The sequence below is a fragment of the Urocitellus parryii genome, chromosome Y (genome assembly GCF_045843805.1).
Source record: "Urocitellus parryii isolate mUroPar1 chromosome Y, mUroPar1.hap1, whole genome shotgun sequence".
NCBI lineage: Eukaryota > Metazoa > Chordata > Mammalia > Rodentia > Sciuridae > Urocitellus > Urocitellus parryii.
In genome coordinates, this window is record NC_135548.1 from 28,320,808 (window position 1) to 28,609,165 (window position 288,358).

Consider the following 288,358-nt stretch of genomic DNA (forward strand, 5'->3'; position numbering starts at 1 on the left):
GGGAAAAAAAAATAAACAGGAAAAAGAAAAAAAAACTTGAGGGCATCACAAGAAATTATAAGACTGTACCCATTACTGGCTCAAGGAAGTTGAGGGTGTAGCTCAGCATCCCTGAGCATCCCTGGGTTCAATCCCCAGTACAAATAAATAAATAAACAAATATTTATTTATTTATTTATTTATTTATTCACACACACATATATATATATACATATTCATATATTCGTACACATATTCACACACATATATGAAACCAAATAAATAATAAATAAATAAAATTTTTAAAAGGTAAAGAAAGTGAGACCTAGTACACTAAATACTAGCAAGTCAGCTGATTATGAGTGGAACAGGAAATAGACACAATATTTCCTTAAAAGCACTCCAAATTCTACCTAACTTAAAATTCAAATTAAAAGGAGATGAAATCTAAATAAATTTACTCTTTTCCTTAGTCATTGCCTGAGAAAAACAACAATAAAATTTGTTTCTCTGCCAAAATCACCTAAAGGAAAGATACTATAATAAGCACAAAGAGAAGAAATTATTTCTATATACTTAGTAATGAAGCCTAGACTTGAATCAGGTTTTAATTATAAACTAGTCAGGAAAATGTTATAATCTAATTCTAAATCTCTTCATCTGAAAAATGGATAAAATAATTACTCTCTCTGGTTCATAAGATAGTGTTAGGACAAAAATAAAAGTAAAAGCAGGTATACAAAGTGCTTTGTTAGTTAAAATGTGTTTAAAGTTAAGTGCAGCAGTGTGATTTCAGTGATTTTAGTAGCAATGCTCTGAACCTTTCCATGAGAAAGGAATGCAAATAGCCAGATAGGAAAATCTCACTCACTAAACTCCACTGGCCAAAAAAAAAAAAAAAAAAAAAAAAAAAAAGAAAGAAACTGGCACAGCTTTGATAAAATGATACTCCAAGGAAAAGACAGACATGAGCATCCACACTCCCAAAAATGTTGCTAAGGAATAGTTGATATTTGTATAAAGCATGAATACCTTAGTCAGCTTGGTATGCTGTAACAAGAAGTGAGTGGCTTAAACAACAAATTTGTATTTCTCACAAATCCAGAAGTTGGAAATTCAAGGTCAGAGTGACTACAGGGAACAATTCCTGTCCCAGGCTTCTTACTAGTTTAGACAGCCCTCTTCTTGCCCTGGAAAGAGAGTTAGCTGGCTCTCTGGCCTATTCTTTTATGTTGGAATACTAATCTAATCTCATTCATTTCATGGTCTAATTACTCTTAAAAGGTCCCACCTCCAAATACCATCACATTGGGATTAGGGTTTCAATATTTGAATTTGGGCAGGGGGACACAAACATTCAGTCCATTGAAATGGACATCTTTTAAATGCTACCAGAACAATTATTTCTGTAAATAAAAAAAGGACTACAAAACAGAATTATATATGAGTGTTGTAAATACAAAACACAATGAAAATACAAAATACTAACTAGCAGACTCAGTTGAAAGAAGTAAAAGATGGCTGAGTGAAGAGTAGTGAAGAGCGCTTGCCTGACAGGTGTCAGGTCTTGGGTTTGAACCCTAGTACTGTGGGGAGGAGGAGGAGGAAGAGAAGGAGGCAAAGAGGGGGAGAGGAGGGGAAGGAGAGGGAGAGGGGAGGAGGAGGACAACCAGGACTATGATGAAGAGGAGAAGAAGGATAAAGAAGAGGAGGAGAAAGGGGCGGGAGTCGGGCTGGGATTGTGGCTCAATGGTAGAGAGCTTGCCTAGCAAGGCACTGGGTTGGATCCAGGAACCACATACAAAATAAAATAAAGGTTAAAAAAAAGGTGAGGGGGAGGGAGAGGGGGAGGAAACTAGAATAAAAAGGTAAAGTCATTACTGAAAAAGATGAACTGATAAGAGAATAATATAAAAACAGACACTGTGGAAATTTATGGGAATATTGGAATAGAAGAAATAGAAATTGGGAAAAAGAAAAAAATAAGGAGTTGAAAATATATTTTGAGGGAAAGGCATTGAAGGACATTTTACAAACATTTCAGCACAACAAAACTGAAGAAACAGGATGTCCTTAGGACCTTATTGAGAAGGTTACTGAAGGATAAACTTCATTAGCAAGAATAACTAGGGAAACAATAGCAAAAGAATTTGCAATAAGAATTAAGTACATTATAGTAGAACAAAGATGCCCACCAAATAAAGAGATTAAGGGTGACATAAAGTCAACCTTTAGTGTGCTCCCAGTTTAGAAATTAATTATTTGATTCTTAGTCTTTGTCTATGGTCAAGAATAAAATTACCTAACGCATTGGGAGAGTTGGGAGAGAAAGAGGAGGATTATCTCATCTATAATATGTAAAAGTCACAAGGTATTATTTAAAGTTGATAATGCTGGAAATAAAATAAAATTTAAAAAACCCTAAGTAATATAATTTTATTGACTTATAACAAAAAGAGACAAAGTGACAAAAGGAAACAAGACTCGAGGAAATATTCTAATATTATCATTGGTCTTCTTATGGACTATAATACCTAAATAAGTAAAGGTAAATAGAAAAATAAAAGTACAGGTCTCCTTAAATATTAAAAAAAATCACATACACAAAACAGTAATGTGGAAAGACTTAAAAAGAGCTGTCATTAGGAACATGACCTAGATTGCTACGACAAACCTAAGGCCAGACATCTATTATATCAATAAATGCAAATAAGTTTGCCTCACCTATAAAAAGAAAAATCATCTTCAGATTCAAGACCAAATGAAAATGAAACTTGATTCTGCATGTGGGAGACACATTTTAAAACTTTCAGAAGATTTGAAATTATAGTAGTTCTTGAGATATCAATATCAGATAAAGTAGAATTTGGCGTAAAAAGCATTTTATAACCAATGTCCTCTATAATGCCAAAGGGGACAACTGACAACAAAGATATAAAACTCATGAGAATCCATGCACCAAACAATAATCCAGGATACTCTTTCATCTCCAAATTCTTAATTTAATCACATCTGCAAAATCCCTTTTGCCATGTATGGTAACGTATTTACTGGTTCTGGAATTAGCACATGACATTGGGGGGGGCACCAAAATTCAGCCTCCCACAGCATTTATTATTGTTATATCAGATAAGCAAGGAAATATAAATATTATTTAAATATAAATGCAAAATTGAGACCAGACTTTAAAATTAAGACCAGACTTTAAAATTTTAATACCAAAGGACTAAAGTTGCATCAAAAGAAAAGTTATTAAAATACTTGGTAATAAGATTATGTGCAGTCAAAAATTATTAATTTATGTCATTCAATTAAAGAGAAATTATAAATGTCACTTTGATTTAAAGCCAAGGTTTATCTAATCCATTTACCACCTAGGATGGTTTGCTTGAGATTTTAACTTCCTATAGTATTAGACTAGATACTCACACACTCTTCAAGTCTCAATCATTTAATCTTTAATTATTTCTTCTTATAAATACATACATGGTTTAAAATGTTAGAAAAGTTGAAAGAGTATATGGTGACAAGTAAGTCTCTCACTTCCTCTGTCTTCAAGTTATGCCAGTTCTTCCAGATGTCACAAGTCACTAGTTTTCAGTGTTTTTTTTTTTTTTGTGTGTAATCTTCTGGAATTACTTTGATCATTTTGAAGCTTCTCCCCCCACCAATCCCCAAGGCAATAGAAAGTTAACCCCTGTATTCTTTCTTATTTATAACTCTATCTATACCAATTAGATGGCCTTTAGAAATATTTTCTCTTAATACATGAGACCATTTATTCACACTCTTTTTGGTGTTTATTATCTAATAAAGTATTTGTGGCACAATAATTTATATATAGCTTTTAGTATTTAGGTCCTTTATCATACTTTAATTTTATCTTTATCACCCAAAGGAAGCAACTGTCATTTGGATGTCAAAGCATGGGATTTCGAGGCAGCACCTTGATTTAAAATTTGACTTTTTCAACTTTACATTGGTTGACTTTGGGTAAGTTAATTAGTTATTTTTTTTCCTTCTTCATGAGCAAAATGGGTAGAAAGTGCCTACCTGGAGTTAAGTGTTCCATGAAAACTGTGATACTTGCAAAGTAATTAATAAACAATTATATTTATGAAGAACTCCAGTACATGTGTGAGGATTATCCTCTTGTTTTATTTATCTTAGTTGCTAATGATTACTATTTTTCTACATTTAACAAGTTTTCTCAATATGGGAAAAGAAATACTGGCTTGTAATTCTCAAAATAACCACTGGGTTATGTTATAATATTTATTATGTGTTATGGCTGTGACAGCTAGTGTTCATTGAGCATTTATTGCCTACTGAGTGAGCTCTGTGCTAATGTGTTCTTGTCTCAATAAGACTTTTGAGCTTCACAAAAACCTTTGAAGCAGATGGTGTTATTGTCATCATCCTCATTTTAAGGATGGAAACCTAAGGAGGAGAGAGGTTGAATCACTTCCCCAGCCAGTTAGGGACAAAGCCAAGATTTGAATCTAGGCAATTTAAGACCATTGTCCATACACTGAGATACCAGGTAACATTACCTCCTGAGGACAGTCCTTGCTGTACCATTTCACTGATCTTAGGGTTTCCCTCTCTTATTCTTATATTTTTTTAAATAAAAAAAGTAAACTTGTGATGTACCAGGTAGTTTCATAGGCAGTAAGTGTACAAAGATACTGATTAAAGGCAGTGTGACTACCCAGAGGCTGACCCTGCCAGCCTCAGCAAGATACAAATTCTAAAGAATAGCACTATTAACTTAGGGACTACTAACTTGATGTTAGGGCATGAAGTTTGTAATATCTGAAATAATATCACTTTCTTTCTCTTTCAAAAGGCAATATGGAGGTGGGAAATTCCCTCACATCTTTCTCTGACTGAAGAAAACAACTGGGTTCTAACAATACCAATTATAAAAATCAGAGAATTGAGTAATTTATTCTAATATAAATGTGTCTTTAAAATTTATCCACATTAGGTATTGTCATCATAAGTGTTTTATAACACTATCCTCTTCTTGAGTTCACTATAGTTTGCCTATATCTATCCCATTGGATATAATTCCCAACATCTGACATAGAGATTGGAACTCCAGATCTTTTAAATCCTCAATCTTGCTTTGGTCAAAACTCCTATCTGGTTACTTGTGAAGTGCTATAGCTGGACATAAGATCTCAGAAGATTCCTTGGGGTTTTAGTCCTTGGTCTTCTTTAATATGCTAAAACCACTCAGCCTACCTGCTGGCACTTCACCTAAGAATCAGAGAAAAAGAAAGCCTTATTTTTAAGAACCGGAGAGGGGCTTGCTTATCTCCTTTCTTTTTCCCTAGCCTATCATCTGCTAAACTTTCCAAAGTTAAGGTATCCCCTAAAAGAATTCTGCTGGTAGATAGCCCTCTGTTAGCTCTTAGATATCCAGTACTCCAAAGGACTACACAGTTCAACTTGGGTTGATACCCTAGTCACAATGAAGGGAACAGAGTGAATAAAACCAGCCTCTACCTTAGGAAAGGAGGCAGATTTTATCATTAGAATTCTATTGATTGTGGCTTTGTAGTGTCCACTAAAATGTCTTCCCCTAATACCAAGAACGAGGTTTGGCATACTTAGGACTTCATTCTGTCCTTGACACTTTTCACTAGTTGGAGCAAATAGGGCTAGGACAGAGCTCTGGTTCTCATAGAAGTTAGTATGCCACTGACCCTTCAATGTATTAAAATTTTTGAATGTCAATTGCTATTCTTCACATCACTTTACTTGTGTATGCATGGTTTTAAAATCTTAGGCTCTTGGCCCATTAAATACTGTAAACTTTGATTTTTGAACTGTACTCAGGGTTTTGAGAAACGTTTGTTCGTTGCACTATTTTGATATCCACCAGAGAAAATATCTGGTCCTTGATGGAACAGTATCATTAACAGAAGTAGCCATTGTAACAGAAGTACAAACTGTTATAAATGAAGTCACTGCCGTTAAATAATACGATGTATTCTTTTTCAGTGAATTCTGTGCACACAGTCAAGCTGAGACTTCCTTGATTATATACAGGGAATGCTTTCAGAGAACCACCAACTGGGTTTTTTCCATGTTTTAAAAGCTGCTGTGCCATAGCATTCCAAAATAATACAGGTTAATACCACCTACCAACCAAATTTTTGACGCAACATTCCTTTCCTTCAAAGCTTGAAATGAAATTGATTTTCACTGCTGTTTCATTTTAACTTGTAAGCCTCATGAATAACTACTCTAAAATAATTTCAACTCAGAAATATTCAGGAACTGGTGAGAAATTGGTAGTGAATGTTTTTGGCTTAGCTAAAAGATATTGAATAAAAATGTAAAGGAACAACTTGTTGTGTTTAGATGAGAAGAAACATGACAAGGAAGCAAGGAGCCAGAAATGATTCTCCATCATAACCAGAGTAGTTTAAAACTTTCTTTAATTCAGTGGGCTGAAACTTCAAACAAATGTTTCACTACCTGGGTAATCTGCAGAAATTATAAATCTGATCCTTATGTGTTTATTCTTAGAATGCCAATCATTGATTAGGGCAATATGATGTTAAACATTTTAATGAAATATTTTTAAAAATTCAGCAAATCACATAGGTATTTGGAAACCTCTGAATCATAGATGTGATTTTATACTTTGCATTCTGGTAGAATTATATTGATATTTATTTTGAAGACATGTGTGAATCTTGATTTTGTGTGTCCTGCAGTTTATACAATTTGGGGGTTGTAGGGAGGAAGTATTTTATGTATTTTTTTTTCCTTTGAGTAAAGTGACAGAATTTCTTTCTTTTGTTAAACAGAGAAGAAGAGCAGCTCCCAGAAGAGAGGGGTCCCAAGTGGTTTGCCCAGGAGGAAGGTTCTCTAAGAAAAGAAATACAAAATTATGCATGTAATATTTGGTCAGAAAGATAATGGATGGTACAGAATAGAGGACACAGTAACCAACCCACAAAACTACAACTATCTTATATTTGATAAAGGGGCTAAAAGCATGCAATGGAGGAAGGATAGCATCTTCAACAAATGGTGCTGGGAAAACTGGAAATCCATTTGCATCAAAATGAATCTGAATCCCTATCTCTCGCCTTGCACAAAAGTTAACTCAAAATGGATCAAGGAGCTTGATATTAAATCAGAGACACGGCATCTGATAGAAGAAAAAGTTGGTTATGATCTACATACTGTGGGAGCAGGCTCCAAATTCCTCAATAGGACACCCATAGCGCAAGAGTTAACAACTAGAATCAACAAATGGGACTTACTCAAACTAAAAAGTTTTTTCTCAGCAAAAGAAACAATAAGAGAGATAAACAGGGAGCCTACATCCTGGGAACAAATCTTTACTCCACACACTTCAGATAGAGCCCTAATAACCAGAATATACAAAGAACTCAAAAAATTAGACAATAAGACAACAAGTAACCCAATCAATAAATGGGCAAAGGACCTGAACAGACACTTCTCAGAAGAGGACATACAATCAATCAATAAGTACATGAAAAAATGCTCACCATCGCTAGCAGTCAGAGAAATGCAAATCAAAACTACCCTAAGATACCATCTCACTCCAGTAAGATTGGCAGCCATTAGGAAGTCAAACAACAATAAGTGCTGGAGAGGATGTGGGGAAAAGGGCACTCTTGTTCATTGCTGGTGGGACTGCAAATTGGTGCAGCCAATTTGGAAAGCAGTATGGAGATTTCTTGGAAAGCTGGGAATGGAACCACCATTTGATCCAGCTATTCCCCTTCTCGGTCTATTCCCTAAAGACCTAATAAGAGCATGCTACAGGGACACTGCTACATCGATGTTCATAGCAGCACAATTCACGATAGCAAGATTGTGGAATCAGCCTAGATGCCCTTCAATAGATGAATGGATTAAAAAAATGTGGCATTTATACACAATGGAGTATTACTCTGCATTTAAAAATGATAAAATCATAGAATTTGGAGGGAAATGGATGGCATTAGAGCAGATTATGCTAAGTGAAGCTAGTCAATCTTTAAAAAACAAATACCAAATGACTCCTCTGATATAAGGGGAGGAAACAAGGACAGGGTAGGGACGAAGAGCTTGAGACGAAGATTTTCATTAACAGGGTTGAGAGGTGGGAGGGAAAGGAAACGAGAAGGGGAATCGCATGGAAATGGAAGGCGATCCTCAGGGTTATACAAAATGACATATAAGAGGAAAGGAGGGGTAAGACAAGATAATTCAAATGGAAGAAGTGATTTACAGTAGAAGGGGTAGAGAGAGAAAAGGGGAGGGGAGGGGAGGGGAGGGGGGCTAGTAGAGAATAATACAGACAGCAGAATACATCAGACACTAGAAAGGCAATATGTCAATCAATGGAAGGGTAACTGATGTGATACAGCAATCTGTATACGGGATAAAATTGGGAGTTCATAACTCATTTGAATCAAACTGTGAAATATGATGTATGAGGAACTATGTAATGTTTTGAATGACCAACAATAAAAAAAAAAAAAGAAAAAAAAAAAAAAAAAAAAAAGAAAGATAATGGAAGTCACAACAATTACAAATCTCAAGAGGCTGAAAAATATCACAAAGATCTTAAAATCTAGAAAATTAACAAAATGCTTTTAATCAATGAACTTCCTAATAAGTCTGTATCTAACACTTTTTCCCTTATACTTTTTAGCTGCATAATCATGGATTATCTTTTCCTGTGACAATAATTTCATAATATAATTTTTATTCTAGGGAATAGGAAGATAATTCAGCATTTCCTCTAGCATAGTTGATTTAAACTTGTTTATTCTTATTACAAGTTTAGGAATGTTTCAGCTTTACAATAAGGTTCATGTACAATTTTAATATTGTTGCTAAGTTTGGAAAACCATCATCAAGTTTCTTTCATAGATGAACTGTAGAATTTTAGGACATTTCAAGATGTCTTGGTCAATTTGTCAGTGGTGTATTTGGGTTAAGTTTTTGGGTGGGTCTGTACAATGGGGTGTAGGAAGATTCCTGAAAGTCATTCCTGCAGTGGGATGGCTAGCAAAAATTCTTTAGGGAAATATTTATGGATGACATAAATATATGCCACCAAAGCCAAAATGTTTTGCAACAGTTTCCCTTAGGCAAATCCCAAAAATGCCTGCACCAATTCCAGTACAGAGAAGAAGAGCCACAGTGGTTTTAACTGATAGTGATTAAAGTATTAATGATTTGCAAATTTTATAAAACAGGCCTAGTAAATTTACTTGTATCTGAAGGAAAAAAGAACTTGATGTGTTTTGCTTAATTTTATCTATTCTCTCAACTCTGAATGAGTACTGAACTAGTTCTAACACAGGAGAATAAGATTAAATGTCCACTGTATTTCCATATACCATTAAGTGCCTAAATACTTTCCCTTTTCCTTTTTTATTTTTAAGTATATATTTTTAGTTGCTGATGGACATTTATTTATTTATTTATATGTGGTGCTGAGACTCTAACCCAGTACCTCACACATGCTAGGCAAGTGTGCTACCACTGAGCCACAACCCCAGTCCCTCCCTTTACCTTTTGCATACTGGGAATTGAATTCAGGGCTTCATGCGTTTTAGGCAAATGCTCTTCCACTGGGCTATACCAGTCTAATATTTTTCTTAAGTTATAAGTTTAATTCCTCATTTCTTTCCTTTTTGTTTTTCAAGTTCTCTGCTTCCTTCTGTTTAACTCTCATCTTTCTGACATTACCAGCTGAATTCTGGGTACTTTAGGACTAACCCTTGGAATTTATCTGACTTTCATAAAGTAGGGGGAACAAAGCATTCCTTATAAATATAAGAATGGGAAGATGAAATGTTAAATAAACATTTGTTTTAGTCAGCTTTTTTGCCACTGTGACCAAAAGATCTAACAAGAACAATTTTAGAGAAAGAGAAGTTTATTTGACTCATGGTTTCAGAGATCTCAGTCCATAGATGACTGACTCCATTGCTTTGTGCAGAGGTGAGGCAGAACATCATGGCTGAAGGGTGTGACAGAGAAAATTAAACTCAGGACATGAACATCAGAAAGCAGAGAGAGCTTCACTTGCCCAGCCCAAAATATAAACCCCAAAGGCATGCTCCCAATGATTACTTTCTCCAGACATACCCTACCTGCCTACAGTCATTACCCAGTTAATCCTTATCAGTGGATTAATGAACTGATTAGATTAAACAAACTCTCATGATCTGATCAATTTACCTCTAAACTTTCTTGCATTGTCTTACACATAAACCTTTGGAGGACCTCTCATATTTAAACCATAAGAATATTGTTTAAGAGAAAGAAAGTGTAACATGCGGTTCAATGGAAGACCAAATATATAATTTTATGTTGCAGATCATTAAATGTTAGAAACATATGCTTTAATTTATGTATGAATTGAAATTTACCTGTATCAGATGTTGCTTAATCATTTTAATGTAAGTAAAACTTTGTTATAATCAGAATTCCATGTTCTTCCAAGAGATATTTTTTTAACTTATGACTTAAAGTCATTAGTATTGTTGGAATAATTTGACAAAATGGCTGGTTTCAGCACAACTTTTATCCAAAGGACACAAACAAGTCAGCTTACTCCAAAATATTTCTACGTGATGGCAAAAAGGGATATATTAGTAGAACATGTATTACTCCTGTTATGATAATATAAATTATTTAATTATATGAAGCATTTATCATCTTGATTTCTATAGTGACAAATAGGTCTGAGGGTCAATAAAATTTGAATGAAGCACAGCAAAGACAAGCTTTTGATAGCAGATTTTTTTTTCTTTTTCCTGTTGGTACTTGGAGTACAGAGACACTTAACCAGTGATCCACACCCACATCCAATTTTTCATTTTTTAAAAATTTGTTCTTCCATTTACATGACAGTAGAGCCTATTTTGATGTATTTGTACAAATAAGGAGTATTTCTTATTCTAATTAGGATCCCAGTCTTATGGATGTACATGATGTTGAGATTCACTGTGGTATATTCATCTATGTACATAGGAAGGTTATGTCAGATCCATTCCACTGTCTTACCTATTCCTATCCCCTCTCCCTTCTCTTCATTTCTTTTTGTAATACACCGAACTTCTATTTTTACCCTCCGTTTCCTCTCCCCTTTTTTGTCAGCATCCACATATCAGAGAGGCCATTCAACCTTTGTTTTTGTGGGGAATTGGCTTATTTCTCTTAGCATGATAGTCTCCAGATCCTTCCATTTGCTGGAAAATGTCATATAAAGTAATTCTTCTTTAAAGATGAGAAATATTCCATTGTGTATACATATCACATTTCCTTTATCCATTCATCTGTTGAAGGGTACCTAGGTTGGTTCCATAGGTTAGATATTGTGAATTGTGCTGCTATAAATATTGATGTGGCTATCCTAGTCCTAGTCCTAGATTTCATTCTTACTGGAGCAATGGGAGTCACATGTCCATCCTAGATCAAATTACTCTCTAGAGGAAATCAATAGTCTGATTGGCCAGGTCTGAGTAATATATTTTATCTCAGGAACAAGAGAGAAATTGTATTGGATCATATTGCTGAGAGCCACAGCCGAGTCAGGATGGCCCCTGGCATTTTGCCAGAAGTAATGGTTGAGAGGCATGCCATTAAGATGATGATAATTAAGTTGTCTATAATTGCTGTGACTGGATGATGCTGTATTGAAATAGGCTGTGTATTCAATTATATATAGACCCCTGATGTCTACCTCGATTGCCCGCTACTCTGGAGTTCTCTCGGGGATTCCGGGAGAGTTCGCATTGGTTGGTTGGTGAAGTTCCAGTGGAGGGAGTTCCGGTTGGTGTGTGGCCTTCCTGAAAAGGCTTGCGTGGTTCACATGTGGCGGAGTTCAGAAATAAAGTTTGTTCCTGCTTGAGTGACTCGTGATTTTGTGCCCAGCCAGACTGTGGCATCATATAGATGGGAGTGGGAGAAAAGTGAGACTGTAGAAGAAATACGAATATCATACTATAAGCATAAGAAGGTTAATGGCTGTTTGACAAAACTATTTCTATCTTTTGATTAGCTCAACATCAATGTACATCTTTCTTCACATGTATAAACTTCCAAATGTCTTAGTTTGGCATACAATGACACTCTTTCATTTGTACTATGCTCTCCCCCAACAGAGATAGCTCAGCATTTGGTGTAGTTACTGCACCTAATACTAAATCAACGTATCTGTATTGTGCATGCTTTTTAATAGATGTGTATGTAATTCTCATGTTTTGAGAATCTATGGATAAATGATAAATTGAATCACTCTCAACATACTCAAAATGCAATTGTAGACTGAAATAGATTAATAACAACTTAGAACTCCTGTAGAGGAGAGGATAAAATGGGAAACAAAGTGGTCATGAATTAAATATGTTCTGCAGATAAGGAACTTAAAAAAAAAAAAAACAACTTCCTAGTTGGGCTGGGGATGTGGCTCAAGCCGTAGCGTGCTGGCCTGGCATGCATTCGGCCTGGGGTTCGATCCTCAGCACCACATACAAATAAAGATGTTGTGTCTGCCGAAAAACTAAAAAATAAACATTAAAAAATTCTCTCTCTCTAAAAAAAAAATTTCCTAGTTATACACAGACACAATCTTTATTTGTTTTTATGTGGTGCTGAGGATCCAACCCAGTGCCTCACAGGTGCAAGGCAAGCTGGCAAGCGCTCTGCAACTGAGCCACAACCCCAGGCCAGATAAGGAATATTTTGCATGAGCAGTGAAGCAAATTGCTGGACAGCCAATCTGGCTGTCTGGGCCTCTTCTTAGGAAAACCTCCCAAGTTTAATACCCTTCATAGAAGACCCTGGCGATGCATGATGGTGTGTGAGAGCAGGAATATGAGAGCCAATTGTGAACTTCCTGGCAATAGTATTTAGCCACAGTAATCAACAAGTGCATAAATCAAATTATCTTCCTCTTTCTAAAGTCAATTTTATCATTCAACAGGACATCATTGAAAGGAGGCTCAGGGATTGCTTAGGACTTGGAGGTTGAATAATTACCAATTTTTGTTTACTTAGCTTAAGATTTCTTTGACTATGCAATTTTTCTAAGAATTTAGTTGCTCCGAGTCTGTAATTGCATGGGTTAATCACCAGATATGTTGATCTTGTTCAGTTTTAGTTTTTCTACTTAGAATCTGGGTAGGGAATTTGTGCTTCTTACTATCTTCAGTTTCTTCTTTACTTGCCCAGACTTCAATTTCACGGCCTTTATCTTGGCCTTTGTTTCACAGTCCAGTGAACATATGGTATGCAAGTGAAGAGGTAAAATATTCAGCTTTTGGACCCCAAGCTGCATGCCCAATTGATATTTGTGATTAAGATAATTATCCCCTTTTGCAGGAAGAGAATTTATAACAAGAGATATCAGTTGGGAGCCTGATCATCAGACTTCTTTTAGCTGCCATTTTCATCTCATGCTATATTTCCAACCTCCTGCTTTTTTTTTAAATATGTTTTAGTTGTAGATGGGCACACTACCTTTATTTATTTATCTTTATGTGGTGCTGAGGATTGAACCCAGTGCCTCATCCATGCTAGATGAGTGCTCTACCACTGAGCCACAACCCAGCCTCCCCACCTCCTGCTTTGTTTCCAGTTTGTAAGCTTGGTGCAGAGAATTTTATCTTTATAATTTTGCAATCTTCAGATTATTGGACCCTGGGAATCTTAGGTATTAGCAAAGAATACCTTCCTGAGAATGAATGAATTCATCATAGCAATCAAAATTGCTATGAAGTTGTTCTTTCTTGTACAAGAAAAATCATAAGAACAGACAGGTGTCCTGCAAGCCAAGTGAAGAATGTTTATCAGGAAGGAAAAGGGGCTTGACTATGCTCATTGCTAAGACTGACAGGTCAAAACCAGGAAATAGTAAGCACTAGATTTGGCAATGTGAAAGTCTTAGAGACTATGGTAAGAGAAGTTCCAGTGAAGAAATGGGGTGGGAGTGGGAGAGTGGATTACAGTGAGGATTGGAAGAGAACTGGAGAAAGTACATGTTTGATGGAGTTTTGCTGTGAAAGAGTTCCCAATATTTCTGCCCTCTGAGGCTTTGAACTTCATGTCATTGAGTATATTTCCTGCAGTGAGAAAAGTGTTTCTCTACTATGTCATGTTCCTGAAACTACTTTAATGAGCCCTAACTTAATACCACCTGATAGTGCCCATAGATATTACATTTAAACCTTTTGTAGTTAGTATTAACTTTTGCATTTCTATCTTTTGTAGTTAGCCAATAGTATATCAAATGTCACACCTAGGGCCACTGGGTGAGAATATATGATGGCTAGTATATTTAGTAGCTTGAATTGCTCAGGATCTCTAAGTTGTCCTTTTAACTCATTCAAAATTACCAAGAGATAAGTAATTAACTACACAATTTTTATTTTTTTAAGATTAAATGATCACCTATACAATCTTATAATAAGAACAAAAATACACTTATTAAGTAGTTAGAGGTCCATGGAACAAAAAATGACATAAAGTCAAAGCATTATTAATCTAATTACATTATTTTTATCTATTACATTTAATTCCACTTATTAATACTTATGGGAAATCTCATTTTACTTTGTTAAGTCAGAATAATCAACTTTTAAGCAATCATTTTTTGGAAAAATGAGTGAACTTACTTAGGATTTCCTAAGATCCTCAAATTTTAAAAGCCTTACAATTTATATTGAAACTCCCACCCCCAGTTCCTGATTTTAAGCACTTGACACCTCAGAAATGAAGGTATAAATCCATAAATTATATCATTGTAGCATAGTGAAAACTGTAGAAAATATTTGTACAAAATAGCATGTGAACTAGAGGCAGGAGGCAGAAGTTGTGTCTGGGTAAATCAGGTGAGGTTTGCATCAGTGGCATTTGACACAAAAAGGAAAAGAGGAGAGCATTTAAACGACAGTAAGTAAGAGGTCACCAAAGAGAAGATATCAGCTAGTTCTGGAAATAAGCAAAGTTTGGGGTTGGGGTAGAGGTGCTTGTGGCAGGAGCACTGGAATTAAATTTGGCAATGCTGTGGATTTAGTTTATTGAATAACAATATTAAAATATTCTGTAAGGATCAGGGAGCATAAATTAGAGATCGACTAAGACAGGCCTTATGACTTGCTAACTAGGTCTATTTCTCTAGTTATTTTAATTACTTTGTCAGTATTCTTCAGAAAATATTCTTTCTGTGAATTTTTTGTTTTAGGTCAACAACTCCATGTGCACTTAAGCTAATAATATATCATTATTATTCTAACTGTATTTTCTTTGTTGAAGCTCTCTACATTATAGTGTGTTACTAAATATGGCAGGATATGAGTTGGCCTTGCTGAACTTTGGGCCATTATAGTGGCTTCAGATTGAATTGGGTTATTTTAAGGTCATAAACTGATACAACAAAGGATTGGATTATTTATGACTTTAATATTCACCAGTGTTTCCAGCTCAAGATCCAATATACCACTGAATATTATCTGTCAAAAAAATACATCATCTGTTCCATTTATTGGTGACCAATTAAAAAAAAGGAGTTTCAATTGCTGCCTTGAACTCAAAAAATTTCCACCCCAAGTATTTCAATAATAATAATAACAATATTTGCAATATCTATATATTTATAATAGGAATATTTGTCAGATACTAATTGCATCAATTATAATTAATACATAAAATTAAATATTAATATATATGTTTATATATAATTTAAATATACTTCTATATTGACTCTTTTTATTTTTGCATAATAGAGACTGATTGGGAAAAATAGGTATATTATTCAAATGCTAACTACAAGCCTCAGCTGCATTTCTGTAACAAGTTAGAGTCTGGCATTATATATATATATATATATATATATATATATATATATATATATATTTTTTTTTTTTTTTTTTTTTTTTTTTTAAATGAAAAGAGTGGCTACCTTTATCTCATTTGGCCACATTTTCCTTATACTTGTTAACTTCAGCAAATGTTTAAGAAAAATGGATATTATTTATTATGAGAGAAGAAGTGAAAGAAATATTTCAGAATAATGACAAAGTTCCTTCCTTTAAAAGGAACCTGAAAAAGAATTATATTGATTTTATAGAATTAAACCTTGAAGATAAAAGGCAGTTTAGATTTTAATCATTTAAAAACAGATTGGAAAAATAAAGTAGTCATTATCAAAATCTTTCTCTCTGAGCATCAACCCTAAAATAGGTCCTCATTACCTCACTGTAGCTTTTTTTGTACTAATCAGACAGTAGGACATTTCTGGGAACAGCACTAGGAGATGGAACATCCTAAAGTAATAATTATTTTCCCAAGGGACAATGATATCTCTGGGAATTGCATTACCAACCAAAAATTTGGCATAAAATAAATCACACATACATCTAATGATACAGTGTAAAAGCAAATATTGAGACATAGTGCAGAATAAGGGAAACAATACAAATAAGAGCCTAGCAAGTTTCTGGCATAGAGTAGATAACCCATACATTTTAGTTTCAGATTACTTTGGATACCTAACAAATTGCCCCCAAATTTAGTAGCTTAAAACAATAATGACCACTTATTCTGTTACACGTTTCCTGTGGGCTAGTAAATCAGGCTCAGCTTTTCTCTGCTCCACAGTATCTAAAGCCTCAGTTGGAGGATTCAAAGGTTGAAGGCTGACTCAACTGAAGACTCATTCAATCACATATCTGGCAGTAGAGGGTGATTTTTGGTTAACTGAAGACTCATTCAATCACATATCTGGCAGTAGAGGGTGATTTTTGGTTGGGGACTAACCTAGGCTTGTTTACTGTAACACAGACAGCTGGCCTCTCTGCCTTCTGAGCTTCCTCACAATATAGCAACGAGGTGGGTGGATAAGTAGAGAGAAAGCTAGGCAGATGATAAATAGATCAATAATTGAGAAAGAGAGGGAGATTACACAGAAGCTGTTTTGCCTGTTGTGATCTAGGCTCAGAATAAGCAATCTTATTTCTGTTATATTCTAATGGTTAAAAAAATCACAAAGATCCAAAAGGAGGAAATATAAACATATAAACTTCACTTCTCATGGGGGGCATGTGGCACTTACACTGTAAGATCACAAGATGAAATATATATCTGTGCTGCCATTTTGGGAAAATACAATTTGCTAACCTACCCATAATTTGAAATAATAATATTACATTTGAAATTGTAAAAAATAAAAGAGTCTAGAGAATTTTATAACCCAAAGTATTTAAGAAATTACAGCCTCTGAATAAAAGTGCCATTGAAGTTAATTATCAGACTGGGGCCATCAATTGATTATTCCGGTGTCAAGAATTGAACACAGATTTTCTCAATCTCAGTTCTATAACAACTCACCTTATAAGTATCCTTTAAAATATACTCATTTGTTCATTGATTAGAAAAGAGACTTATTACAAATGAAAAATTTGAATTTTTAAAACTAATATTGGAATCTGGGATTCCTATAATCCCAGCAACTAGAGAGGCCGTTAAAGAGGATTACAAATTTTAGGCCAGCTGGGCAATTTATCAAGACCCTGCCTGTCTCAAAATGAAAATTAAAAAGTGCTAAGGATGTAGCTCAGTGGTAGACCAGCTCTGGGTTTAATGCCCAGAACTGGAAACAAACAAACAAACAAAAAACCAGAAAGCAATATTGGAGGAAAATAGTTCCTAGCTGAAATTTTAAAAATGTAGGTATGTCTGAAAAACAGACTGGCTTTGTGATCTCTTTAACATCTTCTTTTATATGAGCTGAGTGTATGACGCAGTTTTCAGCAAGACAATGTGCTTATTCCTTAACCCTATTTCTTATCTGAGCTGTAGGAAACCAGAGAACTGAAGCACATCTATTTCAAAAGGAATCTATGGATTACAGAGTGAGTAGAGCTCTTGGTTCCCAGGTGACCCAAGCACAACTGTAATTTGGAGAGGGGTTTCATATAATGCACAAAAACAGTGGAGGAAACACATTACTGTTTGACATCTTGAGGCCATGAAAGTTTGGGGGCAGTAATAGATAATCCCTTAAAAATAGAAACAGCAAAGAAATAGAAACAGTCAAAGAAATGACTGTAGCAATTATGATATTTGATACTTTCCTCCAGTAGGTTGTGAGTAACGAATAGAAACAAGAGGCCAGAATAGAGGAGAGTGAATTGTTGCTGCCTATAAGTTACACAACTCGCAAGGAATTTTTGCAAAACTGTAATGAATTATTGCCTGGGAGAGGATAGGTGTTAGAAACATGATAACTTAAATGTTGTGGTGACGCTATGAACAGTGACAATAAATTTTGAGTATACATGTTAATGAATAACTCAGAGAAGGCTTATGCAAATTATCTACAGTTAACATTTAATTAGCAATGATTTCATTTAATGGTTTAGGGTTTTTACTTAACAGTTTAGAATTAAAGGGTATCTAGATGAATTATTTGAATAACTTCTATTAAAAACTAAACTGTTACTTTTTTTCCCCTTCATTCTGAGTCAAGCAAAAGCATAAAACTGTTCCAATTTTCATCCTTTACAAAAACATTTACCAAAGCATCTATTTGAAAACATCTTTATAGAGTTTTGTTATTGTTAAAATTCAGAGATCCTTAGAGTTTTCAATGTGGATGCCCTGTATAATGTCATTTCTTTGCTATTCCCAGAATCTTAACCTCTCATAACTTCCAAGTCTTTTCATGCCACTAAAAATCCATGGCAGCTTTGAAAGTTTACAAAAGCCATAAAAGCACAGATGGAAAGGTGCATGCAAGTCAAGTGGAGCTGGGTAAACTGGTGGAGGATGGATAATGGATATCAGAAGTTTGAAGTACAAATTTCAGCTCTGTTGTTGACCAGATATACAAAAGTAAACCTTACTTTCCTCATCTGCAAAATGGAGATTTTGCATCCACATACACAGACACACACACAAATAGCTTTGTTAAGATTTACTGAGATAATTGAACATAGAAACTAGAAAAGGATGCCATTAAACTACAAGGGAGGCCATAGGGAAGAGGAAGGTTCAAGGGGAGGGAGGAGGGGGGATTAAGGAGAGAGATCAGGTTTCTCTCAAAAGATTTAATTCCTCTTTTTTGTTTTCTTGTACCTAAAAAATTCTTTTACTCTCCTTAGGAGTTCCAACTTCAGCTCATTGCAGACTTTATACTTTCTGTAAATGAATGATTTATCAAATTAAAGATGAGAATCCATATTCTCATCTAGTTTGTTATTACCATTTTCCATGGCATTAACTTATCTATATAGAATATTTAAACGTAAAAATTTTGATGTGAAAAAATTAGCATAACTCATTTTTCCTTTTTATTTTGAAATGTTTCAAACCACATTGAAAGTCAAAAAAATTTAACAAGTGTTGGGCACAGTGGTGCACACCTTTAATGCCAATGGCTTAGAAAGCTTAGTCAGGAGGATAGCAAGTTCAGAGAAAGCCTCAGCAACTTAGCAAGTTAACTAAGTAACTTGGTGAGATCCTGTCTCAAAATAAAATATAAAAAGTGCTGGGGGTGTGGCCCAGTAGTTAAGTGCTCCAGGTTCAATCCCCAATACAAAAGGAAAAAAAAAAGACAAAAATTTAATATATTAACAAGCACTAGGACCTCCAATTGATTAATTCACTTTTAGTATTTTGTCATGTATTTCTTTCCCTCATTCCTATCTATACATATCTGTATGCACATATTTATATAGATTTACTTTGGTATAAAATTCCCAAGATTAAGAATAATACTATTATTATATCGAATAGTTATACCATCATCACACCATAATTCCATTATACTATCCAGTTTTCAGACCATATTCAAATGTCTGTAATGGGTCATAAATAGTTGCTTTCATTCGTCTGTTTTTTCATATGTAGGATTGTTTTCATTTCTCCTGCATCTTTTTAATCTCAAAGAAATTTCTAAGACATTTTAGTAGTCTTGGTTATATTTCCTGTAGAATATCCCAGTCTGGATGTATCTGCCTGTGTCTTCAAGTCTAATTTGTTCTGATAATCCCCTATGACTTTTATTTTTTTATTTGAATCAAATGGGGTGTAATTTCTCATTTTTCTGATCCCCTATGACTTTTAAATGTGTTTCCATCTAGACCTGGGTTTTTCCACCTTGGCACTATTGACATTTTGTGCTAGATAATTATATATTGGGGATGCAGAAATGTCCTATTCATTGCAGCTTGATTAGCAGTATCCCGGGCCTCTACCCATCAGATGCAGTTAACAACATCCATGCCCTTCAGGTTGCCCTGGTGAACCACCTCATGAAGCTTGCTTGAAATTAGCTTAAATAATTTTGGCAAGAAAATTTCTTAAATGATGAGTATGCCTAATTGCACTATATCAAAAAGCACATGACATCATATTGCCTCATTATTTGTGATCTAACTTTGATCATTTGTTCAAGGCAATGATTTTTTTTAAAGGTAAAGAAATATTTTCCATTTTGTAACATGTCATGTCTTGGTACATTTGAGACCATATTGGATTTCTGTAGTGCAGAATCTTTACCCAATGGCTTTTAATATTCTTTGATGAAATTTGCCTGAACCAACTGTAATTCATTTAGAAAATTATTATTTTTCTATCATTTGTTCTACATTTATAATCTGATATTGCTTTCCAAGAAAATGTTTCATCCTCCCCCTCCTCTATTTTTAGTGCTCAGAACTTAGGCATTTAAAAAAAATTCTATGTATATTATCAATATTGTCTTACCCTTTTTGATGCACATTGTCCCAAATTTTTCCAATAGAATTCCATTCTTAAGGGAATTCAGTGTTTTGTGGCATATTTCACGTAGTTATAAGCATCATGCAATAGCAAATTCTCATTGTTTTACGCTGCCTGTGATAACAAATGTATAAAAGATACTCAATTTACCCCGTAAGGAATTCTGGTGATTGAGACAACATATAATTTCCACAGTTAAGAATTTGCACTAATCGCAAAATGTAAATAACTGTGAAAAGAATATCTATTTAAAAAACAATACAGATATGGGTGATTGTGCAGGCCTATAATCTGGAAGCTAAAGCAGGCGGGTTCCAAGTTGAAGGCCAGCCTCTAGATCTGTCTCAAAAAGAACTTGGAAGGTAACTCATGGTAAAGTGCCCCTAGGTTCAAACCTCAATACCAAACTTAACACAAAATAAATAAACGAACAAAAAAGTAAACAAAACAAAAAAATTGGGAAATTAATTTGGAGTCATACCATTTACTTTTAAAATGTTATCTTTACCCTGTCCTCCTGGATACAATGACTAGTGCCTACACACTAAAATATACTTGCAGCGTATGTATGACCTAAACACTGTACACTATTGCAAACTGTAGGAAATACAGTTACTTCTGATTCTAAAAGTGCTTTAAAACTTATTCCATTATCAAAACCAACTACTTGGAAGCAAATTTCATAGCATTTGATTTTAAAAAAGCATCGTAATTTTAGAACTATGACTTTTGGAAAAGTCAAACGGACAACTCAGTTAAAACGAGAAACATTTGTAGTGAGAAATTTTAACTCTACTTAAGAGTAGTTGTCTCCCTTCCTTCGGTAACTTAACAATTTTCTCTGCAAGAGCAGTTCTGCCTAGTGCCAAAGTCTCTGCTCCAAGTCTTGAGCCACAGCGAGCGGTGGTTTTGGAGTTTAAGTTCTCTGTTCTCCGGACTTGGAGGCTGGGAACAAGGCCACTCAACAACCGACATGTTCCCCCTGAAAGCTGAAGGGACGAAAAGACCTGGAAGCTGGGCAAACTTCTATCAAGCGTCTGCGCATCCTGCGTTCCTTTCTGCCTGCTCTTTCCTGATTGGCCCTGGAAAGAACCCACCGCCCAATTTCACTGGCACGTCTTACCTGCCGCTCCGCGTCGCCGCGCATGCCCACTCCGGGATCCCATCTGGGCTTCAGCTCTCCAGATCTCTGGTGAAGGACACAGATAAATCTGCTGTGGGATGGGCCTAGTGATATTAGTTGTCAAGGTTGCAGCCCCGCCCCCACACGCAAAGGAGCCCAGAGGGAGGAGGACAGGAAAACCAAGGATTGACATACAACTGCCTGATTTTCCTGTTTCCTAAGTGCAGGTTTTCTTAGGTAGACTATTTAGTTTCATTATGGTATTAGACCTGAGTAATCCTGTAGGGACTCAAAAACACCAAGGCTGCATTTTTGTTTGAGTTCCTGCAGAGAGGAAGGCAAGGTGGGATGATGCTGGGGTGTGTGTGTGTGTGTGTGCTGGGAACCCCTTGAGTTTTACTGCACAAAATGTGGCATTAGCATTGTTCTGAAAGCTCTGCCCTGCTACTGACCCTCTAAAGCTCTCTTGCCCGGAGTTGCCGGACTATCAGCGCTGGAAAAGGGAAACTTACATTCTGCTCTACAAAGAACCTTTTCACCCAAGAACCTAGCATTAAGGTGTTCAACTCAGAAAAGTGATAAAACAAAGCCTTCCGAAGAGAAGAAAAGCCTTCCGTCCTTTTGAGTCAAGTGTCTTCCGATTCCCAATACCCCAGACCGTGTTTGACTCATCACCACCCAGGCACCCGCAGCCTACCAGCCACAACAGGCCTGCCCCTACGGCCGCTTGGAAAACGCGGCGAGCGGAACCGCACGCGGAAGTGCGGGCCGCACTGAGCATGCTCAATTGTAGAGCCGACCAGAGGAGTGTTTTTTTTTTTTTCTTTTTTTTTTTTTTTCTTTCTTTCTTTCTTTTTTTTTTTTTTTTTTTGGTCTCAAGTAAGAGGCCTCCCCCACCCCCACCTCCGCCCCCCACCGCCACCGGCCTAAGCAGCTACCATGGCCGAGGTCCCCAGCGCGGCGTTGTCCCAGGCTGGTTGGTAAGTACTGAGTCCCGCCGGGCCACGGGCGCGGGCCGGGGCCCCAACGAGGGTTGGGGTTAGGGTCGGCGGGGTGCGTGTAGGGGTAGGCGGAGGCCGCTGCCCGCCCCCGGCCTCTCCCCGGGTCCTCCGGGCCGGCTTCTCCGGGCCGGCTCCGCCCCCGCCGCCACGCGGAGCCGAGCAAGTCCCTGCTCCCCTCTGGCGGCGGCCTCGGCCCCGGGCGGCGGGCCCGTGGAGAGGCGGGGGACTACGGGCTGAACGGGCCGGGCGAATGGCGGCCCAGGCCCGAGCCTCGTCGCCCAGAAGGACCTGCAGCGCCGTCCGCACCGCCACCCGTGGGTGTCGCGGCGGGACGCGGGGAGGCGAGTGCTGCGGAGCCGAGCGCGGCGGAGTGAGCGAGAGCGGCTGGAGCGGCTAGAGCCTGCGGGGTCGCGGGAAGTTGTGGGGTACCGGCGCACAGCACGCGCCGCTGCCCGCCACCTCTTCTTTGCCCTTATTTGAAAGCAGAGCCCGGGCCATTGTGAAGCTGCCTTCCATGGCATACACACAACTTCAGAAGCTAAGGATGACCGCATTATCAACTCGCGGGGGGGGGGGGGGGTGCTCCGCAGAACTTTTCTTGAAGGAATGGCGCTGTTCTGATTTTCAGACACGTTTCCTGTCAAGATTTTAGGATCCGAAGGCAATTAAAAAATATACGAAATTAAGTATTTTCTGAGTCTGCGTCCATTATCGTTGTAAACATCCACTTTACCTTCAGTCACGCTTTCCCCAGCTTTGCATAGGCGCAACCTGGACTGACGGTAGCGTAGGGGATGAAAGGGATTTGCCTAGGCTCTCAGAAATAACTACCTTAGTGGAAAGGGAGAGGGAGGCATTGAAAGATCAAACACAAATAGTGTGGTAAACTATAGAGAAGAGACAAAGTGTGCTGTGGAATTGAAGGGAGTTAATTTTCTAGAGAAGTGGACTTTGAAGCATGATAAGACTTTCTAGACATAGAAAATGCTTATTGTTTTGTAAAATGGATATGGATCATGGTTCTTGTTAGTAGGAGGGTTTTCAGTTAGGATCTAAGACCCCAAAGGAAGAAGGTAGCCCACAGAAACTGCCAGTTCTTAAAAGATATCTGGTTTTGAAAATTTTTGATTAGTAGAGTGATAATCACACCTGTGTTTTGGAGATACTGCCTGTGGCTTTACAGGCACTGTTGTTCAGCCCCTTTCACTGGTGCAGTGACTGAGGGAAAGAGTCCTTGAGGAACTCCCTAATGACACGTCTAGAAAATGGTGAGATTCAAAAGTGAACTATAGAGTCTGATTCCAAAACTGGTGCTTTAACCCTTTTGCATTATTATTATTATATTTTTTACTACGGCTTTCTTTCTTTCTTTTTTTCCCTTTTCTGCAGAACACCATTGGCACACCAAAGTGTAAAGTCAAACTCATTCATTTTTTTTTTTTGTTCTTTTATCTGGAATCTTTCCCAGTTTCTTTACCTCATAAAGTAGTATTGAATAATCTGGGATCACTATTTGAGTTTTTCCCCATTCCTGATTAGACCAAGTCTAACTAGCAATATAATTTTATTTACAAACTCAAGTCGTTTGCTGCTTTCGAAAATAACCCCACCTCCTCTAGAAAGGTTAGTTTCTTTATTAGATTCCAAAGATTTTTTTTCTTTGGACTGCTAAGCTCCTTTAGGGCAGAGAATCATGCCTTATTTTTCTGTGTAGCTGCAATGACAAGGAGTTCTCAATAAAGTCTGATAGAGTTGACCTTGGAATACCCCTGGCTTTCAGAATTCCCGGGTTGGACCTCTGTCCACTCTTCAGAGTCTTTTCTTGTTTTATTATATCTTATAAATCTCCAGCAGTGTTATACTGTAGCATTTGCCACACAGTATTGCAAGTTAACTTTATATATATATATTTTTCCACCAGTTTGGGCTACTTCTGAATGGCAGTGACTGATAAAGGTAGTAGTAATCTGGAGGACTAAGACTATCTAGGAGTTTGTGAGTTTTGTGTAATTCTTGGTGGATATTAAACATTAGTCAAGGCATGTGTGGAAAAAGACATGAAGGTCTCTTAGGCTTTAAGATGGCTTATACTAGGCCTTTATTTAGAGACTTACTGTGTTAAAATACAAAATCTCAAAGGTTTAGGCAGAGAATACTGGAAGGGAAATTTTGGACAGAGAACAGCTTTGACCAGCTCATTCCAGTTCTTACATGCTGAGTTTCTTCTTGAGGTTCTCTGTTATTGTTATAAAAAAGAAAGCCAACATGTTTTAATAGTATGTGTTTATTGTAGGACTTAAAAATGCTAAAATATCTTCACTATTAGTAAATCTATCTAATCAGTGTCACTTAAGATAATAGCCTAGGGAAATATTTAGTGTTTAAAAGCTTATGCTTCTCAAAATGTGAGATTTAGGGGGAGGTAGAAGTCTAACCTATCATTCAAGTTTACTGTTATTTTTAGTTTTAAGTAATTATTTTCCTTTTAGGTCTCTAATATTCAGTATAATCTCTACACAAATTGTTATTTAAAAATATAACTTAAAAATTAGCCACCCTGGCATACTTTGCAATAATTTTTTATTTGCTTTGTTTTTCCATTAATGGCTGGTAGCACACAAGTATTAGATTTTGCTGAATTGAACTTAAGTTTCCAGGACTTTTGCAGTGTGGTGCTTATGTTTAAATAATTCATTAAATGGTAGCTTGGTCCTTTATAATGCTTAATTACATGCATAGAATAACTTTACAGAAGGGAAATGTTTTACTTAGTATTTGTCTAGGTAATAGTACTACTTTTGCCTTTAGTTTTCTTCATTCCTCTTTAGGGGCTATTGTGTATTTCTACTAACAGCAATTAGGTATATAAACATTTTGAAAATATTTTTTCTTCTATTCTAGAAATGTGTCAAGGATCTAATCAGTGCTTTCTTGTTTTTGAAAAGCTGTTGTATAACTTAACTCTCTCAGTATAAAGATGAGGAAACTGAAGTGTAGAGAATATCAGTAATTTCCTCATTTGAAATTGGCAGTACTAAGGGCCCAAATATCTAGAATAAATATTCAGTTCTAATTTCCACTGAGCTGTGATGACCACTTCTAATTTAAATTGACCAAAAATAACACATTTTAAAAGGGAAAATTGGATTAAAGCATTTTGTGAAATGTAAATTAACTTTTCTGTTTGTTTCTTTGAATTAGAATCAAGAAAACCTTTGCCTGGCAATGGATCACCTAATTGCTGTTTAGGTTTACTTTTTTAAGTCTAAAAATATCTGAAAAAGTAAGGCCTAATATTGTATATTTTTTATTTAGCAGTCTTGAGTGAAGACTATAAGATAGCATTAGAAATAGTGCTTTCCTTTTATTCTGAACAATTTTTTTTAAAAGAAACCTCAGATTACTAATATTCGAAGTTTAATCACAAAGTGCTCCAGGATTTTGACTTTGGTTTTTTCTTTTTGTGAAGAAGGTAAAGTTGAAAGGGATCAAGAAGACAGAGGTCTTTGAGTGTTCTCCCTTTAGTTACTGGTGTACTGCTATGCTGATATCTTCTGTCCCAAATTCATATCTACCTCCCTTTTCATCTTTGAAAATCAACAAAGATTATAGCTTATAAAAGTCTTCATAAAAATGCAGCACTGGGCTGGGGGTATGGCTCTGTAGTAGAGCACTTGCTAGGATCTGTGAGGCACTAGAATGGATCCTCAGCACTGCATAAAAATAAATAAAATAAAATAAAGGTATTGTGTCTGTCTACAACTAAAAAAAATAAAATAAATATTGTTATGAAGGAGATCAATCATGGGATACAAGAAATAAGGAACACAGTGGCAGTATGGATTATGAAGGAATTACTGCTCTCTTGTCTTAAAGGGCTTTCCCTTTCCCAAATTACAAATGTAAGTTTTATTTTTAACAGGGATATATATTAAATGCAGTTTTTTTTATTAATCAGGAATTACGAAATAGCATTTCATTACCACATTCTCTTAGTATACTTACTTGGAAAGGATCAGAACCATTATAACAACTTTTAGATGCTGAAAGATACTAGAAGAAACCAGTTGCTTTTTATTTTGTTTTCAGGAAAGATTATTGGAAACATACTTCTATTTTGAAATATTTTCTTTCTTTAATGAACCTTTGCAATTATCTCTTTTGTTTGTAAGTTTACAAAATTAAAATGTGCAAAGATTATCTGCCTAGTTGACATTCTGTCTCAAGATGTCTCACATATTGCCTTGCTGCTTGTATTCATATTGTAAACTGCCAAAAATATTTTATTAAGTTGTTCAGGTTTTAAGGTCCTATTTTCAGTGATTTTTTGGTGATTAACTTATAAATCTGGTTTTAACTGCTTGTAGACTTGTATTTGTGCTTCAAGCATAAAGAAGGTTTTTAAAAAACCTTTCTACCTCAGTAGATGGAAAATAATTATCACACAGCAATATTTGCTTACTCAAATAAAAATGGCCACATTTCAAGAACCATAAAAATATGACTATGTAAATTTATTTTAGCTTATGTTTTTGATAAAAGAATGTTGGCATTTTGATTTACGTTACAGTTAAGTCATATCAGTCTAAAAATTCTGTTTTTTTTTTTTTTGAAAGGTATATGATCTGGAAGTAGTTGAAGAATACTTCACTTCCAGATAATTTTTTGTGTGGGGTTGCGGGGGAGTGTGTGTATGGGGATTGAGCTCAGGGGCACTCAACCCACTCAACCACTGAGCCACATCCCCAGTCCTATTTTGTAATTTATTTAGAGATAGAGTCTTAGCGCCTCACTTTTGCTGAGATTGGCTTTGAACTCGCCATCCTCCTGCTTCAGCCTCTGGAGTTGCTGGGATTACAGGCATGTGCCACTGCACCCAGCCAGAGAATTTTTTGAAGGAGTAGACTGTGCTCCTCACAATGCAAGCTTTTAATGTAAAAATTTGGGAAACTCTTGTGAAGCCATAGAACAACAAAGAAAAGCAAAGAAGCAGGGGCAAGAAATGTGTAGTAATGATATAAAGTATTAATAAGAGTGTCAAATCAATGATACTGATAGCCGAAAAGAAACACTTTGGTGGTGGAGAGAGAAAGAAATGTATAATGCTCCTGGGCTAGACATAGAGCCTTACATGTACCTCAGTACTGTAGCTCCTATCAGGTTCACATTTGTACTTAATGGGTGTGAGTCTTTGTGTGTGCATATGGTTTTCTCACATGTATTGCAGTTTTATAGCCTTTGAAGTAGAGACAAAATAGGTACCCTCATCTCAATATAGTTATACTGAAGATATAATATCTTCACAAAAGTAGGTCAATATGAAGTATGTAATCAAATGCAATAATGGTACATTGAAATACATTTAGTAATTTTTTATGCCTCCTTTATACAAGGCACACTGTGTTTGTTGCTAGAACGTAGTGATGCATGGCAGGCAGAATTTAAACATGTTAGACACTGGTATTTTACTTGTTGGGTGTTGTGGTAACACATCTGAGAGCAGTAAATCCAGATTTGGGAAGTCTTGAAAGCTTTCCAGTACTAATGATGTATGAGCAAGGTTTGTTGTATATGTCTTCTCAATATTGTGTCTTTGGGGAAAAAGCAGAGCAGATACCTCATTGCACCTATTCAGGAAATAATTATTGGACATTGTGTTGTGGCAGGCAATTATTTAGTATAATCAGGTGGGTTATGGGTTGATATAGGATATTAGAGTGTGAGGTGCCTTTGAGTTATCTAAAATAAGATGTCAGCTAGGCATTAGGAAATACTAATTTTGTATGAATAAAGACCATGTAGTCTATGGAGGGAGTCATTAATTATATATTCAAAAATATTGCATCTGTTACAAAATATAAAGAGAAGAAACATTGTTCCAGATATCCTTAGGAAAAGGGAATTTGGCCTCTTCATGGTGGTCTAAGAATGCTTCCCCAAGAAAAATTAAATAAGGGGAGAGCAGCATCTGCAAAGGTCACAATGTGATAGGGAGCATGGTGAGTACAAAAGTCTGAAGGACCAGGGGGCTATAGGGCAAGAAAGAGATGGACAACTACTTAGGTGCTAGATCATGTAGCTTGGACCTTGTAGGCCATGTTCAGTTTTTGTGTTTAATTCTGTAGTTAATAAAAGTCAGCAGGGATAACATCATAGTTAAGTTTTGATGTGTCCTTGCACCGAAGAAAATGGAACTGAGAGTAGATATTGATGGTTGCTAGAGAACAGTGATTGATTTGAGAGACATTTATGAGGTAAATGGACAGAATTTTTTTGATGGATTGTGTATGGGAGTGACAAAGGTGGTATCAGGAGTTGACTTGTAGGTATGTGTATGTATATTGGGAATCCATTACAATTCAGTTAGATGGGGACTTTTAGAAGATGACTACGTTTTTGGTGGGTGGGTTATGGGTTGATATAGGATATTAGAGTGCGAGGTGCCTTTGAGTCATCTAAAATAAGATGTCAGCTAGGCATAGGAAATACTAATTTTGTATGAATAAAGACCAAGCTAGAAATACATGTTTGAAGTAATTTGACTGTAACTAGTGATAGAAAGAACATGAGGATGAGATAAACTAAGGCTATACTGTCCAGTATGGTAGATGTTAGCTATATTTGACTGTTGAACACATAAAATGTATCTAGTCCTAGTTCAGATGTGCTGCAAGTATAAAATGTACCCTGAGTTTGGAAGACTTGGGGGAAAAAAAGTGAAGGTAAAGATCTCAAGTTTTATATTGAGTGTGTGTGTGTGAGTGTGTATGTGGTGCTGAGGATTGAACCCCCAGTGCCTTATACATGCTAAGCAGGCACTCTGCCTCTAAGGCACAACCCCAGCCCAGTATCTGAAAGTTTTTGAAAAATTTTCCCCATATTCCCAATAATTACTCTAAATATAAAAATTCAAATTTAAAAAATCAGATGCAGCCTTTCAAAATGCAGTCTGTCATAAATAGTGAAGATCTTAATTAAAAAGCATTTTTACTTTACTAAGTTCTTAAATGGGACCATGCAGAGTTTGAAAGTTAATAAAGATGGATTTTGTAAAGTATTTAATGTGAAACATTAAATATGAAACATTAAATATAAGTATTCATAGAAAAATTTGCCAAACAAATTAAGTCAACATTTTATAATGAGTTTGTAATTGATTTGTTTTAACAGAGATATAGGGACTAATATAAGTTAAAGTATGCAGAAAGTTGATAGATTTTGTGATAAAATTAATGAGGTGATTCTTCTTTTTGCTGTAAATATGTTCATTCCACTTTTAGATCCAGAGAAGTAAAAAATATATATATATATATATATATATATATATATATATATATATATATATAGTCTTTTCTAATTGGTTAAAAACTTTGATGCCTTATAATTCTGTAAGCCTCTGTAAGGAAAGAATTAAGTCTTTTCATATCAACTTTGTTGATAGAATCCAATTACTAAGAGAGATAGCTAATGATAATATGAATAATGATCACTATTTTTTTAAGAGAGAGAGAGAGAGAGAGAGAGAGAATTTTTAATATTTATTTTTTAGTTCTCAGCGGACACAACATCTTTGTTGGTATGTGGTGCTGAGGATCAAACCCGGGCCGCACGCATGCCAGGCGAGCTCGCTACCGCTTGAGCCACATCCCCAGCCCTAATGATCACTATTAAAAGTGTGTATTTGTATTTAATTAGAAGTAAATTTTGAAATATGTTGATAAAATTTCTTTCCTTGACACAACCAACTGTTGTTTTTGAAATATTCTCTTTCAAAGCAATGTTAATGGAAACTATTTTTAGAAGTTTAAGTTAGTGTAGTTTGTCCTACATCCTGATTGTTTCCTTAACACATATCATGTTTTATAAGATATACCACAAAGTCTTAATTTTTTTTCCTTTTTTTTAAAAAAAAATTATATTTCAGAATTGCTTATAGCTGTAGGTCCCTGATTAGAAAGGAGTTATGATGATGAGATCATAATTCATGCTAGGACCTTGGATGAGGCACAAAAGTAGGCAGCTAGGAACTTTGCTGTCTGGTAAGCTCATGTAGGGTTCCATTCCACAGGGTTTTACCTTAGAACACTGCTAAGCATAGGTCGTTCTTTCCTTAGCTGTAAGTTATGAAGACCAGAAAGAACCCTGTATTGTTTCTGTTTAGGACACAGAACACATGAAATAGGCTTGTTCTCAGTATTCCAGCTCAGTTCACCATATGTGGAATGGCAAACGCTGGTAACCCTTTAGCCTGTGCTAAGAGCCCAAGTTGATATGCAGAGCTTCTACTTCTAGGGATTTGCCATGAATTTTTCTCCATTTACCTGTTGATTTCTACAGAATGGTTCACTTTAAATTGATAACAGTGATGTATTAGTCCATTTTCAGTTGCTAATACCACAATATCACAGACTGTGTAAGTTTTAAATTAAAGATTTATTTTGACTCACGGTTCTGAATGTCTGCATCTGAAGTGATGGCCTTCTTACTGGCAGAATCCCATGGTGGTGGTGAGCATCATATGGCAAGAGACAAGGAGCACATGTGTGTATGTATATGCATGACTTCTGGTATATCTCTTCAAATAAAAAGCTATCAATATTCAAACATATATTAGAACCTTGCCTAATCAGTCTCTTCCCAAAGGCCCCATCCCTGAACACCACAGTAGGATTAAGGTTTCGCCCTCTTTAATAATGAGGATTAAACTCCAGTGTAAGTTTCAGAGGAGATTAACTCTATTCAAACCACAGCACATGAGATTTCTCCAGAACTATGTTGACTGACTTCTTTTCTCAGTTTTGCTTCTTGGAGATGGATGGGGTAGGGTTAGTTTCTAGGTTCCATATGAATCTTCTTTGGTTGCTACATTTTGGAATTGAGCAAGATTAGGATGTGCCTTTCCCTTAGTTTGGTTGCTGCTAATAATTTTTTTGACTATTTCATCTGGATGTGCTTATTTCCTTTGTTTACTATCGTTTTCCTTCTTCATTTAATTAAATTAGTCATACATTCATCAGGAGTTTTTTTAAGCATATATGTATGAGTTAAGTGTTTCTTTTATAATTAAAAATTGATAATGAACTTTTCATTTACTCATATTAAAAACATGATGGCTGTTCCAGTACTGTGAAATTTCAGTGCTCCTTTTCATGTCTGTGTTTATATTTTTGTTGGTGCAAAATAGCCACCCAAAATAACATTTAACTTCCTTGATAAGCATATCTTTGGCTGCTCTTTGCTGCACAAAACACCTGCTTTTGTGCTCATTAATTTTTCTGGCAGTTATTGACTTCTTTTACATTGATATTTCACAATTGAAAGATTTGTTTATAACAAAATGGGAGTTTGTATGGTTGATTTGACATCATGAAAAAGAGAACAATGTCACAAATATTTCATTTAACAAGTATAGGATAATGAGATTGAATTTAATACCTTGTTAAATTATGAAGCCTGTGGCCATGTCAGATTTCTCTAAAAGTTTCTACATGCTTTCTTCTGTGTTTGCACTTATCCCATCATAATGCAGTAACACAGCTGTGAGTTGGTATTGATCTATGCTTCACACCTGAAATAGTTCTGGTTTTACTGGACATATTTTGAATTTTTTACTCAGTGATACTATTAGAATTATGATGAATTTGAGTAAATTGATATTAACAAATGAGGCCCTTTTTATTGGCTATTTGTACTTTTTGATTTATTTAATATTCTTTAAAAATATTATTTTCAGTGATAATTTTATGTTTATAAAGGACTTTTCACCTTGTAAATCTCATTCTCCTACATTATATGGCATTCCATAATTAGTAATAGTATGTATTTGCTTATACAAGGGGATTGCAAGTCTTATGGGTTTAATCATATTGGTCATACCTACTGTGACACATTGAAGAAACAGTCATGTTGGTTATGAGATAATGTACAGTATTTTATATTAACTATACTAATTACAGTACAAGGGGATTGCAAGTCTTATTTATTTATTTATTTATTGCAGTTCTTATTGGTTTAATCATATTGCTGATATCTATTGTGACACATTGAAGAATAGTCATGTTATGAGATAATGTACAGTATTTTATGTACTGTATTTAATAACTTTCTTATATTTTGTTACAAATTAATATTAGTTTAAAATTGGTATTATTAAATTTATTAGTGCCATTATATTGGTTAACTTGTTCACATGATTTGGATTATTGTCTCACTGTGTTCTCATGGAAAATAAAATTCAGTTAGACTGTTGGTGGGTCTTTAAAGTATTTTACTTTATCATAGTAGTTTCATGTATGTATATTAACCTATTTCTAGTTCTTGGTATTGCTTTAATTCTTTAAACAAAAGTACTGGAAACATGTATGATTATAGATATCTATGTATCTAAGACAAGCACTTTCAAAGTGAAAAAATAGGCTAGTATTTGTGTTTTTGTCATATTCAACTTGCTTGTTGCTATTATGGCCTGCTTAGCAAGTACCTTCCTCCTCCAGTTTTTTTTTTTTCTCTTTGCCTGAGTTCCCAATATATATGGACCAGTGGGCAATAAGAAGTTGGTATTGTGGACTGGGGGTAAAGCTCAGTGGAAGAGCACTTTTCTAGCATGTGTAAAGCCTGTGTCCCATCCCCAGAACCAAAAAAAAAAAAAAAAAAAAATCAACATTGCGAGAGGAATGGGCTCAAGAGCTTTAATCAGTCTGTTTGTGATCAAAAATTAGATTATTTTGAATCGGTAAATATTGATATTGAATTAATTAATTAGAATTCTATTACAAAACTGTATCATGAAGTATTACTTAGAAACTAAGGGAATAGTTACAAAAGCACTTCTATATTGCTGATCTTCAGTTAGGTTTACATCTACATCTTGAGGAACAGAATGGCTGGTGGTTGAGAGCACTGGACTCTGAAGTCCAGTTCTCCTGAGCTGAGGTCAGTCCTGGGTCTGCCACTAATCAGCTGTAACCTTGGACATGTTTCTTAATGCTCCCTGCCTAAGTTGGCTTATTCATAAAATGGTGTCAATTGTAGTACACCTCATAGTACAGTTATGAGGCTCAATGGCAAAATACAGAGTTCTTAGAATGCTGCTTTTTATTTGTTGAACACTCAGTAGATACTTACTGTTCTTGCTATTTAAATTCAAGTCTGGTTATTATTGCCAGTTAACGAAATTATTATAATTTGGGCAGGTAATAGATTTCTGATCATGTGTCACTTTTGGAAAAAGTTGATACTGTTTATTTTAGAAAACCCTCTATAAGCCAGGTGCTGTGGTTCACACCTGTAATCTCAATAGCTTGGGAGGTTGAGGCAGAAGGATCTCAAGTTCCAAGGCTAGCCTCAGCAACTTAGCAAGTCCCTAAGCAATTTAGTAAGACACTGTCTCAATGCAAAAAAGAAAAAATACCCTCTGTTGAGAGGGTTATCTTATGGCTTTTGAATCTCCTATTAAATCATATTTTTACATTAGTCTTTTGTAATCTCTCTCTATCTTTTTTTTTTTTTTTTTTTTGGTGCTGGGGATTGAATTCAGGGGCACTTGACCATTGAGCTACCTCCCCAGCCCATTTTGTATTTTATTTAAAGGGGAGGGTCTCACGGAGTTGCTCAGTGTCTCACTTTTGCTGAGGCTGGCTTTGAACTCGAAATCCTCCTGCCTCAGCCTCCCAACCCACTGGTTTTACAGGCATGCACCCACCATGCTGGCTTTTTGTAATCCTTAAGTAAACATGAAATAATGGCACAGGAAGAAAGAATATTTTATATTCATTATTTCACTTGTATAGGAAGAATAGAAAGAAAATTGGTAGAGGAAAACTGTCAATATTCAGTCTCTTACTATGGACTTGATTTTAATAAGTCTCAGAAGCTGAAGGCTGGTAATATATTGTTTAAATGTGACATTGTTATTATGTATTTGTCTTTCATTTTTGTTAATAAGGGTTTCAACTTAAGGTGTAATGGGATGCCTTCCTCAAAAATTAAATGTGTGCAATATTTTATGAAGACTAAATTCATTGTTCAGGAGGAAGGACTTATCTTTTGAGTCTGGGTTTTGTGAACAAATAGCTTATATAGCATAGCTTAACTTAAGTAAAGTTGGGAGAATATGACCAGTGAGCCAAATATGGCATGCTGTCTGTTTTTGTAAATGAAGTTTTATTGGAACACAGCAAGAACTATTCATACACTTACTGTCTGTGGCTCCTTTTGTGCTTTAGGGGTAGAGTTGATTAGTTCTGACAAAAATGATATGTTCTGTAAAGCCTATAATTTTAACCCATGTCTCTTTAGAGAAAAAGGTTGCTGATTTCTACCTTAAGTAATTAGTAATATCTATATATTAGTCCATTATTACTCAGAAAAAATAAAGATTGAAACAAGTAAATGCTGGTTATTCTAGTATTTGCCAATAATATTGTCAAAAATATTTGACAAAAAATATTGTCAAAAATAACTTGCCAAAACAACCAGTCTTTGTTCTTATCATTATTTGAAGTAGCTGGTATGAAATGGGTTGCCTCACAGATCAGTAAATCCTTACTATTTAGTAGGAATGTGCCAGTACTTAGCAACAGGGGTTTTCTTTCAAATATAGAGTGGTCAGTTGTTTTTGAAATGGTCTACTGATTTTAATAGAACTTTTCCATTATGCCTGTGGACATATAGAAATCCTTTATTGGCTTCAAATAAGCATTTCTATCATATCCAGACAACTTTTGGATTCTATAGATAACAAGCAATTTTGTTTTGTTTTGTCTTTTTAAAAATCAAACCAGTACTTCTTAAGGAGAGGAAAAAAAATGAATTCATGGTTGAAAAGCCTGCTAAAACATATCAATCCTGAATAAAAATATAAGAGTTTGTTTTAAATAAGTAAATATATTTGATAGTCATATTTAAATTAATAGTGTAAGGCTGATTATTTTTATTAGAAATTGAACTTATGAGGGGCTGGGGTTGTGGCTCAGTGGTATAGCGCTCACCGCTGGGTCGCTGGACACTCAGCACCACATAAAAATAAATAAATAAAATAAAGATTTTGTGTCCAACTACAACTAAAAAAATTATGTATACACACACATGTATATATGTAAAAAGAAATTGAATTTATGAAAATAAATTTAGGTCTTGATTTAACAGTTTTATAACAGTGTTCAGGGGACTACCACAAAGGTCACTTTGGTGTATTGGGTCTAGAAATAACATAGTAATAACAAGCAAACATGCTTACATTTAACAAATGTAACCAATAATAGGCAATAATAAATAATAAATGCCATTATTGGGAAAACTAGGCCCTAAATTTTTGCTAACTTAATGTGACAAGTACAATGAATTTGAGAAGTTTGAAGAACATATTAGGTTTTCTCTAACAAAAATACCATAGGTTGTTTAAACAACAGAAATTTATTTCTCGTGGTGCTGCAAGCCAGGACATAAAAGGACAAGGTGATTGCAGATTTAGTTCCTGGTGATGTCTCTCTTCCCTGATTGTAAATGGACACCTTGCTGTATCCTCACAAAACAAAACAAAAAACCAAAAGAAGCAAGTTCTCTGTGTCTACTGGCTCTGTTCCTTTCATGAGGGCTCTACCATCATGACCTAATTACCTCCCACAGGCTCCATCTACAAATGCCATCACATTGGGGATTAGAGTTTCAACATATGAATTTTGGGAAAACACAAACATCCTGTTCATAACACTATTCTAAAGGGAAAGTTGGCCCTGCTGCTTCTCTCTAGTCTGCTTTGAAGGCCTGGAATTTTTCCAGTTATTTTCAGAGAACCTTAAGCCTTTGGTAACTGGCTCGAGTATCTCAGAGGACTTCTCTCAATTCTTTTTGCCCACTTTTTATTTTTTGTAGTTGAAAGCCTAGAATGTTTAATTCATTATCAAATATGATTATTGATATGACTGGTTTTAGTTTCTAATTTCATTATTTTTTTATTTATCCTATTACTCTTGCCTCCTTTTCTGTTGAAGCATGTGTGTTTTAGTATTCCATTTTATGTACTCTGTTGACTTTTAGGTGTACCTCTTCATTTTTTTTTAATGGTTCTTCTAGAGAGTTTATGCTTTAGATTTCTACTTCATACTTTTTAGTATTTTTTTCAGACTTTAATTTGAATTTTAAAATATTTAGAAAGATATTTCTCCGTGCTACTCATTTGTAGTTTTTCTTTTGTAAAGTAAGTTGCATTACAGGTGTCAACAGATTAATGTGTTACATTAACTAAAACTTTATAAGATTGCAAGTGTAGTGGCTTATTAAAATGTAGATTAATAATTATGAAAAATGTTTGTGTTTAAATTGTTTTATGTAGTAGAATATATTTTTTTCATAAATTTTGTGCTTTTTAAATTTTATTTATTTATTATTTTTGGTATTAGGGATTGAACCTAGGAACAGTTCACCACTGAGCCAGTTTTTATTTTTTATTTTGATACAGTATATTGTTAAGTTGCTTAGGCTTGCTTTGAACTTGCAGTCTGATCTGCTGGGACTATGGGTGTACACCACCATGCCTGGCAAATTTTGGGTTTTGATATTAATTTTTGAAGTATGGAATTCCAATGAAGATAATTTTAATTTCTTTTAATCATAAAATTTTCCAAGAAGCAAACCCTTCTTTCAGATATGTAACAAGAAGTTAGAAATTAATGGCCATTTGTTTTGTTGAAAGAAACATAAAAAATATAAAGTATAGTCTCCTAGGAATAGGTGCAAGCATGTTTTGTTTACTGTTTTAATAAGTGATTGGAAGGTATAGGAGGACAGAAAAAATTTTCAAGTTGTCAGGAGATTTCAGTCTTTTCTAACTGACAAAATGCTAAATTCAGAAGATTAAAGTCTAAGAGGATATTTCTTTTGGCACATTTTTACAATTAAATGCTACATTTTATTAAATGAAACACAAACCAAGCTTGCCTTATTTATTTATTTATTTATTTATTTATTTATTTATTTATTTATTCATTCATTCATTCATTCATTCTTTTATACTAATGAAAATACAGATCCAATAAGTTTTTTTTTTTTTTTTCCCTCTCTACTATTTTATAAGAAACGGTGATCTGGCTCCTAGTAACCTTAGGTAACTGGGGTTTCCTATGTCTTTTACAGGGAACTTTGCAGTACTACATGATTTTTTTTCTTGTATCTGGCATAAATATAATTATGCGATTTAAAATTTCCTTCTAGTTTTCTTTTACCTTCAGTGAACTCTGCTTTATTCTGCCTCAATTCCTTAATGATATGGGAAGGGATATGATTACTGGGTCAATATATGGGGCTCTATATTATTCTGAGCTAGGTTAATATACTAGCATTCAGTATTTTCTCTATCCACTCTTTTTTGCCATTTCTCTCAGGTATCATTTTACTTTTTACTAACTTTGGGCAGGTTAATAATCTAAATTTTCTCATGTATAAAATGAAGATAAAGTGCTACTTTCTTCATAGTGTTATTAATAAATGAAATACTACTATCAAATGCCTAGAATGATATTTTAAGGCACAGTAAACATTTGTTTATATCATTGTTCCAAACTAGTTATCATTATCTCCACCCTGATATCATCCTCTTCTGTTCATTCTGAAATCACCATCACAGTCTGCCTATACACTGCTTATTATTTTGCTCTTAAACTTGAGCAGTAGTCTCCTAACTGATGGTTGTACCTACATTTCTAGTTTATTTACACTTTCCAAACTAATTTGCCAAAAATAGAACAGGACACTGCCCAGTTCAAAAGAATATTTCTCCATTGCTGATTGGGTCAAACTTTGCTTTGGTGTTTGCAGATGTTTTGCCTATTCAATATTTGTGGTGTTTTTTTTTTTCCTAAATATTTTTTGAATAGGTTGAATCCATGTCTCTCTAATAGCACTTACAATATTAGATTATCGAAAATTTCAGTATGTTGATTGGCAATACTGTTCTGTTTTAACTTATGTAATTAATGATTTCTTATAAAAGATAGTTGCTGATTTTCTTAAAAAATTACTTAAAATTTCTATCAAAGGGGCTGGGGATGTGGCTCAAGTGGTAGCGTGCTCACCTGGCATGTGCTGGGCGCTGGGTTTGATCCTCAGCACCACATAAAAATAAAATGAAGATGTTGTGTCCACCAAAAACTAAAAAATAAATATTAAAAAATTCATTCTTTCTCTCTCTCTCTCTCTCTTTCTCTGTGTGTGTGTGTGTGTGTGTGTGTGTGTGTGTGTGTCTGTCTCTCCTTAAAAAAAAAAATTTCTATCAAAGTAATATTTGTTGGGCTGGAGATGTGGCTCAAGCGGTAGCGCTCTCGCCTAGCATGCGTGGGGCCTGGGTTTGATCCTCAGCACCACATACAAACAAAGATGTTGTGTCTGCTGAGAACTAAAAAATAAATGTTAAAAAATTCAATCTTTCTCTCTCTCTTTAAAAAAAGTAATATTTGCGTATAGTTAAAAATCAATTGATGTGGAAGGGTTTATAATGAAGGACCATAGTCCTTGCTGTACCCATCTCTCTCCCTCTACTTCCTATATTGAACGCTTAAGGATTTTTAAACTCTTATAATATTTATGGTTGTTTTTATCTTTTTTCAAAATAATATATGTTTTTATCAGGTTGCCTTGATTTTATAATTTTTAATATAGTCATATTCTATTACTTGCTCTTCCTAATAAGTTATATACTTTTTAGTATCCCATTATTTGCATTGCCTATTTATTTGTACTTTTACTGTGTCCAGGTGGATGATTTGTTCAGTCTGTCATGCAACTATAATTAAATAGTCCATATGTTTAAAATTGGTTGACATGTAGTCACAACTTACGGTGTTTCTGTTATTATAACTGGGAATTTTCTTTATAGGAAATAATGTAAATAAGCTCTGATTTCTTTTATTTATTTATTTTTTTCTGTACTGGAGATTGAGCCTAGAGTTGTTCTACCACTGAGCTACATTCACAATCCTTTCTATTTTTTTTTTTTTTTTTTTAATTTTGAGACAGGCTGTTGCTAGCCTTGAACTTGGCATCCTTGTGCTAATCTTCCTATCTCTGGGATTACAGGCAGGTGCCACCATGTCTGGCTTACTTTCATTTTCTTATACAGCTTTTTCGTTGTTTTTTTTCATGAGTTTCCAAATGCCTTTTTAATTTGTTCTTGCATGGCTTGTTTTATCGTATCCTTCAATTCTTGTAAGAGATACATTCTCAATTGGTGGCATATACCCCTTGGAGAAATTGGTTGTCTAAGTTTGGAAAGTGCTACTGCCATATAGTGTGTACAGCACCCAAATGATGCTAGATATCATAGGATGCTTAACACAGTGCCCTACAACAAAAAATTTTCTAACCCAAAGTGCTAGTGTAGCAAGGTTGAGAAAAAACAAAAACAAGTCAAATATATGGAATTCCACCTTCCCCTTTGCCTTTTCCCTCTTGGATACTTCTTTGAAGTGTTCCTTTCTTTTTTCATCCTAAAGTGATTGTTTTTGAATCCTGCTGTGTGCTTCTCTCTTGGAATTTCAATTTATTACTCTTTGCAGTTAGATCCCTTTTCTAGTTGCATTTTCTTTCCTATTTCATTTCCTTGTTATATCTCATGTAATTTAATTTACTGTGAATGAATGGATAAAAGTAAATGTCTTAGCTTTTCCACAGCTGAAACTGGTTATTTTGCCTTCACATCTGAGTGATATTTTGGATAACTATGGAAATAAATACAAGAGGAAATAATTTTCTTTCATAATCTTGTGGGCATTAATCATAAAAAAATCTGGTGCCAACCCCATTCATTTTCCTTCTTATTTAGGACTTGTTTTTCTGTATGTAAAATCTTCTCTCCATATAATTGGTATTCTGAACATCCACCTTCTGTCCATGTTGTTATAGGTAGATCCATTTGTAAAGCAAGTACCTAGAATAGTATTTGGTATATATTAGCCGCTCTATGTGTAATTCTTATGTGAATTAATGTAGTTTATTGTTAGCATGACTGTAATAGTCAAGTACAGTCATGTACCACATAACATTTTGGTTAATAAAGAGACCACATGTAGGGTGGTGGTTTCATATATATATAATCAAGCTAAAGATTTCTATCAATTAGTGATGTCATAGGCATTGTAAACATAGGAGAGTATGTTTCTCATCTGTTTGTGGTGATGTTAGTGTAAACAAACCTATTTTGTACTGTTGTACTGTTAGATACCATGTATTTTAGTTTATGAAAGTGTAAGGCATACAGTTATGTCTAATACCTGATATTTGATGACAATAAATGATTATGTTGCTAGTTTATGTATTTGCTATGTTTGTCATTAAGAATGCACTCCTTTTATTCATTAAAAAACTTAGCTGTAAAACAGCATGCTGTGTCACACAGGCAGCAGCCTCATGCATCCTGTGTCTACTATGTTTTTTGACTGCATCCTTTGCTCTTATGCTTGAATTAATCATGTATTGTTTTGTTTATCGTGGCCATAGGATTTTTTAATATTCGGATCTCACAAGGATCTGTGTCAGGGAAGGCCTTAGCATTTTATAATTCAGTGTGTAGCACTAGACTATATAATATATATTATATATTATACATATTATATATATATATATATATATATATATATATATATATATATATATATATATATTCAGACACATGCATGCACATACTCACATCCACATCACATATAGCCTAGCTCTGTAGTAGGCTATATCTAGACCTATGTAAATACACTTTATGATGTTTATAGAGTGACAAAATTGCCTAACAAATACATATCTTTCTCAAGAAATGTCCCTGTTATTCTGTGACACATGACTGTATGTGAATTTATACCTGTAACATTTTATTTATTTACTTTCTTACAGATTAAAAATTAAGGTTATTTATTATTTTTGTGTTTATTTGAAATAATATTGTGTAATATAGTATCTTTACACATGTCTTCTTGTAATGTTCCTGTGTTTGAAATTTTATTTAGTGCTTGCTTACCTGACATTTGAATTGCTATGTTAGAGGAAATTAACTTCAATAAAATTTAAAATTAACTTCAATAAAATTAACTTCAATAAATTTAAAATTTATCTAGATATGGCCAAATTACTCTTCAAAATTTTCTGGTTTTAAAACATGTTCAGGAATTTATCTCATATTTTTTTTTTCTTTCTTTGAGTGTTCTATATCTTTGAAGCAATTTTATTCTTCCAGATTCTCAAGTTTTTACAATTTTATAATGTGTATCTCCAGGATTCATTCAGGCCTAATCTATGAGAGAGAGAATCTTTGATTTTCAAGTTATATTAGCTGATTATAACCACTTAGATAATTTGTTGAGGTAATATTTATATAACATAAATAATTTTAAAGTGAAAAATTAATTGATTGTCTCATTTTATTCTCATATTATTTCTTTTAAGTTCCTAAAAGCTTTCCTTGACTTTTTCCAAATTTTTTGATTTCTGGGAACCCTCTTCATTGGTATTTTTGATGATACTGTTTTTCTTTTATCTTCTTGAATCTCTTGAGAAAAGTAATTGTAGATCTTCTCCCCTTCTAAATTATTTTTCTTCTTTAGTGAATTCCCCCTCCCTTTTGTTATTCTTGATCTCTGTCCTATCTTATAGACTTTCTTCAATTACCCATAGTATTTGGATATTATTTTACATTTTAGAATGTGGCAGGAAAAGAGCTCTGTATTTTTGGGAGGAACTTTTAGACTGGAAGGTTCTGCTTTGGAGAGATCAAGTGGGCTACTGAGTAACTCATGTTTGGAGTTTAAAATGCTAGAATGAAAGGTCTTTTTGTTTGGGGGTTCCTAGTACCTGTACTTGTTACCTTGGCCATTTCCCCCTCCCTTTTGTTCCTCTTACTGCTTCTGTTTTATATATCCCACCCTCTCTTATCCTCACTCCACTAAAATGACACATTTAAAAAATCTGAAAAAGTTTCACTCCAATGATTTGCCTAAGTCCAAACTGAAATGTGGTAAGACTGGGAGACTGCCAAGTGAATGGAATACAACAAAGTGTCAAGGACATGTGGGGTTGACTCTGAACAAAGAAATTATTTTTGGTATACATAACAGATATCTGACCAGGACAGACCTTAACATTTTGGGATTTATCTGGGTAAATTTTGGAAATTCAGCTGCAGGAAGGATCCTTATGTCTTTTATAATTTGGTCCCAAATTTTCTTGTAGGCTTGATTTTACTTAATTATATTTAAACTTTCTTTCTTTCTTTTTTCTTTTAAGAGAGAGGGAGAGAGAGAGAGGGAGAGAGAGAGAGAATTTCAATATTTATTTTTTAGTATTTGGCGGACACAACATCTTTGTCTGTATGTGGTGCTGAGGATCGAACCTGGGCCGCACGCATGCCAGGCGAGCGTGCTACCGCTTGAGCCACATCCCCAGCCCAATATATTTAAACTTTCTAACATAATTTATCAAGTTAATTTAAATACTGTTTATTACATTTAATTTATTAAGTACTTCTGTGTGCCAGACACAACACTTCCAGTATATTATGCCATTTACTCTTCAACATATTGAAGAAGGTACTAGTCATTTTAACATAAAAAACTAGAGGCTCAGAGAAAGCAGCTGTTAATTTCTTATGATTTTTTTCCACTTATTCACAAAATTTGTTCAGTTTATCAAGGATTTAATGGCTGCCTCGGCTGAGGCAGTCATAATGCTCAGGATGCCTTCCTCTGAAGAACCTTGATGTAGAAAAGACTAGTCTCAGGGCAATGCAATGCATTGTGATGGTGATTGAGAAAAAAGTTCCTCTGAAGCCAGATCTTAATTGAAGAAAGACTATAGCAAATATTTTGAGTTGGGTCTTTAGGGTTGAATAGGGATTTGTTGGAGACAATGTAGAAAGCATTTCAGCTAGAGGGAAGGGGGAAAAGTTAAAATAAAATATAAAGGTGGAATAACATGATTTTGCGTATTTGGTGACTTCGAGTTATGACAGTAACTTGTTTGTGAGGGCATGGTGGTCACATTTCTGGGAATGAGACTGGACTGTGTGTCTAAGGCCAAGTTATATGCAGTCTCTTTGCTGTGTGCCTTAAAGATACCTTTGCTTGCTCCTTTAGTCATTCTTCATTCTCATCAAGACTTGAGAGCATTCCAGAAGTTTCTGTTCTATAAGTGATACCAGTCTTTGGAGATTAAGAATGAGTTTTTGTTCCTCTGGGTTAGAAGAAAACACTGAGGCAATCAAGTTTTACTTACGAAGGGATAGAGACAGACTTCTGCAGAAGAGCTGGGGCCTCAGAGATGGGTGTTTGTGGGAGGGCATGGTCTTGCTTTTCTTGTAGTCCCCAGAACCTCCTCCACCCCCTTTAAGTCATTGTCTTTTCTTTCTTCCCAGTATAGGTGACTAAGAGCAGGATCTTGGAGGTTTACTTGTTAGCAGTTTAGAATGTCTGAGGAGCACAATTGTGGAGGTTAACTGTTGGCAACCTGTTGTTCTGTCTTTGATAACTATCCTCACCCTCTGGACCCCATCTCATTATATACACTAACCTTTGCTTCCTGCCTCAGAGACTCTTCTCTTTTCACTTCCTGTGCTTACTCTGGGTCACATAATCTCTCACTGCCTCAATTTCTGGCTGCATGTTGATGCTCTCTGTGGTTTATCTCACACAGCTCTCCTGAATGTTAGCTGCTTTTAGGACATTTCCATGTGGTTGTCTTGCAGGTATCAAATCAGACATGCCTCAAACTAAACTTACCATCTTTCCCCCTCAAATCCTTCCCCTTAATAGCTCTCACCATCTGTCCTCACTATCACCATTTGTCCTCACTATATCTCACCTCCTCTTGAAGCCTCAGGTACTTTGGATTTTTATCTCTGAATAAGTTTTTAGACTTAAATGCTTCTTGCCTCTTTCTGCTTATGTTTACTCTCAATGTTACTGCACTCATGTCGGCCATCTTTATATTTGATTTGGATTGTTGTAATAGCTTCCTAATTTATGCCTGAGCCTCCAGGATTGCTTTCTTTCTATCTGAATTTCTGTCATGATGTAGTCAGTCATTCTTAGATCATCCATGTGGATTGCTATTCAGTTTTCAGCTACTTTAGTAAAAGGTTTATATTTTTTTTATATAAATTTTGATACCATCCCATTTATTGATTCTTTGAATTATTTACTGAGCTATAGGAGTCTTACTAAAGAAGTCTCTGCCTATTTCTATATGTTGGAGTATTTTCCTTATGTTTAGCAATTGCAAAGTTTCTGTGTCTTTGATCCATTTTGAGTTGACTTTTGTGTGGGATGAAGGATGAGTATCTAGTTTCAGTCTTTTACATATGAATATCCAGTGTTTCCAGCACTGTTAAAAGAGTCTGTTTTTTCTACAATATAAGGTTTTGGCACCTTTGTAGAGAATCAGAAAACTGTAGCTGTATGAATTTGTCTTTGTGTCTTCTGTTTTATTCCACTGGTCTACATGTTTGTTTGTTTATTTTAATTTAATTTAATTTTGTTAGTACCAAACTATTTTTGTTCCTATGACTCTGTATTCTGGTTTGAAGTCAGGTATTGTAGTGCCTCCAACTTTACTCTTTTTGCTCAGGATTGCTTTGACTCTTTTGAGTCTTTTGTTCTTCCATATACACTTTAGGAATGTTTTTTTCTAATTCTGAGAGGAATATCATTGGTATTTTGATGTATTGCATTGAACCTGTAGATGACTTTTCTTAGTATAGCCATTTAAACAATGCTTTATTCTGCCTATTCATGAACATAGGAGGTCTTTTGGTCTTTAGTTTCTTTTTTTTTTTCTGGTTTCTTTTTTCAAAGTTGTGTAATTTTTGTTGTAGAGGTCTTTTGCCCCTTTGATTAGACTTATTCCTAAGTTTTTTTTTTGGGGGGGGGTGAGGAGTGGGGGAACTCTCATGAATGGCTGTTTTCCAGCAGGTTATTTTTCTCAGTATTCATTTTTGGTGTATAGAAAAACTATTGATTTTTATATGTTGATTTTGTGTCCTGTTCCTTTGCAGAATTTGTTTATCAGCTCTTGAAGTGTACTGGTGGAGTTTTTATGTTCTTCTAAATGTAGGATTATATCATTGGCAATCAAGGACAATTTGACTTCTTCCTTTATTATTTATGTTCCTTTTGTTTCCGTCTTTGGCCTATTTGCTATGGCTAATATTTCAAGTACTATTGATAGTCTTCTTTTCATCCCTATGATCAAAATATAAGAAAAACTTAGAGAAGGAAAGGTTAATTTTGGCTCATGCTTTCAGAGATTTAATTTGTGGTTGGCTGACTCCATTGCTCTGAGCCCCCATAGTAGGGCTTCTGGTGGAAGGGATCATGGTGGAAGTACACAGCAGTAGAGTGTTGCTCTGTTATTGTAGCAGTGAGAATGGGGGAAAGAAGCTGCAGGGAAGATGAACTCTTCCAGGGCATGCTCCCAGTGACCTACCTTCTTTATCTAGGCCTCACATGCTTACAGTTGTCACACAGTCCATCCAAACAAGAATATATTTCTTTAGGTTACAGCTCTCATAATCTAACTATTTCATCTCTGAATACTCCCATATTAACACAGGAGTTTTTGGGGGACACCTCATATCCAAACTATAATATTCAACCCCTGGTCCCCCATAGCCCAAAAGATTGTCTGTCTTACAATTCAAAATGTGTCTAGTCCACTTCCAAGAGTTCCCATAGTCTTAACAATTTCAGCATTGTCCCAAAGCCCAAGTCCAAAGTGTCTTTGAGACTTAAGGTAAACTCTGAGCTGTGAGTCCCAGTAAAAATCAAAAGCAAGTTACATATATCCAAATGTAATGGTACAAAACAAACATTTCCATTCCAAAAGGAAAGAATAGGGACAGAGAAAGAAGGAATGGGGTCAAAGCAAGATGGAAACCAGACAGGTAAACATTTCCTCCACACCTGCTGTCAGGGAATATGTTGGCAAGATTTGCACTCCAAAGAGTTTGGGCAGCCTTGCTAGGTGCAGCCTCCATGCCCTCTCCATTAGGTTAGATAAGTCCACAGCCAGAAGCATACCTTGGCAGACAATCCATATTACTGGCATCTCTAATGCTGGAGGTCACCATTCTCATTTTGACTTCACCTTTATAACTTTATGCATCACCCTCTCAGGAGCTTCTAACAGGGATTCTGACTTTGCTATACTTTGCCTGGACTCCCAGGCCTTCCTTTGAAATCTTGGTGAAAGTTTCTATGACCCTGTAATTCTAGAATCCTGCATTTCTATAGAACCAGTACCACATGGATGGCACAAGGTTTCTAGCTTGAGCTGTAGCTAGGCCTCCTCTGATGATAGCTGGGAGTTTCTGAGTATTTGAGCAGCTGAGCATGGTGAAACAAGTTCCTGGGCACTCCTGTGTGAGCAGGGCGATACTTCTCTTAAACAAGTTTTCACTTCTACACCCTTGAGCCTTCAATGGGTTTTCTTTTTGATTACTTAGATGCCCTCAGGGATCTTTCCTGTTGTCTCTGTGCTAAGTATCTAGCATCTCTTTAATGGTTTTAATCTCCTTAACAACCATAACTTTCTTGGCTCCAGTTTTAGACACCTTTAGGCAAATTACAAGTTTTTAAAATCTTCTTTCTTTGCTTTGTGCTCCCAGTTCTTACAATAAATCCATCTAAAAGCTGCCAGACATATACATGCCAATGCTTGAATACTGTGCTCTGCCAGATTAAATAGTGCATCACTTTAAAATTTGGCTTCATGCAAAATCTCAGAACATGTGCAAATATGGTCATATTCTTTGCTAGAATATAACATGAATGACCTCTAAGCCTAATTCTCAATAGAATCCTTGTTTTCCTCTGAAACCTCATGAGCAAACTTTACTGTATACATTCCTGTTGACATTCTTGCCTTCTGAATTCCATCAGAATCATCCATGAATCTCTGCTTACAACATTCTCAGGCCTCTCTGCCCTGCATCTCCAAACTTTTCCAAACTGCTCCCACAAATCACTTCCAGAGGCTTCTGAACCACATTGACATGTTAAGTCACAGTCACAGCCCTGCTTCTTAGTACCAAATTCTGTGTTAGCTTTTTGTCACTGTGGCCAAAATACCTCACGAGAACAACTTAGAGGAGGAAAAAATTATTTTGGCTGAAGGTTTTAAAGGTTCAGCTCATGGTCAGCCAATTCCATTTCTCTGGGCCCAACATGAGGCAGAACATCATGGTAGAAGTGGATGGCAGAGGAGCAGTAATATCCACATGGTGACCAAGAAGCAGAGAGAATAAAGGTAAGGGGCCACAGGGAAGATGAATCCTTCCAGAACATGTCCCCAGTGGCCTAACCTCCCCCTCCTACTGATAATCACCCAGTTAATCCATTCAAACTAGGATGGACTAGTATAGGTTATAGTTTATAATCTAACCATTTCATGTCTGACTATTCCTGCATCAACACAAAAACTTCTGAAGGCCACCTCATATCTGAACCATACCAACTGTTATTGAATAGGATTGGTCTTGTTCTTGATTTTAGGGGAAAGGCTTTCAGTTTTTCTTCATGTGGTTTGATGTTGACTTTGTCACTTTATGATGTTGAGGTAAGTTCCTTCTATCCCTATTTTGCTTATTTGTTTATTTTTTAATCATGAGTGGGTATTGAAGTTTGTTGTTAGAGGCTTTTTCTGCATCTGTTGATGATCATGTGATTTTTTTTCTCCTTGAATTTATGTATATGATGCCTTACAGTGATTGATTAGTGTAATTGACCCATTCTTGCATCTCTAGATTGAAATCAACTTAATCATGAAGTACAATCTTCTTAATGGGTCGGTGAATTTTATTTGGTAGTATTTTATTAAGGACTTTATGTCTATTTTCACTAAGGATATTGGTCTGAGTTTTCTTTCCTTGAAGTGTACTTATCTGGTTGAGGTTTCAGGGATTTATAAGCTTTGTAGAATGAGTTTGGAAACATCCCTTTCATTTTCATAGAATATGAAATGTGAGTGACATTGACAATAATTTTTCTTTAATGATCATTAGAATTCAGCTGTGAATCCATATGGGCATTTGGATTTTCTGGGCATTTCTTTGTTGGTATCCTTTTCATTATCTCTTAAATGTCATTGTTAGTTATTGGTCTGTTAAAGTTTTCTATATTCTCTTGGTTCAATTTTGGTAGCACATATGATTTTTAAAAATTTATCTATTTCTTCTAGTGTCAAATTCATTAGAATATAAAATTTCAAAATAGTTCCTAATGACTCACTCTCTGGATTTCAATAATGTCTGTTGAAATATTTCCATTTTTTTCTCTGATTTTTGAATCTTCTCTTTCAGTTCCTTTGGATAAGGATTTATCTTCTCAAAGAAGAAGTTTTTTGTTTCATTGATCTTTTTATTGTTATTTTGTTCTCTTTTTGTTTATTCTTTTTTATTTCTTTCCTTCTTCTGGTTTTGGAGGTGGTTTGTTCTTGTTTTTCTAAAACCTTAAGATGTGCCATTAGGTTATTTGTTTGGAATCTTTCTGATTTCTTTTTTATTTTTGTAATGTAGGCACCTGTAACTTTATAAATGTTCCTCTTAAAACTGTGTTCACTTTTTCCTAGAGATTTTAGTATGTTGCAATTCTGTTCTTGGTTAATTCTAAGAATTTTTAATTTTTCCGATGATGAACTTATTCAAAAGTATCTTATTCATTTACTGTATAGTTTATGTTGTTTTTCTTGTTGTTTATTTCTGATTTCATTCCATTATGATCTGATAGGAAGCACAGTATTATTTTAACTTTTTTTGTATTTGCCAAGACTTACTTTGTAGTATAAAATTTAGTCTGTTTGGAGAATGTGGTCTATTTTGTGGACATTTCCATGAGCAGCTGAAAAAAAAAAAGTGTATTCAGCTGTTGTTGAATGAAATATATTATAGATATCTGTTAAGTTCATTTGCTTTATAGTATGTTTAATTCTGTGATATCTTGTTGATTTTATGTCAGAAAGACCTATTAGTGGGGCTGGGGTTGTGGCTTAGTGGGAGAGTGCTCGCCTAGTACATTCGAGGCTCTGGGTTCAATCCTCAGTACCACATAACAATAAATAAAATAAAGGCATTGTGTCCAACTACAACTAAAAAAAAATATTTAAAAAACCTATTAGTGAAAGAGAAGTATTGAAATTATATAGTATTGTACTGGGGACTGTCTGAGCCTTTATGTCTAGTAATGTTTGCATTGTGCTTGTTTTAGTCATACTGATGTTTGGGGCATACATATTTATTGTCATTATATTTTCTTGTTAGATTGTTCCCTTTATCAATACTTAGTGACCTTTTCTATCTCTTCTAATTTTGACTTGAAGTTTGCTTTGTCAGATATGAGAGTAGCTACTCCTGGTTGCTTTTGGTTCCAGTTGCATGAAATGTAATTTTTCAGCCTTGGGTATCTTCACCTATGAGGTGTGTTTCTTGAAGGCAGCAAATAATTGTCTTGTTTTTTAAACCAATCTGCCATTCAGTGTCTTATTTGAGGATTGAGACCATATATATATTCAGTGTTATTATAAAGAGGTATGTGTTACTTCCTGTTATTTTGATTATTTCCAGGGTTTGCTTTGATCCTAATTCTCATTTGCTGATTTAGTCTTCTCATGAGACTAATTCTTACCTGAGCTCTTTTGTTCGTTTTTTCTTTTTCTTTTGTGTGTGAGGTTTTGTTAAGAATCTTCTGCAATACTGACTTAGTAGTCATGAATTCCTTTAATTTGTGCTTATCTTTAAAGGGTTTTATTTCCCATTTGGTTCTCAAGAATACAAGGAAGACGGAAGGAGACCCTCATGGGTTCGATGGTGTGAGGGGGAAGGGAAGGGAAAGACAGAGAGAGAGAGAGAGAGAGAGAGAGAGAGAGAGAGAGAGAGAGAGAGAAGTGTCACAGTAGAATGGATAGAGAATAGGGATAGGAGGGGAGGGGGGATAGGGAGGGCAGCAGAATACAACTGACACTAGGATTGCTATATGTATACACATGGATGTGTAACCAATGTGATCCTGCAATCTGTACACGTGGAAAAATGAGAATTCATACCCTATTTGAATCAAATGTATGATATGTCAAGATCATTGTATTGTCTTAAACAATTAAAAAAAAAGAATAGCTTTGTCAGGTAAAGCAATTGTGATTGGCAGCTATTTCAGGGCTTGAAAGATAACATTCCCAGCTCTCCTGGACTTAAGAATTTCTGCTGAGAAATCTGATATTATTCTGTTTAAGTTTCCTCTAAATGTGACCTGGTGTTTCTTTCTTGTAGCTTTTAACTTTCTTTGATCTGTATTCTTCATTTGTGTTCTAATTATAGTATGTTGTATGTGGTTCTATTCTCGTATTTTCTATGTGGGGTCCTCAATGTCTTCAGTATCTGGATGTCCATCATGTTCCCAAGGTTTGGAAATTTTTCTGTTATCATTTTACCGAATAGAGTATCAATCCATTAGCCTCCTTCCTCAATGCCTGTGAGTCAAGTTTGCTGTTTTAATGTTGTTTTGCTGCTGTGACTAAAAGATCTGACCAGAACAATTTTAAAGGAGGAAAAGTTTATTTGGGAGCTCATGTTTTCAGTGATCTTAATCCATAGAAGTTGGACTCCATTCCTCGGTGCTCAAGGTGAGGCTGCATATCATGGTGGGAGAGGGTGGTGAAGGGAAGTTGCGAGAGACTCCACTCTCCAGATACAAAAGACTCACCCTGGTTCCCCCTTGTCCAACTACACCATACCACTTTAGTTACCACTCAGTTAATCCCCATCAGGGGATTAAATCACTGTTTGGGTTAAGACTCTTACAAACCAAGCATTTTCCTCTGCATTGTCTCACATATGAGCTTTTGGGGACACCTCACATTCCAAACCATAATACAGAGTTTCTGTGTATTCTGATCATTGTTTTTTTTTTTTTTTTTTTTTTTGTTATTATTGTTTTGTTTTGTTTGGCTACTATTGAGCATTCAGGGTTGTACACTTTATCTTTAAACTCTGAGATTCTGTATTCTACATGATTTAATCTATTGGAGAAACTTTCAGCTGCATTTTAAAATATGAGTTATTGTGCCTTCATTTCTGAGATTTCTGTTTGGCTCCTTTTCTGTGTTTCTACCTCTCTATTGGACTTCTCATTCATATCCTATACTGACTTTCTTAATTGTTTCAGGTGTGGGTTTTTTTTTTTTTTGTGTGTGTGTGTGTGTGTGTTCTCTTGGAATTGATTGATCTTTTAAATAAGCATTCTTTTGTATTTTTCGTCTTTTTTTTTTTTTAAATCAGAGCATATTGGTTGTACATAGTAGTTGGGTTTATCCTGACAAAATCATACATTCACAGAATTCACCACTGGTTTGGTGCCTTTTCTTTGAAACAGCAGAATTTCTGGGTATCTCTGACTGAGTCTTTGACTGTTCATTATTAGATTTCAGTGAATTCCCTGTAACTTATCTTGCTGCCATACAGTTTTCCCGCTGCTTCAATTCTGAATCATGGAGAACTGGGAAAGTGCAGACTTCTTCTATATCACCATCTTTGTCCCCACCTTATTGTTTTAAATCTTGACAAAATAGCAGGTAAAATTGATGGCAATTTATTTTTCATTGGACATTTTGTTCAGGGCAAAAGCAGTTTCACAGTATAAGGGAATAATTTATTGTTATTTTTAATTAAAAAACTATTAATATCTGTCCACATATGTACCGATAAAAAATTTGAATAAATTAAATAATATAATTCTTTCCATCTAGCTGGTGGTTTTCTTGAGTTCACAGTGAACTTGGCATGAGTAGCCCATTAGAAATATATATTTCAGGGCTGGGGTTGTGGCTCAGCGGTAGAGCACTTGCCTAGCATGTGTGAGGCACTAGGTTCGATTCTCAGCACTGCATATAAATAAATGAAATAAAGGTCCATTGACAACTAAAAAATATTTTAAAAATATATTTTTCCGGCCTACTCATAAGGAAGCATATACACTTTGACTATTTTTTGTAGCATTTGAAGAAATTGTATAAACTTGTTAGGCAAACTTTATTTTTCTTTCTCCTCAGAATGCAGGATTTTAAATAGTTTCTAGAATAAAAAGAATATTTAGAAGAAAGAAAGCTAATGTTTATTTAGCATCTGCTCTACCAAATATCTGCTAGTTATTTCGTACTGTTTTATTTATTTTTAGAGCAACTCTGTAGATCAGTATTTTCAGTGCAGGCGAGCGCTACCGCTTGAGCCACATCCCTAGCCCTCATTTTCATTTTCTTATAGGGGGAAACTGAGGTGCAGAAAGATGTAATAAATTGACTAAGATACTGCTTGTGTTAAAGGTTATTGCAGAGATTTTCATCTTTCTCTCACTAAAAAATACAGATCAGATGAAAGATACTTGAAACTATTTATAAAAATGCCTTCCAATTTTATATTTCTAAGTAGCATTTCTTATGTAGTTTTAGTTCATTGTGCAGTCTCCTTGGAGCTAATCCTAGAAGGCCTTACCTTGGGGGGTTCTGGGCATGGACTCTGTAGTTACTAATGTAGTAGTCAGTATTACATGTGCTGTTTACCTTTTGCAATGTGCTCTATACATTCAAAATTATAATAATCTGTTTCTTCATTATCTGTACTTCCCAACTACCACCGCAATGTAACAAATGTCAGAAACCTTTCAACTAGTTTGGTATAACTTTGAAGTCTTAGCTTTCATTGTGCACTGTGCCATGTGGTGTGCATAAGGCTTCAAGTGAGCCTTTTGACCTGAACTGTAGTTTTATAGCTATTATTTATTTGCTGAGAAAAAGGGGCAGAAATATCAAGTTATCTTACATCTTAATATCTGATTTATTAAAAAATAACCAGCTCTGCTTCTGAATTAAAGTATGAAAATAATGAATTTGAAGAAGAGCATAAGTATTAACCCTAATAAAAGTAAAAACATCCATGCTTTCATTTATACTTTTAAATTCACACTGAAGTTTGGTTTACAAAAACGAATAACAGTTATGTTACTACTGCTATTATATTTTATGAAAGACAAATTATGGAATTTCAAAGAAATGATTTACAAGTTATTTGTTTATCTGTTAGAATTTTTAAAATACAAAATAAGCATTTCAGGTTTATATCTTTGTGAGTTAATTTACATTGGGGGAAAATACTTTCATATTCTGAATACATGTTAGAAAAAGTAAAAGTTTGTGATTTATTGTTATATCATCTTTTTATATTTTTTATCTTGAAACTGTCATGCTTATTAGGTGTCAAGAAAAGTAATGATTAAAATGATATTAAATAATCTTAATAACTTATTTCCCAGCAAAAAATAATTAGTCTCTAATTATTTGTGTCCCTTGTTTGTGTTATCCCTGTGTTTCCAAAGGATAAATGCAGGTAAGAATAGGAGATAAAATTGTATTTGATTTTCTTCCTTTTTCCCTTACCCTTTTGGGGAGGTATCTGTCCAATGTTACTAAAACTCTGAATTTTATTTTCTGTCAGACACAAATCCAATAATTTTAATGGTCTATTTTCTTCATTATTCCTGTGCCCAACCACCACTACAACAAAACAAATGTCTGAAACCTCTGAACTATAGTTTGTTATATCTTTTTAGGTCTTAGCTTTCAACAGTAGGGTATGGTAATATTTTACTTGTTATACAAGGTTGTCATCTAGTGGTATTTTCAAATAGACATAATTTGGAATTATCTACCTAATAAACTTTAGCCTTTTAAAGCAAGTACTTAACAAAGCAAATTTAGGTTTTAATATTTTCAGAGTCTAAACACCTTTGAATGTTACTGAATTAGATACAGTTTTATAAAGGTTTTTCCCTAGAACTCTTTTATAATTTCTGTCTCTTAATCTTTAAAAATATATTTTTTGGGTCTGGCCACTGAAATATTGAAGTTTGACTAGTATGAATGTTAATTGATGTGTATATCAATTGTTTTACATCTCCAGAAATTCTGTCTTATTAAGTAATTTCTTGAAGAACTCTTTGTGTATTCATCCTTTCCATTTGGTTCAGATTAGTTTCATGAAATGTTTTATGAAACATTTACATATGTAAAGAAATTCATGGTATTTTTTCTTGTCTTTGCTTTTGTTGTTTCTGGTTTTATAATATAACAATCTGAAGAGTTAGTAGAGAAAAAATTAAAACAAATTTTGTGATGAATGTTTATACATGTACATGAAAAATAGTATCATAAGTCAGTTAAATGGTGAAAATAATATACATTTGTGCATAAATAAATCATAAACTAAACACTGAGAATACATTTTTAAAGATTGTTTATTATTGAATAAAATAAATCTCATATTACATGGTTTACTAGATTAAGATCAACACCAAATACTAATAGAGGTACTTCAAATAATACATAATTTTATTTGTCTGATCCATTTATATGTAAGCCATAGAGAAAATAAAATTTTAAGCTAGCATTGATTCAGATCCTTTTTGTAAGAATGAGGATTGTAGGGATAGATTGTAGCATTCATTTTGCTCTAGTAGTCATCTACTGTATGTTAAGAGTCTGGACAAGAAAATGGTAGTGATGAAAGACATACTTGGTTATTAAGGAAAATGAAATAAAAGATTTTTTTTTCATTTTCCACTATTTCTTATAGTGACTCCACCTCTGAATTACCTTTAGTGGGATTCTGATCCTCCTAGTTGCTGGATTTAATAAAGATTGGGCATGGAATCTCATGGATTCATTAAATTTACTGCTGATGTTCCAATTAATATTCTTGTCTGTGATCTCTCCCCAATACATCTGTAAGCTATATTGAATATATTGATTTGATCTATATTAGGTTATGTGAAGCATATTTTGTACCCAAATTCTCATTAGTCTTATTTCCTTTCTAATCTTGTTACCTTTCTAATCTTGTTACTCAATATGGCTAAATATTGTATTTTCCCAAGTTATATTCAAAATAGTTATTTGTAAGCATTTTCTTTTGCCCTAGAGAAGGGAATCACATTATTTTGATGTCCCTAAGTTGGAACAGCAATAACTATGAGAAGGATAGGATAACCAAAATTTGGGCAGGTGTATTACAATCTACTTAAATAGTAGAGATAGAAACAATTTAGATAGAGTGAATATTATGTAGATAATTTTTAAAATTTTGCTTTATTTAATGTTTTGTCAGTTTGCAGATCAGAACTTCCATATTTGTTAAAATCAAAAATATTTCTTAACGTAAGTGGTTTTTGATTATGTTGTATTTTATTCTCTCCTGTCTCCATATTAACTTGGGTAATTGGGAGTTCATTATCTTTATTTTCTTTGTGGCTAAGCAGGAATTTATATATTAAATTCTCATTTTGGTATTTTGATATTACAAAGGGCTAGTATTTGCCAATGTGATAGCCCATTGGGACCCCCCCCCGAAAAAAAAATAAATGTAGCCATTTTATTTAAGGTTTTATTCATAGATGGTTAAAATGAGTGTTCAGGTATCTGTTTTATCTTAGTTGACAAAGTCCAATCCATTTAGGAAGAATGTTTTGATGATTTTTCTTCGTGGTATATTCAAGTTTTCTTGTGTAATTAGCCTACTATATATTAGTGTGTACTAATAGAATCTGTCTTTATTTTAGAAATCCAGGTCTGAGTTCAGATTTAAATGAGTATTCATTATTTAAATGGGTAGAGGTGGTCAGAGAAAAAAAAAACTGTATTGTTTGCTTTTATGGCTCAGTTTCTGTCTTTTTTCTACCTTAAAATTTTTCATAATCTGAAGCCAGGCATGGTGTTACATACCAGTAATCAAGCATTGTAATCTCGGCAACTCTGGAGGCTGAGGCAGGAAGGAGTATCTCGGATCAAGGCCAGCTTCAAAACCCTGCAATAATTTAGCAGAACCCTGTCATCCATACACACACACACACACACACACACATACACACACACACACACACACACACACACATCTGTGTAAGTGCTCTATTCAATTCCCAGTGACCCCTGTCCTTCACCCCTTTTTTGATAGTTTGGAAGTCTGAAGTAAAAGTGGGTTTTCTATATGTGTCCAGTTTGTAAAATAATTTGGTCAAAGATTGACCTAAATGATTTTTCCACCTTTTAGTCTGGTGTACACAACTGTGCTAAGAAATTTGTTAGACGTATAATTGTGTTCTTTGCTTTCGTAGTGCCATACAAAATGATATAAAAGATATCTTATTCCTGTTTGCCTCAAAAGGAAGTTGACTATGAATGACATTATTGAGATACTTGAGAACACTGTATGTCAGAAGCACTTTGGAAGTGAATAAGCAAATAAGCAGAGAAACAGATTTAGTAAGTGCAGTGTGTGTGTGCCACATGCAGGCTGAATCATGTTTTGTTTGGCTTGTATATTGCCTTTACAAAAACCTAAAAGCTAAAAATCAGATCTAACAATAGCTGCTTTACCTGTCCTTATGAAGACAGTCAACTAAAGCTAAACTATTGGCTGCCTATTTCAGCTGGGGCATGTATTTGTAATTTTCCTTGGCATCTTAGTTTTGTTCTGTTTTTAATATGAAAGTTTTCTTTTTGGTGAAGTGCCTTCATTTTTTTTTTTTTAATTGAGGTAGGATCTCACCAAGTTGCTAAAAGCCTCCTTAAGTTGCTCAAACTTGTGAACCTCAGTCACCCAAATCACTAGAATTACAGGTATGCACCTCTGCAACCAGCTTGGTCTTTTCATTTTGTATACAACAGCAAAGCCAGTGAATAAGGCTCAAGAATTTTTACTTACCTTCAGAAGAATGAATCAAAGGAAAATTGCCTTTTTTTTTTTTTTTTTTTTTAGTTGTGGTAAAGGGTTGTGATGGAGATCCACTATCTGGAATTAAGAAATTAGCACTGGGCTGGGGATGTGGCTCAAGTGGTAGCGCGCTCTCCTGGCATGAGCGGGGCGCTGGGTTCCATCCTCAGCACCACATAAAAATAAAATAAAGATGTTGTGTCCACCAAAAACTAAAAAATAAATATTAAAAAATTCTCCCTCTTTCTCTCTCTCTCTCTCTCAAAAAAAAAAAGAAATTAGCATAAAGTGGTAGTATTTGTTTTATGCTGATTGAGATTCTTAAACTGTGATTTGCACAAGTCTGTTTTGTAGGTCTGGTGACTTTTGAAGATGAAGTAAAGACAGTTGTAGTTAGTGGTACTTGGGCTCTCTAATTCTTCTTATTGAATTAATTATCTGCCATAGGAAAAAGATCCACTTATTCTTTTTTCTGAAGTTAAAGAATTTGTTCATGGTTGCCAATTATGTGACTTTAAGACAGAATTTTAACATCTGCTATTTATGAAAAAGGGAAGTATTTTCTAAAAGTACCTTTATAAAAGTTTTTTCAGGACAAACACATTGGCAATTTAAAATTGCATTATTTCAATTTAAAATTAGTATGAAAATTTGACTCTTTATTGCCATGCTTGTCAATATAATATATTCAAATGTACTTTTATAATTCAAAATTGTAATGAGGGGTTTTATAATGTTACTATTCCACAAAATATCTGCTGAAGGGGGGAAATGTGTGTTTTTGCAGGATGTTTTAGTAAGCAAGAGCTCCCTGGGTCCGTTTTTTCTTTAGGGTTCTTACCCTTGGGTTTTACTTACTCAAAGCTGGTTCATGGGAATTGATTATAATTCTCTTCCCTTGAGTTCCATTGGGTTTGTAGTAGGACCAACTCTATTGCTTTCTTTCCTGATGACCACAATTAAAGATCACAGTGGAACCTTGTGTTTTGTTCTTTCATTTACTACATTCTTGGTACATGTTGAAGCAAATTTTGACATTTATTTTTATTAATTTTTTAAATTCATTGTTCGTATTGAAGTTTTAAATGTTTATAAAATAAAAATATTAATATATAAATCCCAAGTTCTAGTCAATTTAGGTTCTCTCCTTTTGTGAAAATAGTTCAATATTTACTGATGGATCACTAACATGTTAGGATAATCTGTAGAGTGGATATCCTGTTTTTTGATAATTGTAGAATAAATCTATAAGGTTTCAAAACATATTTTAAAATATGAAGTGTGAACAAGGGGAATTTTGGAAGATTGAAATTGAGCTGTATTTTATAATTTGTTATATTCAGAAATCCTTACATAGTCATAACTTGAAAGAAATCACATGATATTTTGCTTAAAGTCAAATTTCTATCCCTGTACAACTTCTGCCTTTAGAATTATTGTTAGATAGACTTTCCTTTTTTATAATTTGTAGGGGTAGGTATTTTTAATAACATAATAACCTTTTAAGGGCACAAAGAAAAATATGTATATGAATTTTCCACTCTGTTCTGTCAGTAATAGTAAACTAGAAATCTGTAAGCAGAACTCTTTTAGTTTTTTCAGTAAAAGCACTTTATAGTAGAGAACAAGGTTACATGTAATCTTAAGAAAAGAATTTTGGTTAATTTTGATTTTAGATAATATTAAGCTATTTATTTTATCTTTACAGGTATCTTTCAGATGAAGGCATTGAAGCTTGCACAAGTTCTCCTGACAAAGTCAATGTAAATGACATCATCCTGATTGCTCTCAATGTAGGTTACGTTTATTAACATTTTGAAAAACAGACTAAACTGGATTTTATTATAAATAATAGGAAGAATATCTTTCATTGTCTTATACATTTTAAGTTGTGATGCTTGTTGAATTTGGTAATCACATAATAGCCAATTATTAATGCCTATTATACAGAATCCAATAAAAAGAAAAAAATATCTAATCCAGGCTTCTCCTCTTTTTTTTTCTCTCTTTTAATTTTTAGTTGTAAATGGACACAATACCTTTATTTTATTTATTTATGTGGTGCTGAAGATTAAACCTGGTGCTCCATTCATGTGAGGCAAGCACTCTACCACTGAGCCACAACCCCAGCCCATTTCTTTTTAACACAGTGATTATTTGTAGAATTTTATAACATTTTCAGTAGCAATATAAAAATTTTTCACTCATTAAAATACATTTTCATTTTGGTTTGCATGGGAAAGTAGGTTATAGCCTTTTGACAGTTGTATTTATTGTTTTAAAATAAATTTTCTTGATTTAAAATACTTGTGGAACATTATAGAAATTACAGAAAATCAAAATAAGAAAAGTAAACTTATTATAATTATTATTAAGATTTTAGTTTGCTGGTATTTTTCTTTCTAGCTCTCTTCCCCCACTTAACTGTGTAGGTATACCTTTTCCATAATTACATTGGCTTTTTTTGAGAATTTTAAATATTTTTTGATGTAAAGAGTAAATAAATGTTCTTTTTCAATTCTGCAGTTACCCTTCTGGTAGTTCTTTTAATAAACACTCTATTAACAATCAAACAATTATAGTTTTTTTTTTTTTACAATAAACAATCTATTAATAATCAAATTTTTATTTTGTTATGTATAATCAATGAAATTCTCATAGTTCTGTGGGTATCATAGCACAGATAATGAAAAGCAGAAATAGTGGATACTAAGGATATTTGAAATACAAATAAATGTATAATTAATGTTTTCTTTTGAAAGCACTTAAATTTATAGAATTAAACTTGAGCTTAAACATAAATTTTATGTTCTGAACTTCTGGCATTTTTTGCAGGTTTGAATTTTATTTAGGTTAAGTTGTTTTGTTTGTTTTGGAACTGAGTATTTTGATTTTTAATAAACAAATGACTGAGTTTTTTAATAGTAATAATTAGTTAGGAATTATGCATGTTATCTGTGATTATAATGGCAATATTTCCTAGATGCTTTAACTTTCTTTACCTTGCACCCAAACTAGTGAATTCTACTTTTAAAATGTTGTAAAGAGCTTTATTTCTTGTTTATTTAAAAATAGCTTTCTAAAAATGATGGGAAATAGATTTTATGACAGTCTGCCGTTCTTTGTCTTATTTATATACTTGGGTAAATAGTAATGAATTGTCCATAGTTGGTGTGAACTTAAAAAAAATCAAGATCAAGTATTTGTTATACACACAGAAGTGACTAATGATCACTACTGAATGAATTAATTTGTCTTTATCATTTTCTTTGAAGTGTATAGTAAAATATTTGAGTACATAGCTATTACACAGTATAATAATAGAAACAATAAAAATCTTTTAGGATGAAGCCTATACCAGACAAATCTACTTTTTGAAGTTTTTTTCACCTTTTAATAAATTTCAAGCATTTATAATATCTAATTTATTTTTTAACTTTTCAAAAGATTATTGAATATTAGCCATTAGTTAAGAAAGACTTGTATTACTGATTCTTATTTTATATATATTTCATGTATGTAGTCTCTTTCCTATTGTCTCTTGTCCTGTGGGAGACACAGACACAGTAAATTTGTTGCTTTATCTAACAGTGAACAATAGAATAATATGTATACAATGTTTCTGCCCAGCGAGGTCCCTTAAAGGTTGGTGCCCAAAGCTTTTATTGGGTGCTTGCAAAGGTGCCCTCTACCCAGCATGCACCCAAATTCTAGACTCTCCTTTTCACTTCCCCCACCCCCCAAAACAGCAGGTGTTCACATTGTTTATACCAATAGGCTGTGCACCCTATCTCTTAACTTTGTTAAGTAGGCCTTTCTAAAAATATCTCCCTCAAATCTGTTGTATGACTCTTCTAGGTTCAGATTTAAAGGGAGGTATTGAAAAGGAGTGTTCTTAGTTTTTTTTTTTTTTAACCTCTGTAAACTAGGGAATAAGAATATTAACAAGTGACATTGAAGTCCTGTGAGATATTCAGAAAAATAAGTGATAGCAGTCTTAAATTACTAAGCACTATTAATAAAAATTGAAGTCAGTTGTATTTCTTTTTCTCTCCTGAGATTTTAAAAATTTGTTTTAGATATACAAACAGTTGAGTGTATTTTGACATATGTGGAGTATAACTTATTCTAATTAGGATCCTATTCTTGTGGTTGTACATGGTGTGGCGTTTCATTGTGGTGTATTCATTATATGTACACAGAGGAGTTATGTTATTTCCAGATATCTTAAACTTATTTGAATAGTCAGCAACGTGTATAAGTGGGTAGATACTTTGAAATATCAATAAAATTTTTACTTAATTTTTGTTTTTCTTTTTAATTAAGTTTTCAACAAAGTTTTTTTTTTTTTTTCCAGGTAAGTATTTCTTTTATGTTTGATAATAAAAGTATTTTGGGACACAGCCATTGTTCTGGCAGTCCTGATATAATGAAGTGTTGAGTTAAAAAATTGCTTTTGTTGTACTCCTAAACTGACTTTGAATTTAGAGTCTTTAAAGATTTAGAATATCACTAGGCACGGTGGTGCATGCCTGTAATCCCAGGGACTTGGGAGGCTTTGAGGCAGGAGGATTGCCAGTTCAAAGCCAGCCTCAGCATAAAGTGAGTCCCTAAGCAACTCAGTGAGACCCTGTCTCTAAATAAAATACAAAATAGGGCTAAGGATATGGCTCAGTGGTTGAGTGCCCTCCTGAGTTCAATTCCCAGTACCCAAAAAAAATAAAAAGATTTAGAATGTCATTTTCATCTTGCTAAAAGCACACTGAAATAACATGCCCTATGTATGTTTGTAGTACTTTAAGAGTTATATAAACTTTGAGTGTATTGTTTTGTTTTAGCTTTGTGAAATAGAGTTGGTATTTTTTCAATTTTATGAATAAATTAACTGGGTTAGGGACATGTGATTAATCATAGTTGTGATGAATCAAAGTTTAGGATTTTTGTCTAGTGCTCATTAACTTTTACTCGATTCTTCATTTTATTTTGAATTAAATTTCTTAATTAGTAAAAGCCAGAAATGAGGGACTATAGTGTATCATAAGATTTTTATATTTCTGTTCATAAAATTTGTTTTTCATTTTTCAATATTTCTATCTTTGAATTCAAAATAATGCCAATGATTTTATGGACTATTTTTCGACTTAATGGTTATATATGTTTAGGTACTTACTCTCTGCAAGTCATTGCTCATGTTTGTTAACATTTGATCTTCAAACTTGTCCTAATGAAGGGAGCACTAGAATAAGAAAGTATTTTTACAAAGTACATTGGAAATGAAAAGGCATACAATTTGAGGTCGTATGTTCTTTTCACACTGTTTCTGGATTGAGGCTGCAAAAAGAATTATAAACCTAAAACATTTTGCACAAGTGTTTGTGTTTGGGACTTGATTTTCCTGGCAGTTTCATTTGGTGAGTTTTAGTGTAAGGGTGATCCTTGCATTATATTATAAAATAAATTATGAGTCCTATTGGTAAAAGACCAGAAAGGATCTGTGGGAATTGTATAGCATGTAAATGCTTGTTTCTTAAGCTGACTGAGTACATGTAAACATTTTAAAAAGAGTGATATTATTGTGGGTGTTCAAAGAAGACTCCTGCCTCTTTATATATATTCATTTCATATCAAAGTAATTGTCAAAAATGACAATGTGTTTTCTTCTTAAGTGTAATACAAATTTTACCTTATACTGTATGTGATTAAATGTATTTAAGTCTATTTTATTTTGTTCATAAGGTAATGAAAAGCTACTATTTACTATATTTAAGGAATAACAAAGATGATACAACTTTAGATTCACGCTAATTGCACTATCTCAAGCATCAAGATAGTTTCTCAGCCTAAATATTTCGGACCTTTTCCTAAGTCCAATTCATAAACTTTTCATAAGTACTGATAGTTTTGCTCTGAACAATTTTTTTGCCTGTTTTGGTTTTCACTTCAAGAGGATACAATCCTAAAAAGTTCTGCTTTTTATATAGACTATATAATTGTTTTTTGTAGCTATAGATGGATACGCTTGTTTGTTTATTTATTTATTTGTGGTGCTGAAGATGGAACCCAGTGTCTCACACATGTCAGGCAGGCGCTCTACCACTGAGCCACTACCCCAGCCCTAGTTTTTCCTTTGTGTTTCAAATGCTGTAAGTCATGCAGTGTTAGTCCTTATGTATCCCTTTTTTTGATCTGCTGTGATTTATGGAGTTATATGTCTGTATTTTCATATAGTCAGTTTGTTTTTCAACTTCTATTTTTGTAATTTGTGTAAGGAAATGAAATAATTTCTTTCTTTAGTGAGATCTTACTTCTTTGCTATTCCAGTGATATTGTTCCCTGGTATATTTGAGTGTTATGTTCTTTGTTAGGATATGGATATTTTAGCCATGTTTTCATGTCTTGCATATCAGAGTTATGTGGATGGGATTCATTTGTTTGAAATATAATATGTTCATGTATTTGAAAGCTATCTTCTGATTTTGGATTGAGGCATTATGTTTTTAGTAAGACTGTAATTTACATAAACTCAAATTTGATATTTTAATAGAGGAGAGTAAGTTAAAAGGTTACCTAAGGAAATATGAGGCCTTATATTTTACTATTCATTGTCCTGGCACACGTTAAACAACTTGAACATGAGACTATATTATCTGAAAAGACTGATTAACTTATTATAAGATTCATACATTTAAGTAGTCTTTTCAGATAACAAAGTCCCATACATAAGTTGTTTAACATATGTCAGTTCAGTAAATAGTAACATACAAGGTCTCATATTTCATGCATATAAAGACATGTAAAAAACTTTTTATTCTATAAATCTTAAGTAATTTCATCTTTTGTATATGAAATTAGATTTAGATTTACTTTCTATAGAATTCTGTTTTAATACTAATATTTTTATTTTAGACAGATCTGAGAACAATTGGCAAGAAATTTCTTCCCAGTGACATCAATGGTGGAAAGGTAGAAAAGGTAAAGCAAATTGGTAACTTCCTGAATTTCGCTAAGTACAATGAATAAGAACATCTACTAAATTAATGGAATATTTTTTCCAATAAATTTCAATTGCAAAATATTTTGGAAGTGAATAGTTCACAAAATCATCATTATAACGACTGTCTATGCACTTTGAAAAATATTAAAACTTAAATTTTTGTGACTTTAAAAAAATTAAAGAAAAAACACTTTTAGGAATTATAAATATGGTTATATTAGGAATTATAAATATGGTTTACTTTACATGTAAGACTTACCACAGGTTATTGGAACTCAGGACAAAGACCTTTTCCTACCTTCTTATTTTAATTATCTTTTTATTTTACTTAATAAGAGTGTCAGATTATAAGAAAATATTAGGAACAATTTGGCAAAGATATGCTTTTGTTTTTTGTTATAATTTTATATTGTACAAATGTATATTCATATTATGAACTTTTTCTATGATCTGTTTTTCTTTTCATTTATTTATTTGTTTGTTTATTTATTTATTTATATTTTCTTTATGGCACTGGGAATTGAACTCAGGGCTTTACACATGTTAGGCAAGCACTTTCACTGAGCTATACTCTAGCCCTTATTCTTTTGAGACAGGCTCTTGCTAAATTGCCCAGGCTGGCCTTGAACTTGCAATCCTCTTGCCTTAGCCTTCCAAATAACTGGGATTATGGGAATGCACCACAATTGCCTGGCTCAGTGATCTCTTTTTTAAATATAAGCATACATCTTTAAGAGATGTGTCAATAGTTTTTTGTTTCCTAATCATTCATGTTGAGTTATTTTCTCTTTATTGGTAAATATATATAAATTGTGTTAATCAACAATTTGATATGTGCTTGTCACTTTTTGAACTATTAAAGGAACATTATTGGCTATACTTTAAAGAAATATTTTTAAGGACTATATTTGTTTTTGAATGCACATTCTTATTTTTTTAGCACTCAGATATTTAAAGTAGATCTTTTAAATTTTGGATAAAAGGTCTCTAATATAACAATGTTTTTATATTTCCTAAATATTAATCCATTTTTTGCAATTGATGGTAAGAACTATTAGAGAAGAGCACTACTCTGTTTACAATTTAACAGATCATTAATCTGTTAACAACCATCAAAGAAAAGGGTTCCTTCCTTCAGAAATTCATTTGCATGTTTAATAAAATGAGAAAGCTTTATTTATATTTAAACCCACATTTCATGTGCTACAACTTGCATTCTCTGATCTTTATAGTCCCTCAGAGGAAACGGTGAGTATCTGGTTACCATCTTTTTTGAGTAATGTTCAGAGACTTGGAGACTTGTTATGTCATTTCTACAAGTTTCTTTTTGCTAAAACTGTCCTTTTTAGATTCGTAGTTTCAAGCTAGTCTGTCATTTTCATTGTACTTTTTTATTCTTTTCCAGTTTTTTTACATTTCCTTTTTGGTTACAGTGGTAGTTCTCAAACTTCTTCCATAAGAATTGCCCTGAGATCTGTTTGTAATAGAGATTGGATCCCAAATCACCCCTATTCCTGCCTGAGTCTCTGATTCCATTAAAATAGGATGGCACATTGAAATTTGATCAAGTTTCCCAGGAAAAGTTGATTTTGCTAGTCTGGGAAGTATACTTAAAAAAATACTGGATTATAAGCCCCCAAGTTGGACAGCAATCTCTGATAGGTCTGATGAGTACAGTGATTCTTCACAGGAGAAAAAAAAAGTAATATCAAAGCAATGTCTGCACATCTTTACACCAGTTTTTTAAAGAAAATTTTGGAGCTTTCTGGATTATTGGTTTTCCATTTCACTCTGTGGCCATAGAGAACCTGAGAATCTACCTCTGCTGTGATTCCCTAAGTATTAGTGGTGACACTTCTCTGCTCCCTTCACTTTCTGAGAGCATTTTTACTTCTAAAAGTTTTGTGTAGTACTACTTTTAAAGATTTTCTCTGAATGCAGCTAACAATGAAAACTAAATGTTCTGGTCTAGAATATTCTTTGCCAAATTTTATCCTTGAAAACATTCTTAATGCTGGTAAGACTTTGTATATAAATTAGATATGAAATTAGCCCTTTTACATGAAACAAATTATTAGATACCTCTTTTTTGTTCTTCCTCTTTAATAATACTATTGTTTTTATTACTTGTTTCTGACACCAAATATAATTCTCACAGTATTAATGAAGATATTTTGAAAAATAATTTTCATAAAAATTTTTAAGAAGCTGACACATTACTCATTTCATGTACTGTTAAAACTCCATACATACATTATATAAAAATAAAACTTTAATAGGCCAACATAAATGTTCAAGAAATGTATTTTTATGTGATTTGCATTACTTTGGATAATTTGTCTCTAAAATAAAGACTAATGATTTATTTATGCTTTTATTGAAATACTTTATTAACTAGCATTTCACCGTGTTGATAGTGACTGAATCCTTATAAAGACATGAATATAGAATCGTCTGTCACTAAATTGCATATGTTTTAGTTCTAGTTTAAAATAAACTTTATTTGAGTCTGCATAAGCTATATGACAACATTTAGTAAGTAGAGTATTTGAATAAGTAATATGCCTCTCTCTTGACCCTTCCAGATTTTGGTGTAAAGTAATATTTCAATATACATTTTCAATATACATTCTGTCGACAAATATATGAAAAAATATTCAATATCTGTAGCAATTAGATGCAAATCAAAACCACTCTATCATCTCACTCCAATCAGAATGGCAGCTATTATGAAGACAAACAACAATAAGTGTTGCCAAGGATATGGGGGAAAAGGTACACTCATACACTGCTGGTGGGACTGCAAATTGGTGCAGCCAATCTGGAAAGCAGGATGGAGATTTCTTGGAAAATTGGGAATAGAACCATCATTTGACCCAGCTTATTTCTCTTCTCGATCTATACCTAAAGGACTTAAAAACAGCATACTACAGGGACACAGCCACATCAATGTTTATAGCAGCACAATTCACAATAGCTAAACTGTGGAACTAACCTAGATGCCCATCAATAGATGAGTGGATAAAAAAATGTGGCATATACACACAATGGAATATTACTCAGCAATAAGAGACAATTAAATCATGGCATTTGCAGGTAAATGGATGAAGTTAGAGAAGATAATGCTAAGTGAAGTTAGCCAATCCCCAAAAACCAAAATGCAGAATGTTTTCTTTGATATAAGAAGGCTGATTTATAGTGGGATAGGGAGAGGGAACATGAGAGGAATAGATGAATTGTAGTTAGTACAGATGGGTTGGAGGAGAAGGGAGGGGGCATGGGGTTAGAAATGATGGTGGAATGTGATGATCATTGTTATCCAAAGTACAGGTATGAAGACACGAGTTGTTGTGAATATACTTTGTATAAACCGGAGATATGAAAAATTGTGCTCTATATGTGTAATAAGAATTATAATGCATTCTGCTGTCATATAAAAAACAATAAAGGTGGAAAATTACAAGATAAAAAAAAGAGAGAAACTGGAACTGTAGAGAATGATCATCTGGTACTAGAATTGCAACAAGATTTTCTGTGGTCAAATGATCAAATCACTTAAAATATTATTTTGGGGTTTTGACTGACTGAAATTGCACTCAATCTCTTGTAGCAGTGCTAGGGTAAGTGTGCAGGACCAGTGAGATCACTGATACAAAGCACAGTGCTAATACTTGTAGTCTACTGGATTCAGCTTGTTCTAGTTTATGAATGTTGATTTTCAGCAGCTCTTTCCAGTTTAGAGTGCAGTAATACCTAGTTGGTAGTTGAAATTAGTCATGGAAATTGTTAAATACTACAAATGAGTATCTCTCTCTTGTCTTCTTTCAGAAGTGTTTTTGCTAAGCTTACCCCTGTCATCCAACCAGTGTCTGTGCTTTTATTTTTGAGTGTTTCCTGTTGCATATGTTGTAGACTTAGTTCTCTAATTTTCCTGACATTTCAGAGAACTCAATGTGTTAATTTTAAAACATGTGAATTATTTTAAATATTTAATGTATACAAGTAGCTATGTTTTAAAGCATAATTAAATGAAGTCAGCACCTGTGAATCCTCAACCAGCTGGTAAAAACTGGAACATTGCAATCACTCTACTTATGATCTTAGCCCCTCCCCCAACAACCACAACACCACACCAAGGAACAACTGCTGTAAATTTTGAGTTTGATTCTCTTTGACTTTTACAAATGTTTTGGTTGCATATGTCATTATTCCTTAACAACCTAATTGTTTTGTTTTGGAGCTTTTTAAAATGATAGCATGTTATTATCTGCTATAATTTGGGTTTATCATTCAGTATTATTACTGTAATGTATGTCTGTTGCATATATCATTCATTTTCTCTTTTATATAATATTAAATGATGTAAACATAACTAAAATAATAAGTGCATATTAATTCTGTTGATGGCCATCGAGGTTATTATTAATTGTTTTGATAATAGACACTACCTTTTAGGATTATATTTAGATTTCCTGATGCACATTTGAAAGATTTTCCTTAGGGAATATAACCAGGACATGAATTACTGTAAGATAGAGTTAAGCCAGTGTTCAGCTTTATGGATGAAATAGTGCCAGATTATTTTGCAAAGCAGTTGCATGAATGTGTATTACTTTTAGCAGTATGTATAAAATCCATTTGAATTGTATATTTTATGGCACTTGAAGTAATCTTACTTCTTACACTTTAGGTAAGTGGTCTAATGCCTATGTTTTTGATCCATTTCGAGTTGAGTCTGTGCAAGGTAAGAGATAGAGGTCTAATTTCATTTTATTACATATGGCTTTCCAGTTTCCCAGCATTATTTGTTGAAGAGGCTATCTTTTCTCCAATGCATTTTGTGGTGTCTTTGTCTAGTATGAGATAACTCTGTTTATGTGGGTTTTTCCTATGCCTTCTATTCTATACCATTGGTCTTCATGTCTGTTTTGGTGCCAATACCATGCTGTTTTTGTTACTATGATATTGTGATGCCTCCTGTTTCACTTCTATTGTTGAGGATTGCTTTGCTATTCTGGGCCTCTTAGTTTTTCAAATAAATTTCATGACTGCTTTTTGTATTTCTATGAATAACATCACAAGAACCTTAATAGGAATTGCATTAATCTGTATAGTGCTTTTGGTAGTATGGCCATTTTGACAATATTAATTCTGCCTATCCAAGAACATGGGAAATCTTTCCATTGTTTAAGGTCTTCTTCAGTTTCTTTAGTGTTCTGTAGTTCTCATTGTAGAGGTCTTTCACCTCTTTTGTTAGATTGAATCCTAAGTATTTTATCTTATTTTGAGGCTGTTGTGAATGGGACAGTTTTCCTAATTTCTCTTTCAGTGGATTCATCACTGATGTATAGGAATGCAGTTGATTTATGGGTGTTAATTTTATGTCCTGCTACTTTGCTGAATTTATTTATGAGTTTTAGGAGTTTTCTGGTAGGGTTTTTTTTTTTTTTTTTTTTTTGTCTTCTAAATATATAATCATGTCTTCAGCAAATAGGGATATTTTGAATTCTTCTTTTCCTATATGTGTTCCTTTAATTTCTTTCTTCTGTCTAATTGCTCTGGCTAGAGTTTCTATAATTATGTTGAATATAAGTGGTGAAAAAGGGAATCCATCCCTTTTAGAGGGAATGCTTTCAATTTTTCTCCATTTAGAATGATGTTGGCCTTGGGTTTAGCATAGAAGCTCTTACAGTGTAGAGGTATTCTTCTACTATCCCTTATTTTTCTTGTGTTTTGAACATAAATGGATGCTATATTTTGTCAAATGCTTTTTCTGCATCTTTAGTCCTTAAATTATTTGCCTTTATTTTTATTTCTTGATTAATAATGTGAGGCATCAATTTTGTTAGTCTGAATAAAGAATAATGCTAGACTTTTATTAACCCTCTATTGTATTTTGAGTTTATATCATTTATTTGTCTTTTTTTGTAGCTAGTTGGAACTCATTTTTTTCCCCTTTCCAACCTGTTGTTCCAACTCATTTGTTTTGTTTTGTTTTTTTTTTCTAATATAAATCTTCTAAGGCTATTAATTTTTCTCATAGCACTAGTTTGTGTCCCAAAGTTTTTATACAGGTAATTTTATCATCTTTCAGTTGTAAATATTTTTGGTTCATCTCATAGTTTCTTCTTTGCCTGTTTTAATTATAGTATAATTGGTATATATATATATATTTTCTTTTTTGTTATAGATTTTTAATTGACTTACATTGTGATGAAAGAATTTGGATGAATTGGTAGCTGCTTTTTGAAATTTTCAAAGGCTTATTTTATAGTTGTTACATATTTTTACATGTCACTTGTTTTCTTGAGAGGAATATTTGTTCCTAATTACTTGATTCTGAATTCTATGTAAATTCTCTAGATGTAGATGATTTTTCTATAGTCTCTGTTTGATAATTCCAAATTCGCAAGACCTTACAGGCCTAAATTTTTATTTGATAATTTTTTTAGGTTTCTCAGTCTTTGTGGCTTGCTGTCTTTTAAGTCTCAAGATTTCATGTTTCTTGAACTTTCTGTGTGGGAATCCTTGGTACCTGAATAGAAATGTTTTTTCCTAAAAGGGATGTGGTATTTGCTTCTACCTGGAACCAGTGCTGGTGCTGCTGACTTATAGTGAGTTAAGATTCTGGCCAAGATTCACTTTGCCACTAGTCAAAAGTTGAGACTCTTAAGTTACTAACATAAAGAAACATAGATCTTTTCTTGAAGAAAATGTTCTCCATGTTAAGGCTTATCCTAAGGGCCTCTCCAGATGACACAGGGAATATTTCTGAAGTTTTAAATGTCATACAGATCTCTTATTTTAGTTTTGTTGGGTCTGATACCATACTTAGGGATGGTACAAGGTGTAATCAATCATATTTTTTTCATTTTCTCTTCAGGCACCACCTACATGTTTATTAAAGTCCGATTGTGTAAAAATAGTATGTGGAGTTAGCTTGACAAAGAAAGAAGGAGTTAAGTAAGAAGGAATCATAAATGCTATTTAAAGCTTATCCTTTAGGCTTTTAAAACAGCCATAGGCTGAATAATCTTTCTTCTTTCAAGAGAGCTTTCTTGCAACATGGCCCAAGTGCCTGGATCCTAAAGTACAGATGTAAATGGTCCAGCCAGAAATTTCCCTTGAATGTCAGTTGTGTTGGCAGATCCCTTAATCTCAGCTCTTTAGGCTGAGGCAGAGGGTCACAGCCTTAGCAACTTAGTGAGACCCTATCTCAAAATAAAAACTGAAAATGAAAGGGCATGTAATTCAGTGGTAGAGTTCCCCTAGATTCCATCCTCAGTACAGAGGGGAAAAATTTCCCTTGAAATGAATGAATGAAATAATTAGCCCTAGGAAATCTCCTGAAGCCATTGGAAATACTTTTGGCAGTTGTGATAGGATAAACAAAAAATGAATTATGATTTATTATGAAAGAATTGTGAATTATGAAAGAATTGTGGATGGTGAAGTTGTTTTATTTCCTCTTAATTTTAATCTACTTTGCATTAATGATGGAGCATTGATGAGAACTGAATCATACTTCAATTCCTGTCAAATATATGGCTTATTTCTAGGTTTGATGAGAAGGTGGTGCAAGATTATAAAAATAAATGGCTGACAGATTTTTTCATATTGTCATAGAATACATAAATTTAAGTGGTTTCTAGAGTTGTAAAATATCTGTTTTAATATTTATGTATGATCAAACTTTAAAGAACTATTTATGTGTCATATAAACTTTGGAGACTCTGGTACATAAGAATGCTATTTATTATAACCAACAAATTAATAAGCTAATATATTCATTTAAATCTTATACTCCGTATCCAGTTGTATGACTGCCTAGAAGTTTAGATGACAGAGATGTTCATTTATCTCAGGAGAAGAAGGAATGAAGCCTAGATGATGGCCTCAGAGAATATTTCTGGCAGATACTTGATATTGTTTATTAGAGGTTTTTACCTGGAGATACAATGATAAAGTTCTCTTACCTTAAAAAGTTTTTAGAATGATTTTATTTACTTGTTCTTATTATTTGTATAAAAAAGAAAAATCAGACAGTTAACAAAATCTTGGGTTGTTAATGATTATAGTCTTTTTAAAATTATTATTTTTACTTAAAATTAATATCTTTTATTTTGGAGTTGCCCTAATAGTAAACACAGATTTTTAAATTCTCATCTATTTTTGTGACTGCTTTTAGATGTTTTGAACTCATAGTGTTGAACTCATAGGATCTTGAACTCATAATGTTTAGATCTAGTAATTCTGAAGAGTATAATAAACTGAAGATTATAAGAAGGATAATGAAAATTTAAATTTTATCTCATGGGTATACTTAAATAATATTTTGGAATTGTAGAAGTACTAATAGTAAGACTTGGTGATTCCCATTGAGAAATGACTATAAAGAACTTATGCATAATTTGAGGGTTTCTCAAGAGTATCTAATATATAGTATGTACTTTTTTTTTTTTTACTTTGCTTTTGAACTGATTGGCAGATATTGACCAAAATGTCCGTTTTGTTATTAATAAAAGTATATTTGGAAAATATGGGCCAATTAAGTGAACCATGAAGCTTAACAGTCTCATATCCTAATTCATGGAATTTTCCAACTTGTTGATATTGTTGAATAATTGCCTCTTTCTTTAAGGTCCCTGGCTACATCTCAAGAGGAAGAAGGATGAGGCTGGACCCAATTTATACAGTTTATTCTTCCTAAACAAGTCATTCCATTAGTGGATGCCTTAGCTGAGGTTGTTGTAACAGATTGCCACAAAACTTGGTAGCTGAAAACCATGGAAATTTATTTTCTCACATTTCTTCAGGTCTGATGTATAAAATCAAGGTGTCACCTGGGTTGGTTCTTTTTGGAAACCCTGAGAGAATCTGTTTCATGCTTTTCCTAGCTTTTGTTAGTTCTAGGCACTTTTTCCTTCTTCGCTTGTAGAGACATAACTTCAATTTCTGCCTCCAAGTTCATGTGATTTTTATAGCTGGTATCTTTATTTTTGTTTTCCCTTTTTTTCCAAGGACACTCATAATTGGATTTATTGCACATCCTAATCCAGTGTATTATCATTTCTGTATCCTTACTTTAATTATGTCTGAAAAGACCCTTTTCCCAAATGAGGTTGTATTTCCAGGTGGATCTGTCTTTTGGAGGGGCCACTATTCAGTTTATAAAAGGAATGGAGAGGCCAGGAATTGGATTGGTTAAATAAGTAATCTGCTTGTTAGGAAGCATCAGGAATTGGGGGCACGTATTCCTTCCTATTATTCCTCAGCTTTTTTTGTTCCCGATATAAGAGATCAGCAAAAGAGTCTTGTTCCTACCTTGTGTTGCATCATTTGTGTTATCTTCAGTTTATATTTCTTTGGCAAAATCTTTTACAGCATCTTATCCATGTTGTGAGCATTAGTGTTAAAGCTAGGCAATACAGTAAATATATTCATTTAACTATGCATAAATAAAAGGCAGTTTATCTTAACACAAACAAACCAGTATGAAAATGCCATGTCAACAACCAGGGGATATAGAACCCCCAAAATTCTGTGAAGGTGCCTCTGACTTCATGTCTGTCATACGTGCTTAGTGAGGATGACTTTGTCACTCTGGATATTAAATTAGTAAAGCTTAATTTGTTTCCTGTTAAACATTAAATAGAAAGAAATGTTTCCCTCCCAAGACACTATTGAAAGTTCTGTCCCTAGGATGCCTGAGTCTTTCTTTGAAACACCTAAGACGAAATCATCACTGATTGTCTAGGGCACATTTTGCATTGATGTCAATGGTCTATCTCTGTGCTGTGCAGGTATAAAACACTTGAAATATAGTAAGTGCAACTGAAGAAATGAATTTTTAACTTCATTATTTTTAATTGACTTAAATATAGGTAAAAATGGCCACATGTGACTGGTGGACCGTATTAAACATCTAAGGCAAGATATTTTTCATGCATAGGCTAATAATATTGGTAATGATAAAGTAAACAGTGATGAACACTATAATAACCATAACTTCTCTATTATGTAATTTAAATGTCCTATTGTAATGACATTAGTAAAGCCAAAGGAAAATTTCAACCTGAATTAGCAGCTCGTCTATATTTGTTAAAGATGTTGGGCATCTTTTTTTCTTATTCTAATTAGTTGTACATGACAGCAGAATGTATTTTGATTCATTGTACACAAATGCAGCACAGCTTTTTATTTCTCTGGTTGTACATGATGTAGAGTCACACCATATGTGCAGTCATACATACATCTCATTCTACCATCTTTCCTGCCCTTATGTCCTCTCCCCTTTCTTCTTTCCCTTTTGCCCAAATTTGGACAACTTTCAACTTGGAATTCTTTTATAGTTATAACAAAATAATTAGATGAAAATTTAGACTCTTTTTTAAAGTTATATTCTCTAGTTCTAATTTTAAAAGAAAATTATTCTTTTGCAGGCAAAATACTGGTAAATGTGGAGTAAAAAAATTTTAATGTGAATCCATATTTGCTCAAGAAATTTAGTATAAATATCTGTCAATCATTTTAAATTTCTCTTGCTCAAAATATAAATTAATACACCCGGATTTTATTTACAGGTGTGATACTATTTAAAGATATATTTTATGATGTGAAAATGATAATTTTTGTTGAAATTATTTTTCAGACGTCTAAGAAGATTTTTCTGTCGTTTTCCAGCTTTGCCTCAAGCATTTTATTATATAAAACTTTATAGCTAGTTAGTCCATTGATTTATTTTTTATTTTTGATTGAAGTTCGGCAAGAGAGAACATTTCTTTTCCACACTGTCTACTATATAATATAACATTTGATTTAATACCATTTGAAAAAGAAAATGTGGAAATAAGTCAAGTGTAACTCACCCCCTTTTTTTGTTACTGGGGATTGAATCCAGGGGTGCTTAACCACCAAGCCACACCCCCAGCCTTCCTCCCTGCCTTTTTGTTCTTTTAGAGACAAGGGTTCTACCAAGTTGCTTGGGACCTTGCAAAGTTGCTGAGGTTGGCTTTGAACTCATAGTCCTCCTGCCTCAACACTACTGTGTCCAGCTAACTCACACTTCTTGAACTTAATATAGTTTAAACTTTGGGGTATTGTATTGTTCATTTACACCAAGAGAAGGGGGTATTTTAAACTTGATGTCTTTGAACAGAAATCATTCCTTTAAACTACTGCTACAAAGTTTTATGTCCCTTAAAGAACTTTCAAGTTCTTTACCTCTATAATGTCCCCTAATGTACATGGCGGGGAGAAGTAGGATGCTTATGAACCATTTAGAGCTCTTAGGAATAAAAGCATCAATTAGTACACCTTTTATCCAGAAATAACAGCTTTATTTTCTAAGGGTCTTCTTTTCATGTTACTAGCTGAATAATAAATGAATTCAGAATTTTTAAAATTGTTCTTCACACACACCCACACATATGATTTGTATATAATTTCAGTTTTTACCTTAATTGAAGTTACTTTATAAATCATAATTTGTAACCATTAAAGAAAAGAGAAGCACTATAGATGAAAACACAGCCATAACTAGAAAATGATTTTATTGTTTTTTTTTTGTTGTTGTTGTTTTAACAGCTTGAAGGTCCATGTGTTTTGCAAATTCAAAAAATTTGCAATGTTGCTGCACCAAAGGATAATGAGGAATCTCAGGCTGCACCAAGGATGCTGCGTTTGCAGATGACTGATGGTCATACAAGTTGCATAGCAGTAGAATTTAGTTATATGCCAAAAATAAGGTGATTGGCACTTTATGTACTTATTAAAATGAGTGTTTGAAGGTACTATTCAAAAATAAATTTTAAGAACTTGGAAAAAACGCAGTAAACTCTCTAAGTGTATAATTTTTCAGAAGAAATTATGGAGCTTTGCATTTTAGCTTTTTCTACAGAGAAAATTGTTAAGAATAAAGTTAGTTACTCCTTGATTCAGTGTAAATTATAAAAATAGATTCAAAATGTTCTTGCATGAAGATTAATTTTTAAATTTTTTTAGAGGCTTTAGGTCATTCATTGATCAGAACAATTTTATTAAATGTGTCATAGTTTCTTTCTGATAGCCCAGTACCTGTGTACATAATAGTTGGGAGTTATTACTAAGAGTGATGAAGATACTCAGAATTAATTTTTAATGACTTTACTGAAAGATCATCGATAGCTAAAATGCATAAATATAACATGTACAGAATAATTTTATTACATATTCTGACTTTCTCTGTATGAATTTTTTGAAGCTTTAAAAACAGGTGTACTCTATTTATTCTTATTAGTAACTATCTTATAAACCCTCTGTCTTTAAAAAACAATGATATTAACACTTTTTGATTAACTTGGTATCGTACCTATCAGCATGCAGTGAATTTCATGTGCTTTTATATAGTGAATGATGTGAAACTGTTTCTGAATACTTTTCTAATTCAGCCTAAATCTTTTAGGGCACACTACTTTATGTATATTATTTGGACTGTTTTATCCCTTGTTATATGTGGGAGTAGATGGAGTAGGGCTCTGTATGTATGCTTTTTTATGTTTGTTTTATTTTAGAGAAAACTTATGTGATGGTATGGATTTCTTTCCTTATTTCCTCATTTTGTCTCTGGTTTTTGCAAAAGGAGTCATGGTATAATATTTGTTCCAAATCTAATAATACTGACCTGTTATAGAAAAGTCTTCTTAAAATTAGTGTACAGAAGGCTTAAAATTACTGTAAATAGCTTAGTGTGTTAAAAGGCCTTTTTAAAACAATTATTGCTTATTTTTATTTTCTATAATCAAAACAACGTTAGTTTAGAAGTATAAAATATATAAAGCATAATTTTGCATATTATAAAAAATTTGAAAGGTTTTCAGGTTTTAGACAGGATTAGACATGGCCTAGGTTAAGAAATTATTAACCTGTAAACTCTGAAGAATGTAGCATTTCTTACTTTTGTGAGGTTGAAAGAGGAAGCAGTTTTACATAGAACATGTCATCAACTTTATAGTAGTAATACTAATTACCATTGTTGAGCATGGCGAGTAGCAGAGCCAGTGTTCAAACCAGGCACTTTCCAAATATTGGCTCACGTAATCCTCACAACCACGAGGACAATAACCATTATTGACATTTTAAAGATTAGGAAAACAAGGTGCCAAGAAATTAGGTGATTTAAGTAGCAGATTTGGGATTCCAAGTAAGATCTGTATGTCTCTAAAACCTTTTTATTTTCTTTTTACCGTACCACACCACCCCTCTGCTTTAAAGAGACACATAATTTAAAGATAAACATTTTTCCCTTGTTTCCTGCCACTAGGCTGCTCTCTCTTTTTAGTAGTTACTAATTCATTCTCTCTCTTTTTCTTTTGTTTTTCTTTTTAAAAGGCCTTTTAATGTTCCTGTATAAATAATTATCATTTGATCTTTAACATGGGTTTTTTTTAAAAGACCATTATTTTTTATGGATTACTATAATTCATACAGATGTTAAATTATACTGGTCAGAATATTTTTGTATTAAAATTTAATTTTGTAATAAAAAGCATTTTGCAATGTATAGCAAAAGTTCAGTGGGGAAAAAAAGACATATATTTATGTAGCATGGTAGTGTTGAAAAAGTAATCTTTTATTTTGTTTGTCTTTGCCATAACTTTGTGGATGTGATTACTGTTGTTTATGTTGTTTTAACACATGGAAACCTAAGTACATTTCTTTATCATTAAGTTAGAAAATGAGAGTCTTGTATCTGGTTTTCTGACTTTCTCCCTATTGATCTATTTATACTTGATAGCTAATCTGAAAAATATTTTTGATGTTGATGTAATTTGAATAACTTGACTGAGTCATAATTTATTCCACTTTAGGGGAGGAACTTCAGTGTGTTTTGTTTTGTTTTGTTTAACTGTTTTTTCCTTTGCTTTAGCTTGAACACACCACCTGGAACTAAGGTTAAGCTGTCAGGCATTGTTGATGTAAAGAACGGATTCCTGCTCTTGAATGACTCTAATACCACAATTCTTGGTGGTGAAGTGGAACACCTTATTGAGAAATGGGAGTTACAGAGAGTGAGTATAAACTAAGAATGATTTGAACGTTTAAAACACTGTATTCTCTTATTTTAGGGAGTTCTTCCCATAATAAGTAGTAAAATTAGTTCTTTGTGTAACAGTGAGTAGAATAAAATATGATGATCTTTAGAGCAACTGTCTACCTTTGTCTAAGCATGGTCTTCCTATAGAGCAAATGTAATTTTTTAGTGTTCATTATATTTTATTACGTTCATTATGTTTTATATTTAAAAAATCCTTCTTTATTGACAAGTTTTAAAATTTCTAAGATTTATGTTACTATCTATGTATACTGTATCTGGGAATAATTCTTAAAAAATTGTGCATATACTGGTGTATGGGTATATGTATATTTGTTTTATGTACATACATACAAGCAGGCAAATGAAAGCTAGTTAGGATTCTACTATAATGAAGTCCTTGTTGTACTTGACTTTCTAGTTGCATTAGTTGATACTTTTCCCCATTTGTGGCTGCACATATTCATCCTGCTACTCATGTTGATTGTCTTCTAATTGTTTCTCTATTTTGCTTCCTGCAACTAATATTGTTGGTCTACTATAGCTGAATGAATCCCTTATTAATTTCTTGCTTTCCCACTCCATTGCTGTTGTTACAGTTTAGATCTTTAGTGTCTCTTGCTTTGACTGCTTCAATAGCCATTTAACTTGTCTCATTACATATCATTTCTCCATTTTTCTAATTTATTTCACGCACTTTTGACAGATTATTTTCCTCTAGCATAGGTCAGAACAAGTCACACTCAGCTTCTGTTTCAAATGTCTGAATTTGAATGAAATAGGAACTAGTCGTAGTTCCATTTTACCTGTTAAACTTTCTAAATTATTTTGCATAGATTTTCTTCCAGTCAAATGAAACCATTTACTCCTTCTTTGATTCTCTTTGCTTTTTTCAGTTGTATTTTTGGGCAAAAATTATTTCCCCACTTTTGTGCCATTCATCTTGATTTTTCTTTTCTAATCCCTGCATGTCCAAATGATCTCTTTGGTTTTAGACCTAGAACAAATGCTTGTTCCTTCACAAAGTGAAGTAGTTGGTCCTTTATTAAATATTTGAAACATGTTATCTGTATTAATAGTATATTACTTTTGACCTTGCATTCAAATTATTTTATTTTTTATATCCTTTAATAAATAATATCCTTCTTGAGGTCAGATATGTTGGAGCTGCCATCTTCTATCTTTAAAGTGGTAGTCCTGAAACTTACATGTAATAAATATAGAAAATATTTGTGGGATGGAATTAATTGGAAAGCATGTAAACTAATTACTTTAAACTAAAATTGATGTTCTTATGCCACCTTCAAGTGTTGCCTATTGTCTAAAGCAAGGCAAGAGCCTAGTGAGAGCAAGAGCCAGAACTAGACAAGAAGTATGGTAGCAGGGGAACCTTGATTACAACATTCTGTGTACAAAGTATCTGATGGGCCAGACCACACAGTGATCAAGCAAGTGAATAGCACATAATCAAGATCCTGATTAGAGAGTACTTGATCACTGAGTGCTTTTCTCTGATTGGATATTAAACTCCCTTCCCTAAAACTCATTATCCAGTAATGTTGAAGGTCAACTCCAGAAACACCCTATAAATCCTTAGATAGTAGTAACATACTCAGGACTCCTCCTTTATGGGTGTTATGTTTCTGCTGTTTCAAAAATAAACTCTGCTACTTTATTCTGTCTTCTGTTGTCCCTGGGTCTCATTCTTTGGATCTTTAGGTCTATGAAACAAAGATTCTATACCTCAGATTTGGGGGCTTGTCTTTTGGAGGGTGAGTAAAATGGACCAATGGCACTATTACTTTTTTTCCCTGAAGTTCTGTACTCCTTTTAGAAAAATTTCTGCCCAAATAAAGGAAATACTGGATTCTTTTGGCTAGTTAAAAGTGATTTAGCATAGCTGCTATCTAAAGACTCAGGTGACAGGCTTACTGGAAGAGGCTTGATCAATGCCCTTTGTCCCTGACAGAAGAATGCTAGTCAAGCTCTGCTTTAGCTTCCTCTTACAACATGAACAGGTCAACCTGGCTGGCTCAAGTGTCTCCAAGGTCTTTGGGAAAGAGATAACCCACCAATCCCCAAACTGTAAGCCAAGTGGTCTCTTTCTCTACTGCTCTGCTAAAAATGCCTTTTTCTAGGTGTACCACAGAACCCATGTAGGCCCAGTTTTCTTGATATGTCCCTCTGAACCCCAATCGTTTCACTAATATCCATAGATAATGTTATTGGGAATCTTTAGTCCTTGAGTGCCTCTTAGGATGCAGATCCCACCAATATCCCTGGTGACCACCTCTAAGACAAGGACCAATTTCACACATTTCTAGCCACAGTTCTCTAAAAGCTTTCAGGCTAGACCTATTCAGTTGTACTTTAGGGCAAAAATTATTTCCCCACTTTTATGCCATTCATCTTGATTTTTCTCTTCCATTGTACCCATTCAAGGTACAATCCAAGATAATCATAGTCTATTACAATTGTTTGCTCTCCTTAATTGGGAACATCACTGAGACATCTGTGTCCTTGTCCAGCTACAAAAAGGGCAGGGAGTAGGTGGAGTTTTGGCTGTGTTTTGTTTTGACTGAAGTGCTTTGTCTCATGGAAGGAGTGGTGTTCTGGAATTTCTTAGGGATTATTTCAGGATTGGACTTGAGAAAGGATCAGCAACTAGGAAAGAGACATAAGAAAGTTATAGGTATGAAAACATACTTTGGTAGGAACAGTTGAAAGGAAGAGAAAATATTTTGTGAAGTAAGAGGACCAAACTTAGAATGTAAATAGGCTGTAGAGCTCAGAAGGTAAGTTTGTGTATGCGCTTAAATTGGCTATAAATAGCACAGTCTGTTAAGGTGGCCTGAGGTTTTGTTTTTTCTGGGTCGAATTTTAATGTGCTGGTGCAGGTCTGAACCTGTTCTTAGTTCTTGAAATGATATCTTATTGTTTATTGGGATTTTTTTGCTTAGGAGGCTGGGTCTTGGTGGGTTTTGTTTCATACCTGTTTTAGGGTCTTTTGAATGGTTGCTTTGTTGCTGGTTGAATGGATGGCTGTTGTTTTGGGTTGGTTAATATAGTTGGCACCCTAAGTATGTGTGGATAGAGGTATGTATATATGTCTGGGAGTTGGGTGTGTTTGTCCAGCAGCTTTTCTCTACATGTTGTTGTGGTGGTTTGCTTGTATGGGTTTGGTATAGTCAGGATGGTTTCCTTGTCTGGGTTAAGCCTGCATGGGCTTTCATTTTGCAGAATTTTGTGTTGGTTCTTTACAGGGCTCTTGAGTGGGTATGTTTAATTCTTAGATGTGTTCATGTCTCTGGTCACATATATTTGGGGTACCAGCTGTATTGTGTTGGCCTAGAATGACAGTTGTTTGGCCAATTTGTCCATTTGGGGGACTTTGGAGCAGGTGTTGGAAAGATCTGATTCTTTGGGATTTGGTTTGCCCAAGTGATGGAAGCCTGGTGCACACAGAAGGTTATATTAATAGGAGCAGATTGGTGTTTTGGGAGGACCTTATTGATTTGACACATGAATGGTTGGATTGTGGTTTATGTTAGTGAGCTGAAGTTTGACCTTAGAGAAACCTTTGAATACATTCCTCCAAAGAGAGTGAGGCCCAATTCTCCCTCCAAAAGATTTTTAGCTGGTGGTAGGTTCAACAGACAGGTCACGGTTTATCATAACAGTCAGGGAATCATACAATGTAAGGCCACTAGTCACTATGGAGGAAAGGGGAAGGGATCTAAGGGAATCACAGGATGAAAGGCCATTTGTAAGAATAACTACTCTGATAGGCTTCAACTCTTTACAAGGTTTCTTATGAGAAATGGAAAGGATACCAGGGAATGCCCTGGCAGGAGGCAAAGGGAAGAAGAGGGAATGTCTTATTCTCTTTTTTGTCTTATAGCTGGGAAATACTCCCTTGGCTGTTTATACACCCTTACAATGTATCTTAGGTAGTTGGGATCAGTTTGATCCACAAACTCTAATAAAAGGAAAAATGGTCAGAAGTGCCCTGTATACAAGATTTTTGCATGTCATGTTCAATATAGCAGCTTTCTTTATACCTTAACTGCCTTCCTGATATCCATCTGGAATGTAGGCTTCAATGAGCAAGGGCCCAAACCGTTTTGAGACCAGAGAAAAAAGTGTCACTTTTAAATCTAAGTTACTGGGCTGGGGATGTGGCTCAAGCGGTAGCGTGCTCGCCTGGCATGCGTGCGGCCCGGGTTCCATCCTCAGCACCACATACAAACGAAGATGTTGTGTCCGCCGAGAACTAAGAAAAAATAAATATTTTTTTAAAAAAATCTAAGTTACTATGAGACATAAATAATTATGTTCATTTTTTTTCCCCTCTTGTATCCTACTATTCTGTTCTTTCAGTAACTCCCTCTCTAAATGCTAGAAAAAGGGAAAGACAGGAGGAGCTAAGTGTATCCTTCTCCTGGAAAGGCCAGACCTTTTGGGAATATTAAAAGGTGGACATTATGCTTTGAGGACAATGTAACAGGTGTTACCCCAAATTGCAGGAACTCAGCTTGCAGGAAGCGGACTTGACAGGCTTGGGAATGTCAGAGGATACGCTAGTTCCCATGAGATTTTAATTTCTCTCCAGACAGGTACATGGAAGGAAAATTTAAAAATCCCATATCTGGGCTGACTCTAATTTGATTTAAAAGTTCACTCTAGTCTTAAAATTAGTCCATGTCATTCCCCCTGCTCCCCAAACCTCTCTTTTTTGAGCTCATCGTTTTTCTGATGTACCTTTGGTCCTACATGCCTAAATTAATGTATCTTTTGTTCCAATTTAATTTTGTTTTGTCTAACTGAAGTCTTTTCAGGCCTCTGTTTTCTCTTACTGTCTTCATTTGGAGGCTAATTATTCAAGGGTTAACTTGCAAATACATTGGAAAAATAAAGAGATTTCCTTTAGAAAATCCTACGGAGGAAGATAAACAGTGGACATAATGGCACCCTAAATATTTGTGTAAAATGAAGAAAGGGAGCTTTAAGCAGTAAACTATATATAGGTGTGGTAACTATGGTGAGTTATAGAAAGATGAAGCAAAGAAAACAATAAAACCCCCTCAAAGCCTAGGTGTTTTGTACATTTGTATGGTCTAGGAGTTCTGTACCAGATGTATTGCAAAGTAATGTAGTTCTATAACATTTTAATGTCCTGAGTTATGGGGATTTTTTTCTTATTTCTTTTTTTTTATTATGGTAACATAAAATTGAACAGTTTACCCATTTTAAGTGTAGAATTCTCTGACTACCATTCTACTTTTGTCTCATCTTTAACCAGAACTCATCTGTTGTTTTCCTTTTTCTCTCTCTCTTTCAGTGATAATAGTCTTACACTACCTGTTATCTTATGTCTTAAAGTGATTTTTTTTTTTACACACATTGTCCAGATTGCTAGATGTTTATAAAGGGAGATTAAGTTTGGCTCTTGTACCTTCATCAGGCAAGGAAATAGAAATCCTATAAGATGTTTTAAATTATATAATGTCATTGAGAGATGGTATATTACTAGTAACTTATGTGAGTTTTTAAAGTTATATATATGTTGCAATGACTTAAAGCTGTTTGCATTATTGTTTTCTTAGATCTAAATTAAAATTGAGGAAATGTCCCCTAGATAATTTTATGAATTTGTTGTGTGTTTCTTTTTAAATCAGGTTACTATCTTAAATGTAGTTTGTAAAAAAAATTGGCTTTCATGTACAGTTTAAATATTTCTTTGTTTAGTAAACTCAATGTTGTGGTGATCATTATTCTTAGTATTCTATATAATTTACCGAAAACATATAGTATTGCTTAATTTAGGAACTCTAGAATATGTTTGAAAGTACACATGGCTTTTTTTTTTTTAACTTTGACACTCTTTTATAATGTATTTTTATCAGCAATTTCTTTAATGACATTTTAAAATACACAAAAAATGTTTACAGTTGAGATGTGTCAAAATAACGATTAGTGCTTCAGATACATAATAATGTCTCAAAAACAAACTGACTAGGAGTAATAGATAGGAAAGATTTCACAATCTGAGAAATTGCTTTGCTAGGAGAATATTTTTTTCCATTTTCATCATGCATTGTTACTTCTCTAATTCTATGAGAGTCTAGCAAAAAAGCAAACTGAAATTAGTAGTTTTGAAGCTAATTTTTACTAGAGTATAATCAATGATTATTTCTTCAAAGTGTAAATTGTTTTAAGACATTATTAAGAAAATCTCACATTAATTGAAAAAAACATTCATATTATAAACTATAGTGATCTGAACTCTTTAAATAATTCAAAATCACTTTTGTCAGTATGTTTGCTAATAAATTTTATCTAAAAGCTTCTCTTTGAAGATAATTTGAAATTAATATTTGTTGCCAGTTTATTATCTTTGGCTTTGCTATTTCTTGAAGAGAGCTTGTTTTCTCCCTAGGATAACGTTTTGATAAAATATTTCTGAAAATTTTACATGAATATGTATTTTGGTCAGGGGAAATAAAGAAAGAACCTTTGCCTAGTTACTGAAGTGAGAAATATAATATTTTATTCACTATGGTTTAAAATAATTTAGAGAAGGTTTTTTTCCTTTTTCTTATAAGAGTCTACTCAACGCAGTGGATCCTTGTACATTTTAAATATCTTTTATGTGCATTCTGTTTTATGACTTTTTCCCCCCCACAGAGCTTATCAAAACACAATAGAAACAATATTGGAACTGAAGGTGGACCACCACCTTTTGTGCCTTTTGGACAGGTAATGACTTTCATGTTGGCAAATGAATTTAAGTCAGGAAAAAGTGTTTTTTACTTATATGTAATGTGTGCTGAGTTTTTTTTTGTGTGTGTGTGTGTGAACTATTTATTCAGAGGTTATGGAATTATGTGCAAATACAAAGTTTGAAAATGTAAGGAATTTAGTAATTTGCTGTTAATCCAAAGATTGAAACAATTTAAGAGTCATAGCTGAAGAGCAGCTAAGAACTAATTAGGATAAGGAGAAACATTTTTTTGTTGTTGTTATTTTTCAATGGGATATTCAAAAGTAGAAAGACTAAAATATGCCATAATTTTTCAGAAGTCTGCTCTTCTTCCTCACTCTAAATACCCATTTCAGTTAGATTTAATTTTATTGCCAGTTGGCATTCACCCACAGCAGCCCTCATTCTTCTACACAACTGAAAATTTTTCTGTCTACTTTCTATTTTTCAGTCTCCTTTGCTACAAAATACTACCTTGAGGTAGCTCCTCTGCTAGCCAGTATCTTTTATCTTCCTCATTGTGCTTAGAATCAAATTGCATTCACATCAGTGTCCTCCAGCCTTTCCTGTTTTATCCCTGGCAAATCCAAGGGCAATCCCTGTGACAGCTAGCTCTTCTCATGAAATCACCAAAATTTAACTCTTGGTAAATCTGCCTTGGATTTGTTCTTTACAAGTGCTGGCTCAGAGTAAATATGAGCTGAGGACATAAAGTTAGAAAACAGAAAACTACATTTCTATAACATGGTTTTGTGTGTGTGTGTGTGTGTGTGTGTGTGTGTTTAATTTGCTATAAAAATGATCTAGTTTATCAGATGAGTAAGATCAGTTGACTGTCATCCTCTTCAAAAACCTCTTCATATAGTGTACTTAGAGTTATTCTTGCATTGTGACTGTTTTGAAAATATTTTAAAAATATGTTGATCTTATTCTGTGTTTTGGAACAATGGATAGTCAAGATAAAAGGAAGCATGAAGTCCTAATATATAGTCCATGTTTATGATATTCTCACAGTGTAATAAAAATCCCCAGAAAGAAAACAAAGTAGAAAGTTTCTAGTAACTTATATTTGAAGATGATAAATGACATATTTGTAAGAATTTACCTGTGAGGAATTTGGTGATAATATGTCTCTTTCATAAATTACAAATAATGAATGTTTGCAGCCTGATTGAGGCAGAGGGTATGGTTTTTTGTTTTTGATTTTAAAGTTCAGAAACTTGTTAAAATAACTATAACATAATTCTTATATAGATATTGTGGCATAATATGGAAATTGAGCTCTTACTTACAGAATCAAATTTAACTTTCCTTTTGATTACTATAGACCATGTGAAATCTCAAATTGTTTTAAGCGATTATCCAAAAGTGAAACTTAGATTCCTTGCTTCAATATATGCATCCCCTGATTCAGAGGACCACATTTGTGTGTATCTTTAATTTAATTTTCTGATTAAATTACTGAAAAGTTACTTTAATCAATTTACTACTGTTTTCTCAATTTTTTTTGTAGATTTGTGGGGTGGAATCTTATTTTTGTAGATTCTCAGCTATTGAAATGTATACAAACATTTCTTTTCAAGAGGTATTGCTTTCTAATGAAAACCTTTTAATCTCTTTTGAAATTACTGGATTTCTTTTTACTATTTTACCAGAAGTGTGTATCTCATGTCCAAGTGGATACCAGAGAGCTTGATAGATGAAAGACATTGAAAGTTACAATGCCTGTTAAACCTACAAATGATAATGATGAATTTGAAAAGCAAAGGACTGCCACTATTGCAGAAGTTGCAAAGAGTAAAGAAGTAAGAAATTAAATAGTCACAAATCTCTCTTATTTCTTATCATTATTTTCTATTTAGATCACTCATGATTGTTATTATCTTTTCACCTAAGATATTCAGCAAACCTATGACAATATTCTTGCATATTTCATAAGTAAAAAATGCTTTGTCACCTCATGGGGTCTTAAGCTTACACATATTATTCTTGTGTTCTTTTTCCAAATCTCCTTGGCAATTGTAATAAATTCTTCTTCCTAGCAAATTACCTTTCTTTTTTTCTTAATTTATGTATGACAGAAGAATGCATTACAAGTCTTATTACACATATAGAGCACAATTTTTCATATCTCTGGTTATATACAAAGTATATTCACGCCAATTTGTGTCTTCATACATGTACTTTGGATAATAATGTCCAGCACATTCCACCATCATTTGTAACCCCATGACCCCTCCCCCTCCAACCCCTCTGTCCTATTTAGAGTTCCTCTCATGTTCCCTCTCCCTATCCCACTATGAATCAACCTCCTTATCAGAGAAAACGTTTGGTATCTGGTTTTCTGGGATTGGCTAACTTCACTTAGCATTATCTTCTCTAACTCCAACCATTTACCTGCAAATGCCATGATTTTATTCTCTTTTATTGCTGAGTAATATTCCACTGTGTGTATATGCCACATTTTTTTGTTGTTGTTTTTATCCACTTATCTATTGAAGGGCATCTAGGTTGGTTCCACAGTTTAGTTATTGTAAATTGTGCTGCTATAAACATTAATGTGGCTGTGTCCCTGTAGTATGTTGTTTTTAAATCCTTTGGGTATAGACTGAGGAGTGGGATAGCTGGGTCAAATGGTGGTTCCATTCCCAATTTTCCAAGGAATCTCTATCCTGCTTTCCATATTGGCTGCACCAATTTGCAGTCTCACCATCAATGAATGTATCTTTTCCCACACATACTTGCCAACACTTATTGTTGTTTGTCTTCATAATAACTGCCATTCTGACTGGAGTGAGATGAAATCTTAGAGTGGTTTTGATTTACATTTCTCTAATTGCTAGTGATGATGAACAAGTTTTCGTCTATTTGCTGATTGACTGTATATCATCTTCTGAGAAGTGTCTCTTCAGGTCCTTGGCCCATTTATTGATTGGGTTACTTGTTTTTTTGGGTTATTTGTTTTATTTGTTTTTGAGTTCTTTATATACCCTAGAGATTAGTACTCTATCTGATGTGTGAGGAGTAAAGATTTGCTCCCAAGATGTAAGCTCTTTATTCACCTCACAGATTGTTTCTTTTGCTGAGAAGAAACTTTTTAGTTGGTGTCCATCCCATTTACAAAATGAAATTAAACCCCTATCTCTCACCATGCACAAAACTCAAAATGGATCAAGGACTTAGGAATAAAACCAGAGACCCTGTGTCTAATAGAAGAAAAAGTAGGCCCCAATCTCCATCATGTGGGATTAGGCCCCAACTTCCTTAATAAGACTCCTTTGGTGCAAGAATTAAAAGCAAATCATCTTTTTATTTTCCCTTTTGTTTTTCTTCTTAACAGTGTAACAACTGAACCCAACACTTTTTATGTAGCAGAGGGTTATTGTTTGGGTTAGTTACCATTTTCCCACATAATAGCAGCTTCTGAGGAATAGTAACTTCTGAGGATATGTCAATGGATGAGCATCAACATTTTTGTTATTTTCTTTCTTAATTTTATTCAATTTGAAGTAATTTTTATCTTTGGGTTATATGTGTTTTTACATACACACACACACACACACACACACACACACACACACACACATATATTCACACTCCATTTTACACTATTGTTAGCCAAAGGTTCTATTTTAATTATTTTGAATTTATTGCTTATTTGGAATAGGTATTTGATTAGTCTTTGATAAAAAATTTAAGTTCTTGAGTTAGTTGCTTAGACTTTTCTTACCAATGAGTTAGAATAGTTTCCTTTATTCCAGAACCATAATAAAAGCTTAGCTAACAATTGCTTTCATCTATTTAATTTCACATTTTAAGTAGAAGACTTGTTGAAATATAGTTGTTCTTCCTGCAGTGTCTTCCTAATCATCAGTCTAGAGTAGGAGCCAAAACATAAGCTCTGGAATCAGACATCTTGGAAGTATATATTGCTCATAATCTTAAATGGTGCTTTTTGTACCCCAACTTTCATCATCTGTGAAAATCAGGAACCGTAGGATTACCTACTTCATATGGTTACTGTGGGAGTTAAATTAACAATTTCTAAGACATTTAGAACAGTTGCTAGTACTTGGATGAGATCCTGACATTTTGTTGTTCAAAGCTCTAAATAAACATGGCTGTTGCTATTCTTTTTTATGCACTGTTTTCTGAAGTACCTTTTATTAAAAAAATTAACATTTCTTAAATTAATATTTCACTTAATTTATATGAAATATATTTATTTTTTCCAGAAGATATTAAAATTATGGAGTTTCACAAGAAGATACTAGAAACTAAATAGATGTTCCTTAATGATTATGAGTAACTTTTTTTATAGCTGGCTCTTTATTGGAGCATAGTTCACATATTTTTTTTGTTTGTTTGTTTGTTTACTTTTTTTTGAGAGAGAGAGAGAGAATTTTAATATTTATTTTTTATTTTTCTGCGGACACAACATCTTTGTATGTGGTGCTGAGGATTGAACCCGGGCCACACGCATGCTAGGCGAGCGCGCTACCGCTTGAGCCACATCCCCAGCCCAGTTCACGTTTTAATTGCTTCATTTTTTAGGCCTAATTGATAACATTTTCTCCACAAATTCTTGGTAATTGATCATATTTTTTAAGAACTAAAACAGACTTCAGAACTTCTTAATTTACATATGAGAGAGTTAGTGGAGGCTTAAAACTAACCAATTAGCAAGTTGCCCAAGGTTACCCAGTAACAGTTCTAGGATTAATATATGCAAAACATAAAATTTGTATCATCAATAATATAAATATATCAAATATGTAAATTACATGCTGCAATTTTAAATATAGTAGAAGATTTGTAGGATGTAGGAGAATTAGCTGTGTTGTTGCTGAAGAAGAGTAATCCAGATATTGGAGGGGCCATTGCAAACACTATAAAGCAGGGACATGTGTTCAAGGAAAGCAAAGGAGATCATGGAAACAGTGAAGAGATGATAAGTAAAAGACAAGAGAAAAAAAGGAGGTCAGCTTATGTGGCATGCTACAAACCATTGTAAAAACATTAGCCTTCATTCAGAGAGAAATGGGAACTCTTTGAGGGGTTTGAGCACAATAATACCTTCTACTGACATACATTTTAAAAGATTAATTCTGGCTGCTGTGTTCAGACTAGGTTGTAGAAGAGGAGGATTAGAATTAAGTAAGTCACATATTGAAGTAACCCAAGGGGAAAAAATGATGGTTTAGATGAAGAACATGTAAATATTGTGGTACGTTTTAGACATGCATGTAGTAATGTTTAATAGACAGTGAGAAGACTATAGTTGAAAACAGCTTTGGAATAGATACATGCATTTCAGAGTTACTTTAGGCATGCAAATGATATTTAAAGTCATCAAACCAAATGAGATCACCAAAGGAATGAGTGTTTATAGAGAATAGAAGAGGGTAAGAGCTCAGTAGCATTTCAGTCTTAAGAGTTTGGATGGAAGAAGCTGAACCAGCCATGCTGTGATCAGTAATAGAAACAAGAGAATGCAGAAAATGTATCATGGAGAAGGGAGTGAGGAACCTGTCAAGGACAAGTGAAAAGACTTATGACTAGTGGTGGAGATTTATTCATCCCTTCTACATTCCTCTTGTTGTAATGAAAACATGTGTGGGTTCTTCAATGATTATTTCAATTTTTAAGTATAAAATGGAGCAAGACAACAGTAACAATGAGGGGAAAAGGTGTTGGAGGATTGAGAAGTGAGGAAAACATTTAAGACAGTGGTTTAAAATGTGAGAACAAATGGGTTAGGGAAATACAGTAAGATTGCTAGGTATCTTTGAGAGCCCCCTTGAACTTCACAGTTATGATGATTCCACATATACATCACTCACATATTGTGAACAGATGATGTGGTTCATAAAAGGCAATACCAGTTACATGGTAGGTAATTGTGACTGTTCTGGATACTTTTATGTGTTTTGATTAAGAACCATTTTAAAGCAGCAAAAAAATCTGATTCTGAAAGTGCTGTTTATCCTATTCCTTAATTCATAAAATGGAAATAAAATAATAAGGAAATGTGTCTAGAAATTGGGGCTATTTCATTGTCAAAAGAAAAAGCACTTTTGGAGTTACAGAACATAAATTCCAGAAGTGTATTTAATTTGGAAGAGGTCAGCCTCCAGACTTTTCAGGTAACTATGTTCTAGATATGATCCAAAATAGTAATTACTATCTGTTATTGAGTGTTTTCCCTGTGCCAGTTACAGAGATAATCACTTCCTATTGATGGTGTCATTTAATCCTCTCAAGGTAGTTTTTCTCATTGCTCTTTTAAGAATGGAAAACCTGAGGCTCAGTGGAAAGTGATTTGCCTGAGGACAGGAGATAATAGGTGACTGAGCAAAGATTAGCATAAGCCTTGTCTAGCTAGTCCAAAGCCTGTGTACTTAACTGTATTAAATCGTCTCCTATCTCTAACCTTTGTATCCCATTAATATAACCCTGTATTATTCTTTGCATTCAAACAAGTAATGGCTATCAAGATATTTCAATTTTTTTTGAAATGCTGTCTCTCCATGTTGCCCAGGCTGGTCTTAAAAAAAACTCATGGGTTTAAGTAATTATTTTGCCTCAGTTTCCCAAGTAGCTAGGATCATAGGTGTGTGCTACCATACCTGCCTTCAGTTTTGTTGGAATTTCACAACCCCAAAATTGAAGAAATCAGTTGATGTTTTTGGTCTTTGAATATATAATTTTAATTTTGATTTGAATTCAACTTAAATATTGTGGGGTAGCAACTACTCAATGGAGATATTTATTAATCTTTTAATGTTCATTTAACATGATATTTTTGTTTTTCTGGTTCTACTTTTTTATGATTCAAGGTAATTTCCTAGTGTTGTATACACTTATATCTGAAATATTTTATTATTATAATCATTTTAAGTTTAAAATGATCATTAAATTGATCATTATCTCTAATAAAATGTCTAATAAGTTTTAACTTATTCAATTTATGCTAAAGCTGTTGGAGCTTTAAAATATTATGTAACCATATATTTAATTTGCTGTTATATAAGTAGCAGTGTGAATGCTATACATGAATTTGTATCTTTCCAAAACAAAGTTCTTCATGGTTATTTCTTCATAAGTTTTGAAAAGAAAAAATTGGATTAAAGTAAAGTTTCAAATTTAATTATAAGTTTTTCAAGTAAGTGAGACAAAATAAGGAATATAGATCTAAAAGTTTTTTAAATGTAGTTGGTAAGAAATAACATAGGATAATGTAGATAATAAATTAGTAGTTTTAATACAGTGTTTAAATTTATTTTTGTTTACTTTCTGCCACTATAGAATCATATTCCTAGACCATGGACATAGGTTTAGAATCTTGCTAAGTATAACCTGGCCTTGTAGGTGGATTTAGAAACCAGTTCCAGTTTTATCAGTCATGAATTTTATCCTAGAATCATTTGACATCTAATCTTTATAATACTTATTTTATTTTCTTTTATATTGTTGTATAGTTAAGTTTATTTCCTTGGAGAGACTGAAAGGCAACCTGACTTGTGAGAGGAAAAGATGGCTAATACTTGTCTGTGACTTGTGCTGTTTAAAAAGAACAAGCTGTTTCACTTTTCCATGTAAAAAACATAATTAAGAAACTTTTAATTACTTAATTTCACCAGATTTTTTTAGTAGTGACTTGGTTTTTAAGGCTATTTTTAAATGCTGTTTACTTACACCTCTTTTATGTTTCTCTTGTCCTAAAGACCAAGACATTTGGAGGAGGTGGTGGTAGTGCCAGAAGTAATCTCAATATGAGTGCTGTTGGTAACCGAAACAGGGAAGTTTTACAAAAAGAAAAGTCAGCCAAATCAGAGGGGAAACATGAGGGTGTCTACAGAGAACTGGTAAGACTAAAGAATCAACCACAAAATTAATATTTTTTAAAAAATACCCTTGATCTGTCTTTGAGTTTTTAGAAAGGTGCTATATAAATTATATTTCTTTTTTTTTTGATGGAGAACTATCAAAAATTTTTCATTTTTTTTACCATAAAAATATTCACTGAGTAGTTTTCTCTTCATTATATTATTTTCAAACATCTTATTTTAATATAAAATTTTTTTTCTTAGTTTTGCATTTGCAATGGAACTTGCTAAGTTAGAGTACTCAAGGCATAATACATTTTATACAGATTCTTCTTGACTTTTAGTATGAATAAATAGCAAGTGAATGTTACATTAGTGTATTATTTTCCATAAATATGAGATGTAATTTTGAGTTAAACAACAGTGAATAATTAAAAATATATACCTCACTTTATTTACTGACTGTCAGCACAGCTTTCTCTTACTCCTTATAGGTTGATGAAAAGGCACTGAAGCACATAACAGAAATGGGCTTCAGTAAGGAAGCATCGAGGCAAGCTCTTATGGATAATGGCAACAACTTAGAGGCAGCATTGAATGTACTTCTTAACGGCAATAAACAGAAACCTGTTACGGGTCCACCTCTAAGAGGTATAACTTAACAGGCAATGTGCCAGATATTATTGCTGGCTTTTAGAGTAATATATTTTATCAAAAGAGGCTGAGTTTTATCACTGTGAGTACTGTAACTTTATGTAGCATGGTGAATGGAAGGATTGTGAGCTTGGAACCATAGATATGTTTGCAGATTATTTTGAGTCTCTCTGTCCTTATATAAAGTATGTCTAATGGTACCTTATTTAATAGGGTTAGTATGAGCAGCAGAGAAAATATGACATTGAGTGACTAGTTCTATTAATTTTTTCTAGAACTGTGCCACTTATATAAATAACAACATTTTGTACACTGTTTAAAATTAAGAAGAATATAAATTTTATTTGGTGGTGTTTTTTAATTATTGCATGGTCAAAGGTATTAGGTAATTTTTCAAGTCTCATTCCTTTATTTTAAAAACAAGGAATTTTACTCAGGTATAAAGAAGAATGAAATTGTCATTTGCTGGTAGATGGATGGAACTAGAGAACATTATGCTAAATAAAATAAGCCATTCTCAGAAAGCCAAGGGTTGAATGTTTTATATGTGGAAGCCAGAGAGAAAAATAATTTTTAAAAGTGGGGAAGTTGGGGTATCTTAGGAAAATAGGAAACCGTAGAGTAGAGGAAGGAAGGGAATCTGGAATTAATAGGGAATTAAATCTACCAAATTTTACTGTGTGCATGTCCAAATTTACCAAAGTTAATCCCATATATTTATAATTATATAATATAGGTAACTATACAAAAATTAAAATATTAATAACAGAAGAGAGATTAGTATAGCAGAGCAAGAGGGAAAGAGAAGGTACTGGGAAATGAGATTGATCAAATTATATGCATGTTTGAATATAATGATGAATTCTATTATAATTTTTTCTTTTAAATATAATATATATAAGCAAATTTAAATTTCTGGATAACTCATTTAGGGGATTAACCCATTAAGTTAAAAGTTCTCAATTCTGTTAACATAATAATTATTTAAAAGTTGCCATAAGTGTTGTATTGTTGTGAGTAATTTTTATAGATGTTTTGTATCTGGGACAATGGTACAAAATTGGTTGAATGTACTATATAATATAATCATTTAAAAGTTTTCTTATTATTAAAAGAATATACGGAAAAATAATGAAAAGAAATATATGTAACATCCTGCTTGAAATGATTGCTGATTGTATTTTAATGCTTTTTTCTCCTTCCATTTTTCCATATAGAATATATATAAATACACATACATACACACACACATACACACGTATATATATATATATATGTATGTATGTCTTACTTTTAAATCTTAAGGTAGAGGAAAAGGAAGGGGTCGAATAAGATCTGAAGATGAAGAAGACCTAGGAAATGCAAGGCCATCAGCACCAAGCACATTATTTGATTTCCTGGAATCTAAAATGGGGACTTTGAATGTGGAAGGTAGGCTAACTTAAAGTAGATTCCTTTTTTAAAAATAGATTTCTTTTTAAAGATAATACTTTATTTAGAATTATACAAAAATATTTAATAAAGCAGCTGATGATATAATATGAACATCTATTCTGAGTGTTTAGAAATTTATTTAGTGCATTTCCTGGTTGACAAAAGCACAGAAGAAAATTTTGTTACATTGTGAAAAAAATACATAGCACCTTATTTGGCCCTCTAATTGTATGATAAATAATTGTACCAACAACTTCTCTCAACTTTACTCCTATTAGATAGCAGATTTAGCCGTGTAGACAAATTGTTATTTTGGAAAACTATTATTACATATTCTTATGTATTTTATTTTGATTGGGAGATTAGTCTGTCTTCTTTTTCTGCATGTTACATGTTGTATAAAATGTTGAGACTGAGAGAATATGCTTTCACAATGTAATGAATTCTAATTATGATATAGTTCAGTGAGTAACATAAATACTCAAGAAAGTAAGTATGTTAAATGTGTATCATTTTTCCTAAAAGTGGAATATAATAAACATTTTCCAAAGAGTAAGTTTTAAAAATATGATTCCAAAATAATAGGGAAATATCCTTTTAAATGTAGTTTTTCTTTTTGAGTTATATTTTAAATCCAACCAAATAAACTTTCAGGTAATGTGGATTGATTGTTTGTTTGTTGTTTTTGTTTTACAGATTTGGAGTATTCAGGTTTCATGAAACTGGAAGCTGTTTTGCTAGATTATATAGAAAAATCCACATTGTTTGAAAAGCAAATGTTTAGTATAGAGGAAAACTATAAGCAGTAACATGGAAAAAAAGTATTTTCTTGGTTTTAAAGCATGAAATAGTTTCTGTTGCTATATAATGAATTACCCCAAAGTCAGCTTTTTAAAAAAATGCAAATTTATTATCATAGTTTATGTGTGTCAAGGTTATGATCTAGCATTAAGCCCAAGGTCCTCTTACAGGCTCACTAATTGTTAGCAGAATTCAAAAACTGAATTCTCTTTTGGCTTTCAGAAGACAGCTTTCAGCTCCTACAAGCTGTCCCTCAAGTTGTTGCCACATGGATCATAAGACAGGCAATAGTCATGGTATTTAGCCAGCAGGAGAATCTCTGCTGCTTTTTCACATCTCTCTCACTTCTGACTGTGACTTCTTGATATTCTTGTCCCAACCTCTTTTTATACAATTCTATTCAGATCTTCTTTCCTTTCATCTTCCTGTCCCCCTACACTTCCTTTTGACTGTTACAGTATCTACTAAATCGTAGTGAGTTCAAGATTGATAGTTGTAACTCATCTATGACTTATAATAGTTGTTTTGACTGGCTGGGTTACAAACATGTCAAACCACATTGATTCTTATATTTAAAACAACTTCCACTAAGCCCTTATATTTTTTCATTTTCATTTTCTTTTTTTTTTCATTTACACTAAGGATTACATTCTTTTAAATAAATATCTCTTTGTGCCTTTAGTTTGTGAGTTGTCATCTCGCAAACTAGACAGTAAGTTTTCTGGCATATTTATAACCTATATTAATCTTTAGTCTTTTATTTCAAAAGTTTATTTTACAAAATAAGATCTAGTAGTTTTTTGTTTTTATTTTTAATACTCTATAATCAAGCACTATTGAATACTGCTTGGTTTGCTATTTCATTATTTTTAAATATTTGTCTGACCTGGAACTAATTCTGTCAGTAGCCACTTTTCTGCCACTTTTATTTTTTAAGATGACATCACATGGAAAAGATTCATGACAACTCACAGAAGTACAAACAGCTGTGCAATAAATTTATAAGTATATAGATGGAAGATGGTTATACTTGTAGATGATTTTTTTGAGAGAGAGAGAGAGAGAGAGAGAGAGAATTTTTTTAATATTTATTTTTTAGTTTTTGGAGGAAATAATATCTTTGTCTTGTATGTGGTGCTGAGGATCGAACCCGGGCTGCATGCATGCCAGGCGAGAGCGCTACCGCTTGAGCCAGATCCCCAGCCCCTATAGATGATTTTTTTATTCTATTGGTCTTGTCTTCATGGTGACGATAAAGGTGACAAGATTGATGGGAAACCTTTGCAGGTGATCACCCTTAAAGTATCTTTGCCAAGTTTTATTCTATTACTCTTTTTTTTTTTTTTTTTTTTTTTTTTTTGCTAACCTACTCATACTACTAATTCACCACATTCTTAGATAAACTTTGGTTATAGTAAAAAAAAAATAGTTGACACAAGGTATCAATTGAATTTTCAATACATTTTAAGATCTCATGGAATTGAAGCCTGAAATATACTGCTAGTTTTATAAAAATTGAATCTCCACTTTTTTTTTTTTCTCAGAATTTGGTCATTGTTCCATAAATCTTATATTCTAAAATTAACTCTTCATTGATAGTATGAAATGTTGGAGATTTTCGAAGGAAAATTTAGGAAGTTTTTCAGGGCAATTGTCATAATTTTAAATGGTTAAATGCCTTATAAACAGATAATGAAGAGAATTATGACCTTGTAATTGATATATGTTCATATCATCAACATCATTTGTGTCTGTTATAGAAAGTGACTTTATAAAGAAGTAGTTGTGATTCAGTGATACATATATGTGAGGATTCAAAATTATTTTTCTAATAAAATTGAAAATTGAACTTTTCTTCTTTGTGTCATATCAGTCCAAACTTTCAGATGATTGTTTAATTTGGGATCCCTAAAAGACACAATTTAGCTTAGTAAGTTTTTACCTAGATGATTGTGTCATATAGGTTGAACATATTTAATTCAAAAGTATAAAATCTGAAATGCTGAAAAATCTGAATCTTTTGAGTGCCAACATAATGCCATAGTGGAAAATTCTGTATCTGACCTCATGTGACAGGTCACAGTTAAAATGTAGGTGTGATAAAAGTATTGTATAAAATCACTACCATGTAATCCCAGTTCTTTCAGAAGCTGAAGCAGGAAGCTTCCAATTTCAAGGCCAGCCTTGACAACTCAAGAAAGACCTTGCCTCAAAATAAAAAGGGTTGAAGATGTGGCTCAGTGATTAAATGCCCTGGGTTCAATTTTCAGTATTTCAATACATGAATAAATAACTGTAACCTGAATATATAAGGTGTATATGAAACGTAAGATTTTTTAAATTGAGTAAGGTTTTGAGTAGCATGATAAAATATCACACCATACCTTTACATCCTGTGTAGGAAACACATTATTCCCTTGTCCAATGTGTGCATGGTACCTGTGCTAGTCCCTTAGAAGCCATCTCAGTCATCAGATCTGCTGTTGCAGGATCACAGGGCCTTTGTTCAAGTACCACTTATTTTACTTAATAATGGCCCCAAAGTACAAGAGTAGTGACACTGGCGATTTTAATATAGCTTATCGCCAAAAGTGTTTTATTATTATTAGTGACTACTGTTAATCTCTTACTGTGACTAATTTATAAATTTAACTTGTATAGGAAAGAACATGGTGTAAAAATAGTATTTTCTATGGTTTCAGGCATCCACTGAGGATATTGAAACATATCCCCTGTGGATCAGGAGGACTACTGTAGTAGAAAAGAGCACTTCTGAGTTATTTCTTTTCCTTCTGTGGTTTCAAACTTGCCATCTGGTTTGTTTTTTTGTAATTGAAGTCTGAAAGAAATAACCAACACTTTCCATTGTCCTGACATTTTCATAATTTTTATACCAGGTTTTCTAAAGCATTAACTACCTTAGTTAGGTGATTTCAGTTCCAAGACAGTAGACTAACAGGATGCCAGCTTCCTGTTAGGACATGCCACTAAGTTTGATTGACATTATATTAAGTGATGGTAGTATTGAGAATAATCCCTGAAAATTGACCTCGTCTAAAATTGTCTTTAAAAAAAAAAACATACGAATGAAAAGACTGTGTCTGCTACTGGTATTTTGTTTTAAAATTTATCATAGTGTATTTCAACTTTTTAAATACATTTAAAAATGTATTTAATAATTTAAGTACCATACTTAATTGCCTAGGAATTTGTGATTTATAAGATACTGATTTTAGGAATCTTAATTATTCTGAATGTATTGTAAATTGTAAATGTTGATATTTTCTTAGACTAGTAATGTATCTAGCACTAATCTATAAATATCTTTAGCATTTACTAGGGGCTACTCCAAAGGATTTAGTTTTACAAAATTAGTCTCTATCAGGTGTCGTGTAAAGAGGCTATATAGTTTTTTTTTTTTTTTTTTTTTTTGCAGTACTTGGGTTTGAACTAAATCTTTGAGTTACATCTCCACATCTCCAGCCCCACCCCACCCCCTTTTTTTTTTTTTTTTTTGGAGACAGGATCTTGCTAAACTGCACAGGCTGGCTTTGAATGTAACAATCCTCCTGTCTCAGCCTCCCAAGTGTTGGAATTACAGGTGTGCACCACCCTACCTAGCTTACGTAGATTATTTGTGTTCCTTTCAGCTCACAGTCTTATTAGCGTACTATTAGAGACACTCTTAAATTCAAAATGGTCCAGATATACTTTGTTTTGAAGTTTTGAAATTTTCTGGGTAGATGCCATAGCTGATATAATTGAACACTAGTGACCTGAAGAAGCTTACTATTATAGAGATTGCATATTAAATCCAAATTTTAAATTGTTTTATTTTATGGCACGTGATATGTAATTAATTTTCTTTGGTATTTAGTTCAGTGAATGATGGCATATTGCTTGTCTCAGAATATTAGAGTACATGAGCCTATTTTTCATTTTGCCATTCTTCTATTTTCCTCAATTTATTGTTCATTCCTTTAAACATTTACTAAACATAAATTAAAATAATAGTTACAATTTATTGAGCATCTACTCTGGCAGGAACTATGGTGGATGCTTTGCATATTATTAATTCATTTAATCATATGAAATGCAAAATATATATTGTTATTTCCATTTGATAAGCAAGCAGGCTTGAAGAAAGAAAATGTAATAAGAGCTCAAGACCTGGGATTTGGATTCTGTCTTGTCCTTTTCCCAATTCAAAACTCTTTCTACCATGATGCATATCTTTTAAGATGTTCAAGCTGTGTATAGCACACCACTGATTGTAGACTTAAAAAAATAGTATGGTTAGAGGATAAGCTGGAGAATACCATTAGATGAAATGCAGTATAAATATTGAGATGTTTGTTTTGAAAGACTAGTAAAGAATAACATTTAATATAGCATGACAGGACTGTGATTATAGCTCAGTGGTAGAGCACTTGCCTCGCACATGTGAGGCACTAGATTCAATCCTCAGCACCACATAAAAATAAATAAATAAAATAAAGGTATTATGTCCATCTACCAAAAACTAAAAATATTTAAAAATATGTGTATAGCAAGACAGTTTGATTGTATGGGTTTGGGGAGATGGGTTATTGCTCTTGTTGCCTCCCCCACAATATTTTTTTAAAAGATTTTATTCTATTTTTATAATACATCGATTATAATAATGTTTTCTAAAACATCATAATAATAAACTAAACACATATTTTACATGTATTTGTTAAAAATGAGAAATAGTTCATGGTTTCTATGAAATGGAAAACATTATCATAATAATAAACTAAACACTTATTTTACATGTATTTGTTAAAAATGAGAAATAGTCCATAGCATTTCTATGCTTTCTAATCTCAGAATCATATAGAATATATTTATAGAGGAAATGATTTTTATAGAGAAACTATATAAATTTTGAACAGATAAAACAAATTTTTAGAGCCAGAGCATTCTGTGTAATAATAGTATATGTATTAACTAAAGATATTTTATATGTAAAAGTCCTGATTTGTGTAACTGAAAAAAATTAGTTGGGAATTTTTGGAAAAAAGTATAAACTGGTTTAAATATAGACATTACAATATTAGTGTTCTGTTTCTGCTTTAATTTAAATTTATATACTAATCAGTTCATATCATCTTTTAGTAATAAATATCTAATGATTTGTTTTTGTTTGATTCTTAGAGGATTTTAGTTATTCTCCTTAGAACAGCTTAGAAGTCAGTAGATAAGCAGGTATAGGGGTACTATGACTTCTTAATAAATAGTATTCTGGCCCATAAATGAACATTCCTTTGGTATTTCATTTTAATAATCTCCTTTATTTTCATTTTTTTGCCTCTTGAAAATGACTTAAAATTTTCACTAGCATAGTTTGGCTTCCTAATTGTAAGAGATTTTTGTCTAGCTATAGTTTAGTGTGATATTTACAAGAACATGTATGTACAGAATAATACTGAATTTAAGTCATCATACTCATCACCATAGAAAATATTAATCAACTTGGAGGAAAAGATCTCAAAAGTTACATTTAGTTTTTTGTATGTGGCTGATGCTTATTATGGCAGTTTCGGTTGTTCTAATACTTCATCCCTTCAGTTTTTACAAATGTGATAATAAATGATGATGCTTTATGTTTACTTATAATTTTAATGCCCTATTTATCAACAGGGAACCTTGCCTCACTTGCCTAAATCCACCATTGTACCATTGAACAGTTGGTATGAAGGAGAGAAGGCATTAATGATAGTAGCATGGGGATGATAATAAATTAACAGTGTTACATTTAATTTAATAATCTTTATGTTATTTTATACCCAAGATATGCTAGAAAGTTGAAAATATCCAATTTCAGAAGAGTTATATAAGAACGAAATGTGATTGATGTGCTGAAGTATAGTATTAGATAGAAGGAAGAAAATAAGGATTTTAGAGCAACAAGAATTAAAATGGGCTCCACAAAGCCATGTCCTCATCTCCTGCATTAAATCTCCTCTCTAGGGGAAAAAAAAATCATTAGGGGTTGCACACATACTGTTTTTCTCTTGAAGTTGTTAAGAAAACACAGGGAATAAAAAAAAATTCCCACAGTATGACAGTAATTATAAAAATCTTTATTTTGCAAAATTGCTTTTTTCTTCATAAAAGCCATGTTTATTCACTCTAGAAAATACTGAAGAGTACTCATTTATCCCTTCCACAATATTATTTGGGGACTTACCAGGAGCCAGTTACTGTGTTGGAAAAGAGATACTGATAAACAAAATAGGTCAGAGATTTTTAAAATGTAGCAAAACAAAGGCTAGAATAGTTCTGGATTGTATGTTGCCCTGCTGGTACTATAGTAGCACAGAAGAAGGGTTTCTGACTCAGTGGTAGGGGTTGGAGAATATGGTTCTGTTAGAAAAGGTAATATCTATCCTGAGACCTGAGGAGAGACTGGAGAGAAGAGGCTTGGGACATGTCCAGGTGCTGTGCGGGCATGGACATGTGTATGTATGCTTGCGCACAGTGTGCACAACTAATAAATTGAAAATACTCAGAATAAGACTCATCACTTGCACCAGAAAACAAAACTCTGTTGTAGGGTAACTGTTGTTAACCGATGGAGAAAGGCAAAACTGTGGCTAGAAAAACCCTTTCTTTGAAAAGGACATTACAAATATTAAATTTTTTCTAATTGTAATAGCATGTTTATGGTATGAAATTTAATATGTTTACAGAAAAGGAAAAGGAGAAGAGTCACCTAAGTTACCCAACCAGATATAGTCCTAGAGCTTTGTCTAACTAGTGCTTCTTTTATCCCTGGCAAAAATAATATTTTTATGGTAATCCTAACCTGAGTTCCAGAATAGTGAAGATAACTCATAGTTATTGATGATTTAATGTTAGTTAGAATAATGGTGCTTTTGCTTGAAGATAGGTATGTGAGAGGGAGGTTAATAGCTGGGCTTGGAACCTGAATGGATGGTCAGTCCCTGCTCTACCTTGTGCTAGTGGTCTTATGGGGCAGACCGCTCAGAAAACATACCAAGTCCATTTTGTCCTAATGGGAGAGTCTTTATTTAGCCTGCCAGCTGGTGACTGCTCCCCACAGGACCCATAACTCATAACTGTCTTTGCAAGGAACAGCCTTGAGCCTGAGCATTTCAGGGTCTTTAAAGGCAAAAACCACATCCAGGTTGACATAGCTGCAAACAAGCAGGGGTACAGAAACTGAATTGAGCAGTTAGCAAAACAGTGCAGTGGGTACATTGGTATTTCCCACAGGACTTTCCAGGTTGACATAGCATCAAGCAAGCAGAAGGGAAGTGTCACCTAAGTTACCCAACCAGATATAGTCCTAGAGGACTAGTTGTACTAGTTGAGTACAAGTTAGAGAATGGTTACAAACGCCTAGACAATCAATCTCTGACAGAGTCATTGCCCAAGAAAAATGGGAACCAAAGAGAGAACAATTTACATTATATAAGAATTGCCATTTTGTGTTGCCAAACATGCTATACTAAGCAACTATTGATAGGTACAGAGGCAGAGTGTTCCCATGGGAGAAGCATTTTTTATATTACATGGAGTCTCAGGGTAAAATGGAGCCTGTATGGTCATTGCCCATATAGCCTGGCCCATAACAGTTTGTGACCTTGGGCAAAGCCTCCTCAATGTCCTTATCTGTAAAATGGGGGTATTATTGTGTCCTAAAGTAAGCTCGTCCTTCCTTCCTTCCTTCCTTCCTTCCTTCCTTCCTTCCTTCCTTCCTTCCTTCCTTCCTTCCTTCCTTCCTTCCTTCCTTCCTTCCTTCCTTCCTTCCTCCCTCCCTCCCTCCCTCCCTCCCTTTTTTTTTTTTTTTGTATTATGGGAACGCACCTTGGATTTACATGCATTTTGAGCATGGTGGGAGGGGGCATCTTTGCACTTGTTTTGTTGCTGAATGTTGCACTATGTCTTAGAGTTCTCATGATTTGTTTATTTATAGTTGGAATTATCTGCTTTATGACCCCTAGTTTTTAAATTTACTTTTCTCTCTCATGGTGGTTTTAAATACTAAAAAACTTAATTTTTTTGAACATAAAGTATAAGAAATATGTTTATTTTAAACTTAGTCTTCTGTTTAATGTGTGCCATAGTTATGAAAGAATTTGAGAACAAAAAACAACAGTATATCTTTGATTAATTGATCAAAGAAAATTGTCATGTGAGATTAAAAAAAAAACTAGTATTAGTTTATGTGTGATCATTGTTTCTTGGATTTGGTATTTTTATTTGAGTAAGTGGATATCAATTTGTGGATATTAGAATGCATAGTATTTTCCCTTTGAAATTAATTATTAATGATGATTATATTTCATTTAGAATTCATGAAGCAGGTTACTAGCCCAGGACCTTTGTATGTATTATTCCCTCCTCTTGGGCTACTTAAGTTTACCTGCTTTCATAGCATTCTCATTTTTTTAAAAAAATTTTCTTTTAGTTGTCAACAGACTTTATCTATCTATTTATTTATTTCCTGTGTGCTGAGGATCAAACCCAGGGCCTCACATATGCCAGACAAGCACTCTACCACTGAGCCACAACTCAAGCCCTTTCTTCTCATTATTTAGGGCTCAAGTGGAAACATCACTGCTTCAGAGAGATTTTTTTTCTACTACATTGGTGTAACCTGTCAATTTTATCTTAGTAGCCTGTTTAGTTCCTTCATATATTTTGCCAGTTTTAAGCTATGATGTTCTGTTTATATATTTGCTGTCTGCCTGTTCCCAATATAACTGAAGTACCACAGAATAGGGGGTATAGTTCCTTAGCCTATTGCTTCATAAATAGTGATTTAGGAGAGTGTTGACCCATCTTTCAGTGTCCACTAACTAAAAGGAGTAACTGAGAGAAGGAAAGAGAGAAATAATATCTTTCTTATTGTACAGGGCCACACAGCTGCTCAGAGGGAGCACTAGGATTGAATTCTAGTGGTCATTTTACTTCCAAAGACCTCATGGACCCTTCGAAAAGTAATTTTACATATTTTTTCAAATTGAGTCTTCTCCATAATCCTGTGGTGTAGGTATCATTATCCACACATTATAGATGAGGAAACTAGAGTTTCTGTGCTGTTGTCAAAGACTCATTACTAGGAAGTAGGAGGACAGTTTATTTGGTTTTAAGCTCAGTGTTCTCTACAGTAAGTCAGAGATGGTTTTTTATAAGCTTACTTTTCTTTTACATAGTACCAGGCTTTCCCTGCAATCATTTGAACTCTGTCTAAATGTACCCCAATGTGCTTTAATGCAGACCTCTCCTACAGAAGGCAGAAGACTACATTTTCTGTTTGATGTTGCACTCTTAGCTAAGCAGAAGTGATAGGGTTAAACACATAGTAATTGTGAACATAAAGGCTTTTTCTATTCTCAGTGTTTTTAGTAACTCTTTTATCAAATATTTACTGAGTGCCATGTGTTTGTCTGACTTGTGGCAAGTAAACACTGAAGCAAACAATACTGAATATACCTTCAGCTTGGCTGTCATGTAACAGTGTTTAAAAAATGTACTACTAACAGAAATCAATGAGATACCTCTATGCATTCACTTGGAAAGATGCTGGGTTAGTAAGCCTCTCTATGACAAATACTTGAGAAGAACAACTTAGAGGAGAAAAGATTTAATTTGGCTCATAGTTACAGAGATTTCAGTGCATTGTTGGCTGACTCCATTGCTTTGGGCTTGAAGCAAGATAGAATTTTATGGTGGAAGAGCATGATGAGGAAAAGTGTTCTCTTCATGGAGCCAGGAAACAGAAAGAGAGAAAGGGAGAGGCAGTTTGAGATAATAAGGCATTAAGGGCAAGACATATTCCCCAAGGGCATCTCCCAGTGACCTACTTCCTCCAAGTATGTCCCACATGCCTACAGTTTACACCACCTTCTGTTGTTCATTCAGCTATCAGTGGATTGATATCAATCCACTGAAGAGGTCTGAGCCCTTAAGATTCTATCCCCAAATGTCTCACCTCTGAATCCTGCTGTACTAGAAACCAATCCTTTAATGTGTGAGCTTTTGGGAGACATTCCACATCTGAACCATAACAGACACCCATGTTGTTATGGTTGATTTAAAAAGTACATTGCAGCCTGTAAGATATAACATATTTACTTTTTTTGTTTTTTAAAAAACTAAATATGCAGGATATATCTGTATGAATTGCATTTAAGAAAATAACCTCTGATACCATTAATAATGGCTATATCTACAAGTGGGATTAGAAAGACATATTTCTTATGATAGGACTACAAGTAATTTTTAAAGATAGGACTACAAGTAATTTTTAAATTTCTAAAAATTTCTTAGCATTTTTTATGCAGAAAAATTTTTAAAGGTTGTATATATATACATATATATGTATATATATATATTTAATCTGGAGAATGTTTCTAATATATTTAAGTGAATAACAATATTTGATTTTCTTTTTTGTTTGTCTCACCTCTGTCTTTTTTTTCCCCCCAACTCTTCTTGATTTTCTGATGTATCTAAATTTTCTCTATACTATGACTTTTATAACATGGCAATGAAGGGGTTTTATTAAAGCATTCTTCCTGCTCTGCTTTCAACAAGAAAAAATAAACAAAAACTAAAGCAAGTTTAGGATTCTAAGTAAAGGAGGGAATTGTGGTAGTGAAAATTTGTAAATAAGGAATTATCTTATAATCTAAATACCATTTTTTTATGGTTGCCATTAAGTTTATTTGCTTAATTATGGTGCTAATGATAATAATTACCATAAAAACAATAGTTCATATTTATTGAAACTTACTTTTATTGAAGCCAGATACAATTCTAAGAACTTTGTATGGAGAATATATATATATACACACACATGCATACACACACAAACACACACGGTTAATCTTCTAAAATATATACTTTGTTCTTATCCCTATCTTAAAGATGAGGTTCAGAAAAGTTAGTTATCTTGCCTAAGGTTTTAGAGCCTAGTAAATGGCAGACCTATGGTAGATGCTATGCTATTTTTAAGTGCCATTTTGTGAGCTTCTAAATACTAGTCCAACTGTAATGGGTTTTAATTTTTTTGCAGTTATTGAAAAGAAATTATTATTTTTAGGTCAGAATTCTGATAGTTCTAGTATCCAAATTTATTCTTCAGCCTATCAAGGATTGTTAAAGAACATTGTAATTTCTGTATTTCCCCAAAATGAACAGATACAGGAGAAAAAATTGTAGCTAATATGTTGTTGGTTACATTCTGGTTTTGTTTTTTTTTTTTTTTTTTTTTTGGCTGTTTATTTATTGGTTTATTTCTTTTTCTGAGTAGGCAGCTTGACATATAGGAAAAATCTTGGCCTTTAGCTCCATTTAGATTTTACTTTAATTTTTTTCAGCATTTTCTAATGCAAATCTTTTATTGAGGCACATTACTTTGTTTCTTCTCTTGTAAAATAATGCTAATAATAATGCCCTTTCAGGGTGGTTGTAAGGGGTACATGACATAAAGTAGGCAAAAGATCTTTAATGTTTAAAAGGTTTACAAAATAGAAAAAACTGTGAAAATTCTCAGATCAATGTGATAAATATTTCTTAATGAGACCCTGTCTCAAAAAAAAAAAAAAAAAAAAAGGACTGGGTATGTAGCTCAGTGGTAAAGCACTCCTGGGTTTAATATGCAGTGCCAAAACAAAAGAAAAAGAGTTGTTATCTGCATTATTTATGGTGTAGGATAAAAGAAACATTGTTCACCAAAGAGAAATCAATGTATTTAATAATAATGTTATAAGCATGCTATGTGAAAAAAAGAGGAAGATAGAAATAGAATTCAAATTACTACATGAAATACAGCCATTAATATATTATCTATTATTATGTATTTACCATGTTACTACTTTTGGTTTCAAGTTGGATATTACCTGTATTATTATGCTTAGTAAGATTTTTGATGCTCTTTTCTGTATTTTTAAGTAGTACATGCTCTTAATTACTTTGATAGGTCAAGAAATTATTTTTCTATAATAGCATATCTGTTTGAAATATAAACAGCCATTCAGATCCAGAAATATTTAAGAAGGAACATATTTGCAAATGCTCTAATATGAATGATAATGATAGCTGTACATATTTAAATTATAGCAGGATTCAGAAAGGGGAACAAGTGTTCTACAGTTTCATAGTTATTTCTGAGTTAGCAATTTGAAGTTTTATTTCATTAATATTTTGGGACATGAATTACCAGAATAGCTTATAGATAATTATATTATAAAAATGGAAACATTCAGCAACAAAGACAAATGACTTTTCTACCATTTTTTCTTAGTTCACATCATTGCTTTACTCATCCAATGGTGCTAACCTAAAACAATCCTATGTTAGAAATACAGGATTCTAAAGGGCTGGGGATGTGGCTCAAGCGGTAATGCGCTCACCTGGCATGCAGGGGGCGCTGGGTTCGATCCTCAGCACCACATAAAATAAAATAAAGATGTTGTGTCCGCTGAAAACTGAAAAATAAATATTCAAAAAAAAACAAGTAAAGAATTAAAATTATGAGGTAGGAAAGTGGAGGAAGGTATTAAAGTAGTAATTCCATAATTTTGCATTAATATGATAATTTTTGGTGTATTACCTTTCAGAACCTAAGTCACAGCTGCAACAATTTCATCAGGGACAGCACAGAATGTCAAGTACTGAACAAAATGGAGTAAAAGATAATAATCAACCAAGACATCTTCCTCGAAGTGATACCAGGCAGCCACGAAATGAAAAACCTCCTCGTTTTCAAAGAGACACCCAAAATCCAAAGTCACTTTTAGAAAGCAGTGGATTACCTAGAAATAGAGCTTCTGAAAGACCAAGTACTTCTTCAGGATCTGAAGTATGGGCTGAAGAAAGAATCAAGTGTGATTGACTATATTCTAGATATGACAGAACTAAAGATGCTTCATTTCCTCTAAGCTCTCAGCACAATGATGGTGCTTTTAAAAAAAGAGAGAATTCTATGCAAAGCAGATCAGGAAAAGGCCCATCTTATTCAGAGGCAAAAGAAAATCCACTTCCTCAAGAATCCATAGATTATAATAACCAAAAACGAGGGAAAAGAGAAAACCAAACAGGTAATCCTGATCATTTTTATGACAGGAAATCACGAACAATAAACAATGAAACTTTCAGTGGTATGAAAATTGAAAAACATTTTAATGTAAATACTGATTACCAAAATTCTGTCCCAGCTAATAGTTTCATTGGTGTTCCAAATGGAGAGACAGAAATGTCACTGAAAGGAAGACGAGTAGGACCAATTAAGCCTGGAGGACCTGTCACAGCTACACCTTATGATGAGAAAGTATTTTACAATAGTGGGCCCAAAAGAAGATCAGGCCCAATTAAGCCAGAAAAAGTGCTAGAATCATCTATCCCTGTGGAGTATGCAAAAATGTGGAAACCTGGAGATGAATGTTTTGCACTTTATTGGGAAGACAACAAGGTATGAATGCTATAAACACGTTAAGTACTAATATTCCCAAATGTAATATTCTGTTGGGAATTTATAGAAAGCCATTACTTGGAACTGTGTATTTGGTTCTGCACTTGTACTTGTTTAAAGCCTTTAAACAGTTTTATAGTTTATAAAAGAGAAACATTTAATTTTTTTATGGATGCTTAGACATCTTTCCCTTAAGATTTGATTAAGTTAGGTTTAATTTTAGCTTTCATATTATAAAATTATAGCAGTGATTAAGTATAGTCCAAATTTATTTCACTTGTCATTTGCTGACTTATAAATGTTTTTCATTTTAGTAATATTTTACTGATTCATAAGGAACAAATTTGTTGTGTGGTACAGAATAAAATTCTGCAGATTTTCATTTAAAGAGAACATATACATTCAGGCTACTTTAAAAAAAAATAAGAGCATGTGATTATTTACCTTATAATAAATGATTTAATGTTTATTAGATTGATAATTTAGAGGTTTTAATTTTTACATTATATGGTAGCTGAAAGGGAAAGAAGGAAGTTGGGAGAAAAGGAAAAGATAAAATCAGAACAAGCAGGAATCTAGCAGATCAAGTAAGAGCTTAGCCAAAGAAGACCAACATGCAAGAACAGGAAAGTCATGGACAGAAGGCCCCTTGGAGAGAAGTATTTTGTACATTCTCCTTTTACCCAACATGTTTTCAACCAACTGCTCTTCTTATCATTGAGGGCTTGACCTGAACATCAGCTCCTAGAAGAAGCATCTATGATTTTCCTCAAAAGTGATTTTCCCTCTCAATGCTTTGTTCACTTTAATTTTAAACTTAACATAATTTGTAAATATTTTTGGTTTTGATTCCTCAGTTGGTATCTTTCTCCTCTGCCTTACTATTAAATTCTTTAAAGGCAGGATTATGCCTGGGTTACTCCTCCCTACAGCATAGGGTTGTTTGTTTTTTTTTAATTGTTGACTATTGATTAGTTAACCTAGGTGGGGATTCTTAACAGAAAAAAATAGAGTGGTGAGGGGTTTGAAATAAGTATTTCATAGTTAGAATTCTATTAATTGATAAAGTAAGGGTGTGTCCATGCAAGTGGGTGTGTTCATGAAAGTGTGTGGCTAATGGGCGTGGAGGTAAATGTAACTGAAGTTGTTAAGGAACTGAAATTCAGACAAGGGAATTTTGATGGATCCTTTACAAGGATGCCTTAAAACTTGGGATCTGGAACAAAGTCCTGTTATATTCAATGATTATAAGGTATAAGCATGGTGTTAATCATTACCTGATAATGGCAACAAGGGGGGCGGAAAGGGTGGGAAATATAGATGGCATTACCTTTTAAAGCTTTTATATGAATATGGGATAGTATTTGCTTACAAGTGGCTCTCTGTATGTCCAGTCTTTATTCAAGGAGAGAAAGAAGGAAGAAGACAAAACTGTCCGTGTGTCCTTTTTTTTCTAGAAAAGCAAAAGCTTTCCCAGGAATACTAGCAAGACTTTAATTAAATCTCATTATTTGAACTATTTCAAATGGCCACTTTCTGGCTGTCAGAGAAGCTTGGAAAGCAGATGCAGTTTCTGCACTATCTAGACTCTGGTTCTACCAATTCAGACCACTTAACTTTCTAAAATTAAGGAATTATTTGATTTGGGTAGTAGGGAGGATTCCTTACATTTAGCTATTTCTCTCTCATTATAGAGGCAAGAGAAAGTGGTTAGTGTTTATCAAACCAACATTGATTTCTTGAAAGGGAATGCCCACTGTGTCAGATGCTTTTGTGAATGACTAAGGTGAGGTTCATGGAAGCATGTTTTCTCTAGGGACAACTTCTATATGAAGTTGTTCATGACCTGGTTTGTAAATATTCAGGCTTTCCACTGAAATTTCACAAAGATTGTGGAAGTAAAGGCAAAGCTTAAAACCAGCCCTCCACAGGAATATGGACGTCTCCTATACTATGTAGGCCTGCTGAAAAGAAAGGGAAAAAATTAGCATTGGTGATTGACTACCCACAAATGAAACAACAGAGAGGAATAACAGGTCTTCATCTATTCAGATAATTGGACTTAGCAAACAAATTCCTTCAACAAATATTAATTGAGTATTGAACAAAACATTATGAGTAGCTGCTAAGTGCCAGGTGCTTGGAATGTATAAGATAATTCAGACTATGTGCTGTCACCCAAATGCTTCCAAATACCTGATAGGATTAAGTTTTAATCTTAATTATAATTATCTATAAAAATCGGTAATAATTAATTTATCTATTACCTTAGTTGAATACGTTTTAAAAAAAACCCTAGCCTGATTATGGTGGTTCATAGCTGTAATCCCAGCAGCTCAGGAGTCTGAGGCAGGAGGATTACACGTTCAAAGCCAGCCCTCTCTTAAAATAAAAAAGGGCCGAGTATGTGGTTCAGTGGTTAAGTACCCTGGGTTCAATTCCTAGTACCATAAATATAAACTAAAAAAATTAAAAATAAACTTCTAGAATATAGTACCTAATACCCAAAATGTTTCAAGCTATGAGAGTGTTCTTAGAGTAACTGGATAATATTTTAAGGTGACTACTTTTTAAAAATTGTATACTTTCAGTTTAGGATAAGGACTATAGACTCTTAACTATATTATACTCTTAAGTATTGAAAATAAGATAAGCAACATTCTCCTGTGAAAGACAGAATTAGTTATCCTCTGAAACCATACAACTTAAGAGGTAGTTTTTAAATGTGTTGTCAAGAATAGAAAACTTTCCAATTTCCAACCAGAGACAAGGATGGAAATTTAAGAAAAGGAATTGACTCTAACTGTCAGTAAGAAACCATAATCTTTGTAATTGCATTGTAATGATATTTTGGAGATAATCAGTGTAATCTGTTGTTTTACAAAAATTCTTCCTAATACCTTTTCTTCTTTCTAGCATTGTTTCCAAAGAAGGATCTGAGAATTGGTGGGCAGTTCTCCTTCTTCATTGAGACTGCCAGACTAGTTCAGCTCTTTCTCCCCTCTGACCTGGAATATTTTAACAGCTTTCAAATTGGTTTCCTTGCCTTAAACCCCATTATTCTTAAATTTGTCATTAATAGTGTCACCATTGTGATTCTTCTCTTAGAACATGCTATTGTTTTTCCTTAAAATCTTTTACCTGCTGATGAAATACAGACTTGAGCATGAATACAGACCTTCCATTATCTGATCCTTACATACTTATCCTGCATTTCTTGTTGGCTTAACCACCTTCTCACATCATAATTAATTTAAAACTGTTTTTAGTTTTTTACACTCAGCTTCATGTTTTATGTCTTTGTAACTTCCCCTGGAATACCTGTCACTGCTCTTTATTTGACTAAATGCTCTTCACCCTTGAACCCATTCCATCTACCTCAGGAAGTTTTTCCTAAGCTCCTCAGTTTTAGTGCCACATCTCTACACCTGTATTATAATACTTATATAGAAGTGGGGTTTTTAGTATGAATCATTTTTCTTAAACTATAAGGTATTTTTGTATTAAAGATTTGACTTTATTTGGGGTGGGAAGAGTTTCTTAAATGAGGCCTTTTAAAAACTCACCTCTATGTCACGAGCTGAAAATACAAACCAGATAAGTGGTATACACGTCCTAAGTTCATAAGAGTATCAACTTATTTGTCTTCCTATGTCTGTTGAACTTCTTTGAACTGACACATAACTTCAGAAGTTCATAATTGAAGCATGTATGCAGCACAATTCACAGAACACAAGAATGTGAGGCTAAAAAATAAAGGAGGAAGTGAGAAAGTGTTATGTATACCCAAGACAAGATCTTAAGACAGAGTCCCAACATGGTGACTAAACCTGCAACAACCAGACCTGGGAAGGAAAACCATGGATTCACTGAACAGTTTTGTAGTACAAAATACACTAGTTAAATATAGCTAAAAAACAATTATTTCCTTATATTCTTGGGGTAATAAGATTTTTTTTGAAGGATGTAGAGAATGTGAATTTTTATTGCCTTTATTCTGGTGAACTTTTGAAGAGATACTGTTAGTAGATATATTGTTACAGTCAAGCATCCAGCTATCCTACCTTGAAGAAAATGTTCTCTAAGAGCAAATTATTTTTTATATTTATTTCACATTCACTAAACAACTTTCAGACCTATAATTTGGGTCTTGAATGTATTGATCTATATTGAAGAAGTACTCTATCATATGACCTACTCTCAAATATCATAACAAATTTTTAATTGTAATTATTATGTAAATAAGTTGCTTACAAGTCTGTAATATGCATGAGGTTCTCAGAGGCAAATTACACCAGGATAGATTATTTCAAACTCCACAAATCCCAGATTTGACTGAAGTGCTTACTCCTTACTCAATATCCTTACCTTACTCCAGCCATTTGTGATAAAGAAGCAATGACCTTTTTTCTTTGTAATTTATTTTTGTTATATATTTCTTTTTTTAAAATAAATTGCTTGTTAATATATTCTGATTTGTATCTATGTATTACCTTATCAGTATTAGAGGGTGAACTAATGGTAGGGTTTCTTTCTTAAAAATATTATGCATTGTCTAGTTAAACAGACCATCTCTAGAAGGCATAAAAATAGGGCCAAATACATTTTTATATTAAACTTTTTGTTAAATAAACTTAAATAGCAAAAAAAAAAAAACTACATTATGCATTGTTATAGTGATACACCTTGGAAATTCGTATTTCCATTAACATTGCCTTGGAGGATAGCATTGATTGTCATACTTAAAATTCCTTTTTCCCTTCTCAGTTTTACCGAGCAGAAGTTGAAGCCCTCCATTCTTCTGGTATGACAGCAGTTGTTAAATTCGTTGATTATGGAAACTACGAAGAGGTGCTACTAAGCAATATCAAGCCCATTCAGACAGAGGCATGGGTACGTGATCCAAATTCTGTACAAAGGCATAATCTATTTTGAAGAAAACATATAGCTCTAAGACATTAGTTATAGTCATACAAAATTTGCAAATGGAAAAATATTTTGAATTTGTTTAAAACTGGCTACCCCAAAATAAGATTTTAATTTAATAATTATTCTGAACTAAAATAAAAATGATTGCATTGGAATTACTTTTCTTATATAATGTGCTGTTTTATTACTTTGGAAATAGGTACCCTTATTTACATGTTTGCCAAAAATTTATATTTGTAAAATGGGTTTTTATGCATATTTTGTTTTTTTCCCATATTGTTATTTTAAATCTTACTAAACTATGTCCAGCAGTTGTAATAGTTAAATCTCTGTTGGATACATGTATATTGCTTATTCTTCTAGTTACATGTAAAATTTTTAAAAAATACTTTAAATTATATTTGAATTCACACTGCATTTGCCCCCCCTCACACACATACACACAAATATATGTACAGATTAACAATAAATATCTGTTTAATAATTATTTGATTAGTTTTATTGCCAAATGTTTGTCAAATCTGTGTGATAACTTTGATGATATAATTTAGAGCTTACTGGCCTCATTTAGAGTCCATTTTATATAGAACTCATGATTTTGTATAGTTTCTCAGCCACACTTGGTCAAAAACCTGGGCATAAGAAATCTTAGAATTAGTTTAATAAAATTTTTCTTATTTTTCTCACATCTCCCTGTGGATAGTTGTAAATACATTTATTATTGTAAGCCTAATTTCTTCCTATTTCCCTAAAATACCAAAATTTGCCAGAAAATTATATTTAGCAAGTAGCCTTTATCCTTGAAGCATACATTGTTCTCTCATGAGCTGATTTTAGTTTTGATTTTTTAAAGTTTTCTTTTGTATCTTTACTGGTTCCTCTACCCTCAAATATAAATAAAACAACAACATGGAACCTAATAGCAATAATCCATGTTAGGAGCCATGGATCTTTATTTTCTGCCTTTTTTTTTTCCTAAAAAAAAAATCATTTTCTAGATGATTTATCATCTTATATTTTACAATTTGACATTACTAATGGTTTACATGTTTACTTAAGAGATACTTTTTCTTGCTCTCATTTTTTAAAGTTTAACTGCTTTTCTTCTAAAAGACTGAAATACCATCAATATATAATTTATGCTTTTCTTTTCTTGGAGATATTTGATTTAACCATATATTTACTCTTGTTGTTATCATTGTAAATATTTTCATTCTATTTTTCCCATTAATATACTTAATCTAGTTTTGATGATGAAAGTAATTATTTATTTATCTATATTTCTAGACATTAAGTTCTGGTTTGCTATTCTCTATATACTCCTAATAGGTTTTAGCCTTAATAAAGAATCAGAAATAGAATTCTTATGTTATTTAGCTTTTTTTTTTTAAATATACACTTAGTCAGAATTTAATTCTTTTCTTCTTAAAGAAAATTTAGTTTTCTTACCTTGCTTCTTCTCACCTTTCTTTTAAAGTTCCAAGGTGATAAGGATCACATTCGTTATTCCTTACTGTACCTCTTCTGTTCAGAGCTTTTTATAGTCAGAGACTTTTCCTTTTCCCACCTTAATAGTTTTCATTGCCTTATCCTTGATTTTAAATCTATGCAAACTTAGCTGGAGAATATATTTTTATCAGATGTCATAGCCCATGTAATGATTCTATGCTGAACAACTATACTTCCTTTTTTTTGCTTACCCATTTGTGAATACTCATCTATGATTTAGTTTGCTATTTTTAAACTCATTTTCTTTTCCTGTATTTTATTTAGAAGTCTTTTATAAGGTACTTAAAATATTTTTCAAAAAGTATCAGGATAAATCATTAAATATTTTGGAAGTGTTAGTATTTCTTTAATTCTATTTATACATAATCAAATGATTCTTAATGGTTTATAATTTTGCAAAAATGAATATTTTTTTATTTGAGTGAATAATTACCTTGGTTGAGAGAAACCTCTCCTTCTTGAAATATAAAGGCCACTAATTTAATATTTCTTCATTATTCACCATTAAAATATATATATGTGTGTGTGTATGTGTACATATACATAAAAGCCCCTGCAGAAATATAATCTATGTGAATGTTAGTACATGTAATGTAAAGTTAGTGTGTGATTCTCTTAGCTGCCAACAGTGTTAATGTTGTGGACTGTGAGCACTTTTTCTTTTTGTGACTAGAGACTATAACATGGTTTAAATTAATCAAATATGTATCTAATTATCAAAAAGAATGGCATTCACTGTACCAATAAGAAGATAACACTAATTGATAAGTCATACTAGTAAAACTAAAGGGCTGCAAAGGTGCAAGGAAGTTGTTCAAGTCCTTAGCACAATTATTCATTTACACTGTGGATTGTGGAATTTTTAATTTTTTAACTCTTGCACTACAAATGTGCATTAGTATTTTTATTGTGAAATGATAATGTATCTTTTATTAAGATTTATGTTTGTTATTGGCACACGATTTTAGATAACCTCTTAAGTTTTCAGTTTTCCCCAGTGTAAGTGAAGACCTTTTAAGTAGTTTGCAAAAAAAAAAAAAAAAATGAGAGAGAGAGAAAAGGAAAAAAAAACCTGCATTTAAGCCAAAAGCCTTTACAGAAGTCAGTTGCTTGTATTGTTTCTTAGAGTTTTAAGGATCAAGCATTAAATAAAATGCATGAAATATTAAGAGACTCAATGACTAAGGTAACAGTCTATTGTATGAAAAATTAAAATAAAAATCAAGTAAATACTTTAAATCTAAGTGTTAATGTTTTTCTCATGAGATTTAGGAATTTTTTCGCCTTACATATGTCTATAGGCCAATTATTTATTTCCCTTTTTTCTCTGGAGATACCTTTTTAGTTCCAGAACATACTCAGGGATGATATTTTAAATGGCCAAATATATGTTCTAAATATTATTAAAGACTTTATTTCTTCCAAAATGATTGACTGAACTTTTTGGTAAGTCATGCTCAATTTTGGCTTTGTTGTTATTGCTCTAGCTAGATTTCACCTGGTTCTTTTGGCTACCATAAAACATTCTGTCTTCTTTCCTTTATTGTAGTGAACTTTCTAATTATCACATGTAATGTGGAATTTACAGCTCATTGTGAATTGGGTAAATGCTTTAACTTTTTTTCTGGCTTTTGTTTTGTAAAGATTGAGTCTTTGCACCATTGTAGGTTTTTCCATATGCTAGCAAAGCAAATGAAACATAATGGAGTCTCATGTATTGTTTATGAAATACATGGAGAAACAGTATTATTTTAGATTTTTAACTACTGTATGAGAAAATATTATGGCCCTTTCCCAACTGGCTTCTTGTAATTCTAAAACTATTAATAGAAAACCAGTAAACAGATGCCCCAGGAAATTTGGAAGCACTGTAAAATACCTTGGCACTACTGCTCAGACTGCTGCTCTGACAGTCCTTTTGTGTGTTTTGGGTGCTGTTGCTACTGAATTGTTCTTCTAAACCTGGGAGGATGCTGTTGAGTTCTGATTTTCCACATACATTCAGGACCTGGATTCTACTGAAACTTTTATGTCCTAAGCAGTGTTTTAGAACATGATGGTATCTAAGCTTTTCAAAGTTTTCAGTATCTGCTTCTTGCTATCAGGAAATGATCACTGTTCACCTACTGTTTTAACCAGAAAAATTATGATTGTGTAGGTAATGTTTGATAGGTAGATGGTTATTGTCTTTCAGGTGATTATTCTAAGTGTTTTTCTGTAAAATATGTATCTATTCAACATATTCTGTGCACATCTGTTAGATGCCAGGCATCACTTAAGTGAGAGGTATATATAAAAACCACAAAATACACCTGGTCTCTGCACAAAAGTAAGAAAGTTATAATTTTTACTATATGAAACACTTCAGTGTCTCATCAGGATCTTCTTGTGTTTTGAAACTTTAAAACAAAATAATAGTAGAGAAAATACTCTTTTATTAACTGAAGTTTTAGTTTAAGTAATATATAGATCTTTATTCTACCTTAGTTTGAAGATGAAATTTTTATGGAAGAAAGTATAGCAATAAATCTTGTTTATGTTCTTTTACTTTTTTATTATTATTTTTAAAGACAGGCGTGGCTTGTTGCTAAGCTGGCCTTGAACTCCTGGGCTCAGGTGATCTTCCTGCTTAAGCCTCACAAGTAGCTAGACTACAGGCACATGACATTGTGCCCAGCTTTATTTCACATATTTAAAAAGTAAAATTTGTTTTTAGATGAATTCAGCTCTGTTTTTTATAGTAATTACAATGTGTATACTTTCCAACTTAGCATACTTAGGAACTATCAATCTCAAGTTTTAGTTTTGAAGTAACTGCACATAGTTTTTGTTGTTCTTTATTTCTTTCTTTATTTTTAATAATGGCATCTTGGAAAGCACATTTGAAAGTCACCTTTTTAAATTCAAATAACATTCACAAAAACCCATAGATTATTCTAACCTATTTAAATGAGAAGAAAAATGAAGAATTGGGATATGTAAATTAAATAATTTAAAACAAAGCTTAATTATTACTAGAATGTATCCTGTTAACAATTTCAGTGACTTAATGATAAATTAGGTTATAAGTAGTTTGATTTTGATATTGAAAAATATAGTGGATTTTAAAAAGAAGACAGTTGTTATACAAAACATTAATTTCAGAGGAATATCAGAATTATGTAACAATGAATTTCTGCCAATTAGTATTTAATAAAAAGTGCAAATACTTAGTTGATCCAATCTATAAAGTTTTTTATTCTTGCTGATAAATTCTTAAAGTAATACAAATAATCTAGCATAATTACATTTTTTCACTAAACACATAGTTTGGTTAAAGTCACTAAAATATATGTTGGCTTCCACTATACATATTTTGGGAAATAGGCAATACCCATTTTCTTTTGCAAAGTAAACAGTAAATCAAGGCAAGGTACATGGTTAATTTAACCCATTTAAGAACATAATTTTCAAATTATAGGCTGTGGAACTTGATAACTTGTGTCAGTATCTTTCTTTTACTGGGGATTCAATCCACAGCCTTGTTCATGCTAATAAGCACATGCTCTACCACTGACCTGTGCCCCAATTCAACTTGTAGTATCTTTAGGCTTCATTTTAATAATCTTTGCTTGTATTAGACAAACTTTATTTCTTCTTCATCTATTACTCAACCTTTTGAAATTCCTACAGTAGATTGTTGATTATATAAAACCAATTTACTGAAGATACAAAATCTGTTGGCATAGAGAGGAGATGATTTATTCTTAAGTATACTCCATTTGCTTAAGTATGTCACTTTAAAAATTGTTCATTTCTGACCCTTAAAAGTCAAATTCAGATTGTAACAGCTAAACCTAATGGAAAATTATGAAAATCTTGAGATTTAGTTTTGATCTAGCTATACTATTCAATAGAGATAATTTATTTCATCTTTTAAATTAATGTTAAAAGTAATATACTATTTTAAGAATGTGTACAAAAGTATGTTTAAATTTTAATATAATGTAATCTTTTCAAACTATGTAAAAGCTTTTTTAAATGGTTTCTGGGTAAACTGATTTTTCTTTATTGATCAATAAAAGTACATATTATATATATATATATATATATATATATATATATATATACACACACATATATTTTTACATATATACATACATATATACACATACATGTATATATATATATATATAATATATACACACACATATATATATGTATATGTATATATATAATTTTTTTTTCTCTTTCTGAAGACAAAGTAACTCCCACAGTAAAGTAACATATCAGGGTATTACCTAAGACATTTTTCTTTTTAGTTAATGATATTCTTGAGGTTTCTAACTTTAAAGTTTGTAAAGCAAGTTAATCCTCAAATTACTTAAATTTTAGTCATTTTCTCTGTCAGGTTAGCATAATTATTTGAAAAATATATAGCATTCTTTTGTTATACACATGAATTATAATAGTATGAGATGATACTTTAATCTTTTATCATCTGAGTCTCCCTTTTATTAATGGCATGGACTTGTGAATATGTTGTGTTGGTTAATTAAGAAGTAAATTCATGATGCTTTACCTTTATACTGACTATTATATAATTTTAATTTTGTCCTTTGAAGTAATCTGAATGGGGCTTTTATGGGTGAGAGCCACCGCTGAAGGGGGTTGGAATTGTCAGGTGCAGTTATTTTCTCCTCATACTTTTTTGATTCAGTAAACCCAGGGTTGTTCACTTCTAAATACAAATTTTGTCTTTTCATTTATTTAACTTAAAGGGAATTTTAAAACTATATTTTCCAACTCCTTTGAATTTTACCATTTCTAGATGGAGGACTTGCTAATATGCTCATTGCACAGGGAAATAGTAATGAAATCAATGCATTATAAGGATATTTTGTTTTATTTCTATGTTCCCAAAGATGTCAGCCTTACATTTGTAAATCTTAAAAGGCATCCTTCTTGAATTAAAGAAAAAATGAAATTCTGTTTTAGTTTCTGGTAAATTTCTGAGACTTTTTCATCTGCATCTAGAATACCAGTAAAACAATGTTGATTATCGAACTATAGATCATTTCCTTTCAGTGGGATCTCCCTCAGTGTGGTTCTGTGTCTTCTAAAGTCAGTGATGGTGTACCTCAACGATTTGGACTAAAAGTTGACTTATGATGCATATTTGATTGCATACCATAATGAGTTATCAGTTACCCATTCTCTTTTTAATCTTACACAGTCATCTGTGTATCTCTATTTAATGCTCTTTCTCTGTATACTTAACTTTTTTCTCTATACTTAACTTTTACCATCTTATTTATTAGTCATTTCCCTTAGTTTTCATTCAGTTTCTTAAACATTGTGTCCTTTATTTAATTTTTTTTAACTTCTGGTATCTTTTTGTACAAATAAAAATAGTCTTCCTACTGATCCTAATTTTCTGAACTTTACTGGATCTATGCTGTCTATTCTAGAATCATATCCAATAGGTTTTACTGTTAAACTTCTAGCAAAAATAGCAGAATTTATCTATCTCCTTGTGAGAAATACTTTGGTATTATAGAGCTTCCAGTTCCATTAAGCTTGGGAACTACTGGCAGGAGTTTTACACCTTGGCTTGAAATAAGTCCCTTAGTGGCCTGTCATTGGCTGAGAGCTCCATTCAGAAGGGAAAGGAAATACTGCAACAGTGAGTACATTTTATTTGCTTTTTAAAAAAACTCATAATTTATTAAGAGTAAACATAATGAAGAAGTTTTTAATTTGCAGCTTAGAGCATCATAAAAATACTGAAGTCATTTTTTGAGGGATATGTTTTTCTTCTCACCTCATCCATTTAGTTTTCTAAAGTATGTTCTAAGAACATGAGTTCTGTTTTATACTTAAACAGATTTGGAAAATGCTGTGTTAAGTAAGTCCTTTTTGATTACAGGACTTATTTGAGTCACTAACAAGTTAATAAATATCTTAACTATTTTCTTAACTTGATGGTTTTTAAATCTCCCATCTAAAAAATGAGAAATATTTATCCTTAAAATTTATTGTTATACATTTTCCAAACCTCTTATAATGTATATTTTTGTAGTTGTAGATGGACAGAATGCCTATATTTTATTTGTTAATTTTTATGTGGTGCTAAGGATTGAATCCAGTGCCTCATGCATGCTAGGCAAGTGCTTTGCCACTGAGCTACAGCCCCTATAATGTATTTTTGTTTTAAATGAAGACTAAATGTATACAGAACAACTTCTCCTCAAACAACAAACATTTCAAGATTTTCTATGACTAGGGAGCAAAATATTTTTCTGAAATTTTATGCCCTTTTAAATCTTTCTGCTGTTACAGTAGGATTTAATTTCATAAAATATTTTATTGTACATGTAATTATACACAATTCACTATCTTTTGTATAACATTCAGAAATTGCCATTTGTGAAAACGCCTTTTGTAGCTTTCATAATATTATTGTCTTTTCCTATTATTCTCACCTAATAACACACATGATGTTTACATTTTCTATCAGTACGGTATTTCATCATTTTTTTGGATTTTTTTCTTTGGAGTTTTTCACCTAGTCTAAGGTGAAATATAAAGCCCTCTTCCCCAATCTCCTGTTTTTCATTAAACTGGCATTGACTATTAAGTAAAAAAAAAAAAAAGTGTCCAAGTAAGTTAATTCCACTGAGTGTGTGGATATTCTTAAATGGAGAAGAGGACTTATAAAGACCAATGTGTTTGCTTTGTACTAACATTTGTATTATTCTTTTAATAATGCACCAGTGAATTGCCTTAGGCCTTTATATATTATTGTTTTATGTATTTAAAAGCTTGTTCTTCAAAGCCTCCTGGGAAACTAATTCTTCTAACTACTCTAGGTCTCCTGTTTTTATTTTATTGATTTCATTTGTTAAATCAGATGAACTGATAATCTTGGATCTGATGCCAGAGCTCACTTGAGAGATCTGGAAGAAAAAATATCCTTATTCAAGTTATATCCTCTTTTAGGCACTTATTTATAAGTTAAGGAAGAATTTACTGTTGCATATTAACTGTAGGAATGCTAAGGAATTATATGAATAATAAGTAGATGTATACTACAAGTTGATGGCATCAGAATTTTAAGTTAGTCCATGAACTACTGTTGTTAGATGAAACAGTGGAAGGAGGGCAGCAATTATTTAATTATTTATTGAATAATTGGTGTAGTCCTGGTGATCACCTTGATTATATTAAAAAATGACAAGCCTGGTTAATTTTTCTTTTCTTTTTTTTTAAACCAAATATTCCTTAATTTCTTTTTTGTACCAAAAAGTCTTTGGAAAACAGATCTCACTGTGTATGTGTAAAAGACTAAAAAGATATAAGTATAAGATGCATTTCCTTTCCTCCAGAAACCACTTAGTAAATATTGATAAGGCTGCCATCAGACTGAAATGGTGCCATCTTTGAATCATTGCTGTCTTTGTTCCTGGTTACAATTTTGTTATGTATGTTAAGTGACTGGAATACCATGAAGAAATTAATTTTGGAAGCCTAACACTGGCTTCCAAAACTCTATTAACTTTAACACACCTTTATTGGCATTTTTTGTCAAGTTAAATAAATATGCTTGCTTCTCTCAGATTGTGTAATTAGGAAATTAGGGTCAACTCTCTTGATCAAGATTAACAAACAGCTTATTATACAAAGCAAGATATTAGAAATCACTTTTAATTCTGGTTCAAATTCTAAAATGTATGTACCTGTAATTTTTTAAGTGTTGGTGATTATTTTTTGGTAACATTAAGTGGATAATTTAGTATAACACAATGAGCATTTTATTATGAAAAGACATGAATAAGGTTTACAATAACATGGACAAAGTATACTAATGTACTTTTTTTTCATAAGGTAACCAGATGGTGTGAAATCTTCATATATCAAGAAATCCTGAAATTGGTTGTCTGTACCCAAAAGAATATTAGACTTGATCAGATTTTTTTAAAATATGAAACTGAAATCTTAAAGGGAAAGAGAGAGAGAGAGAGAATTAATTAATTCTTACTTTAAATTTCTTAGGTCTTTTAGGTTACCCTTTATTTCCTTTTCTTTACTCCACATCTCTACCTCTCACTCCTTATCCAGACTCTTCCTCCTCATCTTCTTCATTTATTTTATTTTGGTTTGTTAATGTTTGCCACCTTATTTATCTTAAAGGTGTCAGATTACTTTTAAATATTGGGTTGGAAATATTACAATCTAGATAGGACTGATGCTTAAGTGAAGAACAGTTGGAGTATCTTTCAAAGTTCACAAATACCTTGATATTTCTGGTTAATTTGTATTCCCTAACTTGTATAACTGCTAATTTTGCACTTGACCCTACTGATAGTTGTTCTCAGAAATGGAAAAATAGAGGCTGAAGTACATTGGGGCTTCTTATTAAAAACATCTACAATTGATTAATTGGTCATAGTTCATTTGAATTGTATTCTTAGAAAATTAGTAAAGGAAATAAATTTCTTCATTGTCTGTATTTAAAACTCATTAAAGTTTAAATAGGATGAGAAATTAAAACATATAATTCCTGTAAGAAAAATTAAGAAATCTGTAGACTAAAAACTAGAGAGTCTAAATTTTGTTATAGAAAATTAAGAAAGTCTACATTAAAAGTATTCTAGTCATAATTTTGAAAAGAATATGAGATTTATATCTCTAGAAGATGATGCATATACATTGCTGCTTGTTGAAAATACTCAAAGTTGGTTATGAAAAGACAACTGTGAATTTTTTTTTCCATTTGAATGATTATAAGTGTCTTACTGACAATAATCATTGAGGGAAGATGATTAAGATAGGTAAAAATGTAGCCACAGAGTAGATTAAAAGTTGATGGATGTCTGGTTCTTCAGCACTTTTCAAAATAATTTTTATAATATTGCAATTAAAAAGTTTAACTGAAAATGTCAAACAAAAATCATAAGTAAACTTCTTTAAAGAATAATTATTAAATATTTTTACTTTCTGAAAAGAGGATTACTATACTTTGATATTCTAATCAATTGCACATAAATGGCAAAGTATAGCCAAAAATAATTTCTAATGTCATTTACATTCATTGCCATACATGAACCCAAGGCTGAGAAATATTTTCAGATTCTTGTGTGCTTTATCCTGAAAGAATTTGGTGAAAAGGGTCACTGAGAGAATTAAATGTTTTTTGCTCTTCCTTGGGGAGAGGGCAAGGCTGGTTTTGGGCAAATTACTTCCACCTCCCTTTTTGCCCTGCTTCAGCTCCAGGGGAGCTGGAGATGCACAGGAGGAATCAGAAGACCTGGGTTCGAGTCCCGGCTCTGCTACTTACTACCTATGTGACTTTGGGTAAGTTCCTTAACATCTCTGGGTCTCAGTAGCAGTACAGGTTCTTATGAGGATTAAGTAATACAATCGAGGTAAATGTGATTTGTAACCTCTCAACATCTACAAAAACATAAATTTTTATTACAGGCTTGGCCTCCTCCCCTTTTCTTCTGTTGTCTAGTGGTCTCAGCTTTGCATTTGTATAGCACCCCAGGCTGATTGTACTCCTTTTGCTTCTCCTTATATTCTCTACATATGAGAACTGTTATTTCTATCCTCTGCATGCTTCAGAGTTCTGTACTCTTATGAATTTAAAACCAGATTGATTAATCTTCACTATAGTGTGTAGACTACTGTTATCCCTTCTTACCCTTCCTACTCTATTACCCTTCTTTAATCTTCCCAGAATTCTGTGCTTAGAAACATCAAAGAATACATTTCTAATTTATGAAAATTCAGTCAGTGTTGGGAAAAAAGATTTTGGCACAGTGAAGTCCTTAAAGTCCTGTTTCCTAGCTTGCTCCTGTTGTTTGTTAGTAAGGTTAACTGGGAAACTAGAATATAAATGTGCCTCTAGTTCTTTCATCTTCTCTGTGAGAAAGGAGATGGAAATAGTTCCAAATTTAAAGTTCTTCTGAGGTCTCACTGGAAATCTAGATTCTTAACTTGAGGAATAATTGTAGAAGAAATAAGGGGCTTGATGGCCATTTCTTTGGTCAGTTGAGTAACATCTGATATGCCTGTTCTCAGTAAAATAAATGCTGGCCCACTTTCAGCCAAACTTAATTTACAGTGCTGTCTTTAGAAAGCACTCAGTTTATGGAGGGTGCATATTGCTGAGGTAAAAGTAGAATTTGCCTTCTGGATCACATCTGACTTCAAATCAAGGAATCCTTATGAGTACTAAGAGCTTGGTCAATCCTCTCCCCACCCCCATCTAAGAATGCTTAGTTTGGCTATCTGTAAATAATAGTGATAACAGCCACTTATAGGAACTGCTTGCCATATTAATGACTAATTACTGTGTGGCACAATAACAGTTACTCGTGTCATGATTAACTTTATTAAGGCTTTTATTTTTTTTAGCCTCAAACCATTGACTTATGCTCAATATGGTTTCTTGCTGAAGTAGCAGTGTCATCTTTTTTTGACTAAAAATTAAAGAGAAATCCTGACTTCTGGACGTAATAAACTACAAATTGAAACAATTAGTATAGTTTTAAGATTATTAATTAATGGGGGGAAAGTAAATGATAACACTCATGCTGGCAGGGATGCAGTAATATGGGTACTCTTATACATTGCTAATAGCAGTGCGAAGTGTTATGATTCTTTTGATTTTTTTTCTTTTCTCCCAAGACTTAAAAGTGTTCATAAATTTGAATCCAGTATTTCTACTGTTGTTAATGTCTCCCCCTGAAGTATAGAAAAAGAAAAAGAGTTAATTGCTGGGAGATTATTATTACAACATTTTCATAATAGCAAAAAAAAAGAAAACTAGAATCGACCTAAATGTCCATAGTAAGAGAATGGTAAAATATCATCTATCTGAAATATTATACATTTATCATAAAAGATCATTATAAAGACTTTAATATATGGGAAGCCTTTATAGTAAGTGAATAAAAATAATTCAGTCTTATATGAGAATATATTCAACATTGTAGTTGATTTTAAGTGATAATGTAGCCCCAGTATGTATAAATTCAGTTTTATAAACTTTTTAATATACTTTCAATTAAAAAATTCAGAAGCAAGTAAAATGAACAAGAATTATTTTATGACCGTTCATTCTCAGTTTCTAGTCTTTTAGTAACATAAGGAAAGTATTTGATCCACAAGTGATATAACCCTTCTGGGTTTATTAAGCCCAAGCTAACAGGTAACCATTCAACCAATTATCAGTAGAGGGGTCTCATGAGGAAGTTGATGTTTGAGAGTCTATCTAGTAATAATATTGTGACCCTTGGAAATCAGCAAAATTCAGTATTGGAAAATGTCCTGTGAAGCAGATTTTAGGCTCTTGGTTATATGGCAATATAATCCCAGGAATGTTAACAAAGTTTCACGTCATCTTGAGTTCATCTTTATGCCAGGTATGAATATATTCAACAAATAAAAATGTTATCCAGGTACCTGAGCAAAGCAAGACACAATGTGTGTATACATGTGCATGCACTTATGCACACACATGTGAAACATACTAGTGTTTGAAAATTTGTGGTATTTGCTAAATTGTTCCTTTGAGGGATTTATCTCAGTAAAGAGAGCAAGAAAATAAGGCAGGAAATTATTTTTTAAGACACTGTTTAATTTCATAAGGTTTAACCTAATCTACTGACCTATTCATCTATTATCAACACTCATGGAGAGAGATTTTCCTATCACTTTCAAATGAGAAAAATGTTTTAGTGCTCATCATAATTTTTGTATGACAGCTGTAAAGTGTTGTCCATCACTAGCAATGAAATTTAAAAACGGAATCCAAATAGGAAACTACATAATCCTATTAAGAATAGATGTTCTTATGATCAAAAAGAAGTCTGTAAACTACCATAGAGTAATCTGTGTCATTGGAGGGCACAATTCTATTATCATAGACACTTAATCTCTAATTGCTACCATCCCAAAATATTGGTAAAATTTCTAAAAAAGAACCCAAAACAACTTAGGATCTCTAAAACTACAGAGAGTTTAGAAAAATAACCTGTCTCACAGTTCATACTATGAATGTTATAACTCTTGAAACAGAGAAATATTACTAGGGGATTTATGAAATTGATGAACACCCCTTATTTTTAAAGTATGTTACTGACAAATTCTCAAGTAAATGTACAAATTTGCTAAGTGTACAAAATAATAATTTGTATTTATCTAAATTTCTGTGGATAAATGTATTCAAATGAATAATGTTAATGTCAAGAATTTGAAAATATTTGGTGAATTTTAGTGCTTTATTATACTTTCCTTCTCAAGTAGTCATGTTCTTGGAAAAGATAATAATCTATATCTGTAGATACAAAGGGAGGGGGGAAAATTTTAACTTGAATGAGTTTTATAAAGATGGTTTCTGTATTTGATAAGCTGGTTGGATTTCTCTCAGTTTTTAAAAAAATGCCTCCTTTCTTCACTGAAAGAAAAATGAGCATGAATACCAACACATTGCAAAGTCATTTTGTAAGTATAAGGTGCCACATAAGAGCTAGTTTGGCATTGTGTGCTAGGTTCTTTGCCTCTATAACTCACTAGGATAAAATGTTTAAATAGCTTGACTCAAACCAATAAAAGAAAACCATTTTATGTTGCATCTGGCATTATAAAGAATAGAAATTTACATTTGGGAACTGATATCTCACTTTATTGTATTCTTTAGTTTTTGTACCAGAAATTAGTTCTAAGCTCTGTATTTACCTTAATTCATTGCTTTCATTATATATTTAAAATGTTAAATGGAAAGCACTTGATATTTATTCATATTAACTTCATAAAAGTTTTATTACATAATTAGCCTAATTTTATCCTTTAGCCTCTGCATCTACTGTAATATGTTGAGAGAGCATGAACTTTAGAGTCCAGCATAACCTAGGTATATATAATCTTTTTTAACCTCGGTTATATTTTCTCCTCTGAAAAATAACAGTAACCTCATAGGGTGGTTGTGAGGAACACAGAAACTGCTCAATAAATATTTTGTTAGGTCGCAGGATGATTAAAATGTCAGGCATGTGGGTTCTGAATCAGTGTTAGTTTCATTTCTTTAGGTTTCCTTTAAGGCTTTGGAAAGAGTATCCTCATTTATTGGTAATATCTGAAAAGTGATGATTTTTGACCCTGAATTGCAGAAGCAGGTACAAATTGAAATTAGAACTTGTATATCCATCCTGAATTACTTACCTTGGAAGGAAACCCTCACTGGTTCTTCCTACCCTCCTTTTCTTCAAGCTAATTTCTTTTCTTTCATTTTTTTTTGTTAAAATTTTATTTTCTGCTCGAATGTTATTAATAAAATGAATTTTTATATTTACTCTTAAAATATAGCTCTAATATAAAATCCACATTTTTTAAAGTAAACGAATTTTTTTCAGAAAATGATTGAATCATGGTCCCTTAAGCTAATGATATTTGCTGCAAAGTTATATTGATTTCTATTTTTTTTTCTTTATGGAAACTATTTTATTCCATGCTTTCAAAATTTTATGGTTTTTAACAGCCTTCATAAATCAGCAACTTCATTTTAGCTCTGATACAAGGCTTTTCTGCCAGTCCTACAAAAAGTGCACCTGCTATTTGACATTGACAGGAGTCCTGTCAAAACCTGGGTTTTGCATAAATTAGTGTTTAACCCTAGACAAACTTTTCCTCCTACTTAAGTGCAGTTTTTAAAAGACTGTCATGCCTTTCTTCAAAAGCAATGAAAGTGAAATTTAACATAGTATACATTTTATACTCTGAACAAAGAAGTTTATAAACTGTTTGAAAACTATGAATTTCTGTCTTTTTGACTTCTCATTGAGCCTTAATAAGCTTCACTCTAAAAATAACGATATAGACTTCATCTCTCAGAACTCACCATCCAAATGATTTGTTTTTGTGTATTTTTAAAATATAGAACTTGCATTTGATGGAAATAAGTTCATATCCCTTATTATTCTTGGAGAAAATCTTTGTGATATCTTTTCCTTTCTTTAACCATCTAAAATGATTGTGAAAGATTCCTAAGCTTGGGAATAATATTTTTTTAAAACGGAAATGTTATATACTGTCTAACTTCTCAAATACTGAACACTATGGAAAAGAGGGGGGAAATTCATAAATTTAAACATACTGAGTGAAATCTATATATTTGATAGTAACGAGATGATATTACTTCTCTGTGAACTTATTGAGGTAAAATAGTATAAACGGTTGAGAATGTGAGGACTAAAGTTCCTTCTGTTCAACATGGTTACCATTTGAAATACTTCTTCTGTGCCACCAGATATATTACTTGTTACACATTAACTGGTTTAATATCTATAGGATCTCTATGGAATCTTCATTTTATACACCAGAAAAGCTATAAATTCAGGTTTAGAGATATTAAGTAACTTGTCTAAAATCTTTGGGCTGGGTTTCAGAACTGATGTTTAGGTTTAGTACTAGCTAACACCATAGAGCATGATCCTATATTTTACCTATAAATGGAAGCAAATGAAATTACCTACTGGAGAATTTTTGTGTGAGTTTAATGAAATGATATACCTAAGAATGTTCAGCATAACAGTAACTTCTAACTTGATATGTGATAGGTTGTTCTGATAAGGTGTCTTTCATTCATTTATTTTAACCAATCTTAGTTCTCACAATTTAAGATGTATTTGAGTAGAATTATCAGCTGATATTTTTCAAGGGACTAGAAACTATTTTGCAAATGGTAGAAAATAAACCTACCTAGGCCTTTTAATCTATTATTTCTTGCTATTATAGTTTAATCTTATACTAAGACTCTCTTATCACCGTCTAAATTTCACTAGAAAATAGTTCCAAGATTAAGGTACTTTTAACTACCTATCTAGATGGTACCCTTTTAGATGGCAGTCCTCTATTTACTATGCAAAAACAAAGGCTAATAAATTATCAAAATAGCTTTTGATAAATATCTGATATGATGTTACAGTTATTCACTATGCCAATGATGATACTGTGCCAAAGTAATATCTTTTATTAGTGCACAAACATCAACAACACTTAAATTTAGAACTTTGTATGTAGGTCAGAAAAACTGTTCTCTACAAATACATAATGAAATAGACCTGGGAGGTTATAGAAATTTCGGTTAATGGCAAGCACAGTATGAGTGAATACTGATCAAGCAACTGATAAAAACATTAACATTAAACCAGTTCCCTGATAGACATATAAATTGCCTAGAACAGTACCTTCCTCATGAGAAATACATATTAGTGTTATGTTCTTCTAGGCAGGCCATACTTAAAATATTATTGTGATTTTTAGGTTATGTGGAAAAGTAAATACTAAACTGTATAAAAGATGATCAAAATGATGCATATTCTAAAAATAATGGTATTTGACAAATGATTCTTATTAATAGAGTAAGAGAAGTTATTATATTTGCCTTTAAATAACTTAAAATCTTTTCTATGGTAGAGGAAACAGACTGATCTGGAAAACATAAATAGAAGTTCCAGAAATGCAGGTTTATACTTTATAGTGAAAAATACAAAACAGTAGAATTGGCTGTCCAAGAAAGCTTCAGCTAACTTCACCAGTTATTTCAAGGGGGCAAAACCAGCATTTGTGTGATACAGCAAAGGAATCTTGTACTGCAGAGGAGATCACATCAGTGACTCCTAGGTATACCTAAAATGAAAACTTAGCTGGCTTAATAACTGATAAAATGAGTTAAAACTTATCTTTTCTATATGCTTCACTAAAGAGAAGTAATTATAGTTTATTATGCAAGCATTGTTAGTATGAGTAGTTAGACATGAATTAGAAATTAAATGTGATAATGGTATTATTATGTTGGGGCTCTATTTGCTTTAAGGTTAGAATTTTTCATTCTTTTCCCTTTTTTTCTTTTTTATTTTTTATACCTTTATTTTTAAAATTTATTTTTATGTGCTTCTGAGGATTGAACCCTCATATATGCTAGGTGAGGCTTTACCACTGAGCCACAACCCCAGTCCCTACTATCTTATTTTCTTAATCATCAATAAAGGATCAAATTATTTATTTCTGTATCATTTGGTATTGCAGCTTTTTAAAAATAAGTATATGAGGCATTTTGTCCCAATTTTTTCTTCTGCATTCTAACCCTTAGTGCTCTTTAAAAGCAAAAGATCTGGTTTGTAATTTATCAATTTAACATGAAAATTTTTCTTTTAATTCAGTTTCTTATGTCTGTATTACAAAATTCACTGTAACATACCATGTATCTCTGTCTCAGTTGGTCAGTGAGATAAAATGCATGGAATTGACTCTTTAGAGTCAAAGGCAGTGTGGTATTATGTTATAGTAATTATTACTTTCAGGGAAAGAATTTAGTTAACCTATCTTAAATTATATTAGTCAATTTAAGATGTAAAAATGATAGAAATTATAATTAAAACAGTTGAACACCTGTAATTAGTGCTCATCTATCTTAACCATAAATATTTTTAATACATATTTGCTCAACTAGCATATTTGAGCACAGCATTGCTTTTGCAAACATTAATTATGTATGTTGACTTGAAAACATATCAATAGACATAAATAGGTGTATATATATTTTCCATTTTTAATCATTATTGCTATACTTCTACTTTTAATATTGTTGTGTTTAGCCTGTTCCATTTTATGACTTTTACTAAAATTTCAAGTGTACAGACTGAGGGTGAGATATTAAACAGATTAATCATGTTAATTTATTTTAATTCCATCTTTAAATATTCATATTTTATGTAGTGTCTTTAACTTTTTATTGATCATTTTCAATCTTGATCCTCCGCTAATTTCCTCCCTCCTTTTGTTCTGTTTGATGGTTTTGCTATAATTCAAAAGAAAAAAAAGATTGACTTTCTTGCGAAACAAAAACAATGGCAGCAACAAACTGAACTATAATGTAAAATTATTAGTTTTTGTGTGTAGTTTTTGAACTTCTGAAGAAATAAAAGAAAGGCAGGGTGAGAACCTTTTTTCCTTGAATTGGCCCTTTGATTTTCTCCAAAGACCTCTTCACTTTCTTTATCTGCACAAAGTAATTTGGGGAATACTGTTAACAGGGAGCTAAGTTCCTGATTTTCAGGAAAATCCGTGAATCTGCATAGTTTAAGTGAAGGAAGGATGTATATTTTATTAACCTGAAGTTATTTAATTTAGGATAGTAACCAATATAAAGTTGTTAAACTCTTTATTATCTCATATAATTCTCCTAGTAAATCTCTGGAGTCCTGATTATTTTGTATGTGAAAAAAATTGAGACATAGGGAAAGCATAGTTAAATGCTTAGGTTGTAGTAGACTCTAAGCCCAGACTCAGATCTGATTTAAAGGACAGAGCTCTTAAATGCCAGTTCCTTAACATAATATTTCTCCAGGAAATCTCCCAACACATTAACGTGTTTTAGAGCAGGAATATGCTGCCTACTCTGACTTCTGGAGTGTTGGTAATCTATTTAACCTTTAGCTAAAACAGGCAGTGTGTTTTAGAGAAAGGTACATGTCTTTACAAGTGATACATTCATTCTTTGGACTGCACTATAGGATCTCAACAAAGATGATGACCATTAAATGGTATTTACACTACCTGCAGGGTTATGCAATTCTTTTATTCAGAATTGACCATAGAATCTTAAGGACATTATTCTAAGTAAAATAAAACAAATACTGCATGATCTCACTTAACACATGGAATCTAAAAAAATCAAATCCACAGAAACAAAGAATAGGATTGTGGTAACCAGGAAAAAGAGTTAAGGAAAACGGGGAGATGTTGTGTTCAAAGGGTACAAAGTTTCATATGCAAGATGAATGAGCTCAAGATCATGGTGACTGGGCTCTATTTACTATGCAAAAATAAAGGCTAATAATACCAAAATAGATTTTGATAAATATCTGTATGGTGTTAACAGTGGACTGGGATTGTGGCTCAGTGGTAGAGCACTCACCTCGTACGGGCGGGACCCAGGTTCAATCCTCAGGACCACATAAAAATAAAACCATTGTATTGTGTCCACCTACACCTAAAAAATAAATAAATATTTAAAAAAAATTTTTAAAAAGATCTTGGTGACCACAATTGACGATATACAGTATTGTATACTCGAAATTTGCTTAAAGGATAGAACTTCAATATTCTCACCACAAAAAGAGAGAGAGAGAGAATAAATATGGTAATGTTTTTCCGAAACATAATTAGGAAAAAATAGTAACCATGTGAGATAGTAGATTTGTTAATTAGTTTTTGATCATTTCATAGTATCAAAATATCAAGTTGTACCCCTTAAATTCATGACTGCTATTTGCCCTTATGTTTGTTTGTCAATTATGCTTCAATAATGATGAAAAAAATTTAAAAGAATCAACCCTAGAAAATTAGGCTATTAAATTAAGAAAAACTCTCTGAAGCAAGAAATGTAAATATACACTGTGTAATGCAATGCAAAGAACTTTAGGTTGTACAGCCTAGGGATCTTCTGAAGCATGGTCACTTAACATAACTCTGAAATGGGAGATTAAATAATTCAGAGCATTCTTGCAAAGAGTAAAGGAGACAAGATACGTAATGCAAGCACATGGTAGAATAAACATTCGTTCCCTTTTTTCTATTGTTAAGTTGTAAATAAACTTAGATGTACTTTTGAATGAAAGAGGACCCATAACATTTATCATTTTGGAAGACGTAAGGCCGAAATTAGTCTCTTTTCTATACTTTATTCTCCTACTTAAAATATGGATGCAACCTTTTGATAATTATCTGAATTTTCATAAGTACCTAATCCCCTAAAAGTAGCTTTTTTGCTTTGTATCAAAGAGTTAAAAAATCATGTTTAGGAAAAACATTACTATATTTGTTCATTTAAAAATCCCACATTTTCTTTTATGTTAAAGTTTTAAGTCTATTCAGATTGTGCTTTAGTTAGCATAAAATGAAACACTTGAGCTAGTAAGAATTTGTATGGTTTTTATCATACCTGGTAAAATCAAGAATATTTATTTCCTTTGAAAATATGAATTTTAAAAAGAAAAGATCAGAAACTTGGTGAAATATTCCTCAGTCCTCTGATATAGGAATAAATCATTATATCAGCCATGCATTTTGGAAGAGTTGTTTGCTAATTAGATTTTGAATCTGATTTTTTCTTTTGTCTTAAATTAGTGCTTTCTTTTTTTCTCATTTCTGCCATAAAATGCTTTGGTTTATATAAAATATTGCCAGATATATGTATACGTTAAACAAAAGTGGGGCTGGGGTTCAGTGGTAGCACAATTGCCTGGCACTGGGTTCAATTTTTAGCATTGCATATAAATAAATAAAGATCTATTAACAACTACAAAAAATATTATTAAAAAAAGTGGTCTTAGAGCTGCTCTAGGGAAAAGGGAGAGAGACTATAATTCCCTATTATGTTTTCTTCTAAAGTGGAATTTTGTTTTACTCAAAGCTTCAAACACTAAGAAAATTTAGTCTTATAAATTTTAGTATATTTGCTTATATAATAGCTTTTTCGTATGTTAGTGAAGTCCATGGTTTTTTTTTCCCTCCATTTAGTTGAGCTTTTATTATTAGACAATTTATGGAATTAAAAGTAGGGTATAGATTTTCTCTGTAATCACAGACAAAAGAGAAAGGGCTCTGAACTCAGAGTTGGAGTCCTGCATTCCAATTCCTATTTTTTCACTAGCTCACTTTCTTTTATCAATCAAGTACTCCACTCCGTTGGTTCCCAGTGTATAGCAGAGGTTTGATTAGGTTGAGTTTTTAATATCTGTGCCTTGAGTGTTACAAATCTTGGGACACTGAGGAAGAGAAAGCCAAAGAACAGTGCCCATACCTGTAAAGATGCCTACTTTAATCTAAGCCCATCTCTTTACATCAGTTTTCTACATAAAATTTAATTTGAAAAACATGCTGCATTTACCTCAAAATTAATAACAACAACAATAATAATCATACAAATCTGCTCCATTAGATTATCCCCAATTTCCCTTCTAGTTCTGAAATTAATATCTGTGTTTCTCACTTTGCCTATTCAGGAGCACAGTGACAGGCAGCCAGGGCTGTGAATCAGATCTGCATTCTAGTTCAGGTTGTGGCACTAATGACTTGAATGAAGAACTTCTTCACAAAAACTTTTGTCTTATAATCTGTGGTTCTAGGCTACCATAAACTTGGGTTGTTTTGGGGGAGAACAATAAATATGAAGTGAAATATACTTCTTAAACAAAGGTAATTGGTAAATTGAGGTTCAGTGTTGATAATACACAGCTTTCACAGGTACATAGGTTATGCTTGATCTTCATAGAAAGTAAGAGCAGATCCAGGTTTGACTTTCGATTTCAGTGACTCTGATATATCAAATATTGGTACAATTTAAAAATAAGTCATTTAAAAATATTTAAGTCCTACTTTTGAAGTATATTGAGTAATGTTTGGAGAAAGATTTGTCTTTACAGTGATTGTTTGCTTAGGTTGTTATATTGCAAGTAGTTAAAGTTCCATAAACTCAAGGAAACCAGGCAAAATGTGGCCTGGAATTTCAGAGTAGGTGATCCATAGGTGAATTACTGAAGGAGACATGTACTTACTAATATTTAATTGTTTAAAACATTCTAAAATTCAAGGATGATTATTGAGAGAACATTGAATTTCATCCACTGGCTTATGTTTTATCATTACTACACAATTTGTTAAAAAGAATAAACTAGAAGATATTTTATTAAGCTATACACAAAATAACTATTAAAGGACAGGTATTCCCAGGCTCAGTGGCACATGCCTAAAATCTCAGCAACTGGGGAAGTAGAGACAGAGGGTCACAAATTCAGGGCCAGCCTTGGCAACTTGGCAAAACCCTGTCTCAAGATAAAAAGTAAAACTGCTGGGATAAAGCTCAGTGTTACAGTGCTTGCCCAGCATGTATGAGGCTCTGGATTCAATCCCCAAAAGTGCAAAAGAAGTAAATAAATTTACATTAATTTACTAGGTTTATTTTAATTAAGAGAATTACCATCCCCATTCCCTGCTCCTGCTAAATAATCTATCATTGTCTCCTCACAGTTGTAACTGTGAAAAAATGGTGAAGAAATGGTAATCTGAGATAAATTGATTTATTAGATTAAGTAAATAAAAACAGTAGCTTATTTACATTATTAGCAAATACAATAAGTCTTTGTGATATAGGCCATTCTGTGCATTATAGAATGTTTTACAGCATCCCTGTCCTCTATTAGATGCAGTAACAACTTTGTTTATGCCTAATATCTCCTGAGTGACAAAGTATCTATGAAATGAGAACCACTGCTCCAAGAAGAATACTTGTTTGGTTTTGTTGTTGTTTCTTTTCTGGTGATGCTGTGTATCAAGCCCAGGCGCATGTGTGTTCGGAGGCTCTACTGTTGAGCTACATCCCCATCCCAGAGTATAATATTATTTATATGCTTAGCTGCACTTCACTTGAATATTTGTGATACAGAGAACCTGACTATTATGTGTGTTTCAAACCTACTGAAATACATTTCAGGTTCCAAGTAACTGACTTACAGTGACCTTCAATAACTCATTCATAAATGGGAAACATGTAGTTTGTCTGTCTCCCCATTCTAGACACTATGTGCACCAATGAGATACTGAAGATGTTGTGCAGGAAAGATGCAGTTGTTACAAATCATATGCTTTATTGATAGAGTCGTGTGCCTCATTTTCGCACTGGTTTCTATTTTGTTTCAAAATACCACCTCATTTTGCTTGATGTCACAGGGATTTTTGTATTATTTTATTTTTTCATTAAAAAGGATCAGTAGACTAGTGAATATTGGCATGGAAAGAGGGCTTGTTTTGAAATATTAGTTTGTTTTTTAAAACCAGCTTTTATCTGATAACATGTCTAAGGTGAGCCAAAATTGGACTCTTTATGAAATGGCTCTAAGTCTCAAAAACTTACGTGAAGATAACATTGCAAAGTCCCATTTTATGGCTTTATCACAAGCCTATAAGACCTTTTTGCCCAGGAGTCAATAATAAAGTGGCTCTGGTGTGGGCTTTCCCTCTAATAAGTTCTACAATTTGAGTAAATTACTTCATCTCTTTGAATTTATAGATTGGTCTGTCCAATCTAGAGGGATGCTTCCAGGATTATGCCAGCTGTCATGTAGTGTCAGATTTTTAAAAATATGCTCATGAACTATGAAATGAATTTTCTTTGTATTTTCAGTCTGTAATGTATTAGTGAAAACTAAAGGAAGAAGATGGGCTAGAAGGAGAAAAAACATGAATTTCATTCAAACACAGCTCAAAATAAACTGATTTATTAAATTGAGCTGTGTGCTATAGAAAGTGGAAGAAGATACCCATTGAATGCATGAAATTAATAGCTGTAGATTATAAAAGTGGTTGTTGTGCATAACCAGATTTGCCCTTGCTGCCCTGTAAAGACTAAAAAAAAAAAAAAAAAAAAAAAAGGTTATGCCTTTGACAGTAATTGAAAACAAAACTGTCAGAACCATTTTTATTTGTATTTTGGCTTCTACTTTGTAGAAAATGGGAAATAAATTTCATGGTCAGTTATCTCTATAAAATTATTTCAATAGTTTTGGTTGGTACTGTTTGATTCTTAAACACAGAAAACACAATTTTTTAAAATAGTAATGTCATTTTTATTATATAAACCCAGCTCACTCAGCAAATGCAGTATCCTGCCTCTTAACAGTGTATTTTATTGGTAAAGTACAGATTTTTAGATGTTTTCAGCTGGTACTGCAGCTGGGTGTGGAGAAAAATAACATTCCATTCTAATCCCTAAAATAATTACTTCATTTCCTGCAGTACCAAACACATTGTTATCCTTTTTAGTTAATATGCAACTTAGACATGTTATCAGCTGGTTTTAGAAAACAAAACTAATATTAAATGTTGTCATTTATAATAAAATTAAATAGCTCTTTTTCAAATTTAACTAATATTTGGCAATCATTCAGAACATAATAACAACAAAAACAACTCTGTTCTTTCTCTGGCTACCTTCACATTTTTCTTCCTGCATTTTAATTGCTTTGCTAAATTACAGATAAAATATCTGACACTTCTAATCATTTTCAGATTGTTAATGAAAGGGATTTAGAAAAAGGAGAACTCATCTGAAATTTTGTCTTTATAAGGAGGCTGTTGAGTTAGATATATTGTCAGAGTATCTTGTTTCTTGGATGATAGGTCTTCAAGGATAATCATTAATTTTGGACTATTGACTTGTTTCTTTTATATCCAAACTGAGACTTAAAGAAATAAGTAACAGAGTTCCAAATTCAAAACCAAAATTTTTCTTAGAAGTTTTACAAGCAAAGTTAGAAAGCATTCTTGGACTTCAATATTCTTTATATAAAATGGACATAATGTTTCTGTCTTAAGAATCCTATGGAGGATGCCTAACAATAAGAGTCATACTGAATACTAAATATACATTGTATACCTCCCCATGTTCCAATTCATTATCTCTATCTCTAGACATAAGGTTCTTAACAATGTTAGAGATTTCATCCAATGAGGACAGACAGTCTGTACCTCTTCAACCCTTTTTCCATATCTTATCAAGATTCTTTTCCATGACAAATATGTGAAAATATTTAGAAGTCTAAATACTCAAGAAAATTGTTTTTATGATATTAGATCATCTGTTTTCACCACATTGTATTAATTCATCTGATGAGACAATCACACAATTACTTGGAAATAGTTACCTTTTCTGAAATTAAATTTGATTCTATTCTTACCAATTACATTCTTTTTTTAACTAAGTACCAAACAAGTTTTAACAGTTTCCCTGCCTTTGTTTTTCTTCCCCTTGCTTCCCTCTGTTGTCAAAGTTGACTGATCCAAATCCCAGGGTAGTTTAAGAGGGTACATTAAAATGGGGGGGGGCATAAAATGTATTTAACTTAGGAAAGTTGGAGCTGTTTTGAACATGTTAAATCATTGCTCTTTGAAAACAGGAAGAAGAAGGCATCTATGACCAAACTCTTGAGTTCCGTAGAGGAGGTGATGGCCAGCCAAGACGATCTACTCGGCCAACCCAGCAGTTTTACCAACCTCCCCGGGCACGGAACTAATCAGAGAAGGTAAAAAAAAGTTGACCTTGTAAAGTGATTTCCATATAAAGAAAGATGTAATTGATGTTGAATATGTAAGTCTAATTACTGATATTTCATAATAATATGGATAGAAAAAAATAGCTCCTTCAAACAATTGGTATAAAGTATTTGAGATTATACCATGGTTACATACTCCTTTTCCACCAAACTTTTTCCCACAAGTGCTATTTCTAATTTCCTTTCTTCTCTGTACCTCCTCTCTTCTATTGAAAGTGATAATGATCTGTAAAATGATTATTAATTTTGAAAGCACAAAAGTTTACATATAATAAACACCAACAATTGAGTTTACTTTTTAATTGCTTAATCTCTTTTCGATTTTTTGAGAAAGAGAAATATTTCATGGTATATATTCAGAAATTTGATGAAGAAAACATGATTGGTTACTTATTGAAATGTAATTTTGGGGTCATATGCTGTTGATCTAGAAGCTATTATACTAGTGTATTCTATAACCTTGCATGAAACACTCAGCATCTTTACAGTGAACTTCTTCAGGTAGGGTCTATAACCACAGCTCCCAGGAAATCTCGTCCTGCACCTTTGAACAGCATATTCCCAGGGCAAAGCTAGCCACAGCTCTAGGCAGTTAAACACCATGGTCCAAGTGACCACTGCCCACATCTCCCCCCTTTTTATTTAAAAAAAATAAAAATAAATGATGCTTGTCTACTCCGAAGTGCAGGAACTGGGATTAGAGGAGTTTGTAGCTAACTCTAAGAAAACAACACAGAATAAAAAACAAAGGGAGTCCTAAGAGATGCCATATAGTATGTTTTAGCACATTCCAAGGATTGAAACCATTCAGATAATCCAACAGCTTTTTTGTAAAACTGGCAGGAAATAACATGGGAATATGTCTTTCCTGTATAACTTGAATTTAAATGGTGCAGTTGCAAGAGATTTAAACTAACATTGTTATGATTCCAAATTCCTAATAGATGTGTCTTTATCTTTTCACAATCCCATTGGGAGGTATTATATGGAACAGGTGTTACACAAGTAAAGTAATAAGCAATATGGCATCATAATTGTTGCCTGATGTAAAGACTTTGTATCTGATCATCCAAGCCCACTACAGTAGCTTATAAGGCATTCAACTCTAATTCAAGTTTATTATCAATAGTTTTCAGATCTTGGAGGGCTCTTGAAGTATTTTGTGCCAAAGCATTGGTGATGAGAGTGCTATCTACCCATTTCTTTTTTTTCCCTTTCTTTATCCTTTGTCCTGATCTCATCCCTCCACCCCCTTCTAATTAAAAGAGCAGTTACTGTTGTAAGGGGAAATGAATGATGACCACTCTGGCTCCTTCAGCCTTAAAGGGAGAGAAGTGGGGCAAGCAGTTTGGGTTTCTCATTTAGGAATGCTTTGAGTCAGTTGAGGGGTCCATGGTAAAAGTCTAGTTTGGAAAGAACAGGTTATAAAGTTATCTGAGAAATGAATGCTTCTATGAGATAAACAAGAAGATATAAGTATTAGAATGAGATTAATACAAAATAAATGAATATGATATTAGAGACCAGCAATTTTTCACCAGGAGGTGCAAGAGCTAAGAAGTTTTTTTTTCCATGACAAGGCCACTGAGTACATGGCTTCCATTTGGGAATGTAACTCCTAAAGGATATTCGTTACATTGTCAGAGTTACCAGGAATATAAACACAACACTTCGTTTTTATAATGTCACAAATACCCCCGTAAGATAAGATATCTAATGTCATTTGATTTTTGTAAAATACCTTTTTGTAGGTATATCCTCTATATTTAGTAGAGTTCCCTTTATTTTTGTCACTTAGAGGTTCATAATCATACTAGCAAACAAAGATCAAGGCTGCCTGCCTGTGTAGGAAGTTAGGAAGATTTGTAGGCCTTAGATTGACTCAAAAATGCTTTTGACTCTGATAGACTTTTTTGATAGTTATTGGGCACCCCTGTCTAAGAATCCTTCTTTTGTAGCCTCTACCTTTATTAAACTCTTGGTGAAGCTGACACAAGTATACATCTTAAGTTATATTCAAAGAACTATTATCTTTTAAATGCCCAGGTATGGCTCTATTTGGGTTGTAACTTATTTTGCTATGTGTTCAAGACCAAGCTAATCAAATTTATCTTGTTCCTGTCAATTGTTAAGAGTTGAATTCCCTCAGGGAAACAGTCTTGGAAACTTGAGAGCAACCTCTTTGCTCCCTTAGTGCCATCTGTCAGGATGGGTCAGGGTCTTGTTAACCATGTGACTTCCCTTTGAAGCATCAAAGATGTCTTCTCTCTCCAATGGCCCTCCTCTTTATAGCATGTGCATTGATCATCTTTCTGTTCTCCAAGGTCTCAGTGATTCCCCTGATCAGGAGGTTATATGGCCTAGAGTTGCAAAGCCCTTAGAGAAGTCCCTTTGTTCCTTGGGGTCAAACTGACTCAGAGGACAAGAGCCAAATATTGTCTATTTTTCTTTTTGGCCCTTTTACTTCCTTAACTTTAGTCTACAAAGTTTTGGGTTTAAACATCCAGCAAGCCAGTTTTACCAGTCTTAAAGTAGGATTACTAGGATTTTAATTTTAATGTCTATAACTTTACAGTTATTTACCCCTTCCATTTAATTGTGGTCAGTGTTAGTACTTACATCCTGTCTGTCCTATAAGTGTCCTATAAGTAATTATTTCAAATTAACTCATGTTGTTATATTAGAAGTTGAGCTTTTACAAGGCACTAACAGACAATAGTTCTGAAGTTTACAAGGAAAATACATAATGAAATTAACAAGAGTAAAAACATATTTAGTTTGCATAATAGCTATGAATCAAGAAACATAATTTTTATAATCCCAAGTCTTTACTTTAAACTTTAGTTTGAAGAATACCAGCTTGGTAAAATGTTCTTTTAAACCTTATATTTTAAAATATATATCTACTTGGAAGATATGAATATATCTAGTATACAAGGAAGCCAGTAACAGTGCCACAGTTATGCTGATATTCTTATATTAACTAGGTTTAACTTTTAAAGAAAATTTGGAATCTGGAATATAGTGTAACACTCTGAAATAATAGTTGTTGTTTAACTAGAGATATACCAACCCTAATTTCTTTAAGACTGGTTACTCTAAATAATAAAACTTAACAGACATAAGAAATTACCTTGATAGATAAGGGCAGATTAATGCTTTAAGAAATCCTTATTTCTTTAAAATAGAGAGGATTAAACTTTGATTTATACATATGTTAATATTTGACCTTAGGAAAAATCTTGAATAACTTTAACTGATTGTGTTAATTATATATAATCAATTTAGTTACACAAACTTTTTGAAATTTACCCTCCACAAACCTTGTGTAACTTACTTAGATGTTCTATAACTTGCTTGCATCCTTAGTTTTCTCCTCTCTTACATCTTGGACTTAGCACAAGAATATTACTTTACCAGACAAAATATTCTCATCAAGAACATTTCCTTTAGCTTTTAATTTTCCATCCTAAAAAAAAAATATATTTCTACACCTATAACTTTATCTTTTCTAGTTTCACACCCTTTCTAAAACTTATATTTTAAAACAATCCTTATAAATGTTATCTATGCATTTAATTTACACAACACATTTCATCCCAGAAAAGGGATCAGATGAGGTAGTATATATAAAAGCTGTGCCTTAATCTTTCTTCCAGGTTGCAGTCAAAGTGTTAGACCACAGGATATTTTTGAGCCTGACCTGTTTCCCTTATTTTTATCACAATGTCATCAACTTTAAGTAAGTTCCTCACTGTCAATTTTGCCCAGATTCTCCTTTGGGTTTTTTTCCTTCAACTGGGCATATTGATATTCAGTGAAGGGAGCCCCAGAGAGGTGATCTGCAGCTGCCTGGGGCCAGGCTGAGAAACAGCCTGAAAGGATTTAACTCTTGTAACCCTTTCTTTGGTGTCCTGCTATCCTTATATATCAGAGGCAGTGAGTTTTAATGGCTTCAACATAGTTCCTGACTGTCCAGACTCCTTATCTTGTAACTGCCTATAAATATCTGTACATACAGAATCTTCTATATACTTTATGCTGATGAACAAAATCTTATGATTGTATAACTATCTAGAAAACCATTTAAAGGACAAGTAGTATTACAGTGAAACATCTTTCTCTTAAAAGTTCCCATACCGTGGGCTGCCCACAGCCCTCAGTATGCAGTTGCTAGCACATTGAGGCCCTGGGTTCACTCCTTAGCACCACATAAAAATAAATAAATAAAATAAAGGTGTTATGTCCAACTACAACTACAAAATAAAATATTTAAAAACAAACAAAACAACAACCAAAAAAAAAAATGCCCATACCTTTAGGTGGCACATTCAGCCAAAATCTCAATTTTTTTGAGACTACCAGTAAGATCGTATAATATGGCTCACATTTTACCTGGCCAGTAACAGAAAGAACAGATAGACAAGAGAGGATCACCAAAACCAGGGCTGACAGGTGGGAACCTTTAAAACATACAAACTTACATGTACAAATTTTCCTTACCTTGGATAGTGAAGGATACAGGGTAGGTAGAGGAGGGGAAACCACTGCAGCTGGCTCAGACTCCCTGAAACCCCCCAACATTGCTGGCATCATTCTCAGAAGTTCAGGGAGAAAACTGAAGGCTTCTTGGGTCCAAGTAAAACAACAGTATTTTATAATACATTGAGGATTTTTTTCTTCTTTTAATTGTTGTTGGTAGAACAATACATGAAAGTAGAATTTTAACCCTTAATCATTTGCTTTTAGTGAAGACCCCAAAACAAAGCAATCTCAAACTTTTTTCATTTACCAATTTACAAAAACACATTTAATGGTTAAATATCTTACCTTATGAAATTTAAGAAGTCAAGCAGTTGATGTTTTAGCACTTTAATTTTGCAAATTAATCAGATGTCTCCTTTAACAAACACATTTATGAAGATTGATCCCATTTATGTTAAATTTAATTTACTCACTTTTAACTGTAGAAACAAGAATATCAGACAATTATAGTTAACAGAATTAGCCATCTCTTCCATGTTGAAGAAAAATCCTAGAAGCAATGGATATTACATTTTAGACATTTTATAGAAACTAACACTTTATTGACTGACCACCTAGAAAAGCTTATGTTAGTAATTTTAAACACATCTTTAATTTATTTGCCTAACGTAAATTGAACTTCGTTTTCAAGGCACGTGAACTAAAAGGTATTTGGATCCATTTCTTATATAAATTTGATTTGTGAGCACTCATTTATCTGTGTCAATTTTTATATCATGTATATGATATATGGACACAGGCTCATATGTACAAACAACAACACAATACATAGGTGTGAATACATAAAATAGGAATCAAAGATCTTGTAGCTTCTTGTAGGTAGATCTCCACAGGTAGGAGACAATGCTATAGATGTTTATTAAAGCCGCTATTAGATTTAACCTTTTAAAAGTTAAAATAGAGCCTATCAGACTTTTATATTATGAGTTAAATATAGGGCAGGCCTGTATGGTTGGAAATGCTAGGTATAAAGTCTGACAGCCATGGTGGCCGCTGTAATTAAAGATTCAGATATATACTTGTCCTCAGTGGCTGTCAGACTTATTCCCAATGCCACTATATCTATATCTTTCTTAGGATTTTATAAAAGGAGGTTTTCCAATGGATTTGAGAATCAACCCTTGAAAAATTGGCCTGTGAACAAATGGTGTAAAACCTTCTATAGTTAGATAAAATAAGACTGACAGAAAAATACATTAATTTATGTTCACAGGATCAAATGTGAATTCACCATAAAACCATGAGCTCAAAAGTATAAAATTTTTAAAAAGAGGAGTTATAAATAAAAAGTCATGGTTGAAATTACATCTTTATCAGATCAGAGTGCACTTTTGGGTCAGATTATAGTCAATTCAGATAATTAAAGAATGTTAGAATCCTAAATTTCTCAGGTAAAGAAGACTTGTATATATGAGATCATTCCATTTTTCTCCCTGTGCTACAGTGTTTGAGGAGGAACATGTTAAGAAAGCAGGGTGGTAGAGTGTGAGAGCAGATAAAATAGGTAGGTGTTTGTGTCTCACAGCAGCTTGAATTTAAAAGTGACACTGTTTTTTCTTAATCTCAAACTGGTTTTAAATAATTGTCTCTGTCCAAGTCACAACTCTTCACAGCTTATCCTTATTCTGTTTTCATCTCGGTGGCTTCCTATTTCACAAACCATTGGTGGTTCTTAGCCCTTTAGATGCAGCTAGTCTGAATTGAGATGTTTTTTGCATAAATATAGAAGGAGTGTATGTACTGGATTATGTAGCTATTTGTGTGGGTGTGTGGGTTTTTTTTTTTTTTTACACAAGTGGACTATTATATACACAGTACAAACCTTCTGCCGCAGTCTGGCTGGGCACAATTCAGGAGCCACTTGTCAAAAGAAACAAACTTTATTTTTAAAACTACAAACGCCAAACAAAACAGCTCCTCAGGAAAAACCTTCAGAGCCCAACTGCCACCACCGGCTTCCACTAGCCTCTCCCACACACCAACCAACCTCCCACAATCCTCCTGCTCTTGAGGCCGATTGGCTAGGTCGCGTGGGCGGAGCCAAAGAAGTCCCCCAATGAGCAGTTCCGTAGTCTGAAGGGCAGGGAAACAGCCCAATGAACATGACCGCAGAGGAGCCAATCAGCTAGATGTTGCTGGGGCCGCTGTGAGCCAATCATCAGCTGGCAGTCTGAAGGGCAGGGAAACAGCCCAATGAACATCACCGCAGAGGAGCCAATCAGCTAGATGTTGCTGGGGCCACTGTGAGCCAATCATCAGCCGGCAGCTGGGAGTTTGCTGGCAGCTGGAAGTTTTCTGGGGCCCCTTTGGCTGTGGCTCTCAACAACCTTCTTGCTTTTTTTTTCTCCTTTTTTATTAGTACATCATGGTCTTCCTTATTCCTTTTAAAAGATGGCCAGTGTTGCAATTTATTTCATCAAGTCCCCTGTGGACTGGTCAGATTATGGACTTGTGTATTGTTCAGTGCTTTTTACCCACAATGCTGTGATAATTATTATTGTATATATGAAACACAGTCATCCTCAGTATCCAAGAGGGTTTGGTTCCAGGAACTCCATATGGATACCACAATCTGAGCCTATCAAAAAACTAAAGATGCTCAAGTCAAAGTCCAGTTTTCAATACCATTTTAACTAGTAATAGATGTGTTTTTAAAATGTTTATTTATTTGATGATCTGGTCCATCTTCCCTTTGCCAAATTTTTCAAATCAGGTCAGGGAAATGATTACTTCAAAGACAGTTGTTACAGAACCCTGCCATATCAATCAAAGTGACATCATGTGAGGATAATAATGCTCAAAGCTATGTTTTTTAGTCTGGGGACTGTTTATTTCAGAAGGCTTTAGAGCTGTTTGTGTGTAGCTATTGCAGTCCCAGCTCAAGCACCTTCATGTATGAAGTTGAACAGATAAGACTGCAGCAAATGAGTCTTTCATCATGTGTTTTCTGTTGTCAACATCTATTTTTTATATTTTCAAATACAGTAGTACCTAACAAAGGTGTGGAGCAGGCAGTGGGAGGCGACACAGAAAAACCAGTTCAAAGGTGTTTAAAGAGAAAGCAAAGATAGGTGGAATGGAGTAACTCCTCGTTGGCAGGCTACAATTTTCAAGTCTTCCTTTGTTAAAAACTATTCAGTTAATGCACATTCCTGAAAACAACATAATTGCAATAAACAATCTAACGGTGTAAGGATGTACAGTTTCTAAAAGAAAAACTTGGTTTTAAAACTTTTGCTCAGCCAGGCGCAGTGGCGCATGCCTGTAATCCCAGCAGCTTAGGGGGCTGAGGCAGGAGGATCACAAGTTCAAAGCCAGCCTCAGCGAAAGTGAACAGGTGTTAAGCAACTCAGTGAGACCCTGTCTCTAAATAAAATACAAAAATAGGGCTGGGGATGTGGGTCAATGGTTGAATGTCCCTGAGTTCAATCTCTGGTACCAAATAAATAAATAAATAAATAAACAAACAAACAAACAAAACTTTGTTCTTTCCTCTGTGTATTACTTTATAGAGATGAAGTTTAATTAGTAGTACTCATCTTATTCTACTTGAGGTCTATTGATATTTATGCAAACACTTCACATGTTCAAATGAGTTTCAGCAAAATTGTGTCTTGAAAAATATGAAAAAATTAAGAATCCAATTTTTTTGTTGTTGTTGTTTCTTTTTAATATAGAGTCTTCATGAAGAAAGGAGCCATTGACTGAAACATCCTGGTCAAAACCTGTTGATAAACCATCTACTTTCCCTTCAGATTAAGATGCAGCCATGGTGGATATTTTTAGAAGAAGCAGATTTTTAGGGGGAGAAACTTCAACATATAAAGAAGGGTAAAAATACTGAGTTAAATGAAGCAAATAACTTTACAAGTGAAAGGAAGAGTTTTTTTTTTTCTTCTGCCATCAATAAAATCATTGTGCTATTATATTTATTGTTTTATTTGCTTGATGTTTTCTTTCTTATTCATCTGGTATTAACTTCATACTAATTTCCTTTTATAGAATAGCAGTTACAAAACACAGAGGCTTTTTCTGTAATTATAGGATAATAACTGACATATCATTTGTCATATTTCTTACAAATACAACTGAAGGATAGTAGCAGCTCTTAGTATGGTAATAGTACTAAATATGACAAAAATTAGTATTGAAAATTGAATGTTTATTTATAACATTCCAATAGCTTTTTCAGATATAATTCAATTTGAAATATAGTTATTCCTTCTCTTATAAAATGTTCCATGGATCTCTAGGATGCATCTGGTTGCTAGAAATAGAAAACCTCTTTCAAACTTGTTAGTTAATCATTAAGGGAATTTACTGATGCACTTCATTTCCAGAAATGCAAAGTTTCCCAATTGACTTAATTGTGTGACCCATCTTTCAGGGATGTCATGAACGATTGGTTCTTTGCATCTCTCATTTCTCATTCTCTGGGATCGATCATCCCTTCTGTAGCAGTCTGCTTTATGTGGCCAGGGATGCTTCCTGTAACTCCCAGAGCTATCCTCAGGATGGAGCAAGAACTGCTTCCAGAAGGATCCTCAGAAATGGGCTCAAGGAGAAAAGGCCACATTAACCTATACTGGGCTACTTGTCTTCCTGTGAATCAGTAACTCCATCAGGACCTGTGGATTATTTTAGGTCTGATCCAAGTGCCCCAGCCTTAAACATGGAGGCAGTCAGTGGGGCTAGACTGGAGGTGGAAGGTATGCATCTGAAAGTCAGGATACTTGCTAGGAGGAGAGGGAAGAAGTATTGGTGGAGCAACTTGGCATTCTCTCTAGGCCTACAAACTCTTAGTTTTGTTATTTAGCTCACAGTTGATAGTAGAAGGCACTAGCAGTATTTTTGTTTTAACCCAACATAATAAACCAGGAATGGGGTAGGACTGGGCATCATTTTTTAAAAAGATTTCCAATTGATGTTAATGTGCGTACAAGGTTGTCCATGGCTGTTTTCATGAATTTGACAGCTAAGTCAATAAGGGAAGAGGCAGAAGAACTTAATGTGAGGGCTAAAGGTAATTTAAAATACTGGTTCTCTGTACTTATTAGATGGGGACAATAATATCTTTAGTAGCCTCTCATTTGATGGCACCAGTGGTGGCTAATAGTTACTATTATTCTTCATTAGTCCCAAATATAGTAGAGTAATAAGTGATTTATGATTTAACCTAAAGAAATCAAGAAAAGTTTAAATTGGACAGCAAGTGAGGACATAAAATCTTACTGATTGCTGGTGGCTGCCTGGGGCTCTGAAGGGTGGAATTCATTTCTGACACAGCAAGATATATCTGGCTAAATAGATAAAAAAATTTCCGGTACAACTTTATGTTATGAATGTCAGCTGCAGGCCTGGATGTGTGGATGGGGTGTCTAATAATAAAATAATCACTAGTATTTGCCAAGATTTCCCCACATGACCAGCACTATGTAAACATTTTTCATTTGTTATTTCTTCTGATTTTCACCACAGCTCTGTGAGGTATACATTATTAATCATCTCTGTTCTTTAGCTAAAGTAGCTGATATCTTTTGGAAATGTGAAGTCACTTACCCTAGGTCACAGAGTGAAAGATTTAAAGCCAGGATCCAAAGCAGACATGCAACAGGAAGTACCCTTAAAGAAGGGAGAGCCAAGTGGGACATCTTTCCTTTTCCTCTTTATCTCCTACTTTTTTAGCTTTGATTTGGTTAGGAATATATTCTGTCATTTTTACTAGCACTTTAGGTTTGTTTTAGATTTGCTCTGAGGTGTGATGCTCATCTTTGTGTTGTCCTCCTAGCTCCACAGCAGATGCATCTCCTCCTGGCCTCTTCCTCCCACTCAACCTTCCTTTCTTTCATCTCTCCTTTTTTATATCTTTATTGGAAACTTTAATATAGTTTCACTGACTTTTATTTTTGCTGAACTATTAAAATTACTTTAGTTGTATTATTTTTGTTATGTCCTCAATTTTTTGAATAGGTTTTTAATCTTAATGTTCTTCAGCTATGGACCCTGTGTATTTGTATGGGGAAGCCCCTAAGGTTGAATCTCCAAATTTTTCTCACTTTCCCAGAATAGAACCCAATTTGAAGCATGGTTAGGATTACTGTTTATTTACCATTTATTGAAATGCTATAGAAACAACTAATAGTTAATAGGTTAATAGGCCCTGAGAGATGTCTGAAGCCCTTTTCTTCCATACAAAGTACCAAATTTTATATATCGTTTTGGTCAGAGGTTTCTCATTTATTCATTTATTCTCAACTCCTCTCTCCACTTCTCTCCTTTGCCCTTTACCCCTCCCCCACCTCTTCCCCCTAACCTCTAACCTCCCCACCCCACCCCATCTTCATTCCCTTTTTTCCTCTCTCCCTACCTGTTTTGTTTTTTTTTTTGTTTTTTTGTTTTTTTTTTTTTATTGTTCATTCTACCTCTATAGGATTAAGACTATGGGAAGGTGCTTGTGTCCTATTAAATGAAGAATTTGTAGTTCACTTGACTCCCAGGCTTAGGCAAATATGACAACACCCCAGCCTCATGCAAGTCTCTAGGTCCTATATAGTTACATGGGCCTTTCTTAGTAACTGTTAACATAAGACATCGTGGCTTACCCTATGCCTAGTTTGGTTGACTGTAAGACATAAACATGGAAGGAACAAGAAAGAAAACAAAACTGACAGTGGTAAGACGTGTTTATGCTCTAAGGTGACTTTCACATACAGGAACCTGACATTTAGTCCTCTGTATGATTAACATCTAATTAGGATGTCAGTACAGAGTTGGGGAACATTTCTATCCTGTCCATTGTCCCTTCTAGGGAGGGTAGATACTATAAATGTATTTTTGGTTTATTTACTGTTCATTAAGAATTAGAAATGTGCTGGGGTATTTACCATTCTTCTTCATCTCCCATTCTAGTAATGTCTTGAGGTAAAATACTGAAGATAATAATATCCTTTAAGATGATGACTGCACATATGGTGCGATGCTACATCGTGTCCAACCAGAGAAATGAAAAGTTGTGCTGCAATTGTGCACAATGAATCAAAATGCATTCTGCTATCATATATACCTAATTAAAATTAATTAATAAAAAAAGTTATAAGGCACATTTCTTAACCTGGAAAAATCTCTTAGTCTAGAGAAGAGTATAGGATGACCTAACAGTTTTATGACAAAAACATTTACAATAAAGTCCTGGATTATAATAACAACCTGTATGAATATAGCATGTAATTGAAATTGTGGTTATAGTAATAAAACAAGTTATTCTGATTTTTAAGAAAAAATAATGTTTGTATAAATAAAATAAGGTCACAGATATCAAATATGGTTTTATATAAGTAGAAAAGATAGTATTTTTGCTAAATGCAGAAATAAACCTTAGTTTTGTGTCATAGTTCACACACAATGAGAAGGAGAAAGTGCAGCAAGAGAAATAGGTGTTCAGCCAGAGGCAGAAAGTCAACATGCCCTAGGAGAGGTGGCCTCAGTATCCTCTGTTCTCAGTGCCAGTGACTGACAGCTCCACCAAGGCTCTGGGTCTCAGAACACAGGCAACCCCCTGCCCAGGTGGAGTCCAACACAAAAAAATACAAGCTTGCCTGGAGCCAAGGCAGCTTCACTTTAAGATGGACACAGCTTCAGCCTTTGATTCCTTTTTCTTTGCTTCCAGTGTGTAGAGAGGGCCTGGCATGTCACTTAAAAGAAAATAGGGTCGCAATCAACTGCTTTGGTCAAAGAAGTCTGTATAAGGTATGTTTGAGTCCTCCTTTGGGAAGCAAAGCTAATTCATGCTTACACGTTCCAAAATCTGAGGAATGACAAGGTTGATAAAAGATCATTTGACAGATACTTATTTTCCTCTCATCCTTGGAGAACACATGGGTGAAACATGCTGGTGGCACAGTGCCTGCTACAAAAGACTCAGAATCCTCTGGGGCTAGAGAAGCTGGGGTTGGTATGTGGAGAGTATGGAGCTTAAGAAGGTGTTTTAATAAATACTAGGGCTTCTCTCACTAGAGGGTAAAATTCTTTCTCTTGACAGAGCCTAGTGGGTGTCAGGAACCCCACAGCCAAAAGAAAAATGGAAAGTTAAAATAAGGATCATCAAATGAGGCAAGAGCTCTCAAGGAATATCCCAAAACAAAGAGATGCTGCATCTGATCCTCTCAAGAATCTCTAATCACCAGATATGGTCTTTAGACATTAACATAGATTTCCTGGCACCATGGTGGCTGTCCTTTTTTTTTTTCCATCTGCCCTCTTTCCAAATAAAACAAATGCAATTTTGACTTATATTGGTATTGCTGATATTGTCAAGTGCACATTATATAATTTAAGGTAGAGAACACTAGAACTTAAGAAAGTTATGATGACATCATATTTCATTTCATGTTGGAATGGCCCTAATTTAAGTAATAATGCTAAGTTAAATTCAGATACTGCAAGGACTCAACCTCCATGAGAAACTTACAAAAGGCAGTGCGAAGCTCCCTGCCCACTTCACAGGGTCTAAGTCATATGTGTGTGTTTTAAATCATTGACTTAGAAGAGCTGTGGCACAGAAAAATACCCTCTTAAAAAAGCAATCAGAATTTGTTTTTCCCTTTGTGTTACTGGGGATCAAACCCAGCGATTTGCACATGTCAGGCAAATCCTCTACCATTGAGCAACACTCCTATCCCAGAAATATTTTTTTTAAATTCCTGTTTTGTGTCAGCTGGTTTCAACAGTTGAAATACCCATAATTATCTCAGGTTGTTAAATGCATTGAGGTCTATAAGAAAGAAAGAATATTTAGAGCAATGAATGACAATCTAACTATGGATGAAAACTCTTGCAGATATATTAATAAAGATAGGCAATTTTACCTAAGTCCAAGAGTTTACCAGATTTTTGCTTATGGTTAGGATAGAACCATAGTACATTTACCTTCCTGTTTGAAACAGTTGAAGAACTAGACAAAATATATGAGATGTTGGAACTCGTTATAGCAAACACCAGGTAATTAAGTACAGTGACTTCAGAGATAGCAAACTAAGTAGATGAAGATAAGCCCTATAATGGGTCCACGTTTACTGGAGAAATTGGTAGGGCTGAAGAAAAGGAAAGAGGAATACAGACGGTGCCTGTCAATCTTGGAATGGTCAATCTTGGAGATGGTCATTTTGGCAAAACAATATAAATGAATTTGCAAGGCAGATTACCAGAGGAATGGCTCATAGACTTAAATGTAATACCTGATGTTAGGAACAAGAATACTAACATAGAGGATTATTAGGTATAATGCCAAACACATGATCCATAAGAGAACAAATTGACAAATTAATCAAAATTAAGAACTTCTTGTTAAGAGAATGAAAAGATAATGGGGGGAAATTGCAAATATTTGCATATCTGATAAAGGATTTGAACGGGAATATATAAATAATTCTAAAAACTCAATGAGGAAAAGAACAATAAAAAATGAGCAAAAAATTCAAATAGCTAACCATCCTATATAAGGATGGCAGATAAGCTCATGACATGATCTAAATATCATCAGTTACTAAAGAAATGCCAACCAGCACTATAAAGAGGTTACTAGTACCTAACTATTAATATGATCATAATTGAAAAGATCTATGTATCAAGATTTGACAAGTAACAGGAACTCATACACTCCAATGGGATGTAAGATGGTTCCTAAAAAGTTAAACATATGATTATCTTATGACTCAGTCATCTCAAACCTAACTCTTTCCCTATGATAAATGAAAGCAGATGTTCTTATATTTCTACACGAATGAATATCACAGTATTTTTATTTGTAATTGTCCCAAACTCCTAACAATTCAGTGTCCATCACATGAATGCATAAATACATTGTGATATTCCCTAAATGAAATGCTACTTAGCAAGGAAAAGGAATGAACTACTGATAGAACAACATGGATCGGAACTTTATGGAGCATGGGTATGCTTATTGCCTTGATTGTGGTGATAGTTTCATGAGTATAGATAAGCCCAAATCTATCAAATTATACCTTTTAAATGTGCACTTCTCTATATGCCAATTATACCTCAGTAACACTGCTTTTACAAAAATTAACTGTGAATCCCATGTAGGCATTTTCTTGCTCTTCACCTAACTTCTTGAAATAATGTCAGACATTACTACTTCATTCAGTGAAAAAGTCACAAAAAGTCACGTTACAACTTTCCCCTCGTCTCTAGGTTGCGGTACAATATAATGATGATTACAGTTGTCTTTGATAGGCTGTATTTAACATGAGAAACATTATGGTTACTCTAGAGGTATGGAGCCTTTAAATTATTATGGTTGTTTGTAAAGCTCTTGATTCTTGGAGGACAGATAAATTATTATAATCATTTGAATCTTGATTATGTTATTAAAACTTAGACTTTTATAATACCCCTTCTTGTGGTTTGGGGTTTTATGTGTGTATAGATATGTGTGCACTTAAATTTTCTATTGTTCGACTTAAATCTATCAATAGTCCCAAGCATTTACTAAAAAGGACTAGGGCTTTTGATAGGAAAGAGTTGCCCATCTGAATCTGTTCCATTTGTTTCTTTGTGTTTACTGTTCAGTTTTTAGTACTTACAGAAATAAATCTAGTACCTAATTTGCTATTTAATAGAAACTTTTTAAAAATTTCATGAATATTTGTGATCTCTTGATAATATAGCTCATAGATTAATAGCTCTGGCATTTTTACTATATGCTGAATTTCTTTAAATTTTCCCTAGCATTTTTTCAAACATGGAGTAATTTCTTCCTCACCTATTTCACATTAGAACTATATAACATAAAAATGCTCAAGTAAACATGATATATAAATATTTACATACTATAGGAACTTTTCTGTGTACTCAGATTTATGTACACTGCACAAATATTAATTTTGTCTTGTTTCTTTGAGTTTATCCTGCTAAAACTTATAGAAATCCAAATACATGTAATAAACACAAAGTAAAGATTTCTATTTTATATGAAACACTTCATTTTGACATGAAGTTAAGTAATCTTTCCACATTTCTCATGATATTAGCAAAGTAATTTTGTGCATGCAGTTGCTTCCATCTGAGTTCTTTGTATTCTTTCAAAAATTTAAAAAGCAGAGAAAGGGTGAAAGAGGGGAAGGGCCTGTTTGGAAGACGAATCCTTCCAGGGAATGTCCTAAGTGACCCACCCTCTCCAGCCATGCTCCACCTGCCTACAGTTCCCATCTAGTCAGTCCATTCAAATTGGGATAAATTGATTATGTCTCAGCTTTCATAACCTAATTCCTCCTCTGAATATTCCTGCATTAACACAAGAGCTTTGGGGAGACACCTTATATTCAAACCATAACAGGTAGAAATAGATCTTGGGCTAGCTAGATGGCAGTTTATTCATCTAAAATAATTCCATGAATTAATCAATTCAATTAAAAAAATGTGCCATGTGTTACAAATAAGTTGCCCTTATGAAAGCAGTTTATTCCAACAGGAATTGTTCCTTTCAAGTACCATTTATAACCTTCTTGGAACATAATTCTTGCCCTCCTGGCAAAATGTTCCTACTTAAGTTATCAAGTTCATGACCAGTTACTCAGATGGGGTTTCCTGAGTTCAGCATTTCTACTTTATCCATGGAATGTGATTCTTAGATTTTAGACACCAAAAAAGGAAAACTATGTATTACTAGAACAACACTCCAAACAATGCACCAGTGGAATTACTTACTAAATCGATTGAACACACTTTTAGTGTAGTGAAAATCTCTGCAATTGCTTCCATAGCCTCTCTCCCTTTTCTAAACATTGCTTTTCCCCTTCTTCAATCCTATGGTTTCCTAGAATGAACCACCACAGTCTCACAGTGTTCTCAGGAGGAACAAAGTAGAACCAAGACGTTAGGGCATCTTGACTATGACATTGGTCACATACTTTAGTCTTTCTAAACCTGTTTCCACACTTAATAAACAGGATGTTAGTAGCACCTACCTTGTAGAATTATTCAGAAAGAGAAACAATCTCTAATGTCCAGAGTCTGGCATGGCACTCAACTCTCATGCTACCCATAAACAAATTCACAGACACCAACATCAGACAAGGTCACCATGACCATGATGAAGGAGGAAAAAGGAAAGCCAATCATAATCATATCTAAGGACCAAACAACAAAAAAATAAAAATTAAAAACCAAAACAAGAATATTATCCAAACCACAACAGTGACCAAATCTCTCCCTTTTCTAATTATTTTTTATTTTATTTCTTTTTTTTCCTTGCTAATTTGAATGACTTTCTCCTTTACATTTTGTCTAAAAGGTAAAAATTATATGGTACCCAGTCATAAAATCATCCTTTTTCCTGACAATATCCAGTGCAGAGCAAAGCCTGCTTTCATTAAACCATCTCCAAAGTTCTCTAACAAAGGTAAAATTCTAATGCATGAACCACATCTAGTTTTTGTTTCTGATATTTTGACATCTGATGCATTGCTGACTAGGAAAATCTGATCCTTTCTGGGGTTAGGAAGGGACACTCGAGTTTGCCTTTCCCCAAACCAGCCAATCTGGGACTCACTTAGCCCTTGTGAGACACTAACCTTCTGCACTAATTAACCCAGAACCAGGCATCACACAACTGCAGGCAGCCTCTATTCCCCAGAGCTTCCTGAAGTGATATAAAGTGGCCAATCCTAACTTGGTCAGCCTGCTTACCCTGCCTTGCCCATTCCTTCCTGGGGAAACCACAATAAAGGCATTTTCGAGGTCCCTTGTTCTATCTCTACCTGGAAGGATTCGTCTCCAACCTGATTGTTCTCTCCCCGTGGCATGGTAGGCCCTCCTTCTCTTTGATGCTGTGAGTAATGAACTGTTTCCCGTGGCAATCTTCTGATCTGTCATGTGCACACAACTTGAATGAAACCAAAATCTCAAGTACATTTTAAAACACCTATAAGTCTTTTCCATCCTCTTACAAACATGCCCTACAGTTATCTACAAGAAGTCAGTAAACCCAAGTTTATCCAACAACAGGTGCATTTCTAGTGGTATATCTGGACGGCATTGATACAAGATTTAAGGAGGAGATGAATGTGAAGTATAGTAACTGAAACCATTGAAAACTCAATGATATTATTTAAAATCAGATCCATGGTACATTGCCTCAGGAGAGGAAATGGGTGGGTCAATCCATGTTTGTCTTCAGAAAAATAGACCTATAAATAGGTAAAATTCACAAGGTACTAAAAATATTTTGCCATATGACCTTGGAAACAGATTACTCATCTAAGATGATAGAGAAGAATGAACTTAATGCTGGCAAAAACGCAGAGAGGAGACAAAGAGAATTTCCTAGGTTCCTCAACAGTACCTGGTGTCAACTGAGGTCACAATACCTCTAGTCTAGAACTCTCCTCTCCTTTGGACCCTGTGAGGTACCTCAGTGTTCTTATAAATCTCAATACATTTTATGGGAGCCTAAGGTTACTATGTTCAGCCAAGAGAAATCCTAATAGATGTACATAATTAATAAACAAAATATTAAATGGGTCAGGTCTTTAAAACATTCTAGTAAATTTTTCTATTCATGGGTAAATTTTCTTTGACATTTGTTTTCTTATTTCTGTCTTGATCTGCTGTCCCTTTTTGCATTTCTGTTTAAAATCACATGGAATTTCTAGCACCCATTTTGTCATGGTTTCATGAGGACCCTTGAAGAACTTTTATTACCTTTGCTGCAGATACAAAGCTGCTGCTGCTATGGTGCTGTGGATCAGGTTCTTTGGGTCTCTACTCATTTTTGAGCTGAGTTGATCTTTTGGGGGCTAATTTTTTTTTAAGGCTTAAAGCCTCTAAGTCCTTTGTGGCTATGCTTTTAAAACATTTTTGTAATTCCAGGTATGGTGGTGCACACCTGTAATCTCAGCAACTTGGGAAGCTGAACAACTTAGCAAGGCCCTCAGAAACTTAGCAAGTTCCTCTTTCAGAATTAAAAAGCATAAAACGGGCTGGGAATGTAGCTCAGTAGGTTCAATCACCTATACCTAAATAAATAAACACAATAAAACATATTCTCTAAATATTAAAATAAAACAACTCCTAGTATTTGTTTCATTTGGCATAGAATTATTTTATCATAAGTTTATAAATTGCAAAGAATATAATCCCTGTCATGCTGGACTTGTGCTTTTAATTATGTATTTTTTTCAAAGCCTAAGAGCTCATATTTAACTTATTTTTTTAGCAATGTTTTTCATTTTCTGTAGATCAGAAAGCCAGTCCTCTCTGTCAAACCAGTCCAAAAAAAAAAGTGTGGTTGTTTATATCAGGAAACATCTAAATTTACTTCTCCCCCTCCAAGTCAAACAAACACTGTAAACTTGTCTCTTGAACAATTATTTCACTCAGACTCAGAGATAGATGGGAACTTGTCCTTGTTTGTTGACATGGTAAAAGAGGATATCTTCTGGACTCCTTGGCCATGTTCTCTTTGCTAGCTGCTCCAGGACTCTCGCTTCACAGTTATTTCTTCTTGAATTGTCTGTACTGCACACATTGCCCCCACACCAGCCTGGAAGAAAGCATTGTTTTAAGATTTTAATAGACCTATTAATAGGTAAATATTCAGGATAGTGAAGAGATATGCCTTTCTCTTTCTTTTTAAAAATGTCCATATTCTTTAATGAGCTTATTGGATTGGGGTGACGATGTGGGCCATCAGTGAAAAGACAGCTCTCCTTTTTATGCCTTTCCTTTTTATCAAGAGGAGGGAAGAGAAAAAAGTGGCAGAGAGAACACTGGTAGTGCTCTCTGGCAGATCTGTTCTTGGAAGAGTAGAAATAAAATTTGAGGATCTAAGAAATGATTCCTTTAAACTACTTTTATTGTGTGGCCTTTAGAAAATCTTCATGTCTCCCCAGGTATACAGCTGTTTCCTTGTAAAAATTGATACTTTAGCTTAGGCAGTGGTTCCTCCCCCTCAGAGAGAAGCAGAACCCTCCCAAGGGCTTCTCAGCGCAACTGCCAGTTCCTCCCCAGAAATTCTGATTCTATATGGAGTTCATTTAGGTCCTAGGAACAAGCATTTTAGTCTCCTCAAGTGACTGTGATGCTCATGCTGATTGCAGAATCAGTACTCTGAACAAGTACAATTTCAGGCGAGAGTGTTAAAAATACAGATCAAGGATCTGAGTACTTAGTAGTGAGATGTGGAAGGTCAAATGAAAATTAAAAATAAGAGGCTTAATTCTCCTGTCAAAAATAAGAGATTCCCCTCCTTTTCCCCTAGAACTCTAAAATTTTAAGTATTCTCTCTTCTCTTTAAAATGGCTGTATAACCTTTTTAAAACCAGATAGGCCTTTGTTGGCTTGATGTCAGGAATGTCTTTCTCAAGAGCCTGAATTCCCTTTATTGGAAATGTAACCATCAAGGGAGATAGTTCCTGGTTTTAGTCTGGAAGTTTCTATGAGACAAGGAGAGCCAACATCTACAGGCCCCTGTTCCAAATTGCAGAACCAACTCCTTCCACACAGATAGAAGGATTTTGCTTTTCTCTCCAAATGGTACTGTCTTATTGGAGAAATACTTTTTGTTGATCTTGAGAACGTGCATGCGTAATAGGATCTACCTGGTTCTCTGAAATGATATGTCTTCCCATCACTCTATCAGCAGATTGCCTACGATATGCAAATATAAACCATATTCTAGTTTAATGTCTATTCAATAGTAAAGCTTTTTTCTGTCTCTACTGTATTTGTGGAGAGGTTTTCTGGGTTGAGGGAATATTTTATTTCCTTAACAGATGTCAGGGGTTTTTGTTTTTGTTTTTTGCAGTTCTGGGGATTGAACCCAGCAACTCGCACATACTCAGCAAGCACTCTACCACTAAGCTACATCCCCAGTGCCCAAGAAGTGTCAATATTTCTTACCATTGGTTCCCCAGAAGAAGCAGTGAGCCTGCAGTTGGTGTAGAAACCACAGTGGAAAAGCTTTATCCCATTGCTTCCAAAGTCATGTGGTCAGCCTTCAAGGGTTCCCATAGGACCAGGTCACATGTGACCTGTGCTGATGCCTTTGGAAGCACTGTAGAGGGGCCAGGTCATGAGTGAGTGAACATGTGGTCAGAAAGTACTTGTGCAGGTAGTGTGTCCTCGCAGCCTGCCTATAAGACTTACCTCTGGCAGGCTCCTCTCTTTAGCCTCTCAGTGCAATGCCTCAGTGGGATTGTCCTCTTATCATTGAGGGTGCTGCTTTGTGCTTGCTCTAGGATTGGGACTGTGGAGAATTGGGACTGTGCATCTCAGAAGAGCACTGCAAAGGTCACCATCCTTCAGGAAGGACCACTATTTTCTCTAATATTTCTGTTTTCACACTTAGATCTTGCCTTTGCCTTGTTAGCTTACGTGGTTTCAAGTCTTATCTCAATGAGCTTTGTATTAGTGAGCTTTTCATCACTGTGACAAAATACTAGAGAAAAGAAAAAGGATGAAAGCTTTATTTTGGCTCATGGTTTTAGGGCTTTCAGTCCCTAGTATCTGGTCCTATCTCTGGGCTTGTGGTGAGGCATAAGGTCATGGCAGGCAAGGAGTAGTGGAGCAAAGCTGCTCACTCATGACAGTCAAAAGAGGGGAAAGAGAAAGAAGGGGTCGGGGGAGAAAGTGGCCAGCGACCAGATGTGGTGGTCCCCAAGATTATGCCCCCAAGGACCTGTTCCATTCAACTAGGTCCCACCTGTCTGCAGTTTCCACCACATGCCAATAGTTCTTTTTATTTATGAATCCATCAATGGATTAGTCCACCGATGGGGTAAGGGTCCTCATGTTCTAATCATTTCTCCAAAGCCCCACCTCTTGACATTGCTGCACTGTGGACAAAGTCTTTAAAACAAGAACCTTTTGGGGGCATTCCAGATCCAAAGCATAAGAAGGCAGTAATGCTAGAAAAAAACTCCCTGCATTGTAAACTCCTTTTCCTCTTCTGTGTCCCTGCCTACCTCCTTACCTGTGGACTGTACTTCCATTTGGGGATATTTTCCTGTTAAGCAGGGTAAAATCTGGGTGTTAGCAGGTGGGGGTGTCCAAGAGTGTGATTTGAGGTATGCTAAAAGATATCTTCCCCACCATCAAGATTAGAGGCTGTGTGAGGAAAGGAGAGAGAGAGAAATGGTGCTCAGATCTGGGCCAGTTACAACAAGTTTCGTTTTGTTTTTAAATTATTTCCTTCATTTCCTTTTTCTTAGCACAAAATGTATATACATTTCTTTATATCAATATTTGACATATCAAAAAAAGTGCCAACATATTTTAGACAATACACTAGAAATAATAAATAAAATCATATATATCCTTTAAATGTTGGGCCCTTTCAATTTTTCTAAAGAGACTAACTTTTTCCATGGCAACAATAGATGTACATTTTGTAATGAAAATTTATGATGATAAATACACAGGCATTTATATATTTCCACAGTATCTTTCTTTTTCACAGTTACCAAAAATTTACACAATCCAAGTGAGTGATGTTTTTTTCCCATTCTTTCACCTTCCGTATGTGGATGTCTTTGCCTATGAGGTAAATCTCTTGGAGACAGCATATTGTTGGGTCTTTTTTTTTTTTAATCCATCTGCCACTCTGTGTTTTTTGATTAATGAGGCTAGGCCATTCATATTCAAGGTTATTATTGAGATATGATTTGTATTCCAGTGACCTGGGTTTATTTCTAGTTTTTAATTTGATTTAGTTTCTCCTTTGATTGACTATTCCTTTAGTGTAGTTCCTCCCTTTGCTGGTTTCACTTTTTTTTTTTCCATTTCATCTTTATGGTATATCTTGTTGAGAATGTTTTGTTGTGCAGCCTTTCTAGTTGCAAAATCTTTTAACTTTTGTTTATCATGGAAGGTTTTTATTTCATCTTCAAATCTGAAGCTTAATTTTGCTGGATGTAGGATTTCTTCTTTGGTATATATTATTCCAGAAGCTCTTAGCTTTGAGGGTCCGGGTTGAGAAATCAGCTGAAATGTGAATTGGTTTCCCCCTTTCCGTAAACTGCTATTTTTCTCCTGCAGCCTTTAAAATTCTATCCTTATTCTGAATGCTAGGCATTTTCATTATAATGTGCTTTGATGTGGGTCTGTTGTAATTTTGTACATTTGGGGTTCTGTAAGCCTCTTGTATTTGATTTTCCATTTCATTATTTAGGTATGGGAAAACTTCTGATATTATTTCATTGAAAAGACTGTGTATTCCTTTGCTTTGTATCTCCACTCCACATCTTTATGTATCTTGATAAATCTTAAATTTGATCTTTTCATGTTATCCTGTACTTCTTGAAAGTTCTGTTCATGGTTTCTTAATGTCTTCTCTCCATAGTCAATTCTATTTTCAAGATTATGTATTTTATCTTCATTGTCTGAGTTTTGTCTTTTTAGTCCAGTGGTCTAGTCTGTTGGTGATGCTTTCTATTGAATTTAATTTGGTTTATTGTTTCCTCCATTTTGAGAATTTTTGCTTTTTTTTCTTCAGAATCTCTGCCTCTCTATGGAAGTGATCTTCCACTTCTCTCTGATTTCATTTCTTATACCATCCTTTACTTTGCATATCAGTTTAACTATGTATATTCTAAACTCCTTTTCTTACATTTCTTCCATTGTGGTGTCAATGGATTCTGTTATTGAATTACCTCCGTATGTTTGGTGTGATTTGTTCCCTTGTTTTTTTCGTGTTGTTTGTCTACCTATTTAACAGTATGAATCTGAGACTGTAGAGTTTCTACCCTGTGGATTTATAGTCCTATAAATCTTTATAGTCCCTAAAGTTTTCCAGTACCTCACTGCTTAGGGGGAGACAAATAATAATAACAACCAATACAAACAATATATAACATTAAACCAAGTAGTTCCTAATATGTAGCCTACAATGTTAATTATCACAATAAAAATAAATTATATGATGTTGTTGCCTACAATAAAAACAGCAAGTTTGCAAAAGGGTTTATAATTTCAAATGGTGGACAGGGAGAGAACAGAAGTGATACAGGATGTGGTGATTATGAGGGAGAAGGAGAGAAGTAAAAAATTAAAGGAAGAGTGAAAGAGAATTATAAAGATTGGCTGTTAGCAGAATAAAAGAGAATCAAGAGAAACAGGAGAAAATTTATATATGTGAAGTAAAAATTTAAAAAAATACAAATACAAAACAAAAGTATACTAATCAAGCATCCTACTTCACAAAAAAAAAACTAATCCATGAAAAATAACTGGATTTAAAAATGCTAGAAATGAGAAAAAAAAAATATATATATATATATATATCCATGTATCATTAAGGTCACAATTAAACAGAGAAAAGAATAATTTAAAAAAATCTTGATGAAAATCTAAAGAATTTTTTCCATTGGAGTTCAAAAGAGTCTCAGCTTCTCTTCTCAGCAGTTTTAAGTGGGATCTTCTGGAGCGTGATGCTCTACTATCTGGATTGCAGGAATGAGATAATCACCTTGGTGGAATTCCTGGAGGCAGGATTTAGGCTTAGGTGGACTCCAAGCTCTTTGCTTAATGCCAGTTGGTTTACAGATTTTAAATCAGGGCACCTTCAGCACCCCATACTTGCTGGTCCTCCATGGAAGATTGCACTCCAGGGATCTCCCCTGGGTTTCACTCATGTGGAGGGTGACCCAGATCTTAGTCTCCCCTATGTCACCTTTGAACCCCATGTTTCTGGTCATGGGTTCAGTCTCCAAGCAATCTCGCTTGTCCCTGCCCTTCTGAATTTCCCAACAGATGCATCTCTCCCAGTAGGTCCTGCAAGCAGACAGATTGGCGGGGGAGTAGTAGAGCTGGGTGAGTTTCCACAATCAATTTTCCCCTATGTAATCCTCTCTCCATGTTTAATTTTATCCTGGTCACTTAAGCATACTCTATGTCATGCAGTGTGTGTTTCCTTGGCCTATATTTCAGGCCAAACTCCAGTTTGCCAAGAATTGGCCTCCTCAGTTGCTGGCCCCCATGCAGCAGCTACAAAATGGTTCCTTCCTTTGTCCTCTGCAAGCTACTTGGAGAGATGGTGGCTTTTTTCCCTGCACATGGATATTGTGCAGTGCATCTTTCAGGTTTGCCGGGCAATGTTCTTGATCTCTACACTCTCCCAAAAATGTAGGTTTCTTTAATTCCCTATCTCTCCACTGTGCTTGTGGAGGGACTGCTGTGGCTGGTGCTTCCAGCCCAGTCGAGGTAGTAGCTGTGCCACTGGGGATTTCTTTCTTATTTTATTATATCCAGCTTCCTGAGTCCCTGATCTGCTTTGAATGTCCAGTTTTAAGTTCCAGTAAAGTCCTCCATCTTTTTTTTTTACCCACTTTGCTGAGAGCTTCTTGTCTGCTTTCTTGGTTCCACTCCACAGAGCATCCAGGAACACAAACTCCTTTTATTTCACCATCTTGAAAAAGCCCTGGCTCCTTCATTTATAAAATGGAGAAAAGTTACCCATCTTTCTTGTTGTTAAGATCCTATTTGGTGCTTTTGGGGTACCTAGGCTATGTGAAGGCTCAGATCAGATGATATGAATTAGCCTCTTTTTAGACAAAGAGCATACCCTTGATGGTGCTGAGTAAAATGATGGGGGCTGGTGGGCTCTCTGAGAGCTAAGACATTACCAACAGGGAAGTCTGGGCTCAGCATGAAGGGGAAATATATCTGCAATAGAGGAGAGAGAGAAATACTTATGGAAGCACAACTTCCCCAGCCTTATAATTTTGCCAGCTGCAAATCACAAATATTGTTATCAAGAGGTCTAAGTAGGAAAGGCACCATAAACATACCTTGGAGAAAATATAGTCTCTTCAACAAATGGTGTTTGGATAATTGGAAATCCATATGTAATAAAATGAAATTAGACCCTTATCTTTCACTCTGCACAAAACTCAAAGTAAATCAATGACATAAGCATTAGACAGAGACCCTGTGATTACTAGAAGAAAAAGAAGGTACAAATCTCCATCATGTCAGCTTAGGAACGGAAGTAAAACCAATAAATGGGATGGTATCAAACTAAAGGAACAATCAAGAACATTAAGAGAGAATCTACAGAATGGAAGAAAAATCTTTACCACATGCACCTCAGATAGACCATTAACCTCCAGGGTATATAAAGAACTCAAAACACTTAACAGCAAAAAACAAAAAATAAACAACCAAAAAAAAAAAAACCCCACAAATAGCCCAATCAATAAATGGACAAAGAAACTGAACAGACATTTTATAGAAGAAATACAATCAGTCAACAAATATATGAAAAAAATGTTTAACATCACTAGCAATTAGAGAAACAAAGTTTAAAACTACACTGAGATTTCAACTCACTCTAATCAGAATGGCAATTATCAAGAATAAAAGTAACAATAAATGTTGGTGCAAATATAGTCTCATGTGGAGGAAAATGTACATTCATGCATTGATGGTGGGACTGAAAATTGGTGCAACCACTCTGGAAAGCAGTATGGAGATTCCTCAGAAAACTTGGAATGGAAATGCCATTTGACCCAGCTATCCCAAATCCTCAGTTTATGCCCAAAGGATTTAAAATCATTATACTACAGTGATGCAGCCACATCAGTGTTTATAGAAGCTCAATTCACAATAGCTGAACTATGGAACTAACCTAGGTGCCCTTCAACAGATGAATGGATAAAGAAAATGTGGTGTATATATACACAGTGCAATATTACTCAGCATTAAAGAAGAATGAAATGATGTTATTTACTGGTAAATGGATGGAGGTGGAGAATATCATACTAAGCAAAATAAGCCAATCCCAAATAATCAAAGGTTGAAGGTTTTCTCTGATATGTGGATGCTGACTTACAATGAGGGGTGGAGGTTCATGGGATTATACAGAGGGAGTGGGGCAAAGGAAGAGCATATGGAAATGGTAAGATGGTAGAATGAATCAGACATACATTTCCTACATTCATATATGAATACATGACTAGGGTAACTCTACATCGTGTACAACCATGGAAGAATGGGAAGTTATACTCCATCTATGTATGATATGTAAAACTACATTCTACTGTCATGTATAACTAAAAAGAACAAATAAAGTATGTTTTAAAAAGAGGTCTAATGGCTTATTTTCTGTAGATAATCACATTTATTGAATTAAGAACAAATGAATGGAAGAAGGAAGAGATGAATGTTACTTGTTTTAAGATGCAGTTTGAGATGTAGACATATTTTTGGCGAAGTCTTGTTTTAATGACACATGTGAAATGCCAGTCCAAAAGTTTTATTTGCAATTCTGAAATTAAAAATAATCTCTGAAATGCAAAGTTTGTGGACAAATTTATGGCAAACTCATTCAGCAGCAAAATCTCAACTGATGTAAAACTTGATGACCATTCTGAAATGGCGAACACAATAATATCTCAGGATTCCCTATAATATTAGCAGTTTGTTCTTAAATTTATTTACTTTTTATCCACCCCACTACCACCACCACCACCACTGGGCCCAGTGACTGATAGAATGCTCCCAAATAATGGTTAACTCTATAGCTAAACTTACATGAGTCAAATGCAACCTACATAAAAGCCATGTTCATGAATAATTTGCTTTTTGAGTTGAAGCATTTAAATGCAAACGACTTGGTCTCTGGAAAGTGTTTAGATTCATGGCTTTGTCTTCACATTTTCTGTGACCCAGACACCAGTGCAGACACAACACTTGCTCTGTTATTGGAACAGCACCTAGTGCGCAAGGTTAAGGTTTGGCTTTAGTTTTCTGTGGTACAGAGTCCTCTTCTGAGTTTCAGAATGACTCTGAGCTCAGAGGCAATAGGGACAGATGCTAAAAGCTAAATTCCCATGTGATTGTCTGCCTCCTCCTCAGGAGCACAAATAAGTCACAGATTTAGAAGGGCCACCACTCCTGTGGCTGTACTATTTATTAGGCTATAATTTATGTTAGGAGGCAGGGGATTCCAAATGTAAAGGCCAAAGCACCAGGAAGCCTTCTTGAGATCTCAGAAATGAGTATGTGTCCTAGAACATCTACCAAGCCCTCCAGGGGAAGCTGAGCAAGCAGGATAAAATTTCTCATTGGCTTCCTTAAATTCGAGTGAATGGTATTATGGGTTCTTACATCAAATGTAGATGGGGCTGGACTCCACTTTCAGAGAAGAGGAGGGGTTTTGAGTCAGTTTAATTATTGCATCTCACGGACATGGCCACCCACCCAACTGGAGCCCTCTGGGCTCTGCACCCAGTTCACTTCCTGACTACACAGGTTTTCTTTGGTACAGATAACAAATGCCTCAGGTGCTTTCCATTTGTCCCTTGCCAAAAGCTGTCACTGATGTGTGAAGTGCCTGGTTTGAAAGTGTTCCAACACAGCATTCTTTGGGTTTGAGGTTTGTTCTCACTGGTGCTCACGGGTGTGGGAAGTTCCCTGGGGGCTGAGGCAGTAGCTCACTTGCTGGGCTGAGCAGTGATCTTCCGCTGTGTGTCTGAGATTTCTCAGCAATGAAAAGCATCCAGGTTTTGAGGAGGTTTTGGATTTGCCAATTATTTTCAAATGCATGGTGGTTGGTGTTACTTTCCTCCAATTCTCAAGTCAGAAGACAGAAAGTTGTTTTCTTTCATCTTTGTTTGTTTTAGGCCACAGAATTTTAAATCCAAATTTGCATTTCCTGGTTAGATTCCCATTGTATGTGTTGCAACACAACATTTCAGATCTGGCAACACAACATGTTAGAAATCTCCTAAGGAGTAAATACTTGTTAACTGACTCTACACCCCACTTCCCTCCCTTTCCAAGATTTTTATTCTGCTTAGCACCTAACCTATAATGTCGTTTATTAAGATCAGAAATTTAATTATGTACAAATCTGAAACCTGAACCTATTAAGTCTATAGATCCCTTGGAAATGCCATTTTCCAGGTGTGCAATCACTGTAAATGTGCAAAAATGTTGCACAACAATTAAGATTCAAAGCTTAACTTAAAATAAGCTGAGGGACTAGCATTTTAAATAGAGAAAAACTGCTCTGTAGACATGAGAAGAAATAAGAAAACTATGTGAGATAAATGAGAAGGGAAATTACAAGGATTGTATCCACACAGAAGTTATTAGAGGAGATACACTGGAGGAAAGAAGGACATGAAGTTGGTAAACTGCAAACCCCTGCAGAATCCTCTTGCCTGCTCAGCTCCCCCCCCACTGTCTTCCTGGGTCCCCCTCAACCCAGGCAGATGCTCACTCCTCTGAGTGTTTGGACATAATCACACCCTCCTGTGTGTCTGTTTACCTGTTTACCTTTGGATGTGTAATTGCAGTTCACATCATCATCAGGGTTTATATATTTTTAATTTTTAAAATAGTGGTTATTCTTTTTTAAAAAATCTATTTTTTTTTGTAGTTGTACACAAAAACTCTATTTATTTATTTATTTCTATGTGGTGCTGAGGATCAAACCCAGGGCCTCAAATGTGCAAGGCAAGTGCTCTATCACTGAGCCATAACCTCAGCCCTATCATCAGGGTTTATTAACTCTCTCTTCTACTAGACTTTAAGCTCCTCGAGGGGGAGGATCATGAGAAATGTCTAAGATGGTACATTCTATGCAGCAGGCTATCAGTGAGTGTTAGCTCTCTCTGTGTGTGTGTGTGTGTGTGTGTGTGTGTGTGTGTATGTGTGTGTAAATAGTGTATGTGATAGAAATGCGATGTACCACCCAGATGATCCCTCCTCAAAGAAGGACTTGTTCCTTGGGGACTGTTAGTGGACAGCCGTCAGCTCTCAGCCAATCTGGAGATGGCCTGGGATGGGGAGAGCTGCCTCAGCCCCAGATCATGCCCTTCTGGGGGCTGGGCCATACCTACTGCCTGGGGCCAGCCATCTGTTCCTGGCAGGGACAGCTCTGAAGGCCATTTTAGCTCCAGGATTCTCTGTGTGCTTGTCCAAGGCTCCTGGGGCTCTCACAGGTTGGCCTTTCTCTCTGTCCACTCCTATTCTTGCCCCTTGCAGCCATAGGTGTTGCTCCCTATGAGTGCTCATTTCGCCAAGTCCTGGTTCAGAGTTTATTTCCAGGAGAACTCTTCTTGTAACACCTTTTAGCAGAGGTTAAACAATAGTAATGGCCTGGAGGTAGAGGACTGAAGCAGAAATATTTTAATATCTTAAACAGTTTGGGGTTTTACAGGAGAAGAAGTAAATACAAAACTAAGAAAGCAAAGTAGTCTGGTGGAGAGGAGTAGTAGCTCAGGAGCCCCAGAGCAGGTGATCTTGCTGGCTCTGCTGTGAGCGCAGGCAGTGCATGAGCTGGGACAGTCACACTGTCACCCTGGGGCCTCCCATCTGTACTACAAAGAAAAGGAGTTAGAAAAAAATATCTCCACATTCCTCTAACTCTAAGAATGTACAGTGAGAATTCGGCTATGAACAGGTTTCTAAATATGATCTCAAAACTATAAATCCAGAGAAAAGGAAATGTACCATTCGGGGCTGCAGGCAGTGATATAACATCCCTCAGAGAAGTCATTCTGGCAGCTCTTTGGGATGTGTGAGAGATTCTTTGATGGCTGCTTTCTGAAGAGAACTGCCACCTTTCAGGGAAAATAAGGCAAAAGTTCAGCAAAGGCTTGGGCTCTGTGGGTAGGGGACATTAGGATAGAAACATGGTAAGAGATGAAATCAGATCCAAAAACATTATCATTAACATTAAAATGAAAAGAACAGCAGGAAGCAATATTTTGTAGTCTCAGAAGTAAAACTCAGGTAATTCAAGAAATTGGGCCAAAAATGAAAGTCGGAATCTTATTTATTTCATTTTGGTTTCAGGACCCTCTGGTTTATATTTTGTTTAATTAAAACAAGTCATTCAACATATAATTATCAAAACTTACTTATTTCTATCAGTTAGGTTTTCTTGGCACAGTCAACAAGGAACAAAAGAATAAAAAAGAACTAACAATCATAGTATGTTAACAGAATAGAAAGAAAAGTGGAAGCAGGCAGGCTCCCAAGAGGGGAAGCATTGATGCTGCAAGGATCTAGCAGCTGGAGGAAGAGCTCTTCCTGGCTCCACACATGCTTTATTCTGCCATCTGCTTCTTAAGGTTCAGTTTCCCAGGAAACAAGAGGATGGACTCACTGGAGTTATTTCCCAAGCTGTGACAGGAAACAGGGAAAAATTTACTGACAGTCCTACCACGATTTCATTCACTGGGGCAGGGGCCAGATACCAAAGAAAGATCAAGGATCTCTTACCAACAGAAGGGAGAAGCATGGATGTTGGACCATCAAAACTTTCAGACACCTCCCATCCCTTCTTGTACCAGGCGGATGGGTATGCATTGGTGACAGGCACAGACATGCCCCTGCTCTCAGGGAGCACATAGTCTGGTGAGAAAGCATAGCAGGATATGGCAGGGGTACTGTGCGGGTGGGCGGGAGGAATGAAGAGTGACTTCCAGTGGTATGAGATTCCTTTTAGGGGTGGTGAAAATATTATGGAATTAATGGTAATCAACGAATAACTTTGTGAATGTATTTAAATCACTAAGTTGTACATTTTAGAAGGGTAAACTTTATAGGAATGTGATGGTATCTTAATAAAGTGGTTAATTAAAAAAACGAAAAACAAAATATAACAACCACTACAACAGAAAACAGGGTATGGCAGATATGTCAGTTAGCTACTAACACCCATTTTTCAATCTAATTTTTCCTTGACCACTTCCATTCCACAGTTTGGAAAACTAAAGGATTTATTTTCCACATTCCCGTTCAGCTAGGAATGGCCAAGCAACACATTTTTGGCCAATATATACAACTAGAAGTTTGCTAGAGAATTCAGAGGTACCTGGCACTATTCTTTCTCCTTTCTTCTGCTTGAGGCATGATGTCTGTGGTACAGCAACCATGCTGTGACTATGAGGATGAAACAGCAAGTAAAAATACTGGAGGAGAAGGCATGAGCCAGCCTAGGGCCTTCATATTATCATTAAAGAACATCTTTGTTATTTGTAAACTATTGTTAGTGAGGTTTTTTAGCTACTTGCTGCTGAATGAATTTCTAACTGATAATATGGGGAAACTTACTTAAACTATGGAGTCTGGGAAGGACTCTGAGGAAGTAAATGAAGTATAAATAGAAATATCTAAATGGCTTGTGGGCTTTGAAGGGAAGGACAATCATTCTAGAATATTTGTGCCTATTTCTTTCATAATGCATGTGAACTGAGCTGGGCTAAAATTTCTGAGCACTCACATCCTTTAAACTCAGGGAAAAATATTTATTTTTATTATTATTTCTATTATTAATTCAAAGAAAATCCCTCCAGCATGGTCTGATAGAATTCGAGGAATCAATGGATTATTCTTCTTGTTTTTAAATTTCTCTGCATCTACTTACAACTTACTTTCAATCTCAAATTTCTCTCTTATTGAAAAGAAAAATCCTCCTCCAGCAGCTACATTATTTTTTGTTCTTCCTTGAAAACTTGACTCTGTTTTTTGGTATTTACTTTTTCTCCCTTACTTGGTAAGTCTATCAATTCTGGCTGTTGGACAGTTAGTCTATCATGCACTAAATCTGGTCTAAAAAAGTCCCTGGAACAATAGAAAGTGGCTTCTATTGTTATGGTTAAAGCTTCATCCCAGGGTTTCATAAACTGACTTCCAGTCCACTCATGTATAATCGAAGTAAGCCTTATTGAAGCACATTGGTGGCAGCTGACCAGAACATAAAGCTATTCCCCTGATCAGCCCTGAACAATTGCATGCTCCTTATAAGCCTGAAAACTGCAAGTTCAAGTAAGCCAGGTTACAAAAGAGGGAGAGTGCAGTCAAGCGGCTGGAAGCCTAACCAATCACAGCCCAATCACCCCAGTTACAGAAACAGAGCCCCATTACCCTAGTTACAGAAACAATGCCCCATTAGGTAGTTCTGTGTTCTTAAAGGTTTCTATAGCAAAAGGAAAAGAACATCTTGCCCCAGTCATGACCCTTGTACTTGGCATGGTTGTTTTCCAGAATGGAGTCACAAAACAAAAGAGAGTCACATTTCCTTTTACTATCACACTATTAGGGCAGGAATTTTGACCATTTTGTTCACTACTGTGTGCCCAATCATCACAGTGGTGCTAGCGTATAGTTTCTGCTCAAGAACTATATCAATGCCTTCTTAAAAATCAAAACAATGAACTTTTTCTTCTTACTTTTAAATGCTGTTGCCTTTGTAATTTTTGATGACTTTCTTCTTGAAACTCACTCATCTTTTTGCTTTTTGTAACATAATTATGTTTTATTTTCTTTTAAACGTTTTGTTATTTTTATTATACCCACATATGAAAATAGTAAAACATGATGATAATGGTACAGGCTCAATTTCCAATGAAACTCATGGCCAAATTTATTTCATCTGAATCGTCACTCAGTCCCTGCCTATGATAATTTGACGCTATCACAGGCATCATGTCATTTCATCCACATTTATTCTAGCTTGTGTTGCCAAAAAGAAAATAAATATTTTTTAAAGAAAAAGAAGAAACATAATATCATCATTATATATAAAAATGAATAATAATCCTGGAATATCACTAAATTCATTTTTGTTTTTATTTTTGACCCCTTTGTTTAATGGAAAGTGGGACAGATAATTCCCTGGATGGTAACCTAAATTCTTAGGAAACTGAAACCACTTTACTTTGGCCAATAATTAAACTGAGACTTTGATCTTTAGTTGTCTGACACCCATGTCTGCCTCCCAATCAATTCTGAACTTGAGAGGAAGAGTGATGCTCAGCACCATCAACAGACTATAAATGTTATTTAGGAACACTCAGGAAAATGCCAGATCAAAGAGCTGAAGAGTTGAAAGTGATCACTTCTTGGGAGGGGACAGGTCTTAGTGGGTGGGGGAGAGAAGCAACACTTTTCTCTTTGTTTTAATCTTATTAACAATATGTGACTTTAAGATCTATACATATATGTTGGAAAAAAAATTAAGAAAATAATGAAATATGTATTGTATCAAAACACTTACACTTAACCCAAAAGTCACCTCTGCAAACTATTGCACCCTGCTCACAGGTGCCCATTCCTAGATACCTGGGGTTCCTGCTTTCTTCTTTTTGCCCTTGCCTCACAGATCCAGTGATGCAAAGGTCCTTTTCTTGTCATGGGCATCACCACCCTGTGTCCCCATTGCTCCTTGACTTCTTCCTTATCTCCAGCATCTCTCACCTGGATCATGACCATGTTGTGATCATTTCATTCCTAAATTCCTATGTTCAATTCCTAATCTCCTCTACTTTGTGTGTGACAGTGTTTGGAAATAGGGCTTTAAAGAAGGAATTAAGGTAAATGAGATCATAGGTTGAACCCTGATTCAATGACAGGTATCTTTCACAGAAGAGGCAATGATACAGACATGCACACAGAGGGAAGATAATATAAAGGCAGGGGAGATGGTCACCTGCAAGCCAAGGAGAGAGGCCTCAGAAGAAATACTCCTGCCAACCTCTTGACCTCAGACTTCCACGAGAAAATAAATTTCTATAGTTTGAGCCACTCAGTTTATGATACTTCATTATGGAGGCCTTAACAAGCTAATATACCATCTCCCTGCCTTCATCTAATGCTAAAAGGCAGAGATTGTGTTTGCATGCTCAGGGGCTAACACAATACCTGGCATATAATAGATGCTGAAAAACATGATTATCAATCAGCTGATCAAATGAATGAAATCTGAAATTAGCACAATTCTGTTTTGTAGCATAAAAAAACAGTGAATTGATGGTGATAATATATGTGGGAATTTTAAATTATCTATAAATCTATATCTATATAATTGTTTTAGAACTTGTAAAGGTGAACTGAAATGGCAATTTATTACTTGGTCTTGAGTTTCTGCACTCAGAATGAGTCATGTCCAGTCCTTTAAATTGGGTGGTTTCTTCTTAAAACATGAAATCATGTGCTTGCTTCAGTAGCACATATACTAAAATTGGAATGATACAGAGAAGATTAGCATGGTCCCTGCACAAGGATGACATGCAAATTAGTGAAGTGTTACATATTTTTAATTAAAATGAATAAATTAATTAAAAAAGAATATCATAAACCATATGGAAAAGTACTATAGCTACCCAGGGATTATGCTTATAAATTTGACACTTTATTAAAGTTCCCATTTTAAAAAAGTGGTTTCCACTTCACACCTAATAAACTCATTACATATTTTTTAAGCAGAGTAAAATTTCTGCTTAGAAGTGTTTTAATCCTGGTTTCATGCTTCAAATGAGCATCTTCAGTTAAAAAAATCCAGGAAAAGGTATTAAAGGTGACCTATCCAATCACTTTCATTTTTTTATAGTTAGATATATGTAAATATTTTAAATTATCACACTAATTGTACATTTTCATGGAGTACAGTGTGATATTTAAATAGATGCATATGATTGTGTTATGATCAGAGTGTGGCAGTTGGCTTATCTGTCACCTCATGCATTGATCATTTCTTTGCCAACCACTTTCTTATACAGATAAGAAGCAATAGCACCTACTATCATGTAGCTGCCTGCTACCAGAACCAGTCTGATGCACTTATTATGCCTCTCCTGAAAACAGAAGTTCTGCAGTCAGAGTAGTTTGAAGAAAATGGAATTTAAATGTAATTCAACAAAGGAAAAGCCAGCAAACTTGCATAAATAAAAATAATAGAAAAAGTATGGCTCTTAACATTATTTCTAAATAAAATATTGTAAATGAGCTTCATCCAATCTTAATATATCCTTTGGCTTTGGGCCATTTTAAAATACTTATTTGTTTTTGCAAAAAAAATGCATTTGAATAATGTATATGCAAATTGCCTTTGAATAAGTGTAACCATAAAGATTTTCTTTATTCATTTATTGTCTTTCCTTTAAGGAACTACAAGTGTTTCCACTTAAGTTAGCTGTAACTTGTTACACCTGTGCTTTTTCACATAACCTTAACACTTTGGATACTTAAACAGTGATTAGAGCCCATGAGAACAGCACTTAATAACTAGGGAATTATCTTAACATAACAAATTTACATTGTCTACCCATACATTGACACAACTTGGAAGCGCTATATGAAAAAGGAAAAATGGTGAGCTTGCTGTGTGGAGGGTGGGGGGAATTCAGGGAATTTAGACTTTTCGGGTTTCAGAGGAGTGGGTAGGGCTCAGAGTGCAAGGGCTTTTATGCTTTATGGTGTCCTCATGACAGGCACAGTCACAGATTGTAAGGGTGAATTCTTGCTCTTCTTCTTCCAGAATATAATGCTTCACTTGGTGAGGGATGCAAGGGACATAGCATGGCTTTTTTGTGTTTAGGTTTCAGGAATCTTTGTTCTTTACACATGCAGGAAGTGGTTAGAGTGGCCTAGGTCTGACAGTGTAGCTGGGTGGGAGTTGTCTTCAAGAATCATCAAGAAAAGAAGGCCCCCATAGGGCAAAGATATTAGTAGGCTATTCATGAACATATAGCAGAGACTCCAAGAGATTCCCACAAATGACTAGGTGTGATGGTTAATCTGGATTTTCAACTTGATTGGATTGAGAGATGACTAAGATTAAGAGACTTCTAGTGTGTCAATGAAAGTCTTTCCAGAGATGATCGGCATGTGGGATATCAAACTGAATGGGGAGAATCACCTGAATGTGTGTTGCACTGTTAAGTAGGTGGGGGACAAAAGACAAAAGAAGAAGAAAGTTCTGAGAATGCAAGCTGGATTCTTCTGGAGTGGATGCATCTTTTGCTGCTGTCATTATCTGAGGACATTGGACTCCACCTCCTTTACTCTTCCAACATGGACTCTGACTAGCAATTCTCTAGGGATTTCCCAGGTCTTCAGTCTTGGATTGGGGATGCATTGGTCCTTCTTGTTTTGTGGCTCCAGTTTCTCGGACTGAGACACTACTGGTTCCTCCTGCTCTCTGTGATGCAGATAGTCATTGTGAGACTATCCAGCTTCTGATCATGTAAACCTATCTATAAAATTCTTTTTTCATCACACATATACATATCCTGTTAGTTCAGTTCCTCTAGAGAACCCTGACTAATACTGGGTAAGACTTTGAGGGGTACAGAAATTTGTAATTGGTCAATGGGATAGCATTCATTCAATTATTAACATATCTGTGCCAGATGCTGCTCTTGGAACTGAAATACAGAATTAAAGAAATATCCTTCCTTTTGTGGAGCATATGCAAAGTGTATGTGAAGATGAAAAAAATAAATGTTATATAAGTGAATTATTTAAATATGATATTGATTAACTGCGTGTTAACCCCAGTTAGGTAGTGTGTGACTGGAGGAAAGGTCACTGAGGTGTGACTTTGAGGTTCATATTTTGTCCTTTGTGAGAAGAGCTTTCCGGATATCATGTCCTGAGGTGCTTTCCTCTGCCATGCCCTTCTACCAATGATGTTCTTGCTTACCTTGGGCCCAGAGCTATGGAGTCATTTGATCATGGACTGAAATTCTGAAATCGTGAGTCAAAATAAACTCTTCCTCCTCTATGTTATTGTTGTCAGGCATGTTGGTTACAGTGACACAAAAACTGACTACAACACATGCTGTATACATGTACCAAATTATTATATTGTACCAGTAAATCTGTAGAAATATTATGTCAATTAAAAATTTGAAACAACAACAGGACTTAGGAAGATGGCAGAAGTGAGCTCAGCAGCAAGTTTGGGTCTCCTCACAACATGGAAAGGAGACAGTAAATAAAAACAGAATTGAGAGATGGGTAACATAATAAATGCACTAAGACTTGTTATTACAAAGTCTAACATTTGGAAAGACTGGAAGACAGATTACCAGAGTAGAAATCAAAATTCTGAGGGCCTTAACTCAAACCTGTGGATGGAGGAAGAGGGCATCAGAGAGAGAGAGAAAAAGAAAGAGATGGGGAGCAGACATTCTCTTAAGCTCACCCATTTAAAAACTATTGGAAAGACAGCCAAAATTTAAAACACAGAAGGCTTAAAATAGCACAAACCACTTAAAACCAAAAGGTGAAAAGAAAGCTGAACAGCCCCCACAGCCATCTTGTGGAGCCTGTAGCCAACCAGTCACCTTCTTAAATCAGCACAATATATATCCATGCCCAAATAGCTGCAAATTAAACCAAAGAGAAGGGGCCCTCTTAAGAATCTGGCCAGAAAGAACTTCTATAAGGACCACTACTAGCTGTAAATCTCTGAAATGCCCTCTCTATCTCCCCTCACTGGGAAAAGGGGGAATGGAGTGGGCTGGTGGGGACCCGTGCTTGGAAAGTGCATGTCTAATCCTGCTCAGCCTCTGTGACCCAGGCAAGGGCAAAAAGCTGCACACAATCTTGCTCAACTCAGACAAAAGTAACAACCGAGCAGCTTTGGCCCTGAATAAAGGTAGGCACTGTGGAAAGCCTAGGAAGAGTCCCCAGCATTGTGGCACCACACTACAGGTAAGATGACTGACTATCCAGTGACATAGAGACCCAGCGGGAAATTGCCAGAGGCTAGGCAGCAGAAAGAGGTGGATATCAGCCTCAATAGGTGCATAGCCTGAACTATGATGGCAACTGGCAAGTGACAGGGCATTGTTTGGATACTTGTGGAATCTGGTACCAGATTTATTAAGCAGAGGGAGTCAACACCCATCATTCACAACCTGGGGCAGGGGAAACTACAGTCCAGGTGAACCATCAGAGACCCTTCAGTATAATACCTCAGAGAGTGGAGGCAGCAGGTGGCATACTCCTGCAACACAGAACACATGTGGAAAACCCACAACTAGCGTTCATGCACACATGGACAGCTACCAGGATCTTCACTACCATGAAAAGAATCTAGCAAATAGGAACAGGTACAGGGGCACTTCAGAGCCTGTATCCTGAACTTCTGTGACATTAGAGTCAGCCAACTCACAACACCGCACTCTCTGAGACTGTAACAACTCTAATGTCAACTTTGATGGTATACATAACTACTTAACTTGAATGATAATTGTTAACCCATTGCCAACATTGTACCTCTAATCCATTTGAATGTATTTCATCTAATGGTTTTGAGAATTCATTGGAATCAATCTCCTTATCTATCTCTAGTTTATACTTGTGTGTCTTACCCCCCACTCATCCTCTTACCCTATCTGCTACTACCTCAGATAACACCCATTCATCTATTTCTCCTTTGCCTTGGCATAAATGACCTTTTTATAGCCTCTCTCTCTCCCTCAATCTCTCTTTATTTAATTCTGACCTTTTTCTCTCTTCTATTTGCCCAAACCTTCTTACCCCCTCCTTTTAGCACTCACTTAAGGTTATAGTAAGTTTACTAAATTTAACTACAAATTTTTGGATCTGTTCCATAACCTTATTATAGGTTTATACCTGAATTGGTGGAACTGCAGAGAACAATTGTAACACGTTTTTGTTCTTAAGGTTGACTAGTACAAGGCTTGGCTCAGAAGTGATTACAGTAAATAGGGCTCAGTGGTATCTTTTATAGTGGAACTAATATTGGGATCAGCAGAAGTCATACATTGAATTAAAGTATCATTATCTAGATATCTACCCAACCCAGGGTTCTTAAGAAAAAGAAGCTCACAGAGTAGTCCTTCACTTAAAAGAAGAAGTCAGAACTATACCGATAGATGGGCATACATATAATCAATATGAAAAAGCAAAAAATCCATTACAAACAACCTGTAATGCTTCAACAACAGCTTCATTAAAAATTTTTCCAAACCTTAAGAAATGAAATGGAAATTCAAATACAGGAGGCATATAGGATTCCAAATATACAAAATCACAACAGATCTACTCCAAAACACATTATTATGAAAATGCCCAATATACAGAATAAGAATAAAATGTTAAAAGCTGCAAGAGGAAAAACAACTGGTCATGTATAGAGGTAACCAACCCAGATTTTGACTAATTTCTCAACCTAGACCCTGAAAGTGAGGCTGGCTTGAAATAATATATATCAATCTCTAAAAGATAATGGATGTCAACCAAGAAACCATACCCAGAAAAATTAAGCTTCAAAGTTGAAAATGAAATAAAAACTTTTCATGACAAATGAAAGCTAAAAAATTTATAACTAGAAAACCTGCACTATAAAACATACTCAATAAAATATTTCATGAAGAAAAAATGGAGTATACAAATGAAAACCAGCATAGGGAGGAATAACATTGGAATAATAATAAATCAAAGGAGAGTCAAATCCAATTTAAACACTAGAAATAAATCAAAATGGCAGGAAATAAAAATAATCTCTCAATAATAATATTGAATGTAAATGGTCTAAACACTTCAAACAAGAGTCATGGGTTGGTAAGTTGGATTAAAAAAATGAAACCCAACAATATGCTGTCTGCAAGAGACTTAGCTCACAGGAAAAGACATGCAAGACTAAAGGTGAAAGGATGGGAAAAAAACGTATCACTTACACAGATCTCATAAACAAGCAGAGGTTACCATTCTCGAATCAGATACAGTGGACTTCAAGGCAATGTAAATCAGAAGAGATAAAAAAAGGTCACTCCATATACTGCTTAAGGGAATCATACATCAACAAGTTATAACAATCATAAATATTTATTCCACAAACAACAGAGCATCTATGTACATAAAACAAAGCCTTCTCAATATTAAGAATCAAATGGACCACAACAAAATAGTAATGGGTGACTTTAACATGCCTATCTCACCACTGAATAGATCATTCAAACATATTAAGTAAAGGTTCCACAAAACTAAAAATACAATTAATAATATGAGTCTAACAGACAGCTGTTGAATATTTCATCATCCACCACTGAATTCACTTTTTTCTCAGCAGTATATACGTTTTCTAAAATAGACTACATTTGTCATAAAACAAATCTTAGCAAATACAAAAAAATAAAGATAATACCTTGCATTCTATCAGATTATAATAAAATGGAATTAGAAATCAACGATAAGATAAAAAATAGAAACCACTCTAACACCTGGAGATTAAATAATATACTCTTGAATGATGAATAGATAGAAGAAATGAGGGGAGAAATAAAAAAATTACTTTGCTGCATTTACAGGCAAAATATGCTCTTTCTTCTTCTTGACAATACAGTACCTCCACGGTTTAGAAACTTAAATCAGATATGCTTTTTTCACTTTGATTTGTGAACATTCTCAGGGTAATCCTGGGGTGTTGGCACGTGCCAGAAGGCCACCTGTGGCTATGCACAGTAGAGCTCCCTGAGCAAACCTGCCTGGCCTTGTCAACTAACTTCTCTCAGCTGAGGCCCACCACATCCACCCCTGCAGATCTCTTAGAATCAGTTGCCATTGTGTTTCTTGGATGAATTACTTATTTGTTCTGAGTTTAAGACAACATTCTCATCATTGATGTCTGGAATGATCTTCTTGGCTCATACCCTTCTGTTTGGATTTTAACTCTACCTGGTTCACCTGGAATTTGCTTCCCACCTAGCTCTTCAGAACTCTTAACTCTGGGCTTATCTTGTCCTTGTGATTTGTGCTGCACACATGCTCCTTCTCAGAGAACCCAATTTCCTCATGGGATTATGGCTTGTATAGCATTTGACATTCTACAAAGTCCACAGTCCTATACCCACTTGAGCTAACTAGTAATGAATTATTCATGACTTGCTGTCTGATGTTATCAGGAACAGAATGGCTTCTGTAGCCTGTTCTGTCACCAGAAAGTCTGCACTCAGAGAAATGAAGAACTTGAGTGAGGAGTTTGTCAGTCATCCTTCAGCTCTGTTGGTCAGAAGACCTCTATAGTGGAACAGGAGGATCTGATTCTAAAAGGGTTAGGAAGTGCATTAGTGCCCTAAGGCTGACTAACAGAGGGCCACAATCTAAGTGACTTTATTTATTTATTTTTTTAAAGAGAGAGTGAGGAGAGAGAGAGAGAGAGAGAGAGAGAATTTTTAATATTTATTTTTTAGTTTTCGGCGGACACAACATCTTTGTATGTGGTGCTGAGAATCAAACCCAGGCCGCACGCATGCCAGGTGAGTGCACTACCACTTGAGCCACATCCCCAGCCCCTCTAAGTGACTTTAAACAACAGAAATGTACTTCTTCACAGTTCTGGAGGGTAGGAGTCTGATATCTAGGTGTTGGCAGGGTTTTTCTGAAGCCTGTATGGAGAATCTTTCTGGTATTTCTGGGGTAGTCAGTGGCTGGTGTTGGTAAATATCCAGTCCTTACTTCCCTAGTCACATACGCAGGTAATCTCTCTCTTTTTTAAAATTTCTGTTCTCTTTCTTAGTTTTTGAATTTTTTGCTTTTTATAGCAATATCTCAAATTTCTCCATTTTCTTTTGCTCCTTCCATTAATTTATTTTTTTAGTGTTATTTATTTCTTAAAGTTTGAGCATCCCTAATCTGAAAATCCAAAATATGTAATTCTCCCAAATCTGTAATTTTTTGGATGCCCATATGACACTACAAATAGAAAAATCCATACCTGACCTCATGTGATGGGTCAAAGTTAAAATGCATATGCATTAAAATGTTGTATAAAACTGTCTTCAGGTTATGTGTGCAGGTATATGTAAAACATAAATTAATTTCATGTTTAGGCTTGAGTCCCATCCCTCAGACATCTCATTATGCATTTGAAAATATAATGAAGCCCCCAAAATTCTGAAAGCTGAAATACTTCTGGTTCCTAATGTGTGTGTACATTTTGTTTTGCCTCTTGCATGTTGGAAAATTTCCCAAATTCCCTGTGTTCCCCTGGCTTTCTATTAATACACAGGAAGGAATTAGACTGTTTGTAAGCTCTATGTGCAAGGATGGGACTGACTGGTTTTGCCATGGGATTATTAGACAGCAAATGTGTTTTCTATGGAGTTATAAATGTCAATATCATTAGGCGTTTGCTTTGGGGTGCTTTAGTTTTTCAGAAAAGTCTTAGCTATAAAGGTCTGGCAGCTGCTTTTCTAGGGTCTAGAGAGAAGGGGGCTTAGGCTTCTCAGTGGTCCTGTATGTATACTCTCAGTTAATCATCCTGCCTCAGTCCTCTGCTGTGTGAGATTCAATTCAAGAGAGTAAGCATCTGATCTACTTGGGGAGTGAGCACAAGGGAAGGATTGCCTAACCACACAGACTGCCAAAGGGGACATGGGGGCCCAAATACTCCTTAAAGAGACATTCTGTCCACACTGAGGAGCTCAGTTCCAAAGGATGGATCACACAGTTCTCATTACTACTGCCTTGAAGTCCTTTAATTTTACCTTTTCTTTTGCTATGTTAGTTACCACTCCTTAATTCACTTTCTGTCTTCCAGAATTTATCTCTTGTATTCTGCCACTTCTCTTCATTGAAAATGCATATAGTAGTTCTCCCTTATCTGTGGGGAACATGTTCCAAGGCCCCAACTGGACACCTAAAACCACAGATAGTACCAAACCCTATTTATATTATTGTTTTTTTCCTATATGCCCTGCAGCAACACATAGTAGCAGAGTTAATCTTTCCTTCCACGTATTAAGGCCTGCTGCCTCCTTTGCATTACTACTTTGAGCTTTAGGACCATAATTAAGTAAAATAGGAGTGATTTGAACACAAGCATCACAAAAATGTGATTGTTGATCTGATAACTGATATGGCTATCAAGCAAACAACTGGTGGGTAGAGTATACAGTGTAGATATACTGGACAGATGGATGATTAATGTCCATGGTGAGACCGACCCCAATGGCACAAGATTTCATCACATTACACAGAATATTATGTACTTCTAAACTTACTATTTATGTATTTGTTCAATTTTCCTTTTAATATTTTTGGACTATGATTTTCTGAGGGTACACCTCAGAAAGTGAAATTGAAGACAAGATAGGATTATTGTACTATTTTTATTACTTTACTATTAGTTTAGGGACATTCCATGAGGGAGTGAAGATAAACTCATGTTCAACCTGCCATGTGTAACCCTAATTATAATAAAAACTTTCAAAAAAAGACAAACAATCACCACCACCAGCATCAAACACTACCTGGGATTCTCTATCTTATGAGCTGCCAGTTTTTATTATCAGGTCAAATTAAGCTTTATTACCATTGAATTTTAGCACTGATAAGCATCATCTCAGGCAAGCAATACATAAAGGTATCCAGAGATTTTAATATTCTTGGAATATTTATTTGTATATTTATATGCGTTGTTTGCCTGTTCTCCCTCCCAATTCTATTTTAAAGTCTTTCACAAATACATCTATCAGGTAAAGAATCTTTGATCATGACATCAATGTTTTTGGCATTCATTAACAAATCAACAATATACCAGTATCACTTGCCTGCTGGTGTAATTGGGGCCAATAGATCCTATAGCAATGGGTGCTTTCATGTTGAAAATCTCCAAACACCCAAATGATTAAAAGAACTAGCTGAAATGCCCATCTTGTTCTTATTCCAGAAGAAGTTCACAGTAATGGAATCTGACTGGTTGGAAGCTAATAAATTCCTCTCTGTGACTAGGTGACTGCCTTTAGTCTTAAACACTAAAGTCAGACTTAGAGCTATGTTTGCTGCTAGGCAGATGCTTTGCCTCACCACTTGTCTTTCAGTTGCAGAAGATATCTGTTTCATTGCAAAATTAAATTGGTATGGTTGTCTAATTAACTGTAAGTATCGGGACAAATTTTTTTCCCCATCTTCTCCTTTTATTCCATAAAGCAATTCAAAACCAAATGTCAGGAGAAAAAACAGCATGTCCTTGCCAGCTCAGCAAAACTCTTATGAGGCAATGCTGCCTCCATCCCAGGATCTGCTGCATGAACAAAGAGGCAAGAATTTGTAAGGTGACTTTTTAGTGGCTGAAAGAGTCTAATCTGCTCTCATGCCCCACTGTTGAGTCCATATGCATCCCACTTCATCAAGATTCTATTTAAGGAGAGGTCCTTGAACACTCTATGTTTTGTAGTATGAACAACCATCACTGTTTGCCTGGGACTGAAGGATTTCCCAGGATAAAAGAGCTTTAGCAGTAAAACTAGAAACATTTTAGGCAAATGGGAAGTTAGTTACCATAGCTGTGTGAGGTCAGGGATCATGTGAAACCTCATAGGCTGAAGACTTATCTGAGTTTCCTCCAAATGAGATAGAGAGATTCTGATCACCAGCTGAGAGACTGGCATAGTGAAACTGAGGACCAAGCTGGCCACTACTCTTCATCTGCTCTGGGCATCAGGTGAACCATAGATTATTGGATAATTTCAGCTGTTCTTCATGCTGAGAGAGCCCTGCACCCAGACAGCGCTCACTCGCTCTCTCTCTCTCTCTCTCTCTCTCTCTCTCTCTCTCTCTCTTACTTTGTTTTCACACAATTAACTCCCCATTTGTGTAAAGGATGTGCTGGATAGCTGCAGTTATTTTTCATACAAAGAGCCATAGCACCAAAATTAGGAAGAAGAGCAAAGAATTTGTCAGCTTATGATGAATTCTCATCCATATTTTTTGACATATTTGAGTCTGAGAACAATGAACTAATTGAGAAAGAAAAAAAACAAAGAAAAAAATAGCATGGATCAAACTACCGGTGTTCTCTAATTAACCACTGTAGGCTCTATATTTCCAGGAGCTTATTCTGGCTTAGGAGAAGTCAGAGACATCAAATGAGGTCTCAAAGCATTTTCTAGCATTTCCAACTTGGGGCTGAGTCTATGAACCATGTGAACTTCACATCTGTCCAGTAGAGCAGGAGGTCACTTATGATACTGTGGGTTTGCTCTTATTAAATCAATTTCTCCTAAGACTTACTCAAAGATAGGGAATTAATTATTATTGGTTCAATTACTCCATCTTACTTGGAGGAAACAGCTAGGAATTAAAAATTCTTATGACAGCTCATGTTAACTAGTTGAAAATGCTTCCTTGTTTATTGTAATAATCCAAATCACAATAACCAGAATACAATGAACATGAGTCTCATTATTTATTATCCCAAAGTGTGATAGTATCAAACAGAATGTCAATAAATCACCTATATAGAGATAAATCCTGGACTCTGCCTGTATTACTGTAATTAATTCATTTTCCATTATTTGATCTGTTTTATGGGCTAAAGGGGGAAACTGAAAATAATGTTTATTAGCACTTATAACATAACAAGCACTATGCTAAATAATTCATACTAGACAACATAACTTCCCAATAACACTGGAATTTACATCTCAATCTTATCTGAATAGTTGAGTGATCCCCCTAAGACCACACAGCTAGTAATAGAAGCATAATGCTTCCACCTCCCATGGGCTGGACCCAAAGCTCAGTCTTTCAGCTATGACATGCTGAGAGATGCCAGTCTTCCTCTCATTTGTCCTTTTGCACAGCCCTAGTACATGGCATGTGAGGAGGAAATGTTCCTCCTGAAACAGAAGTATGAGGGAAAGCAGGAGTGGAATATAAGAAGATGGAATCTATCCTTTCTGCTCTTGTTCATTTCTTAAATCAGTCACTATCCACCTCCCCTTCTGGTGTCTGATTATTTTTTCTGTATTATTCAAAGTCAAGCTTTCCAGCTTGATGTGAATCTTGGCCACATCATGAATATTCATTTCTTTTAATTTTTCTATATTTTTCTAACCCCTTCTCTTGTTTATGTTCTGTTTTGTGGGGTGGCCCACTTTCCTCCAAGTACCAATCGGTACTGGGAGTTTTGACTTTCCCCAGAAGCCCTAAGAAGCGATGGTCCTTTTGTTCATACTTGCCTTCTTCCTTCTTGCCTACAAATCCACTTACATTTTGATATTTTAATCTCCTTTAACAGTAAATTCTGTCGCGATCAATAGATTTTCAGCTCCAGGAGGGTGGGGCTGAGCTCTTATTTTCTGATCATTAAATTCCAGGCATTCAGCACAGTGTCTGTCCATAGTAGATTCATAAAAGATATAATTTTGATGAATGAATCTAATTGTTTGCTATTTTCCAAGCACAATGATAGTGAGCTCTGAGGATACAAGGGTTAGTAAAAAGTCCCTGTATTATATATATGGAAGCTAAAAAAGTTGATAGAATAGAATAAGGGAGTAGAATGGTAGTCACTAGAGGTTAGAAAGTGTAGGGAGGAGTGGGGAGAGAGAAGTTTGGGTAACAGGTAGCAAAATAGTGTTAGAGGAAATAAAGTCTTGTACTCTACAGCACAATAGTGTGGTAATAGTTTATGATTTATTATATTTCTAGAAGAGAGGAATTTGTGGGCTCCAAACATAGAGGATAAATTTCTAAGGTGATAAATACTAATAATCCTAATTTGATCACTACCCTTTAAACATGTATTAAATAATTATACTTTAACCCATAAATATGTGCAATTATTGTGTGTCAGTTCAAAAAGAAGTTTATGCCTTCTTATAGGCTATAGTTTTTCAGGGAACATAAACTATTAATACACTATTAGAATAAAATATAATAAGTGATATGCCAGGTGGGTGTGATGGAGAGTAGAAAGGTCTATGAACTAGGAGTAAAATTGAATAAAAGGACTGGGAAATTGATATTGTGGTTAGACAGTGGGGTACTTGGCTATTTGTTTATAGGCACAGATGTTCCAGGCAAAATCTAAGCTCATAATCTAGCAAAGGCTAAACTGGAGGAGAAAGTCACTATTCTGATATAGTTCAAAGAACTGAGATGCCAGCAGTTGGATGACTCATCCACATGGTACTGATAATACTTAGAATAATTAGAGAGTTTACAGGAAAACTTCAATCAAATATCTCAAATACTTCCTTTGAGTTCCGTCGCTGTTGCAGGAGCACCCATGCAGCTTTGTGTGCCCTGTGACAACACTTATTGCACTGAATGGTCTTTGCTTCTTTACGTGGTAGTGAAGGCTTTGAGGGCAAGGACTACAGTGTGCCTCTGACTCTAGCAGAGAGGATGGTTCATAAAACTGCTTAATTAACAAATTAATTAATTCAGATATTGCATGTAATCTAGTTTCAGGTGTGGCTTGATGAAGGAAGCTTTTTTTTTTTTTTTTAATTTTCCTATCCATTTCTGGACTCTACTTTTTTGGTTTGACCCTGTTAGTCATTTTTCTTTTTGAACTGTACAAATGGAACCAGAACATATATTGCTCAGTCCATTATCTTCATAATTGAGTGTGTGCATCCAAAGGGTGCAAATATGCTTAAAAGCATATGAACTGAGAGTGGGAAAAGCATGGTTACCTGGAGGGAAATCAAGTGCACTTATTAATGGACACTAGGGGACAGTCGCAACAGACATCCACCACAAAAAGCAGTGACAGTTATTTCTCTTGTGAATCCAAAATGTATCAACAACAACTACAAAAGGAGCAAGAATTGGATCTTTTTTGCTCTTTGGGGCTTGGAGTCCTCACTTGCATGTTTGATTTTGAGAAGAGATAACCTGCTCCTAAGTGAGTAGTTCATTTTGACTTCCTGGATTCTTGGGGTGTCTGAACTTCAGGGCTTGTAATTGCTGGCTGTGGGTCACACTTCTCACCCTATTAGGAGCGTTTGAGTTGGGAAGACAGCATGGTGGCTGCCAGAGGCAGTCTTCTCATTGGGAACCCACTGGAATGCATTGACAGGGACTTGACAGTGATTCCATAGAAGCTAGACTTGCAAAGCTTCTAGTAGGTAGGCTCACTGCAGAAAGCAACTGTTGTCTTGGAAAGAGAAGGAAGAGTTAAAGGCATAGGAAGCTAGCAGTGGTGGTGATGTGTATAGAGTGCAACTGAGAATCATTGAAAACTGTAGATGGAGAGGAAGGTCCACAGGTTAAAAAGTCCATAGGCTGACTTCAGATTGAAAGAAAACAGAAAGGCTTTATTGATCAGTGATACATCTTGGAAGCCAGAGGCCAAATATGCTCGTGGAATTTAGCCATGGATAGTGAGCAAATCATTAGAATTCTTTACAAAATATGAAAAGTCTAAGTAGTAGAAAAATAATAAAATCCATTTTATAAGAATTTAAATATTGGGAATGGAAAAAATAAAATAAGAGGCAAGTTATTGGAAGGAACAGACATAAACATGTTATTTTAATCTCCTGTATAGTACTGTCCCAAGCTTTGGGCTATTTTAATTATCTTCTAATTTACAAATTACTTTAACACAAATGTGTCTTAAATTGATAAGTAGAGTGTCAAGGATCACTTCCAGTAACAGGAAAAGAATCTACAATCTTTAATTTTTACATCTAATTGACTTCAGTTGAGGTGTAGTCAAATGTATATTATTTTTAAATTTGACACTTTCCATTTAAGAGGTCTTATTTTATATGTGTCAGAGTTGCAGATGTGAAATTAGCCACTGGAAAGGTTAACTGTTCCAGGTTCTTTTGACTCTATGGCTGGAAAGAATTTGATTGTAAGCTCATAAAGAGAAAGGAATGCTGTCCACTAGGGAAAAAGATTACATGGTCAATGACAATGTGAACTTGAATAGCTACATTAGTTCTTTAATTATAATGAGTCCAGAAGAAATGTTCAAGGTTGGAAAGGAGACACTTGGTAGGGGATGATGACAGATACTTATGCAAATGCTGTCAACACTGACAGAATGAAGAGGCTAGAGCTTCTTTGGGACAGTTGGAAACATCATCCAGAAGGGAAAAGTTTTAAGATCCACCAAAAGTTCAGTACCTATCATCCAAACTACCCTGTAAAGTGACAAGTGACACATTTCTAGTCACTAAATCTCAAGCTAGCGTTTTTCTCTGTTGGGAAAATAAAACTGTGGTCTTTTACTTTTCAAATATTTTTATGCTAATTTGGTGCTAAATTTTCTAAATGTGAATAGAGGGAAAAGAAAAATAAAATAGCTGAGAATAATATATCAAAAATTCCTGGTAACCAATTTTTTTTTTTAATGTAAGTTCTCACTATTAAAAAAAATTGTTTTCTTTCTTTCTTTTTTTTTTATTCTCAGCTTTGGCTTCAACTTCTGTCATCTCAAAACACCTAAGGCTGTTCTGAATGCATAGAACATGGTTATTAAGACAAGATGAATGAATTAATGGTTGAAAGAACTGGATGATTATGGAGACATGAATGCTGTTCTGGAGATATAAAAGCAACTAAAAACTGCATTAAGGGAAACAGCTTCAATATTAAAACTCAATTTACATACCTTTGAAACATTGAAAATAGATGCATTTCTTGGAATTCTTTAAGGGAAATCTGTTGAGAACACTTGTGAGATAGTCATTTTTAGTCAGAGATTTCTTAATCAAAGTTAGGATGTATAAACAGCTTTAACCACCCACAGGCAAAGTGTGTTGTTTGTCAGAGGAATGAAATGGGTTTCTGTATATAGAAAACCAGAGATTCCTCATTGGAGTTCCTTTTCTCAGTAATGAAGTGTAAAAAAAATATGTTTTTTTAAGATGCAGTCTTCATTTTGAAGAGCTGGTTTAGAGGAAAGAATAGTTATTCCTCACTCTTAATGCTTTCTTCTATGTGGGCAGAACTCCTGCCTCCTCCTTTTATTTCTCTCCAGGAGAAGAGACTTCATTTGCTATGTCAATTTGTGAGAGATCACAGAGTCCACCCTCTTTTCCAGTGCCATCCTGCCCACCAGAAGCCCACACTACTTGTCTGTTCATTTCAGTCGTTGTCCAAGTGTGTTCTTGGACCACCTGTACCCCCAGCACCTGGAGACTTTGTTATATAAATGAGACAAAGATGGCTGATGTATATTGGTCCTATACTGTTATTTCCTCACAAGAGGCTGGGACCAGTGAGCTCAGAAGTCCAGAAGTGCCAAACTCAATTTTTACACATCCAGTTGTTTTCAACATAGTCCAAATAAATAGATTCTTAGTCATTTAGAGGCTATTTGCTTTGCATACACTGTGAAATTGCACCCAACATCTGTTAGTAATAGAAAAGAGAAATCCTGTCACAATAAATTAGACTCCAAGCTGCTGCTGCTCTGGGGAGCTCATTGACCTGGAGATTTCCTGTTAAACTGCTGAGAAATATAATCCTCCTCTCTGACTCCCCCTTTCCCTCAGGAGATCTCTTGTCCCTCCTCCCCTTTCAGATGGTGGCCTCTGGATAGTCTCATGTTGAGAGACAGCCCCATGTGCAAACCTGTCTATGTGTAGACCCAGTAAAGCCTGCTAGGTGTTACTGCCATCTTCTTTTGTCAGCACCCAAACCCCTGGAAGTCACTAGAGAACTGCAATTATTTTTTAAGTTCCTCTGCAGACCTAATGAATCAGAAACTCCCATGTGAGGTCCGTAATCTGTATTTTCAGATGATTCTGTTGCATGCAGAAGTTTGAGAACTACCACCTTAAGTTGTATAGGGGCAGGATGCCACTGGGGAGGCCTACAGTTCTCTAGCATATGTGTTATGGCCTGGTAGATAGATTTCTATATTATTCATCTACTGCTGTGTAACAAATTGTACCCCTCAAATTTAGTGGCTTAAAATAGTACACATTTACTAACCTTCCGTTTCTGTGGGCTGAGAATTTAGAAGCAGCATGACTGAGTGGTTCTGCTCAGGGTTTCTCACGTGGTTTACTGTCGAGATATTTGTTGGAACTTCAGTTGTTTGAGGGTCTGATTGGGGCTGGAGTAGCTGCTTTTGAGATGATTTACTTGCATGCTGTTGGCAAGATGCCCCAGTTTCTGACCATATGAGATCTCCAGAGAGTTCCTTGGATGGCTTCACAACAAGGTAGTCAGCTTCCACCAGAGGAAGAGATCCACGAGAAAAAAGAACCGAAGTTGTGATGTCTTTTCTAAAGTAGTCGTAGAAATCACATTTGTCATTTTTGCTGTAATCTCATTGGTCATTGTGATGGTCAATCTGGATTATCAACTTGATTGGATTAAGAAATGCCTAGGACTAAGACATCTCTGAGAGTGCTGACAAGGGTCTTCCCAGAGATAATTGGCACATCATGGAGGAAACTGAGTGAGAGATACCTGTGATTGTGGGTGGCATTGTCTGGTAGGCTAGGGGCCTGGAGAGAACCAATGGCCAATTCGTTAACCTTTTTGCTACTATGTCTAAAAGATCTGACAAGAACAACTTTATAGGAGGAAAAGTTTATTTGAGGGCTCACAGTTTCAGAGGTCTGAGTCCATAGAAGGCCGGCTCCATTCCTCAAGAATGGAGGCCAGCTTCAGGGCTAAAAGGGAGGCAGAATATTACGGTGGAAGAGTGTGGCAGAGGGAAGCGGCTCACACGATGATCAGAAAGCAGAGAGAGACTGCACTTGCCACACACAAAACATATACCCCAAAAGCATGTCCCTAGGAACCCACCTCCTCCAGCCACAGCCCATCAACCTTCAGCCACCACTAGGTTAATCCCATCAGGGGATCAATTCACTGATTGGATTGAGGCTTTCAAAACTCAATCATTTGTCCTCTAATCCTTCTTGTACTCTCTCAGTATGAGCTTTTTGGGGACACCTCACATCCACATCATAACAAGTAGTGTGGATGCCAGTTCAATTTTTCTTGAGTGGGTGCTATAATTTCTGCTGCCATCACCTGAGGACATTGAACTCTTCACTCTTCCAATGTGGTCTCTCACCAGCAATACTCCAGGAAGTTCCCTGCCTTAAGTTTTGGACTGGGACTCAATCATTTGTCCTTCTTGTTCTGAGGCTCCAGCTTCTTAGACTGAACAGCTACTGATCCCTCTGGCTTTCTAGTATGCAGAGGATCATTGTGGAACCATTCAGCTTCTGATTATGTAAGTCAATCTATTAAATTCCCTTTTATAACCATATATAATATATATCTTGTTGGTTCTGTTCCTCTGGAGAATACTAATACAGTCATAAGTCAACCTATCCAATGTAGAGAAAGGCTACACAAGGACATGAATATCAAGTTGCAGGGATTATTAGGGACCATTTTGGAGACTATCATATTCTCCTAAATCAGTAATAACTGGCAATCTGTGTTTCCCAAAAATGACATATAGTGGTAATCAAAGTAATATTTTAATTCCATCTGCTTATGCTCATGTCTCATTTGATTGTTAGTGGATGAAGAAAAGCAATGCTACTTGTTGGCCCCCTTGAAGACCTAACATGTAAAAAATTGTAAATCATGGTAATCTCTCATTTTTTTTTTCTAATGAACTGTTGACTATACAGCTCTTTCTGGATATCCTATAGCATCTTGAGCTCAAAATTAAACTCCTGATTTATCTCACAAATGCTGTTTTTCTCATAATTAAATAGCACCACCATCCACTTAATAACTGCCCAAAGCCAGGAATCTTGGACCTTTTAATTCCTGCCTCCTTCATGCTACTAGTCCTGCTTATTTTATCTCCCAATAGCTCTCAAATTGGTCCATTTCTCTTCTTCACCACGACTATCTCTCAACAATATTGTTGCTACGACCTCTAGCCAGTCTCCCTGTGTTCTCTGTGGTAAATAGTTTAGGGATGAAACATTGTGGAGGCCACAAGGCCAGCTGGAGGTTGTAACATTAATCCCACTGAGAGGGAAAATTTGTGGTGGTGGAGAAGAGAGACAACCAGCTTGAGAGCTATTCAGGAGGTAAAATGAACACAATGTGGTGATTTTCCTCAAGAAATGTCTTCTTTAAACTCCTAGATGACTCCCTTTTGTCTTCAAAGTCCCATTTCCAAGAATTCTATGCAGGGCCTGCATGACTTCACTTGACATACATCTCCAGCTTCCTGTCTTAGACATTACTGAGCTGGTCTGAGCTTCTTTCAACCCATGATTGCTTATTTCCGCTTACCACTATGCCCTTCTTATCCATTTTCATCCTCCATCTGAAATGCTCTTTGCCTCACCTTATTCACTTGAGCAGCTTTTGTTTGTTCTTCCGCTCTTGATTTCTTTGTGCATGTTGCCATTGGGACTATAAAGCTTGGGGCAGAAGTTTTTCTGTCGTCTCCTTCAAAACTTGGTAATCACTCATAACTAATCATAGCATTTACCAATACTCTCTCCTCCATTCAACTGCATGGTGCTTGAGGGAGGGATCATGATTTATTAACTGTTTTATACCAACCCTCTGCAATGTATTTAGCACTTGGTACAATTTGTTGAATGAACAAATGCTTTTTATTTGGTATTTAATATGTCCTTTGTTTATTACCCACTGGAGGGTTGTCTGCTTTGGCTGATATCTCATTATTTGTCTTTATATTTTCTGTCTTCCCTCCCTCTTGTCCCTATACCCCCTCCTCTCTTTCTTACTTCTTTTCTTTATTATTTCTCAAGCATTTGAGATCCTACTAGCAATTGCTTTCTAACATTTCTTTATACCTGATGTTATATTTCTCCACCTGCTGTTGGCTTATTTTTAAAATTTTTTCCATGAATGTGAATAATTTTCAAGATCCTTCTAAATTTATACGTAGCTTTATACTTAATATAGAGAACAGATGCTTTGTGTGGAATCAGGCAGTATGGTGCAATTGATCAGAAGTAATACACATCTTTCTTAAAAATATAGACGAACAACTAACTATTGTTAGTTTGCCCAGCATCTTGATCTCCTTTCCTGGAATTTGTCCTACCTACTGCATAGTTGTCAACTGGATTATGCTGATAGGGTAGCAGATCCTTGAGTCAAACTGCACCAAGCAAGGTACTTGGAAAACTTGGATTTGTAATTCATTTGAATGGTCTCATGAACAGAGAAGATATAAACAGGAGTTGTTGGTATGGTGGTCATTTTCTTCACTTGGAATTAGGAATGATTTTCTGGAACCCTTGAAATATACCATGCAGATGATTAACTCTTCTAGGATCAAGAGATCCTTTTTGAGGTCAAAGGTCTCCTTACTTAGGAATTGAGTTCAGATAGACAGATATCCTTCAGTTTTTGCTTTCAATTCACACTAACCAAGTAACTGAATGACAAATAGTAATATTTTCTTTCTATTGTTTTTTAAATAGCAAAGTTTTCCAACAGAACTCAAAGATTTCCAGAGGGAAGTGGCATGTCAAAGTCACAACTCTAGGGAGCTAATCAATGGAAAAATTGGCACGTGAATTGGGGGGAAAAACTCAAAAACAAAATTGCCTTGTCATTCACATAAATTTGTGAAGTCCTCTTCCTCAATGTGGAGGGAAAAGCAAGCTCTACAGAGCACACTAGCTGAGGAGTTTGCATAGGCCTTAGGCTACATTGTTATACAACACATTCCTTAGAAGACTTCTGAACAGAAGCATGGTGGGGGTGGGGGGAAGCATGGCATTTCCTATGTATGTATAGAATGTGGAAATTACCTTGATTCCCCTGGGCTTTCTTACTGGCCTTAGTGATGTAATCACATGCAATTGACTTTTGTAATGAGCAACTTCATTTTGAATATTTTCACCATTACTCATAGGTTTTATTGTTTGTAACCTAATTAAAGGAATATTGAATAGATTTTCAGTGAGTATATTAAGGGTAATTGCTAGTTGAATTCCTAAATTTTAGGGAAAATAGAAAAAGTGATTCCATTGATGAGCAAGCATTTAATATATAAAGTTTCTTCCACCTTTTTGTTTCTTGTTCCATCTTTTGTTTTTAGTTTGCCACAGAATCAATTAGCACTAATATATTCCTGTGGATTTTGTCTGCTGATAATTACTCTCACTCAGTAGGACTGGTTGCGTGTGAATTTCACTTTTAGTAAAAATTTCCTATGATAAAGTTTTTTTCTTTGCCTATGTAAAATTTAAATTTATAAGCTAAATCTTGCTCAATTAAAAATCATTGTTTTCTCCTCCTCCTCCCTCCCTCCTCCTCCTCCTACCCCCCCCCCTCCTCCTCCTCCTCCTCCTCCTCCTCCTCCTCCTCCTCCTCCTCCTCTTCTTCTTCTTCTTCTTCTTCTTCTTCTTCTTTCATTTTTCCTTGGGTGAGGTTTTATTTCAGGTTCCTTTTGTAGCTTTTTTCCCATCATTGATTTACCAGTCTATTATTTGGTGGTGTGACTTGATCTTTTTTTGTATTTTTTTTTCTTTCCCAGTGATGGGGCTTTCTATTATGGTTTTGTTCCTATTCTTTTTCCTCTGCAGGTGAATGCAATTTCATTGTATATAGTTCAATAATGTTTTAGAATGTGATACCTCTTCTCCTAAGATTTTGGAGGACTATGAGAGCTAAGTTTACCTAATATATAAAATGTTTGCTGTGGTCAGAATTTTCTTTCTTTATAAAGTCAAGGAACATGTGGACTAAGCACTTGGCATTTTTCCCCCTGTGTTTCTGTTGGGGTGCAGCGGAGAGTCGGAGGGAGAGACCACACAAGAGACTCATTTCATGCAATCGCAGGGGGGAAATTTATTGGGGATCCGTTCCAGCGCGCTGGGACTCTGTGCCCACTCAAGAAGGGAGAGCGGCTCAGAGCCCAAAGCAGAGGTCAAGAGGAGCTTAAGTACACTTTTTGGAGAGGGCAGTGGGCTTTGCATACATCAGAACAAATCATCATGAGGCGCGGGAAAATTGAACAACATCTCTGAGTCAGGATTAGTACATACATTGGTGGGAACAATCAGGGCAGGAGTGATTGGTGCTCCTAGGTGGGGTACATTCAAACTGATTAGTTTAGGTCCTGCAATGCCTACGTGCCAAGCAACTCGGAACCCTTAGCTATTAAACAACCAGAAAGTCAGTGGAAATATTTACTGGGCAGTTCCAGTATTGTCCTAACAGCTACAGGGATTACAGGTTTTGGGGGTAGCAGAGGGACTCTAACAATACCTAGTCTTTTACTTTTTAACTCAATCCCTGAACTTTGGAAACTTTAGGATGCCTGGTATTTTACACTTTAACTCAGGCTCTGCGGCTTAGGATCAGCTTAGAAATTTTACCTTTACATTTCATGGATAGAAATGACTACTTGGATGAACTGAATGATATGTTTATTGAATATATATAAAGTATTAACTTCTCAAATAACCATATGGCATTTCCTTTACTCTTTATTAAAAAAAACAATGTGAGGTAGTAATATGAATACACTTAGGGGGGTTTTGAAGTGTGTTTCAAGTAGATCACATATGCTAAGGGGCAGGGCACTTTCTTGTGTGTTTTATATACATTTTTAAAACTATCATAGAGAGAAGTGAGCTTTGGGCAGACTCAAACAGTATTTTTAAGTTCTGGTTGCTGCACTATTTCTCAAATGTCATCTAAATGTTGGTGGAACCTTGATTTTTTTTTCCCCTTTGTGAAGGAGGTTTAGTGAAAAAAAAAATCCAGTTAATAGGATTTGTTAATATTTCCCAATCCAATTTTTGCCTGTTGCAGAGAACTAAATAATGTAGATCCACTGGGGCTTGACTTGTTGACAGAAAGACCAACTGTTGTATTCATGTCACAAATATTTATAGAAAACTGGGTGTGTGTAAACTTACTTGTTTGTTATTTATAATTCTGCTCTCATTGAAAGAGGACAGATTCTGGTTAGAAAAACCAAGAGATAAATAAAGTTCTCTAGGAAGGGAAGAGATACATGAGGATGAGGTTTTAAACCAGAGTGGGTAAGATCGAGTTTGAAGGGTGAACGGAGGGAAACAGTCTCTAGGAAGGACTGGGTGGGGGGGCTGCAAGCACTATTTAATCTTCATGAGGACAACCAGAGAAGGTATCTTCCATCCCTTTTGATAATGGAGAAAGCTGAGTCCATTAGCAGGATAAAGTTACATCTGTATCAAGCCCAATGACAGGTTGTGTGTGTGCCAAATGTGGGGAGACCCAAAGGTAAACACTGGACAGAGATATCTTCTTCAAAACACAATGTGTTTAAGTAGTATTTATGAAGTTTTATTGTGATGAGTATTCTTTTGTGTTTCAACATGAAATCAATAGTAAAATATCTCATTGTTGTGAATGAGAAAAGCTACTGTATGGTGTGTGAATATAATTCTAGTTAATGTATTGCAGTTTGAAGTATTTTTGGATTGTTTCAAAGTTCCATGTCCTGCTTTAGGGTTTTACTAGACAAGAAATGAAGCTTTGAGAACTAAAAATGTCAGCAGGGGATTAAACACAGGTCTGCTGCCCCTGAGGCTAATGTTCCTAATGATTGTGTTTGGTTGAGAAAACATCAATAGAGTGATCCACAGGTTTCTTACTGGAAGCATCCCGCTGGCAGCCCCAAGGACATGGTGGGCACAGTTGAGGGGGAGCTCAGTACTAACGGGAGCAGTAGTGGGAGGAATAGATAGCTAACCTTAATTTAAAAAAAATCCATGGAGCAACCTGTTATTGTTCTTTTATGTTATTAAATAAGAAATCCAACTGTGTTTTTAGGTGCTTTATTTTCATGTTAAGATATCCTAGCAACTGAACAATCTACAAAGATTCATTGAGCAGGAAAGGAATGACTAGACAATCTTATTAACTTGGTTGTTTGTAACATGGAGACACTTTGTTTTAACTTTTAGAAATGAAAAATATGGCAAAAATGTGATTTCTCAAGCCATACTCACAGCTGCTTGTTCTTCAAGTACATTTTAACAAGCCATTTTGTAGAGCAATGAGCTCCTTGCAATTCACTGTCTGACCCTCTCTCCAGCAGCAGTGGCATCCTCTGGTTGCTTGTTAGAAAGTGCAGGATCTCAGGTTCCACCCAGATCCTCTGAATTAGACTCTGCATTTTGACAGGGTCTACAGGTGATTCTACTGCTCTAGGGCAATTTTGGACTCTGCGGTGAATTAAAAAATATTGGGAATATCTTAGCCCTGCCTGAGCTTGCTTGTAATGGCAATTAGCTAAAAGCACATGAACTGGCAATTAACAAAAGTCAGAAAGATTTCTATGCCAAGCCTGTGGTATCCACAAAAGGGTTATAAGTGTTCGAAGGAAGGATCAATCACAGCCAATTAGGTCCACCAGGGAAGATTTCAAGCCCGTTGCCTTCTAGGTGTTTCATTCTCTTAACCTCCAAACTTGCCATAGGCTCCTGCAGCTCTAGGGGGCAGTGTGTCACAGTAAAAGGCAGATTGCATCAATACCCCAGTGTTCCTCTTAATAGCCCCGTGACCTTGGAAAATCAAGTAATAATCCCCCAGAACCTGAGTTTTTTGACAAATAGAAAACTCACAAGATTGTTGTAAGGATTAAAAGGTAAAATAAGTGTAATGCTTAATATATTAGGTACTTAGTTTTTGCTGGTGCTGCATTCCCCTTGTCTAATTCACAATTACAAAGAAGAGAGCTGTACTGTTTTTGAACCTCAAGGAGTTTGCTAGAACATTCTCTTGTAAGTGTGACTTATAAGCATAGTTTCTTCATTTGGGAGGTAAAAATGTGAGATGGATCTTGAATAATAACTATATTGTCGAAAGTGTAATCAACAATGATGATAATTGAAGTTGATATTCCAGATGTGATATTGTTACAAATGAAAATCACCATAGTCCCTGGAAACCGGTATGTAGCTCTCAACTTCCCATAGATTTTTTTTGAAAATCAATATTGTTAGGGAAATCAGAACACGTTGGCATTCTCCAAACAGGGAGAGCAGCCTCCCTTACTGTGTGCACACATACATACAGATTTAAAACAAACAAACAAACAAACAAACAAACACAAGAAATACTGGCAAATGCAATAACATGGAAGACATAAGTGAAATAAGCCAGTCATGGAAGTACAAATACAGAATGACTCCATTTATTTGTAGAATCTAACATAGTCAAGCACAGAATCAGAAGGCAGAATGAATTCTGGCTGCCAGAAGCCAGACGTTGGGGTGGGAAGAAAATGGGAAATTGCTGCTAAATAGATAAAAATGTTAATTATTTAGGACGAATAAGTTCTAGACATCTGCTGTACAACATTGTGATTACAGTTAGCAATATATCATATTGTACACCTAAAATTTGGTTAAGAGGGTACATCTCTTAAGTGTTTTTACCGAAAGATTAATTAATTAAAAATAAAAGAAGAAAATATAACTTTGAGTGAGATTTTTTTTAAACAGCAATTTTCTTAGCATGCTCAAACTTTAATACTCTTAGAATTTCCACTAATGTGGCAGTATCCTGTCGCGACCCCTTGCCCGGAATCTTCTCTCAGCAGTTTAGTCAGGTCCTTGATACTTTTTCTTCTCTTAACAGTTTATCCAGGCCTTTGTTTTGACATGTCTTTTAGCTTCTACTGCTACTCCTACTACTACTTCTACTGCTACTCCTACTGCCACTACTACTAGTCCCGTGTGCCCCAGCCTTAATAAAGCAGATAAAGCCCCAATGCACAACTGCCACGTGGACTTTTCTCATAGGGTGCCAAGTCACAGCGTGCCAACTCATTCTGATAAGGAGTTGTTTGTCACAGACTACAGGGGAAACCAGCGCCATCTTGTAATGGCGGCCACAGTTCACAGAAACGGCTCACCACAGTATCCTTAAATTTTAAAGTATTTTCCTATTCTAATTCTCTTTAAGAAGTAAGACATCTTGCATACTTGCTATTTCCTGCCCATCAGATCCAGCAATCACAATATCTTATGAAAAAGTGTGTTGTTTTATGGGTCATTGAGGTTACCAAGATCCTTGCAAATCACATGAAAAGAAGGAAAGTTGTCATTCCCCTAGGGTAAGATATCTGGGCAATGCTAACACATTCTGACTTTCTTAAAATGTTGATTTTTAAAAAATGTAATGGGAAGTTGATAACTGTATATTGAATTCCAGGGACTGTGTTGATTTTCTTCTGTAAAAATAATCTGGAATATCAACTTCAATTATCATCATTGCCTGATTACATTGATAATAATGTAGTTATCATTGGGGGCAGTGGCACACACCTATAATCCCAGTGGTTTGGGAGGCTGAGGTAGGAGGATCTCGGGTTCAAAGCCAGCCTCAGTAAAAGTGAGGTGCTAAAAAACTCAGTGAGACCCTGTCTCTAAATAAAATATAAAATAGGGTTGGGAATGAGCTCAGTGGTCAAATGCCCCTGACTTCAATTCCCAGTACCAAAAAAAAAAAATAAATAAATAAAAAATAAATAAAATAAAACATAAAAAAAATCCACCTGGTGGTGACACATGTCTCTTATTCCAACTGTTTAGGAAGTTCAGGCAGGAGGATCACAAGTTCAAAGCCAACCTGAGTTATTTAGTGAGGCCCTAAGCAACTCAGTGAGACCCTGTTTCAAAATAAAAATTAAAGAGGGCTGGCGATGTGACTCAGTGGTTAAGCCACTCTGAGTTCAATCCCTAGTACCAAGGGGGAAAAAATCAATCTGGCAGTTTTATTACCAAATGAATAAATGAATTTGATATAACTGAATCTCTGCTTTTTCATATTTTAAGTTTATAATGTAGCATTGATATCTGAAATTTTTCATGAATGCTGTATTTGGTTTTGAGTTTTCTACTGGAATCCATTGATCCAATGACAACACCAGGATATGGTTTGGGCAAGTATGCAATTTATTACCTGGCTTTTGAAAGGTTTGTCTGTCTGGTGCATATGGAGGTATTTTAGGGTAATGAAGTACTTGTTTCAGTTCATCCTAGTGTTTAGTAACTCCTGGAATATTTTGGAACTCTCCATTTTCTAACATCAAATATCTGGGAAAAACATGGATAAATATTCCCAGTACAGAATTGTAGCCATTTTACAGAATTCTTCCTTAAAAGAACCCAGAATCAATGAAGTAGCTCTGAATTTCTAATAAATAAGGAAACGGGAGAGAGCATAACAAAATATGGTAACTAAACTCTTATTTCTACACACAATGTCTAAACATTTCCAAGTCAATAGACCAAATAACAACTTAAGAGGTCTGTCTATCTCTTACATACTGGTAACTCATAATCAACTTATTACCTCCAGTGGTATATATCCACTGATTGCCACTCCATTCTTTTTTGTGTGTAAGCAGTGTGATAGTAGCTAATTTAAGTTTTGGGGGAAATATGGTCTCTATCATGTTATTATGGCAAGGAAGCAGACATCGGCAATATATAGTGAAATGGGTATGAATGTGATCTAATAAACTTCATTTTTATTTTTAATTGATGTAGTAACTATACTCGCTGATAGGGTATAGTGTGACAATTTGGTACATGTATACAATGTGTATTGATAAAAAAGCATTAAAATTTTATTTACACAAAATTGTGATAGTGTTGATTGTTTACAGTGACACAAGTCTCCATATTGTCGTTGGTACAATATTGCCATTGACATCAAATAGCTCGATTCAATTAAGTCATCAGAGTCTAAGTTTACTGATCATAGATATTTCAAAGAATACTACTGGTCTCTTTGTCAGTGAATTCCTTAATGGTGAAAGAAGCCTTCTCTAGGCCACCTAATAATTATGGTCAAACAGATTGGCCACAATAGATTAATTAGACCATTCCATAGACACTAGTATTTTTGTTTCTTGCTCTAAAGTATGCCCAGAAATGTTGCCATTGCAGATGCTAGGACTCATCCCACACAAGATGACAGAGCCATGCCTCTCGGTGCTGGAGCTACAGCAATTCATTTCACCCAGTTCTCTTTAATCTGACACCCTGTGAATCTTTTTCTACAGGTGCTCCCTGGTAGGTACCTGTTTATACAAATTAGCACAATATCATGCAATTGGTTTCATGTGTGGTATGTATTCCCAGCACATTTTACAGACACTTTTTTTTCCTTCATACTAGGTAAGCCTGTAGGGAGAGCAAGGATAAAGCGTTATGGGCAAGTCCTAAGGAAAAATGGCATTATGTTGCAAAGCATCTATTCTTGGTCAAACCCTGGTGAAAGATTTGAAGAAATTTGATGCAAGAGTAGGTTAATTTCCTCTGAAGAGGATATGCTGCTGCCCTGCAATCAAGGGGGTCTAAGAGAAAGGGCTCAAGTTTCTTGCTTTTACCTTATGTGCCCACAATTGTCCCCAAGTCCCATAGAGCCACCTCTACCCAACCAGGGATCATTCAGATCATAACTGATTCAATAAGCTTGTACATTAAACTGGCATTATGATTTATATCACAATTAGATTTGGGGTCTGTTCCTTCCATATGTTTGTCCTGTTTTCATTAGGAATAAAGGATTCGTTTAGCCCATGGAAGAATTTTTGTTCTTCTGTGCTTTGAGTTTGGAATCCTGGGCTCTAAAATTTTCATTCATTATTCCTTTGTAAGTTCTCAAGTCCAACTCATGGTCCTTATGAATTCTATTGTTGCTGAAACAATATATTTTAACTACCCGAATCCTTGTCTTCCACTAGCTCCTTATGTCATGTCCTTACTCTGGTTATTTTGAATAAAAAATGATGTCTAAGCACTGAAATTCTAGTGTTATATTTCCAACCTGCCAATATCATCTGTGTATTTTTCAAATATATGAGGCTCTCAAATTCCTAGAGCCATTGCTCTAATCAGAAAGGTCCCTGTATAGCAAAATTCATACTGTTTCAAATGAAGAAATGTAATGATACCATTTACCCAGGTATTGATTGTATTAGAGGAACAAGATAATGATAAGACAACTAGAAAACTGGGAAGCCTTTACCACCTCTAAGCCGAAAGGACAAGAGGAAGAAATGATACATCTAGAGCTCAGAGTCAACGGGCAACTACAATGTCTTTGTGGGATGGACTGACTCTTGGAGGAATGTGTGTAAATCAAGTACCACATTGGAAGAGAACAGGAAAATAGTAAGTTGCCCTCTTTTTCATTCTTCACTCTCATCAACCTCTATCTTTCACTGACCACGTGAAAAATGAATCCAGTTAGTAATGAAGGATGGAAATGTTGCAGGGGATGGTATGCTCAGAGATCCAGTTCCTTCCATGGAACACAGCAGGTTATATAAGGTAGTAAATAAGTTTGATCTAAAGGGATATGTTGGGAGGTGGCAACCAATAAAACTTTGAAACATATGAAGTAAGTTTTCTTCCTCAAAAACCTATTGTATATAAATGGTATAAATTAATTCAATGTAAGACTGAATACACACAGGAAAATTAGCAGATGCAATCGCTACTAAAACTGAATTGGTCTACCCATAATAGTTTAATTTTATCTGGAATGATTTACTAATTAATATAGTTAGAAAAATAAAATTCAGTTAAGTTACTAACATTCTAAGAACAGTACACTTTTTTTTTGCTTTTCCTCTGCAGCATATTTACATAAGGAAAATACAAAAAAAAGGAAAAAAAAAAGATATTGCTCTTTTATATTAAATACATGGCTGTCCATAATAATTTATTTAGATAAAGAATTAATTTGACATCTTAGTTTGAGAATTGTTTTGTAATGTCTAGAGAGATATAAAGGAAGAACTTTAGTGTAAGAACAGGGAAATCCAAATTTTATCCTTGCTCCAGAATTCCACAAGTAATCTTTAGCCAGTGTTTTTACCTTTAGAAGTAATCAATAGAAATAAGAAAGGCTGGAAGGATTTATGAAGAAGGTAAAATTTCAGTTACAGTTGGAAGTATTGGACAGATGTAGAAAAACCTGTGTTTTTGTATTTTCTGGGATTGCTGCCATTGTTTTTCTTCTTACTGATGATGTATGTTAAAGGGGGAGAAAGAAAATGGTGGTTTTCAATTCTTATTATTGTATCATATTTTTTAAAAATTGTTTTTTTCAGCAAGACTTTTTAATGAAAAAATTGTATAGCTCACATTGCAAATAAAACATTTATTGTACTTCATGTATTGTATGCAGCAGTTTTTTCCTGTGTTTAAAAAGTACCTTTTCATAGTAACTCTTTAGTTCATTATTTTGAGAATTTTAGACTAAAGATACCTATAACTATGTATGGATATCTGTACAACATTTTATTGTACCTATTTGCACCTGTCTATTTCTATCTGTATATTTTAACTAAGTCATTTATGTAACTTTCAAACACAGGTAAACAACATCGTTGGCGTTAAAAAGCAGGACTGTAGTCATTAGGTAGAGCAATGGAGGAGGGGAGATAACTTTTTGTAAGCTCCTTTTTTCTTCTCCTTCTCTTTCCCCTCCCCCTCGTCCTTTTTTCTCCCTATCCTTCTCCTTCTTTTTTTCTCTTTTCTTAGACCTTGATTATGGTTATGTGGATGCTTTTTTTTGGAGGGTGGTGGGTTACTGGGGATTCAGGGACATTCCAACCACTGAGCCACATCCCCAGCTCTATATTTTCATATTTTATTTAGAGACAGGGTCTCACTGAGTTGCTTAGCAATGTGGATGCTTTAATTTTGTGATAATTCATCAACAACAACAATAACAACAAAATTGCTGTTTGTTGAATAGCTGAAAATGTAAAGAAAAATTCTTTTCTTGAATGTATTTCAAAATTTATCAAGTTTTGAAGTTTTACCTTACCAAAGCAATTGCTATGAGAAAATATTTTTATTATCATATATGACAAAACAAATAAAGTAATATTTACTTTTCTAAGAGTTTCTGTTTTCCACAGTTAATTGCCATTTTACTCCTGATTAGTTCATTAGAAGAAGGAAAGTGAGACTCTGGGTTTTTTGATAGGTACTTTTCTTGTAGCCAGAGATACCTTGTGAATAATGAATGAACTGGAATAGGTCAAACATATCATTTCTAGTAAGAATTAAGGAATCTCAAAGAGAATGTGGTATTTTAGAATGATACACAATAAACATTTTCTAAACATTTAAAAGAGTTTACAATATATGTACATGCACATGTTTTTTTCTTTTATTTGTCATCTAAAGAGTGAAATTCATTCCTCTTGAATTATAAAGTCCTCCTTTCTGTTATGAAAATATTACTCTAACAATAATCAAATTAGGATTTTTTAAATTCAGATTTTATTATTAAATCTTAATTTTCACAAATAATAACTGTGAAAAAGTTTAGGTTATTGAACCTATCTTAATTATCTTGAGATAACTTTGGTTTTCTTGGATTTTCTATTTCCCCCAAATTAAATTATTTCTAAGAATTTGGAAGTTTGGAAACAGATTTTCTGGGGGACAATTTGCTTCTGAATGTACATGTTTAGATAATTTTCACAATTACCACAATAAAAATCTTTTTTTTTCATAATTATGTTTCATAATATTATTTTTAGCAACATTCCATGATGATAAAACTAACTGAAGATAATTAGTGTAGCCTTCTAAATTAATGGCGAGTATATGTTCAAGTAAGATTAACCTATTATTAGTTTTAAAGGTAGAGTGCTTTGATTTTAAAATATTAGGTTCACTGATGGAAAAGGATTTAGTAACTATAGGCTGCAATATATCAAAAACACATTCATAATTTTATCACATTTTGCATTGTGAAAAGTTCCTCTGGGAGTCATCTATAATTCTTCTCTTTCTCGAGAATGTTCCAGCATCTAAATGTAGTTTGTCAGTCAGTCTAACCATTGTCAACAATTTTGAGTTTAAATTTCCTGAAAATATTTGTTATGTAACTTTTGTAACTTAAAAATACTTTTAGTTCAAAATAGGGATATCTACAAATTATAAATTTTAAAATTCAGAAGCAGGCCTGGTGGCCCATAAGGCCAGGGTATGGCCTCCACAGAGGTGGAGCAGCTGGCCCTCCTGGGTGTCCTACATGCTGTTTCAGGGGATTGCACTGCGCAGGTGTGAGGCACCCAGGCACAGGACTGTGGGGGCTAACCTTCTCCGCGGAGGCCAAAGTGCTGCTGGCTCTCAAGGCCATGGAGAGCCACGTGAATAACCAAGTGCTGGGAATTGGAAGCTGCTCCACAGGTGTCCACGCTGTGCAGCTAACAGCTCAGAGGGTGAAGCAGGAGCTTCTGCAGTCCCATTTCTTTCCCTAGTCCTGCTGGACCACCCAACCCGCAGTGACCTGGATCTCTACCCAGAGACTGACCTGGCCTTGGATGGAGTTGCTGGAGTGGACGCTGCCCTCACCCTCACCGAGGGTGGTGAAAGCTGCCTGACGCAGGTGATTGCTGGCTGTCCAGTTGCTTCCTAGTGGTCTCCGACTTAAGGGAAGTTTCAAAGAACCGTGGGAAAGAGAATTCCTACAGGGAATTCCTATGTAGGTAAACCCGAAGGCCTGCATCCCGTGAACAGAGCTGTGACCCAGAAGTTTCGGGATGAGGTTGACCTTTGGATCACTGTCAACAGACAGATCCTTCAGTGACAGGCGATGGGAATTTTATTTGGTATCGGAAGTTTGACCTGGTGCACAAATGAAGTGGACACGGCCATCAGAATGAACCCAGATGTGGTGTGGACAATCCAGTTCATCAACATGGCTGTGAGGGTCTACTTAGGAATGCAGCACGGCCTGTTGAGCACCAGGGAGAAGCTTTTGTCCTGTTGCTGCTGGAGCAGTGAGCTCACCTGTTGTGCTGCGCCAGGGCAGCCGGCCTCTCCTGGAGCCTTTGCCTTAACCTGTCTGTACCAGGGTGGACTGCTGACCACGCCGGAGGCAGGTAGGACAGTTAAATCCAGTCTTCTTAAGTATTGTTATTATGTCATTTAACAATTCAACTTTTTAAGTTGGTGCATGATAGTTGTACATAATGATGGGATTTGTTGTTACATATTCGCATATGCACACAATATGACAATAAAATTTGACCGAAATCACTTCCCAGCACTAACCCTCTCCTGCCTCCCTGGTCCCTAGTATCTACTGATTTCCCTTTGATTTTCATGAGATTTTCCCCCACCACACACACCACATATACCTTTCTTTTCCTTTTTTTTTTCTCTCTAGCTTCCACATATGAGAGAAAACATATGACTCTGACCTTCTGAGTTTGACTTACTTCTCTTCTGCTACTCTGTTTTGTTTGTAGGTAGTTTTATTGCAATGCCCCACAATATCTAGTGCAGTTTTAATCCTGTTTACAGAAGTGAGTGGAACAGTGTGGTGTGTGGCCACCAGGATTGTGAATTGTCAGAAGAACATGATGCTTCCCTGAGGGTCAGGGGTTTGTTCAGACCCTGTTGATGAATTACTTAGCCAGAATCCCTTACTGGTACTGCGAGAGGACAGTTGTGAAATGTCAAGTCCTTGCTTTTTTTTAAAGAGATTTTCTTTTTGTTAAAAATTTTAATGTTCTTTATTATTACTTGCATGATTTGGTATCAGAAGCTGCCACCTCTTATGTTGTTTGAAGGTTGAAATAAAACAGTGTGGTGTCCCCCTCACCTCCCACAAATTAAAAACAGAAACAAATGCATGATTTGTTTTGTAGGATTTTTTTTTATACGTATAATTTTTTCAAGAAACATATTGCACCATATTGACATGTATGTAATACATATAATTAGATTTTTATACCCAGAATTTCTTTGAAAATAAACTTAAAACTTATATTAAAAAGTGTATTAAAATATATACCTACTTATTTCCATGAACATCATATCAGGAGTTTTTTAAAAATGATACTATATTTTATAGACACATGGAGATCTAGAACCCACTGATATATTGAGAATATATAAACTTCTTCTTTGGTTTGTAAATCAAATCTCTTTATTTATTTTTCTGTTCCACCGTTTTGTGTTTGTGTACATGAGTTTCAAAACTCTGATAAAAAACCTTATTTAAATTCCAGTTATCTTATAAAATAAAATTGTATCCAGAGGAACATTAATGACTATATTCATTTTTCCTCATTCTAAGTAACAGTAACTGCTGCTTGAATTTTATGTATTATAATATTTCCTGTATCTAACCTCTCTTGTGGAACTTCTTAAAAGATTGAAAAAAAGATTTAAAAATTAGTGTGTTTAACATAACTAAGCATTTATTTTGAATACTGGTTTGTGGTTTAATATTGATATGTAAAGATGTTGTTACTTAAAGTTACACTGCAAAGTGGCCTATTACTTATTTAAATTTCTTTTTTTCTCTTTATTTTAGGTCTAATATTTTTGTAATAATGACTTTATGGTTTTCAATTAAAATCTGAGCCTCACATAAAATATTTAAGTATTTTATTTTTAAATTTTTTTTAGTTGTAGATGGACACAGTATCTTTATTTTATTGTGGTGCTAAGGATCGAACCCAGTGCCTTCCACATGTGAAGTGAGCACCCTACCACTGAGCTACAAAATATTAAGAATTTCAAACCAAACATTCTGAAGCAATACATTATCTGAAATGCTTACTATATCGATAGGCTAAAACAGTTAACCCATTTTTCACTATATTCAGGTTGCTGCCCAAGATGATATAAATATGGGTTATTCCTTTGATATTCGAGAAATGTTTTTTCAAATAATATATTTTTTGAAAACAAGATATAACATTACTCAGGGAAACAAAAAAACTGCTTGTAAATTTATTTTGTAATTTTAGTTTAATGCTAATAGGAAATATTGTTAATGAAATAATTTTTATTTACTACAAATAGGAAATATTGTTAAAGACTATGTATATTTTCAAAACTTTTAAGGTCTTATTTGTCAAATTAATAAGACTTGATATTTGATAGAGAGAAGTCAAATATTAAAGATTAGCTTAAAAATCATGAGTATTAGGATGTCGAAACTCATTTTTAAATCCCATCTTGAAACAAAGGTCAAAGAGAATAAAGCCTACCCACATTTGAGATCAGGAAATGATTTATGAGGAACTGTATGAGAGAAAATCAAGTTAAACCAATATAACCATTTATCAGACAGACTGGATGACCTTGAAGAAAACTGACTTAGTCACAGATATAATATGGACAGGCTCAAAGTATGAGAACTTTTAGAAAAAAAATCTAGGAGAAAACTTGAATTTAGGGGAAAAAAGTTTTGGAGTCTAGTTTCGAGCTCTCTGATCTTTTATTCTTTTAAATTAGTTTCAAATTTTTTAGAAAAGACTCAAATGTATTTAGATTACATAAAACAAGATTCTGTATTGATAGTGGTTAACCTTTTGGCTCTGAATAAATTCTATCAAATAGTATATACTCTCATTTCTAGATTCTCACTAAGCTCTAAAATTGTAAGATTCTGTTTTTTCACTATTTGTTTTAATATTGAATCTACCATGTCTTGGATGATTTAAAGATAAAGGATACTAGATTATTTTCTTGATAACATTTCCCAGATTATGAAATTTTTAGTGAAGTGTGTAAATTTCTGCCTTAGGTATTTCATTATTTTATGGGTAACAAACATAAGCATCTGGATGCAGCCTTTGTCTCAAACCCCTTATAAAAATTAATTTGGAGTCATTCTGCTAGACTGTACTTTCTTGAATTTTAGATCCTGTTCATGTGTTCTGGGATACTATACCAGAAATATCTGGGACTCATTTGGGACAATTTTTGTCTCTTATTAACCTACAATCCTGACTCCATTCTCTGTAGGGATGTGAGAGCAAATGGTATATTCTTTCTAGTTTTAAAAATGTACCTTGCAGACATTTTGCAACTTTCTGATTAATGTGTGAATGTGTACATGAATTCTGCTGTTCTTGCTACATATGTCTGAACCTTACTCCTCAAATAAATGCTGAGAAATGACCATATCCTGGGGTTGGAATATGTTTTCTTATCTAATAATTATAGGTTCACTTTTTATTCACATCATACTGACAAGAACTTCCAAAAAAGTGTGCTTTTTAATTCATCACAATTAGCTGTGATTCATTATCCTTTTTTATTGTATATTTTTGGTTTTGGTTCTTAATATTGTACTTAGGATTTTTAGAATATGTTTAGGAAGAGAGAATAGCCTACACTTTTGCTTATACTGGGTATTTTCACAAAACATAATATCCATCAAGTTCATCCATGCTGCCTTGAATGACAAGATTTTATATTTTTATGGCTGAACAGTATTCCATTGTTTACATATAACACATTTCATAATATTCTACATTGTTTTCAAGATAGATTTAGGCACACTAAAATTTTAAAGTTTATTTAGACAGATATCAATACATTAATCAGAGCCTCACCAAAAGAGCTAGAAGGAAAACTTTCATAAGGTGTTCCTGGAAACAAGAAAGTATTAAATTGGTTAGGGAGGACTAGTGGCCTAGTTAGAGATTAGTTGGAAAATTTTAAGTTATTCCAACTTGGGCTTTGCATGTGTAGAAATCTGGAATGCCGGAGCTATCTCAACCTAATGGTTTAATGACTTCCCAACTAATATTTTAGAAAACATTATGGTTTAAAATCATAGCAATATATTATAAACAATTTGCACCCTTATAATTCTAGGTTAAATTAATACTAATAAATATGTGAAAAAGTATCTGTGGGAAACCTAAAAAATGGCAAGCCCTGCTTTGAAAAATTGTAGGTATATTTTACTGCCTTGTTTATATACTTGCACAATGAAAAATTGTAATTGATGTAAAACTAGCTATTGGCTTAAAGCAAATAATTATCACATGAGTAGGAAACAAACAAATGGATTTAAAAGTTTCTCCTTCATTTTGATTAATATAGCTGAGTGTTGTCTTAGGGCAAATTACATATAGTATATAATCATTAGCACAGGGAAATGTGTTTTTGAAATATAATAATTTTAAATAATATAAAAATAAGTAATTTGTCTTTTTAAAATTTTACTTATTTTTAAATTTTAATTTGATATATACAACAGCAGAATGCATTACAATTCATATTACACATATAGAGCACAATTTTTCATATCTCTGGTTGTACACAAAGTAGAGTCACTCCTTTTGTGTCTTCATACATGTACTTAGGGTAATGATGTCCATCTCATTCCACTGTCTTTCCTACCCCCATGTTCTCTCCCTCCCCTTAGCTCTATCTAGAGTTCATCTAAACTTCCTATGCCCCCCCAACCCCATTATGAATCAGCATCCTTAAATCAGAAAAAATATTCAGCATTTGTTTTTTGGGGATTGGCTAACTTCACTTATATTGTCCAACTCCATCAGTTTACCTGCATATACCATATTTTATTCTCTTTTAATTATGAATAATATTCCACTGTGTATCTATACCACATTTTCTTTATCCATTCATCTATTGAAGGGCACCTAGGTTGCTTCCATAGTTAGCTATTATGAATTGAGCTGCTATGACCATTGATGTGACTGTGTCACTGTACTATGCTGATTTTAAGTCCTTTGGGTATAGACTGAAAAGTGGGGTAGCTGGGTCAAATGGTGTTTCCATTCCAAGTTTTCTAAGGAATCTCCATACTGCTTTCCATATTGGTTACACCAATTTGTAGTCTCACCAGCAATATTGTTGTTTGTATTCTCGATATTCTTGATAGCTGCCATTCTGACTAGAGTGATATGATATCTCTAGTTTTTGATTTCCATTGAACATTTTTTTCATATATTTGTTGATTGTGTATCTTCTTTTGAGAAATGTCTGTTCAGTTCCTTGGCTAAGATTTTTGAGTTCTTTATATATTCTAGAGGATTAGTGCTCTATCTGTAGTGCTCTCATTCTATAGTGTTGAGAGCCACAGCCAAAGGGGCCCCAGCAAACTTCCAGCTGCCAGCAAACTCCCAGCTGCCGGCTGATGATTGGCTCACAGTGGCCCCAGCAACATCTAGCTGATTGGCTCCTCTGTGGTGATGTTCATTGGGCTGTTTCCCTGCCCTTCAGACTACGGAACTGCTCATTGGGGGACTTCTTTGGCTCCGCCCACGACCCAGCCAATCGGCCTCAAGAGCAGGAGGATTGTGGGAGGTGGTGTGGTTTGTGTGGGGAGAGGCTTCTGGAAGCCGGTGGTGGCAGTTGGGCTCTGAGGGTTTTTCCTGAGGAGCTGTTTTGTTTGGCGTTTGTAGTTTTAAAAATAAAGTTTGTTTCTTTTGACAAGTGGCTCCTGAATTGTGCCCAGTCAGACTGCGGCATTTGGTGGCTCGCATGGGGAGCGACTGAGGGTAAGTAAACTGCTCGCCCCTGAGGGCAGGGCGAGAGGATGGGTAGCCATTCTAAGTTTACTCTTTTGTTTTGCTTCATTTTTGTTTTAACTTGCCTGTCCCTGGAGATGAGTGAGAGGGAAGAAAAACCACTCACATTTGAGGAAAAACTATTTGCGTTTGAGGAACAGATAGGGAGAAAGGACGGATGGACATTTCAGTCCCTGGAGATGAGTGAGACGGAAGAAAAACCACTCACATTTGAGGAAAAACTATTTACGTCTGAGGAACAGATAGGGAGAAAGGACGGATGCACATGTCAGGAGGATAGAAAGGCTATAATGAAATTTTGTTGCTCCATTTTTATTGGATTCTGTCTCGGTTTGGTTTGGTGTTATCTTGCTGGGTTGTATTATAGAAATACGGGATCAGCAATTAGTAAAAAACAAACCGAAAGAGTGTTAAGTAAATTGTTAGAGCAAGGAAGCTTCCCAGTAAAATCAAGAGCAGTCAGGGCATACGTTGATATAATACAAAAATATAGCCCATGGCTTTTTAAGGAGGAGTTGTTAGATATAACACAATGGAACCATCATGGTGAGGATTTAAAAAGAATAGAAAAGAAAAGCCCAGGGACTCTGCCAGTTGGCACATTGCCAATGTGGACGCTCGTATCTGGCTTGCTTAGTCGAAAGCCTTCAGTTCAGACGAAGGTAGAGGAAGGAAGTTTAGAGCAGCAAAAGCCATCAGGGGAAAAGTTACAACAGGAGACTGTTAATAACATCTTTCTATTAGAGAGTGAAAGTCTCCAACCAACAGCACCACCTCTACAGGAGACTGCTACTAACAGCATTCTATCACCAGAGGGCATAAGTGTCCAATCAACAGCACCACCTCCATATGCTAGGAGGCTCCCAACCCCCGCAGTTGATAGTTGGGATCCTGAGACAGGATCTCAAGTATGCCCTGTATTTGAGGCAGGAGGGCAGCAAATTCACCAGGGTTTATTTTACAAAACAGTGAAGGAGCTAAAAGAGGCTGTAACAACCTATGGTCCTCAAGCACCCTTCACTGTAAGCTTGATCGAATCCATTACCAACTTAAACATGACGCCAGCAGATTGGGCTAATATGTGTAAAGCTGTGCTAACTGGAGGACAATACCTGTTATGGAAGGTTGCCAATGAGGAATTTTGCAAGGAGACGGCTAGGCGAAATGCAGCAGCTGGTTATCCTCAGAGAAATCTAGATATGTTGTTAGGAAAGGGACCTTATGAGGATCGGCAGCAACAACTTGCATATGATCCTGGTGTATATTTACAAATTGCTGTAGATGCAGTTAAGGCATGGAAGACTTTACAAGGACATGGAGGTTTACAAGGTCAATTATCTAAGATAATACAAGGAGCTAATGAACCTTATGCTGAATTTGTAGATAGGCTTATTCAAACAGCTACCAGAGTTTTTGGGAATACAGAACAAGCAATGCCATTAATAAAACAACTGGCTTATGACCAAGCGAATCGTTGGTGCAGAGATATCATTAGACCATGGAAACAGGAAGATTTAAACAAATATATTAAATTATGTAGAGACATTAATGAACAAGAGCAAGTCATGGCAGCTGCAGTAAAACAGGCTTTAGATGCCAGAGACATTAATGAACAAGGGCAAATTGTGGCAGCTGCAGTAAAACAGGCTTTAGATGCCAGAGACATTAATGAACAAGGGCAAATTGTGGCAGCTGCAGTAAAACAGGCTTTAGATGCCGGGCTAAGAACATGCTACAATTGTCAACAAGCAGGACATTTTAAAAGGAATTGCCCCATAGGAGGAGGGTTTAACAATACTAGGTATCAAAGGAATAGAATACCGGGTATTTGCCCACGATGCCATAGAGGGAGACATTGGGCTAATGAGTGCCGTTCTCAAACCACCATAGAGGGTACTCCATTATCAAAAAACGAACAAGGACAAGGATTTTATCCACAATATCGTGGACAAAGGCATCGGGCTCCGTTGCCAAAAAACGGACAGGGGGCCCCAATCCTCCGGGGCCCCAAACCACAAATATACGGAGCTCTGGAGGAACCCAGCAACCCCAGCAACCCCATCAGGGTAGTGCCCAGGGCATCAGATCCCTCATCAGACAAACCAGAGGGAGCGCAGGGTTGGACATCTGCGCCTCTGCCAGAGCAGTACTAACTCCAGAGATGGGAGTTCAAATCATTCCCACAGGGGTGAAAGGACCTCTTCCCAAAGGAACAGTAGGCTTATTATTGGGACGCAGCTCTTCTACTCTAAAAGGACTTTTGATAAGTCCTGGGGTAATTGATCCCGATTATGAAGGTGAAATAAAAATTATAGCCAGTTCTTCAAAGGGTATATCAGTAATTTCACCAGGAGATAGAATAGCACAATTACTAATAATACCAAGCCTACATGATAAAGTTTCCAGTCATGCTGTAGGAAGAGGTTCCAAGGGATTAGGCTCCACAGGTGTAGATTGGGCTATGCTTTCTTTAAATTTAGATTCTCGCCCCATGCTAAAACTAAATATTCAAGGACATGAATTTAATGGGCTACTGGATACAGGTGCAGACCTTAGCATTATCTCTCGTCAAGAATGGCCAAAACATTGGCCATTACAACAAGCCACTCAAACGCTTCGAGGCCTAGGAGTGGCGATTAATCCCGATAAAAGTGCAATGGTATTAGATTGGAAGGATCCTGAAGGATGTGAAGGAACTATACAGCCATATGTATTGGATCATCTTCCTGTAAATTTATGGGGACGAGATGTCTTAGATCAATTAGGTTTGACATTAACAAATAATATCAATCAAAATGCACCCACTATTATGGCTAGACAAGGTTTTAGGAAAGGAAAAAGATTAGAAAAACAAGAACAAGGTATAGCAGCACCAATACAAATAAATCAAGGAACAGACAGACATGGGTTGGATTTTCACAAAGGGCCACTGAGACAATAAAAATTACCTGGAAATCAGAAAGACCGGTATGGGTTCCTCAGTGGCCCTTGACTAAAGAAAAGATACAAGTAGCCCATGATCTGGTCAAACAACAATTAGTGGAAGGACATATACAACCTTCTGTATCTCCCCATAATACTCCTATTTTTGTCATCAAAAAGAAATCTGGTAAATGGAGATTATTGCAAGATTTAAGAGCCATTAATAATGAAATGGTCATTATGGGACCTGGTCAATCGGGGATTCCTCAGTTGTCTGCTTTGCCAAAAACTTGGTATGTTTTAGTTATAGATATTAAAGATTGTTTTTTTTCAATTCCAATTCATCCTGAGGATAGTCCACGTTTTGCAGCCGATTTGGATTCCAGAGAGATTAACCAAGGTCCTGACCCAGTGATTGTCTGGAGTTGGGGGCCTGTTTATATGTTTCCACAAGAAGAACAGCATCCGATTTGGATTCCGGAGAGATTAACTAAAATCCTGACCCAGTGATTGTCTGGAGTCGGGGGTCTGTTTGTGTGTTTCCACAGGGAGAACAGCAGCCGATTTGGATTCCAGAGAGATTAACTAAAGCGAATTCTACAGACCAAAAAGAAGATGATTTGGTTCAAATCAATAATAGCTGATATCCAAAACTCCAATTTGGCTATCCTTACATCTGCGACAGAACCAAGATGCTTTTTTCAATATCTGTTTTATTATTGCCCTTTCCCATATCATGAAGTTCTATTTTGTTTTTTGAGCTCATATAGACCTAGGTTAATGTTTTGCTGATCAGTTCTATATATATATATATTTTTTTTTACTATAGAGTTTTTAAACATTGCAATGGAGATTTCACCTGTAAAAAGTTATAAGGCCTTTACCATTATGTTATGTGTTGTATGTATTATATTATGTGTGCACACTTGTGTTTTGTGTTATGTGTTTGAATGTACATATGTCCATATATCATATATGATGAGCGCTCATAAAAAAAAAAAAAAATGGATCCAAAAAATTTTTTTTTTTTATTCACGTGATTTAAATGGTTTAATTTAAATTGGGTAAATAACTGTTAAGAATTGTTTTAATATGTAAACAAAAAAAGGTTAACAGATCTGTTTGTTTACTTTCACCTATCCTTTTCATTATATTTAATAATTCTTTTCAAGATAATGTAAATTGTTAAAAAAATTGTTTCCTTTTAGTGCCTTCTAGAATGATACACAATTATTAATATTAACCATTATTGACAAAATTCTTATCTTCATCCCAGTGCCGGTGGAGATAATGTAAATTGTTAAGAAAATTGTTTTCTTTTAGTGCCTTCTGGAATGTTACACAATGTTTTCTTTAGCCATTATTGCCAGAATTTCTATCTTCATCCCAGTGCCAGTGAAGATAATGTAAATTGTTAAGAAAATTGTTTTCTTTTAGTGCCTTCTGGAATGTTACACAATGTTTTCTTTAGCCATTATTGCCAGAATTTCTATCTTCATCCCAGGGCCAGTGAAGATAATGTAAATTGTTAAGAAAATTGTTTTCTTTTAGTGCCTTCTGGAATGTTACACAATGTTTTCTTTAGCCATTATTGCCAGAATTTCTATCTTCATCCCAGTGCCAGTGAAGATAATGTAAATTGTTAAGAAAATTGTTTTCTTTTAGTGCCTTCTGGAATGTTACACAATGTTTTCTTTAGCTATTATTGCCAGAATTTCTATCTTCATCCCAGTGCCGGTGAAGACAATGTAAATTGTTAAGAAAATTGTTTTCTTTTAGTACCTTCTAGAATGTTATATAATTTTTTCTTTAGCCATTATTGCCAGAATTCCTATCTTCATCCCTGTGCCGGTGAAGACAAAGATAAAACTAATCTACAGTCTCTGCAATAGCCATCACTGAACCGCTTACAGAACTTGCCTAAACTATGTGTCACTTGTATGCATTGTGAACTCACTTGTATGCATTGTGAACTATCTGTTGGTGCAGCGACTTGTGGTAGTATTGGAGTATTGATTTGGTATATCTTCCTCCCTTCTGCTTGTAATGATCGTTCAGCTATTTGGGGGCCAACAGAGGTGAGGCAAAGAACCTCACCCCCCCCCCCGCTGGTACCTCTCCACAGGTGTGGCTGTATACTGGACCGGTAGTCAATGATGGGTAAGATCCAATTACAATGGTACCAACCTAAGACAGGAGGCTGACGCCCTGAGGTCAGCTCATCCGAAGACGGGTAAGGACCATATGTAGTATTGGACAACCTAAGGCAGGCACGGTCCCTAAGCCACATGCTTGTTGTTTAAACAGAGAGGGGGAGATGTTGAGAGCCACAGCCAAAGGGGCCCCAGCAAACTTCCAGCTGCCAGCAAACTCCCAGCTGCCGGCTGATGATTGGCTCACAGTGGCCCCAGCAACATCTAGCTGATTGGCTCCTCTGTGGTGATGTTCATTGGGCTGTTTCCCTGCCCTTCAGACTGCCAGCTGATGATTGGCTCACAGCGGCCCCAGCAACATCTAGCTGATTGGCTCCTCTGCGGTGATGTTCATTGGGCTGTTTCCCTGCCCTTCAGACTATGGAACTGCTCATTGGGGGACTTCTTTGGCTCCGCCCACGACCCAGCCAATCGGCCTCAAGAGCAGGAGGATTGTGGGAGGTGGTGTGGTTTGTGTGGGGAGAGGCTTCTGGAAGCCAGTGGTGGCAGTTGGGCTCTGAGGGTTTTTCCTGAGGAGCTGTTTTGTTTGGCGTTTGTAGTTTTAAAAATAAAGTTTGTTTCTTTTGACAAGTGGCTCCTGAATTGTGCCCAGTCAGACTGCGGCACTATAGGTTCTCTATTTACCTCACTGTGTGTTTCTTTTGCTTAGAAGAAACTTTTTAGTTTGAATCCATTTTATTTATTGATTTTTGATTTTAATTGTTGTGCTATAGGAGTCTTATTAAGGAAGTCAAGGCCTAATCTGAGTAATTTGTCTTATGGTCCACTGTTCTTTCAGGAAAGATATCAAAAACTAATATAAGCAGTCACTAAATATTCATTTGTAAAAATCATATTTAATTTATATTATCATATCATTCAAAATTTACAAATAAATCTTTTTCAAGTTAAAAAAATTATCCCCATTTAGGATTCCCCATTATAACTTTATTTGAATGCTGGCTGTTATATATGAGTTTCTAAATTTATGTATGTCACAATTATCAATCCATTTATAAAATGTCATGTCTCTATTGATATATTAATTTACTGCTAGTATTGTTTTAAAATAGAATAATAGTCAGGCTAGGTAAAAGAAAGTAAATTAGAAAATAAATGTGTTGCTTAGCCTATTACTCTTTCAGAATAATAATTAGGTTAGGTAATACATTAATACATTTTTGGAAGTAAAACACCCAAAGTTCTGAATTCACTTTTGTTCTCAGCCCTCACAAAAATCTTAAGATAAATATATATTTCTCACAAATTGCCCAGCATAATTGATTATCAACAAGTGAACCAAAATATTTGCATGTAGACATCTGAATACCAAACATAGTGGATTTTTTTAATAGATAGGCTACCTATAATGAGGCATGAGGATGAAAATTAGAAAGATAAAATCAACATTAACTTTGACATACTTGAATTTTTAATAGTAGGACAATTATGGGATTTTCAGTGCCTTTTCTGATATAATACACAGGTAAGTATTGAAATATGTAGGTTCAGCTTGTTAAATTTTTATCCCAGTTTAACCATTATTAAAAGTAATTGTGTTGAGTAGATATAAATGGAAAAATATTATAGCTAACATATTCTGAATTGGACATAATGTTATTTACAATGTTTATAGAAAATTTGGAAGGATGTACCCGTTAATACTGGAGAATAGGGCCCATATAGCAGGATAAAGGATGGGTTTGCCCTTTGTTTTAAGAAGTTGAAAAAGATATGTATAAATATATATTAGTTGAACTCTTTCAAATAATCATGAACTAAATTTATGATCAAATATAATGATTATGATCAAATATAATCATTAATAAAATACTATTATGATCAATCATGATCAAATTATATTTGCTAATTTTATGGACAAATTATATTTGATGATGACAAGAAGAATATTATTCTACAGACAAAAATATTGGATCTTTCAAGATGTGTTGTATTCTATTTTCATCCTTTTACATATTTGATAATCATATAATTTCAAAAATATATTTTTTTTAGTATGCTTTTGTTCATAAGAAAACTTTCCATGTATTACTAGAAAAGAAATTGTGCCTTGGATTAAATAATTTGACCTTCTTGCATAGAGAATAGAATCATACTCAGAATTTGAATCAAATCTACATGGGCTCCAAAACTCAGTCTTTAATTATTCTGCTATACTATGAAAAGAAGTATGAAAAAAGATACTTTTGCATCAAAAACAGGACTTCTCAGGTATCTGAGTTAAAAAAAAAGAAAAAAAAACAGAAAAAGACTTTTTCTCCATGGTGCTTTGGGCTTCCTTACAAGTCTTAGTGTTAATGGTACTTAGTAATTTATTTTCAGAAGGCTAAAATGGGAGAATTTTAATTCTTTTATTTTTTGAGAGATAAAACTCATTTTTTAAATTAAAGAATAAGAAAAACCTTATTGTTCAAAAATATTAGAATCATTTGGATAAAACAATGAATTCTACTTCACTTGTACACTACCACAGACCATTCTATTTCCTTTACCAAGAAATAGTTATCTGATCTGTTATATAAAAGTCTGTTTATGTTTTCAATGAAAAAAAAAAATTAAGTAGAATCTTAATGCTATTTTTACTGGGTGAAAAGATGAAAAAAATGTCATTTGATTTTGCTTAAAAAACAAAACAAAGAACAAAACAAGAACTCATTAGTATAAAAGATACTTGGGAGAGCCTGAAGGACAATTTTAAGTAAGGAATATATGCAAAATCAGAAAATAAGAACACACAATATAGTCAGTATTTTTGAAAAAATTCCCTTTAAAAATAACCATAGGAAAAAAAATAAAAAATAAAAATAACCATAGTACAATAACCAGTATAGCATTGTTGTAGGGACAAATGAGGCAAGGCTCCGAAGATAGCAGGAAACAGTTTTATTTGGCTGCAGCCAGGTTCAGAGGGCACAGCTTTTGCTGTAATCAATCAATCCCCTGAACCCCGAGTTCAGGGACTTTCAGAATTTTAAACCCAGCATGTAAGTGGAGGGGATCAGAAGTTCACAGTTTGCAAAAGTTCACATAAAAGGAGCTTTTTCTCTCACTGTTCTGGGCAAGTTAACTCTTCAAGGACAACACCTGAGAAGGGGAGAGCTTCTTCTCCCCTTTCTTTCCTCCCCCTGCCAGCTGTTACCATGGAGCCCATTTGTAACTTAAAAATGGAGACATCTCTGTGAAGCCCAGCTCAAAGACAGAGGCCTTGTTTGCACATTTCTTTAAAGTACTATACTGGATATGTTTGTGAAAAACTACTGAGGGGGTGTCAAGCACCTGGAGTGCTGGTGTCTTCTTGGCCAGTGGCCAAGTAAAACAGGGCAACATGAAAATAGGAAGTTTATCTACATTGAACTCTTTTGCAGAGACTCCTTTGCTGACAGTCCTAAAATCAGCTGTGATGAAGAGGGCTTTTTTTGTGGAGAAAGGAGGTGCCACTTCAGCATGATATGCTGAAAATATGACATTTTACTGGTCACCAAATTAATGACCTGTCATAATATTAATGGCGAGGAAAAGTGACAAGTTCATGTTTTGGTTTAAGCACAATAAACCCTAGACCTCAACAGATATTGTAAGAAAATTAGAGATTTATTTCCAAAAAGCCGTAAGTAATTTTAGATATATTTGTTAAGCTTCTCTATATTTTATCTACCTACTTATTTTTTTTCCTTCTTTTTTTTCCTTCTTTTTTTTTTTATTGGTCGTTCATAACATTACATAGTTCTTAATACATCATATTACCTACTTATTTTTAAAATTAAATTATTTTAATCTTTTAAGTGAGACAGTAAACATAAAAATTATACAATTATTGGGGCACCATGTGATTGATGTTTTAATATATGTAAGACTGTGTAATATTTAAGTTAAACATATCTCTTTTCTCTGTTGTGAAAACATTTAAAATATTTCTCTTTACCTTTTTGAGATTTCTCTGTACAGTCATCCTGTGGTGCAATAGCATATCAGAACTTCTTATTCCTGTCTAAATATAACTTAGTACCCATTGATTAAATTTCCTCACCTTATATATTAGTGTTCCTTAAATGCACTAATATAATATAGACTAATATAATTGAGATGATGCATTTAGTAGCTCTTAAGCCATATTAAATGCAGTAAAAAGAAATTACTTTCATAAGTAACTTAGATATTAATACCCAGGAACAGACTAATAGTATTGCTTCTCTGTGCTGATGGAATGTTTCTGATAAAAAAGAAATAACTATTTTCTTCCATTTTATTAACTTGAACAACCATGTAAATCTATCATTTAGCTTGTAATAGCTTGTAATAGCTTGTAATACTTGTAATATCTTTGTACCTGAGGAAAATAAATGGATTAGCATTTTAGCCATCTTTGTGTCATTGTGACCAAAAGACCCAATAAGAACTGTTTAAAGGAGGAAAAATGTATTTTGGCTTACAGTTTCAGAGGTTTCAGTCCGTGGTCAACCACTCCATAGCTCTGGGCCCAGGATGAGACAGAACATCACAGTGGAAGAATGTGGCAGTGGAAATCAGCCAGGATATAGCAATCAAGAAGAGAGAGAGAGAGAGAGAGAGAGAGAGAGAGAGAGAGAGAGAGATCAATTGATCTCAAGAGTGAATGAGCTCCCCCGACCTACCAGTAACAAAATACAACCCCCTAAATCATGTCCTCAGTAAACTATTTCCTCTAGCCTTACCTTACCTGCTTCCTTCCTCTAGCCTTAACTTACCTGCTTCTAGTCACTGGTCAAGTAGTCTATACCAATGGATTAATCCACTGGATAGATTACAACACTCATAATTATTTTACTTTGGAACATTCTTGCACTGTCTCACACATGAGCCTTTTTGGGCACTTTGTATCTAAATCATAAGAATTAGAGAAGTGGAATGAATCTGACATAACTTTCCTATGTACATATATGAATATAACTATGGTGAATCTCACCATTATGTATATCCACAAGAAATTAATTAAAAAGAAACTATGGGTAAATGGCAGAAAGATCAATAGAGGGAAGGGAACAGTGGGTGGAATGAAGGGTACTAGGGAAATTAGAACAAGATATATTCCATGCTTTCATAATTATGTCAAAATAGATTCTACTATCATGTATAACTAAAAAGAATAAAAATAGAATTAGAGAAGCTGAACTTTAATTTTTTTTGTTTTCCCTATGACTTGGATATCATTTTAATGTCATGTTTATGCCTACTGTTGATATTCAGTAAAATGTGAAATTAGTTCTTTGTACTTATCAAGGAAAACATTTTGCTAACATATACTAACACTGGTCAATGCTAGTTTGACCAGTGTTTGTGATGTATAATAATTATAAAACATGAAGCTTTTCCTCATGGAGTTTCCAATATGTGTCTCTTAAGAAAAGCAATAGCAAACCCTACAATAGGAAATTAGTTAAGAGAAATTCATTAGTTAAGAGAAGCCTGTCAAATAATTAAGGAAATTATTTTCTTTGCAGATAACCGAAATGAAAATATGGTACTACTGTCAAATGTGAGACACAGTCAAATAATTAATAGCATGGTAATGTGTTTTGAAAGATTCTCAGAAAAATTGCATTTGAAGTCAACCTTGTGAGAAGAAATGGTGTGTTGTATCTAGATAGATGAGATTACTATGGAAAAAATAGAGAACTAAAGAATTTGTGTTTATGAAAATTATAATGATAATGGTTTGGTGAAAGTAGAAGAGTTAATATTGGAAATAGTGAGAACTTAAGCCATAAAAGTGGGACGAAGATGATTAATATAGACCTTGAAAACCAGTAGGGAAGTTTTGAATTTTAAACACTATGCACAATTAGGAACAAATGTAGATTCTTGAGAAGGGGAGTAACATAAATAAGTTAATAATAATAATAATACCGACAATTATAATAAATAAAATGATAATGCTTGTTAATATGCACAGTGTTAATCACATGCCAAGCTCTGTTTGAAGTGCTTTGCATGTGTCTTGAAGGAAAAGGAAATCCTTATTTTCTCCATATTTTTCTTAGAGACTAGACTATTGAGTAATGGAAAATTAGGAATTTCATTCAAATTATGCAGTCAATAACAGTGCAAGTAGAATCCAAACCCAGGCAATCTTGGTACAGAGATGCTTTTAGCAACTACAATAGACTGACTATCATAATTTAGAAAGCTCTCTTTGAATATGGTGCAACTTTAACAAATATATGAATGATTCCCAGAAGAAACTAGTTACTGATCTGTGAAGCTGTTGTAGTTGATCCAGGCATTAAATTAGGGCTCTATGAAAATAGAGAGATTAACTGAGAAATACTTTGAAGAATGGTGTCTTAGTCAGGTTTCCTATTAATACAGCCTGAGCCTGTAATTCAGGTGTGCATTATTTATTTATAGAGTGCTCTTAGAAGAAAGTGAGGAAGGGTAGAGGAAGGAATAAATTAAGGAAGGAGTCTTACTTCATGTTTATCTCCCAGGCTCTGAAGCAAGACTGATTGCTATTAGTCACACCCTGAAGCCAGGGGGCAGCCCTTAATACTCTCGTTCTAGCAATCATTGCCTTTGAATCCACCCAGAGGTTAAAAGCTGGGGAAGATGAAGTGAGAGGAACAGAATCATATCAACCCCCATGGCTGCTCCTGTTGAGCCTAATGCAGTTTTTAAAAAAGCATGTATCTTGTTGTTATTACGTACTACCCTCACTGCCCCTGGAGACACTGCTGTGTCTCCTAAGGAAAGCAACAGCAAACCCTACAAAAGGAAAGGGATTTTATGTCGCATTTGATATAGGCAATGAAGTAAAAGGAAACATAATGACAATCACCTAATTTCTATTCTGGATGTTCCCATATTTTGCCAGTGTACCAATTAGAAACAAAGTATTAAAAAAAAACTTTTGAGTTTAGTTAGGTAGTGTGAAATACTACTGGAATATCTGATGCTTTTCTACAGGAATTGAGATACAAAGTTAGATTTAAAACTACCATAGCACTAATTATTGTGATTGCTCAAGAAGGATTCTGTAACATGATTGTTAAGGTGAAGTACAAAGGCCTGAAAAAATGCTTATGGCAATGAAAGGGTCAATTAGTAGGAACAGAGAAGTCATTGAATCAGAGGTATGCTGATAAAAAGTCTATACTCCTTTAGCTGAAAAATGGACTTAAAGAAGTGGGAGGTCAATAATGTCAAACATTATAATAAATTGAGGTGAAATTTAGAGAAGTTTAATAGATTTGTAAAGAAATAAATTTGTAGCCACTTCAATAAGAGATTTTCCAGGATGGTTGCATTCATACACTCATGCAGTTTTTGTTTCTACTTCTCTTGCACTGATGGAAGCCAAATATGTACATATGAAGATATTAATTTCTATTATGCATTAAATTCCTGTTCTAAAATCTAAATTAGAGCTTATGTGTTACTAAATCTAAATGTATCCTAAATTATTCTATATTTCTATTATTGGACTAGCAGTATTTTATATGTTGTAGTTGATGGAGAATATTTATTTATGATTTAAAATTGACTAATAAAGGTCACAATATATTATGCGCTATAGGATGTGTCCCTCTTACAGATATAGATTTTATGTGTTAAGACTGAACTGGTTAACTTTATGTCGATATGCTTTGTATACCTAGGAAAAATATTTATCCCATTTCATGGTAGTTTATGTTTGTATCGTTTAATGTTATATATAGCATTTTAGACAAAACTCATTACTTGGCAGTGATCTATTTAATTGGTATATAATAAATATTTGTGCTTTAATCATTATGTCAAACTTTGAGAAAATAAAGAATTGGCATGTGTTATGATTTGGATATGAGGTGTCCCCCAAAGGCTCATGTGTGAGACAATGCAAGAAGATTCAGAGAAGAAATGATTGGGCTGAGAGAGTCTTATTCAATCATTAAATTGGATTAACTGAGTGGTAACTGAAGTAGTAGGCTATGTCTGGAAGAGGTGGGAATTGGGGGTGTGGCTTTGGAGTATATATTTGTATCTGGCAAATGGAGACCTCTTTTTCTGCTTTCTGATCACCACATGAGCTGTTTTCCTCCACTATACTGTTCCACCACAATGTTCAGCCTCACTTTGAGCCCTGAGGAATGGATGTGGCTATTGATGGATTGAGACCTCTGAATCTTTGAGCCCCTAATTAAACCGTTCCTCCTCTACAGTTGTTCTGGTAGGGTCCTTTTATCACAGCAATGAAAAAGCTGACTATAACAGAAATTGGTACAGAGAAGCGGGGGTATTGTTGTGACTAACCTGACCATGTGTTTCAGAAAATTTTGAAGCTTTTTGGAATTGGTGGGAGGAATTTTGAGATGTGTAGCAGTGAAAGCTGGAGTTGCTTTAGTTGTAAGTAAAGCTTAATGGCCAATTCTTGTGGGAGCTAAGAAGATCAGAATGCCAATATGACCATAGACAGTGATGAGAGGGCTCAAGAGGGTTTAAAGGAAAAGGAGGACACTATTGATAACTGGACTAGAGGCCATTCATATTATGTTCTGGTTGAGAAGTTGTCTGGATTTTGCCCATGTCCTGAGACTTTCAGTGAGGCTGATTTTAAAAACAAAGGATTTCTTAACCTGCTGACTTTTAGCCACATTTTATTGTGATAATCAAGAGCAGAAAGCAGAGCAGAAAGATTTGAAAAACTTGGACTTGGAAGGTGGGAAAGCCTTTATTACAATAAAAATAATAAATTTAAAAAATTCCTTCACTAGGGTCAGAAAGAGAAGCAAAAAGATGATTTAAAAGATCAATAGTTTTGAGCTACTGGAACCCAGGATTTATTGTTTTTTAAGTGGGAAATTGAAAGCTTATTAACTTAAAAAGACATCATCTTTGCCTGTTTATTTTTTATTTTTTTGCTTAAAAACACTAATTATCAAACCTATCCCTCTCAGCATCATACTTTTTCCAGTTGTAATATAGTTGCTATTGCTTTCCCAGACTACCCCCGCCTTCTGCAGGAGATTTATAATACAATAATAGTCTCAAAGGTGGAATGACTTCTAAATCACAGTATTGCATAAAGTACAGTGGCATTGCTCCTTGAAATAGAATTTCTCTGCCAAATAATAAAAAACTATATACTTTATTATTTGTTTTTTTAAAAAAATTGTTATTTCTAGTTATACATGAGAGTAGAATGTATTTTGATATATCATACATACATGGAGTAAAACTTCCCATTCTTGTGGTTGTACATGTTGTGAAATTACACTAGTTGTGTATTCATATATGAGCATAGAAAAGTTATGTACAATTTATTCTACTTTCTTTTCCATTCCTATCCCCACTCTCTTTCCTCTTGTCCAATTCAGTGAACCTCTACTGCCTCCCAGATTCTACCTATTAAGAATCAGCATCTACATATCAAAGAGAACATTCAGCTTTTTGTTTTGTGGGATAGGCTTTTTTTTTTTTTTTTTTTTTTTTTTTTTTTTACTTAGCATGATAGCCTCCAGTTCCATCCATTTACTGGAAGATGCCATAATTTCATTCTTTATGACTGAGTAATATTCTATTGTGTGTAGGTACCAACACAGAAAAATTTTAAAATTTGACAAAAATAAATTTGACAAAAATCTCATAAAGAAGAATGAAATTATGGCATTTTTCCAGTAAATGGATGGAACTGGAGGCTATCATGCTAAGTGAAAGGGGAAGCTCAGAAAAATCAAAAGCACAGTAAATACTAAGAAGTTTCCACCTAGGATATTATGATCAAACTAGTAAAATCCTAAAAGAAAGAGAAAAAATAATTAAAAATATGTAGATATGAAGGACAACTGGGCATGGTGGCACATGCTTGTAATCCAAGAATCCCAGCCACTTGGGAGTTTCAGGCAAGTTCAAGGCCTGCCCTCAGTAAATTAGTAAACCTTAAGCAACTTAGCGATCTGTCTCAAAATAAAAATTTGAGACAACCTGTCTCAAAATGAAAAAATAAAAGTGGATGAATGTGGTTTAGTAGTAAAGTGCCCATGGGGTCAATTCCTGATACTGTGGTGAGAAGGGTGTGGTTAAGGGATATTATATCAGGGAAACAATGATAAGAATGAAGACTAACTTACTGCTGGAACCAAAATAGTATGAACACTAGCAACAATTTCCATAATATTTATGTCTGAGAATAAAACATTGGCTAAGATTTCATTGATCTGAAAATATTTGTTTTCAGCTTTGTAATCTCAAAAAAGTTATTTTTAATTGATAAAAACTTAGATTGATAGTTTTCTTTTATGACTTGAAAATCTCTTGGGATTACAGAATAATTTTATTATCATCCAGACTAAACAATAAAAGTAGAATCTGAAAAATATATATTGCACAATGCCGGTAGAACTGAAAAGTGTATGGGAATTAAGACTATATAATGCAATATTAAAGAAAACTTTCATACTTGACAGTAAAACAGACAAGACATCATGAATACATGGGTAAATATGCTTTGTTTGGGGATGGATTGGTTTATATAAAAATATTTCAATCTTCCTCAAATAAAATTGGAAAAAATCAGTGTATTTTTAATAAAATTTCTTTGGTATTGTTATGATGAGCTTAAAAAACTTACTTTAGAAAGTTTGAAACTTCACTTGTGAAAAAATCAAACTCCACTAATATTTAAATAAAATGAAAAATAGAAAGAATTTATAATCATATTCTATGATTATAAAAACATAATCTTAGTATTACAAAAGATTTTTACATTGGTACAACAGTCAAATGACCAAAAATATTACACCTCAAAGATATTAAATATATATTCGGAACTTGAATTTGTGATAGAGGTGGCACCTTAATTCAATGGGGCAAACAGTGTGGAGAAAGGTGGGTCAGTATATAGAGAGAAATAAAACTAAATATTTACATAAAATTATTAAAGTCCTAAATGTGAAAAAAAATATTTAGAATGATGGAAGAAAATGTAGGATTCAGAATGCTTTGTGACCAGTGGTAGGACAGGATTTCACGAATCAGTTTTTAAAGTAACAGTCCTGAGGCAATAAATAAATAAGTGCATAGATTGATTGATTGGTTGGTGCTTGAGTATGTGCTGTGCCGTACATTCTGGTTGACATGGTGTTTTCATGCTTTACACTCATGGCTTAAATTAGATCCTGTGACTCAGGCTTGTTCTGAGTTCAGGCTCCTAACTATTTTGCCACCATTGTTACAATGATGTTTGTGAAGCCAGGTAAGAGAAGATCAATATGGAAGGAATAGTGTCCAATGCCCTCTGAGACCTTATCCAATTTGTATATATAGGTATGGGGAAAAAGTTGTAGCTTCATGTTGATGTTTTATGCATTTTAGCTCATTTCCTTTGAGTAAAGTTTTTAAACTGAAAGAGAAATCTTTGTCTGTATCTTTGATTTTACAGTTGAAGATTTTCTAATGGAGAAAATTCAGACTAACTTTTCATTTGTTTTGGAAATCACACATGTATATATGTATAAGTATATATTCCTCTCTTCCACAAAGGATTTAAACAGGCTTATATAAATAAATAAATATGTTGATGGAATGAACTTTTAAGAGGAGCAGGGAGCATACTAATTGTTAAGTAAGAATTTATGTTCATACTTGCTCAAATAATTAGAGTGGGAAAGAGATTTTAAATGTCTTTCCCTTTGGAAATGATGGTTTCAAATAACTTTTACCCTTGTAATATGTTATTTTAATGTTAAAACATTCACAAACATTTAATAAGGACTTAACAAAGTTATTTGAAAGAGACAATAATAATATTTAGATTTGTGAAATTGAGTTTTTTGAAACATTTTTTTCCCTGATCTACCAGGTCAACATATTCTATTGGTCTTTGCACCTTATTGTATTCAATGCATTTAAAGAATTTGCCAATTTAGTAAACATTTGTTGGATGATATTTAGTGTACAAGTACTAGCTATACAAACTAATAAATAAATCATATCTGTTCTCTCTAGAAGCTCACAGTCCAAAAGAAGAGATGATTTAGGTTAGGGGAAATATGGTACAAAGCCAAATGTTGAGGGAGTTAGAAGGTATGAAATATGCTCTCTGGAACATTATCAAGATTTGCACTAGTTTGAAAATGTCTTAATAACTCTTCCAAGTTTAATAGAGATGAGGAGACATAATCAAATATTGTGAAAGAAACAAAGGCAGTTAATGTGGATTAGTGATTTGTTTAATATAATATAATATAATATAATATAATATAATATAATATAATATAATATAATATATATGTATATATCATATTATATGGAAGAAATATAATATAATATATATATATGTATATATATATATATATATATATATATATATATATATATATATATATATTTGGAAATGTCATGCAGCTCATTTTGCCTGAATTCTTGGTCATCATGTGAGATTAGAAGAGAAAGGCAGGATAGAGCCTGAGTATCAATGCAACAGGGCCCCTGTTTAAGGAAATGTATTTTTTTTTAGCATTTCTGGTAACAGAAAAATAATTAGTGTCATTATGAAGATAAGACACCAGAGCCAAAAGGCCATGGAACTAGAAGGAATCTGTTCTCATTGAGGATTTGGTTTATCATGGAGAGGACTTCCTAACATTAATATAATTCTCAGTAAATGAAGTCTCATGGAACAGAAAAAAAATCATAATGCTCTGAGTGCAGACTATCAAAACACCAATGTCATGGAAAGAGTTACTTGGTTTTTGTCCTCCATAATTTTTAAATAACATTTTACAAAGTAAAAAATTGAATGAGATAACGTTAAACAGCTAAGTGAGACTTTTTTCAAGGCTGCAAGGGAGATCAGAATTTAATCTGTACTTAATCCTGATGAAACAAAAGGAGAGATTTTTAAGTTCTAGATTCAAAGTAAGAACTCTGACCATTCATGTTTGCTATAATTGATTTTAAAAAAGGAAAAATAAGCTTTCTAATTTCTTGTGATAGGGTTAATTTCAAAACATTGAGCAATATCTTCCTAAGTTAGGCTTTTTTTTTTTTTTCTCTTCCACAGAAATGGAGAGATAGAAGAGTTAATCTTCCCTGAGGTTTACATTTTAAAGATATGGCTTTCAGGTTCTTGAGAAAAACATTATTGAGTCATAAAACTTACAAAAGCCTCTGAAAAACACATCTCAAAGGAGTAGAAACAAATTTACAATTCTAGTTTTCTTAAGTAAATGCTCTTAAGAAAGGTCAAGGCCAAAAGCCAGGAAAAAACCTATATAAATTCAGGGGAACTGAAGGGACTGCTAAATCCTTCTCAATTCAATTTCAATTTGCTTACAACTGCGAAAAGTCATATGATGGAGCGTTTGCTTCTGTACTGAGCTGGTAGCAAACATAATCACATTATTGTGTCCTAGATCTGGAACACTCATGAAGCTAACCTTTTATGTGTCTTTCTAGCAACAATGAGGCACAGATCTAACACTGGTCTCCATGCCCTGGCAACCTTGCATTTTGTGGTGTGCAAAACTAGGTCAAAAAGCACTCAGCATCCTGCTACACAGAGTTGGAAGGTGTTTTTCAAAGCTTCCTACTGAATGTAATGACCCAGATTTGGCTCTGTTTGCAGAGGGTAGAAAAGCCGCCTCTCAGCTGCTGCTGCCACTTTGGCCTTTGCTCCTGTACATGTTTGTCCATACTAGTTAATACATTTTCCAATTGTGAGTTTGCAGAAATGTGCTAGATGAGCAAATAATTTGTGTGGTATTACTGGGGAAATTGTAGTTATAGGATAGAATATATACCTTTTTTTTCTATATGTATATATAAATCATAACAATAGAAGAGATGAAGTCAGCAATTGTACAGAAAGGGAAGAACAGAGGGTACCTGCATATGTGACTAGTTAGCAAACTGGCTAATTGATCTGGGAGACTTTACTTTGAAGAGTGCTAAAAGAAATGTATCCCAGAAAGGAGAAAAGAGCGAATGAGCCAGAAGGCCACTAAAGAATCAACCTTTTGAGAATGTGGTCTTCTTTTTTAACTCATTATTAATTTTATATTTTAAAATTATATACAACAGTAAGACACACCCTGACATTATCACAAAAGCAAGGAACATAACCTGCTCCAGTTCATTCCCCAGCATTCCCCATACTCCCTCCTTCTCTCCCTCCACTCCACCAATCACTCTTCAATCCATTTGCAGTTTATTTATTTATTTATTTATTTATTTAATGTCTTGTGGATACACCAGATGCTGGGACCCACTGTGCCACATCCATACATGCACATAGAAAAGTTTCATCGGATTAATTCTACTGTTTTTCCCTTTTCTTGTTCCCTTCATCTATTCTACTGATCTTTCCTCTGTTTTTGATAAAATCTCTTCTCCCTTTTCTCTCTCTCTCTCTGTTTTTGTTTTAAACTCTCCCTCCTTACTTTGGATTAGCTTCCGCATATCAGAGAAAACATTCAACCTTGTGGGACTGGCTTATTTCACTTAAGCATGATAGTCTCTAGTTACATCCATTTACCAGCAAATGCCATAAAGTTGTGCTTCTTTATCCATTCATCTGTTGAAGGACACCTAGGTTTGTTCTATAGCTTGGCTATTGTGAATTGTGCTGTTTTAAACTTCAATGTGATTGCATCAATGTAGTGTGCTGATTTTAAATCTTTTAGATATATAAGGATTGGGTAGATGGGTCACATGGTGCTTCCATTCCTAGTTTTTTGAAGAATCTCCATACTTCTTTCCAGAGTGCTTGCACTAATTTGTAGTCCCACCAATAATGTATGAGTGAATTTTCCCCCCACTTCCTCACCATTTATTATTATTTGTATTCTTGATCATTGCCATTCTGAATGAAGTGAGATGAAATCTCAATGTAGTTTTGACTTGCATTTCCCTAATTGCTAGAGATGTTAAACATTTTTTTTCATGTATTTATTGATCATTTCTTCCTTTTTCCTTCTTTCTTTCTTTCTTTCTTTCTTTCTTTCTTTCTTTCTTTCTTTCTTTCTTTCTTTCTTTTTTTTTTGGTAGTAGGGATTGAACCCAGGGTCACTTAACCACTAAGTTATATCACCAGCCCTTTATGTTTTTTTTATTTTGAGACAGGGTCTTGTTATGTTGCTTAGGGCCTTACTAAATTGCCAAAGCTGCCTTTGAATTTGGAATCCTCCTGCTTCAGCCTCTCAAGCTGCTGGGATTATAGGTTTGTACCACTGTGCCTGGATGTGTTTCTTCATTTGAGAAGTGTTTGTTTAATTCTTTTCTCCATTCATTCTCCTTGGGTTATTTGTTTTTTTGTTAAGTTTTTTGAATTCTCTGTGTATTCTGAATGTTAATGTCCTGAGGAGCAGGTGGAAAAAGATTTCTCATTCTATAGGCTCTCTCTTCACACTCTTGTTTCCTTTGTTATGTAGAAACTTTTTAAATTGGATGACATTCCACTTACTGATTTTTAAATTCTATTTCTTATATTTTAGAAGTCTTGTTAAGTAAGTTGTTCCTATACTGACATGTTAGAGTTGGGGCTATATTTTTTTTTTCTAGCAGTTGCAGGGTTTCTGGTCTAATTCCTATATCTTTGATCCATTTTGAGTTGACTTTTGTACAAAGTGAGAGAGAGGGATTAAATTTCATTTTTCTATATATGAATTTCCAGTTTTCTCAGAACCATTTATTAAAAAGTCTATTTTTTCTCCGATGTATGTTTTTGGCACCTTTTTCTACAGTATCAGATAACTGTATTTATATTGATTTATCTCTGTGTGTTTTATTCTTTTCCATTGGTGTTCATGCCTGTTTTGGTGCTAGTACAGGGCCATTTTTGTTACTATAGTTCTGTAATATAATTAGAGGTCCAGTACTATGATGTCTCCTGCTTTGCTTTTCTTGCTAAGGATTGCTTTGGCTATTGTGGGTCACTTATTTTTCAAAGTGAATTTTAGAACTGATTTTTTGGGTTCTGAGAAGAATGTTATTGGATTGTTGATGGGAATTGCATTGAATCTGTATAGGGCTTTTGGGAGTATGGCCATTTGGACAATATTAATTCTGTCTATCCAAGGACACAGGAGTTCTTTTCTTCTTCTAATGTCTTCTTTATTATATTCTATAGTTTTATAGTTTTCTTTAGTGTTCTATATTTTTCATTGTAGAGGTCCCTCACCTTTTTTTTTTGAGCCTATTGTGAATTGGGCAGTTTTCCTAATATCTTTTTTTAGCAGATGTATTATTGCAGGATAGGGACACATTTGAATTATGGGTGTTGATTTTGTATCCTGCTACTTTGCTGAATTCATTTATGAGCTCTAGAAGCTTCTGGTAGAGTTTTTTGGGCCTTCTAAATATAGGATCATGTCCTTAGCAAACAGAAATAATTTGAGCTCTTTTACTATTAGTATTCCATTGATTTCCTTCTCTTGACTGATTGTTCTGGCTAGAGTTTCAAAGACTGTGTTGAATAGGAGTGGTGAAAGAGGGCATCCTTGTCTTGCTCCTGTTTTAGAGGAGATGCTTTCAGTTTTTCTCCATTAAGTATGTTGTGTTTGTCATACTTAGCCTTTACAATGCTGAGGTGAGTTCCCTCTGTTGCTAGTTTTTCTATTGTTTTAAACATGAATGGGTATTGTCCTTTCTCAAATGCTTTATCTGCATCTATTGAGACCATGATGTGATTAAGTCTATTTATGTGGTGAATTACATTTATTGATTTCTGTATGTTGAACCAGCCTCACATCCCTGAGATGAATCCCAGTTGATCATGATCCACTATCTTTTTAATGTGTTTTAGTTTGCTGTTTGCCAGTATTTTATTAAGAATTTTTACACCTATGCTCTTTAAGGATATTGGTCTGAAGTTTTCTTTCCTTTATCTCTTTGTCTGGTTTTGGTATCAGGCGATACTGACTTCATAGAATGGTAGTGTTCCCTCCTTTTCTATTTCATGGAATAATTTGAGGAGGATTGGTATTCTACTTTAAAGGTCTGGGAGACCTCGCCTGAGAATTCATCTGGTCCTGGGCTTTTATTTGTTGGAAGGCTTTTGATAGCTGCTTCATTACTTGGTATTGATCTGTTTACATTTTCTATATCCTCATGGTTTAATTAGGGTAGGTCATGTATCTCTAGGAATTTGTCCATATCTTCAAGATTTTCTACCTTATTGGAGTATAGATTTTCAAAATAGTTTCTGATAATCCTCTGGATTTCATTAGTGTCTATAGTGATATTTTATTTTTCATCTTGAATTTTGTTAATTTGAATTTTTTCTCTCTTTCTTTTGATTAGTTTGGCTAAGGTTTATTGATTTTGTTTATCCTTTCAAAAAACCAAATTTTTGTTTCATTGATGTTTTGTATTTTTTATTCTCATTTTTATATTGATTTTGGCTCTGTTTTTAATTATTTCCTGTCTTCTACTGATTTGGGTATTTGTATGTTCTTTTTCTATGGCCTGTGATCAGTGTAATGTTAAATTACTTATTTTCTTTCTAGTCCCTGAATGTATGAGCTCAATGCTATGAACTTACCTCTTAGAACTGCCTTCATACTGTTCCAGAGATTTTGATATATTGTATCATTATTCTCATTTACTCCTAAGAATTTTATTACTATTTCTCTCTTGATTTCCTCTGTTGTCCATTCATCTTTCAAAAGTGTATTATTTAAACTCTAGGTGTTAGAGTGATTTCTGTTTTTTAATCGTATCTTTGATTCTAATTTCATCTGACAGAAAGGAAGGTAATGTCTCTATTTTTTTGTATTTGCTAAGATTTGCTTTGTGACCTAAAATATGATTTATTTTAGAAAATGTTCCATATACTAAGAGAATAAAGTAAATTCAGTCGTTGATATATGAAATATTCAACAGATGTCTTTTAGGTCCACATTATTAATTATATGTTTTAGTTCTATAGAATCTTAATTTATGTTTGGATGATCTATTCAGTGATGAGAGAGGTGTGTTAAAAGTCACCCAGTGTTATTTTATTTTAGCATATTTGATTCTTAATATTGAAGAGGATATGTTTTATGTACTAGATGTTCTGTTGTTTGTGGCATAGACGTTTATCATTATTATACAGTGTTCATATATGATTCTCTTAAGTATTATATGAAGTTACCTTTGTCTCTCCCAATTATTCTTGGCTTGAAGTCCACTTTATCAGATATGGGAGTAGCTACCCTTGCTTGGTAATGAGTTCCATGTGAATGGTCTGTTTTTGCCCATCCTTTCATCTTCATTCTGTACATGTCTTTCCTTATAAAGTGAGTCTTTTGCAGACAGTATAAGTCTGGGTTTTGTTTTTTTTAATGTTTTTTGGTACTGGAAATTGAACTCAGGGTTACTTAACCTCTGAGCCACATCTTCAGTCCTCTTAATATTTTATTTTGAAACAGGGTCTTACCAAATTGCTTAGAGCCTCTCTAAATTGCTGAGGCTGGCTTTGAACTCAAGATCCTTCTAACTCCATCTCCCAAGCCACTGGGATTACAGGTGTGTGCCACCATGCCTGGTGGGTCTTGTTTTTAAATCCAATCTACCAACCTATGTCTTTTGATTGAATATTTTATCCTGTTTATATTCAATATTATTTAGAGATGATTTTTATTTTCTGCCATTTTGATTTATTTCTAATGCATAAATTGGACTTGATTCTCTGTTAATTGAGTGTTCTTCTAGTATAATTCCTCCCTATGCTGGTTTTCATTTTTAATTTCTTCTTCATGAGATATTTTATTATATTTTGTAGTGCAGACTTTCTTGTTACGAATTCTTTTAGCTCTTGCTTACCTAAAGGATTTTTATTTTATCTTCAATTCTGAAACTAGTTTTTCTGGGTGTAATTAGCATCCATTTCTTTCAGAGCTTCATATATATTATTCTAACCTTCCTGACTTTTATGGTCTGGGTTCAGAAATCAGGTGAATTCTGGATTCTTTTACTATCAAGAGTGGCAGCTTAATTATGGGTCTTGAACTGTCCTTGATAGAGGCAATGCCTCTCTTGGGATCTCTCCGTGCAAAGGTGTTGAATTGAGATTGTCTAGTTGCCATGGTGATACCTGTTCAATAGGAGATTCTGGGCCAGTCAAGGAGTTATTCTTGACCTTGAGGTTTAGATGCCAGCTGCTCAGAGGTAGAAAGTTATTGGTGCAATCTGATAATCATAATCTTGGTTAATCATGCTCATGATCTTGGTTCTGCTTACTTTTAAGAAACTTTCTCACAATAAATCCTTTTGATATTTATACCTGTATGGTTTAGAAACTTTCTCACAATAAATCCTTTTGATATTTATACCTGTTGTGGTTTAGATGTGAGGTGTTCCCCAAAAGCTCACATGTTAGACAATACAAGAAGGTTTGGAGTACAAATGATTGGGTTATGGCCTTAACTCAATCAGGGAGTAAATCCTTGATGGGATTAACTGAGCATTGTCTGGAGACAGGTAGGATGTGGCTGGAGGATGTGGTTCATTAGGGGCATAGCTATCAGGTATATATTTGTATCTGGCTAGTGGAGTTTCTCTCTGCTTTCTGATCATAATGTGATCTGCTTTCCTCTGCCACACTCTTTATGCTGTGATGTTGGGCCTCACCTTGGCCAGGTTGTGTATGGATGGAGACCTCTGAAACCACAGCCCTTATGTAAACTTTTCCCCCTCTACAATTGTGCTAGTCGGGTCTTTTAGTCACAGCAGCAAAAAAACTGACTAAAAGAAAAGCTATATAATAAGTGTGCTGAGCTTGTTGTCACTACCTCCCTACCAAGGAGTGGTCAACCCCTGAAACCCAGCTTTTTCTCTATTTGTGTGTCTGTCTTTTCTTCATTCTCTAAGTGCCTGGTCTGAAAACCTGAACTAATGGCCATGCAGGTCGTAGGCAGTTTATCTATAAATGTAACCAGTTATTTGTCTCTTACAGCATTTCAAATTCTATCCTTATTCTGTATGTTAGGCATTTTCATTTAATGTGTCTTGGGATGGATCTAGTATGATTTTGAATATTTGGAGTTGTATATCCTTCTTGTATTTGAAATTCCATCTTGTTCTTAAGGTTTGGAAAATTTTCTGAGATTATTTCATTGAAAAGTTTGTGCATCCCTTTATCTTGTATTTCACAGCCTTCATCTATTTCAGTGAAACTCAAATTTGACCTCTAATGTTATCCCAGATTTTTTGAATATTTTGTTTGTGATCTCTTAGCTTCTTTACTTTATGGTCAACTTTATATTCAAGATTATGTAGTTTGTCTTCAAGGCCTGAAAATCTGTCTTCAAAGTGTTCTGATGTATTGGTGATGCTTTCTATTGAATTTTTATTTTGGTTTATTGAATATTTTTTTTCTCAGATTTGTTTGATTCTTTTTCAGAATCTCTCTTTATTGAAGTTATCTTTCACTTCCTGTATTTTCTCTCTGATTTTATTCCTTATGTCTTATTACATATTTTTATTTTTATTTGTTTAGCTCATAGAGCATTTTAACTATGAACTTTCTACATTTATTCTCTGACATTTCCTTCATTGTGTTATTGATGGAGTCAGTTGTTAAAGCATTATGGCCTGTTGGGGATGGTTTGTTTCCTTGAATTTTCATATTGTTTATATGTCTACCCATATATCAGTGTAATTCTCACTACTTCTTTTACATGGGGGACTACTTTTAGTTTCTTTCTGTTAGGAGCTCTGGGTTGGATGAATATACAAATAATGATATTTTAAGTCAATGTGTGACCTCTGCTAATCTCAATATCAACTCCATTATAATCACCACAGAGTCAAGCCTCGTTCTATTCAACTTTATAAGAAATAAAAAATTTTACTGTTGTTCTCCAGAGTTCATCAAATACAGTTATAAACATATAATAAAATTCTGGAATAGGTAAAAAATCAGTTATTAAATTTTATAAGCTTACTATAACCTTAAATAAGGGCTAAAAGAGAGGAGGAATAAAGATTGAGCAAAAAAGAGAAGGAAAAAGACAGAAAAAAATGAAAGGAAGAAAAAGATAAAGAAAAATAATTCATACCAAGATAGAAAGGAGAAATACATGAATGGTGGGTATTTGAGGTAATAGCAAGCAATGCAAGAGGATGAGTAAGGGTTAAGCAAGTGTAAACTAGGGCTAGGGAAACAATGATAGGAAGGTTGATTCCAATTAATGCTTAAAACTATTAAATACATTCAAATGGGTTGAAGGTGCAACAATGACCATTGGAATAAAAACTGTTATTAAATTTTAAGAGTTATTTATATGATCAAAGTTGACATTACAGTTATTTATAGTAAATCATGTCAAGGGGAAGCAAATTCTTACAGAATCTTGGTTTGGATTTCATTGGGGTTTAGATATTAGCAGATGTCCATCATTCTTTGGTCTGGATCTTTTCAGAGATGTAGGGGCACAGGAGCCAATTCCCTAGTTGCTATGCACCTTCCACCAGCAACTACTGGTTTATCAGCCCAGGGGCCTTGCACCTGACTGCTTTGGGGGTGCAGTGTTGTGGATTGAGAATTTTTATTGTGTACAGGAGTTCAAGATGCAGGCTCTTGAGAGTCCCTGTGATTGCTGTGGGTTACTGAGTACCTGCTTCCCTCTGTAGGATCCTTTTCAATGTGGTGAAGATCCTAGTGGCTGTCTGTAAGCACAGGCACTCTGGTTGTGGGTTTTATGTGAGTGTTCTTTGGTGCAGAAATATTTCCCCTGCCACTCTCTGGGGTGCTGTGTTGAAGGGATTCATGTGGTTTACCTGGCCCTAGTTTCCACTAGCCCCAGTTGTGAATGGTGCATGTTGATTTTCTCTGTTGGCTATGTCTGGTGCAATGTCCTGCCAATGTCCAAACAGTGTCCTTCCACTTACCAATTGTAATCACAGGTAAGTCTGGGTGCCAGTTAAGGCTGAGAGCAGCCACTTCCTGTTGACTTGACTCCGCTAATTTTCTCTTTACATCATCTCTCTCTGGCTGTGTTTGTGGGAGGTTTCTACTTAAATTTCCTGGTGTATTCAGGGAACTTATTGTGGCAGCCTTCTGTCTCTAGCTATCACCATCTGGAACTGGGGCTTTATATCACTGGATATTCAGGTATGGCTTGGATCTCAGAGACAGTCTGTAGGCTTTCCATGGTGTCTACTCTCCATATCAGTGATTGGGGCCGATGTGGTCCTGGTGAATCCACTTTCCTCTGTTCAGGGTCTAAGCTGTTGGTTTGCCCTGTTTCGGAATGGAGGGGACTCTGCACAGAGCTTTCCACCATATCCTGAGTCATGAAGGCTGAGCATCGCTCTGGGTTAGGCACATTTCCCAGGACAGGACCACAGCACCCCACTGCCGTTGTTTGTGGTGAAGGAGAGGGAAAGAGGTTTTAGCAATTTTTGACAGGTAGTGGACCCTCTAGAAGTTCTTTCTGGATAGATTCTTAAGAGATCCCACTGAAGGGGACTTCTCTCTGGCTTAATTTGCAGTCTGGGTGTGGGAAGATGCCATGTTGATTTAAGGGGGTGACTGGTAGGCTGAGATTTCCACAAGATAGCTGTGGACCCCCAGCTCAGCTTTCTTTTCATGTTTGGGTTTTAAGCTCTTTGCTTTGTTTTAAAGATCCTGCTGTTCCTGTCACACTTTAAATTTTTCTGCTTTTCAAAATGTTTTTAAGTGGATGAGGCTAAGAGTTTTTCTACTCCTTCTCTGTCTGTTGCTCCTCCCCACCCGTAACCCCCATGTGTCACTTGCCCTACTCTTCATTTATTCCCTACTCTAGTATCTTACCTTAAAGTCTGTCCAGGTCTCAGATGTTGTAATATTGAGTCTTAGAGCATTTATTTTGTCACTCACCTCTCAATTCTGCTTTTCCTTCATTGCCTCCTTTTTATGTTGTGAGGAGATCAGGACTTTCTGTCCAGTTCTCTTTTGCTATCTTTTTCAATCTTCCATTTACACTTTTTCACTTTCACAAAGGTATCTATCTTTTATTGGATAATTCTAAGTAAAAATAAACAACAACAACAACCTATATTTAACTCTTTATAGTCAATGGCTATGATCCCTAAATTAACCCTCAAAATTGTCATTAAGTAACTTTTAAAATTATTTGACAATTAGTATTGATAGTAATGTTCAAAAAGCTGGAAAAATGATTTTGAATGTTTTTACCATGATAAAATGATTAATGTTTAATGAGATAGGTCTGTTTTACTTGATTTAAATATTATACACTGTATACATTTATGTGTCAAAATATCACCAAGTACCCTATATATATATGTAAAGTATTTTTTGTTAAAAATAATCTTGAAAATAAAAATGAAACCTAAAAATGTAACCTGTAAAAATTAAAACAAATTTTTTTTTTTATATAAAAAGTGGAGAACTGCTCTGATAAATTCTGTCTAAATTATTATGAAGTTCAATGCTAGCAAAATATTTGAATTTTGAATGAGTAATTGTTTGATCTTGAAAATAAATATCTTGAATATTCTATAGCTTGTTACATTAAAATACTATATGAATATTTTTGTGAGTATTGAGCTGAGAAGGTGAAGACATACACAGACACACATACATATACTCAAACACACGTGCCATTGTGTATGTTAGGCTTACATTTGTGGAATTATTTTTACAATGTGTTTCCTTATACTTTAAATGGTATAGCATATAGGCTGCTTCCACAGTTTAGCTTTTGTAAATTGTGCTGCTATAAACATTGGCGTGGCTGCATCGCTGTAGTATGCTGATTTAAAATCCTTTGAATATATGCTGAAGATTTGGAAAACTGAGTCAAATGGTGGTTTCATCCTAACTTTTTGAGGAGTCTCCGTACTGCTTTCCAGAGTGATTGCACCAATTTGTAGTTTCACCAACAACATATGAACATTTCCCCGCCCCCATCTTGCCCAATATTTGTTGCTATTTGTATTATGGATAATTACCATTCTGACTGATGTGAGATGAAATCTCTATAGTTTTCATTTGCATTTCTCTAGATGCTACAATGTTGAACATTTTTGCATTTATTTCCTTTTTTACAAGTATTTATTTTTTAGTTGTAGTTGGCCACAATACCATTTATTTATTTATTTATTTATTTATATGTGGTGCTGAGGATTGAACCCAGGGCCTCACACATGCTAGATGAGCACTCTATTGCTGAGCCACAACCTCAGCCCTGCATATAGTCCTTTTTTTAAGTATTTATTTTTTAGTTGTAGTTGGACAGAATAACTTTATCTTATTTGTTTATATATGGTGCTGAGGATCGAACCCAGGGCCTTGCATGTGCTAGGCAAGAACTCTATCGTTGAGCCACAAACCCAGCCCACCTGCATATATTTCTTGACTATTCATATTTCTTCTTTTGAGAAGGTTCTGTTCAGTTCCTTTGTCCACTTATTGATTGATTATTTAATTATCGATTAATTGATATTAATTAATTGATTGATTAATTGTTTTTTGGTACTAAGCTTTTTGAGTTCTTTGTATATCCTGAAAATTGCCCATCAATAGATGAATGGATAAAGAAATTGTGGCATATGTACACAATGGAATATTACTCAGCCATAAAGAAGAAACTTTTTGTATAACTAAAAAGAACCACAGGAAAAAAATGCCATAGCGTATGTGACTTGTCATAAGTATAATCATAAATTGTAGATATTGCAAACTTTAAGAAAAAAATTAACTTATAAATCACAGTTTCTCTAATTTATAGTATTATATATTTGTGTGAATTTAAGCCCTCAGAAAATATTTATAGCCAATTGTCAATTCAAATTATCCTGTTAAATGTATTTATAATTTGAATAATCTTTTGAAAATTTATTGACAAATAATTGATACACAAAAAGTTGTGCATATATAAGATGTATGGTAAGTATGACAGTTTAGGCATAGTGAGCCTTTCACATCAGTTAGTGGTAGAAATCCTCTTGAAATCTAAGTTCTCAGATTCCAGTTTAGGGATAAGGGCACATCTTGTAAGCAGGCATTTTCAAGGATAGCAGTTCAGGCCTGCTGTGCTAGTTGTTTTGCACAAAATCTACTGAGACTAACCGTAAATAAAACTAAGGAAAGTCACCCTCCTGATGTTCTAAAATCATAGTTACATGAAAACTATGAAAGCTGTACCATCGGTATTTATCCCTTTCGTCGGATTTTCACAAGATCTATGCTAAAAAGCATGAAAACACCCTCTTCACCTTATCGAATAATTTAGAAAAAATCCTTTTGAAGGTCTTTAATCCTGAAAATATTTTGAAGATATATATGAATTAAAAATTATAAGACTTATAATCAATTATCAATTATAAGTAAATAACAGTGGATTTCAATCTGTTCACATTATCTCCTCTATACTAACTTATTTTTAAAAGTATATTTTTCATAAATAGCCTATTTTTATTGATATAAAAATGTTTCTATACCGTATAGAAAACCTTTTTCCTTCTTTTATAAACCTTTAAATATATATCAGAATCCTTGCTATTAAGTTCTAAGTAATTCCTCTATTTCCAGTTAAATTATTCTATATCAAAGAAATATCTAAATTCTGTGACATTATCTTCCTCATTTGAAATGTCAGTATTTATTCCTTTCCTTATGGTGATGTAATGTCATTATAAACTTCCTTATACAATTATCTTTCTTATGTCTTTGTGTCTGATTTCCACAAATATATTGCAAACTCCTTTGTTGTAGTCTACCCCATTTTTTAAAAAAAATCCTGACACAGTGTCTAGTACATTGTAAAAAGTTAAATAATTCTATTTCCCTTACATATTTGTTTAGAATTTAGACTTTCAGCAGTCTTGAATCCAGTCATTCAGCCCCCCCTCTTAACTTTTGTATTGCTTTTTGACTACATTAAGTGTTATGGTTTGAATGTAGATGTCCCCCACCAGAACTCCTATTAATGCCAAAATATTCAGAGGGAAAAATGCTTAGATTATGAAAGCTGTCACCACTCAATTTTAACCACTCAAGTTTAAATGGACTGACTGGGTGGGAACTGCAGGCAAGTGGTGCTTACCTGGAGCAGGTGGGTCACTGAGAGTGTGCCCTACAAGAGTGTATCTTTCCTGTGCCACCCTTTTCCACCCCAGCTGAGCAGCTTTCCTCAGTTGGGCTTTTCCTCTATGATGTAGTACTGTCCTACCTTGGGCCCAGCAATGGAGTTGGCCATTAAGGACTGAGAACTCGGAAATTGTGAACCTCAAGTCAACTTTTCTTCCTCTAAGTTGTTCTTAGTCACCATGAGGAAAAGCTGATTAAAATATCAAGCCTATAACTTGATGTGCTATGTGCTCTTACTTGCCCCTGCCAGAAGTTCTCCTCTACCTCTGTGAATATCACTTTCTTCTCTGCTCATTCAGATTGATGCTCAAATGTCACTTCTGTGAACATTCCACTTGAGGTGACACTGCCTTCAAAACTCTACTTCCTTACACTGCTTTACATTCTTTAGAGTACTTAGTATTTCCTGGACTTCTATTTATTGGTTGTAGTTGTCTACCTGCCCCATTTTGTAATAGTTTCTTAGTTGTACTTTTAAAACTTCTGTAATCTAAGAACATGGAGAAATGGTCGCACATCTTATTCATTGTTGAATGAGTAAGTGAAGGGATGAGATACTGCTGACTACTGTCTACCAGGTACTGTAGAGGTGGCACTGAGAATGCAAGAATGAACTAGACATCTGAACTTGCCCTGAGAACAAGGTTAATGTGTTGAGTGAAAGTAAATTATCACCATAAAAAGTGATTTTTTGTTTTCACATATAGATGCATGCATATGAATATGATAAGTGCTACAAAGGAAAATTATAAGATGCTATGAGAGAATAAAACCTGAAAACCCTCTTTAAAAAAAATCAATGCTTAAGTTGTAAAAGATGAGGTGAAATTCATGGGGGGCAAGAGTTGGCTAAAGAATGTTCATGACAGAGGGAAACAGATATGCCAATGATCTGAGTGGGGTAAGGAGATTTTGCTGTTTAAGGAAATTCAAGTGGTATAAGATGGTGGGAAGAAAAGAGAGTAGAAACAGTCTATGTATCTAGAGATTTAGGCCAAACCAAATTTCACCAGGTTTTGGAGACTTTGTTAAGAATTTGGAGCTTTGTCTTGGAATGTAATATCGTACAATTAAATTTTTTTTGAGAAAATAAGGGCCAAATGTTAATTTTGAAAGATCGCCAGAGTGTCATAAGGAGAAGAACAAAAAGAAAGAACAAAAATAAAGATTGGTGTTTTACTAGAACAGAGGTTAGTAGTTCATTAACACATATTGGGCTAGAGAGAAAGAAAAAGAGTGAGGTAACACTTATCTTCTGCCATCTTGTTTAGCACATGATCATTATCATAATACCATCTACAGTGAGTTCCCCACTGTCAGTTTTACCCAGAGGCTCCTTCTGGGCCTTTTTCTTTTACTAGGCATATTGATATGCAATGGAAGAGGCCCCTTTCCATCCTTTTCTTCAGGCTTCTTTGACAATCCCTTGGCAGAGGCTGCCAGCAAAACATAGGTTGGCCTTAGTTTCTTTTTCTTTTCTGGGTGCAATTATTTACTCTGCCAGTCTCTCCAGGCATTTAGTTTGATGGGATGCAGCAAGAATTGCTTTGTCGCAGCGATGAATACCCCTGGCCAACTGGGGTGTCTTGTCAGATCTTAAAAGGGAGACTATTCCTGTCCCCAGGTCATAAACTGATAGTGTGGGAACTTACTGCCACATCCTTTGTGGCCAGCAGCCTCCATCCTGCCACCTCGGTCCCCAGTGGCAAAAGATACTGGAAGGCAGGGTAGAGGCCAGGTTCTCTTTGGCCATTTTCTCCTATAGCCCAGGTAGCTTTTCTGGGATTTCCCCCAACCCCACTCTGCCCAGTTTAGGGCTAGTATCCCTGACCACAGTGAGATGATCTGTGCCTTCCTGGGGCCAAGCTGAGAAAGAGTGCTGGGATTTCTTCTGGTGTTCTCCTCTCCTTACACAACAGATGCAGTGCTTTTTGTAACTTCAACTTTATTCCTGATGGTTCAGACCCCTTATCACACAACTACATAAATGCCTGTACATACAGAATCTCTTTTACAACCAACTTCAAAATCAAGATGGTATGATATCTAGAAAAACCATTCAAAGGCCAGATTGTATTACAGTAATCTGTCTCTTTCTCTTAGACAGGCTTATACCTATGTGTGGCCCATTCACCTAAGATCTCTCTGCTCAAGAGACTATGTTAAGATCAATGCAGTGTGGCCCAGGTCTTAAAGGGCCAGTAACAGACACCTACACACACACACACACACACACACACACACACACACACACACATGCACACACACACACACACACACACACACACAAAACCATAGAGAGGATCACCAAAACCAGGGCTGACAGAAGAGAAACTTTAAAACAGACAGACCAGCATGTACAAATTTTTTCCACTTACTTTACCTTTGACAGACTGACTCCAACTTCAAGTTTTGTATAATAATGCAGAAAGCTATTCATTAATCATATCATTACAGTAAAACATTATCTTAGACAGGCTTATACCTATAAGTGGCCCTTCAATTTACTTTACCTCTGACAGACCAACTCCAATTGTAGGATTGTACAAAAAAAGAAACCCAGAGAGGGACAAGACAGGAGCCCCAAAACCATGACTGACAGATGAAAACCTTTAAATTGACCAGCCAAGATCTTTCCCAAGAGACTACTTATAGGATCAATGCAGTATTGGTCATGTCTTAAAAGGGGCAGTAACAGATACCAACAAAACAGACAACCAGAGGGAATTCCCAAGCCCAAAGCCAACAAACAGATGAGAACTTAGAAAAGATCAGAAGGGAGTACATATTCCTAGGTCCTACTTGACCATGACGCCTACACCAATGGCACCACAGATGTCCCCAGAGAGAGGGACAAGATGTTCCCACAAAGAGGAACCAGGTGAGGAATCAAGGGTCTTGGCGTGCATCCTGAGAAACTTACCTAATAGCCAAAGTTGCTGCAACTTAGAGTTTGGTTTCCTTTTCCTCAAAGTGGACCATGATGGAGCAACCTGTATATTCAGGGAGAGAAGGCCAGAGTTCCTGAAGCAAAAGGAGCTTCAGCACCTTTGGGATGGTTCCTTAATCCCTCCCTTTAATCATGGAAACAGCTCCTCTGGTTTGACCTGAGGGAAACTGTCTCCTAACTCTCCTCCAGCATTAAAGTGGGGTTCTTGGAGATCCAAGCCTGCCCAAGAAAGGTAGAGTGGGGACTGCTCCCAGGTCCCACCTGGGGTACCAAACTTGTTGTAGAGAACTTGGTCCTTTTCCTCAATTCCAGTCCAAAAACAAGGACATGGTTTTGAGAAAAGCGAAAAAGATTTATTGCTTTGCTAGCAAAGGAAAATCGTAGAGGATCCCTTTCCCAAAGGCTGTGAGTATCCCCATTCTGGTTTTTAGAATGCAGGAACTTGTTTTGTTTTACTTTTTGTTTCTTTAGATTGTAGGAACTTGTTGAGTGATCTTGACAGGCAGTTTTCAGTTGTGCTCTAAATTAGGGTCATTGGTAAAACTGCCTGCTAAGATTAGAGTTGACTTTAATGGAGGGGCAAAAATAAATTGACAGTGTAATGTAATAACAGACTATTCAGAGTTGACTGAATAATTTGTTAGAAATGTATTTCAAAAGTAATATTATAAATAGTAATTAGCCACCAATGCAATTCCAATTTGACTACATAGATCATTGCAATTTCGATTGGTAGATTTTTTGTGGGAGAGGTTCAGGTAATGGGATTGAACCCAGGAGCACTTTATCATTGAACTATACCCCATCTATTTTTAATTTTTTTTGTTTGTTTTGAGACAGTGTCTTCCTAAGTTGCTCAGAATGGCCTTACTCTCCTGAGTAGCTGGGTTTATGGTTGTACATCACCATGCCCTATTCAATTATCAAAGTTCTCTAAAATAACCATAGTTAAATGTGCATTATGAAGATTTCAAATATATAGTATATATATTAATATAATCCAGAGTATATAATGACAGAGTCCATTTCTTCTATTCATAATGCTCAAACATGTCTCAATGTCAGGTTTTTATGTAAAAACTTGAGCATTCCATTAAGAAATGCACCCTTTGCTTCATTGTTGCTTATGAAGATCAAGAAGTTAATGGTAATTTTAATCTACTTAAAAGGAATTCCATTTATTTCAAATTTCCTTCATTTACATTTTTAAGTTTTCGTTTATTCCTCTGAGCTATTTCTAAAGCACAATATACTACACAAGTATAAAAAAACAACAATATATAATGTGTAAAAATTGCTATAAAAATGTATTATCTTTTCTTTATTGCCTACCAGAGTTTAGCTTTTGTAGATTTATTATATGCCTCAGGTTGTGGGCAGTAATATAACTAGTACAATTTTAAGAAAAGACATTAATGTATAAGATATCCTATAAACACACATTTAAAGTATTTTCATAAAAATTTGAAAGTAGTTCCTATGTGATTTCAATCATTTTATCTGGAGAAATCTCCTCTGTGGTGATGTGCTCTCACTTTAGAATAGTTTACAAAGATCTTCCTATGAGATATGAGGAAGAAGAAAATTCAGAAAATTTTACCTGTAAGTTTTTTTTCACCTAACAGTTATAGTTTTTAATAAATGATATGAATAATTTTTAGTTTTGCAAATGAGGGAAAAAAATCTAATTTTGTGTATATGAAAGTCTCATTCTACTAATAATTTTACATCATATTTTATGGAACTAATTTTATGTTTCTCTTTTAGATATTTCCTTTAATGCTTTTTCTCTGTTGAGGATTATACTTATGCTGAAGATCTTTAACAGTAATTTTTAAAATGAAAAAAAAAAAAGGTAGAGGGATTGATTATAGTTCAAGTCAGCCCGTTGTGCACAGGTCAGGATAGAAGTAGGCCATCTCTACTCTTAAAATATCTTAGGCCAGAGTTGTAGCTCAGTGGTAAGTGCTTGCCTAGCATGTGTGAGGCACTGGGTTTGATTCCCAACACCACATAAAAATAAAAATAATAAAACAAATAAAATAAAGGTATTGTGTCCATCTACAGTTAAAAAAAAAGTTAAAAAAATCTTTTCAGGAACTTATTGTACTTCCAGATAAAACTCAAGGAACAATAACTTCTAATAAATATTAGATGTTCTCCCAGATCTCAATTTTTTCTAAATATATTAGAGCTATGCATAGAGCCATCTTTTTACATTATATGTGGCATCAAAATACATAGTTCTGTCCTTAGAGTTTAGTGTATCACATTTCTCATTAGGTACATAATAAAGGATGTTTGAAAGAATAGATGGATACTTTCACATATAAATAATTAGAAATGTTGCTGGGTGTGGTGGTGCATGCCTGTAATCCCAGCGGTTTGGGAGGCTGACTCAGGAGAATCACCAGTTCAAAGCCAGCATCAGCAAAAGCAAGGTGCTAAGCAATTCAGTGAGACCCTGTCTCTAAATAAAATACAAAATAGGGCTGGGGATGTGGCTCAGTGGACTAGTGCCCTTGAGTTCAATCCCCGCACCCCCCCAAATGGAAATGTTATGAATTTAATAATCTTAAATTAAGTGAAAGCTTATGAATAATTTGAAGGAAAATATTTTATTCATAACCTAAAATAATTTGAAATATTCATTGTATCTAACTTTGTTTTCCTATCTCCTTATTAGACCTAAGTATAAATAAATAAAAACAAGATGCAACCATGTTCTTTAGAAATCACTAATATTTTATCAGTTATTTGAAAACTGTTTAACAGGTAATGTAATACATTTTATACAATGTGAATATATACTTTTGAAGTTAAAATAAAATTTCAATGGTTATTTCATATTCAAGTTCTATATTTAATTTTTAAAATATTTTAAATAAGAATTATGTTTCATTAGTTTTCATGAAAAATTATGATATAAAGGAAAAATTCAAAACCTCATGTTTCAATACATAATAAAGGAACTGTTACTACTAGGCCAAATGTATCTTATTTTCATATGAAAAGAAAGAAGATTGTATATAATAACATATCACAATGAAAAATTGTGAATCATAGTAAGCAGAAATGGCCAAAAGTTTGAAGAATTAGATTTAGACCTGGACCTAAATAAATTCAATAAATATTATAATTTATGTGGTGGACTTTATTTCAATAAGTATTTATGTAACTTCGAATTGTTTTATACGAAAGACAATTTGAACAATGTAAAAGAGATATTTAAATTTAATTAAAGTTATATAATTTATAATTGGTGAAAGGTCTGGTTTCCTGAAAACAATGAGTTAGCATTTTTATTTAAAATTGACTGTTTCATCAACATTACAGTTGGTTTATTTAAGACTGAATAAAGGTTCAAGCTAGTTATTGCAATATTGTAAGTAATTCTTAAAGATAATTTGTAGGGTTTTTTGGATCCAAAATTTAATAGAACATGAAGAGACTTCCTAACATGGATGTAAAATTTAGTTTCATCACTTTGAAAGGAGATTAAGCTAATTATTGATTATATTATAAAGGGGTTTTATTTTTACTTCTGACATAAAAAGGTTTTATTTTTACTTCTGGCATATGAATAAGAATAAAAGGTAAAAGTCAAAGCCAGGTGATTATAGATTACATAAAATTTAGAAGAGGCTTTTCAAATAAATAAATCATGGTTGAATTGGAAAAAATTAGTGAAGTTGATATTTGTTTTATGTAGACACTAAAGGTTTTTGGTTTTGTTTTTTGGTATCAGGGATTGAACCCAGGGCACTTAACCACAGAGCCACATCCCCATCCCTTTTTTATATTTTATTAGACACAGAGTCTCGATGCATTGCTTAGGACCTTGATAAGTTGCTGAGGCTGGTTGAACTCACCCATCCTCCTGCCTCAGCTTCCTGAGTTGCTGGGATTACAGGCACATGCCACCACCCGTGCCCGGAGATACTTAAGTTTTTATAGATACTTTTTTATTGTTGTTTTTTGGCTCATGGTGTTATCTCATTAAAACATATATGTATACATTTACATACCCAAGTAGATTTATGTATCAACATTGACTGCATTTATTAATCAGAAAAAGGCTGTGTTTTTAAGTAGTGAACTCTTTAATAACCTTAGTTTGTAACATTTTTACTTTATATTTTTAAATGATACACAAAACATAAAAATTCTATATAATAATGGGGGACCATGTGATGTTTTAAAAATTCATAGTCTTCACAGATCATATATGATACCCTTTTATTATTATCATCATTATCCTATTAACGTCTACATTTTAAACTTGTATAAGTTGAATACGTAAATAGAAACAGAACAATGATATATTACCTAATTAGTTAAGTTTGTTACTGCATATGTGCTGACAGATGTCACTTGGGATGCAATGTTGTACTTTCTTCCTCTTTTGAAGGAAACTGAAGCAAATTCTATTTTTTAATTACTTAGAGTTATTATAGGAAAGGATATCATTAAATATTAAAAGCTAGCTTGGAAATTTTAACTGTTGTCAAAGACTCTAAACTTGATTTTTTTAAGTGGCCAATGACATGGTGTGCACAGCCTGCTTCAATAGCCTTAAGTGATTTGTCATGGCTTTGTTTTTAGTGGACTGAAATATTAGTTGGCACAGAAAAGCATATTATTTTACTACAGCATTTAGAATCAAGATTGAAAGTTTAATAAACCCACTTGAAATCCATCATAGTAATTTGATCCTCTGTTTTACTTTAAGTCATAAAATGGTCTGAGAATTACTAAAGTGTTTTGTTTCAAGAAGGCAGAAATATGAGATAAATATTCCAGTTTAATACAAATAAAGCTTGCTAATAATTTTGACAATAGCAACAGCACCACCCAACCCCCCCAATTTGTCAATAAATTACTTAGAGTAAATATATTCTTTGGCAGCATATGCAAAAGAGATGTTGGTCAATGAAGCTTCAGGTTCTAGGTTAATTTTTTTTTTTAAAGACATCTAATTGGGGCTGGGGTTGTAGCTCAGTGGTAGAGCGTTCACTAGTGTGAGTGAGGCACTGGGTTTGAACCTCAGCACCACATAAAAATAAATAAGTAAAATAAAGATATTTTGTCTAACTACAACTAAAAAATATTTTTAAAAATCTGATAAATCAACAGATGAAAAACTTACCAACTTCAAGCATCTGCTTGAGTTAAAAGGATAATACAGGCTATCAACTCTTATTTAGCAGTGGTCCTCAATATTGAACATTAGTAAAATTGATGTATCTAATTGACCAAAGAACAAAAACTTAAGTATATATAGTAATCAATAGTTACTGTTGTTTTGAGAGAAGCCAATATAACATATCTAAGAGTTAAGTTATACAAAATGCAAATATTTTACTTTATTAGTAGGATACTAATATCCTACAAATATTAGTTTTGTTACTATTGTTTTAGCCTTAAGTCAAACTAACAGTGAGATTTTGTACAAATAATTTTTTTAGTAATAAATATTGTGATCTAAAATTTTATTAATAACACCTAAGAATGTATGAAATTTGTTGATGTTCATTTTTAAAAGAACTTATGAGAATATAGAACACCACTAAAATTAAAGAAAATAAATGGTCAGAAGCTTGGCATGGATATTGTGTGAGTAATAAAATATATCATATAGAATTTTTAATGCCATTTTAAAATCTAGGGGCCAAAAACTTAGGTCATAATTACTTATTAAATAATTTTGTCCATAATGCTTCCCAATCTATGCTTTTTGAATTTTGGCCAACAATCACATTTTTTTGACCTACTTTTATTTTTAAATGTTTCATTATATTTATTATAATTGAAAGCATTTGAGATTTCAGTACTAACATTGAGTAGAAAAGGGAGTAACATATAAAGAAAAAAATCCCAAAGAAAACTAATAAACTTGGCTATTTAATGATGCTTAATGCAACTATGTGTCTTTTAGCAATTCATTTGAGATTTCTCTCATCACTGAAACAAGTGAAATTTGTGAAATTATCAGTATGGCTTCTTGTGGTTCTTTACAGTCTTATGAGTTTCAAAATATCTTGTAAAATTTTAAATTACATAAAATTCAAATGCTTCCCAAGATAATGTTAAGTGCCATTTTGTCACCAAGTAATAAAACTATGAATGTCCTTACTAGTAGAACACTGATAACAGTAAGTGAACAAGAGATGATTATTGAAGAATTATTTTTCTATTTCAAAATATATTCTTTTAAAGTAACATGAAGATATAATTAGCAACTGTAAATTAGCCAATGGATATTGTGCAATTTAATGATTTTTAGTATATTAATAGTTATGCAAACATCACAATAGATTTTAGAACATTTTCTTCAGAAAGAAACATCTTTTTGTTAACTTTCTATTTGTCCCCAAGTTCACCAGCATTTGGCAACCAATAATCTACTTTCTGTCTATACAGATTTTTTGATTTATAGAAATTTGTCATACAAATGGGATCATATAATACATGGTCATTTGTGACTGACTTCTTTCACTTAACATACTTTCAAGACTCATTCATTCATGTTACAGTATGTATCAGTGCTTAATTGCTAAATAATACTGCATTGTATTTATATACCCTATATTATTCATCCGCTTATAAGATGATAAATGTTTGAATTCTTTATACTTTGGGTCATTATGAATAATGCAGCTATTAACATTCATATATTAGTTCTTGTGAAGATAATATTTTCATTTCTGTTGAGTATGTATCTAGCAATGAAATGATTGTGTGGTCATTCTACATTTAACGTTTCTAGTTGATTTTAATCATCCTAGTGAATATAATGGCCTCTTATGATTTTGATTTGTATTTTCCTGGTGCCTAATGAAATGGTGCCTCTTTTCTTGTATTCATTGGACATTTGGGTATCTTTGGATAAAAGATTTTCAGATCTTTGACATTTCTTTTTATCTTTCTTTCTCTCTTTCTTTCTTTCTCTCTTTCTTTCTTTCTTTCTTTCTCTCTTCTTCCTTCCTTCCTTTCTTTCTTTCTCTCTTTCTTTCTCTTTTTCTTTTTCTCTCCTTCCTTCCTTCCTTTCTTTCTTTCTCTCCTTCCTTCCTTCCTTCCTTCCTTCCTTCCTTCCTTCCTTCTTTCTTTCTCTCCGTCTTTCTCTCCTGTCTTTCTTTCTCTCTCTTCTTTCTTTCTTTCTTTCTTTCTTTCTTTCTTTCTTTCTTTCTTTCTTTCTTCCCCTCTCTCTCTCTTTCTTTCTTTCCTTCCTTCCTTTCTCTCTCTCTTCTTTCTTTCTTTCTTTCTTTCTTTCTTTTTTTCTTTCTTTCTTTCTTTCTTTCCTTCTTTTTGTACCAGGGATTGAACCCAGGGATTCTCTACCACTGAGTCACATCCCCAACCTTTTTTCTTTTGAGGTACTGTCTTGTTAAGTTTCTGATGCTGGCTTTGAGCTTGCAATCCTCCTAGCAATTCACTTGAGAATTCTCTCATCACTGAAACAAGTGAAATTTGTGAAATTATCAGCCTTCTGAGTCACACCACACCCAGCTTCTTTGACCTATTTTTAAATTGGGTTGCTTGAAACTCCTACAGCTCAAGAAATAAATCAAGAAGCAATAAGTGGGATTCTACCAAATTAAAAAAACTTCTGCACAGCAAAGGAAATGATTAAGAAAATTAAGAGAGAACCTATAGAATGGGAGAAAATCTTTGCCAGCTGCTTCTCTGACAGGGTATTAATATCCAGAATATAAAAAAGTACTCAACATCCAAAGAAAAGGCAGCCAAAGTAAAAAAAAAATGTAAGTATGATGCATCAAACTAAAAAAGTCTGCCCAGCGATGTAAATGATCAGTAGAGTGAAGAGACAACCTATACATGAGGAGAAAATATTTGCAAACTGCATATCTGATATCCAAATTTTTAAGAAACTCAAACCAAGCAATCATACAAACAAACCAAAAAAAAAAAAGTTTAAAAAAATGTGCGAAGGATCTGCATAGAAAAAGAAAAGAAGACATACAATGGCCAATAAGTATATTGGTCAGTATCACTAACCATCAGAGAGATGCAAATGAAAGCCACAATTAAATATTGTCTCACATCTGTTAGAGATGATGATACTTTTTTGTTAGGTTAGTTCCTGAAAGAATGAATATTTAAATGAACCATATATAAAAGAATTTTGTATCCAAGATAAAGGATTATAAAATATAACACTAATATTATTATGTATTCCATAATTGAAAACATTAATTTAATAAAAATTAAAAATATAAAACCAATCAAGCAAAATTAAAACTTCCCAAATGTCAGCATTAAATAAGAACTTTAATTTGGCTGTGGTGTTACAACCCATTTTTCCTGGTTTACAGATGTAATCCAAACATTAATCAAGTGTGTTTTAAAGTGGGTAATAAAGACTCAGGGATTATTCTCACAATTAGCCTGTGATCCTATTTTAAATGATGACTGCTTTCTTTGCCCCACTATATAAGATGAAAGATAGAATTGGGACTTTTAGGTAAATTTTAGCTAATGAAACTCTCCTCAGGAACCTTGAGTCACAGAAATGCCTTACTTTGGTAACTAAAATGTCCAGTATTGTCTAACATGTGTCAGGTGAATCTAGTGGAACTTCAGTGACTCCTTAATAAGGGCGTAGTTCTCATGGAATATTGAGAAAGGAAGACAGTACATACTATATTTACCTACTAAAAATTCACTGTGTGAACCCACTTTTCTAACCAACATTTTTATGCCAGTAATTACGTTCTCTGGGAGATTTTGGCACCCTGGATTATTCTGGGGTATTAATTGATAGTGTGACCATCATGTTACATGATCTCCTAATTTCTTTGATAGTTCAAAAAGAGTCTCTTATGTATAAATTTGTAAAACTTTGACATATTTACTCAAGAGTTCTATTCCTAGCTATTTAGTAGAAATTATTTCAGGCAAGGAGACCGTACAGTTTTCTTGAGCATGGATTTTGGAGGCAGATTGTCTGGTGTGTTAGTGAGAATTTTTTCTGTCAGGTTTTTTTTTTTTTTTGTAACTGTGAACAAAACATGTGACAGAAACAACTTAAAGGAAGAAAAGTTTATTTGGGGCTCATGATTTCAGAGCTTCAGTTCCTGGTTGACTGACTTCATTGCTCTGAACAATGAAAGTGAGGAAGAACATAATGGCAGAAGGGTGTGGCACAGAGAAGCTACTCAGCTTATGGCATCCAGGAAGCATAGACCAAGTGGGAACTAGGAACAAAATATATAATCCCCAAGGCATACCCCCTGTGACCCACTTCCTCCAGCCACACCCCATGTGCTTAGAGTTACTACCCAGTAATCCATTCAAACTATTAATTGGTTAAATTGATTAATACACAGATTAGGTTATAGTTCTCATGATCTAATCATTTGTCACTTGCATTAGCACAGTAGATTTAGGGAGATACCTCATGCCCAAACCATAACACCTTTATTATTAATATGAAAACTTGGGAAATTGTTGAAGGTAAGAAACCTATTGAATCTCATTTTTCTCATTTTTGAAAGGGACTAATCAAACTACACCACATCACTAAGAGAATTAAATATTGTATTTAGTAGCATAAAAACCTAAATCATGAAATTATGAACTAATCATAGTTGCTGTCATCTCAAATATTATGAGTTGGCAGGAATTCAAAACTTTTGTAATTGGTTAGGCCAACTGATGTTAGTCTTACTTCCTTAATTATTAATATTCAGAATCTAATTTGAATACCTGTCACAAAGTAGATTTTCAATAATCACTTAATGAATGAATGGAGAAAATCACCAAATTATATTTTAGTGATTATCTTCAAACAATATCTAACTTGTCCCAATATTTTAAAAATTGAGAATATAAAAGAAGACTACCTCCAATTTATAGTGCATGGTACAATAATCCACATGTGATTTTTAAAATGAAGTACAACATTAAAGGGCAGTGGTTTTAAAATTATGAAAGGTAAACAACCCTGCCACATTATCAGCATTGTTACTAGATGTAAGCACTTGCTCCTAAATGCTATGCTTTAAAAACCAACACTTACTTACTCTTTCTCTCTTCTTTTTCAGTAATGGAGATTTAATCCAGTGACATTCTACCACTGAGCTGTACCCCAGCCATTGTAATTTTTATATTGAAACTGGGTCTTTCTAAGCTGCTTTGAAACTTGTGATGCTCCTGTCTTATCCTCCCTAGACCTGGGATTACAGGTATGGACCATTATATCTAGCTAAAAACAAAAATTTAGAACTCTAATGCATTAGGAAAAACCATTGATTAGATGAACATAATTTCCTTCCACCTTGAAATTGAATTATTCTAGATAATTGTTTTTATTAGCTCTACATGTTTAGAGGTAAAAAATATGTCAGATTTACTCAGAATTTAAAAAAAATATGAGAAAAACAGCTTTAAATTTTCTTTTAACTTCCTTTTTAAGGGTAATCATGTTGTAGTCAGTTTTGATTTGTCTATTTATTTTGTAAAGACATGTTTTTCCTGCAGAAATTGCAACTATGATAATCATCAAAGAGAACAAATTCATTAATATATTGTCAAAATGAACACACTACCATAAACATTATACAGATTTAATGCAATCACAATAAAAATCCCAAAGACATTCCTCATAGAAATAGAAAAAGCAATTATGAAATCCATGTGGAAAAAATAAGAGACCCCAAATAGCCAAAGCAATCCTTAGCAAGAAGACTGAAGCATGTGGCCTCACAATACTAGAACTTAAACTATGCTACAGAGCAATAGTAATAAAAACGGTATGGTATTGGCACCAAAATAGACTTGTAGACCAATGGTGCAGAGCAGAGGACACAGAGACAAACCCACATAAATACAGTTATCTCATACTAGACAAAGACACCACAAACATACATTGAGGAAAAGATAGCCTCTTCAACAAATGGTGCTGGTAAAACTGGATATTCATATGCAGCAAAATGAAATTAAGCCCCTATTTCTCACCATGCATAAAACTCAACCCAAAGTGGATCAAGGACCTAAGAATTTGACTAGAGACCCTGTGCCTATTAGAAGAAAAAGTAGGCCCAAATCTTCATCATGTTGGATTAGGCCCTGACTTCCTTAAAAGATTCCTAAAGTACAAGAAATGAAATCAAGAATCAATAAATGGGATGAATTCAAACTAAAAAGCTTCTTCTCAGCAAAGGAAACAGCAATGTGAAGAGAGAGCCCACAGAGTGGGAGCAAATTTTTACCACATGCACATCAGCTAGAGCACTAACCTACGGGCTATACAAAGAACTCAAAAAAACTTAACATCAAAAAAACAAATAACCCAATCAATACATGGGCTAAGGAACTGAACAGATACTTTTCAGAAGAAGATATACAACTGATCAACAAATATATGAAAATGTTTTCAACATTTCTAGTAATTAGAGAAATCAAAACTACTCTAAGATTTTATCTTATTCCAGTCAGAATGGAAGTGATTAAGAATACAAGCAACAATACATGTTGGTGAGGATGTGGGGGAAAAGGCACACTCTTACATTGCTGGTGGGACTGCAAATTGGTGTAGCCAATATGGAAAGCAGTATGGAGATTCATTAGAAAACTTGGAATGGATCCACTGTTTGGCTCAGCTATCCCACTGTTTGGTCTATACCTAAGGGACTTAAAATCAGCATACTACTACAGTGACACAGTCACAGCAATGGTCATAGCAGCTCAATTCACAATAGATAACTATGGAACTAACCTAGGTGCCTTTTAGTAGATGAATGGATAAATAAAAAAAAAATTATATATATATATATATATATATATATATATATATATATATATATATATATATAGAGAGAGAGAGAGAGAGAGAGAGAGAGAGAGAGAGAGATAGGAATATTACTCAGCATTAAAACAGAATAAAATCACGGTGGCATTTGGATGGAGAGTTGGATAATATAATGCTAAGTGAAGTAAGCCAATCCCCCAAAGCCAAAGGCCAAATGTTTTCTCTGATAAGTGGATACTGATCCATAATGGAAAGGGGTGGCATGGGAGGAATGGAGAAACTTTGGATAGGACAAAGGGGAGGGAGAGGAAGGGAAGGGGGCATGGGGTTAGGAAAGATGGTGGAATGAGACAACATCATTACCCTAGGTACATGCATGATGATACAAATGGTGTGACTGTACTTTGTGCACAACCAGAGAAATGAAAAATTGTGATCAATTTGTGTACTACGAATCAAAATGCATTCTGCTGTCATGTATAACTAATAAGAACAAATAAATAAATATATAAATTTTAAAAGGTGAAAAAATTCATTACAAATCATTAATAGGAAAACTTCAAAGAAAATTAAAGAAGTCATATCACTATCATGGCATATATACCCAATATTTTTCAGCAGCATTTTATTTAAGGCATACTGATACACAACATAATTTATGATTAATTGTGAATTTTGGAGCCATAGAGCCTACTTTTGAAGCCTTTCTCAATCATATTTATGAAAACTGACAATGTTTACTGAAACTAGGCTTGAGTTTTCAAGATGGCAAATATGAGTGGCCATATGGGCTTCTACTTTTATAGCAAATGTGAAAATAATGTGTATAAAATATGAGTTGTCAGTTATTTTATTGAGCTCTGTCTTCATGAGGTACCAGGGATAATGGGAATAATATGTGAAAGGAATTATTTCAGTTCAGTGAAAATATTTTTTAGTAGTTATCTTCAGCTCCCTCAGCTGGTAGGGATTAGAGGAATGAGTATGTTCAAGAGTTAGAAGAGAGGAATTTGCACAACAGAAATCTAGCCAGAGTACATACACATTTTTGATAATAGTTGTATTCTAGTTTCCAGGTAAGAATTTCATAATGATAATTGCTGTATTTACCTATTAATACCATGGTTGAGATTTAAAATCTAAACAAAGTAACCATCAAAATTCTTCTACTTGCATATTTCTTGACTTCTTCAAACTCTAATATGACTTTTCTGCCAATAAATATTGTCTTTTGTTTCTCAGAGATCAAAATCTATCTCACTGTACATTCTTTTTCTATAGTTGTAGGTGGATAGCATGCCTTTATTTTTTAAGTTTTTTATGAGGTGCAAAGGATTGAACCCAGTGCCTCACCCATGCTAGGTGAGCGCTCTGCCATTGAACTATAGCCCCAGCCATAATAAACCTTATTTTTAATGCTCTTTTCTCATTAAATAATGAGTATTAAATTATTTTGTAAATCTGTTCTAAGATCTTTGTAGTGTTCAAGAAATAAATTAAAAATAAAAATTCTCTGATTTACATATAAATATAATTCATATGTTGGTCTGATTTCATTTATTAAAACTAAACCAAAATTAAATCAATGATCAATTTCAGGACATCTCTTTGAATATTTATTAGGGCATATGGTAAACATTAAGTGAACATGAAAAATTAAAGAAATAATGTCACTATCATTGATTCAAGTCTACTATTTCAGGCAGATATTTTATATACAGTCTGTGTTCTCTATTGTCTAAATCCTGTATACCTTTGGATTATAGCTATTCTATCCTTTCTGTTTTTGTTTGGATTGATATGCTCTCATATTTCTTTACCTTCAATATTTTAAAATTTGATACATATTCATAATTCAAAATTAGTGCTGAAAATTTTCATTACAAATTTTAAAACATGAATAATGTTGTTTTTTGAAATATTGGCTAAATTTTTATCACTTTCTTCACAAGGAAACATTTTAAAATAACCTCTCATTTGTTCTACCTTCCCCTTATACTCATTTAATTTTTTTCTTCTCCTAATTATATAGTTGTTCTTCTCTGTGTTTCAATAAGCCTAGAACTTGCATTTATTCAAAAAACATTTTGAGGACCTCCACTCTTGCACATTTTGAGATGATTATTAAGGATATTGTCATCTTTAAGAATATAGAAATCTTTAGAAAAATTAATACCAGGGTAAAGCTATGGTATTGAATTCTTTCTTGTTAGCACAATAGCACTCCAAAGGGTATTCTACTTCTTCTTTTACTACAGTCACTATTTATCCTTTACATTATTACAGTAAGACTTGTATATTTATCACTGGCTAAAAGTGCTTCTCGGGGTACTAATGGCAAATCCATAATATTTTTTCTCAGTTATTATTCTCTACTTATCTTCCTGCTTTTTAAATTTTGCTAAGTAACTTGTCCTTAAAATTTTCATGTTTTTGCCTCTTTCATGTATATTTGTTTTTCTTCTTATTTCTTGGATTAGACCACATTGGTTAAAACATGAAAGGATATCATTACTCCATCAATTAAAAAGACTTCTATCTAACATTTATCTTTAAAAAAATTTACCTTACCTAAAATTTAAATTTCTACCTTCCCCCTAAATATTTATAATTATTGTGACTTATTATTTCAAATGCAACAGGTTTTGTAAAACTTATTTTGATTTACCACATCAATTCTTTCTTGAACTTCTCCATTTCTGCTAAATCTGTCATTAACTTATTTTGTAACTAGACTCCAAATTGGTATCAGAATTTAGATTAGCGATCATATTCACTTGAGTCTGATCTCATTTATTTATTCTTCTTGGATTTCTTTTGCTCTACCAAAATAAGCCTACTCCTGACCTTGTCCTTGTCTCCCATGCATATCATATGCATTTTTGTTTTTCAAATTTACTATTATATATAGTTTAACACACAACTCTTCTTGGAAATTTATCTGTGCTACCCCTTGGTAATATTTACCCATCCCCCAAACACATTTGAGTGTAAAAGAGGACATTGTTTGTTGGGAGCCGCGGACCGCACCCTGAAAATGGCGCTGGTTTCCTGCTTCTGCTTAATTAGCGGTTGGAGCTGTTAGAAGTAAACAACTCCTTGTAAGGCTGTGGGCTGGGCTCTGGCCTGCTTCTGCTGTGCTGTACCTACTAGACTCCTCCATGTGGTGCTAGTTGATTGGCGAGGCTGGGTACTTAAACTAGGGCAGACCGACCGCTCTCGCTCTTTCCTCTCTTGTTCCTGTTTTCTCATCATGATTCAAAGGTCCTGAGTAAACTGCTGAAAGAAGAATCCTGTGTCGTGTTTCCCTTACTGGCGAGGGGTCGCGACAATTGTTTAAAGTCTTTGTTGCCATAAAATAAATATTAGTTTTATTGATATTACTTTGGATATTTTTCTTATGAGGATTTTTTTCTATTTTGCTTGTCTCCATAATTATGCATTAAATATGTGATCAAAACACTATAATATAATCAATGAAGTCTCCACATTTAATATTTTCTGACTGATATTTCAGTTCTATTGTATTTATATGGACAAGGTCTTAAAATTGCAAACATTCCATGAGTTTCTTATTTGTTTATGGTCATTAGTTGGATTTCTACTTAACTAGTTCATTTCCAAAAGAGAAAGGTGTGTTTTCCGTAGGAAATAGAAATCAAGGCAACTTAATGAACCAGAGCTTTATTGGTATATACATACAACTCCAGGGTTGGAAGAGTGAGATGAAAAGGGAAAGTAGGCCAGGAAGGAGGGAAGGGAACAAGGTAGTGTATTTATAAGCTATTCACAATTTAATAAGAAAACAAAGCTGGTAGTTTAACAAGGGTAATGCATCTAAAAGGAAATGAATATTCTGCCAATAAATACTGTCTTTTGTTTCTCAGAGATCAAAGTCTATCCCACTGTACATTCTTTTCTTTCTATCTTAACGGTGTTAATCAGCTGTTCCTGGCCTGTTTATATCCCAGGCTCTAGTTCAGTGGAACTCTGTCTACTCTCAGCAGTGAATCCTTCTCTAGTACCCAGAATCTCTTGCTCAATAAATCCTGTACTTGTAGGAAAGCCCATGTTTATAAGTTGGTTACTGGGCCTAAATAGTGAAACAGGTGAATTTCAAATCCAAATTTTGTTTCCCTAATACATGAATTCTAATAGCTTGGGAATGCTGAACAAAATATGACATTTTGGTTAAATTAATGTTGACTCCCATGGAAGACCATATCTGTATTATACACTGTTATATCCAAAGCTGGTGCTTTGTAGAAACCTTCAATATGCTGTTCTATCATTCTTTACATAAGATGGCATACTAATATGGCAGTATGTAAAAAAGTGGATGTGGAACCGATGGGAATCTGCAATATGTATACGGGGTAAAAATGGGAGCTCGTAATCTGCTTGAATCAAATGTATGAAATATGATATGTCAAGAGCTTTGTAATGTTTTGAACAACTAATAATAAAAAAAAGCTTAAAAAAAAGAAAATACCCTACCCAGAGTATGTATCTATACTAGATAAGATAAATATCTATCCCCTCAAAGGTAGAAGGGGATCTATATTGTCATTTTTCACCAACTTTTAGGTTTTTTTTCCAAAGAAGTGTAGCATGTTATCAGTTAGCGGGGCTATAGTGAGATGAGTCTTGGTGAAAGGGAGCACATATTTTTAGATCCGTGCATAGTCTCAATCCTATCACTATTATTTGTTTGGGAGAATATTGTGGGACCACTGAGATGTCTGAGAGGAAAAGATGGTTAATGTCTGTCATGTAAGTTATACTGTCTACTTGGCTGTTGCTTCTCTGTAATAATTGTCAACTGACAAGCATTGAAGAAAGATCCTCACTTTGAAGTCACTCTAGTGGATCTGTTCATCAGAGATCAGACCTCAGACTTCCTTTTATGTTGATAGTTCTCTATTGTTTCTTAAGATTCACCACTAGCTAGCAAGACAGTGTCAAATGCTGAGCATTGACAGTGCTTATAAATTCTTGTAGATTCATAACTTAGGCCATCTCTCTAAGCATGCAAAGTGGACATCCTACTAAGCTGTTCACAGCTTGGCCTAAGAGAATTATTTTCTTTCATCATTGTCATGGCTAGCCCTGTTATAACATATGAACACACTAGGGCTGAATCTTTTTCTTTCATATGATTAAATAAATTCATTTATTGTTAATGTATCCTATTGGAGGCCATGAATTTGGGTTGAGAAATAGGCACATATATACTTACTCAAAGAATGAATATTTATGTAAAGTATGATCTTGCTACACAACTTTGGAAGTGTGAACCATGATTTTATTACCGAGACTAGATGCACTTTTCTCAATTTTCATATCCACCACAGATACTTCCTGAACTGATTTTGCTCATCAACTGGTACAAATGGCAGGGAAGCTTACAACCTGACTATCCTTGTTCTAAAACTCTTAGAAACTGGTAACCAAATAAGCCTTGAAACAAATAAGTTAGAACTGTATTATGAAGGTGCTTCAAAAGTAAAAGAAACCCAGTAAATTTAGTGCCTCATTTTTGCAGGCTTGGAGAATAAGAGACAATGACTTTGTATTCTTTTATTTTATTATTATTATTTTTTTTGATACCAGGGATTGAACCCAGGGGTGCTCAACCACTGAGCCACATTACCAGCCTCTTTATTTTTAATTTTGCAACAGAGTCTCACTAAGTTGCTAAGGGCCTTGCTAAGTGGCTGAGGCTGGCTTTGAATTTGCAATCCTCTTGCCTCATTCTCCTCAGCCCCTGGGTGAATTTCTCTTCTCTGCGTAGAGAGAAGCTCTCCTGCTATATTCCAGACTATAAGATGATTAAAAAGTCTACAGATGCAGAAGGTCCATGAAACATCATGGGATTTATCCTTCACCTTCAACATACATGTTTGTTACTAAGTTATTCCTACTCACTAAATGCAACTGGCACCATGATAGACAGCATCAGCAGCCTTTTATGTTTTGCAGAATGTCAGGACAATTAAGGTTTTTGAATACTATATTATGACAAAAAATAAGAGCTCTGATAAAGTGAAAGAGCTTCATGAAAGCATACTTTCAACTTTGTTATATAAAAACAAACTGCCTGGCTCTTTTCTAATAACATCTTGATAATGAGAATGCAGAAGAAAGCATTTGTCAAGGCTTCTGTCAAGTCAATAATTACATACCAATGCTTATGGAAAACTATAAAGATCTCCCCATTCCTAGAAGCTTCACTTTGGGTTGGTTCTACGCTTGAGAGGATACATTCTTTCTCTTTGCAATCTTCTTGGCTCTGAATTGTATTTATTTATTCTGCCCAACTCTAGGCTCCCTGTGGATATGGGTTACAAAAATTTGAACAGTTTGCTTATTCTTCCTATAGCTTAAATATCTCTGAATTTGCACTTAAAGATAGATTTGCACAATTAAAGATAAAAAGTAGAACCCGTGTTAGGATTGTAAAGTTTTAATTTTTCTTTATTTAGAATAATATTGAATTCTAAGTAACTTTGAACACCATAATAAAAAGACTAGAAGAAAAACTTTATATATAGCTTTAGCAACACTTTTTTATGTCTTTGAGCAAAGGTCTTTGTTTTTCATTATGTCTCACTAATTATGTAGTTAACTGTGTATCTAGGAGATTGATGATGTATGCAAAAAATTGACAACTACTGATAATAACACACCAGGGAACGAATGAGAGCTCTGCTATCTGTATTATCAATTACAAAGTTATATCTAAAATGATAGTTACAGAAAAGGTCTTTGAAACCACTGTACCCACACTGAAACAAAATTTCATTTGTTGTGCAGCTTCTATATATTCCACTATAACAGAGAAAAACAGAGTCCTTATATGGTGTTTAAAAATATCACATATGCTTTTCTCATTTTATTTTGATCTCATTAAAAGCTATAAATTCCTTTGGGAAGCCTTAGAAAGACTATTGTACATACTTGAAGTGGTATGCTTCACAAGTAATCTCACTTTTCCCCTTAAATTAGTTGATTCTGAGTATATATATATCCCATTATTTTGATCTAGAAATTGCATGAATACTAGAAATTGCCATTGCATGGCTAATAGCAACTTTAATCACCAATTATTAATCTTTTTCATCATTAAAATAAAATAATACCCTAAACAAAAGCCCATCAATCTCACTTCAAGATTCTTGGTGACAATTTCCATAGATCCTCATAGGCCTTGGCAATTTGGATGCCACTCCAGTGTCCCTATTCTTTAATTTTATTACATGGCTCTAATGATTAGTGCTGTTACACTGATCCTTCCATTTTGGAATACCAATATTTCCAGTGATATTAAGCTCCAGGGAGAGGCAGCATCCCCTATTCCTATAGCTATTTTCTTAAAAGTGTATGCTTTGATGCGAATGCTATTTTTTTTTTTGTTTCATTAGATTTCTAATTCTCTATCTAATGATATTGAGGCTTCACTCTGGAAAGAAACTGAGGTACCTTCTTTGGTGTTAATTTTTTGTTTGGCCCTGTTTATTTCTTTATTCATTGTTTTTTTTTTTTTTTAATAGGAAAAGAAGATAGTTTTCTGGAATCTAGAAGGGAAGAATTCAGAATATTAAGGGGTTGAAGATTGCCAGGCTTATCTTCCCACATCTCTATTCGACTGATAGCATCCCATTCTTTCCTTATCAATTATGTGGTTTTCCCTTGAAAACAAATTGACATATTTTTAATCATTAATCTTACCCATTGTAAATGTGGGACTTTGGATATTTCACTTTATTCCTCATTAGTATTACTTTCTTCATATGTGCACATTATATATTATAATCTAAGTAAATTACATCCTTCATTTACTAGTCTGTTATAAATTATTATCTCTTTATCCCTCTCTTGTTACACGTATTATCTACCTCATCTCTGATACTTCTGTATTAATTTGTTTTTCTAAGTATAGAACTTTGTTTTCTTTGTTTTATAGAGTCATTTCAGACATTGCACTGTTTTAGCTGAATCCCATAAGATCATTGATAATATGTGTAGTGTTACTAATTCAATCAAAAGCATTTCCTGCTGCTGAAATCTCATAATATGGCAAATTAATGTTACCATTAATATTTTAATTTATGGTAACAATAGTAATATGTGTAATTACTCACTCAGGATCTAAATTCAACACTGTGTATCTGTGTATCAAGAGCTTTAGGGCAAATGTGGTCCTTTATATAAAAATACTTGATAGAAGGCTGGGGTTGTTGCTCAATGGTAGAGCGTGAGCCTAGCTTGTGTGGGGCCCTGGGTTTGATAATCAGCACCACATAAAAATAAATAAAACAAAGGTATTGCATCCAACTACAACTAAAAAAATAAGAAATACTTGATAGAAAACTATACAACTTTTTATATATTCATTTATACTTCATAAACTAGATACAGAAGTGGTTACAGGGATGAGAGATGTACTTTGGACTGATTTCTTTCTGCATTGTGGTAGGATGAAATAAAAGTAAGTTAAATGTATTAAATTATAAGGAAAAATATTGGATTTGTGGATAATATATATTTACTGTCAAGCAATTAGATGTCAAGATGTTACACTAGAACAATGAGACAAACTTAAAATGACTGTTAAGCCCTTATTTACGTACTGGACAGTGGAGGCAAGAGAAAAAGTTTGTGTTGGCTTCTTACTGTCTCATGTTTCCCCAAAGGCCGGCACCAGTGGCAGTCAGTTAGAAGAGCAAAAATGAGGTAAACTGTTTCACTGCCAAGTAGCACTGAATAAAAGATTCTTGATATGATGGAACCATGAGTTAGGGAGGAAGTGATCAGGAAAGACCAAGGGTGAAAAGAACAGAGAAAAAGCTGGAAGCAGTGGTCCAGGAAACCCCTGATGGAGGAAGACTGATGACGAGCGAACTTGGTACATTTATTATATAGGTTTAAACATCAAAAGGACTTATTGTGAGAAAGTTTCTTCAAAGCAAGAAGAGGCAAGGTCATGGGTATGAGCAGCCTGATTATGATTATCAGCTTATGCCCATAATTTCTACCCCTGAGCAGCTGGCATCTGAACCTCAAGGACAAGAACTGAATAGCTTCATGACTGTACAGGATGCCTATTGGACAGGGCATCAGCATAGCAACTGGGATATCTAGATTGGGGCCTTTTCACTGAGAGTTCTTCTGAGGGGCATCACCTCTGTCATAGGACAGTTCAGGACCTGTAATTCAGTCGCTGCTGCCAACATATATGGATCTAGAGATCAAATCCAGGGCCATATGATTGCTATGTGTTTTACCACTGAGCTACTTCTTGATCCTTCCAGGCCCACACTAGAAGCACCCAGAAGTTGCCCATTGTGGACCCAAATAACCCAGACATTGAGGGGCTGTGACCATGAGTATTTAATCTTTCTGAGGCAACAGAAAACCAGGACCATGATCAAAAACACCCCAACTTAAATAATCAGTTCTACCTGGAGAGAAGAAGATGGCTATGAACCTGCACCATTACCAAGCCAGGAAAAAATGTCCCACAGGCAATTAAAATATATGTGGAAGAGCCAGACACCCTCTGTCAAAGTTTTGTAATGAAATGTTCTGTTTGCTAGGTTTATTGATCTTGGTACATCATGAGGTACTACTGTAAACAAATGGGTGGGGTTGGTGGTGGGGAGTATAGAGGATGAAAAGCCTGCCATTATTGTGGCTAAAATAAACATTTATTGGGTCCAGGTTAATAAGATTAGGGCACTTAAGGTACCAGAAAGATCCATAGTTAGAGAATATCTATTTGTGGTACCAGGTGGCACAGCAACCAGATATTTATCTGCAGGATCAAAGGATGTGATATTTGATATTTAATCAAATTCATGTTAGTGTCAACAGCCTGCAACAGAGGTACTGATATATTTAGTGAGGTGGAAGTTACATGGGTATGCTGTAGCAAGACAAGAGAGGATTGACCCTCTCCCCTTCAGCTCCCAAATCCAGATATTGTGAGCTAAAGGTACTCTTGTACAGTCAGTTTGTAGGAGTGGAGGAGTGGAATCCTTCACATTGAATGTAATATGGGCAGTCTATTTTGTTCATTGAACAAAGATAGTATCCATGATTCAACCCAAGAGTGTGAGACCCAGTCTTATGGCTAGGATCTTCTCTAGCTTGGGGAGGGGTCTGTTTTATATTCAGATATCAATTTAATACTGCTACTTGGAGCAAAGTAGTGGAGCTACTTTAAGGGAAATACTGAACTATAACTGCAAATGGGTTGTCATTATATTTGAGATTCCTGTAGGGAAAAGCTCATGTTATATACCCAAGAACTTACTGTCTCCCACTTATTGCAGTTTAATAACCATTCTAGTTTTCCATTTGAGTTTTTTGAAAGAGGTTGAGAGTAACAGAAGGCTCTAGAGAATGTTGTAATTATTTTGGTGTTAATAATTCTGAAAATATAGTGTGCAGTTGAAAGAAGGGGACTGAGGGCCTGGTGAAACACTCAGTGTAAATGAGAGTTTCATTCTCATCCTGGAGGACAACCAGGGTGGCTTAAAGGGGTGCTATAGTCTCTATGAGGGTATTCTGCACATTCTTCAGTGGCAGCAATTAACTCTTCTTGTTGGGACAGACCTATCTGTCGGGAGCCATTACTGCCTGAGTGGGCTGTGCGACATATGTGTGCCTTTCTCTTGATCTGCTTTGATCCCACACAGCACCTGAGATGGGTGTGGCAAGACTCCACCCTTCGAAACCCAATCCCTTGACTTATTTGTGTGGAACTTACTCAAATGTCTTTTCCCCAATAAATTGAAGGTTTTGGGTATGCTCACTCTCATGCTCCTTCCAGAGCAAGAGCTGACCCTTGGGTCACCAAGCTGTCCTGCTTTAGAAACTTATGTTCATGTGCTGTGTGGTTTCTTTGTCATTTTCTTAGTTATTGATACAGCCAGCTCCTTGGAACCCAACTCATATCGCCAGTCTGGCCAATTGGTGATACCTATCCAAGCCCATATGGTCACCAGCTGAGAAGGGTGGGGGTCTCAAGTATTTATTTCCTCCTATAGATTCTCTGGAGGAGGTGGTCTGTAGTGAGAAGCTGAACAAGGTACTAATAGACCCTCACCAAGTTAACTACATTGCCTCATTTATTGTGAAGGCAAAGTTAACCAAATTTGAAAGATCTCTTTGGGCCACTGGACAAAACTATCTTATGGACTCTACACTCCCTTTCACTAAAATCACGTTTCAATTATTTATTAATTTGTATGTGTCTGTTGGTGCCAGGGAACAAAATTGTACAATTATGTTCATCACAAGCATTTTTTTTTCAGGAAAACATTCTTTACTTTCAAAACGATGTTTGATTGTGTAACATAAATAAAACATTTCAATTCTTAATTGAAAGTGGCATGGTTAAAGCACATCCTTCTGTTTTTAGTTGGTGGTCATGTCATGTGAAATGACTTAAAAGAGAAATCAGTACTTTTAAACTTTAAAAAAAGCTTTGTCAAATGATGCTCATCTTTTTTTTTTTTTTACAATTCAAAAGTCTGAAAGTAAATACCATTCTCTCATTACTATATTGTATTTTAAAAATATATAACCCTGAATTCTGCAATATATTTATTACGTTTTAAAGTATAAATTAACAAATAAAATACTGATGAACTATCATGCTTGATTGTTCTTAACCTGTTTTCTAATAAGCAATCAAGTAGATTGATTCAGAACTTCATTTTTTTTCTACTTGTAGTAAATTCTCTATATAGTTCACATCAAGTTCCTATTCATAAGGCTCACATGAGATTGGATATTTAGAAATGTAAATGGTTTAAGACCTTACATTTGATCAATAAACTTTCTCTGATATTTCAAAACCTGATTTCTTAGTGAAGTTTGGACTTAACCTCATATCTCCATTTCTAGCAAGTTAAACATCCCAATCACTATAGAATATAAAAGCAGTTGCTGAAATACCTCCTTTATTTGTGGGATGGTTAAATTGTTACATTTTAAAACAATTCTTCAATTTGAGTTATAAAGGGCATAAGTTTGGACGTGGTACAGAGAACTTAACAACTCTTTGTGTACAGTTTACTCTTGGCTCCAGATGTTTCTGTTTCCATATGTTTTCCTTTTGAAAAAAAATTTTCCTTTTAGTTCAATTTTAAAATTATTTTCAGAAATATAATACTGAACCAATTATTCACACCAGACACCAAGCAGGAAGGTCAACAACCAGCTTAATTTTCAGTGATATATAAAAGGTAGCATAGTATTTGATTACTTGATTAAAGTATTGTCACAGTTATACTAAAATCAGAATTATACCAAAAATGTATACCCAGTATTAGTATTATATTATTATTATCCCCACAAAAGTGGGGATGATATATATAGCAGGATTTAGTTTTTACCTGCCACATTCAAAACCTATATTCTAAGCTGGTGGTGCACACCTGTAATCTCAGTGGCTTGGGAGGCTGAGGCTGGAGGATCACGAATTCAAAGCCAGTCTCAGCAATTTAGCGAGGTCCTAAGCAACTTACCAAGACCCTGTCTCTAAACAAATATAGAAAGGGCTAAGAATGAGGCTCAGTGGTTTAGTGCCCCTGGGTTCAATTCCTAGTACCAAAACAAAACAAAAATAAAGCAAAACTAAAACTATATTCTATACTTTAATTTTACTTGCTTTATCACATCCCATGCTTTTTCATCTCATAGGGAGAAACAGCAGATGGTATACATTTGAACACTCATCTAGTGATGAAACAAAGTGCCCAGGGACATTAGAGAAGAATTCAGAGAGCCTCGAGTTATAAATAGGACAATAGGCTGCTTTTTTTGTGGTGGACAGTGCAGTTTTGATTAGTCTTTACACTGTTAATTCAGGCTGCTTGTTTTGCATTTTTTGTTTCCAGTGTTAATTCTTATATTTGTAATTTTTTCCTCTTTATACACTGTGCCTTTGGGAAAATAGTTACTATAACAGTCCTGCATTTATTATTTCACATGTCCAAAGGCTCTGAGGTACAGAATTCATAGAGACCTTTTTCTTAAGCATCATGTAAAACTTTTTTTCTGTTATTTCAAACCCCACATAGCAAAATACTGAGCTCTCTTTGTCCTGTTTTCATTCTCTGTTTTTAAATCTTTAGTGAGCATGTATTACACAAATAAAAGTGTAGGAAAATAATTCTATTTTATATTTGGTCCATTTCATTTTGTATCTGAAAAAATAGTTTCTTATGTACTTTCTGCAACTGTAAACAGATAGAAAAATTAGCTAAAATATCCACTTTCTGGATTTTCCTAAGGCATTCTAGTAAGTTGCAAAATCACCACCCCATCACTTATTTTCGTACAACTGCTCAGCTCCCACTACTATGTGATTTAGCTCTTCTTGGACCTTCATTGCAATCTCTTTTCAATGGTTAAGTTACATGCTAATATTTGTGCAATTTCTAAAGACCTGCACAGAAAGAGAATTGTTAGATATCTCAAATTAAGATTCTAGGGAAAAATCATTTTAAATACTTTCTCTTTTTTTTTTTTGTAATGGTGATTGAACTTAGAGGCGTTTACCCATTGAACCATATCCCCAGCTCATTTTAATTATTATTATTTTTTTATTTTGAGACAGAGTCTCACTAAGTCCTTAGGGCCTTGCTAGGCTTTGAACTTGTGATCCTCTTGCCTCAGCCTCCTGAGTTGCTCGGATTACAGGTGTGTGCCACCATGCCTGTCCTTCCTAATTTTTAATATATAGAAAAATACATATTAAATATAACCTTCACAAATGACATACATCATTCCATGTGAGTGAATTTTGTTCATGGGTTAAGTAGTATAAAATTTACAAGATGAAATAGGACTATTGAATTGCATCTCATTTAAAAATGTCTTATTTCATGTGCAGTTTTATAAACATTTAATCACAGAAACATATGAAATTATTTGTAACCAACTGACAATTTAAAATTTAGGGTAGAAAAAATAATTTTTCTTTTAATAGATTTGAAATTAGGATTGCTGTATTCCTAACAAGGAAATTAACCCTAGTCATCTGATTTATATGCTAATTTCGTAGGTAAGATGCATGATTATATGTTTTCTCAAATCATCTGTGGAAACAAAACTAAATAAGAAAAGTTATGCCATTTTTAATCTTGTAAATATTCAGCAGTTATTTCTGTGTTGATTGTATGAATTTACCTTCTGAAATAAATAACTCAGATTAACCATCCAAAGATTAAGCATTTAGTTAAGAGTACAAAACTAATTTATTTTTGTGTATTAGATGACTTTTCAGTGTTTTTTGCTTAACTTTGCCCCCTGCCAAAGTTGAACTTTTTCTGAGCTACATTTCCCAGGAAGATAATAAAATCAAGAAAGATCTCCCCCTGCTTTACACTCATCCTCACCCCCAAACCATTTGATATTCTAGGAAATGGCCTATTGTGAATAATCTCCCACATCTTATGACTTAGATTCCTAGATGACCAGCTTGTGTATCACAAGGCTAGGCCTAGATCCCCCAAATTCTCATTCTTGGTTTCATAAATGATTACCTAAACTATTTGTCCCATTGACCATTATGAAGGAAATGCTTAAAAATGTTTGGCAACCTCACTTAATCAGAATTTAATGTTTTCCTAGGCCCTTAAACTTTCACACCTTTTAAAAAAATTCTTTTTAGTTGTAGATGGACACAATACCTTTATTTTATTATTTTATTTATTTATATGGTGCTGAGGACTGAAATCAGTGCCCCACATATGCAAGGCAAGCATGCTACCACTGAACTACAACCCCAGCCTCACCTTCACACCTTTTTATAAGTCCTTCTTGAGAACCAGCTCACCTCAGGCAAAATCTGTCTGATCAACTGATCACACCAGACACTCATCCCACACCCCTACACTGGGTTCTTCTTAGCCTTATTTACCTTTTCCTATAAACAAAATTTTGTTTTGATTTAATAAATTGGTATTGTTCTATAAACTGATGTCATGTTAGTGTTTAAAGTTAGTAAACATAAGTTCCAAATGTATGATTCAATATAAATAAATTTTCAAAGTTACATTCAAAATGAAGATGTTGGGAAACACAAGTCTTAATTCCGAAAAGAGTTTCAAAATAAAATGTAATACAGAAAGGTTCTTGTCAGATAAAATATTAGCCATTCTTGGTGCCCCCTCATCTAAATGTATACCCATAATTTACAATTTTTATTATAGAACATACGGAAGTTTATGAAATTATTTGTTCCAAAATTTATTTTGAATATTATATAAATACTTATCCTACAAATAAGAAAGACTCTAGTCTTTCTTATTTGCACCCATACTGTACTGGACTTAATTGTGTTCTCTCAAAATTCCTATTTAATTGGCATGTTAGAATGAGATCTTCTTTGGAAATTGAGTTTATGAAGATGTAATCAAATTGGATGAAGGTAGACCCTAAATTCTATCTGATACTCTTATAAGTTCAGGAAAATTTGGACATAGAAACACATACAGAGGAGAAGATCATGTGGATACAGTAGATATTGGAGTTATACATTGACATGCCAGAAAACACCAAAAATTTCTAGCAACTCTGAGAAGCTAAAGGAGGAAAGAAAGAATACTTTCCTCGAGTTTTAGGAGGAAGCATGACCTTGTAGTTGTCTTAATTCTGCACTTCCAGCCTCTAACCCTCTGAAAGAATAAATTTCTATTGTTTTAAGCCACCCAGTTTGTGGTATTTTGTTACAGCAGCCACAGGAAAGTAGCATACACCCATACCCAAAAGAACTCTTTTGTGGAGACAGCTGTTCAGAAAAAGGGATTTTGTCAAAGTGAATAAAAGAAGAAGGTTTTAGAAACTCTAGTCAGTTACAAAGCACCATATACTTCTACGGGTTGACTGTAAATACTTATTTTGCTCTGAAGGATATTATTTATTCCTTCTAGGAAAGCATAATAGAGTTTTTATTTTTAATAGTTTCAGTATCAGATAAGGTAACAATAATTTTTACAATCTATCAAAAATGCAATGACTTCAAAATTATAACTGTCCAATGCATGTGTTCCAGTTTGGAAATCAATTCTCACAGTGGAGATTCAGGGACCCAGGTTCCTTCCATAGTTTGGTTTAGTCATATTCACCACTTGTCTTCAAAATCATCATAGAAAGAGAAGTTATCCTCAGGTAGGAATTTTTTAATGGGTTAGATGTGAGAGCAGCACACTTTTACTTCACCCATACTTCATGACCAGAACCTAGATTGCATTGTCACAACTAGGAATCCAGGAAGCTAGAGAATTGTAGTCATGTCTACAGCCAGGTAGAAAAGTAGATTTGGTCAAAGTTTAGCCATTTTATGCCTCAAGGAAGCATTTCATTTCGATAAATAATTACTAATTATAGTGAGTTAGAAACCTGTGTTATCATTATATAGTAGGAGACTTCCTATCATAGATAATTCATAATAATTTTAAGCAAAGTTTGAAGGACTAATATTAAATAAAATATTAAACATGATACTGATATTGAATATTTTATTTCTAAGTTATTATTATTTTAATTTAGCCTCCTTGGCATAGCTTTGATATTTAAATTCATATTGTATATGTTCATTATGAATTTTTTCTCAATTCTCTTCATAAAAATATTCTAAAAATTTTAATAAAAGTCACTCTAATATAGATATGGAAGAAAGATAAAGCAGTATGTAGATGTATACTGAATTCCAACTCATAATCACACCAGTCATATAAACCTATTAGAAACCAGAAAAGCAAGATTAAAGAGAATAGGATATTTGGAATCATCTGGGAGAGTTAATTAAAAGCACCTCTATATTAGCTGTGACATTAAAATGAACTGTTTTTATAAGAGTTTCTTCTTATATCACTACTCACCCCCCAAAATCCTTCTGCAATATATGGTACTGTTATATAGGGTTGAAAATCCTGAAATTCAAAAGCATCCTTTTTAAAATACTTTTTTTTCTCTTAACCATCAACATAGTATCCGTAGACTCAATTGGCTCTTGGTTTATGAAGGTTAGGCTGTTGAGGATATTCTCAGTAATTCACACCCTTCAAACAGGTGCAGAGAACTGTACAGTGGTGTTTTTACACACTAGCTGATCCAAACCCAAAGCTGCTGAGACTATTGCTTCTGCAACATGTGGACATAAAATTCCAATATGTAACTGAACTTAGCAGAGCCTTGATCAGAGTGACATTATTGTAGTCTCAGCTTCTTACACTTACTTGAAGAGTTTATCGGAAACACTACCCCTGGAATGTTTATTTTGATGATGTTTAATTGGCACCTGATTCTTGGATTTGTGTTTGTGGCACCTTATTCTTAGATTTATTTGTGTGTGTGTGTGTGTGTGTGTGTGTGTGTGTGTGTGTCTTGGGACAAAATATTAGAACCAAGTCTTTTTTTCTGTCTCTCAATTGTTTTCTCAGACTCTTTTATAAAAAATTTATAGTTTATATGGAAGCTAAAAGTCAAGAAGATAATTGTTGCATAGTAGTACCATGTTAATAATAAAAAGCAAAACATCATCTACTGAACTACAGAGAAGGCTGAGTTGACTTTGTGATCAAAGAAATAGCAACCTTGAAATAAGTGGTAACTGGGCACAAAAGAGTTTAAAAACCCAGTGTATCTAAGAAATATGTAGTGTGGCATATGCTATGGTCTGAATGTTTGTGTCTCCAAAATTTATAAACTTTAACCCCCAAGCTGATGGTATTAGAAGGCAGGGTCTTTTTTGAGGAGATTAGGTAATGAGGTGCTTCATGGATAGAATTAATGTCCTTATGTAAGTGGCTCTGGAGATCTGCTTTGCCACTTCCACACTGTAGAGTTAACATGAGAATCATGTTAACATGAGATTCAACTGTGAATCCAGAAACAAGTCCTTATCATGTGCTAAGTCTGCTGGCACCTTACTCTTGGATGTCCTAGCCCCCAGAATTATGAAAAATAAAGTTCTGCAATGTGTTAACTACTGATTTTATGATATTTTATAATAGTATCCCAAATGACTTAAGATAGTGGATAAAAATGTTACTGTTATCCTATTTTAGGCAAATTACTAATTTTCAGTTCCTATTCTAATTTATGCTCAAATTTAGTATTACAACGTGGCAAACTTTAAAATTATCCAGGTAGAAGTAATCTGAGGGACAGTGGGCATTATAGTAATCCAAAGTAGAGAAGCAGTAGTTATTATTATCTGTTATCAAGCAAATGGAAAAATATTATCTTCTATACTTTGCAAATAAAAACCATGTCTCTAAGTTTGTGCATTATGGCATTTGGTATATAAAATTTAGGATTTTAGAGTAGATTTTTAGCATTTTATCTTTGAATTGAATTGGTAACATCTTATAATAAAAACATATTTAGGCTAAAATAGGATCATTTTAAAGAGTCATACTTTTTGCCTCTGGTCAACCTTCAAAGCTGGCTGAGTATACTAACATGTAATCTTGGAGAGGAAAAAAATCTGTACCCTTTTTAAAAAGCCTGTTAGTATAAGCAGAATTAAGGAAACCAGAAACAAAATTGGCAATAAGATTGCAATAAAATAAAAAGTCAAATTCCCCTGGGTCCTTTCCATGAATCTCCTGTCATATGCTACCAGAGAGAGACAGGAAACAATTATTTTTATTGTTCAAGTGTAGATAGCAGAAAGAACGGGTGATTAACTGTGCCTCCCCATTCCAAACCATTGTCTCCAATTGTCCAGAGTAGATGCCTCAGTGTAGGTCATTAGATTGAGGTCTAGTGAAGCAATATATAAGTGAGAATTGTTGCTAGGAAACTGATATTCCCTATTTCAGCTCTGGAATCAAGGAAACACAACCCAACAGAGTACCTGCCTTTATGGGAGTTGCTTTGCCAGTGTCTAATGTTAAGAGATTATCAATGTTGTTCCACTTAACAATGATGACACCCTCACACCTGGTCTCTCCGCATAAGTGAGTACACAAACACACATGAACCAGCAGGAATCAAGATGATAAAGAGTTTCAGCAGTGGAACTGTGCCTCCTTTCAAATTCCCTTTTCAGATGTGTTTATGGGTAATACTAAATAAATCCAGACCAAGATAGTAATGAACAAAGATACTTCCAGAAAATAATCCAGGACTCATTATCAGGGCAAAGTTTATACTCCTTTGGAACAGGATATGAATTATGAAGCAATGATCATTTAGCTCTGTTTTCAATTTGTGGGGATCACTCTTAGTGAATTTAGGTGGCTTTAGTGACTGAATCAATCATAAAACCAGGGTGAGCATAAATCTGAGGTAAAAACAGAACAGTGTCACTTTCTTTGGACCAACTGATTTATTTAGACGTATATAAACTAACAAGATTCAAGTGTCCATATGTATGAGGTGTAACCATTGCACCTGTTGTTATTCTCAATCCTGGATTGGGAATTTTGAAGATTTCTGCAAGCATATTATTGTCTGGTTGAGCCTTAATTCTCTCTTACTTAACTGTTTATGTGGTTCTTTAATCATTTTTCTTCAACATATGTTGTATTTCAGAAGGAAAAAAATGACATGTCTGATTATAGACCATTGTAATACCAGTGTGGAAGGTTATAAAATATGTGGAATGAATTTTTAATGAGCTATTAGACAAGGAAGAAAGTTCCTTTCTTTTTATATCTTCTTGTTCTCTTCTTAAAATAGTTCCTCTTAGGGACGGCTTTTATTATCATGTTTAATGATTGAATTACTAAAGCCCCAAGGCCTATAATCCTCATAATTAGTAGAATACTTATATTTTTATTGTACTCTGAGATAATTGCTTAGAAACTATTTTAAGAATCTTATTTGTATTTTCTCTGCAACCCAAACTGTGATCACAGTGTTAACTCTTCTTATCCATTCTAATTTGTCTTTTTTTCCTCTAAGCATGATACACTTGATCCATCTTTCCACAATTGCTGCAAGGAATTCTTCATTAGGCCTGTCTTCTAATGTCTTTATCATCACATAGTAAAATTTTGACCTGAGAACATGTTCTGAATCATCTGTTGTAAAACTTATTCCTCATTTGAAGACTGTGAACTGACCATTTTCACTTTTGTGACTCTTGGCTGTATTGTGCAATTATCTGCCAAATTTTTTTATAAAAGTCCATGGGACCACATAATATGTAAATTGTTGCTTTAATTAATAAAGTTAAACTTTATTAAAATTGCATATCCAGTTAAAGCCACTTAATAATGATAGAATCTGAAATTCAGGGAATTTAAGCAAAGTTGTTAATATTCCTCAATTACTAAAATTACTGAGCCAGCTTGCTCATGTATTTGTCTTTGATAGGAATACTTATTTTTAAGTTAATATTTGTCCACGTCACTCATTCCCTACTTAAATTGTTCAATGGCTTCCTGTTACCTAAAAGATTAAGTCTAAGTTCATAAGCATGATACATAAAACCCTACATGAATTGATACCTTTTTTAAAAAATACTGTTTCATTTCTTGCTATTTTATACCACAAACTTCTTATAAAGTGCCACATACAATATATCATTTCACAGTTCTATTCTTTTATTCACACAGATTCCTTGACAGAAATGCTGGTCTCACATTTTTTTTTAAACCTTTATGATTCTCTGTCTTCAAGTCTCAGCTCCTGGCTGCTAATTGGTGTTTTCTTAGACTAACTGGGTGATTTAAGGATCTCCTTCTGTGCTCTGCAGCACTCTGTGAATATTTTCCATCTTACTCATACAATATTATATAGAAATAACTATATTTTATTTTCACTCTTCCACAAGGATGAAAACGACTCTAGGGGATTACCTTTATTTTATTAGTTCAGAATCATTATTTTATCGTGTTTGCTATGTGCCTGGTGTACAATAAAGAAAATATTGAACTAGTTCTGTAATAAAACTTTAGACAAGTAAAAGAAGACTGTACTTATCTAGGGAAAAAGAAGACTGAATTATGTTTAGTATGAGCAGAGTTAATTTATATGTTAATCAGATGTAGAGAGAACTTACTGTGAGATAGAGGACTCCCTATTATCAAAAATTTAGAGAATTTCCTTAATTTTAAGGTGACATAACACTGTTAATAATGATAATAATGACTTTTTCTAACATGCTGCTCTTGAATACACTTAGTTAATAAATGGAATAATGCATTTCTTATAATAGTCGAATAACAGAGGTACAATGAATATTCCAACTTCAACTAAAAAACAGAGGTACAATGAATATTCTAACTTCAAGTAAAGAAGTCAAAGAGCAGAAATTTTAAAAAGGAAAATTATGAATTGTTGAGAGCCACAGCCAAAGGGGCCCCAGAAAACTTCCAGCTGCCAGCAAACTCCCAGCTGCCGGCTGATGATTGGCTCACAGTGGCCCCAGCAACATCTAGCTGATTGGCTCCTCTGCGGCGATGTTCATTGGGCTGTTTCCCTGCCCTTCAAGCTGCCAGCTGATGATTGGCTCACAGTGACCCCAGCAACATCTAGCTGATTGGCTCCTCTGCAGTCATGTTCATTGGGCTGTTTCCCTGCCCTTCAGACTACGGAACTGCTCATTGGGGGACTTCTTTGGCTCCGCCCACGCGACCCAGCCAATCAGCCTCAAGAGCAGGAGGATTGTGGGAGGTGGTGTGGTTTGTGTGGGGAGAGGCTTCTGGAAGCCGGTGGTGGCAGTTGGGCTCTGAGGGTTTTCCTGAGGAGCTGTTTGTTTGGCGTTTATAGTTTTAAAAATAAAGTTTGTTTCTTTTGATAAGTGGCTCCTGAATTGTGCCCAGTCAGACTGCGGCATTTGGTGGCTCGCATGGGGAGCGACTGAGGGTAAGTAAACTGCTCGCCCCTGAGGGCAGGGCGAGAGGATGGGTAGCCATTCTAAGTTTACTCTTTTGTTTTGCTTCATTTTTGTTTTAAGTTGCCTATCCCTGGAGATGAGTGAGACGGAAGAAAAACTGCTCACATTTGAGGAAAAATTATTTGCGTTTGAGGAACAGATAGGGAGAAAGGAAGGATGGACATTTCAGTCCCTGGAGATGAGTGAGACGGAAGAAAAACCGCTCACATCTGAGGAAAAACTATTTACGTCTGAGGAACAGATAGGGAGAAAGGACGGATGCACATGTCAGGAGGATAGAAAGGCTATAATGAAATTTTGTTGTTCCATTTTTATTGGATTCTGTCTAGGTTTGGTTTGGTGTTATCTTGCTGGGTTGTATTATAGTAGAAATACGGGATCAGCAATTAGTAAAAAACAAACCGAAAGAGTGTTAAGTAAATTGTTAGACGAAGGAGGCATCCCAGTAAAATCAAGAGCAGTCAGGGCATACGTTGATACAATACAAAAATACAGCCCATGGCTTTTTAAGGAGGAGTTGTTAGATATATCACAATGGAACCATCATGGTGAAGATTTAAAAAGAATAGAAAACAACAACCCAGGGACTCTGCCAGTTGGCACATTGACATTGTGGGCGAACGTATCTGGTTTGCTTAGTCCAAAGCCTTCAGATCAGACAAAGGTAGAGGAAGGAGAAGACATATTGATTCAAGTAAAAGAGGTCTCTCAGGTTAGTCAGAATGAGGAAAAGATTCAAGTACAAGAGAAGGTCTTTCAAGCTAGTGAGACAGAGGAAGGAAGTTTAGAGCAGAAAAAGCCATCAGGGGAAAAGTTACAACAGGAGACTGCTAATAACACCTTTCTATCAGAGAGCGAAAGTCTCCAACCAACAGCACCACCTCTACAGGAGACTGCTACTAACAGCATTCTATCACCAGAGGGCATAAGGGTCCAATCAACAGCACCACCTCCATATGCTAAGAGACTCCCAACCCCCGCAGTTGATAGTTGGGATCCTGAGACAGGATCTCAAGTATGCCCTGTATTTGAGGTAGGAGGGCAGCGAATTCACCAGGGTTTATTTTACAAAACAGTGAAGGAGCTAAAAGAGGCTGTAACAACCTATGGTCCTCAAGCACCCTTCACTGTAAGCTTGATCGAATCCATTACCAACTTAAACATGACGCCAGCAGATTGGGCTAATATGTGTAAAGCTGTGCTAACTGGAGGACAATACCTGTTATGGAAGGTTGCTAATGAGGAATTTTGCAAGGAGACAGCTATGGGAAATGCAGCAGCTGGTTATCCTCAGAGAAATCTAGATATGTTGTTAGGAAAGGGACCTTATGAGGATCGGCAGCAACAACTTGCATATGATCCTGGTGTATACGCACAAATTGCTATAGATGCACTTAAGGCATGGAAGACTTTACAAGGACATGGAGGTTTACAAGGTCAATTATCTAAGATAATACAAGGAGCTAATGAACCTTATGCTGAATTTGTAGATAGGCTTATTCAAACAGCTACCAGAGTTTTTGGGAATACAGAACAAGCAATGCCATTAATAAAACAACTGGCTTATGACCAAGCGAATCGTTGGTGCAGAGATATCATTAGACCATGGAAACAGGAAGATTTAAACAAATATATTAAATTGTGTAGAGACATTAATGAACAAGAGCAAGTCATGGCAGCTGCAGTAAAACAGGCTTTAGATGCCAGAGACATTAATGAACAAGGGCAAATTGTGGCAGCTGCAGTAAAACAGGCTTTAGATGCCAGAGACATTAATGAACAAGGGCAAATTGTGGCAGCTGCAGTAAAACAGGCTTTAGATGCCGGGCTAAGAACATGCTACAATTGTCAACAAGCAGGACATTTTAAAAGGAATTGCCCCATAGGAGGAGGGTTTAACAATACTAGGTATCAAAGGAATAGAATACCGGGTATTTGCCCATGATGCCATAGAAGGAGACATTGGGCTAATGAATGCCGTTCTCAAACCACCATAGAGGGTACTCCATTATCAAAAAACGAACAAGGACAAGGTTTTTATCCACAATATCGTGGACAAAGGCATCGGGCTCCGTTGCCAAAAAACGGACAGGGGGCCCCAATGCTCCGGGGCCCCAAACCACAAATATACGGAGCTCTGGAGGAACCCAGCAACCCCAGCAACCCCATCAGGGTAGTGCCCAGGGCATCAGATCCCTCATCAGACAAACCAGAGGGAGCGCAGGGTTGGACATCTGCGCCTCTGCCAGAGCAGTACTAACTCCAGAGATGGGAGTTCAAATCATTCCCACAGGGGTGAAAGGACCTCTTCCCAAAGGAACAGTAGGCTTATTATTGGGACGCAGCTCTTCTACTCTAAAAGGACTTTTGATAAGTCCTGGGGTAATTGATCCCGATTATGAAGGTGAAATAAAAATTATAGCCAGTTCTCCAAAGGGTATATCAGTAATTTCACCAGGAGATAGAATAGCACAATTACTAATAATACCAAGCCTACATGATAAAGTTTCCAGTCATGTTGTAGAAAGAGGTTCCAAGGGATTAGGCTCCACAGGTGTAGATTGGGCTATGCTTTCTTTAAATTTAGATTCTCGCCCCATGCTAAAACTAAATATTCAAGGACATGAATTTAATGGGCTACTGGATACAGGTGCAGACCTTAGCATTATCTCTCGTCAAGAATGGCCAAAACATTGGCCATTACAACAAGCCACTCAAACGCTTCGAGGCCTAGGAGTGGCGAATAATCCCGATAAAAGTGCAATGGTATTAGATTGGAAGGATCCTGAAGGATGTGAAGGAACTATACAGCCATATGTATTGGATCATCTTCCTGTAAATTTATGGGGACGAGATGTCTTAGATCAATTAGGTTTGACATTAACAAATAATATCAATCAAAATGCACCCACTATTATGGCTAGACAAGGTTTTAGGAAAGGAAAAAGATTAGAAAAACAAGAACAAGGTATAGCAGCACCAATACAAATAAATCAAGGAACAGACAGACATGGGTTGGATTTTCACAAAGGGCCACTGAGACAATAAAAATTACCTGGAAATCAGAAAGACCAGTATGGGTCCCTCAGTGGCCCTTGACTAAAGAAAAGATACAAGTAGCCCATGATCTGGTCAAACAACAATTAGTGGAAGGACATATACAACCTTCTGTATCTCCCCATAATACTCCCATTTTTGTCATCAAAAAGAAATCTGGTAAATGGAGATTATTGCAAGATTTAAGAGCCATTAATAATGAAATGGTCATTATGGGACCTGCTCAATCGGGGATTCCTCAGTTGTCTGCTTTGCCAAAAACTTGGTATGTTTTAGTTATAGATATTAAAGATTGTTTTTTTTTTCAATTCCAATTCATCCTGAGGATAGTCCACGTTTTGCATTTACTATCCCTGCACTGAATCATGAAGGTCCTGATCAGAGATATGAATGGAAAGTACTCCCTCAAGGGATGGCTAACAGCCCAACTATGTGTCAAATTTATGTTAACAAAGTAATCCAGCCACTTAGAAATCAAAATCCTGAGCTACAAATATTTCACTATATGGATGACATATTATTAGCACACAAAGCTAAAAACACATTGCTAGAATGTTATGCCACACTTACAAACTTATTAAAAAATTATAATCTAGAGATAGCAATAGATAAAGTACAATTAAATTTTCCAATTAATTATTTGGGAGTTCTATTATCCTCAACCATGGTCCGTCCACCAAAAATTCAAATACGAGTAGATCAACTCAAATCACTTAATGACTTTCAAAAGTTATTAGGAGACATAAATTGGATAAGGCCTTATCTAGGTATTCCAACAGGAGAATTGGGACCTTTATTTGATATCCTAAAAGGTCCATCAGATCCAAATTCACCCCGAATGTTAACGCCTGAAGCAAGAAAGGCATTAAAAGTCATTGAAACATATATGGAAAATATGCATTTGGATAGAATTGATATAAGTTTGCCTTTATTATTTATTGTACTATCAACAAAAAATATTCCTACAGGAGTATTTTGGCAAGAAGGTCCATTATTATGGATACATTTATCTTATTCTCCTAACAATATTCTTACTAGGTATCCTGAGGCTGTAGGACAATTAATACTCAAAGGAATAAAAACAGCAAAGGCAGTGTTTGGAATTTCTCCTAATAAAATTATTACTCCATATACTATGAATCAAATTGATGAATTAGCTAATGAGTTAAATACTTGGGCAATAATCATGTGCAAATCTAATGTTTCATTTGATAACCACTTACCATCTAATCCTTTATTGTCTTTTTGGTCATTGCATCCTGTAATTTTTCCAAAAATGACAAGAAAAACACCTATCATGAATGCTCCAAATATATTCACTGATGGATCAAATAATGGTACAGCAGCAATAGTTACCCCTGATCGAACTTTTACATTTTTAGTACCCAAACAATCAGCTCAAAAGGTAGAGCTTAATGCAGTATTACAAACTTTTGTGATGTTTAAAGATTCTGTATTTAATTTATTTTCTGATAGTCAGTATATAGTTAATGCTATAGTATCCCTTGAAGATGCTGGTAGGATTTCCCCTTCTTCTACTGTTTTCTCTTTGTTTTCCACTATACAAAGTTTAATCTGGGACAGAAAAGATCCATTCTTTATAGGACATATCAGGGCACATACAGGATTGCCTGGAGCCCTTAGTTTGGGCAATGATTTAGCAGATAAAACTACACATGACATTCATATTTTCTCTATACTAGAAGAAGCTATAAATTTTCATAAAAGGTTCCATGTCAATGCTAATACTTTACAAAAGCGTTTTAAAATAACTAAGGAACAAGCTAGACAAATAATAAAACAATGTCAAAATTGTGTGACCTTTTTACCACAAGTTAATCTTGGAGTCAATCCTAGAGGATTGATACCTAACCATATTTGGCAGATGGACGTCACACACTTGCCAGAATTTGGAAAATTAAAATATTTGCATGTTACAGTTGATACTTCTTCTGGATTTTTGATGGGCTCCCTTCATGCCGGAGAAAAAACTAAAGATGTTATAGCTCATTGCTTACAAAATTTTGCCACTGTGGGCATTCCAAAACAGTTAAAAACAGATAATGCCCCTGGTTATACGTCTACTTCTTTTAAACAATTTTGTTCATCATTTGGCATTACTCATATAACAGGAATCCCATACAATCCACAGGGACAAGGCATAGTTGAAAGAGCTCATCAAACTATTAAAATGTACTTATTAAAGCAAAAAGACGGAATTGGGAAGGGGTATATATTCCCCAAAGATAAACTTAAAATAACCCTTTTTACTCTAAACTTTTTAAATTTGGATTCATCAGGACTTAGTGCTGCAGAAAGGCATATGTGTCCAAAAAATGTACATAAGCCCAAGGTACTTTGGAAAGATATTCTAACAGGACAATGGAAAGGTCCTGACCCAGTAATTGTCTGGAGTCGGGGGTCTGTTTGTGTGTTTCCACAGGAAGAACAGCAGCCGATTTGGATTCCGGAGAGATTAACTAAAGTCCTGACCCAGTGATTGTCTGGAGTCGGGGGCCTGTTTTTGTGTTTCCACAGGGAGAACAGCAGCCGATTTGGATTCCAGAGAGATTAATTAAAGCAATTTCTACAGACCAAAAAGAAGATGATTTGGCTCAAATCCATAACAGCTGATATCCAAAACTCCAATTTGGCTATCCTTACATCTGCAACAGAACCAGGATGCTTTTTTCAATATCTATTTTATTCTATTTTGTTTTTTGAGCTCATATAGACCTAGGTTAATGTTTTGCTGATCAGTTTTATATATATATATATATATTTTTTTTTTACTATAGAGTTTTTAAACATTGCAATGGAGATTTCACCTGTAAAAAGTTATAAGGCCTTTACCATTATGTTATGTGTTGTATGTATTATATTATGTGTGCACACTTGTGTTTTGTGTTTGAATGTACATATGTCCATATATCATATATGATGAGCGCTCATAAAAAAAAAAAAAAATGGATCCAAAATTTTTTTTTTTTATTCACGTGATTTAAATGGTTTAATTTAAATTGGGTAAATAACTGTTAAGAAGGTTAACAGATCTGTTTGTTTACTTTCACCTATTCTTTTTATTATATTTAATAATTCTTTTCAAAATAATGTAAATTGTTAAGAAAATTGTTTTCTTTTAGTGCCTTCTAGAATGTTACACAATTATTAATATTAACCATTATTGCCAAAATTCCTATCTTCATCCCAGTGCCAGTGAAGATAATGTAAATTGTTAAGAAAATTGTTTTCTTTTAGTGCCTTCTGGAATGTTACACAATGTTTTCTTTAGCTATTATTGCCAGAATTTCTATCTTCATCCCAGTGCCAGTGAAGACAATGTAAATTGTTAAGAAAATTGTTTTCTTTTAGTGCCTTCTGGAATGTTACACAATGTTTTCTTTAGCTATTATTGCCAGAATTTCTATCTTCATCCCAGTGCCAGTGAAGACAATGTAAATTGTTAAGAAAATTGTTTTCTTTTAGTACCTTCTAGAATGTTATATAATTTTTTCTTTAGCCATTATTGCCAGAATTCCTATCTTCATCCCTGTGCCGGTGAAGACAAAGATAAAACTAATCTACAGTCTCTGCAATAGCCATCACTGAACCGCTTACAGAACTTGCCTAAACTATGTGTCACATGTATGCATTGTGAACTCACTTGTATGCATTGTGAACTATCTGTTGGTGCAGCGACTTGTGGTAGTGTTGGAGTATTTTTGCTGATGATGTCATCGGTGGTACAATTTTTCCAACAAGAGCTGTCAATTGGCTTGGTATATCTTCCTCTCTTCTGCTTGTCATGATCGTTCAGCTATTTGGGGGCCAACAGAGGTGAGGCAAAGAACCTCACCCCCCCGCTGGTACCTCTTCACAGGTGTGGCTGTATACTGGACCGGTAGTCAATGACGGGTAAGATCCAATTACAATGGTTCCAACCTAAGACAGGAGGCTGACGCCCTGAGGTCAGCTCATCCGAAGACGGGTAAGGACCATATGTAGTATTGGACAACCTAAGGAGGCACGGTCCCTAAGCCACATGCTTGTTGTTTAAACAGAGAGGGGGAGATGTTGAGAGCCACAGCCAAAGGGGCCCCAGAAAACTTCCAGCTGCCAGCAAACTCCCAGCTGCCGGCTGATGATTGGCTCACAGTGGCCCCAGCAACATCTAGCTGATTGGCTCCTCTGCGGCGATGTTCATTGGGCTGTTTCCCTGCCCTTCAAGCTGCCAGCTGATGATTGGCTCACAGTGACCCCAGCAACATCTAGCTGATTGGCTCCTCTGCAGTCATGTTCATTGGGCTGTTTCCCTGCCCTTCAGACTACGGAACTGCTCATTGGGGGACTTCTTTGGCTCCGCCCACGCGACCCAGCCAATCAGCCTCAAGAGCAGGAGGATTGTGGGAGGTGGTGTGGTTTGTGTGGGGAGAGGCTTCTGGAAGCCGGTGGTGGCAGTTGGGCTCTGAGGGTTTTCCTGAGGAGCTGTTTTGTTTGGCGTTTATAGTTTTAAAAATAAAGTTTGTTTCTTTTGATAAGTGGCTCCTGAATTGTGCCCAGTCAGACTGCGGCAATGAATATTTAGTAAATGATGAAAGTAGAGGTCAAACTCTTCAGTCTGACTCCAAATTCCATGAACATAATGAATACAACACTAGAGCTTTAGTAGCTAGGTTTACACCTAAGATTAAGGTTATCACAAAACTAACTTGAACAGGAAAGATACTGAGTGTTCCCAGAGAAGCAACATTGGAATGAACCATTATAGAAATTCTAAGTTTGGGTTCAAAAAGTTCTTAGCACAGAGGACTGGATGCTTGCACCGTATACTGTTATAACTATGGGAGGGTATTCTCTCAGTCCACCAAAATTCTTAGAGAATTGATGTCATTTTGGCAGTTACTACTAAGA

General features: G+C 34.5%; 1 non-coding gene and 1 pseudogene across 1 annotated transcript; both read left to right on the top strand.

Moving 5' to 3' along the window:
- The first annotated feature begins 22,795 nt into the window (after positions 1-22,795).
- On the top strand, positions 22,796-148,676 carry LOC144251071 (tudor domain-containing protein 3-like; annotated as a pseudogene).
- A 26,102-nt stretch (positions 148,677-174,778) lies between these two features.
- LOC144251213 (U6 spliceosomal RNA) lies at positions 174,779-174,885 on the top strand. The gene has a single exon (XR_013342645.1). It is a non-coding gene; the product is annotated as a U6 spliceosomal RNA (small nuclear RNA).
- Positions 174,886-288,358: the final 113,473 nt, after the last annotated feature.